Below are 261,472 nucleotides of genomic sequence, written 5' to 3'. Positions count from 1 at the left end.
TGCGATGTCAAAGAATAGCCCTTCGAGGAAGCCGTATTGCGGGCGTTGGCTTTCAAGCTTGAGGGCGAGGAGGTCACCGAAGCGGACAAATAACGTTGGATGAGGGGTTAAAGCTCGTACAGTGCGTTCTACGCATAAACCCCTGCAAAACCTTCAGTGAGTCCCGCCCACTCCCACGCGAATAACAGCTTGAGGCATAGTCACGCATTTCCGATTATGACAAACGTTGTGCGCTCCCACAACGTTAGACGGTAGCTGTGGGATGTGTTTTGTTGGTGGTTCGTTGGACCAGCACTGCTCGACAACTGGGACGTTCCGAACGGGTCCTGACAGCCGATCGTCTTTTTTTTTTTTTTTCTGGGCCATTTATGACGGACGAGCTTTGTATCTCGCTGCGCATCATCATGAAAATGTGCTTGCCGGAGTCGGTCAAGTAAACTGTGAAGAAAGGACAAGCGAGGTGCCATTACAACGCACCCTGCGTTAACGGCTGAACGCAAAGCAAGGACCTCAAATTGGATGTTTCAATTAACTTCGAACCTCTTCCTAGCCGCATTGTGTGGCGATAAACTAATCTCTTAGCTTCTGCACTTCTTCATAAACTATTCATATTGTTTAAGATAAATTTCAACTAGAGAAAAACTGAGTGGACTGCACTTTGTGAAGGATGACAAGCGTTGCTGGGCGCAGTCCAAGAAGTGCGCTAAACAAGCACGTTGTTTGTAATTTGCGATTGAGCATACTTCCTATTTAATGAGCTGAATAAAACTTGGTAGGTCTAGAGTTCTATTCTACCGGGAAAACACGAATGGGGCTGTCCGTTCCCTCCCGTAGAAGACCATGTATATTTATAGTAGACGGCAATTCTACAATGTTTACAAGGTCACTAGGAACAACTTAACAAAGAAAAGTAGATGAAGCTCGGCGTAATGTTGAAGCCGTCTTAGCGGCTCATTGTCGCATAATTTGTTTCGAGATAGTTTCAATGAAACAAGAGTTACAGCCGTTTTCTACAAGATACTTCCTGCGCAGACAGCCGTGTAGCTAAACCTGGATATGACGAAGTTGATAAAAACTCACATTTTTTCGTTACATGCAGGTTTTCGTTATACATGCAGGTCTCGAGTAAAATCTCGCGTTAATGAAGTAGAAACGACACCAAAATTCTGGACATCAGTGATGGTGACCTCACCCTTCGCGGATTTATTTTAGTGCGAAAAACTTCGTGATTTCCGCCAGTCGCTTTCCTATACGAGCTTAGTCTCTACACGGAGCACCAAAGAAGCAAGGTCGCTCACCCACGTATTCACCAGCGTAACTTAAATATCACTTTTGCCCTTCGACAGTTCGGTGTCTTAGCTCGTTTCAACGACCAAACTTATGCTGAAAGGACGCTTTTCCCCGAACTCGATGCTCTTTTACGCACTCAATATTGGTGACAGGGCGCTAGCTGGGATACTCTTCCGGCGGCGGCGCTCTAATTCTTTCACGCCGGCGGAGACGGCATTTCAAATTGCCAGCTTGTCTTGGACATACAAAACTTTTCGTTTTCTGGTAGCGGGAATCATCACCGACGAACCGAAACCACAGATAGCAGAGGGGACGCGCGACTATACACGCTGACACGTTGGCCTAGCACCTAACCAACACTGCACGCACACGTGAAAACGCACGGCAGTTTGCGGTGCGGGCGAAATTTGTTAAATTAGGGCATTTATCAAGCCGATTTTCCTTAAAAAAAAGTGCAAAAAGCAGTGGTTCATTAGCGCAGCGAATTCGTTACATCAAGGTTAACCGTTATATTCGTTACATATGGGTCGCAAATACATGGGTTTCAATGGGGCTGTCAATGGGGAATTGAAGAACTTCGTTAAATCCAGGAATTCGCTACACAGAGATTCGTTACATCCAGGTTCAACTGTATTGACAGAAGCCGGGAATTCGGCAACGTTTACGAATGCGCTCTGAACTATAACTAATAATGACAAGTGAAGGAAACTCGGCGCAGTGATTGAGTCGTCCCAGCGGCCAATCTCAGTGTGATTTTTTTTAAGATACGTAGGTTCGACGAAAACTCGTCTGGCGAGGAAATAACATTGTCGATACAAAACCTACACTCCCAAAAATGCTAAAAACAATAGGTGAAAACAAATGGGGCCCGTACGGGTCCCTTGTTCACATATGAAGCGAAAAGCGGCTCGGCCGTATTTATATACATGCGTGGAGCGGTGCAAAGCGCATGCGTATGTTGTAGGCATAGGCCCAGCGTGCGGGGTTGATTGGATATGGAATGATTCTCGGAGTAGACGGCGTTGATAGTATTTTCTCGCTGGCAATGATGCTGGCCGAATCCCAAGCGACGACGTGTCCGGTTACGTTTTGATGTCCTGCAAGGCGTTTAGCTGGGTGCGGCCCTTAGCAACGTCGTTTTTGTGCTCCTTTAGTCGCCTCTTGAAGTTTCCAGTTTCACCAATGTAGGCTGCGTCGCAAGTCCGGCAAGGAATCTTATAGACCACCTCGGGTATCTTTCGCGTTCTAGCGCATCTTTGGCATGTACAAGTTACTGTCCGAGCTTACTTGTAGGCACGTGGCAAATCTGGACGTCGTAGTTATCGAAGATGCGTGAAAGCATTTCGCTTACACCGACAGCGCAAGGAATGGCGGCGCGCTTCCGCTCCTTCCTCGGTGATGTGGGCGGGTTCGCCGATCTGCGCTGCTGAGCGCTTAGGATATGGCTGGGGTATCCATTGCTTGCGAGGTCCCCTCTTATCTTCTTTTCTTCCGCCCTCCGCGCCATGGTAGAAGAGCACAGGCGTTGCGCGCGTGTGAGGAGTGCCGAGGCCACAATGTCCGACCGGGTGCGCAGAAGCGAAGTCCAGGTATTGACCGGTATGCGTGGGCTTCCGGTAGACCGTAGTCACGAAGCCGGTATTCTTGCGCTGCACTTCCACATCGAGAAAAGTGATACAACCGGCAACCTCCTCTTCCATCGTGAACTAGATCGTTGGCAGGATGGAGTTCAGGTGTTCCAAAAGTACTGGCGCGTCCTCCCGCTTTAAAACACAAAAACAGGGAGCACCACGTAGCGCACGAATATTTTCGGACGATGACTAAAGAAGCTTAGGGCGGTCCTCTCGACGGCTTCCAAAGCGAGGTTCGCGCGAGTCACAGAAATTGAAGCGCCCATCGCAGTACCAAACACCTGCCTGTAAAACTCCTCCTTAAAAACGAAATACGTGCTCCGCAAGCAGAATCCCAAGAGGCGGCTGAGGTCGGCAACTTCAATCGGAGTGCGGCTGGCGAGCGTTTCGTCGTTCTCGAGCACCTTCTCACAGCACTGGACCGCGAAGTCCACAGGTACACACGTAAACATAGATTTAACATCGAAGGACACCATTATGTCATCGTCCTGGATGTTGACGTCGCGTAGCATCGTTACGAAATGGCCAGAATCCTTCACACAAGTCTCTGGGAACACCGTAGATGACTGGAGCTGAGCCGTTGTGACATAAGAGCCTGTAGTACAGACCCTTGCCCTGAGGCGGAACATATTTGAAGACATCCGAAAAGATTTTTCAGTTCGCTCTCAATTTTCCTTGTTGGGTCACGTTTTACTTTTTCATACGTAGAACTGTCTTGCAGTAGTTCGGTCATTCTTTTTAGCGTTTTCTGTTACGTTTTTTTAGCATTTAGCATGTTTTTAGCATTTTGGCGAGTGTAGGTTTTGTACCGACAATACGTACAATATAGATTGAGAGTTACAGAGCATAACCAGGAAGTTGGCTCTGCCGCACGACTAAGTTTTGGACAAGTTTTGTCGACGCGACCTTTTTTTTTTTTCTACGCACCCTGTCAACGCACGCAGCTTCCGTTTGGACTTAGCTTACTAACAGCTCCGCTGTAAAAGCTGCTGGAAGAATTACTAAGGCATGCTAGCCGAAGAATTTGGGAGTGTCCGTGCGCTGTTCCGGCGTGTGCGCTTAAGTCTCAGGAGACTGGGGATTATCACCCCGTTCCACACAACGTTCACATCGATAGTGAGAAGCGGGAAGACATGTCCCGCATTGCACGCTACGAAAAGGCGGGAAATCGCGGTCGTTTTAAAATTGTACTCGGCGTGCTTCTGAGTTTGTTAGGCCCACTAAAGTTGATCGGCTTGTACGTTTATGCTGGCGAAAAACGATATACAACTTATTTTGACCGCTTTGCCTCACAATGTTTTCTCCGAGCCCTGTACGGTCGCGGGAAATGTCAGTATTTTGAAAACGCGTGTTTCTTATTATCTCTGTTGTGCTGAACAAGATTAAATTTTTTAAGGGTTATAGGGTATTTTAAGCGTGCAAATAAAATATAATTTGTGTTGCATTGCCTGCACCGAAAGGCGAATTAGAGCTATTTTACGCAGCCGCAGTCCTTTTTATTCCTTTGTATGATTGTTTCACCGGAAGAGTGATAATTAGACTTCCAGTCCATTTTTACAACTCTCTTGGGAACAAACCGTGCAGTATTACACCGGTTGCGCATTTATGTTTTTTAGTGTTTCCCCAGCGGTTGCGTTTGTAAAATTTCGATCACCCTGTAACCCATATATTAATTATTAGTTTGGATAATTCGTATTTTCCCGGATCATGCGCTTTTTTTCCACAGTCATCTGCAAAACGTATCAGCGAAGTTCTACTGCTTCACAGAAATATGGGAACTTTATGGCTAATTATGGCCGCCTTAGTGATCATTTATAATATCCTTTCTCGCATCGGACGTCTACGATGATACGAGTGGAAAGAGTGCTCACAAAATCTGCGTCACAAAATACCATCCCACAAGGGAGAGAGAAAGAGAGAGAGAGAGAGAGAAAGAGAGAATAAATTGTTTATTCGTCAAGCAGGGGCTGGTGTTATGGGCGCCGCTCCGTGAGAGTCATCCCTAGTCCCGAAATTCCCCGAATTTGACTGGCTGTCCTTGCTCGGGTCTTCAAGTTGAGCTGGGTATCCGTGTCTGGGCTGGCCAGGGAAGCCCTGGCGGTGTAGGAATCGCCAGTCTGCTTGGAAGCAAAACGTTATGGGAGCACCTAAGCTTCTTCTTACGACGTCAGAATGCGTGAGCGTCACTTCTTATGCGTGGGTGGGTATGTTAACGTCACTGCCAACGGGAATCATTGAACCGGTGATGAGCCTCTGTCGGCTGCTGCCATCGTCACTGGCCACCCCTCACGAGTGGGTATTTGGGCTTGGACACAGGTGTTGAGTGGATCCCTAGAACAGAGTGGATCCCTATAGAGAAGCAAGTGTAGGAGGGGCCGGCAGAAAGTTAGATGGGCAGATGAGATCAAGAAGTTTGCAGGGATAAATCGGTCGCAGTTAGCGCAGGACCGGGGTAGTTGGAGATTAATGGGAGGGGCCTTTGCCCTGCAGTGGGCGTAGATATGCTGGTGATGATGATGATGACAGGTGTTGAACACGCTGAGGCTGTTAAAGCTGACATCCATGACTTCCTTATACTGGCCTGCTCATGTTACTGAAGCGACATTGGGGCACCTCCCAGACACGTGTCCAACCAGCCCGAGCCCGACACATGTGGGCCATAGGCCGCCCTCTGGTTATTCACCGGTGGACGCATGGTCAACTACAGACTAATACCTACCCCCACCCAACACGACTACACGCCATCCACCCTACTCTTTACGACCCCCTATGTACTCACTGCCAAGCACCAGGCACGCTGTACCATATTGTCTGGGAATGTCAACGGAACCCAGACCTTCCCCCCATCCCCAACCCCTCACGCGAGCAGTGGGAGAGTACGCTGGCCAGCTCTTCTCCTGAAACGCAGCTTCTGCTAGCGGAAAGGGCGAAGACAGCCGGTCGTACCAACGGAGTCTTGGACTGAAGACCCCGACCACAAATATGCTCACTTCAACTGTGATTAAAGTTTCTCTCTCTCTCTCTCTCTCCCCTTTACAAGAAACTTTGGGACTTCCTTTCCGAAACTGGCCTCTGCAGCATTTCTTAGTTCATAAAGCCGACCGCATCATGTCACTTTGTTTCCTCCTTTCCTCTCTTTCTGTTTCTTGTCTGTTTAAACTACTTTTCAGTGTTTTTGATGCCCTTTTCAGTGTTTTTGATGCCCAAAATGACGAAACAAATAAATCCGCGGAAATTCAGAGAATTAGATGCTAATGCGTAGCATTCTTATGCCGCTTGTCGTAGCCAAATATTCTACGCCTGGTTGACCTTAACCTAACCTCATTGTGCACCTGGTTAACCTCATAGCCAATTATGGTTATGAGTAGCGAAATACGTTGGATTGCTTTATTTCTTTTTAAGTTTTCTTTTGTTTCTTTTCGCCAATGACATGAATTTGTTTCATTATAGCGATGAAGTGCCTTTACTTCGGTAAATATGTTTTTTTTTATCCGAAGATGCAAGGTGCACTGCAGAGTTTGCCCGTTTACGCGATTTTTATTGTTTTTTAACGTCCTTTCGCGGACTTTTTCGTTTGTTCATCGGTTCTCGGGGGATGTGCATAAGATGCATAGTTTTGATTTTGTCAGATAATTTCTTTTGAAAAATTCGATTCTTCTTCTTTTTTGGTTTTTCAAAATTGTGCCCGACCAATTCACGCTATTATAACGATTAAAGGTGTTACTTCCGCAAGGTCTACATTTTTGTGCAAATGCAGGACGTTACACGGTCCTGGTTGTGGGGTACTCGGCAAAGATAGCAACGCATTAGTACCACTAAGATGTGTTTGAAGGTAATGCCAGCCACGCATTTCTGCGGAGCTTGCAACACACCTCAGAGGGAGACGCGGACGAAGACAGAGAGCGACGTAGAAGGGGCGGCATGCGAGCGACATTCCATTGCCAGATAGGTGAAAGTCCGGCATTTCCGCAGTCCACAAGCGGCCTGTCTGCTCCCATTGTGACTCCTCCTTCGTGGAAGTTGTTGAATTGGACGTGGTCTTATGGCGGCTACTGTTGCCGTCACTTCCCGATCCACCTAAGCGGGTGCACGTTCTTAGGCCATCGCCGCCAATGCGGAATTTCGATCAGGGGTTTCCGGCTACATGTACTCAATGGGAATTTCGCTGACAGGTCTGGCAGTCAATGAAACTGTCGCTAACAGGTTCCGGCTACGAAGATTTGATAGCACAGACAGGCAGACAGACAAACAGACAGATTTGGCCATAGCCGGGACGATTAGGCCGGCGACGTTTTCTCCGTCGTCCGTCGGGCAGCAGGGCCCCTTTTGGGCGGGGGTCCGCCGCCGTCGGCCAAGCGGGTCAGGTCTTCTTGTGCTTGTTCTTTTTTTTTTTTTTTTGCCAGTTGACTCGAGAATTGGCCAGTGATGGTTGCATATAAAAAATGAAGCAAGCTCACACTAACGCGTAAGAGTTGAAGGCATAACTGTGCGCAACCTTCGCAACTGTCACGGCGGTTTAAGTGCACAATTGCAGCCGATTTGCTTCTTCTTCGCTGCCGCGACGACCTTTCCTCCATCATTGTTGATACGTGTGAGCTTTCTTCTTTTTTTTTTTTGAAGTAATAATCATTGGACATCACCTTGGAGGGGCGTACGCTATGACGTGTCTTTCTCGTTCCGAGCAATGCTTAAGTTTCCCTTTTTTTCTTTTTTGCGGCGCAGCCCTTTCGCGGCCGCGTCTGGGCTGAGCCGCGTTGTCGGCGTAACCGAGTCAACGGTGGCAAGACTGACGAGTGAAAGAACAAGCGAACGATGAAAGAAAGCAAAGGAGGAGTGTATCGCGACATTGAGGGGGGGTTCGTCGTGGCGGCCCAAGCCAGCATTCTCCGAAAGTGTGCGGTGGGGGAAAGGAGGGGGCAGTATGCTGTGCCCACACGAGGCGCTCGACGGCGCGACCCTTGGCGAAAACCGGAGCGGGGCGTGCGCGTGACTATGATGTGCGTTCGCTTAAGACGCAGTTATTCGCGGTCCCTTCCTGAGACTCACTTCGCGCCGCCGATGCAGAGGCTCATCATCGCTGCCGTCGAGAGAACCCGCGAGTGAGCGCTGCCTCGGCGCACTGCTACTGCGACCAAATACAGGTAAACCTGGATATAACGAAAATTGACAAATGTTAGCAATTTTTCGTTACATCCAGATTTTCGTCACATGCAGTTTTCTAGTTAAGGCTCGCCTGAATGAAGCAAAGACAAAACCAGAATGCTAGTCATCACTGGAAATTCCTTAGAAGATTTATTTCACGGCGAAAAACTGCGTGAGTTGCGCCTGCCGCTTTCGCACGAGCTTAGGCAATTCAGTGCGCTCCAAAGAAGCCAGCTCACTTACCCACGTATTCACAAATGTAACTTAAGTGTCACTTTTGCCTTTCGACAATTTTCGGTTCCAAACGAGTTTCAAAAACAAAACTTGCGATGAAAGGGCGCCTTTTCACGAACTGCAGGGTCGACGCACGTTTTCGCATCCGAAATCATTGATGGTGCTAACTCGAATATTGTACCAGGCGGTGACGGCATTTAAAAAGCTTGTCTCGAAAAGAGTGAAGTCTTCATTTTACAGCAGCGGAACTCATCACTGGCGAACTGCAGCACAGATAGCAGTGACGAGTACACGCGCAATTACGAGCCGATCGGCAGGCCTATAAAGCGCCTCAAAACTTACGTCTCGAACCGGCACCGCACATGAAAGGGAAACGCGCGGTAGTTTGCGGTGCGGGCGAAAAAAATTTGAAGTGTAGTTACCCTTGCCACCAGGTGTCACGCTACACAAGCAAAGGCTAGCAAAGGTTAAGTTGGTGCTGCGTTAGCTATGGGATGGCGCTAGCCGCTCTGTTCATCATCATCATCATCATCATGGCGACGTTTGTCTTTGGCGATTCTCAATGTTTTCGTAGCTTCTGGCTTCTTAAAGTAATACTAGTACTCGGTAAATTACTGCATGTCTCTGGCCGATTTTTTTTTTTTTTCAGTAAAAGCGCAAAAAAAAAACAATGACTGATAAGCTGAGCGAGTTCGTTGCATCAAGGTTAACCGCCGCAACGCCTTCGCTACATACAGGTCGCAAACAAGTGGGCTTCTTTTGGGGGGCGGCAACGGGAATTGAAAAACTTCGTTTAATCCATGAATTCGTTATATAGAGGTTCGTAACATCCAGGTTTAACTGCATCGCATGAGTCTCGTAATCGCCAGCCATTTTTTTTTATTTTGCCAATCTTGGCCAATTTCTAAAAGTAGGTATGCTTGGCTTGACAAACGTGCGCAGGGGACGCTAAGTGGTCTCCGCGAGGCATGCGCTCACGTGCGCGCACTTGGCATTTTCTTTGTATGTTTAACTGTGGACCGGAGAAATTACGATTTGCTGAACAGCTTCGCTGGTAAACGAACAAGGTTACTTCTCAACCGTAGGCTGCTGACGCCTGCAAATACCATTTCGTCAGTACAAGTCCGCAAAACAACGATAGATGGTTTTGTTGACGAAAAAACTTTTTTTTTTTTTTGCGTGCCAAGAGATACCACCCGCGACAAATTCTATTCCACTTTATGGAGACATTGACTTGCACTGCATAGCAATTTGGCAGCTTCTGATGACGTAAAGAGTGGAGCTCCGGTTAAATTGCTTGCATTGTTGGATGCCAGATGGGGTCTTTCGAAAGGTCAGTCCGCAGGCAACAACCGCGGTATCACAGCTGGACGTACTTATTTACAATGAAATAAAACCCACATGTCATGAACAATGCAGGGTTCAAGGCGGGTTTATTTCTTGTTTAATGTTCTTTCGCAACCTTCAGCTCCTAAATTTCTTCATTTTTTTTAATGACCTTACTTCTGGGAACTAAATTTTCGCAGCTCAAACGCGAAGTTCCAACTGCGAAATAACGTTGGTTATTGACTTGAACAACTTGATTGATATATGTGGGCTTTGAGTGCCTCTGTTTTCTTGCCTCCGTGCCTCTCCACCGAGTGCGTACGTATGTCACGGTGGGGAATTCCTTCACAAAAATTAAATACTTCGTACGCCAGTGCTTCATACGTAAGTATCAAAACTCATACGAAACATGTAAAACTCTTGCAAATCGCGCAAGGTTTGCATATTTCGAAAATGCATACAAATGCCACATTTTCTTTTTCACGAGGGTGTTCCCAGCTGCCACATACAATTACACAATACCGCAGCAACTTCTCAATCTGCCCTCTTAGTACTCATTAGCCAAGCCAAAAGCTAAACCTTTCGAGTATTGTTTAAAAGACCTAAATGCTTCGACTCCATTCTGACTTAGAACCCACATATGGGCATCAAGGTGGTCCAGTTTACAGCTTTTCAAGAAAAGTAGGCAGCAAATAAATTTTCAAGCCGCCACCTAGTCGACACAGTGGTAAAACATCGAGGTTGTTTATTTGGTAGTGTAAGGTACATAGACTGTCAATGCACTAGAGGTAACGCAATGGCAAAGTCAATAAAAATGTCACATTTGTAAACACGGACGCAACACAAAGTAAACACAAAATAAAAAAAAACATTTCGAGGTGAGTGCATGTCACAGGAATTTCGCGTACGATTTCATTTGTTTTCGATTCAGTTCCTTTTCATTTCGCCACCTTCTTGCGTTGCAGTCCTGGAAGCTGTACCAGCAAATTGATGGGGATGCTAAATTGGACGGTGCTTAACCAAAGCCAAGCCAAGTTCAAGTCAAAATGTTTTGAAACTGTGTTGGTATTTGGCTTATTCACGTACTACTAGAAAACGTAAAGCAAATATTTTCGGGACGTTATGAATTTGCACAGAGATAGGCACGTACACCACATGAAAACACATTTGTGTACTTGAAAATAAACCCCTAATCGAAACCGGTTTATGTTTTGCCTGGTTAAAACTTATCGTCAGTATTACGGGGAACTTTACGCAACACCAAGCGTCCCGACATTGCATCTACAAATGTGGAAGATTGTGTTGTAGCGTCTAAAACGAGGGATGCACCAAGAATCGCAGCTCCTTGAGACACGGTTTTTCTCATATTGGGCGGTGACATTTACAAGAAGCATGAAAAAAAAAAGGTGAGTGAAAAATCATAGAGATCGTTTTCTAACGAGAGTTTTTTTCCATGGTGGAAATTAAGTTGAACGAGTTACCGAAGGCCAACTTTTTCGAATGAGAATAGGATGTATGCTGTGTTCACGGTCATTCTAAGGTATCATATTAAACTGCTTTAACGCTTTTGTTATCGCCTTCCAATTTCTCGTCGCCATTAAGCCACGAGCTCTGAGTAAATTTCAGATTCATTCGTTGGTTCAAAAAACACCCTTTCGCGCACGCTATGGAGAAGTTTACCCAATACCATGACACGAGGTTCATAAGAAAAAATATTGACGAGATATGCACACCTCAAACTTGTTTTTTTCACCTGAATGTTTTAGGCAATTTTTAAGCGTCGCCACGGTGCTCCCTAGTGATGTTCGTGAACATTTCCCGAAAATACATGTACAATTTCTTTGCTTATCTCAGATTGTCAATCAACTCGTTTCCTGTTTTCTTATTTCTATAGGGCGCGCCTGGGCACTGGGCAAGCCAGCTGTCCAGCTCACGCCGTGACGACCAGGGCCCGTTGATCGACAGGGCCCGAGCTCAAGGCTACCTGGGCTGGAGAGGCCTCCCACATAACGGTGACTCTACCATCCTTCGTTCGCTTTCAGTAAGCGTTTGTTTCTACTCCTGCCCTCGGAAAGATCGAGGTTGAATATTTATTTGATGACTCCTGAAGAGGTATAACATAAGGAAGTTGGAGAGAAGTATTATAACCAGGTGAGAACATAAAAGCATCGCTTACAGGCCAAGATCAAAAACGAGCTGCCGCCGAGTAAAAAAAAAATGTGGTTGATCCCTCTTTCATAGGAATCGGTAAAACACGAAAGTGAAAGGTGCCTTCAAAGGAGCAGTTGAATGTTAAAGGAGCCTCCTACATGTGCGAAGGGTTCGCGAGCCTGACCCCGCCAGGCGAAGTGACGCCTACACGGAAGAAACAAAAAAATAACCGGTTTATTCGGGGACAACAAAACCAAAAATGACATGCACAGAAACAGCAGTTTGAAACACATAACGGTCATGGGATCAACGCGACAGCGGAGGGTGCCTCAATTCATGCGCGTCCCTCGTGTACGAAGGCGCTGGCATCCAGGCGCGAACTGTCGGCGCTCATTAGCGTCATTATGCGCTACTTCGCTTCGCCTCTCCTAGACGGCAGCCCCATCTGATTGGGTCATGGGGAAGCACATGAGGCGTGTCCGTAGAGTTGCTGCCGTCTCTATTCATAGCGCAGTGGGCAGAGCGCCACGTGCCTCCCGTTGTGGCGAGAAGTGATAGAGTTCGTGGGCTCGATTACGGGCGCCGCCGCGTCAATTGCACTTTTTCTGGTGATGTCACTTCCATGACGGACATGAGGTCAGTAATATCTTTGCGTACCCGGGCATAAAACACTTTCGTGTTAGAATAATTAAAATAGTTAATCAGTGCAACATGACACGATAGCACATTCCACAGTTTGATAGCAGGGAGAAACGGATAATCCCTGCGGTACGGAATATATCAGGCCGCGTATTCCTCGAGAAAAAGGAATATGTGCTGTATGCATTAGTAAAGCGCTGGAGTAGCGATGTGACACGCCGTTGCTGTAATGTTTGTAAATGCAGGCAGTTTCCGGGCTATAGTGCTGTCTCAAGACAAATTTTTGAGAACGAACCGTAATTGGTCGGTTTTGTATACTGCTCAAGGGGATGTGTCGGGTGTTTGTGGCGGGAACTTCAGACGATGAAAACGGGTTCTAATTGCGGTCTCGCTAAGGAAAGTGCTACATGGTTTACTGTACTTACCCGATTCTAACGCGCCCCCGATTCTAACGCGCACCCGATTTTCCTGGCAAAAAAACCGAAAAAACTTGCACCTCCGATTGTAACGCGCACGGAACTTTGTGACCCAGACAAACGAATGCGGGAGAAATGGACGATTTATTTCCCGAAGTAATCTCACTCATCTCGCTCCTTGTCGCTTTCCGCTGACCACAACATCTCGTCCTCGGTGCCGGCAAGAGTGTTCGCGATGCCACACTTCTGAACGAACGTTCAACCATGGTCGATGGGATCGTGGCCCACGCCTCGTACGCCCATCCCACGAGCTTCTCCAGAGGCGCACGCTTCAGCCGACCGCTCGTTTTGAACGCGTGAGAGCCGCTGCTGCCATTGCTGTTATCAAGTGCGCAAGTGGAATGATTTGACGATTTGTGTGGACTCCGATAGAAAAGCCTAGGCGCTTATGCTTCCTGCGTTTGAAAAATTGTTGCTAAAGGCTTTGGCGCCATCTCGAGATGGCGATGGCGATGGGTGGGCCGAAATGTCCGCTGTTTCGGCAGTTTCGGTTTCGTGTCCGATTCTAACGCGCATGCGATTTTTCGGCCTATTTTTCCGGAAAAAAGGTGCGCGTTAGAATCGGGTAATTACGGTAGTACTTCTTGATTCCGCGTACAAACTTTTGCTCGATCAAGAGTTTTGCTGGCCTTTGCGGATATATGCACTATAAATGCATATTCCAAGAAAGGTCAGATGAGATAATTACGCCGATATATCTGTACTGGCGAGCGCGTTCGGTGAGACTGCATGGAGCCAATAATAGTATAGTCATGGGTTGTGTGGGAGTTGCGAAGGTTACAAAATAGAATTGCCTCAGTTCCACTGGGATTGATTAATATGAGCGATTTTGCGCGATGCTTATTTAGAACGCCAAGGTTTTCTTGCAATAAACGAGATGCATTAGTGTTCTTCATAACATGGTAAAATACCTATAGCATCGGCCGAAAACGAAGATTGAATAAAATTATATCAGAAAGATCGTTAATGTAAAGTACAAAAGGAGGAGGACACAAGACGGACAACTATACCGTACTAAATCTAACATGAATTGAAGATGATGTAGTACTGTGTATGTTTACGAACTCCATGGGTTCTGTTAGCCAAAACCAACTAAATGGTCGTTCATGCGTAAACCGTTCCGTTCCTTTTTTTTAGTACGTTTATCGTGGGGCGCCGTGCTCCAGGAAAAATCTATAAAAACTGCGTCTGTTTGTTCTCATGCCTGATGGGAAGTGTAAAAGTCGGTGCCGGATTCTAAGAACTGAGAGTTACGTTACTTTGTTCTTCGACGAATAAAAGGAAAGGAGAAATGAAATCGGAAGAAGCAGATCGTTAGAGATTTACAGGGCAGTGTAATTAAGACTTGAAGGTAGCGAAGCTGTACGCAGCCTTCACGAACATCACGAAGGTTTAGGTCCACGATTTCAGCCGATTTGCTGCTGCTTCGCTGCCGCAACAACCTTTACTCCATCATTGTTGCTGTCCGTTTTCTTCTTTTTGGACCTGATAATCATTGGACATCACCTTGGAGGGGCGTACGCTATGACGTGTCTTCCTCGCTCCGAGCAAGTGTTGCCACGATAACGACGAACGCTGCAGTTCTTTTTTTTTTTTTTTTTTGCCAATCATGGCCACTCTCATAAGTCGGCTCGCGAACGTGCGCCGTTGGCGCCGGGCTGTCGCCGCGAGGCACGCACACACGATGCGCTCGCATATTTTATTTTTTTATTACTGCGGGGTGGTCGCTGCAGTCTTGGCCAATCTCCCTAAGTGGGTATGCTTGACTTGACATACGTGGGCACGGGACGCTGGGCGGTCGTCGCGAGGCACGCACACACGAGCGCTGGGCATTTTCTTGGTTTTATTTACTTCCGGGCGGTCGTTGCGAGGGCTCGGAAATTTCTTGGTATTTTTAACTGCGGCCACGAAAAATTACGATTTGCTAAAGAGCTTCGCTCTTAAGATATCTTCGATTACGACAAGGGCAGTACTAGTGTCCCTAAATATTAGTGGTTCGAAAGCATGCCTCATAGCCAAGGTGCAGCCTCACCGCATAGAACGCCCCGTTCCTCTTTCTTTTTTTCTTTTTTTTTTAAGTGGAGCTTTATTGTCCTCGTACGCCTTGCAGGAAGGCCAGCTTTCCCTGACGATGAGGATGAATGATGGTGGGCGTGAAAGAAAAAAAAAGCGCTTCCCGTGGTCGGAATAGAACCTGGGTCCCTCGCGTTATGAATCCAGCTTCTATCGGATGTCTCCGTTTCGACGTGGTCGAAGCGACCGCCAAGCAGCAGGTACCGAGCCGCGCAGGACACCCCAAGCCCAGACGTTATAGGCCTACGGAGTGCCCACCCGGGAGTTGCTGTGGGTATTCTAGAAAAACGGTGCGTACCTCCACAGCAACACATACTCGCAGTGTGGGATGGGCCAACCAAAGAATGCATCACGAGAAAGCTTCGCGTTCGACCATCATCGTCGTCGGACGGAGGGGAGCAGGATTTTGTTGTTGTTGTTGTTGTTTACTATCGCTCGTTCTCCCCAGTTCGCCGCTCGCCTCACCGAATCTTCAAACACGTGACACTGTATTTTTTACGATTTGAGCGTCATATACATACGCTAATAATTTCTCCGAGTGGACCAGTATAATTCACTACTTTTAGAACCTAGATGATATCCAACCCGGTCGCTCTCGTACAGCCGCGAACACCCTTGCCTTGAGTGCATTCGCAAGAAAACGCCCCGTTCGCCCGTTCTACTCAGCGTCCACGCCACACTGTGATAAGCAATGAAGCAATAAGAGTTTTGCTTCCGTGCAACGGAGACTATAGTGAACTAGAATAGTAGTTCACTATAACGGAGACTGCAGGATCTTTGTCATTAAAGTTTTTTCCAATCCAATCCAATCCAATCTTTAAAATTTTAAATTGGCTGGTGATTACGATACTCCCTAATGCGATGTTTGGGAGCAGCAGAAGTGCGCTGAGGCAGCACTCACTCTTGGTTTTTCTCGATGGCTGCGATCATGAGCCTCTGCGTCGGCGGCGCGAAGTGCGTCTCAGGAAGGGACCGCGACCCGCGTCTTAGGCGGGGAACGCACACCATCGTCACGCGCACGCCCCCCTCACGTTCTCGCCAGCGTCGCGCAGACGAGTGTCTTGTGCGAGCACAGTATACTCCCCCCCCCCCCCTTCCACCCACCCCCAGCCCCTACCATACACTTTCAGAGAGCGCTCGCGCCGCCACGGCTAACCTCCCCCCTCACAATTTCGCGACACTCTCCTCCTTTGCTTTCTTTCACTATTCGGTCTTGCCATCGTTCACTCGGTTACGACGGCGACGTGGCTCAGCCCAGAGACGGCCGCCAAAGGGCTGCGCCTTAAAATGCGTGAGCACTCGTCCCCTCTCCCTCGTCAACATGAGGCTCGGCCCGAAGCGGAAATCGTCCTCGTACACCGTGCCAGCCACGCTTAGCACTTCAACCGTCTCAAGAGGAACGCTACGTCTAGCATTTTGTTTTGCACTAGTCTTTTGTTTCGCTACGTCTTTTGTTTTGCACTAGTATCGACCTCCCTTCGTCGTCCTTCCCATTCTTTCCACTTTTGCGACCCTGCACTGGCTGCGCACTCGGTGGCGGGAGTAACGGGACCCGTCGAGCTGCCGCACGACGGAAGCGGCGCGTCGCACATCCGGACCCCCGATGGCCAGGCCGCGCTTGCTCTGCCTGGGCGCCTCGGCAGGGATGCCCGGAGCACGGCCGCTGGATGAGAGCGCACGCCTTTCATCCAGCGGCCGTGCCCGGAGCCTGCTGCTCCGGATGAGTATGAACTGCTGTGAGGTAGCGGCCCTGCTGCACCACCAAAGACGACGCGCCTCCCCCGCCTGCGCCGACTGCCCCAAACCCGAGACGCTGGAGCACCTGCTCCTGTCCTGCCCCCAGCATGCAGCACGCAGAGCAGTGCTGCAGGACAGCCCAGACAAAACCTCCAGGACCTGCTGTTCCCGACGGGTCCTGCCAGCTCCCGTCGGGAAGTGTTCAATCACCTACCTCCTGACATACCTCGATGCCACCGGACTCACCCAGCGCCTGTAGCTGAAGCTGCTGAGCGAGCACTCGCGCCGAACGTACACTCTGCGCCGCTGTCGCCTATGTAATGTCCCCCTTTTTTTCTTTGTTCTCTTTCTCTTTTAAATCTTTTCTATTCCACCCCTAATCTGCTCCCCTAGTCTTTTATCCCCTCTTTTACCTCTCCCCGCACTTAATTGTATGCAGGTGAGCTCCCTGTTGAGCTCAATAATATCCCCAGTGCACTTTCCTTTCCTCTCTTCCCACAAATTACTTTTTTTCTCTCTCTCTCTCTCTCTCTCTCTCTCTCTCTCTCTCTCTCTCTCTCTCTCTCTCTCTCTCTCTCTCTATCTATCTCTCTCTCTCTCTCTCTCTCTCTCTCTCTCTCTCTCTCTCTCTCTCTCTCTCTCTCTCTCAGGTGCCAAGTCGCGCTTCGACTGACGTCTTCCTGACAACGTCGCTCTCTACTCTCGTAGGCAGCTCTCTCTCCGCGCTCTTTCCGCTCTATGGTCCTGTGCTTTCTGCCGTTCTCTCTGCTACAGAACGAACCGGATCGACGCGAAAATTTTGCCGAAACTTGCTCCAGCGATACTAACAAAACTCTCCCTGGAGAAGTGATACCTATGTATACTGTGGAATCTCGTTGATGCGATTCGGCATAATACGTTTTCCGGCTTAATACGTCTTTCTTTTCATTCCCGGCCGACGTCCCTCAGAAATAATGCATTTTCGTGCGTTTAATACGATCACATTCTTGCCAAAAATTGGATAATACGACCACGAAAATGGATCTTCACCGACACTCGCGACATTGCGCCGAAAGATAAAAGCGGGCAGAGCAGACGCCGCGGTATTCGACTCCCCGACGCTCGCCTGCACACGTCACTTCGTTGACTGCTGCTTCGCCTCTGTGTATTCTTTGAGCTGTTAGGGGAGCTATTAGGGGAGCACAAGTTCGCTCCAATAAAATTGTTTTCCTTGAAGACAACTGCGTCGTTTTTGGATTCGTGACAACATAACTTTAAAAAATTGGCTCCAATCCACGCTGTGACTGTGGTCGGAAAGCAAAGCTTTAAACGACACCCACAACTATTGCTCACGCGACGTCACTTGGGAGAGAGAGAGAAAATTCTTTAATGAGACCGAAGAGGTCAGCCCTGCATAATGCCGGCCTTGCTATTTCATATGGTTGGTGAACATGTGATGAGGGTTATATGTTTACAAGAATAATAAAAATAAGAAAAAAAAAACGAAAGAAACTCCACCAGACAGACACATGAACCCAGATAAAAAAAACAAGAAAAGTCAGAGGCAGTCACAGGCTGGAGTCGAGTCTAGCGTCTCTGAGAAAACGCACAAGAGCTTTAAAACCCCGCACCGCACTGTCTTCGCTGTTCCAGGGGTCGAAAAAGTCATCCATGCTGTCAGTTCTCACCCGTAATAAACTTCGCGCTGTCGTTCGCGCTGAGTTGAAACGTGGACAAACACAGAACAGGTGTTCAGTGTCTTCTCGTACACCGCAAAGCGGACACAGGGGTGATGCCATCAGACCGATTTTGTTAAGGAAGGTTTTTGTATAGGCTACTTTAAGGCGCAGGCGATGTATAGGACACTCTGTTTGCCTCGATAAACCGTGAGGTATACGAAACGTACACTGCGGTTCGATAGCGTAAAGGGGGGTGTACTGCAGGTCCTAGTTCCGCCAGTGCTGCAATTGCATGCGCCATAAGAGAGTTGTGGCTATTCCGTTGACGTGCTCCTTGGGTAAAGGGAGTTGTGCTGGTGGGCTCGTGGAATTTGCCCTCGCGTGCGAGCCGATCCGATATTACATTGCCCGTGATGCCACAGTGTCCTGGCAACCACTGCAAAGAAATAGTGTGCCCTTTGCGGAGTGCCTCAGTGTTTATGACTTTGATTTCTTGTATCAGTTGGCCTTGATTACTTCCTCGCTTGAGAAGCGTTTGTAGCGCAGAGCGGGAGTCCAGGAAAATTACCCAAGGTTTTGTAGGGCAGTCCCTGACAATCTGCAGCACAGCTCTTACTGCTGCCAGCAGGGCCGTACCCAGAAATTTTTTCGGGGGTGGTTATGAATTTTGGGAAGGGGGTAGTTTTGCTGAAAGCAACAGTAAGTATTGTTTACGTGCTGCCTGGAAAATATTTCGGGAGGGGATCGGACCCCCAAACCCCCCCTCTGGGTACGGCCCTGGCTGCCAGCTCGGTTTTTGTAGCCGATGTCTTGTGGCTGAGCTTTTGGCTCACAGAGGCCCCCGAAGATGGCACCCATACACCTATGGCGGAAGATTCATGTCACGGACCCATCAGCACATACGGGGGTATACCCGCCATAGCAGCGATATATATGCTGAAATGTGTAGTAGATCAAGGCCGGTGGAGGCATCGCTGACTTTTTGCCGATTCCAATTCACTCACGTGGCTCTACAAAGAGCGAAACCAGCAATTCGGCCATCCGTTACCTGGAATTCGCGGAGGCGGCGTCCCGAACGCAGCATTTGGGCTTAAAGATTCCCATTTATACCGATTTAAACTAGTTAGCTCAGTAAGTTTGAGAATTGCGAGAAAGCTGAGGGAACTTTTATAATTCATATCTATCAGAACATGTTGCTACTTTCGCCTTTCGAAGTACCTCTTAAAACACAACCGAACAGTGATTTCCCTACACCCCCCCCTAGGGGGTGTGTAGACCCCCCCTAGTTTTTCTGGACACCCCCCCTTGAATCCCCAAATTTCACTCTTGTCAGTCCTTGTATGGACTTTTTTCAGTATCGATCTGCGCATGCGCGGGCTGCCCGTCTGCTATTCTTGGCAGTAGCCTCGGGCAAAATAAACAAAAGTGCGCCCCCCGAGCTTGCTGTTAGCGTTGCACGTATTTATTTCCTTTCTTTCGACAGCTCGTGGCAAGTTCGTATGTGCACACAAAAAAGGCTTTCAAAGGAAAGGGGCAAAGTGGTTTGAGGCTGGCCACGCTGCGAGCACATTGCTACCAGCCAGGGAGCAGCGAAAATGAAAATAAAAGTAAAGGAAAAGGGGAGCTTCAACGGCCGCAGATTAGTCACGGAAACTTTCGCCTGCTACCGTGACATTCATATGAATGGTACGGGTGACGGGTGGGTGCGGAAGCAACTGCAGGACGAGAACATTTTGTGTACGAGTTCTGGAAATCCAGATATATTCGGGGTTGTGCCTTACTGCCTTGCTGCTATTGATGTTGACCGACATGTTTTTAATCATTTCATCGCAAAAGCGGGGCAGTGCTACAGCAAGAAGCCTAGACGGTTGTAAATAAGGTGCGGCGTTATGAAGTTCTAGTCTTCAAAAATGCGTACTTCTCCAATTTTATTTTGGAATTTATTGCTTGGTTCTTTCATTCGCAATAAAAACGCTTTGTGTTTCTGTAAACGTATAAATAAAATTTCACGCTTTCGATATTCGAAGATTTTTTTCAGCGTCTTTATTTGGCCTAGTACCATGTGCCCGGTCTTCAATTGCTTTTGTTTTTATGGACCCTGGATGATTAGCGCTGCTTTCACGCTGCGTCAAGTAAGACGTGTGCAAGTTTAATTATAAGAACTGCAAATAAATAACATATCGATTCGTCAGAGGCCACTGGTACAGAGCAAGAACAAGCCCGTGAGGAGGTACGAGTAAAGCATATATCGACAAGCACTCACCCAAAATTACGTCGACTGAGGCCGCCTTTGACTTGAACTAACGTGCAGTAAACACACATATAATTTACTTTCTTCATTGATTCGATGCCGTTCTTTGTTTACAACCGTAATCTTTGCAGAAGCTCTTTCAGCATGTACATTTAAAATGGGCAATTAGGCGAGGCGAAGCGCTACGGAAGCTAATCCTGGCGTTTTAATAAATCGGGAGCTTACAATCGGTGCCTGATTTATAAGTGCTGCATAATTCGTGTACTACCTAAACATTGTTTCAAGAACTCAAATTTCGTCACTGGCCCTGGTAACAAGTTAAAAATTGTCCTTATACGTTGAAAAATGGTGAGAAATAATAATAAAAAAAAACTGAATACGGACCTTTCATGGTAAAAAATGAATCTCTAAATTTGCTTTTTTCTTAGATTGAATAGAAAGCACCGCCTCTCAGGTGTGTATATATATATATATATATATATATATATATATATATATATATATATATATATATATATATATACACACACACACACACACACAGAAAATGAAAAACATACGTCACGGGGATGAGCGTTTGGTTACCAGACGTCTATTATTTAACTAGTGGGACAAAAAAACAGCTTTTCTAGTTTGAACCCCCACCCCCAGAGCCATTGAGACACCCCCCCTTGATTCGATGCCTGGGGAAACCCCTGCAACCGAATTGGTAATCACCAATTTAGAAAACGGAGTCCCATTCGTGCCGAGCAGTGCGGCAAAGGTAGCGTTTCTTTAGTGGCCTCTCTAGCGTTTCTCTAGTGCATGGGGTTTGTACATTTTGCAAACCAATCTGCTCTGCAAACCAATCCTTAACGTATGTTTGCCGTACGAACACTTAATTCTGTGGGGTGTGGTTTAGCTTGGAGGTGCTGTAGAACAAGTTAATTAAGCCGTGCGAAGGCACCGCGCAATGGACGCGAAGCTGCACCGAAACAGCGCCAAACAACCGCCGCTAAAGCAGACGACAAAGTCGTAGCGCGGGCGCCGCCGTCGGCGAGCAGGCACTCCCGCGCGGGGAACGCTGGGTAAATTCGCGGCGCCATCTCTAGTGCGCTCCGTGAGTGAAACCCTCCGCCTGCCCCTTTCCCCCCGACACCGCCTTGTTGTACCGTACGCCACGAAAGAACCGTTGGCTGGTAGAGCTAGAAAGCTTTGCTTTAATATTTTAAACCAGCCATGACCCAACCCTCTTGGAGTTAATAATACTGTCAAGCTTTTTTATAGACGGTTCGATTTATACGCCAGGTGTTTATTCATAAAATCATTAAACTTCTATGCATTAAAATTTGAGGAAATAACTCGATTTTCAGTTGACAATATTTTTTAGCCGAATTACGCGAATTTCAGCGCAAAAGTCGCATTCCGTGAAAATGGGCGAAAAGTTATTTACACGGTTCAGTGCTGTGTCATAGTTTTCACGGTCGCCGTCGAAATAGCGCTTGGTGGCCCTTGCCGACGGGGAGTTTCCGGAGTTTCCTGCCCGGCTCACACACGTTGTAATGCGGTGATCGATTTTGTCTGATTACCTGTACTTTCTTTGCCTTGTATGAAAGGCAATACTTACCAAATGTTTTCCGAAGTTCTGTTACCCCTTTTACTAGCCATCTCGACCCTTCCGCTGAGTGAATTCGGCGCACATGCCCTGTACGAAGACCAAGCAGGAAAGTTGGACTGGCGGCAGCGATTCATCGGCAAGCCTGTGTTCGTGCACGTCGATCTCAGCTCGACGAGCCCCAACCAGCGCGTCGTTGTAGCGACTGAGAAGAATGTGCTGGCGTCGTTAAGCACCCGCAACGGAGCCTTAACGTGGAGGCAGGTGCTCGAGCAGGATGGCAGTATGCTCGCGGTGTCGTCCAGCGGTGAGCTCATTACCGTCTCGGGCAGTGCTCCATACGTGCGATCTTGGGACGTCCATACCGGCGTCCTTCAGTGGGAAAAAAGCCTTCCACACAACTCTGCGGACCTGGTTAAGTACGACGTGAATTCTCACGCGGGAGAGCTCACGGCGGTTGAAGTGCATGCGGGCTCGCACGTCATCGTAACCGTCTACAATCTCCGAAACGGTGGAATGAAAACATCGCCCAGGGTTTCGGCCCCGTGGATTACCGTTCGCACCGACTGCCTCCTCGTCGGCCACAAGTATTGGACGTGCCTCGATTCTGAAGTTCCCACGCTTCGAGTAATGGCACTGGGGGAGTCCGCAGCTTTCCGCGATGTCCCGCTCTCGTCTCTCGGCATACAACTTGACGACCCGACATCGGTTCCAGTCCTCGAACGCGTCGAGAGCCCATTGGCCTCACACGAAGACCCGTATGTCGCCTTGCGCATGCCAGGCCGTGGCGGTTACGCCCTGCTGCGCATCACAAAGGCTGGGGTAGAACTCGCAAAAATCTTTCCCAGGGCTACGCAAATCGCAAGCATGGTTAACGACTGCACTTCGCCTACGTGCAGTTCTTTGATAGGATTCGTAGAGCGAGGGGAGACCGGCACCAGTAAAATTAGCCTGTTTGAACTTGGCGGCAACTGGCAGGAGCGAGCTGATTTAGAAGGCCAGTTTGCAATTCCACCAACAACTGCCAATGCTACCAGCATTCACCTGCTGCCCTTCCTGCGTAAAGACCAGTCTCGTAGTTACAAAATCCTCGTGATCGCCGAGGACGACGCTGTGCTGCTTTTCCAGCAGCAAGGTCGTTTGCTGTGGTCGCGGGAAGAAGCCCTGGCATCTGTTATTGGAGCGCAGTTTATCGACTTGCCGCTTTCTGAAACTGACGCCAAGATTGAGCAAGAGTTTGGTGACGGCAACGCCAATGTGCTGGCCATGTTCGTAACCCGCATAACAATGCAGTTGTGCCAGTTGCAGAGCTTGCTGATGGGCTTTGTGGCGAGTCTTGGTGGAACCATAGGTCAGCCGGAGACAGGGGCGGCATCGCGAGATCTGACACGAGACAAGTTCGGCTTCAACAAGGTCATATTGCTCACCACTGCATCCCAAAAGTTGTTTGCCCTTGACAACCGCAACGGGCAGATAGTCTGGAGCCAATACTTCGCAGAATTGCATCCTCTCAACAGCGCAAAGGCTCAAGTACTGCCGATCTTTGTCCAGAGGACAACCGCTCACTACCCCCATCCTCCTCGCTGCACGGTGCTCGGCAAGCACAGCTCCGGCAACGGGTACCTGGTCTCGGTGAATCCCATAACCGGATCCTTATTGGATGAGCAAGAGCTTGGCTACCATGTTCTACAAGCCACAGCTCTTCCTTTCCTAGACGACGAGTACACCAGGGGCATCATTTTCTTAGACAGGAACCTCGGTGTTCACACTTACCCAAGTTCGGCTTCAAAGATTGCCTATGAACATCGCGACACGCAATACCTCTTCACTGCAGACCCCGCCACGGGCGAGCTCAAAGGATACAGCCTCAGGCCTTCCACCGCAAACAAGCTTGCAGTGGAGAATGTCTGGACAGCGTCGGTTCAAAGTGAGGGGCACAACATCACGCACCTCCTGACGCGCAATCCCCTGGAGCACGTGCACTCTCAAGGTCGGGTAATGGGCGACCGCAGTGTTCTGTACAAATACCTGAATCCAAACTTGGTGGCCATCGTGACTGAGGGCACTGACAGCGTACACAAGGTGGCCAGTGTCACTGTGCACTTAGTCGACGTTGTCACCGGCACCTTTGTCTACTCGGGAAGCCACAAGAGGGCGAGAGGCCCCGTCCACATGGTTCACTCTGAGAACTGGATCGTCTACTGCTACCACAACGAGAAGTCGCGCCGCTCTGAAATCTCAGTCATCGAATTGTACGAAGGAGCCACTCAGAGCAACACCTCTGCATTTTCGTCCTTCAACTCTCCCCCCGGGGCCATAGTGGAGCACCAGAGCTATGTGTTTCCAAGCGCGATAGATGCGATGGGTGACACCGTCACCGAGAAGGGAATCACAAGCAAGCACGTGCTGGTAGCCCTTCCGACTGGAGCCATTGTAGAGCTTCCCAAGGCACTTCTCGACCCACGGAGACCTATCACGCCGACAGCTCTACACCGAGAGGAGGGCCTCGTGCCATACATGCCGGAACTTCCCATTAACGCGGAACACATTGTGAACTACAACCAGTCTCTCGCGAGGGTGACTGGCTTTGCAAGCGCCGCTTCAGGACTGGAATCCACTTGCCTAGTGGTAGCCTATGGACTGGACATTTTCTATACGAGAGTGACACCATCCAAAACGTTTGACATCCTCAAGGACGACTTCGATCACGTGCTGATATCGGTTGTGCTTACCATACTTATCCTCGTTTCGTACGTCAGCAAGAGGTTCTCCGCGAGAAAAGCCCTGAGAGCAGCCTGGAAATAACATCACTACTTGGCGGACCACTTAAAACTGCCTGCCGGCTTGGCAGGGACACGGCACGAACAAAATGGACCTGCATCCGTTTCAGTCACCTCCCTGTGCCGCAGGCCTCCATTCTGCACAGCAGTCATTTGCACGTGTGTGTTGTGTTCCACCGAGAGCATTCGCCATCATGGATACTTGTACGGTGAACGTTTCTGTTGTTATGAGGATATGCTGGGACTGGGTGGGCTTAGGTTTGTGTGTGTTATTTCAAGAAAAGTATACTGAATGCGCTCCTGTGGCGACGTCTTTATTTGATCAGCGCCTCATCTTGCCGGGCTTGAGGAGCTTCTGAAAAAGTAAACAGGATGCAGTGTGTAAGAACCACTGATATTTTATTTTTTGCTCTCTATCGAAAGGTCTATCTCATAGCTGAAGGTCTCTTTATAGCAAAAAATGGCTGTTGCCTTTGGAGGGTCCAAAAAGTGTGCAGTAAAAAGCGAGAGTGGCTAGGGAAAGGCTGCATTTTTTAGACCTCATATTTTTTTTTGCTGAAGGATCCCACCGTTAGCTTAACTGTATTTGACCTTGGTAGCAGCCTTGACTTGTCCTTTAATGAAACTGCATTAAAGTAGTTTATACGGGCATGTCAAACGTGTCCATGCCTACTTGTAACTGCAGTTTAAGTTATCAGTAATGTAAAGTTCTTGTTTCTGCCTGGACCCCATCACTTCGACATATCAAATATTGCATCACTTGACAAGTTCTAGCACAAAGTCAGTATGACCACTGGCTTTCTTCCAAACTCGTACATTTTTCGGGAGGCCTACGCTCAGTGTGCATTCAAGAGCAGTTCATACAGGCAGTCATGTACAGGGTCCGAAGTGAGCCTATCATTAAATGTAGAAAGTCGTTTTCAGGGAACAAAGAATCTAATAGTTGCTGTAGTATACCTTTGTTATGAGTTATAATGATGAGTAATTACATGATTAAAATGGACTTTTGCTAGGTACACCAAATAATTTTTCAGCACAATATTGTAGGCTGTCTACATGAGCACCAAATGTTGCAGTTATTGTGGAAATCCCATTTATGTACATTTTTGCCCAATTAAATAGGAACATGCTAATAGGTTGAGCAGCCTTTCAAACATTTAATTTTTCTTTTATTTGCTAGTCCTGGGTGGCCTTGAGCAGCCTGCAGGCAGCAGAAAAACAGCCTTCACCACAATAATACATGTGCAAAAAAAAAAATGCTGCACAGTGTCTCAAGCACCTTGGGAGAGCAAACAGGAAGGCTTATTGTGCATTTGACTATGCGGCCAAAAATTGCGCGCAGTGTAGGTGGAGTCAATATTGGAGCATACTCGCAGGAGCAGTTGTGCGCCTGATATATTGCACTTTTTTTTTTCTGCTTTACCTTGCCAAAGCTCAGCCTTCTTGGAATTCTAATGGTAATCTAGGCATTCTGCATTTGCCTGGGCGCTAGTGCAAGAGCTGCAGGTGTGCCTGTGGTTACATGGTTATTCCATGGCTGCATTAGGTTTGGGCGCACTGCACGAAGTTTAATACATCGGCTTGAGTGCAAGTCTCTGAGCACCAACGTTAGCATAGTCAGTCACCTGACTGCGGTCTTAACGAGTGGGAGAAAGAAGTTGAGTGGAAAAGATGACGGTGGGTCTTCGTTGCGCCAGATGAGCCACTTGGCGCATGCTCAACGCCCCTAGGCATTGCCCAGCAATTGAGATGATTATTCATTTTTCTTGCCCATTTGGCAGTCTTTCGTTCAGGAGGTTCTGCAAACTTTGGAATCGTTACTTTTTCAGGACTGGCACATGTAGGGCTCTCGCACTAGAATGGCCCCTATGCTCACTTAACGTGAAGTTCATCGATCCTACCTAATTCATTATTCAGAGCATAGAAATTACGTCTCCAAGGCGTGGTCCAAATTTCTGGGCACACTCTGCATATAATACCTTCACAGCTTCTCAGGAGCTTTTTACGCAGCAATGTTTGGCAAAATGCACAAATGCGTGTGCACCATTCCATAGTTGCCGAGACCTGTGCTCATTGTACCATGCTTTTGCACTCCAGTTTGAATGGCTAGCAGCTTCCCCCTCACAGCAACCACACTGTGCCCACAAGAACGGAGCGCCCAAAGGACTGTTTAGAAGTGCGTTGCACAGAAGGGCGACATCGTGCACTCACAGGACAGCTTGATGTAAGCAGCGTAGCCCAGGATCACGAGGGCGCCCGCCAGAACGAGCAGAGTCAGGGTGCCAAACGCGTACACAGCTCTGTCGGGGATCACAGGTTCCGCAGCCCACATTGCTCTGCGAAGACGGGCGTCGAATGATACTTTACTACGTGCAATGCTGACACCCACCAGGGGCCACAACGACAACGTAGAAGTGTGGTTCAATAAAAAAGACTGCTCTTTCCCAGTAACGTTGATACCAATTTTATTGCAAATTTCCATCAAGTAATGGAGATATTATGGGGAAAAAAGTGATCCAATACTCTCCCACCACTCTCCAGCAATTTCTCATTCAGTCGCACAACCTTGTTCGTGCGACTGGCGACCTCTGACCTAAGCCACTGCCAAGAAACATCACTTGGCATTGGACCTTTTTCCAGTAGCGCTCTGCACATGCGCTACTCTGGCTCCCGGCTACCGGTCCACCATTATTGGGGAGCAAAATGTAAACAAAACGACACCATATCGGATTAGCCGATTGCCAATGCTGAGCCAGCTAAATGTGATTCATTCACAAGCGCATTGGAGTTCTCACAGCTGTTGCGGATAGGTATAGTTCCCAGTAATGGTATGCTGTAAAATGCCTTCAACCACAGTTTGACATCGATCGAGGTTTGATTCAAGCAGAACAATGCACTGGGCAGTGATGCCTTTAAGCATGCTTCCAAATAACGAAACTGCATGCCGTTTGTAGCCATCGTGGGATTGATGGTGAGACTAGGCCATGTTTCGCACGGTCATTCACCGCGTTGCCTTGAGCCGCCGGAGCGCAAGTGTGGCAGGTGTGACGTCACGCCATGCGATCCGCTGCGGAGTAGCATGCATGAGCTTCAGCGCAAGCGACGGGCTGAATCCAACCATCCAATGAATATAGCTAAACGGCAGGCTTCGAAATGCCAACCAAAGGCACTTCACGGAGAATAAGACCGTCTTCGTCAGCATTCAAGAAACAGATACACATCACCAGATTTACCATTGCAAAACATTTAGAAAACGAAGACAAACGGGCATTCTGCTCGTGATAACTACGATTACAATTAACCTCACACATCTTTTCGTCATCGTGGCTGTACTCTTAAAATGCACCTGACGCTCGTTGACAATTAGTTTGGCGCATTGCAATTTGTATGATCTCATTCCCAGACTAGACAGCACTCCACGTACATCTTGTAAGGCAGAGAAGATTGGGGGTACTAGGGGCTGTTTGGTTCAACCTCGGCCGCGTCTCGAATGACGAGGATGTGCACTCCTCACCTGCGGTAGAACGACGGGGGCGCGCCTTCCGTGAGGCGGGCCGTCGAGCTCTCGTACATGGCGGCGTGTAGGGCGGCGCTCCTCCCCGGGAAACTGCGCCAGGCGAGCGGGCCGAGTGTTCCGCCGGCCGATGTGGTCCGAACCGGTGCCCTGTGCCCTGGTTGGAACGTAGGAAAACGCTGCACCAGCTCGGCAGTGGCCCAACCCTCGTCTTCGTCGTCTCCCCTGGTCTCCCGAGCAGCGGCGAATCACCACGCACGTGCTGCCATGGGCCGCAGAGTTTGTGATGATGATCATTATTCTTATGTTGGTGATGGCGTATGATGATCCATAAAATTGCGCAGGTTTAGTACAGCCTTTGGCGTTAAGTCGAGGACAGCCACATCCGTCTACACAAGCAAGAACATTGCGGTCCTTCCACCTGTTTCAACCATTTCAATTGCCTATTTGCCTAACCAATTGCCTCACTTCAATTGACTATTTCATGGGAAATTATGAAATGCGAACACGAACACATGAACCTGAACACGCAAAATTGAATAATATTGTTTGTGGACGTTCAATATTGGCGCGCTATTGGTATATTTCGAAAGCCGCATTTCGCAACTTTGTTACCGTGATTAAGCCACGTGTCAGTGTAACTTGCCCGGAAAGAAATCGCGCTATTTGTGTGTTCTGGTTTTCGTGATCGCGTTTCATTTGTGCACGACTGTACGTGGCACCTGAGACTGCACCGCAGCCACCGCACACCACAACGTCCGATGATAACGAGATGTCGCGTCTACGCCATTGGCAATCCTCGGGGAATCCGCTGCCAAATCGCCCGCAACTCTCGCCAGGCGCCCGGGGCGGCGGTATTGCAGGCCCCTCACAATAACGTTCGACAGCGTGTATCGTTTCAACTATAAATTATTTCAAACTCGCTCACTTTTCGCCCTCCACGGGTAACATGACCGGTAATGATGATGATAGTTTTACGTACATGACAAGCAGCCGCACGTCCCTGCAGCAGCCAGCGCCTAAAAATAAGTCAAATCCCCTTTCTCAAGCGAACGAAGCTTTCTTCCACGCAACCTGAGTCAAAGTCAAACGTCGGATTCATGACGCGACCATGGCCTCCGCAATCACCCCGCGTGCGTTTTGCTCAAAACGCGCGCGGGGGAATCTCGGGTGGTGGTAACACGTATTTATTTTATGTACAAGGGATACAAAGACGCCATGTTACGCTTTAGCGAATTTTGGTGTCTAGGGGAGAGGGATTAGGTAATGGGAGTTGGGGGAAAAGTAGGATACATCCAATGGTACATCCAATTGGGTGTGGAATTAAAGGAAATGGTGAAGACCAGAGTCCTCGACGAAGTTTCGTAGAGCGACGAGCAGGCGCTGTTCTTCGCTTTGATTGGAACTGCCTGGATAAAGCCAATCATTAAGGCTCGGTGGGGTTGCCAATCCTACGGTTTTGAAGGCTTGTTCGCGACTGTCGGCAAAACGAGGACAGTCCCACAGGATGTGTGCAATGTCATTATTGGCTGAGCACCGCGAACACTCGGGGTCATCTAGGCTGCCGAATCTTATGGCGCGAAAGTGTGGGGTTCTTGCCGATCCAGTTCTAGTCCTGTGAACGATCGTGTGCCATTTCCTGGGCCAGCGCTGAGGTATGACTGGACGCTTCACTCCTAGAGACGCTCGTAGTTGCAACTTCTTTTCCACCTTGCGGCGGGTGTAAAATTCCGAGCTCGAAGTAGGTGAAGGTTCCTCCGCTGTGTTTTCACAGTTCTCATCCGTCTGTTCATCCTGAGATGCAGGTGATGGCACTATGACAAAAGGAAGCTCAAGAGAATGTCCATGCTCAGAAGAGACGGGGTAAGCCCGCGTGATGCCGCTTTTCCCAATTGATGTGTCCCTTGCGGCTTGTTGCGCAAGTGAGTGAGCCTTGCCATTGCCTGAGAGGCCATGACGCGACGGACCGAGCTTCGATTGCGACCACGGGGAGCGCTTTAGTTTCTTGAGGCGAAACCCGTTGTGTAAGTTGGCTTTTCTGCAGCGCATTTTGAGCGACGGATGACGCTATCAGTGCGGCATAGAAAGCTTCGCTTTAACAGGACTGCGTACTTAAAACGCAGGGCTGCCCGGAAACGGTGCACGCGTACGCGGCGAAACTGAATTCATGATCTGACGAACATACAAAGGGTGCAACGGCACCAGCGTATCCCGACGCGTTCCTGTGCATCTGCCACGCCACCCTTTCCGGCGACACCCATTTCATTCCTCCATTTTCACTCGAGCTTCAATGGAAGTTGCCGTAATAAACAAGCCGCACTCTTGGTTATCCAGACAGGGGAGACAAAACTAAGATATTTTAATAAGCAGTACAAGCAACCAGTTAGCCTCTCCACCGATCCTGACAGTGAAACTAAAGTTAGTTCTTTACAGCTCCCTTGCCCTACTCTATCTTTTATAAAGGCTTCCTACTCTAAAGGGGCGCGCACCTGCGTTCCTTGCCCCGTCCTTCCCACGTCTTATTTTTTCAGTTCTCCCTTTTCTGTTCCTTTTTTATGTCCCTTATGTGCGCGTTAGTCGCATGTTAAACGTGTGGGCTTCAACAATACACGCAATGTCCCGCGAATCGGCATCGCTGGGGTTCGGCAGCCTCTCCGGAGCTGAGCGGACGTGTTCTTTCGGGCTCCTCCGCTTGGGTGGGTGACTTCGGATCGGCGGCCCGTTGTCCACGCGGGCCGTCGCGATGGGTTTGGATATGCTTCGGCTTTCGCTTTGCTGGTGTATTCCGTCGAGTGCAAGCTTCCTCTCCCCAGTACCCGTCTGTCGGCCACAGTCCCGTCCAGAGAACTCCGATGTGGTTGGAAACGCCGCAGACGTCGCTCGCCCGACGCAGCAAGCTCGCCTCTACGCTCCACCGTTCCCGTCGAGTCCCCTCGCCTACCGGACGCAGCGTGACCCCAGCCAGCAGTGTTGTGTGCGACAGCATCGGCCACAGTGGAACTACTACTCTCCTCTATACTCTTTATCTCACCTTTCTAATCTTTACTTTTTTCTATCCTATCCTATTCTCCCCATATATTCCCGCCCTCGAACTTCGATGAATGCAGGTGAACACCCCCTGAGGAGTTAAAAAATATCCGAAGTCCATTTCTTTTCCTTGTTCCTATTAAAAACGAACCACTACTAACCGGCATCGCGTATTTCGTACGGTGCTGGATACCCTGCAGGTGGCTCCGCGTTTCCAATTAAGGCTGGCCATCTTGTCCAAGATGGCCAGCCACCGGCTGTCCCATAGGCGTTTTTATTCGTTTTCCTAAATAAGCAGGTCAGTGCCGTCGCCGTCGTTAATGGTAAATAGAACAGACCGAAAAATGCGGCATTAGTGTTGAGTTTGAGCACGAACGGTCGAGTGGTTTGCTCAAGAAAAATTTCAAAAGACGCCCATTTATTGCAACACCCTTATTACAGATGCATCACCGTTATACATACATACATACATACATACATACATACATACATACATACATACATACATACATACATACATACATACATACATACATACATACATACATACATACATACATACATACATACATACATATAGCGAATAAGAATAGGAAATGAGGGGCTCGTTGAAAAAAATTCCCCGCATTTCCCCGAGGGGAAGAATGTGAAAGTGCGAATGCAGGAGTTGAATTTGCGCGGTTCGGTAATGTTCGCGAAAGAGAGATCACACACACACACACACACACAACTACAAAGAAAGAAAGATGCATTTATTCACAGACACCTATTTGTGTTGTCGTTGTACTTGATTACTAGAGCGGATCTCAGCTTTGAAATTTCGTGTCAGTACTCCTTTAAGCGGGTGCATTAGCCCTTCTCACGCCCGATTCCTGGCCAATCCCCCACGTGGGTATGTGCCATACACAGACACCTATTTGTGTTGTCGTTGTACTTGATTGCTAGAGCGGATCTCAGCTTTGAAATTTCGTGTCAGTACTCCTTTAAGCGGGTGCATTAGCCCTTCTCACGCCCGATTCCTGGCCAATCCCCCACGTGGGTATGTGCCATGTCAGCGGCCAGGCAGTGCGCGCCCATCTCCCCCCGTTGCCAAGGAAGACGAGGAGATTCCTGGCCAATCTCCCACGTGGGTATGTGGCATCTCCCCCCGTTGCCAAGGAAGACGAGGAGCGCGCGCACCCGCAGCTGTTGCTATGTGGACGGACGGCGGTCAACGGAATTCAGGGTCGCTTATGAAGTGCATTCGCACTTAATAACACAGAAGAGTTGGCAGTCAAGAAAACCTCGGAAAGCAATGGGGAGGATGTGGTAGGTCATTGAAATAGATAAAGAATTTGGAAAGAAAGAAAGTGGAGGTCGTGGGTTCGGATCCCACCTGGCGGGCATTTTTTCTCCACTTTCTTTCTTTCTTTCCAAATTCTTTATCTATTTCAATGACCTACCACATCCTCCCCATTGCTTTCCGAGGTTTTCTTGACTGCCAACTCTTATTTCTGTGTTATTTTCAACGAGCCCCTCATTTCCTATTCTTATTCGCTACATGTATAGCGAGGGCCTCTGTTCTGGCAGTCTTGGTGCCATAGGAAGCTTAAGAGGGTCCAACGCTGGTCGACCACTCTCGACATGTCGTAGACACTCGAGTCACGGCCCTTGGGTTAAAAAGAAGGTCCCCATCACCCCGAGTAGTCCGAGTGGCACTGGCTACCACCCCCAAGCACAGGAAACAAAAATACCTAAACATAAATACCCCAGAAAGTTGAGGGGAAAATCGCCCCGCCGGTAGCGTAGTGGTTGTCGCACCAGACCGGTATTCTGGAGGTCGTGGGCTCGGATCCCACCTGGTGGGCATTTTTTCTCCACTTTCTTTCTTTCTTTCCAAATTCTTTATCTATTTCAATGACCTACCACATCCTCCCTATTGCTTTCCGAGGTTTTCTTGACTGCCAACTCTTATTTCTGTTACATACATACATACATACATACATACATACATACATACATACATACATACATACATACATACATACATACATACATACATGCATGCATACATACATTCATGCATGCATACATACATTACATGCTACATACCTAGAATTCACTGACCGTTTACTATTTGGCTACGTGAAAGGGCACAGTCGTCCTCACGGCAATAAAAGGCAGTGCATTTCATAATAGCACCAGCCTTGGACAATTTGTGTTGCCATTTGATTCAGAGGTGGAAGATTACATAATGTAAATTTCTCAGAAGGTCGTCGAACGTATGCAGTGCACCGAACGAAGTTCAGACAAGCAACTCCCAAAGTTCAGCTTCCAGCTTTAACAGCTTCGAACACAGGGCCGTGACGAAAGGGCGAGGGTGTGAAGCATTAAATCTTGCTTTGCCAACGTTGCATTCTAACAACGTTGCGATACGGGTACTGGCACGGTTGGCGCTATACATTTTACATATTCTGTTCGAAATATATTTCCCCCAGCCTGTTCACCCCACCTGAGGAGCTCGAAGAGGGCGGTGCATTCGGCTGACCATATACGTCTACAGCCCCGCTCCCAGTTTTGTGGTTTAAAACTATTTGAGCGTCGTTGGGGCATTAAGTGACCATTCAGACTCGTTATTTAACATACAGAAGCTACACTCCGGCTACAGTAGCAGCACCCGTTTTTTGACATTGGTCGCAGCCGGGCAGTCTCGGGGAATGTTAATCACATGCTGACATTCGGTCTTCATCACCGCCAGGTTAAGTCCGTGTCAGGAAACTTTAAGAGTCAATAGGAAAATTTAGGCGGCCGATTCGGGCTACCTGAGGTGGTAGTGTCCGTCTAAATTCTGTACAAATAGGGTTTTAGTGTCCGCCTAAATTCTTTACAAATAGGGGTTTTGCATTTCGCCTTCACAAAACATATCAAACCTCGTCCGAGACCAAGAACCTCAGTCACGAGTCTCCGCCGCTGGTATCCAGAAGCGGGAGCGTGAGTATGACGAATAGGCACGTAAAGGGAAATGTTTGCTGGAGCCATCCACGTGTGCACATTCAATTGTAAAAAATGCGACGTATAAAGTTTTTCCTGCATTTGAACCCGCGGCCGCAGAGAGGCGCTCGAATTTGCGCCACCCCTCCTTGCCGAGCGGACGGCCGTTTGTGCCACGGCGGGGCCACGTCGTCGTCATCTGCTCTGGTGTCGCCTGCGACCCTTGACGATGCGCCGGGGCATCGCGACGGCCGTGGCGGAGGCCGTCTGCGCGGCCCTGCCGGAGGAGAGCAGCATGCGCAGCGCGACGCGCACCGCAGCGTCCGAGCGCTGATGGTCGTCCTGGAAGAGGAAGAAAGCGAGCAGGGCGAAGGCCACGTCCGCCACGCCCAGCAGGAGCAGGAACACGTGGTACGGCGTGGCTTCCTGCCACGAGCGCGACAGCAGCATCATGGTGGCCGTGAAGCTCAGGTGCAGGAAGCACGACGACAGCTGGGAGATGCGCACGGGGTCGAACTGCACCAGCCCCTGCACGAGGGCCGCAGTGGGAATCATTATGGCGGGAGGGAAAGAAAATCAAAGCAGTTCCACTGAACGTGAAAGCTGTCAAGTGCGGAGCAGTGATTCGCCGATTGAGCTGTGGCGCCCTCTCTCGACCAGTTTCAGTATCAGCCTGGCGTTGATACCGAAAGTAGTCAAGATAGGGCGCCACAGTCCCTGACAGGCTTATAAAGAGACACGGCATTGAGTTTTTATTAATTTGGGGTAATTAATGCGTGAATTCGTGATTTTTCCCCCTATTTTCTCTTATTATGTACTTATTTGCGGTCTAGCAATGGCAGCCTCCGTGACAGCGGCACCGACCAAATATCACCCCCAACACTTTGCATGTGACTAACTTGTGCGTGTGTGGCGCAATTTGAGAATCGAGTCAGGAGGAAGGTTGGGGGAACCGGTCGTGGCGGCCTGCCGAGCATCAATGCTGCCCGTTCCGTTAGACTTGTCTGAGTGTTCGGGTCTGAACGTTCGAGCGAGCAACAGTTCGCTCGTGTGGATGAAGAAAAGAAAGGATCTTTGGTAATTTCCTGCATGGCGTCGATGAGAGTGTCATTCAAGGCCACATGCCAAAATGTGCTGTATTCCTCGTTTCTTGTGGTAACCCGTTTGTCTCGATTATGTTTCTTTTCAATCGGACACCAAGATGATAAGTTGGTGAGATTCTGCAGTGAAGGTGTATATGATACACAAGTTCGTGCCAAAAGTTAAATCCAGGTGCGCGCCTCTCCCGGGAGTGAAAGACGTTCGGATTTAATGGCGATTCTTTAGACTGTGGGATTTGATTTTCGGCACCTTGCCGCGCGATCCCAAGGTACCTACAACGCGTAATGCAACGTGTAACGGCATGTTCTTTCGGCACGGCGTGGAGGTCAATGTAGAATGCCTGGATGATTCCTTCAGTGATAGCTTAAATTTCGATAAATTCCAGGATAGTTTGCAATGCATCTGCATATGGTTGTCACATGACACGTCTGTAAAGCTGGCACCTCGGTTTTCTCTCACTTCATACTACAGCGGTGAAGTGTGCAGGTATCCGAGTGAGAAGGATTGCGGCATTTGAGATCGAAGACTGCCAACCGGATAGAAGTGCAACAGATGTATCTTCACCGTCAGCGTCTCCCCGAAAACCATCTTCCTCGTTGGAATAAATGCTTCGCTCCTTAAGGATTGTCTTTATTGGGCTATAAACAACCGCGAACACGTGTCTCCCTGGGTCACTGACCAGTAAACCCGTGACCAACAAATTTTGTGTCCCACCGGTTACTCTATGGTGGCCATGGACCCCCGTGGGTGGTCACAAGTCACCCGGAAAAGAGAGATGAATGGTGTAGGGGACGCAGGGAAGGGGGAAAAGATGAAGGGTAGAGTAAGGGGGGCAGCAAAGACAGTGTAGTTTTTTGACGCCATTTGCAGCGAAGATACGCATAGCGCCGCTTGACGATCTTTCATCCATCTGATCTCTGTATACACATGCATGGGCTCTGCCACAGTGAGCGGTGGTTTGATGTCCTCAAAGGTCTCCGAGACGTGCGTACCTTGTTGAGGAAGATGACGTGCGCGAAGAAGGAGACGATGACCACGACAAACCAGGCCGTGGTACGCAGCGAGACGAGCCTGCCGAACTCGGAGACAGTCATGACGATGGCCTTGACGGCAATCGTGTACGGCACCGAGGCGCAGGCGCTGATGCAGATGTTCACCAGGATGCACTGGCCGCCGCGTGCTTGCGAAAGCACTCCGGCGCCCAGCACCAGAAGGACGATCATCAACAGGGCGTAGACCAGGAAGCCTGCGTCCGCCGACCGCTTGTGTCACTGACGGCCTCCCGCGCAAAGAGTGCGCCATATATGATTTCATAATGCCAGGAGAGAAGGAGTGGCTTTCATTAATTATACACATTCCTAGTATGTGTTGTTTGTAATAACCAACTGCTCCTGAAAAGCACACTTACGAATACAGACTACATTTCCATGTCGAAATCTTGCATCACGCCTAACACAAGGATGCAACATCTCTGGCTCCAGTTTCTATGGTGCATTGTTACCACTTGTGGGCCTGGGAATCCTAGACCGACTACGAGGCGTGGCTGAACTACGCGTACACCGGGAGCGGACGCTCATCACACACAGAACAACGGTCAAACACTCACAACACAGTGGCATCAACGCCAACGTCAGCTTCGTCCTTGGTGACCCCTTCCATACGAGGCTCCACAGACAACCGGGCAGCCATATGCATGGCATGGACGAATGGAAGAGAAGGCGCACTAAGCGTGTGTTGGACAAAGCCACGACAGTAATCCACCGCGCAGCCTGAGACCAAATGGGGGTGGGCTAAACAAGCCTTAAATGAGTTTACTGCTATTCCAGCGTGACACGCTGTCACCTTCACCATTTTGTCCCTTCCTGTTCACTATGGGGCAACTTGAGCAGGAAAGAGGGGGGGCTCATTTCCTTTTTGGAGGAATGGGTATAGTAAACTTCGGCTCGTTGTAGAGGGTGCACCGTGGAGGGGTGTGAGGTACCCGATGACGAGACGAGGGGGTAGATGATGAAGGAAAAGTCTTATTTACAGGGTTAAAAAGTATTTACAAAACACATTGAAGCACGATACAAGACAAAAGGATAACTAACTTGGTTGCGTTTAATATGCACCGCAGCGCACGAGGTTACCGCGGCACGATCGATGACGTGAGGCCGACAGGCCAAAAGGGTGCCGAACCGCCGCATGGTTGGCACGCTGTGGCACGGTTGGCACGGTTGGCCGACGGGATCCATCGGCGCTGCTATCATTACAGGTGTGAACTTAGAGCATGATGACGAGGTCTATATTGGTACGCTGCATACGAACCAGGGAAGCAGGTGCCCGGGCGGCCCTTGTACCACTTCAGGAGAGCCATCGTGATGCTGCTCTTCATTCCGCAGAATGTACTGTCACGGGGGAAGGTACCGCTCCTCAAGGAGGGCACCACTCTTTGCCACTGTCTTGATCAGCCACAGAACCGCTCTCTGTTCTCGCTAATCGCAAGATCGGTGAAGAGTTTAAGGACGAGTGGGAATCATCTTTCGATTGCAAACAAGAGGGCTATGTCGCCGACTACGATGCAATGCATCGTCACACACGTGCGGACAAACTGTTGCTTGTAGTCCAGTGAACATCATACCCAATCATAAAAGAAAAAAAATTGGTCGCCATCCCGCCCTGCTCCAGCAAGGCTGTTGTAAACCACTACAAATGGTAATGGAGGGCGGTATTAAATGCTTCTCGTCGTCTCGGCGGGCTTGTCGCTTTCGCTCGGCTAAGGTCACTAGAAAAAGGGTACAGAGTATCGGCACTCTTTTCTCCTACTGTTCTGTGCCGCCGCCATGATCATTGGTGAGTTTGCATTACGTGACATTTGTTTACACTGCTGCGGTTCGTGGGCGCCGCCATTTTGTTGTTTATGCGATTTAGTCGATGAACTCTCGTAGGCTTAGCTTGTCCTCCGAGCTCTGCGGCTGCGCGCGACTGACTAAGTTCTCTATTTGAATCAAAGATAACGCCTGTATCAGCATTTCAGCAGCAGAAATGCGTCCGAAGATGCCGCTTTGCTGCATCTTTGTAATGTTGTTAACAAACGCCCCAGTCGAAGTTAACGGCGAGGCCGTAGATGTGACAATCTCGCAACACTGATGGACGCCAAAATGGCCGCCGTTGCTCAATTGCAGGCTTTAGTGGCGGTACTCTATTACCGTATCTACGCTCGGCTTCTCTGGGGGCAAATGCTGGGTCCTGCCTAGCCTGACGCATGCGCTCGGCGTCTTGGGCAAGAACTGCTCTACGTAGTGACACTAGTCCTGCCTAGCATTCAAAGATAATCTGCGAACATAATCTTTACCAGGGACACAAGGTGTGGGGTCCTATTGTTCAGAGGCGCCTCATCCTCCACAATGCGGTTTCAATGTCTGTTATGTGGTTTCGTTAAACAAATTCTGAGCACTATACTGTATGCCTGATTAGCCTGACACATACGCTTGGCGTCTTAGGCTTTGGCACCTGGACATTTTGGCCCACGAAGATCGTTTTTGCCCACGGCGATGAAACCATTGGGGGTAAAGGTATATAGCTTTGCTGTAAAAAATAACGCCTGCGATGATGCGTACCGTTCTTTTGAGTCCTGTCGGGAATATGTTATAACGACGAGGGTGACAAACAGTCCGAAAGACCGAGTACCAGGAGAAACTTGGCGAGGAGTAAGACAAACTGCAGTAACGGATGATAGCAATGGCATTCCTCCGGGTATATTCTGCGACAGCGCGTTTCGTAACGGCGAGAAAGCGGGCGCACCAGTCTGCATGAGATACACCTCCAGCTCCATGGCAGTGAGGGGCTCCATTTCGGCTGGCACGCCCAGGACCATGAGCACGGTGCCCACAATGGTCAGCAGGCACGCGCTCACCACCAGCACCGACGTCGGCTCGCGCAGAAGCGTCGCCGTCAGCAGGGCCCTGCATGTGTGAGAGCGAGGGTCGACTATGTCCCCCGGCGACATGCCTGTCAACTATCAGATGGGCGGAGTCTCTGTAAAACACGCTCAGAACGTACAATTGAACATCTTCCAAAATCCCGTGCGGTTAATGCCTGTGCTACACGGTAACTTTCATTGACAATTGGACTCTCGCCCACAACTGCGCCCTATGCATTTACAATGGGACACTAGATAGACAATTCGTTCAATGACCTTCGGGAGGCCTTTGAAACAGCCGTGTAGCACGGGCATTATTCTCTTTCCTACACGGTACTCCAGGAGCATAGGTTTTACCATATAGTTGTGTGGAAGTGACCGGAACCCCGACCTTCCTACATTCCCTCCTGCGAGCGGTGGGAGAGGGTGTTGTACAGCCAACGCTTCGTCAACCAGACCATCTTGGTCGACCGAGCATCCGGCGCCGTGACCACCCATGTACTTCCGGACTGGGAAGCCACCCCACAAATGACTGAATGACTTTTCAATAGCTCAATGACTTCTGTTCTCCAAAGTTACTAGAATAAACTCTATTCTCTGTCTCTCTCTCTCTCTCTGCCTCTGTCTTCGCGTGTGCGTGCGTGAGTGCGTGTCGAACACTGTCAAGCTCGAAATTCAAAGGCATAACTATTTCGACAGGGATTTATCCAGAATTTCGATTTGGACGTGGGGGAGGGGGGGGGGCGAAATTCTCCTGAAAGGGTGTTGGGGGGGGGGGCCTGTATCAATCCCTGGGCGGGGTGCTCGTGGTTGAGGAAACTTTCTGGGGTTGTCGAAATCATTCGGGGTACCGGTAGGGGGAGTTTGGGGCTGTTGGGGGGGGGGGGGGGGGTATAAATCCCTGCGTCCGTATAACCGGACCACGTATTGCACCTCCAATTCTGATATCGCCTGTTCACGAGGATGCAGACATGGTTCCGTTAGCAAATTCCGCATAACGGTATGATGCGAACACTGGAGCCTCTCTGTTTCGCAGGCAATCGCAGCTGCCGACGCAGCGCCGTCACGAAAACGGTCTACCGGTAAGCGCGGATGCTACGAGTGCATGTGCTCGTTAGTAATACAACCGCAGATGCCGGAATAGGCACATTTCTCTCGTCAAAGCCCTGCAGCGCTGTTTCCAGGGCGCACCTGAAAATACCGTACGGAATGACAGCGGAAACATGCCTCTTTCGCAGAGCTGGTTTGCTGGCGTCGTAGATCCCGGCGGTATATTTATCAGGCGTTGGCTCGGGGACATCTGTGAAATACAGGCGAAAGTGACTGCGGAAAACATAGGCGGAAAATGACCCCCATTCCTTTGTTTTCGTGTTGGTTTAAAACGCGGTCGTTTCGAATATGGTATGGCAGTCTCATATGTTTCTCGAAATTTAATTCTGCAGCGTAATGAAGCCGTTTGTGACGAAATTACGAGTCTCCCGCGGCTACATTGCGGCACCGCCGAAGAAATTTAGCTCAAAGGGCATATGTATACCGTTCGGGAAACTATTGGAGTCAATTTTCTCATATACAACAGAGATTGACCTTGAGCAGGAACAGCGTAGGGATATTTCGCAGAACGCCCAAGAGTTTGTGGAGCTCTGCAAAAACTGCAGCAGAACGGACAGTTGGGCTAGTTGGCATGTGTTAATATTGGTGTTCAAAGCGTCCACAACTCAGGGACGAAGAAATAAAGATAGTTAACTATCTTTATTTCTTCGTTATTGCACCATGTCGTCTCTCTTTCTTCATCCCTGCTTTGCGAGTGATTTGAACACCAAGATCTGAAAAAGCTGTCGCGTTGAAAACAAAAGACTGTGCGCTGTCTAAATTGTATTGCGCTACAGTTAGCCATTGCACTTTCCTGAGCTTTCATTGAAACGCCAGTGTAAACCGAATATTTCTGTTTCATCTACGAATTTCTTGTGTGGGTATGCTAAAAATGCAGACCCGCGGCGGTGGCTCAGTGACTAAGGCGTTGCGCTGCTGAGCACGAGGACGCGGGCTCGATCCCCGGCCGCGGCGGCCGCTTTGCTGATGGAGGCGGAAAGCAAGAACGCCCGTGTGTAAGAGATTTTTAAAGATCCCCAGGTGGTCAAAATTAATCCGGAGCCCTCCACTACGGCGCGCCTCATCGCCTGCGTTGCGTCGGCGCGTTAAACCCTACAATCAATCAATCAATCAATCAATCAATCAATCAGTCAATCAATCAATCAATCAATCAATCAATCAATCAATCAATCAATCAATCAATCAATCAATCAATCAATGCTAAAAATACCGCAATACCAGTCGTACGCCAGTAAGTACCTTTTCCTTCCAAACTGACGCCTAAAATGAAGCAAGAGTTGTATCGGTATGTGGCAAACGCAGAAAGGCAAGTCTTGTGTGGCGACAGTCTTATATAGATGGCGGCTTGCGCCATTCAACGCTCCCCGAAAACGAAACAAGACTCGTCGCTGAAACGAACGTGTCACACCAAACCGTTTTAAATTTGCGCGGCTGCATGGTTAACTCACGTGACGAGCCCGTTCCCCATTCCGATGGCCACGACCGCCGTGGACGAGGTGAACTGCAGCGCGAGACCTTGCGCCACATCCCCGGAACTGCCTGCGAGGACCCGCCGCCGTTGAGGGCACGTATCATGTATATCTTTCAGCCGTATTTTGATGAAAAGCGTACTCCCCGAATGCGTTGAGGGGGATTTAAAGATAAAGTCAAGGTGTATTTGGTGCCCACAGGCCAATTTACTCTGGTCCGGTAGCCGAAGCAGGAGCCAACGAGCCCTTATGTCATCTCTGTCAACTGGTATGTATACAAGACACTCGGAATAAGTAAACAAAGAAGGCTTAGAAGCGTAGTTGTTTGTCCCTAATGAACAATTCCTAACGAATTCCTAGCGAGGAGGAATTTGAATAAAGGAAGAACTTGTGAAATTTTTATTGGAATTATTGTTTCTTTATGAAAACCAAAAGCTGATTTTCTATGCGTTTAATTACGTGCATTCTTCTGTTATTTTGTATGGTCCCAATGACGTGCCATTTCCCGCGGAGTCATGCCAGAACGGGGAAGGGACGTCACTTTGTCAGGCTTTTTTTTTTTTTGTAGCCTTTTTGACCGTTCCCCTCTACAACTGTATAGTCGTTCTTGTATATGTTGTGGCAATAAACTTTCAACTCAGAGAGCTGAACCCTTGAGAATTGAGTTGAATCAGAGAGTTCAACCCTTGCTTACCCTAATAGCTACCAATATCGGCCAAGTTTCGAACGCTTGGTGTAAGAGGGAACCACTACCCGCCGCGGTGGCTCAATGGCTATGCATGGCGTTGTGCTGCAGCCCAATTAAGGACGCAGGTTCGATTCCCGGCCCCGGCGGCCGCTTTTCTGATGGAGGCGAAAAGCGAAAACACCCATGTTAAAGATCCTCAGGTGGTCAAAATTAATCCGGAGCCCTCCTCTATGGCGCGCCTCATCGCCTGCAGCTTTGGCGCGTAAAACTTCATAATTAATCAAAAGGGATCCGCCAACGCCCACCGCCACTATTGCGTGTGTTCGCTAAACATAACCCTGAGGAACCTTTACATAGCACGTGATAAGACAGCAGGCTATGTAGCCTGAATCCAATCGTGCTATATGTCATTAGAGAGTTTTAGCTGACCGTTTCCGCCGGTCCGCTCCGGCATCGGCCGGCCTGCTCAGCGAAACCGGAGCCAATGCCGTTCGCGGACAGGCGCGCCACGCATGCGCACTGGCACTCCCGCTTCTTATCGGAGCGGTGCGTACCGTAAAATACGGTCAGCTAAAACTCGTTATTGAAGCCAGTAAAAACGTCAATAGAGAGTTTTAGCCAACCGTTTTCGATGGTCCGCTCCGGTATCGGCGGCACGGTCAGCACGACCGGAGCCAATGCCGTTCGCGGCCAAGTGCGCCACGCACGCTCAATGGCGCTCCCGCTTGCTATCGAAGCGGAGCGGACCGTGAGAAACGGTCAGCTAAAACTCGCTAATACAACGTAGATGCAGCCGTAAGATGGCGGAGATAAGGCTTTCATAAGCGATGCTATAGCCAAATACACTATTGTAAGCTTGCCTTGCCGATATCGCTATTGTTCAAGCCCTGATGCTGACTCTCATACGCCTGTATTCGGTCAGGAGTATTCCAAGATATACTACGCCATGTTTTGTATGCATACATGCTCTCGGTGTTACCAGATAGTACTCGCAGTGCAAACACACCAAGCATGGCCCCCAGCAACCAGAGCGGATCGAGCAGGAAGCGCAGTTTGAGTCCGCCATGGACGTTGACGTCGGGGTCTTCACCTGCACAGCAGAAGCGTACATATGGGGCTGTCCAAACACGACCGCTCAGGTAACAGACATGAGTGGCACATCTGCATCAACAGCTCGGGTCGAAACGCGCTCAGTAGATTGAGTGCGCGCAGCGGCGGCTCACCTTCGACCAGCCTGCGCAGGGCGAGCTTCTTGATGACGAAGCTGCAGGCGTTGAAGAAGACGTTGGCGAAGGCGAGCACCAGGCCGAGCAGCGTGCCCGACTGCTCCTGCACGTCTTCCGGAGCTCCGCTGGCCCAGCAGATGACCCTCTGAGCCGCCGCGTCTCCCCCACGCTGCATCGTCTGCTCTCGATGATGGGATGATGATGCTATCGATGAGTCTGACAAAGGGGGACTGGCCACGACTAAACTGGGCTCACTTAACTTTCGGCGTCAAAACATGACTCTTCATGTTTCGACGACGGCAATCGGGAGACCTGTTGTATTCGTCAAAACGTCGTATACAGTGTGCCTTCGTCTCTATGGCCTACATTTAGATTTTTCACTTGCGCCGACAAAGACGATTACGTCGTGATCCGGAAAGTTAGTAGTAGTAGTAGTAGTAGTAGTAGTAGTAGTAGTAGTAGTAGTAGTAGTAGAGTAGTAGAGCAGTAGTAGTAGTAGTTTCCAGAAAAGTATGATGCCGACTGTAAACAATGCCACCAGAAAGCCGATGTATTCCATTAGAGGTTTTTAGAGATTTTAGAGATTAGCGATTTTTCACCGTGTGTTGCGTGCGTACAGGGACCTGACTGGGCATGCGCACGCCCGCGCATTTGTTCCGATGCGGGGTCGTACTCTTCTCCGTGCCCCCGCGCGCATGCGCAATCGGTTACCGTTACACACGGAACACACGGTAGGCTAAAACCACGGCGAGGCGGGCTACCCCTCAGCGGAACGAATGCGCGGGGCACAGCAAGGGCCGGTCGCCCATCAGCGGAACTTCAAGGGACACTGAAGTGAATTTGTCAAGCTCCCGGTTTTTCTTGCACTGCGTAGACTGGCTCAAATTACCACACTTTTCATCGTTTATCCGGTTGATAAATAGGTAATTATATTATTATTATTATTATTATTATTATTATTATTATTATTATTATTATTATTATTATTATTATTATTATTTATTCGGAAGGGGAGACTCAAGGTCTAGTCAGGGATGGGGAAGGCGGTAAAGATTTATAAAGCGGGAAAGAAGAAAAACTACCATGCGCGGTCTGTGGCGGCCGCGCCAGGCTGTGACGACAGGAGGAGATGCACCTTGATTGGACGATGTCCAAGGTTAGCATTCAAACAAGTTTCGGTTTCGGTTCTGTTAAACAACATGCTTGACATCCGACGGCATCGTTTGATGGGCATTCTCGATATCTCAGTAATCGTCGCACCGCGCTTCTGCCATGTTGTCGGCTGTAAAATCCCTAAGATAAGTCTCCCAGACGGCTTGGAATCGTAGCAATCACTAGCCGAGGCCAAGGTACGCAGTGGACGAATGCCCTCCGCGTCACCATAAACGCTCAAATGCCATGCGCTTTTCCCGTATATTCGTAGCTTGCCTCACTCATGCCTGTATTGTAAAAAGCGTGTTCGCACCAGGCCAATGGTCTGCTGATTCTGGCCTGTGCCCACTGCCCGCAAGTAGTAGTTGCTTGTGGCAACGCCAACGAGAACTCACTAGCGCGTCAGTGTCAGTCTGCGCGCGTTCTGCGAACTCGCTCGTGGAGCAGTGAACGTTACGGCGCAAAAATGGTGAACTCAGTTTAGAAAACATCGGCCGCAAACAAAAAAATAAACTTACAAAAAAACTCGCGACTTTCAAAACAATAATCCTAGCGCTTCAGACCACTCGGCCACGAGCCTTTTTTTTTCTTCATTACATGGGAGAATACGCTCAGACGTTGCAGTACGAGGAATACATAGTCTAGCAAACAAAAGAATACACTGAAGTTATGAGAAGCACCTATACATCAAAATCCAGGCAAACACACACGTTCAAAAGAGGGAACCAGTCAGGTGGTCAATGGTCAAGCGAACTATACACACTGTGTACAAGTGCCACAGTTTCTCGGAAATATGACTTTGTTGATCTTGGTGGCTCAGCATGCCGCACATAATCGGCATCGCCACAGACTGTACAAACCAAGCAACACAAACATGTCAAAAGGCGGCTCACCGGGGTAGTCGAATGGCAAAAATCGGATAGAGAAAGGCGTAATATCCATGTCTTTTCTGAGCGTTCGCTGTAAAATGTCCCAGAAAAAGACAGCATCTCTGCAGTCTGCAAAGCAGTGATCAATTGTCTCTGGTCGAGTACAGAGCCGACAGTCTGTCGACCAACTGTGGGCTCCTTTTAGCAGGGGCTCAAAAGAATAGCGCGCGCAGTGACATCACGCATGTCACGTGGGTGCTCTGAGCAGCGAAGCGTTTGGAAACACGCAACCCGTTACTGTCACCATCATCGTCATCGCTAGCCTTCCCGGCTCGTCACATATCTTCCCTGTTCTGTGCCATCAGCATCGTCATCGATCGCCGAGCCCTCCGCAAGAAGGATGCCGACGCGGTAGGCCAGAGAAGGCGCGATTGGGACATTCCAGCAGGGGAGGCTGCAACCCCTCCTCCACTTGGTGACGCGAAATTGGGCACCTTTCCTTCCCCCTCCGAACTCCTCATCGGGACCATGCAGCCGCTCGGAGCGGGCGACTACGGCGACCGGCCGGAGCGGATCCACGAGCTGACGTGCAACGTGAACCGGCCGCGGGTGATCGTGGTGGCCGCGGTGATGGTGAGCTTCCTCATCTCGGCCTTCATCGCCATCGGGCCGCAGTCGACGCGCGTGGCGTACGTCAAGGCGCACCCGGCCTGCAAGTCGGCCGAGTGCACCGCGCTGGCGCAGGCCATCTCGTCGAGCGTGAACACGCGCATCGCGCCCTGCCAGAACTTCTACCGGTTCGTCTGCGACGGCTGGATCAAGACGCACCCGGCCCGCGAGAACGAGCTGCGCCGGCTCGTGATGCGCGAGCTGGCCGACGAGGTCGCCGCGGCGCAGAAGAAGGCCCTCATCTCCACACAGGCACGTGGCTCGCCCGCACCTTCTTTTGCTGCGTGATTATTACTCAAGCGAGAGCTTTCTCAGTGGGGCCGATGGCGTCCTGTCAAAAAACCAATGCGTTTCCCCATAGACAGGACCGAAAAGTTCCGATAAGACCTCTGGACACACGGCGCGCGCGTGAAACGGGGCTTCCATTGTGTGAAAAATGCTTACTTGAAAATCGCGAAAAAGGAACGCTTCCAGATAAGATAATATACGCATCTACAATGTCGAAACAGTGCAATAATATATCTGTACCTCATGAACCACGTGTCGGTACATATTTAGATCGTTTGTAGATGCGTTTGCTTAGTGCGCGAAAAATCAGCGCGTGGGTTCGTTCCTCATTTGCGATTTGGGTCTTTGAGAGTTTGTCGATCGATTGGATCGAAGCTCTTTCAGCGAAGGTTTCAGCAAAAAATTGTATGGTTTGCGTGTTTCGTTTTTGTTATGTTTTGTTCTCATTGAACTTTCTTCACGTTTTTGCCTTCATTTGCTCTGCGTCCCGGTTTACATATTTTTCGTCGAAGTCTGTATACACGCGTCGAGTGTTTAGTGCAGCACGAACAAGGCCAGAAGGACACAATGGAGCGCTCCGTGTGTCCTCCTTCTGTCCTCGTCTGTGCTTCACTCTTTTTATTGTTTGTTTTGTTTTTGTTTTTTCTAGATACGTGTCGAGGGAAAAGGGACGCTTAAACATGAGACGTATTCCTGAAAACACTGTTTGATTTGAAACTTTCTTTTATAGAAAACAGTGTTTTAAGCCACGCAGCGTCTCTTGACAGAATACAATGCGTATATCGACGGCTTCCCAACAAAAGTGTAATCATCGCGAACCACTGACAACCACGAAGAGGTCGGTACGCAAGGACAGGCGCAGTCATGTGGGTGCCGCCGGGTACCCACCGGTTTCTTTAATGGGTACAGGCGTCCCTGGTCGAGTGACCCTTGAAATGGGAATCCACGTCTGGAAAGCTGCCTTTACCCTATCGAGGGGCCCCTGACCCTTGTCCATCTGGCGTGGCCCCCGGCCATCATGCCGCGTTGCGCCGTTGCCGGGGTGAAACAGTCTGGCGTCATGTCCTGCCACAGGCGGTTGCGAGTTGAGCGTCCATCGTGGCTGTGGAAGGCACCATGTGAATTCGTGTTCCTTGGTGGCGCCGGGCACCTACCGGTAAAATAGGCACAAGCGACTCCCCGGCCTGGCGCTCGGCCCTTGTGTGGGACTACAACGCTTGGGAAGTTCACCCGGCAAGCACGGGAAATCGCCCCTATATATGGAAAGGGGCGGCTGCAAAAACGCAGAAACTTTTTTTTTTCGTTTTTTTTTCGTTACACCCAGTTCGTTACACCATGCACGCAGCTTTACTTCACGGGATGCACTGTGAAGCAGAAATGGTTCCGAGGGACGTTTTACTGGTGTCTTTTTCCGCCGAAAGTGAGCATATAACGCATGTTACTGGACAGGAGGTGCTAGGTTGCTAACGTACGCTATATTTTTGAAACCGTTTACACTTGCAGGTTCCTGCCAGAGGGCAAGACGCATTTCAGAGGCTCGCTTATGTATACCAAGCCTGTGTGCGTGTGGAGAAAAACGACCCGGACGGCCTTCGCGTTCTCAAGGAGTTCTTTGGTTTTATCGGCCTGGAATGGCCCCAGGTGACCAGGACTCGCTCCTTGGACGTTCTGATGACCACTGTCAAGCTTTCCCTTCAGTGGGACATTCCCACGCTCATCTACGTCACCGTCAAGCCGAGCCCTTACGACCGTGCGAGGCTTCTCATAGCCGTCGACCGCGGCACGGTGCTCGACAAGGGCCAGCAGATGCCCCGAAAGGCGGCCATTCGGAAGATATCCAGCCTTATCGGTGACCTGTTCGGCGACCTGGGACAGCCGGAGAAGATCGAGGCCGCGGTGCTCCTATGCGAGAAGTACATCCGCGACCAAGCTAACAGCGTGCGCAAGAGCGCACGCAAGCGTAACGTCGAGTTCAGGCGGGTGCTAAGCTTCAAGGAGCTCGAGGCCATGACGTTCGTAGACGAAGGCACTCTCTGGCTGGACGCGGTCAACGCGCAGCTCTCGGCAGGTCACCGTCTCCCGCCCACCGACTCGCTCATCCTCGAGCACCCGGACCACGTGGTCGCGACGGCTAGGCTGATGAGAAAGCCCGAGCTGGCGCAGAGTCTGCTTTACTACCTCGGCTGGCTCCTAATCCAGCATCTGGGTCCCAAGGCGGCGCTGTCGCTGCGCAAGGCGACGTTCCTGCTGGATCGCCAGGTGCAGAGCTCGCCGGACGGAGTGCCTCCCGCCGAGCTCAACCTCTGGCGAGTGTGCATGCGCGAGACCGAGGACCTGATGCCCACCGCGTACAGCGCGCTCTACGTGCAGCAGCACGGCGCGGCAGCAGACAAGCCAAAGTTCGACGTCAAGGCCATCGTCGACCACGTGCTGTGGGTGACCACGGAGACGGTCCGCCGCCTGCGCTGGATGGACGAGAAGACCAAGGCCAAGACCATGACGAAGCTGAAGAAGATGCGCGGCCTCATCGCCTTCCCCCAGTGGATGCGGAACGGCACGCTCGCGCGCGGCCTCGAGTCGGAGCTGCCGGACCTGAACGAGCACTACTTGGCCACCTGGCTGCGCATCAAGGAGTCCAAGAGTGCCAGGCTGCGAAGGGGCCTTCGGGAGCGGCACCAGGACGACCAGACGTACCACTACCGCGTGTCGCAAGTGGGCATCCGCTACTACCACGACGAGAACCGGCTGATCGTCCACCCGGCCGTGCTGTCCGTGCCGCTGTACGCGTACGGGGGCCCCGTGGCGCTCAACTACGGAGCACTGGGAACTCTGGTGGCCCGCCAGGTGCTGCAGGCGTTCGACAGGGAGGGCTGCAACTACGACGAGTCCGGGAACGAGGACCACTGGTGCTCCTCGGAGTTCCGCGAGCAGCTGGAGAAGGGCATGGCCTGCTACAGCGACCAGTGGGAGTCTACCAGCGCCCGCGTCCCGGGAATGTCTGCCCACAACGACACCTGGAGCCGCCTTCAGCTGGCTGCGGACACCGAAGGCCTGCGGGCGAGCCTGCGCGCCTACCGACTCCTCGTCAAGAACCTCGGCGGCGACCGGTACGACGAGGCCCTGGCCGGGCTCTCGTACACGCCGGAGCAGCTGTTCTTTCTGAACAGGGGCCTGCTCTTTTGCGCTAATCTCAACCTGCGCCAGCTGCGCGAGAGCGGACGCGAGGACATGTTGGCCGCGCACGAGTACCGCTGCAACGTGCCGCTGACGAACCTGCAAGACTTTTCCAAGGCGTTCAACTGCAAGCCGGGAGACCTGATGTACGCGAGGAACAAGTGTGCCATATGGTAGTCAAAAACAAGGCCAGCTGTTCCTGGTTTTGCAAATAAAGTGTTGTTGAGGGCTCTTCCGACGGGCGTTTATACAGTTAAACATGGATATAATGAAGTTGACAAAAAATCGCATTTTTTCGTCACATCCAGGTTTTCGTTGCATGAAGGTTTCGAGTTAAGCTCGCACGAATGAAGCAGAAACGAAACAAAGTTTCAGGCATCAGTGATGCTGAACTCACCTTTGTTCACGGATATTTCACACTGGAAAACTGCGTGATTTGCGCTTGCTGCTACTACACAGCCCCCGAATTGACCAACGTAACTAAGTATCACTTTTGTTTTTTGATACTTTCCGGTGCCTTAACGCGTTTCAAGAACCAAATTTATGCCGAAAGGGCGTCTTTTCGCGACCTTCATGCTCTTTTGTGCAGTCAAAATTGTTGAAGGGATGCCAGCTGGGACACTGTACCGGGCGGTGACGTTCTTCTTTTTCGCTGGGTGAGACGGCATTTAAAATTGCGGGCTGGTCTTGAAAAGACAAATCTTTCCGTATACAGGCAGCAGAAATCATCCGCCAACCCATACCACATATATCAGCGGACACACGCGACTGCACGCCGACAGGCACGCCTAGCACCTAACCGACACCGCACTCACACGTGGAAACGCACGAGAGATTGCGGTGCGGGCAAAATTCGCTAAATTTGTGCATTCCGCCAGCCGATTTTTCAGAAAAAGGGCAAGAAACCTACACTCATCAGCGTAGCGAATTCGTTACATCCAGTTGGTTAAACGTCGCAACTCCTTCATTACATATATAGGTCGCAAACACATGGGCTTCAATGAGGGTGGAAATGGGGAATTGAAAAACTTCGTTAAATCCGGAAATTCGTTGCATAGAGGTTCGTTGCATACAGGTTTACCTGTATTACTCCTTGCTCTTACCGCGAAAAAATATATGAGGGAAACCAGCAGAAGCCATATATTATTCGTGCTTCCGTGTCTGTCCGCTCTGAAGTGAACGGATGAGCACTTTTCTTCCACAGCCCCCTTATTGCATGTTGCGCTTCTTGAAACCGAGCGTTTAAAATCCAGAGACTATGTCGCAGTGACGCATGGCTGCTTTGCCATATATGTGTGTACCGATGGGCGCATAACGGTCAACGCATAAGGCGCGCAATGGTCAACAAATCGTAACCGCTTTCTCACTAGTGTGTATCCAGCCTGAACTGAATTTCGAGGGCGTTGTAAGCACGCGCTGTAGACTTTAGAGTGCAATGGTTTCAACAAAGGCGTTTGGGCGGCGGGCCATCGTCACGCCTTGAATCAGCTCCTGTGCTCACATTTATGAGGCACGTATACGATGAAAGGCAACTGTACTTCGTACCAAGGGATCCCAATCGTTTCCTAGTGAAACACCGGGTGTGGCTTCGTCGCGTATAGTCACATTGCTCAGAAGGTTATGCGGATTCGTTGATTACCCATCAACGGAGTTACATGTAAGAACCCAAGCAACCACCGGACGTCCGTCGGCCGTCCGCCGTACGTCCATTCCGGCTGTAGCGGACGTCCGTATGACGTCCGTTTCAGGGCCGATGGACGTACCATGTACGTCCGTTGGACGTCCGGTTTTAACACTTCCGTACGTCCAGTCGGACGTCCGAAATCGGCTGTATTTTGGATGTTGAGTAAAAATTTACAGAATCACATAACGACAAGCTAATGTTCTTACAACGAGCAGTACAGTACAACGCGCAAGGCTAGCGCACTACCGGGCAGACGGCATACATGAACACAGTGAACTTGCTTCACGTTTCGTTAGCGGTTCTCACTTCTTATATACCCTTCCCCAAAGAGATCGTCGTTGGAGTTGGTGAAGTGCTTCAAAACAATTAAAAAATTAAGCTTAATATTAGAAATATTCAGATGAAACTTGAAACCTACAAGCCAGGGTGTTGATGTACAAAATCTTTTTAATTGAAAAGCACAGTGGCTTTTTTGTTTTTGCTTTTATATTCGATTTAGGCCATTATTTGACGGTTCATAGTAACTTTTTACGTCCGTTGGCGGATGTCATTCGGACTTGTACATCCGTTTCTGGATGTCCACTGTACGTCCGAAAATGTACGTCCAAAAATGGACGTACAGTGGCCGTCCAAACTGGGCCTTGGATGTCCGGCTGTATTTCGGACGTCCCACGGACGTCCGTGGTTACTTGGGAAGTCCAACTCGGTGTTATATATGAGAACCCTCTATTAAAGCGAAGCTTTCTAGTACTCACTGGTGCCGTCCATGCTACATCCAAAACGCACTGCAGGAAATCCAACTCCCACAACGGCCTTTCCACAGAGGACATCAAGCGCCTCAAGAAAAAAAAAATAATAATTAATAAAACGCGACCTCTGGTCGGAATCGAAAGTGCACGGTCCGTCGAGTTATTAAAGAAAGCTTCGCGTTTTAACCATCTTCCTCTTAATTAAGAAAGTGGCTTTGATTTTTTGTAAATTAGCAAGTGACCGTTGTTACGTGTTCTTCCGTGTGAAAGGCATCCTTTTACGGGATACCTTGGATTCTGCTGGCGGTCCTTGCCCAAGTTACCAAATTTGCTAAATAACGTGGCCCAAACAGGCCAGGGCAGCCCTAGGGCTGCCCTGGCCTGTAGAGGGGATGGAGATTAGATTGAGGTTTGGATTGATAAGATGAGGAAAATAAGATTGATGAAAGTTGGGTGCGGGTACGTGCTGGCTTAAGTCATCTTAGCGAGGTAGATTCTCCTCTCGTGAGGCACCAATGCAGGTGAGGGAACTTACAACGTTCATGCCGATAATGTGCCACGACGTCTGATTTTCTAAGCGGCTGCAATAAGTCTTGGAGGCCTTGCGCCGCATGATTTGTCGCCATCTTCGCCGATGGCTCGAGGTGCCAATTCGCAGCCGTGGCATGAACTGATGCGACCACGTCTCAACATGGCCGTGAACTACCTTGAAAATCTTAAGGCATTACGCGTAAAAATTTTCTCTCAAGTTGATCTTGGTGCACGCGAAAGATACGGCGCGCCTTATAGCTCTGATGTAGCCTTGGAGCGCAAAACCGCAGTTGTAACTGTACGTGGTATCTTCGACTAATTTGAGGTTGAAATATTCGGCCTACTAACAATAACACATTCACGTGTTGTAGTAAACGGATTAAGGATCGCGATGCATAAACAATCTGGCTGGCTTGATAGCCGGCTTGCTATTGGGCTGGATTTCCGATGGAGGTGAAATACGTAAGCTTCGATCGCAGGAACTTCGCAGGAACTTCGGGCATGGCGAAACTTTGGTCACTGGAGGATTCAGAAAAAAATGCATACCTCTTGGTCGAGGAAGTATTAAGTCCCTCTGGTATTAGGTAATTAGCTTTCTGTCCTAGTGCCCTGTTGTGAATGTTTGTGTAGCCAGATAAAATTATATAAAGACCACATTCTTGGACATACGGACGCTAAAGCACACGGAAGCTGCACGGGCAGAGCAAAGCAATTCTGTCGCGGAGTAGCCGAGGACCTAATCTAAAAATGTTGCCCTAAGGCTACCGTGCGCGCTGAACTGATCGGGGCCACGGAGACTTCATTCCTTATGAATACTAAACACCAAAAAAGAGACATTTCACCAGTGGATGGCCAGTAAGTTTTACAGAAGAAACACAATTTCTGCTGAAAGAAGATAACAATTCCTCCGATTCCATGAAGATGTATGAAGATGAACACATGAAAGGAGATATCTCCAGGCATTCCCAAAGCTGACATTAAGAATTCTTCGTGCGTAAGCATGCAGGCGGCGTTGGCTTTGGTAAAATGTCCTCGACACACTCCGTGGTAGTTGTCGGTGACCAAAATGTAGATGTCTTCAGATGATCAGACAAGCAGTGATTCATTCAGTGCATGTTAGATGAGTTTGGACTAGAGGACGCCGGGATTCCTAACAACCGTGGTATACGAACAGGGGGCTATTTTTTCGCAGCGGACTAGGGGAGTACCAGCATTCCTCGCATAGCGCGTAAAACCCTTAATAATTATTGGACGATAATGGACGATAATTATTGCATAATAATGATCCAAATAATGGTCTGAAAAAATACAGGCTGGACAGGATAGGTCAGACTCTGAGTACGTAGCACGATACCGAAAACGAAACAAGACACAACTGCCCACAGAACACCGCACTGATCCCACTGATCCAATCCAATCCAATCCAATTTCTAATTTTGGCCGCGTCAAAACAGTTTGTAGGCGCAGCAATTTTGAACCTGATTGGGGAGGAAGTGTGGCTATTACGAAAACAATCTGCTGAGCAGCATCGGTATGATAACACATGCAAGAAGAGTGTTTGTACACACTCGCATAATTTGTGCCAACGATCTGTGGTAGCGGTGTTTACTACGTCCGACGAGAGATGGTCACGTCAACGGATGGCTCTGCGAAGCTTGGGGACTCTATCCGGGTGAGTTCACACTTCTCCCTTTTAAACAAATGCGTTCACTAATTTCATAATGGAAAGATGAAGCCATTTTTGAGTAAATTTAACGCGAATGCCGTTAGATGACAGCATGGGCTCCGACGTATACACGGTCCGACATGGCTTTTCGTGGGAAGGAATGCAGACTACTGATCGGGCACAGCTCTATGGCTCACGTTCACGCTGCAGTGACGTACGCCACACTTGCATGAAAACGACAAAAATGACCTTGTTGCGTAGTTTGTCTGATACCTTTAGCATTTTCGGTCCAGCAAAGCGGCGTCACTGCGTGCAGCGTCGCTTTAATCTCAATAAAACCAAAGTAAAAATTATTGGCCAGTAAAAATTAAAAAAACCGGTAAAAATTATTGGCCACCATCGTGGTCAAGAATCGTGTCTCCTTTCCTTGCTTGTATCGATGACACCCACCTTTATGTCCATGCCAATGCGCAGGATTACGAAGTTTTCAACTTCCTCGGAAAAGGCGGTTTCGCGGAGGTGTATCGTGCCAGGTCGAAGCTGAGTGGCCTGGAAGTGGCCATAAAAATGGTAAGGTTAAATAGCAGGCGTGATTTTACGCCTGTGTCATTAACTTGCGTTTCTGCATCGACCCTCACAAGGTGGACAAGGGTATCCTGAGACGCACTGGCGTCAGCAGCGCCAGGGTGCAACAGGAAGTGGCCATACACTCAAGGTTGAAACATCCGTCCGTTGTTGAGGTGAGAAACGCTGGTACAACATTCAACATGAGCAGCTACTTGAATTTCGGTGTGTCTTGTGTACAGTTGATGTTTCCAGCTTAGTTACTTCATATTGTCTGCAGGAGCTTTCTGCTTTGTGGAATGCGGTGTCAATCCAAGCGTTCTTACACTATTGGCAACTTCTGTGCATAGTGGCCATGCCCTTAGGGCATCGTCAAGTATGTGCATTAGCCACGGGTCTTAAGTCGTGCATGCTAGGATCTGTGCTCACACTAAAAGTGGACAGCGCTGTGCGGAGTACCAACCACTCAAACTTTTGCATCACTGCAAATGGCAGCCAGTCCAATTCTTTACCGAGCATCCTTGGTTAAAATGTGTTACTTGGAATTTTTTATTTTGCGCATTGTAGTGTGGCTATTGATGTGTCCATTATTTGAGAAAAGTAGAAGAAACCTGTGTATTTGCCAGCGTATGGGCAAGACCTGCTTTTTTGAAACCCCTTAAAGTTGAACCTGCAGCTTTAGGCGATTGCCTAGTGGGTTGTACAGGTGATGTCACAAGTAATTAGTGCAAGGGCTTGCGAATTAAAGTGAATGCTTTCTTCTGCATAGTGTGGCTTTGCCTCCTCGTACACATATTTAAAGCATTTTTTTTAATTGTCGAACTTTTTGAACCCCTTCAGCCAATAGCTGTTCTAACTGTTTCTGAAATTTCCTGCACTTCACAGTCACGAGATACTTTGCTTGAATTTTACAAGGCAGGAATTGCTTAACTCCGCTTGAGCAAAACAGCTGACAGGAAATTGAGTGAGCCGTGAATAGCCCTCCCACGCTTTCCTTTTTCTACCGTTGGTACCAGGTTTGTATACCTCTAAGTGGTGCTGCTTTTGAAGCTTGGGATAATTTATTTCAGCACACTTAGAATGAAAAAAGAAAGACAGAAACTACCTTACTCTGATTTCTGGCACTGGTGCTTATGGCTTGGAATGTTCTTGACAGCCTATGCAGTCTGCATGCTGTGAAACACGTTTTCGTTTACGTTGCAGAATATGATGCGTGCATCATTCCGAGTGAAAATATGTCTGAAAGTTTCTCACGATGCACCGTTGTCATCATCATTATGGCCTGCTCCTCACGGATTAGGTGATGAGCTACCCCCAGTGATGAGCTACCCAAGCAGAGTGGCTTGTGGTATTTCGACTCCCACCTTCATAAAAGACAGTGGGGAGTCACGCCACTTCTCAAAGTAGCAAGGGGGAAGGAGAGGCAGTGGAGGGTGAGGAGGCAGTAGAGTTTAGTGGCAGCTGATTGCCCGTGTTGGGGAGTGAAGGCCAGTGATGTCTCGTCAAGCGGATGGGAAGGAGTGCAGTCATGAGCCTTCTCTACATCTGCTCCCCACATCAGCCGGAGGGTTACTAAGGAGGCGTGTGAGTGTGTGTGTTTGGATGCACCCATGGTGCTCTGCAACTCACCCTCCCTCCACCCTCCCCTGCCAGCTGTACAACTACTTTGAGGACCGCCAGTACGTGTACCTGGTGGTGGAGTACTGCCAGGGCGGAGAGCTGCAGGGCTACCTGCAGTCGCGCAAGGGCCCCCTCTCGGAGCCCGAGGCCAGCCACCTGCTGGGCCAGGTGGTGTCGGGGCTCCTCTACCTGCACTCGCACCGCATCCTGCACCGCGACCTCAGCCTCTCCAACCTGCTGCTCACGCACGACCTCCACGTGGTCAGTTTTACTTCTGGTAGTTATTCAACAGGGAAGTCTGGGCTAGTTGGTGGTGGAATTTCGACATGGTAAAAAGCACGAAAAAAAAAAGGGATACAACAAAGAACAGTTACACCAATCATGTGTCCTCGTTTTTTTTTTTTTTTTTTTTCGCACTTTGTACTACATTTTGGTGGTGAAGCAGAATTTCCTAGGCCTTGTATGGGACAACTCCTGTTTCACAAATAGAACGGATCATGGTTCGTAGGGAAATTTTCACTCCAACTCTGAGTAACACTGGTACATTTGAACTATGTGAAGCCAGACTAGGCAGGAGGGCTTATTCATCAAGAAGCTGGCGTCATGTTTACTTGTGGCCCTATGTGCCACACTGACGTCATGCAAACGGCATTCACTTGGCTCTCCCACCCTGCCAAAGCTTCTTTTAGTTGGTTGCCTCCACGAACGCTTTTTCCAAGTTCTGGTCGTAACAGTCATTACAAGGATGGGAAATGGATGAAGAATCTTGGTGAGCTGCTAGCACCTGGGCCAGCCCTGCTATCCAGTACTGCAATCTGCATGCAATGTGTGTCTGCGTGGCTGTGACAAACCGACGGTTTCAGGAGAACTGCTGTCAAACCAGACAGATGGATGGATGCACAGTTGCTGAGAATCACTTTGGTATACAGAGTGCACACTGCTTCGACATACCGGGAGCATTGACAGTGTTCCTTCACTTTTGCTGCTCTTTCTTTCTTTCCCACCTCAGAAAATTGGTGACTTCGGTCTGGCCACACAGCTGAAAAGCCCTTGGGACCGCCACACTACCATGTGCGGCACTCCCAACTTCATGTCCCCGTAAGTAACCACAAACTTGTGATGCTAGTTTATTTGTTGTGCTCTGTGAAGCCCTCTAGAAAATGCCTGCTACTTCAAATGAACACACCTGACATGCTTAGAAGGCGCATAGTTGTGCTTGCGTTGCTACAGAAATCATAGAAACATCTTTTTTTTGTGTATTGCAGCATGTGCCTAACACTGCTATCTCTCCTCCTCAAAATTCAAAATAATCCCTGGAGATCTGTGGAGTTGAGAGGAAGCGCACCTTGTTTGCACAGCTAGAGAAGAGCTTGTAATGGCATCTCGCCCTGTGGGGTGCTAGTGCAGCTGCTGCTACTTTCCATACCTTCCTGCTTTGGGGGATTGACCAAAATGCGAGAGATTGGTCGAAGTGCCACCAAAGCCCCTTGGAACTTCGTCTGCAGCATCGTCCCAAGGAATGCTGAAAGACTTCTCCTAAAAATTCTAAAACAGAAGCACACACTTGTCTGGACTCCCGCCCATAAGGGGCTAGAGGGTAACGAGGCGGCCGATTCTCTTGCGAGGACTACCATACACCGCAGACCTGGAACATTCGCACGCCCTCCCTGCTTACTGTCAAGGCACAGACAAATTAACATCCTATAGGCTTCACCGAAGATCAATGCCTACGCCACACCCCAGCCTAACTGCTGAAGAAGCGAGAAATCTTAGAAAAATACCGACGAACATTTACTCACATAAGTTTAGACTATCACTTATCTTCCCAGAAAAGTATAATGAGGACTGTAAGCAATGTCACCAGAAGGGCGATTTATTCCATACAGTCTGGAATTGCCCAATTACTTGCGACAAAAACAGCCACGAAACCTCATTAGAGTTTTGGGAGAAAGCCCTGTCCAGCTCGGACCCTGCATAGCAGCTTGACCTGCTTAGTAGGGCCGGGGATCTGGGGTCCTGGAATTTGGATCCCACCCTTGATCTCTCCCCCTTTTCCCTCACCCCTTTTCACCAAATAAAGTTTATTACTACTACTACTGCTACTTAAGGTGGTGTACTTGTTCTTCAGTGCCCCGCTGAGCCATGTGGAAGAAAAAAATGAATTAAAACAGCTGTGGTGGCAGTTGTTCGGGTACTTATTAGTGGGACCCCTCACCGAATAGAACTCTCAGGAAACAAGAGTGCTTTTTATGGTACTGTATGCCATGTAGTGTGACAGTGATGTAGAGGGTATAAGTACATTCGGGTGTGTCTGTTATTTCCCAGCATAGATTAGTGGGATATAGTGAATTGGTTTTGTCACAAACTGGAACTTGCTCAACACCTTACTGCCAGCTTATGCTGCTGTCGGTTGGGTGCAACCAGTTGATTGCATATCCCTTAATTCACCATCTTGTCTTTTTCTTTCTTTTTTCCTCTCTCTCTTGGGCTGAAATGGCAAGCTAGCACCATTTTAGCAACTCGTGAGCCTGTGGCCGTTGCTCAGGCATGCGTTGCTGAGGAAAATTTTTTCTTGCCGTTGAAGAGTGGCGCTTGCCATTTCAGTGATTTTAACATGTTAATGTGATCTAAACTAGTAAAAAAACAAACTGTAAATTGCAGGACTGCTCATTTTCTATTCTTTGTAATGTTAAAAGTGCCTCTTGGGTGAGAAAGGAGTTTCTACGCATTTTATGCCATGAAGAGTTGGAACGTGGAAAATGCGGGTAGCTAACATTGTTCCCAACGTGGCTCAAGCATCAACCATAATTTGTTCATGTAACTGCCAGTTACTGCCAAACTTCCCTTTTTCAGCATGTTTTCATCCACAGTAGCATGTCCTAAAACAAAAGGACACTTTCTTTTTTCCACAACCATGCTACATCCCTATTTATTTATTTATTTATTTATTTGTTCGTTTGTTTAAAGTACCTCACAGGCCCCTTTGCAGGGCCATGAATAAGGGGGGTTACAAAAGTGAGGTGTTGCAGAACATACAGGACAAACTTGTGAGTAACAAAACAAAGCACAGCAACTATTCCCGACGAGATATGTTCGCAATACATGTTTGCAATACAGTGGGAAGACAATAACAAGAGAGAAAAAAAAAAAGTCAGTACAATAGTGAACACGCGAAATCTACACGCAACAATTACATAGCATACCAAACACAATCAAGGTAATAGATAAAGAAAACAACAGCCAAAAATAGCCAAGCTTGCGGATACAATGCACACCAAACAGTCGCTGTGGTTCGCAATGCGCACAGGGATGAGCACAAGGAAAAAAGCAGAACCTAATCGCATGTGTACAAAAAATCAGTGTAAATAAATGCAATCGGGCGCAAAGTGTGGCACTGTGATAACAAAAGAAGACAAGAAAACACTCACTGTCATATAAAAACAACAGCTTGCTTTGGTTTTCAGGCAGAAAAATTAAAAAAAAATACTTGATATGGATACAGGGCATGACAGAAAGAAAAGGGAGGAAAACAGTGTTAACGTATTATTGCAAAAAGTGAGTGTGCAGGAGTTGATAGAATGTGTTTTGTTTGGTACAGCTGCGATGCTTAGTCACCACTAGTGCTAGTCTCCACTGCCCCTTTTTTTTCTTTTTTTTTCTTTTCTTTTTTGGCAAACAACACTTTTTTTTTACTTACTGCACTGTGCAACAAAAGTAACATGCGCCACAGCAAAGGGCACCCACCTAAATTGCGCTACATGTGCCTATCCCGTCAGGAGTGCCAAGCTAAGCTGTCGAGCGTGTGTGCGTGTGCAGGGAAGTGGCCTCCCAGAACCCGCACGGCCTGGAGGCGGACGTGTGGAGCCTGGGGGTGATGCTGCACACCTTCCTGCTGGGCAGGCCCCCCGGCCACAGCTGGGGGGCGGGCTGCTCCCTGGACCTGCCCGACTCCCTCTCCACGGCCGCCAGGCACCTGCTCTACCAGCTGCTCCAGAGGAACCCCCAGCACAGGATTCCCCTGAGGCGTGGGTGGCTCCGCATTCCCCCGCGCACGCCACCACGGGGGTTGCTGGGGACGCGGGCTCGATCCCGGCCGCGGTGGCCGCTTTTTGAATGGAGGCAAAAAAAACGAAAGCGCCCGTGGGTCGAGATTTCGGCGCACATTAAATATCTCCAGACGGTCAAAATTAATTCGGAAACCTCCAGTACGGCACATCTCATAGCCGGGGCGTTTAACACTATAATCTTAATTCTAATTCACTAGGATTGCTCAAGAGCTGTATTTTGCAGCAAGGGTGCGCGAAACCTGAAGGTAAAAAGGAAAGGAGTTGGTTGCACATACACTACACACGGAACTGATGTGTCCCCGTAAAAGAGGTTGGGTGGAGAGGGTGATTGCCACTGCGGAACCTGCCAGCACTTTCTTTTTTTTTTTTTTTTTTTCTTCAATGCGGAACAGGACTAAATTTCTGTGTTGGTAAAGTGCTTATTAGTATGTAAGCAGCACTGCTTTTGTGTTGTTCAGTCCGTGAAAAAGTTTGGACCCTTGTGATTCTCACCTTGATGATTATAGCCGGTATTCAATTGCGTGGAATGCATGCAGGCAACCATAGGAGTGCGCCGCCATATCTGTGGCCAAGCGTCTGTTGCTAGGCGACGTTGTGCGCACGGCCCCCAGATCAGGCACCCCTCTTCTCCTCCATGCAACCGTGCGAGTGCGCCGTCACTCGTTGCGTTGGGCTCCGCGGGATGGCAGTACTTGTCCATGCTAAGCACGACTGTGAAACACATGACTGTGTTCCACTTTACAAACTCTTCCAAACGCGAAGTATTGCCTCGAGTTCAATGTGAGTGCAGTTAATAACATCTCTGTTGACGTCACCGTTTAGAATTGGATTGGAACGGAGCAGATGACGCACGCCGGTGTTTTTTTTTTTTTTTTTTTTTCTTGGGCGTGCGGCTGCAGTGGCCCAAGCCGCGCTGTGCCCGTGGCGCATCGGCCATGTCTGTGGCCGTTTCCAGCATTGCCAAGCGAAGAAATTGACCGCTAAACTTTTCAACGAATACCGTCTATACAGCACCAAGCCGTGTGAGACATTTGTTTTGGCCTGCATTAAAAGCTTCCAAATCAGGAAAATTAACACGGAGTTCTCCAGTACCAGGTGTTTCTACTGTGCATGGATCACTGAATTAGAATAACTGAGGATCCATGGTAGCTTTTCTGGCGTCTTGTGGTTGAAGTACAGTTTCAAACATGGGTCAAGTGTAATGCATTTCAGCACCTCTGGAAAACGTGGCAGAGCTGTGTAAAATCAGTGAGTACTACGTAGCTCCAATTTCTGCCAACCCCCAATCCCCACCCTGCCACCACTTTGAGAGAAAAACAGCCTTTCAGCGTAGCTGATCATTGGTGCTGTAAGGTTTTGTCTGCTTGTGATGGGGGAAAGCCACTTTTTTCTCTGTGGTGGAAAACAAGAAATATTCACCCTCTTTTTTTTCTCTGCGTAGTAATTCCAGAGCAGGCATTCATGTTGCAACCTGGCAAGCCCCTGCGACCACTCTCTTCCAAGCTGGAGCCACCCAAGAAGCCACTGAACACTGCAGGTCTGCGGCCAGCACGTCTCTGGGCCCGGAACATGAGGGTGAGGGTGCTTGATTCGTTGCATTCTTTTTATTTGAAAATGGTGACTCTTCACTCGACACTAACTAGGCGTAAGCTGAGGAGCATGAGCGCGATCCGGCTCCTTGTGAGATGTGGGGGGATGGGTAGAATGACATGCCATTGACCGCTGCAGGAGGACAATGAGCGACGTGTCATCCAAAACGAGGGCCGATGAGGATCGTGCTGAAGAGCAGTTTGTGTGCTAACACATGCATGAATGTGCCCCTGACCAGTCATCGTGCGCTGTGTCCTCACTCATTCTCGTAAAAAACGGAATAACCTCGAGCATCTCTTCTTTCCCCCTCTCCATTTCAGCTGAGCATCCTGGAGGGTGGGGAGGTGTGCATTGAGTTCCTGAGTGCTGACCAGACAGTGGGGCGGGTGCTTCGGGTGTCGGCCGACGGCTGCCGCGTGCTGCTCTACCGGCCCCCCCTGAGCCAGCCACCCGTCGAGGGCCCACCCCCCGCGGCACCCCCGGGCTGCCGGCCCCGGCCGTGGGATGCCCTGCCCCGGCCCTACTGGGCCAAGTACGCGTGCGCGGCCCGCTTTGTCTCCCTTGTGCGCCAGAAGACACCCAAGATCATCTTCTACGCAGAGGCCGCACTCTGCATCCTCCTGGGCAGCGGGGACTTCGAGGTCAGCTTCTACTCTGGTGGGTGTCGGGAGCAACTCCTCAGGGGAGTGTTCCATATACTCAATTTTGCTACCTCTGCTGCATGGAAGAAAATAGTTCAAAGTCCAAAGACATGTCATGTGCTTCATCCTAGTTGCTGTGGTGGGTCAGTGGCTAAGGTGTTGTGTGCTGCTGAGCTCAGTGACAGGGATACGACCCAGTCGCGATGGGTATTTTTCTGATGGAGGATAAAAGCAAAAACAACCATGTGTTGACATTTTTCACACACGTTTAAGGTCCTCAGGTGGTCAAAATTAATCCAGAGCCCTCCGCTATGGCACGCTTCGATGCCCAGATGTAGCGTCGGCATGTTAAACCCCGCAGTCGATCAAATGTAGACTGGATGTGCGGGTAGGGCTACAACAACTGTCTTATCATTTTTTTACGAACTGTTTCTGTAACATGTCTTGACTGCCTTTGAAAATCAAGTGTTGCTCAAGTTTGTGCATTCAGGAAGCAGGAAGGCACCAAGTGTGAACTCTGAGCTGTGGTTGGCTATGCAAGTGCAGTGCTGCGAATAAATAATCAAGGGTGTCCCTGTGTTCACTTCTGAAGTGCTGTGGGTAAGTTCCCCACAAACCCCGCATTCAAATAAGTGTATTAATAAGCCAGTTTACATGCATCTATAAAAGCAAGGCTTGTGTACCTGCTATGAGCCCTTTGGACAGACTAACAGGCTATCCTACAGCACTGAAGGATAGTGGTTAGGGGAGAGGAGCAAGTGGTGCAATTTGAAAGGAACCAGAAATAGTCGCCATGCTAACACCAATTCAACCTAGCCAAACCTGCTGGAACGCATTACTAGAGTAACGGCATGGCCGCAGGTTTTGTTATTTCTTCAGGCATCAAAAACTCTTGCCCACAAAAGTAATTAGGTTCAGAACTTGCCTACTGCAGCTCAAACTAATGTCCAATTCTCGCAGGTGTTGGGCCGTCATAGAATCTGCATATGGGTGGCCTTCTGGAAGGCAATGGAGCCTTTTTTGTGAATACAACAGTATGCACCTTATTTGGCTAGTTACTGGCATGCAACCTGGATTATTGGCTGCCAGTCTAGAGTGTAAAATAATCAGAAGTTTGAAATAAGATCCACATGTACCTAATGGCTGCATTCATTGCAGAAATCAGTTTGATGGGTTTTTGGATTTGAATAATGGCCTTGCTTAATGTTGAACACTTTTTTCGCTGCAAGCAATTTTACTAGAAATTGCTTGCATCAGTAAACGTCCAAGAAAAAATGCCAGAGGTTATCTTTCCCAATCTCTCTAATCACAGTTCCTCATTGAGAAAACTACAGTTGACCCACTAGTGCAAAACATATTCCAGGCTTGCATCATTCACCCGAGAAAGTGCAAACCGAGTTGCCAAGCAGATCTCGCATTCCCTCCAGGTTTCAAAGTGGTGCGTGGCAGTGAGCACGTGCAGCTGACCGACGCATCTGGCCACGAACGGCAGTTGGCCCTGCCTCTCGAGGCCAGCTCGCTCGAACCCGCCCAGGCCGACCTGTGGAAGCTCACCTGCGAGGCAAGTGTCTCTTCACACTCTCCGTACTCATCCTATTTGTAAGGAAGTTATGCACCAACTTTACATAAGATTGAAGGCACAGTGAGGTGCCAGGCCTTGAAATGATGAGCGTTCCCTGGGTGCTAAAGGCTGCAGTGGCCATAAAGGGGGGGCAACTGGTCTTAAAAACAACTTCTTTTAACTTTCAACTAAGGCCGGGTTCAGACTGTTGTCGCAATTGTCATAATATTAGGGGTGTGCGAATAGTGAAATTTCATCTCGAATCGAATTCGAATCGAATAGTGTCGAATAGTGGACAAAAATGTCGAATATCGAATACCAAAGCTTTTTTTGGAAGAACAAGTAGGTAGGACACTAATAAATACATGCTCATGTCCTTGAGCTCTAAATAGTAAATACACTAAAAGGAATTAAAGAAATCACAAACTGTCATGTTAAAAATATTACAAATTCTCCAAATCTCCAAGTAGTGAACGTGGTGTTTGCCCATCAAGTGATTCAAGAGCGGGCTTGTCGTGCTTGCCGGCGTCTTGAGCGCGGAGCCGCATTTCTCGCAGATGGCAGAGGACGGACTTGCCTTCTCGAAAAACTTCTAAATTACGCTTCTTTTTTCACCGTGGCTATTCATGCTGAATGGCACGGCACGCGGACGTTACACAGGAGGAGAATCACGGGCGTGCGGCGACCATGGCGACGACGGCGACGACCGTCAGATTGGCTATGGATAGGCGTCGAGAAAGGGTCTAGGACGGGTGATGATAGTGTGTTACAGCAAAGCCAGAATCACACAAATTTAACAATACCATAATTATACGCTATTTTGCGGCTGCACAGTCGTGTGATAAAATCATTGCAAAAGAAAAATTATATTTTACATCCGACTATCAGGGGGAAGCGTCAGTGTCATCGCCATCACAAAATGGCGTCATCGTAGTAATTTGTTTTGTCCCGAGTGGGATGCATCATATTTGTTTCCAATGACGTGAAAACGGCAACGCACCTCATTATTACAAAAACCCGTATGTGAGGAACGTTTTCTGCACGCTAAAGACTGCTGTGTCGCTCTTTCTTTCCGTGTACGCCAGTGACGCAAAAAAATCGAGGAACTATCCAATTACATGTCGGCAATTACGTCTCTGCGGGCGAAAAGGAGGGATATGTACAAACCTCAAAGACAACTTTCCTGGCCGAAAACGGGTCGCTGGAAATTGTTTGACCAAAACCTTTCGACGTTAGGGTCAGTAAGGGCCACACTAATATAGCCGCAACTTTGGCAGCGTTCGGAATATTCGTCACGTCGAATTATTCGAAAGTCCGAATGCTGGGTATTCGAAAGTCGAATCGAATTATTCGGGCAAGAAATATTCGAATCGAATTCGAAAATCGAATATTCGCACACCCCTACATAATATCTTTAAATAATGACGTCATTTGACGTCTCAGCCAACCGAACTGCGTGAAACGCCTTTTTTTTTTTTAATGTCCATAGGGCACGATATGGCTGTTAGTACGTCCGTAGTCTGAACATGGCCTAAACTTTGTGAAACCTGTCAGTCTTGCTGCTATCTTCCCCACTGATTTCAAATGTGCCATTATTTTTTCAGCTGGTCAATTAGTTCCCAAGATAAACAGAGATAATCAGCAATTTTTGGTCAAACAATTGACAAAACAGTGTTGGTCGTAAAACTGTAATCTTTCTATTTTCCTATACTATGAACCGTGGTGAATGCAATAATCGACGCAGTTTTTTGATGCACCGCTTGGAACTAATTTTACAGCTCATTAAACTTTGGTGGCACCAGTGGCAAAGGAACCATTTTGAGTGCCCATTTCAAACACTGGAGTTTATTGAGCTGTAAAATTAGTTCCAAGCAATGCTTCAAAAAACTGCTTTGGTTGTTGCATTCACCAGGGTTCATAGCATTGGTGAATAGAAAGATTACAGTTTTATGACCAGCACTGTTTTGTCTATTGTTTGACCAAAAATTGCTAATTATCTCCGAGTACCTTGGGAACTAATTGACCGACTGAAAAAAATAATGGCATATGTGAAATCAGCGGGGAAAAAGCAGCAAGACTGACAAGTTTCACGAAGTTTACTTGAAAATTAAAAGAAGTTGAAAAAAAAAAGAAAACACAACTAGTCTATACCACTCTTACGCATAGCTTTTCTAAAATGAGGTGGCAAATAGCGAAAACATGAAGATAGGTGTTGCCGCCACTGGCTATACCGTGAAACTTGCACCAGAAGTGGTCGAAATTGCGTGAAAAATAATCCAGCAGTACGCGTTCGCAAGTTTGTAAAAACCTCACTGGGAGTTTTGGTAGCATCTCGTTTGAATGTTGGAGAACAGAAGAAAAGCTAGAAACAATATGACGGAAGCACAGCCAATAAACCATGCTGCGATCCCTAACTCCAACAAGCTTGTTTTTGTTTCGGTGCAATACCTGGTGCTATACCCAGCCAGATAATCGTGCGACCTTTGTATGGTACTGTGTGCATAGGCACTTTTGTTGTGACCGTCTGTGTGCTTTTGCTGCGTTAAAAAAAAAATAATAAATTGGCTCCAATCTACGGTGTCAAGGTGGTTGGACTGCGAAGCTGTAAACGGCACGACGACTACCCATGCGGTGTCACTTGAATTCACTCATGGGGCATCCGCTCACTGCTACTACCCATCACGCTCTTCGCCTCCCTGTTTCACTCCTCTCTTGATGAATTCAACGGAGGTTTGTCCAACGGATTCAAATTTCCCGCCCTCGCAGTGCTCGCGCGCCCCCTGCCTGAACAGCGCGAGCGGGAGTTCTGTTCTTTTGCTTGCTTTCATGTCACACGTGCCGGCACCTTACTGCACAGTTTGGAATGCGCCGTTTCTGCGGCCACTTTTAGCATCTTTCAAAGGGTGAGGAGGAGGGCGACGCCGCATCTCTAGTGTCATCTCTCGCACTGCTTCCCCATCAGTTGTTTCATGCGTTGCCCTTCCCTTCCCAAGTGCTGAATCCAAACGACCGTTGGTGTCCTCCTTCTACACGTCGGGGCATAGCTTAGTCAGCAAGACGACAGGCTCTCGCTCCTCTTCTCTATGGAGGCCCAGGTTCGATCTCTGGCGGTGCCAGCAGTTTATTTGTGTAGCCAGAGTGTAGCCAATAGTAGCCTAGGATGTTTATTTGTGTAGCCAGTAGTAGCCTGGGAGTTTTCTGTTGACGTGGTCACGAAATTTTTTTTGGCTGGTGAGAGGTATACTGCTTTGCAGTAAAAGCAACAACAACACAAGAACACTTATTTTGGCTAAAGTCAGTATTTTCAAGTTTGCGTTGTAACCCTGGCTGCCGCTGGATGGTGTTATTGGTCCACGCCTGCGACGGTGCCGCTATGCGGGGCGGCGTGCAAGGGCCACACACAAGCAGTCGGTTCAGCACCAACATTCATGCAGCCTGAAAAGAACAGTATGCTTTTCTTCAACAAAGTGCCAGTACTGATCATGGGTCCCGTGAAGAAAGTTTTCGCTTAGTGGTCCAGAGCAGCAAAGGATGTGGACGTTTGGGAAAGCATGACTGATTTAACCAAAACTGATGAAATTGCTTAGTACGGGGTGGCATTTTAGTATATTCGTTTGCTTCTATACTGCTACACATCTCCGCTGCCTTGCTTGTTCCCGGTTTATTGTGACGCAAACAGCGGCTGCTGCAGCCGCTGTTTGTGCCATGGAATCACTGCAAGGGAAACGAGGAAAACAAACGCGTTGTTTCTCAGCAATGAAGGCCCTTTTCGGCAACAAATCAGTGGTAAAATGCCTATGGGATGGTCAGACTTTTATATGAAACCAACTTGCTGATTTCCTTCAGTGTCCCTTTATGAAAGGTGTAGCGCTCAAACACGTAGGTATGTACAAGATGGCAGCTAGAAGGCCAGGATGTTTAACTGCCAGTACATTTATCGAGCAGGCACCGCTAAGTTGCTGCCATCAAGTTCGTAGTAAGATGTGCATGGGCTCAGGTTTCTTCAAGTCGGGCCCAGTTGGGGTTTGGGTTGACAGGGGCTAGGTTACCATGACTTGGGCCCAAAATACTAGCTGCACAGAGTTCCGAGCTATTGCCTACAGTTCTTCTGAAAGTGCAGTATGTCAAACCTCAAGCCACATCACGGAATAATGAACAAAAAGCAACGTGCTTCACTTGCTGCACCTGGCTCTGTTAATGGCCAGATATGATGCCACAGTTTAGCCTTTACAATGCCTTCGACTGCATGCGCGTTCCTCTCGCAAAACGAGCATTTAGGGCCCAACCCGGTGCTCATTATTGTAACATCTTACCTTACCAACTTGCCAAGTTGTCATTAAGATTGCCGTAGTCTGAGCGAATCACTGCAAGCCACATTTACCCATGCAACGGCCAGTCACCTTCGTCGTATGTGTGCACCTCATACTAAAACAACTTTGCCTTCAGTGGGGGCATTTTCTTGTTGCAGAGGGAGCCACATGTACGATGGCAGCAGGCAGCACTGAACTTGGAAGTGGGTCGCTACGAACTACTAGCAGGAAAATTCAGGATGGGCCAAGCTGGCCTCCTGCCTTTGTGAATGATAATTAACATATGCAGTCGGTACTTTCTTTGTGGATCGTGAATGCAACAGGGAAGAAAATTTGTTTGGTAGTGTTTGTAGCACAGCGCTGATGAGCAGGGCCTATATACTGTATTTACTCGCTTAATGAACCCACTCGCGTAATGAACCCTCCCCCATTTTTCTTCTTGGGAATTTACTTTTTTTGTCACTGAATAAAAAATGCAGTGGTACCATGTTTTTATTTCAGCATGGTTGCCGATGCCGTAGACGATCGCAGTAACGTGATATCACGCCACAGTACATGCAGCAATGCTAAAAACGCATTCCAACAAAAAAAAAAAAATCGCAACACTATCTGAAGACCTGAGCGCGAATGCTGTAATTCCCAATTTAAAACTTGCGCGCTTGCGAAGCGCAACCTGCTGAACGCGAAACAAACCTTTTTGTGCCATAAAAACGTTGTGGCGTATGTACAAAGCACGAAACGTACTCCACACTCCTTCCCTGCTCTTTGCTATGTCTTTGCTGTTCCAGCTGGTTCCGGCGGCATGCGAACAAAGCACTAAACGTACTCCGCACTCCTCTGCTCTTGTTCCGCTACTTCACTATTACGCTACGTGGTTTTGTTGTTCAGCTGTGTTCCGGCGCCCTTTTTTTTTGTGCTCCTTATGTGTGCCGTACGATGGGCCGGTACATGAGCTACACAGGCGGTTTTAAACTGAAAATGGAGGAGCATGCATTGATGCACATGGAATCCGCGCAGCTGGGCGGCACCTCAGTGTTGACCCAGTGTGTGTATGCTACAGGCGAAAACGAGAGGTTTTCGGGCGGTGAACAGGAATCGCCGCGCGTTTCGTGGGCCCAAAGACGGGAAGTTTCTCGGTGTCGGAAAAGAAATTTTGGAGTGCCTTGACAGAACAAAGACAGTGCGCTGTGGGCCAACAACAAATGTAAAGCCGCAAGCAACTTCCGTGAGGAGGGCAGCTCCATGGCGAGTGGGGGTCCACTAGCATGTTGGGAATAAAAAGGAAATTTGATGACATAATTACCTACGTGTTTTTATGAAAATGGTAAGGCTCTGACAGCGCTTCTCTTAGCAACATTATTGTATGAAATTCCAACTTTTGACCCTTTCAGGGTCACGGACGTACATATACGTCCTCTGCAAACACCTTCAAAATGGTCAATAACGTATATGTACGTCATCGCTTGTATGTTTAAAAAGCGCGCCTTTTTCGCCAACTTCTCTTGTTTGGCATCTGCTGCCACACTGCGAAAATACGTCAAACTTATTTTCTTGTGCCGATGGCTCTTTTTATTTTTTTATGATTTACTTCAGCGGCGCACCGACTATTGCTGCTTGCGCATCAGGTAACGAGGGGGCGCACTGGGTATCGCCCACCGGGTGCCTGGGCGCCTCTCGCTTCTTGCGCCTGCCACAGACCAAGGGCGCCTGCAAAACTGATGAGGCTCGTTTCTTTTTTTGTGTGTTTGTTTTATAGGAGCGATGTGCAGTCTATCGCTCGTGCATCCGGCCGCGTGCGCAGGCGCAGCGGCTGGTTTTGGTATTGTCCTCCGGGCGCTTCCTGCTTTTTGCGCCCGCAAAACTGATGTCTATCTGATTTCGATTCACTCAAAAGGTGCCGGCTTGTTAAGCCCGTACTACATGGAGCGATTTCGCCTGCGAATTCGCTGATGCGGCGCCACTCGTGCAGCAAAACCACCTTTTTTCGTTGCTGCGGCACAGTGCCAAACATTTGAAGCGGTCGAGCAAACGCCGCTCGTGCGGCGTAGAGTGGCCGGACCTGCGGCCAATAGGAGCACAGCTCGCCACCACTTGCACGCTTGGAAACCAGATGGCGTTGCTTGTATGAGCGCGACAAAAGCGCGGGCACACCAAAACGTTTGTCTTCTCTGCTGTGTGTGCGTATATTGATAAAGAATTGGCGATTCTTATATAAAACCGCAAAAAAACTTATATTTACCGCAAACCAGGCAGGAACAACTTGCCAAGAAAGTAAAATAAAACAACCCTTGTTAAAATCACAACAACCTTTGCTGGTGGCAAACTTAATTCAGTCTGCAAACAAGGCGCATCTGAAATGCGAAAATCGCGGCGTTCGCAGGCCCCATGTAGACGACAATTCCAGGCATTGCGAACTTCACAAGTGCGAATGTTCGTTACAGCGGATTCGCAGGCGAAATTCGCTCCATGTAGAACGGGCTTTACTCATTTTTATTTTGAATTTTTCTTGTGTCACCCTAAAAAATTACGATAATTTTTTCTCGAAATAGGTTCATCCGAAGAATTTAAATCAGCAATAACAAAAATCAACCCTGGGGGGTCGCATTTGGCGAAAAAATTCGACCCTCAAAAAGTAAAAAATGATGCAATTTTTCCTGAAATTCATGCCGAATTTTTGGGGAGGAAAGTGGGTTCATTACGCGAGTAAATACGGTAGTGGAAAGCTGCAATTGTAAAATTGAGCCATTTTTGTGCTTATGTAGTGAGACCAGTACCCAAGCCCTGTGTATTGCACCCTTTTTCTTTTCTTTTTAACGGTGGAGGCATGCCATCTCGTTTCAGTACCATCGGCGTTGTGTGGCCCTGGAGTCAGCCCTGGAAGCGACTGATGAAGGCTGGAACATATACCCAGCAGTTTTTGGCCGGTGAGAATGCTTGGCTTATTGTATTAAAGCAGCACTAGTTTTCCACGCTATGCCTAATGAACACAACAGCAGCGACAGTAACACTTGCTGAAGTTAAGATTACCTTGTCTCTTGCTAGTAATGAATGAGAGCCACTATGCTCAGAGAGCTTAGCCTACCCTGCAATATGCATTGGGAACAAAACCTGCCCACATTCATCTTCTTCCACACACTATAAATGGCCAAGCCTTCCGCATTTTGTTTTGCTGCTAAAAGGCTACGATGTGAATTGCCAGAGGCTTAGCTTGCGCCATGTCACAAGGTTCTGCATTTTCCCGTGCCCTTTATGCGCTGCAGTGGAAACAGGCATCAGTGGTAATTTTTTCGCATAAGCAGAATGCCACTTATAATATCCGAGCCTTCTTTCCACCTACGATAGAACTTTCTGGAAACAATGCCTTTCCCCTTTATTTGCAGGCGGCCTCACAGCTGGCAGAAGGAGACCAGCGGCAAGTCCCTCGGCTCCTGCTGCTTTTCCAAGGACTACGGCAGCACGCTGTCCCCGCTGGGAAACATGGGCAGCTGCTTCACGGGCACCTGCGCCTCCTCCACCCCAGTGCCCCCCCAGCGAAGTGCAACCACACGCACAAACTCCTTGTAAATAAACCACAGCCTGCAGCCGCCACTTTATTGGCCCAGAAGATATGTCGCCACGACATCACCCTCGGCAGCCCTGTTCCACAAGGAAGCAAGAAGGTCCCCTGGACGGACTGGTGAGCAAGCACACTTGGGTGGGCCTCATGACAGAAGAGTTCTTTGAAGATGCCAGGAATGGAACAGTACACACTAACACCAGTAAAAGGCCTGAGCAATCACTAGAGCTCTTCGTTTGCTCCCAGGCTCCCCATAAAACTGGAAAGTAGGAACGCTTCCTTGGTGCCGCACGTGCCTTTCCCAGTGGCCTTGCATCTCCTGGCACACGTGCCTCAATTGAAACGCACACTCTACACAATGCTCACACCAGCACTCTTGCATCACACAAGTGCTTGCACACTAAAAGCCAACACTGGTCAGCAGTTGGTAAAACTACGTCAAACATAGCTGTACTAATCACAGCATACACATGAGCAGAGAAACTGGCAGGCTGAGGTGTGCGCTGCATACAGTGGTTCAAGGGCTGTGCTTATCTTCAAGGCTTTTATGGTGTGTGGATCTTGCACTGCAAAATGTGGTCCAAATCTTAAATAGTACCGTCCAAGGAATATTGCAGAAACGACACGCAGCTGCTGCTTTGCAGTGTTGATACAGCTACATACATACAATAAAGGCACCTCTGCTTCCACTGCTTCGGAGATAGAGCACAACAAGCAGGCATGGTCTTTATGCAGGTTACAATTTGGACACCTTTGCGTAGTGTGACATGCAGGGTGTCTAGCGACCGGGAAAACCGGGAAAACCGGGAAAAGTCAGGGAATTTTTAGCCACCGGGAAAAGTCAGGAAATTGTCAGGGGATTTTTGAATCAAGTAGTACCAGTCAGGGAAAACCACTTTGGGGCCTGTCCACACAGTTTTAGAATAGGGGAAACCAGTCGAACGCAACGCGAACGCAAACCGAACGTAACACGTTCGCGCGCGACGAAAGCGTGAACCGCATGAAACGTTTTCTGGTTTTTCTGCAAGGGAAAACGCGGCGCGTACGCCCGAGGCGCGCTGACGCCGCCGCGGAAACCTCCCGCACGGTGCATGCCGAGCGGCAGGCGGTGGCAACATGGCGGCAGCACCGGCCGCGGAGTAGTGCGGTAGCTCCAACGGCCGCTTCTGACCACTTTAAAATGCTACTCAAGGCACAAACGCACTCGCTTGTGCAGGAAAGGAGCCACCGCAGGCACGAAATCGTCGACGCGGCTGTGAAAATACCGCGCACGAATCACGTGCAGAAACTCGCCGTGCGGTCCACGGACCTGGCTTAGGTTGCTGGGTGTATTTGCGGCAGAGGGACGTCTAGGTGGTGCCCAAATCGCACGCAAAACGGGGCCTTTTCTCCAGCGAATTTTAAAAGGCAGCGTTTTTGGGGGGCTAATTTTGAAAGAACTTCCTTATGACATCAGGAGCCAGAATTACATAATCAAAAAGAAACATGGTTTAGCGCGAACCCAGTGAACCGCATGGGGTGTTTTCTGCTCGCGAAAACGCGCCGCGCACATCACAGGCGCGCTGACGCTGCCGTGAAACTACCCGCACGCTGCGCGTGGTGCTGCCGGCGGCGGCAACATGGCGGTGGCTTCGACCGCGAAGTGGTGACGGGAGCTCGAGCGACCGCTTCTAAGCGCTCTCTAAAATGCCGCACAAGGCACGCACGAAGTTGCTCGTGAGGTAAAGGAGCTTATAATGTGGGCGAAAACGGTACAATAAAACGTCATTCGCGCCGCTACTGAAAGGGCCCATGCAATACATGCCGGGGAGGTAAGCCTTAACAAACATGTCTGGCGGAGCCAGCAGGCTGCCTCGAGAGCTTCGAAACTGCCGCCATGAGGCGCGCGGCTCCCCATTGGCGCAAGTCGTCAGGCTCCTCCCACTGCCGCGCGCGACGCGCGTCATTTTCTGAGCGAGGCAGAAGCTGCCGCGTGCGCGAATCGTCGACGTGGGCGTCAAAAAATCGCACGCGCAACGCGCACGCGCAACGCACCATGCCGTTTACGTTGCATGTCAAGCCAGGACAATCAAGAAAAAAAGCAAAAGGTGCTTGCTGAAGCGCAACTTGAAGTTTCTATCCCGCAAGATGAAATAAACTCTGAAGCCGTAACTGAAGGCAAGCAAACCTCAATGAGCAAACTGAAATTAATCAAAGTGCATTTTGAGAATTAGGGCACTTGCAACAAATGTGTTTTTCCGTATGATCGAATGTCTTTTCTCTACACTTTTTATATGTTTCACGGACCGTTTCCACAAAATGGCGCGTGTTGTATTGGTCAGGGAATTTCAACTAAAATGGTCATGGAAAACCTGGAAAAGTCAGGGAAATTGAATTACGAAATTTGCTAGACACCCTGGTGACATGACTTCCACAGTCGAAAGCAAAAAACCTGATAAGTAGTAGCTGTATGCCGTTTACTGCGCAAGTATGTGATTGCAATTTTGTGAGACAAAATTGCAGCAAACTTTGGAGCTCCCCTGAAATGGGAACAGCCCCTACGTGACCTTGGTTCAAAGTTGAGTATGCCATAGAGTTTGAATGACTACAACGTGTGCAGACTAAAATAAAATAACAGGTCAAAAGCGTTTCGCACAAAGAACCGGTTTACATTCTTCTCTGCATACAATCAATGGCATGACTCCCACACACAGTATTCCTTCTTTGCACTTTTTGGGAGCTAACCTACGAGCCTGGCAGTGATTTGAGCTCCGACTTGAACCAAGTGAGTTTCACAATTTTCGCCATTTGAACATATTTGAGCATTGTGCTTTGCACAACCTTCTTCCACCGGGTTGAAATAAGTACAGCAGAATTTCGATGATACGAGTACGCTTGGTATGAATTTTTTGGAAAAGTCGGATGTGTTCAGTCCCATGCGTTCTTAGCCTGGTACTGCACTTATGACACTAAGGAGCTCACAGTTAATTGTACAAATGGGTCCCAGCATGTGAAAAGCCAATGCAGGTTGAAAAAAAAGTTTGAATTGCATAACAAGTGCGTTCATTGTACAGCTAACATGATAACTGAAGAAACTGCGGTATGTTTTCTAAGCTTGTCAGAATCCATGCTTGGCGATCGAAGTGCAAAGAGAACACACAGTGTAAGAGAGATGCAGGCACAAGTGGGGAGCATGTATAACCAGCTGTGCATTCTCTGTGCTTGTTTAGTTGATTTCTAATGGCACGGATATCAGAAGACACAAATATTTCTCGCTACTCCAAGCGGTTCACATCATCGAGATTTTACTGCACTCAACGACCGTTTGCATACGCTGAGCAAACAAACAAAAGACAACGTAGCTTTCAAGCTGTAGTACCAAGTCATCATTTGCAACCAACCTAAGCGCACCGTACACACCGATTTTGAGAAAGGACGTTCACCTTGCACTGTTTATATTGCAGCTGCCACGCAAAAAAGTACGCTACACAAGGGAAAGGCAGCACAAACCCAAACAAACTTGCTCACGCTTCAATTCAGCTCAAATTGTCAAAAACATATAAAAACCGTAACCAACTACCATAGCTGTCTCTAAAAGTATACAAGGCTGCCAGAACTCCTACAAAGCACGTAAATGAGAAAAACAAAATGTGCACTGAACCTAGCAAAAATATCGAGTGATACGGGCATAAAAGCAAAACTGGTGCCTGTACAATAAATGCATTTGCAAGTGCACAAAGATGCACCTGAATACTGGTCCCTTTTTATACGTTTTATTAAGTGGAATGTCACGGGGTTTTGCAAGGGTGTTGACCACAGCAAGGAATGTTTAAAAGAACGCCAGAACTCCTTTTAATGAGCACTCCAAACAGAGTTCAAACACTAGCTATTTTTCTAGCTGTGGCCCGCATTCAATATTGTCAGCTAGGGCTCAGAATTACGCACACAAAAAAATTACAGCACAAAAAAAACCACATGCTACGATCAACACATTCTGTGGTATAGGCATAAAAAAAATTGTAAGGTCTAAGCTATGTGGATCTTGTTTGGTGACGAACCAACACAAAACTCACCAAAGCTGAATCACAGACACAAGGGTAGCACACACATGATCGGGGGTGTATCAATATTAATATTAAATGAGGAATGAAAGTAAATAGGCATTGCAATATTGAACAGCAGGCATGCTAAAAGAAAGCCAGTTCTGCATCTAGCTGCTTGCATTGGTTATTCCGCACACGCAAAATTCTCTGCTTTTAGAAGGCAACGCCACCTAAAAGCATTGGCAACCTTTCATGAGTTAGCAGCTTCCAGCTGCACAAGGGTAGGGTTTCTATGCTGCTAACAGTTAAGTTAGATGCAAGCTTTTCTTGTTTTAGACAGCAAAGCACAAACAGTGCTGCTCACAGTACAACCACAATTCAACTCCTGATGGTGTCCTGTGACCACAAGCAAGACGTCGCACACGGCGCCAAAAACAGGAGGTCGATTTCAAGAACGCAAAATTTGGAAATGAATGCCGCACTTTTTGTACATGCGCCATTCTTAGCCTAACACTACAGTACACCTACAAAGAACGCTTCTGTCCCCATCTCACAAACTGTTGTCGTGTGTAAACTTCTTTCAAGGTTAGCAATCGTTGCTAGAATTGACATCCTAATTTTAAAAACGCAGATCGTCAAGGTGACGGTACACTTGAGCACTTTGTAACTTCAAACGTTAAAACAGCCCAGCCATACAATAAGACTGCACACTAACGTACACTTGCAACTATCACAGAAAACTCCTCCAAGCCTCGGCAACAAAGCTCGGATACAGTGCAGTGCAGGGTTTGCAACGCCTACGTTGATTACACGTTTCATAGCTGCTAGCAATGTCCACCTGACAAATGCCACACAGAGAAGGGTTTGGAGAAAAATTTGCACTCACTGGATATGTAGAGCAATAGCATCGATGTGGAAACAATAATATAAAAATAAAAAGCAACACTGTTGCAAAGGGTCGTGCATGCAGTGCACAACATGCAGAACACATGTGCTTGAGTAGTCAGTGTAAGCAATCGCATTCAGCATGTTCACCACGTTCTTTTCCCCCAGAAATGAGGCCAAGTCAGCTGTGTAAAGCGCGAAATAAAAGTCAGTGAGAAATGGGGCACAAATGTGAGAGTATGGTCACGAATGCATTGGACCCCAAGGTTTCGATTCACATGGGAACAAAATAGCACCGCACTGGGGTGCACATAGGGAGTGGCATGACTGGGCTACAAGGCATGGTCTGGATATAGACCTGCTTTTTACGCTTGTAAACCAAATTAAGAAACTGCTTTAGTCCCCGGGGTTTCCCAGCCACCCTTATATTTATGGCAGTTGCTTCCAACCCCGAATGCCTACATTTGCAGTTCCCTTCATCTTAGACTCCACGCAAGCACGCCTTAAAATGCCAAATCTTTTTGACGCACCGTCTTCGTAGGGGGGGATGATGTTGAAAATCAACAAGTTTCTTAAAATTAAGACTGCACGGTGAACCTGGTTCATACCAGGGATTTTAGTGAGTAGAAACACTTGTCCTGCGTGGTTCACCACAGTGGAAGGGCAACGGTTCGCTAGGGCATGCTGAGGTTTCTGACCCCCAGGCTCCCCTCAGTTTCTCATCTGCATCAGCAAAGCAGCTGCTGCAACTGGGAATTAAACCTACCACTTCACACTATGTGGAAGCAGTACATTGCCCATGACCACCAAAGCCAGTGCAGTGGAGAGGTGTCCGGTCGAGAGAAGAGAAGATCCGAATCCCCGCTGACGCGTCCTGCTCTGCCCGGAGGAGAGAGTTGTACAGCCCCCGCGGCCTCAGAAGCGGTCCTTGGAGCCCAGGGTGGTCATCTCGGTGTCCTGCAGGTCCTGGAGCAGCTGCAGGTCGAGCAGCTTCTGCTGGTCCCGCAGGTGGGCGTAGTTGGCCGACAGGCACATGAGGTGCTGCACCAGCCCGAGGAGCACCAGCAGGGCAGCGCCCGCGGCCAGCCACAGCAGCAGGTGCGAGAACTCCACCCAGTCCTTGCAGAACTCCTTGCGCTCGGCCCCGCACAGCAGCAGCAGGGGCTCGCCCGTGTGCCGCAGCGGCGTGCTCTCCTCGCCCATCAGGAACTCTGCAGGGGGACGCGAAGGGATGGGGGGGAGCGTATAGTTCCGCCGTTGAGCGTTTCCAGAAAAAAATATTGAGCGCACGTGAGCGTGCGCCTCGTGAGGAGCGCCCTGCATCGGCCAGCTCGACCTTTCAGAACACTCTGCCCAGCGTTCGTGGCGTGATCTCTCATGCGCTGTTCTTTTCTCCAGTTCACGTACGTTTGTGCCTGGGAGCACAGACGCAGAGTTCACGCTATAGATACCAAATTTGCAAAGCAGATGGCCGCGGGTTGTAGCGCGTACTAATGCGTTCCACTTAGGGAGATATGTGAAAGCCTTAAGACAAAACGGTCCGGGCTGGCCAGCCAGTCATGGAGGACTTTCAGCGGCAAGTTTCGGAATGCGCGTGAGGTGCAACAGCCAAGACTCCGGCAGAGGGAGAGGGGACACCAGCTCTCCTGTTTCTCTAGCTTTGCAGCACTAGTGCAAGCTGTGCCAGTTTTTTTGTCAAACAGATTCATCATCATCATCACCTATTGATCGTGACCACCGCAGGACGAAGATCTCTTCTAAAGATTTCCAACTACTTCTACTGTGAGTTTGCCGAGTCTACTTCTTCCCCCGAATTTCCTTAATCTATCTTTTGCTGGCTCCAGGTAACCACATTGTCCCTTGGTATCATTTGTAATAAAAGTTCTAAATGTACTGTACGAGCTATACAGTGACAAGCAAACTGGAGATACCCAAGGTCCTCTCCCGCACAATGCTGCCCCCACGTCAAAGTGTGCACAAGGAGGGGAAAAACAGTCACGCTCACCCAGCTGTCGGAGGTCGAGGCACTGCTGCTCCTGTCGCAACTGGTTGCAGAGGGCGCCTGCAAGGGCGCAGAGCAGTGCTGACAGGGCCATGAACAGGGCCAGGGCCAGCCAGGCCAGCAGGGCCAGGTACGACAGGGCCAGCAGCAGTGCACACGACAGCCGCCCGCCCACCCTGGCCCGGTTGCCCAGCCGCTCCCGGGTGGGCCCCGTCGTCAGGCAACCCACCAGCAGCAGGCACAGCTCCAGCAGGCCCATCAGGGCCGCCGCCACCAGCGCAGCTGCCCGCAGCTCCGAGGGACTGCAGCGGTACGGAGACATTGGAACAACAGGACGACAGCGAAAGGGCATCAAAAAATTCACTGACCTTCCATTCTGGGAAAAAGGCTGGGCACAGTACAAGGAGTGCATGAAACAAAACACATTTTTTATTTGCAATTGAGCACACTTTCTACCTAATAAGCTAAATGATAGTACCTGGAAGGACTACAGTTCTATTCTAGCAAACAAACATGGGGCGGCCTGTTTCCCTTCCGAAGAGCCCACATATTCCACAATATGTACAACTTCACTATCAACTATGCAATTGTAAAATGTAGATGAAACTTGGCGAAATGTTCGAGTCGTCTTTGCGGCTAACTCTCATATAATTTGTTTTGGGATAATTTCAATAAAACAAGAGTTATAGCCCTTTTATGGAACCCTACTCCCTCCATAGAAGGCCATGTACTGACGCATCCAGGTATACCACAATGCTTACAACTTCACTGTGAATAACGTAATTATGACAAGTAATGACAGAGTCGTCTCAGCAGCTAATTTCAGCGTAACATTTTTCACAATACCTACACTTGATTGAGACCTACAGAGCACTCACCACAAAGTTGGCTTTGCCGCAATATTCAAAATTGTTTGTCAATGCGACTCTATCCACAGACGCAAACATTTTCAGACACTCGCCAAAGACAGCTCCGCTGTAAAAATAACAGCTGGTTTAGCTGTGTCAACCTTACTACCGGTACTTGTTACCAGTCGTGGAATCATTGCTTGCCCAGCCGAAAAAAACAATTGGAGGCTTAACTGGACCTGCCAAAAACACAATTGGACCATTTGGAACCGTTCAGATTCCCAATTGGTTCCAACTGAACCAATTGTGTTTTCGGCAGGTACAAATGGACCTCCAATTGTGATAGGGGATAACACTGCACACGATCATACCGAAAGCACAGCAAGCACGCAAATGCTCAGCAGTAAACAAATCAAGACCGAAGCAGGACAAAATAAACCAGTCAGGGTGTACAAATTAGTATCACATTCAGCAGCGAACTGTGATGTGGGCTGGGAGGATAGAATCACCCCCGAAAGAGATGACGATGCACACGGTCACGTGAGCCCCTGTAGGGGAAGAAACCCATCTGAGCACTGTGTGCTGGCAAAATCGGTTCTGCTGAGCCCCAGAAGGCGGAACTAAGATAAAATAACAAGTTCACACAATGCCTGAACAACGTGTAATGTAACAACAGCGGGGAAATTTCAGACATGCAGTAATATCATGGAAGCAACTACATGGGATGCATCTACACTGGTGCAAATTTATGGCAGTGACTGTCAAAGGGTTCATCATAATTACGGACATGTGCAGCTACAAAGCTTTCAACAGCTTTGCACTGTGATAGGACTAGTGAATATGGTTAAATTAGGCATTAAATCAATTAACATAGGTCAAGTATCAATTAACATAGTTGTCAAATTGATGGGAGTAGGCCACATATCTGCTGTGTACGATAGAGAGAATGAGGGACAAAAAAAAAAAAAAGAACATGACAGGTGCACAGGCAATTGCTGATCAGGGTAAAAAGGACACCAAGCCTGAGAGAGAGAGCATGCCCAGCCGCACTCACCCGTAGGGGGAACGGCGCTCAAAGACCACCTCAAGCATACGCAAGGTGGAGTCCACCGCACGCAGCACAGCGCCAAGGAAGATAGCCACCCCGGCACAGCACATGACGGTGGCCACCAGGGTGGCAAAGGGAACCCGCGCAAGGCATCGCAGGCACGACCGTCGACAACCTGCAGGGAGGGTCTTGTAGGCAAATGCATCTCACAGCAGCCTGGCAAACGTGTTAAAGTGGCTATGAAGACAAATACAGGCTTGGTGCATTCAAATTATTGCTTTGTCCCAATTAAAAGTGATTCCAACTTTATCGTAAGTGTCAAATAAATAACTGAGATACACACACAAAAAAAAAAAAAAAAAAAGAAGCAGTTGCGACTTTCCAGCCACTTTCCGGCGATCTCTCTATGATGTCACACAACCTTGTGTGCGCAATTGGCGGCCGAATACCGAAGCCACTGCCAAGAAAAATCACGGCAGTTGTAGTGGGGCCTGTTGTTTCTGATCATATCACTTGAACGCTAACGTGCAGTTAACACACTGATAACGATGTTTTTAGTGGCCCATACTACATCATTTCTGCCCATATTACACCCCTGTGGCACAAAATTTGACAGTTTTTCAATATTTATCGCATTTTAAAACTTCTTTCAAATTGAGCAGTCTTATTTCGTTATCGTAGCCTTTTTAAAGATGATAGCTGCTTGTGATTAGCAGGAATGCTTCTGTCAGTACGTTTCCCCTGTAGTGATGTGACCTGCTGCGCCCATGCAATTTTCATGTGCGCAAGCCACTTAATTCTGCCGGTCACTAGTGCCATTTTCGTTCACTACGCTCGCTGGGTTCACTACAGAGTACAAGTCACACCACATCCCCTCCCTTCATGGTCCCACTAGAATGGCACCGGCTGTGAAATGCGGTGAAGTGGTTTTTCTGTCTCCTGTCTTCTTACATTCCGCAACTGCTCACTCCACATGCTTTCTACACACACTACTCCTCTTCCCGCTCTTTGCGCTCCACACTCCCCGTTTTCCTTCTAAGAGACCCATTTCTCTCACTCCCTTTATTTCCTTTCCTCCCTCCCACTGCCCCACATTTCCAGCTGTTTGTGCATCACGTGCTGTCAGTGGTCATGAACATGCAAAGGCTGTGCGAGCCCTCTTTGCAAAACCAAATTTCACCTCCTCACTTCCCTCCTAGCACTTTGTTGTCACACAAACCAACCATCTTGACCTGCACACTTCGTTGCCACATCAAAGAGACCCAATGTTCACTTGTAAGTGCCGTACATAACAAAGCTGTTGACCTGTCACAGATGCAGGCGTTAAAAAGACACTGAAGGCAACCAGCAAGTTGATTTAACTTAAAACTAAAGTCTGGCCTTCCCATGGCCATTTTAGTGTTAATTCAGTGCCAAAAGATGCCTTAATTGCTGAGGAATAGGTAATCAAACGCTGATCAAATGTGACACAAACAGCTACAGCAGTGGCTGTATACGTCACGATAAACCATAAGAAAGCGAGGCAGTGGTGATGTATAGCAATATAGAAGCAACCGAATACAACGCTACCACGTACCAATTGGTTTGGTCAATTTCGGTCAAATCAGTCGTGCTTTCCTGAACTCCCACATCCTTCACAGCTCCGGACTACTAAGTAAAATGTTCCTTCATGACACCCATGGTCAATATTGATGCTTGTGAGGAAAAACAAATTGTCCTTTTGAGGCCCCGCGAATGTTGGCGTCAAACCAACCATGCGTGCGTAGCTCGCACGCTTCTTCGAAAAGAGAACCGCCACCACAAGTATGGACGACTAGCGTAATCCTGTGGCAGCCAGGAAAGATGCTTTGCACACCAGATGATTAGAGAGTTATAGCAGACCGGAGAACCGGTCCCGGTACGGTGCCCGGTGCATCTGCACACACGCACAACCAGTTTTTCTGACACTGCACATGCACAGTAGCACCAGTCGCCTACCGGGCACCATACCGGGACCGGTTTTCCGCTCTGCTATAACTCTCTGTTTAAGCATTTCCGGTGCAAGTTGCGCGGTATAGCCAGGGACGTGGCACCTGTCTCCACGTCTTCGCTATTCTCTACCTTTTTTTTTTTTTTAAAGCTACGCATAAGAGTGGCATATTCGTGTTCTCGGTGAGCTAATTTGACGATCTAAGACAACATGTATTTTGACTTCATTAACGTATTACAGGGCCATTTCTGTCCTAAAAAGACTGTACCATTTAACGACAGCTTGACGCTAAGCTTTTGCCCTCTGAGAACATGCAGGAAAGCCAAAAACAAAGGCTTGACAGCTTAATTTATCGTAACTAAGCTGAAAATTACTCATAGAAAGTTTGATAAATACCGTTTTCTCCCCCCCCCCCCCCATTTTTTTATGCATAAAATAGCGGCATGACATGCGCGAAGACCTCAGAATTACTCTCGCAAGTCTGTTTTGCAGCACTTATTCTTTATTTGCAGAGCGAGAAATTTGTTTTCGTGATTGGTATTTGTGATATTTAAACGAGAATTTTCTCTAGGCTATGCAACGAAATGCAGCAAGCGTACAAGAGAGATATCAATGAACTCAAGGCGCTCTTTTTGGTGCATGCACGCAAATACCTGCATCGATAACGCTTAAAAAAGCATATATCGGTTTACGCGCGCTTTAAAAAGCACATATCGGCTTAGACGGTTAACGGTTGACGCACAATTTTCCCGTTTAAATTAGCTGCACATGGGTCGTAGCGTTAGCACACGCCGCCTGTGAGTTGCGAGGACTTGGAAGCGTGCCTCGATCGACGCAGGGAACTGCGCCGCACGAATCGCACCAGTTACTCGACGAGCAACCCGGTTCCTGCCGTCAGTCATAGATATAGATCGGATACGTAATATATCCAAGGGGCAATCGCACTAAAACTACACGTTTATGTACTGTTTGCGAACTTTTAGGACGCCAGTAGAAAAGGTCCCATTTGAGATCGCACAGGTAGGCCTACGCGGTGTCAACAAACTTACCGATCCCAGTGCACGAGCAGCATTTTTTGTCCCTCGATATGCTTGAATACGAGTAACTTTTACGGCTATACGTCATTGCAGCCCACTTCGGTTCAAAACCAGCACGATAAAAACTCGCAAACAACCACACAACGAGCAACGACACTGCTCGCGTTCCGCTAGTTTAGCCACTTAGCGCACCACCCTTGCCACTTCGTCAGCGAGCCTCGCTGAGCCCACGCCCCACTGCGTGCCCCTGCCCCTACCAACCCCACAACCGGAGACAGGCCCCTGCGGAGCGTCAACAGATGACGTAGCGGATGCGGACCCGAAGCAGCGCAGACAATTAACCCGTTCAGGTCACTCGATCTGGTGGATTTTAAGGCGAAAGCAACGCGCGCGCGTTAACATTCGCGTAATTTTTAGTCTTGCATTCACGCAAGGTTAGCGTTGGCTTACCCATTTCCATCCTGCGATGCTAGCTCGATCGCTCCGGTTTGGGCGGCGTACACACACACTGCGCGACGCTTTATCTCGCGTCTCTTGGAGCAACGTTGAACAGTTTATTCTTCTTATCAGTACATTGTCGGCGACGCGAGTGAACAACCTACGGGGTCCGCGCTCAAGTCCACGGACGAACGAGCACGAAATAGCGAAACCTTGATTCCATGCCACACAGACGATAGACCCTGCGAGCTGGTTTGTATTCGACTGTCGCCGTCATAGGAACTGGTTCATATCGCGCCTGCGTTGTGCCGACGCCTCGCAGTAAAGCACGTATCGTATCGCTAAAAAAACATCTGTTGATCACGTAGCACACGCCCCACACAACCCGAAAGCGAACAAAACAATGCGGAAACAGACGACGGAAATGGGTCGTTTGTGCATTACCGCCACTAGAGGCGCGGGGGTAGCATTCGTTAATTCGTCTGCTACAAGCGCATGCGGGTTGAACTCGTGTCCAGTGTTACGTTTAGAATTTTAATTTAATTGCATTTAAGGCTACACTAAAATTCAACGAAGTAGGCATTCATACTTTCGGTACACCAAACCACAGCTCTTCGACTTACTTTGTCAGCCTCTCCTGAAACATGGCTTTGCCGCGTCACATGCGCATTCATGCAGGCGGACAGAAGCTCGCATGGCATTAAGTTCGCTTCCCCCAATTTTGTGGTGTCTTTTAGTCCAATATATCTGTTCCCCGAACCCCCCCCCCCCCCCCTTTCTGTTAAGGCACTGTTAAGGCAAAAGTGCGTACGTGTCATCCCCTCTCCCTCCCGCTTTTCCCGGAAGAACACCGTTTATCAACCACTGTGCCCCTGGCAGTGTTTTCTTCGGTGGATGAACGACACTTACTCTCTACACCCCCCCCCCCCCCCCGCCCAACACGCACACACACGCGCGCGCACGCACGCACGCACACGCACACGCACACGCACACACACACACACACACACACACACACTCTCTCTCTCTCTTGGATATGGCACCCAGTTTGCAGGGATATTAACGCCAGCTGTATGAAAAAGCTTCGACGTGAGCCTTGTGTGAAACAAGTTCATGCTAACTCTGGTGTACGCTCGCTGACGAGAAGCCCTACTTGAGTAAAATACACAAGACGAAAGTTTCCAGTCAACATAATGGCCGAGTATAGTCAACCACAGTATATGTTGGCAGTCACTAGCATGCAGCCCACATTTCTTTATGACAACATAATACGCCCAATTTTTGTTCCGCTGCCTTCCATCTTGTTCTAGTATTTGTACAACCTTTCTGTCAAGCCATGAACGCTTGGATACGTTAAGTCCTGAGTGCTGATCTTTTTTTTTGTCTGTAGCGATGCTTTAGAAGCTCTACACAAACTAAAGCAAACACATTTATGTTCGAAAATATGTGATCGCATTCAGCCCTATGATTCGTATTCAAAAACAGCTGATATGCAGTCAGTTTTTACTATTTGTATCCAATTTGCAGTCCCAGATTTGATTTCACAAACCTCTAAAAAAATAGACTCTGGGGATTGGTCTCTGGACGTACGCTAGTAGATGTCCCTGAGGGTCATGTGCACTAAGCCCACACCCACAAATGTACACATGGCAGAAGTGCACTCTATTATAACGGCGAAGCTGTTTAACTTTTCGTGTCCACGGCTAAAAATACTGAGAAATGGCCGAGCGCAGGCCCGCGGCTACCGCCCGGCAGTTAACAAAACCAAGAAAATGCCTAGCGCTCGTGTGTGCGTGCCTCGCGGCGACCGCCCCGCGTCCCCAGCGCACGTTTGTGAAGCCAATCACATCTACTTAAGGAGGTTGGCCAAGATTGGCCAAAAAAACTCCAGCGTTCGCCATAATCGTGGAAACACTTGCTTAGAACGATTAAGACTCTAGCGTTTGCTGTAATCATGGCAACCCTTGCTCAGAACGAGAGAGCCACGTCATATAGCGTACGCCCCTTTAACGTGAGCCCAATGATTATCGCTTCCAAAAAAATGAAAGAAGCTTACACTTATAGCAACAATGATGGAGTGAAGGTCATTGCGGCAGTGAAGAAGCAAATCGGCTGCGCTCGTGGACCTTCGTGACGGTCGTGAAGGTTGCACACAGCTTTATTACGTTCAAGTCTTACCCGTTAGTGTGAGCTTCCTTCATGTTCTTCTCATTTAAAGCAACAACTATATATGCTATGTTTTAGTTTATATTACCCTTGCTGTAACTGCACTGCCACTGTCAGCAGCTGTCATTGTAGGTCATATTATCTTTGGGTGAACGCCTAACTTTTCCACACATTTCTCGCTTGTATGCTGTGGCGGAGCAGCTATGCTTTAAAGGGGCCATGAGGGCAAAATAGTCAAAACTCAAACTCACGAAACCCGATCTTACGAATGTCCCGATCTAACAAACAAATTTGGATTCCTCCGCAGGTGCTTATTTGGCTCAATGTTTTTATGAACTCGAACTAATGAAATAGATGCAGCGCCATTCCCGATTTAACAAAGTATTTCGAGAAACAAGCACATTTAAAAGGACCATCTTTAAATGTGTGTTGTCAGAATGTTACGATGATTATTGTGCCACAAAAAAAAAAAAAAAAAAAGGGGGAAGATGTCGAAGCCGCGCTTCGACCAAAACATCAAACCACCACGCCGGAACGCACGCCGATCAACGAACGCCCGTGCAGCTCCCCTGCTGTGGTTTCAACCGTGGCGACACCGACCGGAGCGGGCGGAAACTATAATGGCAAACTGTTCGCATGGCGACGCAGTGAAACATCCCCCTCGCGAGGGGCACGATCAAATGCAGAGCATTTCCAGGGGCGCACGACGTTAAGTAGTTTGCGTTACGTTAATGTTGTTGCACTTGTGGCAACTGCTGACGAGAGAGCGCTCGTCAGCAGTAATTTGAACGAGTCAAGGATATAAGGCACGTTCGTAGCCTCCCATTCTGTGTCGGCTTTGTGGCGCAGTGGGTAGAGCACCATGTACATTGCGGTCCGCCCGCAGGGTCGAGGGAGCGAAACCAGGCGCCGGATAGTATTTTTTTTTTATATAGTGTAGGGGGAGGGGTGCGGACTACGACTACGGACGCCTACGGACGTCAACGCGGGTGACATCGTGAGTTACTGAAATGCTCTGCATTTAAAAAGAACAAAGCACCTAGTTTCATTTCTACAGAATTACCCGCCGCGGCGGCTCAGTGGCTAAGGCGTTGCGCTGCTGAGCACGAGGATGCGGGTGTGATTCCCGGCCGCGGTGGCCGCTTTTCTAATGGAGGCAAAAAACGCCCGTGTGTGCGAGATTTCGGTGACTGTTAAAGATCCCCAGGTGGTCAAAATTAATCCGGAGCCCTCCCCTACGGTGTGCCTCATCGCCTGCATTGCGTCGGCGCGTTAAACCCCACAATCAATCAATCGTTTCTACAGAATTCTACAAGATAAACTCAGTAGCCCCATGGCTGCAGACCATGACGTTCCGGCCAGCACGTTTTCCATAATTTTGAAAGGAAAGGGCGCTATCATTCATGCCACTTTATCTGGAATTGTGTCGACAAAAAATAACCTCAAGACGACCCCACACGAGAAGTTTGAAAAATCGCCGTGTTTTTTGCTGGGGTGCAACACTTCAGGGCAAGGCCCAGCTGGCTTATTATTTTCACAGCGGACTTTAACAGCATTGCTAAATTACCGAAAGGCAAGCGCCGCGGCCACTGCAATTACGGATGTCATGCCAGGTGCTGGGATGCACCTTCCTTAAGGCATTGAATTTACGGAATCAATTGCTTGTAAAATGAGTCTCGATTGTACAACATTCTCGGTTTAACGAAATAATTTGTTGTTCCCGATGACTTTGTAAGATCGGGTTTTAACTGTACAAGTTTGGTTCATTAGAAAGACAGCTTTGCACCGATAACTATTAATTTTATAAAAAAAATCAAATAATTGAGACATCAAAAAAAACCTATTCAACAGTGGTGACGCCCTAGTCATTTTATGGCTACTTTTCTATGACGTCACCGGATCTTATTTGTGCGATTGGTGGCCGCTGAACCAACTAATTGCTACGACACATAACTGGACGATTGTAGTGGAGCTTCTAGCCCTGTTTGGTGGCATCACTTGAATGCTAACATGTGGTTCACACACTAAAAATTATTTTTAGGGCTGGCCCGTACGACGTTACTCCTGCGCAAAACACGTTACTGTAGCGAGAAATTTGAAAGATTCTCAATACTTCCTGAATTGTTTTGATTAAAAAACGTCTTTCAAGGCTGGAATGGAGATGAGTGAGGTACTGAATCCTAGTTCTTTCAAATTAAGGGGCCAGACTGGTCTTCGAGCTTTTTTTTTTATTACCAACAAATTTTAATAAAACGGCACAGTAATATGGAATTTTTTGTACTGATTTCAAATCTGCAATTAGATTTTCTGCAAGCTAATTATTCTTTGAGATAATTATGATCAATTGCCATTCTTTTGGGTCCCAATTACACAATAACCACGCCATACAAAATGGCGATTACTCCGTGGCTAGGCAGACAAACGACTGAAGAATACAGTGTTGGAAGAGTTTTTTTGATTTACCTATTTTTGGTCATTTTACAACACACTGAACTTCACTCCTCCCACGCTCTGCCAGAAATGGCTCAGAGGTGGTGTCAATTGAACACAATAATTTTTCAAAGTCTTCATTCGAAAAATTTGTTTCCGGCATTGTATTCTCCACACATTCAGGTATCAGAAGCAAAAGAAATTACAGCTGTACCTGCTCTGGGAGCCAAGATTACAAGGGCAAAATGCTAACTTCGAATTGAAAAAAAAATTAAGTGCCGTTTCACCATCGAATTCTGCGTGAACCGAGCTGTAGAGTGCACTTTAAAATGCCATTTACAATAAAATATGGTTCCTTTTGATGAGGAAATTTGCAGACTAATAGAAAAATGGCTGTGGAAGCTGCAAAATGCCATTTTTTCAGAAAACAATTTTTTTGCCAGTTTTTCAGTTCCAAAGACCCATCTGCCCCCCATTAGCAAAGCTCTGTTTTGTGTTCATGGCACCTTTTAAAGGTAGCTAAACATCTAATCTGCTAACTAATGAGCAGGTGAAATTGACACACTCCTTGGAGTGGTTTCAGGGAGACACTTGCACATGGTAATGAAACTCAATTACTTTTTTATGCGCCCTGTATTGTTCCAACCCAGTGCAAATGTCAGAAAACGCAACACCTTTTTTGGGGATCATTTCTCAGCTCCGAGCTCACGTCCTGGCAAAACTACTTCAAATGAAAATTTGGTGCAAACTGATTTTGGCAGATATTTCAGCACATATTCAAAATTTAACAACGCGAAAGACAGATACAAGAAAGGACACGGACGAGCGTAGGACACGGCTGCGCAAGTCCGTGTCCTTTCTTGTATCTGTCTTTCGCGCAGTTAAATTTTGAATGTGAACCCCTTCCAACTCACCCAGCTGTCTCTCATTCTATTTCAGCACCGGGTGCCGTGTGTACATTTGTGGTTTTGCCATAATGTTGGAGGCACGCAAAGCGTGAAAGTAGATGAATGCAGTGCGGAACACCAAAGACCAACCAATGCATGAATAAAAAGTATGTAGAAAATGCAGATAAAAAAAAGAGCATTACAGGTATGGACAGAAAAAATACAGCCCACATGGTGCCAGTCATTGCAGTAGGCTCCCACCAAACTGTTGCACTTTCAGAAGCTCTTGTTATGAGGGAGCGGATTTTTGCATTCTGCTCAACCAAGCACATCCTAATTAATGAGTGTCCACCATCATTCAGCATGCTTGCCAGTTGGCACACAGTAGCCAGAAATTAAAGGCGAACAACACAGTTCAGTTTTAATTGCAATGTTACCAAGAGATATACCAATACAAGGGCAACTTCAGCGTTGCAAAATCCTCGCCGCTCAGGAAGGAGAGGAAGTCTAGTGACAGTGATGAACACAATGTAAAGAACGCACATGAATGAAAATGAAACTACTCCATCAAGCTTGCGGCACCCAATGCATAACACAAATGAAAGAAATTAGGAACAACAGCTAGGCAACTTTGGCAGGGCAGGCAAGAAATGATGCCTACGGCCATGTAAGAGCTGCCATAGTATAATAAAAGACACACACACACACACTGCCCCACCCATAAAATGATGAGCAAGCTTACGGCACAGATAACATACAAGTTGTAAGGTACTTCAGAATCCTCAGGGCAATATTGCTACGCAATGCTGGATGCATTACACACGGTTTTGCTGCAAACAGACTTATTTACCGGTGTCGCCTTGCTTCTGGCAGCATTTTTTGCTACGAAGACACACGCGAACATACAGATGCACACCTCCAGTTTTATGACAAGCACCTTGGCAGTGCTTCTAGCTTATATACACCACAAGTACCAGAGTGCTGCCTGCAGAGTAAAGAGAGATGCACGAGACTGTTGCACCCATACTATATTTACGAATAATGAAATCGCAATGAGATGAATCACAGTGGGATAGGTGGAATGACAATACATGCACATGCACATGACCGATGACTAGGCGTGTCTCTGAATAAAAAAAATGAAGGCCCGACGCGGCTATCACAGTTTGGAGGCTGAGTTTCAAGGCAACGTGGATTTGTGGTCGCAGGCGATCACAGTGCCACGACGTCGTCAGCGCGGCAGCCGTGGTATGTGCCGTGGGCGGCACAGTAGTCCATTAGAGACTTCCAGTGCTTGTCCTGGGAGAAGCAAAAAAGAAAGGGGCAGCAGCTAAGCACTACAGCACATGCAAGCACCGAGAGGTAACCCAACAGAGCAAAACACTGCAGCTAATTTGTCAAGCAAGCACCTGTAGGCTGCCAACTGAGACCAATAAACTGGTCGACAGCCATGACACTCCTTTTCAGGTTAAAGTCCCCCCTTTACTGTCTATACACTCTAGTAAGAGCACTATGAAGAGCACTATGAAGAACACAGAAAAAAAAAAAAACACAACATTGGTACTAATTGAAAAACAGGGTGCGAGTCTGTCACCACCATGCTCCTACCGAGATTCTGTGTGAAACTTTATCGGGACTCTATATAAAGCTCATGATGAGCACGGCATTGTTACAACTTTAAGCTTTTTTTTGCAATCATGCAGGATTTATGCATACAAAGTGATTCCCATTTACCCCAATGTACAGAGAGAATAGCACATATACAGCCTTACTAAATTTCCTAACACTAACTGCCTCAGATATGCGAACAAGTGTACTTTGCTACCCCACTGTGATTACACAAGCCACCCCTATACTGAAATTGTAATAAGGAAGTTCTTTCAACAGGCGGTCCCAACTCAACGTGCGCGCAACTTTTGTACTATGTCTGCAGGTGTCTTACAGGCAGAGTTATCTACTTTTGGCCGTCAGTGTTCAAATTCAAAGACCACCATGCTGAAGGGGGACGAGATAACAGGCATCAAGCCCCGCAGAATCCATTGAAGAGGTATTTGCAAAATAGGAGCCGCAATCATGCAAATAATGCAGCAGTTTGCAAAGCACGGCTTCTAGCTGCATTTTTTCAGCACAGCTGTAAGCTGTATCAAATCAAAATAAGTGAACACATTCCCTATACCACGGCAGAAAGATTAACCTTTTCCCCACTTTCTGGCGGTTCCAGTCCAGTAAGTGGGTAAAAGGTCCGTCCGGACCAGAACAGCCGGACCTTTCACTCACTTGTGAGAAAAAAAGAGAAAAACCACGAAATTTAACCTTGAACACTCAAGTTGGGCATACCCTGACAGTGGACCACTACGGCTGTGTCGGGCAGGGCCCGACAACGAACTGCAAAGGGTTGAAGCTTTGATGGCCAGTTTAGGGACAGGTTTATCATGCGACTGTGTTCATTACTCAGGTAAATGCACTAACTAGTGGTGCATTTTCTTTTCTTCTCTGAGCTGGTGTAGCTCACTTTCTACGATACAAATGTAGATGATATACGGGGTCTTCACTATCCTCAGGCTCTTGCATCAATATTTGCTGTGATACCGGTTGCCCCTCACCAGGGTGAGCACGTCCGGGTTGCCGACCACCACGAGCATGGCGCTGGCACGGCTGATGGCCACGTTGAAGCGCCGGGCGCAGAACAGGAAGTCCAAGCTCTGGTGGGGCTCCCCACTGCCGTGGTTCACCAGGGCCTCGCTCCCACGCACCTGCATGCACCAGCGGACGCCACCATTAGCATGTCAAGCGAGAGGGAACAGCTCAACCGGTGCCGCCTTTGACCTAAACTACACCAGGCATACAAAGACAGGCACAGCGATGCCAGCCTGACTCTGTATTTACACGATTGTAGGTCGGCCCTTTTTTTTTCAAATTTAACAATCCAATGTTGGGGGTCGACCTAGATTCGAAATCGAACCGTGTACCGCTAGTAATGGCAAGAGAAACGAGAAATCAGGGGTGCTACGAGCTGGGGACAGCTTTGCACCCTCATTTCCATGGTTATGATCAAAGCGTAGCATATTAATTTGCCTTTGCATACATTCTGGTGTCAGTAAAGGTGACACGAACTTTGAAGGTTGGCTTTCCCGATCTGTGCCCCTTGTCCAGCTACTTAGAGCGACTAACCCCCCAACATCGCGTTCGGAAATGTACAGAACAATGTGATATGATTGTGGCTACGTTAGCGCCGTGCACTAAATCAAGGGATTCGCTAGTACTCATTTTGTTTATTAGAGATGAACAAAACATTTCTTGAATGCGAGTAACGTACTCACGAATAAAAGATAATCGCGCACGGCCGCTTTCTTTGGTATCACGCGGTAGCAGCCGCTGCCGGTCGCTTCGATGGTTGTCATCTCGCAGCGAATGTGTTCTCATGGGAATAAATTTTCCCACTCAACCCACAGCGCATGGTTATTCCGTGTGCTTATACAAAAGCTTTTCTTTTTTAACATCCACTGCGCGCACCACAAGTGTACAGTTCTTCTGGGAGCATCGATCATTGATGGAAGAGCACCCATATAAGGGGTATTGGCAGTTCACGGAAGAGCTTCTCTTTGTGATAAGATTTTCTATGTGGCACTCGCTTTTTTTAGATGCAATCTGGGGGGGGGGTGTCCACCTACATTCGAGTAGACTTACAATTGTGTAAATACGGTACCTCACAGAGGCTGACTTAACAACAGCAGCACGAACGCTAAGTGAAGCTGCTACCCAACCAAGGTCACTTGGAACAAACTCTATGGTGCTTTGTGTAGACCAAACACTGAAGATTTCGGGAAGAGTTTCATGTGTTAGTTACAAATTGTATGCACTGCTGTTTGTTTGCTAGCTTGCTTTTACGTATTCATTCCTGCAATGTCCCAGTAATGGGACAGCAGTTTTTGTAAATTGTATCTAAAAGCCTGCTGCAGAAAAGTAACACTAACTTGCATTAGGAAAGCACTGCAATATGAAATGCACCACAGTACAAGACTAGGCCTGGCAAGGGCCAACACAAGAGGAAAGTTAAAAAATATTATGCAGAGCAGTGATTCCCCATAATGGACTGTAGCGCCGTTATCCGCTCACTGCTACCACCCAATGCAATTTAAATTTACCGCCTTCAGAGTGCTCGCACGCCTCCTGCCTGAAACTGCACCAGCGGGAGTTGTTCTTTTTGTGCTTGCTTTTCCTCCCGCACGCGCCGGCATTGCATGCCACTTTTTTTTGCTTACTTAGCATAAAAACCAACCCAACGAGCGTTCCTAACTAAATGAACGTGGGTGCTGCCGATTAATTACGTATATTTTGCCTCAAATGTACCTGCAGTTTTCTTTGCGCTAAACAATGGGGAGATAGATGTATGACAAGTGCCAGCGGTTCACGAGTTTCTAACGCTTATGACTATATAAACCGCTTGGCTATCGAAGCATCTGGGTTACACTGCAACGACAGCCACTACGACGGAACGCCATATGGCTCTACTTGGGTCCAGCAAGCGAGCTACGACGGCAAGGCGAGCCCCTAAAATGCTCTGCACTTAATACAAGCTTTATGTCGACCCCAAGGCCCACTGAGCAGACAACCAAATATCAAGTAGATCCACTTCCAATATGGAATGATACAATGCTAGCTCAACAAGAGCATAGCCATGTGCCCCTCAGTGTCACCCCCCCCCCCCCTCCCCTTCCAAAAAAAGGGCGGCGCAAGTACCGTAAAAAAACGCGTATAATACGAGTTTTTTTTTTCCAAATTTTGCTATGTAAAATTTGTGCCTCGTATTATATGTGGATCCCAAAGTTTTCAGCCGAAAATTTGCACTTTCTGTTTCACTTTTAGCGGAGGTTGCGCCATCTGGCGGTGGCATTAGCTGGCTGCTGCTTCTCTCAGCCAGCGCCATTTTGATTGTTTTGACCACGCAAAGGATCAGCACGTTCACCGCAAGTCTATCATGATGTCGGGTGCATGAAAGCAGTATTCGGCTGCAATTAAAAGAAAATTTATTTTATGTGCCGAGACCATCAGGAATTGCGCCGCAGGGAGGCAGTTCGGCGTCCCAGAGGAGCTCGTCAGCATCGCCAGCATCCCAGAGGAGCTCGTCAGTCGCTCTTCTAAGAAACGTGGCATCTCGAATGCCCTTGATGGCACTGGGGACCACTTTCTGTGGGAAGACATTTCTGACAAGGCGACTTCAGGAGACAGCGGCAGTGAACCTGACGATGACTGAACGGACGTCGGGAGACAGTGCCAGCGAAAACTGACAATGACTGAACGATAACTGCAGTGCAAATAAATGTTTTCTGTGCTCTTTACCTCGCATTATATGCGGATGAAAACTTTTTTTCTGATTTTGCTGTCCCCGAATTACACCTCGTATTATACGCGGGTCTGTATTATATGCGGGTTTTTACGGTAACGGCGGAGGACGGGGTCGACCCACCGTGGAGACGACAATGAGCCGCCGCTCCTGCCCCTGGAACTCCTCGGCCGAGCCGATCTTGCAGGCGGGCAGGCGCAGGGACGTGATGAGGCTGCGCAGCTTCAGGGTCTGCAGCCGGTACGGCGTGAGCAGGCCCACATCCGCGGGCAGCAGGCCCCAGGGGCCATACGCACGCTGCAGGTAGTGCATCACCTGCATCGCCTCCGACGGGTTGAACCTGTCCAGGGGGGTGGGAAGAGAAGATGAAGAGGCACAACAACACTGCTGTCGTATGTGCCACGAGGCAGCATCACGATCTTCCATTTCCCTCGCCACAGAGTCTCTCTATAGCATGGTTTCTCAAAGTGAGTTCCGCAGGCTCCTCCCCGGGGTTCCATGAGCCACCGATAACTTTTCCCTGGTTCCGCACTCGCCAAAGGCGGCTAACCCGAGGTGCGATCCATCTAAGGAACTTCCATCACTCACATCCGAATGTCAATAAATACATCTAAGTCCATAAGAGAAACGCGCGAGGTGAGCAGTAAATCCCGCCAGCAGCTTGTAGCCAGCCAGACTCCGAATACGGGCCGCCCGGTTGAGCTATTGCACTTGAATCTCAGAGGCCTTATATTACCTTCGTGCGCATTTCTGCCATTTGAAGACAGATGCCGCTAGCGTACGCGCTCGCAAATGTTGACGGCAGGCATCCTCGAATAGCACAGGAATCGGCTGAATACATATACGGCTGGCCATGAGTGTGACAGCCTCGCATCGGTTTGTTGGTGCAAGGAAAGTGAGTTCAGTTGCATGTCAGTGAATAAATTTTTGATATAACCTTGCTTTTGAATTTATTGCATGTGAATATAGCTAGAACCGAATGAAAAATGCTTTTATGAAAGCGGGAAGGGGGCTCCTTGGCACTTAAAGGCACATTCCCACTGGCGATGCGCCTCGTCGCGCGACGAAAAGCGACGTCGCAAAGCGACGAGCCGGCCGTCGCTTTTCGGCGTTTTGCGACGGCGGAGGAGATCGCTCTCGGTCCGAATTCCCTCGTCGCGCGACGGCCCCGCAAAACTGGTAAGCCAATCATGGCCGCGGAGTAGGCTGACGTAGCCGGAAACGAAACGTTTCTTTACATCCGGTATGCAAACGCTGCGGGCGGGCGGGCGAGGACGAGCCGCCGCCGCCACTGCCGCTGGCTCGCTCGGCCAGGCGCTTGGCCCGCTATCGCTGTACCCGCCGGGTCGGGCCGGCAAGCAACTTCCCGTGTGCATCGGTTCTTTGGTCAGTGGCTTCAGCGTACGCGTGCACTTATCAACGAATAGCGTGGAACTCATCAGTGTGGAGAAGCGTGTATGGATTGTAGAAGCAAGTAATCATCGTATAGAGCTAGGTGGACAGCGAGACGGTAGGTTGACTTGCAGCCTCTTCGTTCTATCGGCGACTGGTAAACACGCGTAGAGTTCGGTGGCGTCAGAACTTTGCGCCTGTGAAAAGAAGCGACATTTGTGGCCCGTGATGCGGGTGTTGTGGCGTGAAAGCAAGCGTGTGCATTTCTTCGTGCAATAATATGTTGAAAAGAGCCTCCTTGAGTTTGTTATTTTCTGCTCCTCCCGCAACCCGCAAATGTTTTCGGCATTGCTCCAGGTTAGTAGCATGTGTTTTAGTTTGATTTCTACCTGCTTTTGTCGCGTAACATCATTTTCTTTGACTGCGAATGGTTGACGCACCAACGAGGTCGTACAAGTCGGGAAGCAGCTGCGCTGAACGCACTCGCATCATCGCTCATCGCAAGTGCGAACACCACCTCAAGGCCTCATCGCGCGACGCGCGCCGTCGCGCGACGAGACAAATCGCCAGTGGGAATGTGCCTTAATGAAACTTATCAGGGTTCCCTGGGACCACCATGCTTGAGAACTCCTGCTCTATAGCTGGCATTCACTGGTGTGGCGTGCATGCCGGTAGCCATTTGTGTGTGCTGCCATGCCACTGCCTGCGCGTCCCCATAGCTAAGGCGACACCGTATACATGGGCCAAGATTCCTCCATGCCGGCTGGGCTGCCCGCAACACAGTTCGTGTCTTTCCTGTACAAGGTGTGTTCGAGTGATACCATAATGTAGGGTGTGCCGCGCTAACGTTGGTTACGCGACGAGTGGCTGTCCCATTCATGGCCATGACAACCTTGTGCTGCAATTCAACCCACACTTTCTTACAAGCGAGCACAAGTTGGCTGTAACTCAAAGGCCACAAAGTGACCGCCGTAGTAGCGCTGTTGTGCAGTAGTGTTTGTGCAGGCAGTAGCTGCAGCAGTATTGTGTCCCACAGAGGTCAAAAGCCTTACCTCGACGTCAAGTACTGTTTCGCGCACCATCCTACAACGGCCTACCTATCCCAAAACACGAGTGAAGTCATTGGCACAGATCAGCTGATTGCCAGGCTGCTGTGTTTTGGTATCAGCCACAGATTGCTCAGCTCTCGGCGAGCGCCTTCCCTTTAGCCACTCGGCCACTTGCCGATGGATATGCCGCCAGTGTCTGAGGTATTTGAAACGAATGTTAAGTACGTTGACTCAGGCTGCAACAGACGGCAAGATGTCTTCATTGCTTCGTTTACAGTACGTCCTCTGAACGGCGCCACAATACCGCTCAGGTCTGCTGTCTGCACTCGCTTCGTTTTTGACCGGATTTGCACCTGGCTTACTTTTGTTATGGTTTATAGTATTGGGTATGCTCAACAGACAATGTCGCTTATGCCAATTGGCCAGTGTCATGTGAGACAGCCTTCAAGCGCCGGACTGCTCTGCAGCTATAACAAGCGTAGAGCACGGTACTTACTGGTGCTTCTATGTTTTCATGTGCGTTCCTAACTTCCATTGTTTACCCTACCATTCTTACTGCTTTCGCCAGCTTGTGTTTGCTTTTGCCAGCCTTAGACCATTGCACAGCTGCCCATAGTACGACATAGGTTCTAGTGCACGAAATGGGCTAGTGGGTCACATGGCCACTCTCTTTTTTTCCTAATTGTATAGCTCATTTCAGTCATGTTTGCATTAAAAATGGTGCCAGTGTTATATAATGAGTCAATCTATCGAATGAAAGAAACTTGAATTTTGTCTTTATGGCCCCTTTAACGTTGCAAACGCTAATGTTATAACTAACAGCATAGCTGCCCGGTGTACCCAAATTGCAAGGCTAAGCTTCATAGAAATTCTCAAAGCCACCAGATCGATTCCAGTTCACACCAATTCATTTTTGCTGAGTTCCACTGCTTGCACCATCTACTGGAACATTTTGTTGCTTTTGAACTTGGAACACTGCCATGAGGGGGCACCACAAGCACTTTTTTTTTTTTTCACAGCATATTTTCCATTTCCTATTGCAAAAAATCAAGCAGCCATGTATTTTTAATTAAAAGAACACTGCATATATCACTTAATATTGATGTCTTGCCTCAAATATGCCTAATGCTTTCATTTTGCCAAAAAACGTTCACAAATGTGAACATGTGAACACGACAATGCCTATATCAACGTCTCATTCAAGTATTTTTTTAACTTGCTGCTTGTGTGTGCTTGGCGCTTGCACTCCTCATCACTAGGCTATTCCCTCTCCACATCGCTGAGACCGTATTACCTCATTTCGTCTCATGAAAGCCTCCACCAAGAACAGTTTCACTGTTAATACAACTTTTGTTTTATAAAACTAGCCTTCAGTAACTCACTCAGCTCAAATGCAGCTCTAAACAGGCATTTTTAAGCAAAGAAAATTGTAAAACTTCCCAATTTTGCGCTACACGATGTGAGTAGGGACGCAATGATAGAAAAGTAAGCGAAGAGTTATCAGTGCCCCAGCTGCATGTCAGTGTTCAGGTGACCCGATCCAACAGCACCACAACAATCACACAGTATTTCTTGGTGGTGGTTTTGGTCAGCGGATGTTAATCACCCACACAAGTCACTGTGATGTCATAACACACTGGTGAGAAAGTGGTTGCTGCGTTTCCACTGCACAATCATTTTCCCTTTGTGATGGTGGTGCCAATAAACACCAAGAGAGAGCGCTATGTGACGACACGATCATCATCATCGGGACTGAGTGAAGAGAGAGGAATGAAATGTGAGGGAGGTTAGGGCTAGTGCGGACCGAATGAAGAGTTAGTCGGTCAGATGTTTCTGTGTCAGTTGAGTTACTGAGCGTTGAAACATGGCACCTTTTGTTCATTTCTCTTAGTTAATTTTCAACTGTTGATTTCTCTTGCTTGTTGGAAGCTTCCATTACAATTGGTATCATTGCTATTCAGTTATCAGGGAAAGCAATAAATGAACGAAATATATTTTGTCTTCAGAGCCCCTTTAACAATGCAAAAGGCAGCATTTTGGCTCACCAGCACAAATGGTTACGCTTGACTTAGTTATATCAAACTTTTGCCACGTACACCCCAACCAAAGTGCCGCAACAAAAAAGTGGTGCCACTATACTGTCCCTTTTGTAAGGTTGTGCTCCTATACTGTAAGGTTGTGCTCAAAGCGAAATGGAATCTTTGTACGAAGTGCTAAGCACGACTTTAGTGCAGACGAAACAAGCCCGCCATGCTAACGGAAGCAGCAAGCCGAGCTGTTTGAGTGCGCTACCCCCAGGAAAACATTTACAAGATTTCAGAGAGTCCGCCACCCTAATGCGAGTAGCAAGCTCAACTGCAGCTGCACTGGCGGCCATAGTGGCAATAAAAATTGCAGATTTTTCTCACGTGTTTTATCTGAGATGCACTTGGTGAAGCCAAAGGCAACGCACTACAGGTGGAGGAGAGTGACAAATAACCGATTCTGACATGAATGATGAGGAATGATGGTGTACAATGCAACACAACGGTGCCGCAGCTAGGGGACATTAATGCTTTCTGCAGGTCCAAATGGCTCATTTTTTGTTAATTTTGCACTTGAACACAAGTTATTCCTGTTCTGATACTTTTTTATCTCTGGGTATCGGCTTAGTATCGCGCTCAGCTGACAGTCCAGTAAATATGCTACACAACGATAGACCGGAGCGGTTTGAAGTCTATTTCAGAGGCCTTCATCCCACAGTGGCCACGACCAGGCTCTGAAAACTCTCCCACGTAGCGAGCGCAGGTAACGTCCTGTTAAGAGCATCCCTTGCCTGCCTTTACATAGGAAAACACATCGCGTTCTAGGAGTCCCAAAACTTGTAGAAGTCTTTTTCTCCCCCTGTGGTAACCAAATGCTACACAAGACCACACCCTTGCGTCGTCTAGGACAGCACACGGCAAAAGCACATCTGTCGCCCCAAAGTGCGTACGGTATTTCATCACCACAGGCCTCAACCGATTACACATTACACTTGGGTTGGGGCAGCTGAAGGAAGCTTGGAAGCAGAGCAGGCAGCACTACTCACCAGGAGGGACAGGCGCCTTCCCTGAACGCACCGCCCCGCACGCCGTGAAAGAAGACCGGGAAGGCTGGCAGGGGCCCCCGCTCCTGCTCCTTCACGCAGCTCAGCAGCTGGCCATCGTAGAACAGCTTCGAGTAGGGATCAAGGAGCGCCTGCACGCAGCGGTAGCTGCAACGGGGCAAGGAGGAAATGAACGCCTTTCCCCTAGGCTCGTGGCTTCTACCCCAAGGCTGCCCCTCTGGATGAAAATCCACCTGTACAAGTAAGCTTAGGAAAAATTGAGATTCATCATCGCTGCCTGTGCAGCCAATTCCACACTTTGCATATTTTTATTGCACTGCCAAGCAGGGCAACGTACAATAACTTTGATCTGTACATGTTGGTACGTATTTCATTGATTATGAGGGTTAACACACCGACGCTACACAGGCAATGAGGCGAGCCGTAGTGGAGGGCTCCGGATTAATTTTGACCACCTGGGGATCTTTAACGTGGGCCAAAATCTCAAACACACGAGCCTTTTCGCTTTTCGCCTCCATCTGAAAAGCTGCCACCATGGCCGGGAATCGAATCCGCATCCACTGGTGCATTTTTAAATGGGAACCAGCTTGAAATCGGATGAACACCAAAAAGAAAGGAAATACAGGACACACCAACTGACTAGCAATTGATTTTTTAGTGAAGGAAACACAGACATATATACAGTGGAACCCTGCTGATACAACCCCTGGACTTACGATGCCCTACTTCTTATGACAGATCACTGCGGTCCTGGCAAACACCCAACAGAAACAATGCGTGAAAACAGCCGATGATATGACACCCAGGTGCACGCGGTTCGCTTCATACGACAGACCCCAGAGCAAATAAACCGGCGGGTTTTTTTTTCACCTTTTACACTTCTTCCCCGCCTCGTCTTGACCTTTCTTCATTCTTAAACCCCGTTTTATGCTGCTTAATATGCAAAGGTTTGCAGGCAGGTTAGCCCACTTGCTGAACAGACGCAAGCAAGAAGGCAGGTACTCCAGAGCGGGAGCTAACCATCGCCGGTCCCACATGGCAGCAGTACGTCAACATGTCACCCGCGAGAAGTCGAAGTTCAGGTGGCTGACGGACCGTGAATTTGAAGCTCCCATCGAGCTGCTGACGAACGCAAAAACACATACGACGCAAACCCACGGCGATGACCAAACACCCGCTGTCCTCACACGTTCAATCCAAGTTTCTTCTTTTCACGACACTCTCTCTCCCCCTCTCTCTGCTTTCTGATTATCAGTATCTTTCAAAGAGGCGTTGTTGCTCCGCTCATTTCTTTGCCACCTTTTTTCATTGCCGTCTCGTACTATCGTCTGTTTTGCTTGGCCCTGGCAGTTTTACACTCGCCTTTTCCTCTCTCAATTTGCTTGATCCAGTCGGCCTTATCTCTCGCTTGCGAGGCTGGCGGGCTATAAATAGCACCGAACGGCATGGGGGTCTCGTGGTACATGGCGCTTGGCTGGGGGGCAGCTCGGATGCTGTGGAGGGGGATCGGGGTTGATGGGGGGGCACAAAATAGGAGTTTTTTTTTTAAACTTGGAATTTTAGCGAAAGGTTCGCGAATCACACAAGAATACGCTAAATACGCAGAACACGCTAGCCCACCTGTCGCGCGCCCCCATCAGACGGCGCTTTCGCGTGGTTCCTGAAAGTCATATTATTGGGGTGGTACCACTGTATATATACATATAAAATTGCGCCAAGATGTCACTGATAGGGTTATGGACTTATGACCGGAAACTTTTTTCAGTATTTGGCAAGGCCAGAGACGGCGCAATGACGCAGGCTTATCCAGCTTCGCAGCGTGGAATGGAAATCATTCTTTCTTTCCCAGCATGTACGGCTGAAGTGTAAGTGACCCGGGGTGACCAGGAGGAAAGGTTCCAGAGGTGCTAGAGGCTCCCCCTTCACACCGACCTGTTCCTGAGCCGGGTGTAGGGCAGAGCGCAGCGTGCGGAGGCGCCCCCGTCGCCCAGGAGCAGGCGGTGCAGCATGGACTCCCCCAGGCCCCCCCGGGCGGCCAGCCGCGAGCGCAGCACGGGCCCCAGCTGCATGGGGTCGCCACACAGCACCAGGCTGCCCCCCGCCAGGCACACCAGCCCCGCCAGCACCAGGCACTCCGGCTCCGTGGCCTGGCCAGCCTGGGAGGGAGAACAGGGAGAGAGGGAAGGTGCGAGCGCGCATACAAGCTTGTTGGGGGACATGGCACTCTCTCCAGTGGTTCTCCGCTGAGGGGAAAATGTAATCAGGCAGTTGGGGACAATGAATCAGAAGGTCTCAGCACTAACCGTTCGCCACACGACATGCATGTGCCTCTGGACAAAGTTCCAATACTGTGAATAGGTATACCCAAGCTGCAACTAGTGATGGAAGGCACTGCCTGAATGCAGGGTACCCAGGTTGCTTTCCCTAGCACCAAATATTATGCATATGTTTATTTTGGTTTGAAGAAGTTTATCTCTTTCGCGAGCCTGCAGAATACAAATTTTCGCTCGATGGAACACCTAGCGGCATCTAGGAGATAGTTTGAAAACTGGAATTTTCTCTTTTGTGAAGTTTCTTTTTTTATCGCCAGGCGGCAACGCGTCAGATATTTTATTCTGACGGGCAGTGGTTTCAAATGTAAACAAACATGGCGTCATACTCGCGCGAGCGCGATAAGAAATCCGCCTCGTCTCGTCTCGCATATCTTCGCCTTCTACTGTGGATTTTAACGATGAGAGAGGCAGTGAAGAGTTGAAATGTGGCTTTAGAGATTGGATTTCAGCTCGAGTGAGGATTCGGGTGTCGATCAGCCTGGAACATCAAATCGTGCTCAAAGGTGGGTGTTGGTTCCGGTTTCAATTGGCTCTGGTGTAAATATGTGCGCTCGAAATATGTTCTGGCTGGTTTATACTTGTTCGCTAGGGTGTTAGCTACCTATGGTGGTGATCTCCTGCCACCAGTGCAGAAACTGATGAAGTTTTCGCCGAGACGAGAGCCCGGCGTGTACCTGGGCGACGACGTAGCCATGGCCTTAGTGCAAAAAAGATCACATACAAAACAAAAAACCAGTTACACCTAGCCGCATCAAACTTTTGCGATGAAGAAACAAAGCATTGTGTTAGATTTTGTATATCCTGAAATAATTTTATTATGTTTTAATATTTTTATATTTACACTTTTTTCTATCTTTTCCTGTAGTTTTTTTACGGAGTTCTTACTTTGATTTTTTCATGGTTCTATCGTCAGTGTTGAAGTAAAACTTGGTATTGTATGTCAAAGAGCATATAATTAGCTGCATTTTGGTATATGCTAAGGCAGGATGGTGCTTTTGCTTTATGTAATAAAAAATTTGTACCGCGACCTCCCTTTTTCATCACTTTTTCCGGCGTTCCCGGAAGAGTTATACGGATAAAGCTTACTTCAGCGAAGCTACTACCTCATAGAGATTCACACATTTGAGTGTGTGACCCCACGATCAGCAATGGCATTCAATGCCTTCACATCTACTGTGAAACAAGGACACGCTTATTTCACCAGAAAGTAGCATCACCATCATTATCATCATTACCACCACCACTGCAGCACACCCATCACCATCATCGTCCATGCTCTATCCTCACCCTTACCCACCGCACCGTGCTTTGGAAACAGGCTGTGCGATGCGCATAAAATCAATCAGACCTGGAGCGGTATTCTCGTGTTTGTTCGTTTTGAAAACGTCCGTTTTATTGTGACGTACTTCCAGTTGTAGGCGGGCTTTGGGTTGCCTTTTGCGCAACTGTCCTTGTAAACACATTTTTAACGACTAAACCTATTTTAAACTATTTTTTATGTGTTTATTGTTTCACCAGTGAACCAACAAGGCGACGAAAAATCGTCTGCTCCGAGAAACCGTGGCTCATGCTCCGTCGTGCTTGCATGGCGTCACATCCAGATGTTCGCTTTTGACCAATCAGGGCTTGTTGAAGAACCAAGGCGAGGGACGCGGGACGTGAGTGAATCTTTAATGGCCGATGGAACTATACAATGATAGTGATAGTAGGAGGCAGTTGCCAATCTACCTCTTCTTCCTCTAATATTTTTAACATCCTCCCGGCCGGCCGATAAGTAAAGGAAGGTTAACTTAATACCAGGAGTTACTTTTCAGCCGGAGCCAACGGAAACACTATTGTCCAAGTTCACTAACAGTCCGTTGTAATCAGAAGCTACGTCGGGTCCGTGTTAGCCGCACAATGATAGTTCATTCTTCTGCTTCCACCTATGTTTCCTCCTTCTGTGGCACATGCGCTTTGTGTACTTGGGCCAGGGCACGCGGCTTGCCTTGACCATCGTCTGTCCTGGATGGCCTAGCAGCGTTCGCGCATGCTTCGTGTGGCATGAGCGTCGGATCATTTGTCGTGTCGAGGAATTGACGTGCCGCCTGACTCTTTTCATGTGTAGAACGATCCTTCTTCGTGAGGCTCCTCTTTTCTTTTTCGTTTTACCGATCAGTCGGCATTTGGTCACGTGCTTTGGTGAAACCGTGTTTACGGAAGTTTGGCCTGCACATCGTAGGGCATTTTGGTTTTGCCGTATTCGCGGTCTTCGTTTGGACGTAGGGGTTTTCAGATCTTTTTTCAGAACGGAAGCCGTTGATTCCGTTGGTCCCCGCAGGCGTCCGTTCGGTAGCGTTGGTGAGGGCGCCTGGTCGTTAGTTGCTTGGTGAGCCCTCAATTGATCCGTGGGTAGTGACGTCCGCCTGCGGCCCGTGGTCAGCGGTCACAGTTCAGTCCCATCGCAGCCGTGTCACTCGCGTCATCGTTGATGGCGGCCCACACACTCCGTTCTCCAACTGTGTAGATCTTCCCATCCTGGTCACGGCACCATTTTGTTGAAGAACCAAGGCGAGGGACGCGGGACGTGAGTGAATCTTTAATGGCCGATGGAACTATACAATGATAGTGATAGTAGGAGGCAGTTGCCAATCTACCTCTTCTTCCTCTAATATTTTTAACAGGGCTTGCTCAAAACGGACACTTTTGAAACGGACACAAAACGGACAAAACACGAGAATACTGCCCCTGTTGCGGCAACATGTTCGGTTCTGTCCCTCCCTCTCTTGCCTAATGCTCCACAAGTTCAGTGACCACCCGAGGTGGTAGTGGGGCACAACACAGGTATCAGGGGACGCCGACTCCCCACCCCCGCCCCCACCTCGTCCAGGAAGCCGTGGGTGAAGTGGTCGGCAGGCAGGCCCAGGCCATACAGGGCCCCGGCCGTCACGATGGTGGACACCACTATGCGGTGGTGTGAGGCCCGCTCCAGCTTGTTGGTGTTCACGCACAGGGGCCTGATGGAGGCAGGCACCGCCTGGCAGAGGGCAAGAGGGGCAAGAAGCAACGAGGCGCTGCTCAGTGGTGGTTAGAACACCACAGCGTTGTCTCTGCACATTGTGCCTTTTGGAGAAACAGTCAACTCACTAACACACAGCTATGCCAAAGAAAAGGCACGCCGCCATTGTCAGGTGCGAAAATAAAAGTCCTGCGAGCTGAGACTGGAGGAAAGGCGCGACGTACAGTGGCCACACGGACTCCGGCATCACTTGTCTATGAAATTTGGATAAATGCACATTCTCTGTTGGGCACAATGTCTACTTCATCTGGTGAAAGCAGAGAGGCCCTCGTAATCATGCACAATAAATAAAATGCACCCAAGAAAATGTGCACCGGTCTCTTCATTAAATATTAATTTTTCGGGGCTGCTGCTACAAGAGGGTTAGAAGACGATGACACCAGACAGCAATGATGGCATGAGACACAAACAATAGAGACTGCAGAACAGTGATCGCAAAATAATCCGACACAAGGATGTTAGAGGGTTGCAGGTACACTTCATTGTTTTCAATACTAAAGCCTGGCTTTTTAAGCAGATAAACAACAGATGGACAAATAAAACTCACATCAAGGTCTCGCTGAAAGCCCAGGAGACGGACTATGTCTGATGAGACAAGCAAGCCAGACGCCCACAGCTTTTCCGTCTAATGAATAGGGAGAATAAGACAAAGAGAGAAATAGAGCACAGTACAAATTATTGACATAAACAAGACACCTTTACACAATAAATTCAGTAGGAAAAGCTGACCAGAGAAAGCCGTCATGTGCAAGCTATGCCAACAAGTAATGAAGTTTTGTCCCTCAAGCAACCATTTTTCTAAACAGAACTTAATCTTTGTATCCACATCGTCAATTACACGCTCCCTATGCATAAGCAAAAAAAGGAGGACTACTTAATTAAGATGTTTTCTTAGTTCCTTGCCCTTCTTAGAATGAAATAAATTGCCATAGAAAAAACATGCCGGCCTCATGCAAGTACGACGCTCAGAAAACACTTTTTAAAGCTCCACAAAATGCCCGCAAATCTGACTCAAACCAAACGTTAGTCATTTGCCAAGCCCTAAGGTAGAAGCCACTACAAAAAAATAAAAATAAAGAACTAAGCACGCAACATGTGAATATATAGGTAAGCACACCAGCTGTGCAAGCAACCTTATGTAAATGGTCAGGGGTACACACCAGCAGGTCGGCTGCGCTGTTCGATGGCGCGCACACGAGCATTCTGCTGTGGCTGATGTTCAGGTAAACCTGCACACAACAATATAAACACTCTCGTCAATGAGGAAATCCTGCCAATAACAGGAAGTGAGAAATGTGACGAATGTTCTCTGGACAACACCCTTACCCCCCCATCTTCAAGCTGTACACCGTAAAATACCGATCAAGCCAAGAGAGCAAACGTCACAGGCCTGCATGTGGAGCTCCATGGTTCTGAGGTAGTACTTTTTGTACTACGTACTCTGACAGATCATCATCTTTGTCATCATCGTTGTCATCGTCGTCGTCATCATCATCGTCATGTCTACGCCCACTGCAGGGCAAAGGCCTCTTCAACATATCTCCAACTGTTCCGTACCTGTGCTAACTGCAACCAATTTACCCCCGCAAACTTCTTGATCTCATCTGCCCACCTAACTTTCTGACAGATAGCAAGAGACAAACCGCAGCTAAGGTAATGATTGATTGTAGGGTTTTAACGCGCCGACGCAACACAGGCGATGAGGCGCGCCGTAGTGGAGGGCTCCGGATTAATTTTGACCACCTGGGGATCTTTAACATGCGCCGAAATCTCGTACACACGGCCAGCTAAGGTAATGGTGCATAAAGTATTTACACGATTGTAAGTCGACTCGAATGTAGGTCGACCCCCACAAAATTGAATCTCTTAAAAAAAAAAAAAAATGTGAGCGCCGCCTAGAAAATCGTATTACAAAGAGAAGCTCTACCGTCAACCCACACAGCGTCTCTACCCTACCATCAATGATCGATGCTCCCACAAGAGCCGTGCGCTCGCGGTATGCGCGGTATTTGTTAAAAAAGAAAAGCTTTTGTAAAAGCACCCAGAATAACCATGCGCTGTGGGTTGAGCGGGAAGAGCACACCCGCTGTGAGATGACAACCATCGAAGCAACTGGCAGCGGCCACAGCCGCGCGATACCAAAACAAACAACATGGCGGCTGACGAGAGCGGCCGCGCGCGATTTACTAACCTCCCACTATCCCGTCGGCGTTGCGCGGGCAACTTTTTCACGCCGGTGTCAACGATTCCGCGCGCGCGGCAGCTTCTGCTGCTTTGAAGTTCTACCATTCTACCTCGTTATGACGTGTGACGAGCGCGGCAGTGGGAGCAGCCTGACGACTTGCCCCAGCCGACTGGCGCCGCCGATGTTTAGGCTTACCACGGTGGCGGATATTTGATTGGCGCTGTCCCTAGCGACGAGGATAATGCTTTATAGTGTCGTTTTGGACCCCATTATCAGCTCCTTTCCTGCACAAAGGTCTTCGTTTGTGCCTTAGTGATATCTTAAAGAGCGGTTAAAAGCGGTCGTAGAGCTACGCGCACCTGTTCGCGGCTGGTGACGCCGCCATATTGCCGCCGCCGATCGCACAGCGCGCAGCATGCGGGTGGAATTCGCGGCAGCGTCAGTGCGGCGCATTTCCGCGAGCAGAAAACGCCCCATGTGGTTCACACTTTAGACCATAACCACGGGAACGAGGGTGCAAAGCAGTCCCCACCTCGTAGCACCCCTATTTCTCGTTTCTCTTGCCGCTACTAGCAGTTGACGGTTCGACTTCGATTCTTAAGTCGACCTCCCAACATTGGATTGTCAAATTTGAAAAAAAAGGGTCGACCTACAATCGTGTAAATACGGTAACATGCTCCACCCCCTCTGCAGGTAAGAGGACTGCTGTTCAGTGACACCACTAGCAACACATTTTTTCTGAATTTTAAGCTCCAACATTGGAGGGCACAGCCCGCGTGCACCTGTGCATTCGACATGCTGCAACTCCTTGAACACTGTCTTAGTGTGACAATGAACTTCGTGTGACCACACACAGCATGCTTTCTAGGCCGAAGATATCTGTGCAGTGCGCATCTTTCCGGTCTTTGAAATCAGCTTAATGGTAGATCTAGCAAATACAGTGGATAAAAAGCTTCTCTAGGATTTCGGCTTGCCAGGTTCGCTTCGAGTACGACAGGTGCACACTGAAAATCTAGGGAAATTACAGCCCTTTGCGTGAAACAGCAGCTCAGAACAGAAGAGCACCCCCAGTCTCAGGAGGGTGGCCAGCAGCCCACCTGCAGGATGGCCTCGACCAGGGTGACCGTCTTTCCCGTCCCAGGGGGGCCCCAGACGACAAAGGGCACCGCGCTGCGGTGGCTGGCCAGAATGCCCTTGACGGCCTCCTGCTGCAGCTCGTTCAGCTGCTCGTTCACCAGCTTCAGGGGCTGCTCGCGTGCGCCACCTTTCACGGCAGCCTCGCGGGGGAACAACACTGCACAAAGGGGTGGTGGGGCACACCACAAGTGAACACAGCACAACCTTCCCTTCTCTAACACGACGCAGTGCTCTCTCTCTCTCTTGGTACATCACGCCTACTTTAGGACTACACAACACACCCCGGACGATGCGCATACTAACAACTGATTCATTAATTCAAAGCACACCAATATGCGCAGAACGTTTCGGGTACGGTGCATCTAAATGATACAGAGCCGATTACGCGACAATGTAAACCTAGCCCTGCCACCCAAATGCTTCCCTTGTCAGCTTCTGCCTCAACAACGGACTTTTACCATTGAAAGCTCTTCTTGCACCATGGTGATCTCCATTAATGCAGTGTTTGATTATTTACACAAACAACATCGCCATCGCAAAGACAATGTAGAACTATACATCGTTATCCTGTGAGACCACCACGACTTTTATGTAACCCACGGAACACTCCAAGTTACCTTATTTTTTACCTCTTCCTTTTTTTCCCCTCTCTTTTGCCCTGCTTCCTTTAGAGCCTTCATTCCCTTCGCTCCATCCCCGCAGAGTAGCATGTAGGCGAATATCGTATTTACTTGCATACTGAACCGACTCGCGTAATGAACCCTCCCCCCAGTTTTCTTCTTGAGAATTGACTTTTTTGTCACTTTGAATAAAAAATGCAGCGGGGATGTTTTTATCTCAGCATGGTTGCTGATGCTGTAGACGATCTCAGTAACTTGATATCAGGCCACAGTACACGCAGAAATGCCAAAAACGCATTCCAACAAAAAGAAATCGCAGCAGTAGCTGGAGACGTGAGCAAGAATGCTGTGGCTCACAATTTAAAAATTGCACGCTTGCGGTGCGCCACCTGCTGAACGCAAAACAAACCTTGTGCCATAAAAACGTTGCGGCGTGCGAACAAAGCGCAAAATGCACTCCGCACTTATTCCCTGCTTTTTGCCGTTCTGGCTCGTTTTGGCGTCGTGCGAATAAAGCATTAAACGTACTCCGCACTCCTCTACTCTAGCTGTTCTGCGACGTCACCATTACGCTCCGTGGTTTTGTTTCTCAGATGTGTAGCGACCTTTTTTTGAGCTCCTGGTGCGCTCCGTACGATGGGCCAGTACATGAGCTACACAGCCGGTTTTAAGCTGAAGGCGGTGCAGCATGCTTTGATGCACATAAAAACCGCGCGGCTGGGTGGCACTTCAGTGTTGACCCAGCGCGTGTACGCTACGGGCGAAGAAAACGAGGTTTTTGGGCAGTGAACAAGGTCGGCAGTGTGTTTCGTGGGCCCAAAAAAGGGAAGTTTTCGAGTGTGAGAAAATAATTTTTGGAGTGCCTTGACGGCACGGAAGACGGTGCGCTGTGGGCTGACTAGTGTGTGAAGCCGCTAGCGATTTCAGTGAGGAGGACAGCTCCATGGCGAGTAGGGGGCCACTGGCATGTTCAGAATAAAAAAGAAAATCCATTACATAATCACCCAGGTGTTTTTACGAAAATGGCAAGGCTCTGACGCGCTTCTCTTAGCAACTTTATAGTATGGAATTTCAACTTTAAAAAAATCTGTTGCAATTTTTTCCTGCATAATCAACCCTTCCCCCAAATTCATGCCGAATTTTCTGGAAAAAAGGTGGATTCATTACGCGAGTAAATACGGTAGATGCCAGCTGACCTTTCTGCTTTCTTCTAATAAAGAGCGCTCTCTCTCTCCGCATGTGTGTGAGCGTCTCGACCTCGCAATCTGCAGAAGCTACCGACGGCATGCTTACACACTTTTCTGCTTTCATAATAGCGAGGGCTTCCAATGTTCCCATCTTTTTTTTCAAGTGGCCAACGACCCTGCGACGACATTGTGATGACGGCCAACGACACTGCGGCTGCCTCCCTCTCCTCCAGCACCGTGGCTGTGCACTCACCCGAGTGGAGCAGCGGCTTGCACAGGCGCACGGCCAGGTGGCAGCGCCGCAAGGGAGTGCGATTGAGCAGGAAGCGCAGCTCCCACCTCTGCAGCGGGTTGGTCGCCAGCTCCTGGTTGAAGGTGGGGCTGAATCGCAGCAAGGCGTCCTCCGATACCACCTGCAGGCAAGCCGGCACGGCGGTCAGGGAGGGATCGGAAGAGGCGGGTGACGCAGGTATAAAGACCGCACTGACAGGGATAAAATAACATAGCTGAAAGTGGGTTTTAGTAACCGATCCAGTTTGAATAGCCCTTGTGACTGCCTTTCCTAAATTGAACAATTCAGCAACGTAGTTTGAAGAACGCACTTTTGGTCTTGCTTTACAGTCACAATGAATGCGATGACGCCAGGCATCAGTTCAGCATTTGTACTTGCTCTCATGCGCCTTTAAGGGACACTGCTCTCAAAACAACTTTTAATTTTCAAGTAAACTTTGTCAAACTTGCCAGACTTGCTGCCTTTTCCACACTGATTTCAAATATGCCATTATTTTTTCAGCTGGTCAATTAGTTTCCAATATAATTAGAGATAATTGGCCATTTTTGGTCAAACAATAGACAAAACAGTGTTGGTCACAAAACTGTAATCTTTATATTTTTCAAAGCTATGAACCCTGGTGAATGCAATAATTGAAGCAGTTTTTTTGATACACTGCTTGGAACTAATTTTACAGCTCATTAAACTTCGGTGTTTGAAATAGGCACTCAAAATGGTTCCTTGCCGCTGGTGCCACCAAAGTTTATTGAGCTGTAAAATTAATTCCAAGCGATGCATCAAAAAACTGCTTCAATTATTCCATTCACCAGGGTTCATAGTATTGCAAAATATAAAGACTACAGTTTTATGACCAACACTGTTTTGTCTATTGTTTGACCAAAAATGGCCAATTATCTCTAATTATATTGGAAACTAATTGACCAGCTGAAAGAATAATGGCATATTCAAAATCAGTGGGAATAAAGCAGCAAGACTAACAAGTTTCACAAAGTTTACTTCAAGTTTTAAGAGCAGTGTCTCCCCTTAAGTCCCTAAGATCGTGAAAAAAAATAAAGGGGGTGACTAGCATAAAACCAAAGTGCAAGAGACCTTCGGGCGCAAAAGTCAATTTGTGTGGGCAGGTCACAGAGAAAATGCAAGACCTCCAAGACCCAACGAATGTTGAGGACCACCATGCCAGCCCATGCCAAACAGAGCACGCAGAGTAAGCGGTGAGAGACGAGGCCCCACCCTGTGCACAAAGCCCTCGTAGTTGATCTCGCCGCCCTCGGTGGTGTCTCCGCCGACCGGCCGCACGATGACGCGGTCCCCCAGCCTGGGCGGTGGCCGGGCCTCCCCGAGCCAGTCGGTCAGGTCCAGGCGCACGGTGCCCTGCGCCTCGAGGCGCATCAGGGCCGGGCACAGCGTCTGCTCCTGCAGTTCCCGCGTGTGCTGCACCTCCTCCAGGTGGAGCAGCAGTTGCAGCTTCTCCACATAGTTGCTCGGCTGCAAGGGCTGGGGGGCAAAGGAGAGGGAGAAGTCATCATTCCTCCTCACAGGGCACACAGACTACTTCCACTTGCAGCTTTCCGACCAACATGCCTACGCAACACTCACTGACAGAATCACGAGGAGACCTTGTGGCAACAGATGGACATCTTGTTATGAGAAGGAACATTGCCCCTTTCATCCCTCTCCCTCATCACATCAGGAGCAGAATCCATATTCTGCTACTCAACCGAGATGCCCAAGAGAGAGAACGTTAGTTTGAGAGGCCGCACAGTACTAATGTCTGCAAGACTAGAAAGCTGGTTTGTGCTTAAGTCTAGGAAACATTGCCAAGCTGGCGGCAGTTTATTACAGCAAAATAAACATACGGCTGATTTCTAGAACAGCTAGGTTATGCGAGAGCAAGAACCCTTGTAGCGACGATGCGTACGTGCAAGAAATAATAAATGTGTGGCCATAACTACCGGCCCATCAAAGCTATAAGCTGGTGGCAGTTTACTACGGCAAAATAAACATACGGTTGATTTCTAGAACAGCTAGGTTATGCGAGAGCAAGAACCCTTGTAGCGACGATGCGTACGTGCAAGAAATAATAAATGTGTGGCCATAACTACCGGCCCATCAAAGCTTCTGCCCATGAGTTGTCTTAGTTTAAATGCACAAGTGCTATACAGATACCAATCAAAGCTAACCAGCACTTGTGAACTGGTAAGTATATATACTAAAGAAAGATGTGACAGCGAAAGAAATGCCTGCTTGTATTAGAGAAGCTAAAGCACAGGGAGCAGTTCAATTTACAACAGCAGGCAGACTCAAACACAATAAGCCCCTTGAATAGCAGATTCATTGCCTTCGTTACAGTGGCTACACAGGCAACAAGGTTTACTGCCAAGAATGTGAGCAAGCTTTGCTCAACAGCAAGCTGCACAATTGGCCCTCAAATGTTTACTGCCGTGACAGCCAAGCAAAGAACCAGAAAAATAATCCAAATTTTGGCTTCCACGTGCTTGGGGCTGTACTAACACAACTGAACGTGCTTGTGCAAGGCAAGAGTTTAAAATTAATTAACCCAGGTGTTAATCAGCCAGTTTAACACTTTCCAGCCCACGGGAAAAGCAGTGATTTCGGGTAGACTAGCAAACAATTTTTTAAAAACCCCATCAAAAAAACTTATGTGTCAGATAAGTGTTGTGGGAATCGTGGAGAACCGCGTCCTGCGATCCCGAGCCGGCACACGCTTCGGGGAGAGACGTGTTGTGCTGAAACCAGTCCGGCGCTCCGCTGGTTCGTCGGCATCCCCCGAGAGATGGCACCACCAGTCCGTGCAGGGAATAGGCGTGCGAGCAGTGCCGCAAACGTGTGCATGCGGGAGACGGGGAGAGTCTCGCCGGAGGCCCAGTCGGGGCAGGATCGGCGGATCAGCACGGCGGTGGTGGATACATGTATCTCAGGTGGGAATTGTTGTTTGTCGAGCGCCGTGAGTGCCTGCCTCCTGTTCGCAATCACGACCCAGACGGCGTGATTCGTAAACGCTGTCGAGCCTTGCGCTCGCATGCTTTGGGATTCCCCAAATAAATGGCTGTGCTTCGGCACTACTGTCTACTGCGTTCTCGTATTGGCGAACCTCGCTGGGCTGCCGTAGGCTCGGGAGCCAGCGTGGTTGACACGCAAGGAACTAGCTTGGTTGCTTACGCCGGAGTACTGGCTAGGTCGCCCCGAGGAACCCCCTAATATCCCACAGTGTATGGTATCAAATTGTACAAGAGTAACTTTCCTTTGCAGTGGTAATTGTTCCAAACAGGAATTTAATTTGAAGAACAAGAAAAATAATCTGCACAGAAATGTTTTGGGACAAACGACAGTGTTTCTCCACACAGAAACTATCAGTGCAAAACTCCTGCAAATATCAAATGCCTAACTGCAAAATTTCTTGACTTACAAAAAAAAAAAAATATTAGCACTAGTGGGTTTAGTGCCATTGTGCAAAGAAGCTCCTCAAAACATTGGCTGACCACATATGCATCACAGAAAACATTGGTTATCTGCTCCACTCCTCCTTGTTCAAATTTACAGTTTTGATACTTATGCATTTTCTGGGGCACAGGGGTATCAAGAGCTGGGCTGGTTTGGCGTGTTGTCGCTTTCGGTGCTGAAATCCGATGGCAAAGTTTTCTGCGGAGTCACTGCTGCTAATGTCATTCAAAAAGCTGCATGTATAATCGTTCAAATTGCTAAAACTGCGGCATTTCCACCACGCCCCAGTGCGTGATGTCGATGCCATCTCCGTATCATCCGAGCACCCGTCACACGACACTGGCGGTGCTTTAAAAAATCGCACCGTGTATACAAACAAGTAAAAGAAGATGCAAGTACAAGCAAGGATAGAGACGAGCGGACATTTGCTGGAGTCCAGTGGTACCTGCCGGAGGGAGATGCTGACGAATCTCTCCAGCTCCCGACGGGACATCTTCCAGAACTTGGCGTTCACTGGGAAGTGGGGAAGACCCACTGGAAGCTTGCCCTTTCGCCTGTGTGGAGGCACAATAAAATATAGGGCACATTATAAACCAAACACGACAGATACAGGGCACGACACTGCCCTCAAACTAGCAGTGCTACTTTAAGCCTTATCAAGAAAGCAGCCGCACATTGCTTTGTTTCGTATCATTTTTTTCTGATTTTCTTTCCGGGCATCGCCACTTATAAATTTTTCTCCTCCCTCAGTGATAAATTTTGTCTTTAGTTATTCCTTGAGACAAGTTACGACTGCATCACTTTCAGAAAGTATTTAAATTACGGTATTTACATTAGCAGATCTACAGCTAAGCCGTCCCTTTGCAGAAAGAATAGAAAACATGCAGGCTCAAAAGAAAGAAAGAAAAATAAAAAAGATCCCAAAGAAAGCATCACACCTTAAAAACAGACCATTCACCGATAACAAAGAAACAAGCATTCTTTAAAGGGACAGACAACCGATTTTTGTGCAGGGCATGTCCTCTAGCTCATATGAAAGCCAGTGTTTTATATACCAGTGTAACTGCAACATGTCGTTGCTCCGGCCCTCCCATTCGGCACGTCCCGCAGAAAGAAATGTAATTCGACTAACTCCGCAATGTGCCACAAGGTGGTGGTGTTAGCCAAAGGGTGGGTAATATACTGAAAGAACAGAGAGAGAGAGAGGGGTAAAAAGGGGTGCAAGGGCAGGAAGGGGGGGGAGTAATGCGAGTTTAAAACCGGCGGGGAGGGGGCCCATTAGGTTAGTGAAGGGTAGGGAAAACAAGTAGAACAACACAGGCAAGTCAGTTGGTGACAACTGACTCCCAATACAAAGGGAGGGCCTTTAATATAATCATCATCATCATCATCCCCATCGGCCGCGTGTGCCGACTCCCCTGAATGGCTTGGTGGAGATTGGACGGCTGGGTGTCTTCGCTGTCATAATTCCTCCTAACTCTCCTGCGTGCGTTAGTTTTGACGAATTAAGAGACTTGACAATGATGTTATGAAGTCGGCTTGTCTCAGCAGCTTATAGAAATTGAACTGAAGCAAAGGTGTGTCAGTGATCAACGAAAGGTCGACCAATGTCTCAAGCGTGTGCGAGCATATGAAGTGGTACGCAGTACTCTCTTGGCCCCATAGCGCGAAAAGGTAAGATTCAGGCCACTGCAACTCAAAGTGAAATTTTAACCGCATATATATGTGAAATGTTACACCGCACTGAAGTGTTTTCTGCTCGTGACGACATGCGAACACTTTAGGATCCTACATTAGTGTATAAAGTGCTGATTATATTAAAAAAAAAAGGTCATTGCCATTCCACTCTGTGAAGGATGACCAGTGGAACAGCAGGGTGTAATCCAAGAAGCTCATGAAATGAACACATAGTTTGTCATTTGTGACTGAACGTATACTTCCCAGTTAATTAGCTTAATGAAACTTGGAGGGACTATATAGAGTATATTCTAGCGGACAACCATGGAGCTGTCCGTTTCCCTCTCGTAGATGCATTGACAGCAGATGAGAATTCGCTCTTCGCTGTAACTACGTAATGGTGAAAAGCAGACAAAACTTGGCAAAATGTTAAAGTTGTCTCCGCTGCTAATTGTCATATAATTTACTTAGTTTGGATAAGACAAAAGTTACAGCCATTTTCTGTATACACACACTCCCCGTATACGACTACGTAGATCAGATGGGAATTCTGTTAACATTTAGAACATCACTGTAACCTAATTATATGACTATTAAGTGAACCACAGTGTAATGATGGAATCGCCCTAGTGGCCTATTTCTTTAAATTTTTTTTAGGATACCAAGATTAGATCGACATATACAGAGCAAGCACCAGAAAGTTGGCTTTACTGCAAGATAAATGCTGTCAACGCAACTTTTTTTCTCCACACCCTGTCGTCGCATGCAGTGCTTGGGCGGAACCTAGCCTGTAACATTTCACCACTAAAAACATTCACAGAGACACTTTGCTTACTTGCAGGAATACGAATGCGTTCCTACAGGAAAACGTCTGTCGTGGTTGTGTCACCTTTTATTTCGACAATGTCTTAGTCATCAGAGGGATATGTCTGGCATATAATAATCTACGCGTTGTAAGGGTTGAGGAGGTGTCCATTAGGAGTGGTTCTAGCTGCAGTGAGAACTAGCCTCTTTGTACGCCTTGCGTCATTTTTTTTTGTTCCCTTGCATCTTCTTGCGAGGCCTGCCTCCTGTGGTCACCCACGTTTCACAGCTCCCGCTGAGAACTGTGGGCCTGAGTACCAGTCTATAAGGTCGCAGCGCATTCACTGGACATTTTGCAGGCGAAGTGTGTTTGACTGGCTATTTGTTGGCTATAAGTTCCATTTCCAGATTCAAATAAACCATGTTTTCTTTCATTGTATTTTCTATGCGCGGCCTGCAATTTTTGGAACCATATCTCGCTTGCGCTGACCCCCCGACTCCACATTTTTGCGTAATGAAGTATTTAATTCTTCCGCAGTGATTATGTAAATAAGCCATGCAGCTTCTGGACTCTCCCGTGCACATGCGGTAGGTAACTTTTTAGTCTGAACATAAATGACTAAAATTCAATTGTTGCAGTGTTTAATGTGCAACGCGATGCAGGCGATGAGGTGTGCCGTAGTGGAGGGCTTCGAATTAATTTTGACCACCTGGGGATCTTTAACGTGCACTGAAATCTCGTACACGCAGGCATTTTTGCTTTTTGTCTCCATCAGAAAAGCAGCCGCCGCGGCTGGGAATCGAACCCGCGCCCTCGTGCTCAGCAGCACAACACCTTCGTCACTGAGCCACCGCAGCAGGTTGGCTAATATTCAAACCAAACATTTAAGCTAAATTACCTCTCAGATGTGCCCTGAAATCAGTAATGAAAAGTTCTTGTATTTTAGGTATCCATATCAATTACAGTGATTATTGCGCTTGCCAGTGGGCACCGAAATACCTTGAAGAACAAAATAAAAATGGGGTACATCTAAGTAAGTTTATTCTTTTTGTTTGTTGGCGCTGAAATCGAAAACGTAATAGCATAACGCACATGTGCCACAGAGAATGCCAGGTCGCTCAGGAATCATTCAACACAATTCGCTTCCTGCATTTTTCAGTCTATTAACAACGCAACAGGTGTTACCTCCAATAAACATTCATTCAAATGCCAGAAACGAGAGCAGCCAGTGTGGGGATGAGGCGATCACATATATCCCAGTCTCAATTTAACAGCCTTGGCTTTACAGAATTGCATTAAGACCGTACACCCCCGTAAGAAATAACAATACTTATTTATGAGTTGAACATCATTTGAACGCAGCAAATTTCCCACCAGCGGTATTATCAAAAGGCGCGAGACACCGCATGCGAAATAACCCCGTCTAGTTGCCGCCGTAGGTGACAAATGCATCACCAGGTGCTATAATATTGCTTTCCATTTCTTAAAGCAACTACGGCCGCTTATTTTAAGTGCAGAGCACTTTAGAGGCTCGCCTTGTCGTTGTAGCTCGCTCGCTGGACCCAAGTAGATCTCCACATGGCGTTCCGTCATCACGGCATGATCCAGAGGCTTCGAAACTCGTGAACCGCTGGCACTTGCCATACATCTCCCCACTGTTTAGCGCAAAGAAAACTGTAGGTACATTTGAGGCAAAATATATGCAATTAACTGGCAGCGCCCGCATCCATTTAGCTAGGAATGCTCGTTGGGTTTTTATGCTAATAAGCAAAAAAAAAAAAAAAAAAAAAAAAAAAAAAAAAAAAAAAAAAGGCATGCAATGCCAGTACGTGCGGGAGGAAAAGCAAGCACGAAAAGAACAGGCAGGGGGCGCGCGAGCACTGTGAAGGTGGGAAATTTGAATTGCATTGGGTGGTAGCAATGAGCGGATAACGGCGCTACAGACCATTATGGCGAATCACTGCTCTGCACTTTCAACAGTTTTTACATTGAGTGGAACGCCTTTAATTTCTTTTGTGTGTGTGTGACATACAGAGTGCAAAAGCTGTCAAAAGCCATTTTGTGGAGCGCCGCAGCATGGACAGCAGTTAATTTCATCCTTCGGCTCCACGCGCTGCAGTGCGGCGGAAGACGGCGGAACGGCCCCTTCGGGATTACGCCCTCTCCGGCCAAATGGGACAGCCGAAGAAACTTTGTCGGTTTCAAAGCGCAATTCAGAAACCGCATACAGAAACAGGCAAGGTTGCGCATTATTGTTGTTTTAGCCGGTGTTACTCTTTATATACCTCTTTTCACCTCACGTGCAGTTAAAAGTATGCTGCCGCATGGCTCACTGTCATGGTTTCCAGCATTCGTTTTGGCAGGCCATGTATGGCTCATAAATCTAAAAATTCTTATTCAAAAAGCTCTTGGGAGCTATCAGCAAAACTGCTTCAGGTTAAGGTTTAAGTGATGCCCCATCATTTCGGATAGAGAAATCGTACTCGACAAAAATCGGTTTCCTGTCCCTTTGAAGTCTGACATTGAGATCCTGTCTCTAAGAATGACTTCCTACGAAAAGCAAGCCTCCAGAGGACAGCGGCAGGAAGTTGACTCAGCCGTTGAATTTCAAGGCGAGGAGCCGCAAAAAAGGGGGACGGGCACTGCGTTGAGTGGCCTTTTTCTTACATGGGACACTGCTCTCCAGGCACGGTCCAGAGCACCTGCTGAGATATGCGGGCGGCGGTTGTGGTCGTTCTCCTGACGGAAGAGGACAGGGGCATGGTGGACTGCAGCTGCCTCTCCAGTGGGTCCACCACGCTGACAGTGGCCACGCAGTAGACGACAAAGCCCTCCTCGAACTCCAGCTCGATCCTCTCGTGGCTCACGCCCACTTGGCTGCAAGCCACAAAAAGAAAGTCAATGTATCCGCAAAGGAGTGCACTGCCAATGTTGGTACTATCACGAGGAGGAGACCCCTGCTACCTCACAAAGCACACCTGCAGTCTTTGACTTCGGGACCTCCTCCTGTATATACCCATTGTATGTTGTTTTTTTCTGTTAAATAAACCACCATCGAATCGAAGTTATAATTACGCACTGCAAAGCCTAAACTTAACCTTAGAGTGGCCTCCCAAAGAAGAACAGGGAGAGAGCTCTTAGAATCCTATTGCCATGGCCTTGAAGGGGTACTCACACCAATTTTTGGGGTTGACACTATTATACAGTTTGCTTCCTTTGCTGAACAGAATACCCCGACTGAAATATGAGCGCCCTGTGATGCGTGGAACGTACTTTAGTTTGACGTCATATATCGCACCGAACGGAACAGATCGTGGAGTGGTATGCATGCAGCAAATTGGCATCAGCGGGACGTCATCCCGTGGTAGAGAAGACTGGGTGACACGGCCGAGATTCTTGGATGTTTGGAAGGAACTCGGCATGTCACTTCACACACGTGGCTCGACGAGCCACCAAGCAGCCGGCACAGTGCTTGCAGAATACACGAACTGGTGCACACAGCCTCTGTTACACGTGTCACTGGTCGCAGGAACCACACTCCTTGCGAAAAAGAAAATTTCACGTGCGGGAAACGAGATGAAGGTATAGCTGAGAGAGAGAGAGAGTAAATGTTTATTGAAAAGGAGAAGAGGTCGGCCTGAGAAATTGATCTTGGGCCTGCTACTTCCCTCTGGGGGGAGGGTACTGAGGAGAGAAAGAGAAAGGAATGAATATGGAAGGTATGGGAAATGACAGTGAAAGAGACAAATGAACTATGTACAAACAGTAAAACCAATACACGTCTCACGTACAACAGGGCGCTGAATCAGATGACTACAGTTCACTTTTTAGCACATGACTATCATCCATGAAAAAAAAAAAAAGGAAACTGCTCATACATTATTTCGCAGTCTGTTCAATTTTGTCGCAACCTAGAGGCGAGAATCCAAAGAGGAGTCACCAAGAAATGTAAACAGGGCTTTAACGGCTAGGCTTTGCTTCCTGTTGTCAGCCCACGTGCCCAAAATCTTTTGTTCGGACAGAGGGCGAGTGTCCAAGCGAATCGCAATAAAAGTCACCATCTCCCCATCAAATATTCACAGCGATGGCGGGCATAACACCTTCACACAGCACAGTGCTGGCGGTGGGGTGGTCGAACCAATGCCTCCACCTGCCTTCGCAGTGTTATGACGCCCGTTGAAGTCATTACGTGGTTCTGCCATACATGCCCTCCAGGCTCAAAGAAATGGAAGCCGAAACTGACAAGTTTGAGGTTTAAAGTTCTGTTCAGCATTGCTGGGCCCTTAAGCATCACTAAAAGCAATAAAAAAGGAACATAAAAATTTCGTGTCAGTACTCTCTTAATGCCAAAGGTGAAGTCATTGAGGTGAACATGGATGATAAAGGGAATAAAGAGGCGGTGTGCACCAGGTGGCGTGGCACCTTTACTCTGCCTGGAGCCACTAAATAAGCTACACTTAAAGGGACCCTGCAACACTTGCCATCGAGTATTAGTAATGTGTTTTGGGATAAAGTCTATTGTCCCAGAAATCTCCTACCGCAAGAATTATGAAAATCCGTTCACAATTAACGAAACTACGCGCGATTAGAAATCGCACATAATCGTTCCCTCTCAACTCGACCGCGGAACGCGACGAAAGCTGCGCGCTCTCTCCCGGAGAGGGGGGCGGCTCGCGGCGTTCTCTTTGGCGGCCTTCGATATATCACATGCCGGGTAGTTTTCTCCTTTTCTCCGCAACGCGGAGGGGCCTATTTCCGGAGGTCTGGTGCCACAAAAAAGCAGGCATGGGTGCCTGCTCGCAAGTGCGCGCACGGGCTGGTAGGGCGTTTTTGAAGCAATAAACGTTTGTAGTCGAGTGGTCCCGTTGAAAAGGAAGTATTGAGCTCATCACTCAAACTCCGCCGGCACTCAAAACACAAAATAAATGGCAAAACTGTGCCTACAGGTTCAGGCATAGAAGAGGTTCGTACACAGCGATGACGACGACGGAAATGGGAGAATCTAGCCGCGAAGTTGACCAGTGACAGCCGATCGGGCAGCCATGGCCTATGTGACGTCCCTTAGGCCATACATAATGAGGACAACTGAAGAGAGAGCGGTTGGTTTTTCCGCGTCTTTCACATCGATTTGCGCGCTCACCGCTTCACGTGCACGTGTAATATTTGGCTCAGGTATTCCTGGCAGTGTAATCTAAACGTCGCGCAGGTTTACTTGCACTGCTCAAAGAGTGTTGCAGGGTCCCTTTAAGAGTAACGACACTGCCGCACGGCGGCAGCCATTTTGGTGCCCGATGCCAGGGTGGCCAGCTTTATGCGCGCTATTGCGGCTGACATTGACAGGCGGAATAGGTCCAGGCGCTGCTTGGCAACCTTGACAGCTGTGTTTACTTTGCGCAGATTCAGAGACAGCGCGCCGGTGCAACGCGCTGTCAGGTGCCGGGTCAGGCTCGTTTACGCTAGCGTAGCTTATTTAGTGGCTCTGGGTTACGCTAGAACCACTAATTAAGCTACGCTTTCTAAGTGGCCATAGGTTACGCTAGGCCACCGTCGTTCTTTCCCAGTGGCAAGTGATTCAGGCGTTTTCCACCATCCCGCCGGTTGAAACAGCCCAGTACAGAGCAGCACCGCATCGCTACTCTGTCTGGGGGCTTAAAAACTCACCCTAAACATGTCATACAGCCGCACTGCGCTCGGAAAATCCTGACTTATCGAAGCACGCGTGCGGCAACACAAATGAGGCCCTAAAATGTCAGCGCCCATGGGTCTTCCAGGGGTAAACAAATGTCACGTGACAAGTTTCGACCCATGGCCGCTGTCCGCGGCATACGATAATGACAGAAAAGAGTGCCGATACTCTGAAACCTGATGTAGTGGCTATAACTCTGCCAGGTAACGGCAAATGTTTGGCTCCTAAACACTTTCTGCGTCCCCCTTGCCTAGAAATTCCAAGAAACAGGAGGCATGAATCGACATGTTTGCTGTTTACTAGCAGGCACGGGAAAAGAAACCACCCCATGTGATGTAACCCAACCTCCTCCTCCTCCCACCACAAGTGTCACTCCCCGGGTATCCGCCTTCACCGAAAAGTTCTCAATGGGCCGCTACGAATGCATCTCTCTGGTTTTCGTGGCCCGAATCGTGAAGCGTGTCCCATAGTAACCCAATTACATCACCAGTACAAAAATTGTGGAATCGACCAGTTGCTTTTTTTCTCGCAGGTACGGACAGATTTTATGTCACACACTGCCCAAGTGCACACACAACTCTGGGAGAAATCTTAGTCCTTATCAAGTTGTGTCAGAAGTGTTTAGGAGATACTATAAAGTTAAAGGCACAAGTTGATAAAGACTAAAGTATGGGAAAAGTTCAGAAAAGGAGACTGTAGCAATTGGACCCTCCTTGCCCTACATCGGTCAACACCATTTAACTCTTTCAGGAGCCGCTTGCTATTTCCCCAACAAAATTGTTTTTGTTGTTTCTATTCTCTGTATCTCACCAAATAAGATGAATTGGCAGGTTACTGACCACAACACAATCTTAGTTCTTTTGCAGTCATGTACAGAACTGTGTACATAGAGTCACAGAGTTCTGGAGTGTCAAGTAGTGCTGAATATTTCCACATACGTATATATTTGTGTAATATGCGTTGTTCCTATATTTCTTGGGGCCACAAGTCTTTTGAGAAAACAAGGAGAAAGATTTGAAAAAAAAAAAAATTCCCCCGCACCTCCCCGAAGGGAATCGTGCAGAAATGCGAATGCATTGTGTGCACCGATGAGTGCGTAATGCTCACGTTGCATTGTGTTACACTTCTTTCTGGTGGTATCGTTGCTGCGAGGGATTCGACTTCACCGACTTCCATCGCTATCAAGGCACCAGTCGGCAAGCAGTAATGGGAAGGTGCGCCGGACGAGGAGGGTACCGGTAGCCGAAACTCACGCTCATTGAAGGAATGCGCCCGTTGACCAGAGACTCGCGGCATGAGGCACACACCAGGTACGACCTGAACGGCGCCAGACGAGGGTTGTCGTCACAGACTGCGATGATGGCGTCACCGTTCTCATCACCTCCTCTTCCAAACTCGTTCCAAAGAACCCGAAGCGCGTTCAAACGACTAGACTCCTTCTTGATGTTCCCGAGCGCGTAACGCGTTCGGCATTACGCGCTCTTCGCTTCGCAGACTGGTCTTCTTCTTCTCCAACCGATGATGATGACGTGGAAGCAACTGCAGTGACGTCACCGCCAGGGAGAGGCGTAATGCTCACGTTGCATTGTGTGAACCCCCGACTAAGAAATGCATTCGCATTTACGACGACGACGACGACGACGACGAAGGCAGAACTACGAGGCGCGCGCTCACGTGCGATCGTGCGGGAGGAATGCAGGCGCACGCCGGCCGCCAACGGAGCAAGACAACCCCCGGCTAATAAATGCATTCGCATTTAAAAGCTCACCCAGTGAAGGCGTCGCGTGCTCCGCCATTTTGTTTGTTTACAGTCAGAGTAATTTTACTAGCCGCCAGATAGCTCTAAAATCTTCATTGTTAGACGAAGGATATAAAATTATGCTAAACTAGCAAAAGCATTCACTATTGGTATTTCTTTTTATAAAAACCTCAGGATTGAAATGTACACAGTTGTGTACATAGCGTCTGAAAGGGTTAAAACGAACATCTAGTTCACGGCGGTCTCCTCACCTTGCGGTGCACACGAGATCCAAGGAGTGCTTGTCACCGGACGCAATCAGGGTGGGCTGGAACGCCCTGGCGTGCGCCACCTGCTTCGTGGACGAGCTGAGCTTGCACGCCAACAGAAGGTGCGGCACTCCCGTCCCATTCCTATCGCGAGGAAGGAGAAGGCCGCATCAGACCAGAACCGACTCCCATTCCCGCCGCAAGAGAACAGCTGCACTCACGTAATGCAGAGCTGCAGGGTGTGGCTCTTTCCGGGTTCCAGTTGGCCAAAATCGATCGTCTTTGGCACGTCGAGGCCTCTCGGAATGGGTGCGCTGTGGAAGGCCATGCGCACAAGGATTAGAGCTCAAGTCGGCATGGGGAACTTGCAATGATACTGTACTGCACTTGCACAAGAAAGACAAAGACTGAAGAGAGGCGACACGACACACAATGCAACTATCAACAATAGTAACTGCAACAATAACTGCGGCTGAAACGTCACTACGTATCACCACATTCCAGAAAACTCCAGAAAACTCCCACTGTTCTATTCTGAATTACGGAAAAAATGTGACACACGGCCTTCCTCGCCTGACGCGAGATGTCTTCACTACCTTGTCCTAAATCTTCAACACATCAAGTAGTTGCATTAGTAACATCAACCCTTCTTTCCAGTTGACGATACCTTGAAAGTCAACGACATCAAACCACTCCCGCTTTGCTTTTTTCTTGTGCAGTCAAACCTGGTTATATCAAAGTTGAAAACAAAGAAAAAAATGCCTCTCCTTTCGATATGGGGCATAATTCGATATAAGCAGGCTAAGGAACTAAACATCACAAAAGCCCATACACCATGAAATCAAGGCTTCGACGGATGCCCGTCCGGTCGGGAATGACATTAGAATACATAATACAGTTGAACCCCTTTATAAGAGACAGATACTACGGAGCCGTTTCTGTCTCTTATACGAGATATTTCTTATAAGCAGGGAACCATGTTTTCACTTACTAATCGGACCCTAGTTCAATGTGGGTACCGTATGAGTAAAATAAGCTCAAAAGAATGCTAACGCATGCTGCAAAAGATTCATTCTAATTTATGTTTGGACCCCAGAATTTATGAAACACTTCTGAATCTTTGCTTCATGACTGTATTTGCACTGGTTTTTACAAGCGATTCTACAAGCTTTTTTTCCTTTCACTGTTTGCGGAAGATGAATCGTAGATGTTGAGTTCACAAGTCTGATGAATAGCCAGAGCGCACAGCTTCTTCCGCTGTGTGCTCAGACTATTCATTACGTTTGCAGGACTCAACATCTGCGATGCTCCTTGATTGGGAGCTACGAGAGTGGGAGAGCCCTCATGTGCGGTCGCGCTCCAATGGATGGCAGTAAGCTTCAACCCCTTCTGCAAGTTGCATTTCCATTGGCAGGGCTTCTCATCGTCATTTCTCTCATCGTCATTTCATAGCTGACTGAACCACTGTGTGTTTGCTGAAGTTATAATAAATAGCGACTGCAGGCGTCTGTCGTCCACCTGTGTTTCCACAATGGAAGCAACTGTAATTAGTGACTGGTGGCTCTGCATCTGAAGTTAAAATGTCTGTTACAAGCGAGATTATTGATTAAAGTTCAAGGATTACTTGTCCCTTATAACCAACTGTCTTCCACATCCGATGTCTGTCATAAAAGAGGTCAATTTAATGGGAAAGATAGGGCAGCTGTTCATGTGGGTGAATAGTGTCTCTTATACCCATTTGTCTCTTACATCCATGTCTCTTATAACAAGGTTCAACTGTAAAGAAGACGCCGGCCGCAAGAGAAAATAAAACAATGATGTTTCGGCCCCCCGAACGGGAGCCTTGTTCCCACTAAAAGCAGAAAAAGAAGGCTGAGTTTAAGTGCGCCGAAGCACGTGACCTAAACACCTTGCGGAGGCGGGGGGAAGAATGCCGTCAGTGCGCTTCAGAGTGTTTTTGTTCGTCTATCATTATAGATTCAAGATACAGCCTAGAGGCGAAGTCCTTCTCGGTGGCGACAACACGTGCCTTGCCCCAGTCTATCTCATGGTTAGACGATTGTGCATGTTCTGCAAGGGCATTAGTGGACACTTTTCCTTTCTTTACGTCATTACAATGCTCTTTTAACTGTCTTTCGAAACCTCCAGATTCCCCTATGTATACTTTATCGCAGTTCGCGCATGGCACTTCATACCAGGGTTCGTACAGGCTTCAAAAGCAAAAATTCAAGGGTTTTCAAGGACTTTCAAGGACCAGAAAACACATTTTCAAGGTCCCCATCTAATGTTTTATCTGGGATTATTTATAACTTTTCCAACACAATGCAAAAGTTTTTTATTGCACAATACCTAAGCACATTAGTGCACATTTAGATAGGTGCTAACGGGTTCGTAAATGCTCCTCCAGCTTTTTTTATTTTTTTTTATTTCATGGCTGGTATTTACAGGTTTTTCTTTTTTCTTTGTGTTTTTCTGAGGCTGTTTGATTTCTAAACTTAGTTAATGTTGCCTGCATTTCCTGCTTTGTCAGCAAGAGTATCAGCTGAAATTAAATAGAGTAAGTGTCGCTTCAAGGCAGGATGAACTATGTACACGTCCACCATTTGCACGTAAAAGCAAATGTAGATGGAGCACATGAGGCACAGCAAACATGCAATGAGCAAGCGTTTACAGACTAGATGCAGGATAGAGAACAGAAGCTGGCTTTCACTGGATTGTATCGTGACATGGATTGGATTGACAAGTGCCTGCTCCCAATGTTGCCTTGTAATAATAAAAATCCACCAAACTTGCAATACACTGAAACTTGATTGTTACAATGTTTCTTTACATTTGTTGACACCTAAAATCCTTGAAAAACACTAAATTGTTGGGAAAAGACACGGTCATTGATTCTCTCCAGAAAAATCAAGGGTTTTCAAGGACCATTTAAAAATTCCAGGACTTTCCAGGCCTTGAAATTGACATTTCTAAATTCAAGGGTTTTCAAGGTTTTCAAGGACCTGTGCGAACCCTGCATACACAACACCGGGAAATCGTTCTTTTGGCAATCTATCTTTCACTGTCACAAGGGCATCCTTTAGCTTCTGGGCAGGAACGTGGGCAACGTGCACGTCATACGTGCACAGGACTCGGGCCTGTGGGAGTCGCTGGTATTTTCGTTTCGTGTAAGTGTAATTTTTGCTATATATTTGCATTGTAAATACACTGCATACAGAAATAGTTCGATATACAGGATAATCTGATGTAAATGGGCTTGATATAGTCGGGTTCAACAACTGTATCAGCCAATGTTCTTTTTTTTTTTTTTTCACAGCCACTTTACTCATGGTTTAAAGTACGGAAGAGCACCATTTCATGCACCCCTTGTGAGCAACCTTGACCTGAACAGCCCCAATAACGTGCTTAAGGCTACCTCAGCTTCCTCAACGTATAAAGCAATGATTGGTGTCAGGCTGAAGTGCACAAACAAAGTGCAAGCATTAAAGGCACAAATCTATACACGCAAAGTCGGGGTTTCGTTGTACAAACTTCAAGTGACGGTGGGCTTTTTTTCGCCTCGTCACCACCAAATCTGGTTGTATAATCTTGCCAACAAACCTGAACAACGCTGCCAGCCTGCCACAACATTCTGTTCATCATACGACTCACCGCTTGCTTCCAATCCCACCATTCAGCAGAGCTGCGGGCTTCAGCGAAGGTGGTGGTGGTAGTGGTGGCGACTCTGGCACCTTGTCGGCGATCGGCTCCAGTGATATGGCTCGCCAGTTGAGGGAACCCTGGTCACTCTCAATGGCTCGAACAGCTACGCGCAGACCCACACATGGGCTCGGCGCATCGCTTGGCCACTGCTTGGCCGAGAATGCAATCTGAAGAGTTGGGCAGAGAGAGCGGCGGCAAAAGACGCTTACCACGCATACTCAATGAAGCCAACTCTACTCAACATTCCTTCAATCTTGAAAACGGAAAGGCATGCATAAAGAACATTGCCTGAGCTCACTGGGCCTTGGACTGGCCTGCTTTGAAAGCAGTGTGGGCACATTTCTCAAGGAGGACTTGGCCCATCACAAGACATGCTCTGGCTGCAACTTTGTGCTGCAGTGTTCCAGCAGCAACTGCTACTCCGTGTATGTGCATGTTTTGTCAAAGGCCTGATTTTCTGTTTCTCTGTTTTTTTACAAAACATAATTAGGACAGCGAAAATTCCCCATAAAAAGCGGGAACACTTTTCTTAGGTAGTGAGGCTGTGTATGCCATCCCTTGATATAGCTATGTGATTGTGTAGTATGCTCTAGAGGTGCAGTTGAACGTGATCTACGATATCAACCCGATTCTGAGCACTCCCTCTATCTAAGTTGGACCCTGGAAGTAAAGAAGTGGGTTCTTAGAAGAGAGGCCAATGTTCTTTACAAATTGCAATGTCACTCAGATAGGGGACACTTTAGCAATGCACTGCACTTTATTCCAATCACATCACTGGGGTAAACTCTGGACTGTTGGATGTCATCGTTACATTAGTTTAAAAGGCAACATGTCATTTGTGCCAACTAACCTTCAAGCATCAAGAACACTATACTACAAGCACATACAAAAAGTTCAATGCTGCTAAACAGGAATTGGACAAAACTTAGCACGCCCCTCCTTCATAGTTTGCACCACCCCTCGAGCATAGGTAGGCCATGAGAAGACTTCACACAGGCAGGAATTCAAAATGTGCAACCTGTTTTCCATGTGACTTTTGCAGAACACAATATGGCAGCACAAAATGGCCAGCGATAGTGAGAACGCAATTCACTGGAGGTAATATCTTGCAAAACAAAACTTCCTTAAGAACTAGGCGCATTTATTTTAGTCCCAGCGCTAGTATTGCCGGGGACTTAAAGGGACACTGAAGCGATTTGTAAGCACCGCAAGATTACTAGCACAAATTGTAGTCTGGAGTCTCTAGGCCATGTTTTGACCACCCTCGCTGCAATTACATGACTTTACTCAGTATAAAAATCCATTCGAAAGTGCACCCTCTTGCCAATTTCCTATGATGTTTCGTATGACGTCCAAACAAGATGGCTTGGCTTGACTGAGCTACTGCATGGCTCGCAGACTTTCCGACAGCATCAGTCAGCTGGCAGCCAAAGGGTTGTCCCAATTTGTTCGCTCAGCTGAAACTAAGCCATGGCACGTTTGTGCCAGAAAGAATGTGCGTTTGGTTTGTTACTTTGTAGACTGTATCACGCTCTAAGTCCAAGACGCTCAACACAAGCGCACATGCGACGCTTCACTGACTTGTATGCTAGTAGAAAAATCTAAGGCCAATCAAAGGCGGGAGAAGAGTAAACGAAGTTAATATAGGTATTAAGGGGTTAAAATCAACTGAAACTTTTATCGTACAGTGTAAAACCAGGGTGTGGGAAGCACTTTTTGCGCTGGGTGAACTAGCACAAAGGTCAGCAGCACGATCACACATCTGCGAATGCTTTTCCGTCTAAGGAATGCAGTTACTAGACACGAGATATTATAGGAATTTGGGGGCGCTAACTGCATGAGCACTACACAAGAAATAGTCATCTAAGCTGCTTGAAATGCTAAAACTAAATAAAAATGTAAACAGGCTACACATTACAGTAATACCTCACTAACTTGAACTTGTATATCTCGAAAAATCGGCAAAGTCGAAATTTTCCATTGCACTGAACCATTTCCTATGCGTACCATGTATTTGCTGCCCTTTATTTCACAAAATTCACGTGATGCTGCCGTGTTTAAGTCCCTCGATTTTTTTCTCATTTAGCAGCACCTAACACAAAGCCGATGTTTTCCTTGAACGTGAAGTCTGAGACTAGAGGCATATCAACTTCGTGAAGCAACCCTGTGGCCAGTCAAGTGACGGTAGAGACATGCGGAGAGGTACAGTAGGGTGTGCCTAATACAGGAGAACCTACGGACGCCAAAATCGTCACCACAAAAAGAGAGGATGGCGAAGGGGCGACAATGACGAACCTCCTCGACAGGTGCCAACATCTGCCGAAACGAGGATTGTTGTGCTTGCTGCAAAATGAGGTTGAGTGCAGCAGCGGGGAAGAAGATCGGCTCATGCAATGCATCAAGCAGCAAGAGGACTCCTTACTAGGCCCGAGGGCGACCACAAGGGAGACCAGCATTATGCAGTTCTTTTCTGCTAAGTAAAATTGCAGTGCCCCAAAACCCAGCAGGTAAACGTCTCTTGTATGTTTTTCTCTCTTTCAAACCTTATGAAAAGCAAGATTGGTTGCTGCTGTTAAAGAGCTGGTAAGTAGTAGCGCCTTTTTTGCAAAGAACTCGATATTTCATGGCAATTTGTGCAACTATGCTTATCTTGAAAATCCGCTTATTTTGAAATATTTCCCGGTTTTTACTACTTCGAGTTAACGAGATATTACTGTATATACTTAATATTTTCGACCGTAGCAGCACTGGTTTATGTTCAAGTAGTCTGGACTACTAGGTATATTGTTTTGCAAGTCACAAGTTCGAATATCTTGAGAGTGCATGTTTTTTTTTTTTTTTTTCGAAGTTGGTTTAATTGTTTTTGGGCAATGTTTCCTATATTGAATTCATGCTTTTTGCGTTGTAACGTTCATTTCTTCACGAGTGAGTTCGCAGAACATGTGCAAACTGACACCGAAGCACGGGCGAGTTCTCGTTAACGCGGAGTTGCCATAAGCACCGACTGCTTGTGGGCCCAGTCCCGAATCCACTAATTCTTAGCCTGGTGTGAACACGCCTCTTACGATACAGGTACACGACAGGCAAGCTCCAAAGATGGGGGAAAAGCACATCACATTTGAGCGTCTGCGGTGACGTGGCAGTCGTTCATCCACTGTGTACACCTCGGCTAGTGATCGTTACGATGCGAAGCCGCGCTGGTAGGCTTATCTGACGCATTTTACAGCCGACAACATGCCAGAAGCGCGGTATGCCAATTACTGAGATATCAAGAATGCTCATCCAATGATAACACCGGATAACTGAAACAGAAACTGGCTTGAATTCTAATCTTGGACATTGTTCAACCACGTAGCACTTGTATTGATATCACTGCTGTTAGTGCCGCCGCCGCAAACCACGCATGGTAGTTTTTCTTCTTTCAGGCTTTATAAAATAAATACCGCTTTATCGCCCGGATAAATGATAAAAAGTGTGCTTATTTGAGCCATACTATGCAGTGCAAGCAAGAACAGAAGCTTGGCAAATTCACTTCAGCGTCCCTGTAAAGGGAGAGAGAGTGCAGGAAATAAGCAAGTTAGTTTCAAACGAAAGTCTGACCTTCCCATAGCCGTTTTAGTGTTGATTCGATGCCAAAAGATGCCTCGATTCCTGAGGAATCTCTAATTAAACAACGCGTTTCCCTTCCTGATTTCCCCTCGCAGTGATTCCACAATGCAAACAGTGGAGCTGCTGTTTGCGTCACGATAAAGTGGGAGCCATCGGTGCAGCAGTGATGTGTAAGCAGTACAGAAGCGACTGAATACTACAACACTACCACGTACCAAGTGGTTTTGTCAGTTTCAGTCAAATCAGTCGTGCTTTCTCAAACTCCTATGTACTTAGCAGCTCCGAAGCACTAAGCAAAATGTTTCTTCACGAGACCCATGATCAGTATGGGCGCTTTGTTGGAGGAAAGCATACCGACCTTCTTATGCTGAGCGAATGTTGGCGTCGAACCAACAACTGGTGCGTAACTAGCAGGCTTTCTCAAAAAGTTGTACTGTCGCCCGAAATGTGGGCAGGTAGCACCATCCAGTGGCAGCCAGGGAAGACGTTGCATACGCCAGACGTTTTAACCACTTCCAGTGTAAATTGCATGGTACAGTAGAATCTCATTAATTTGGCCCCCGTTAATTTGGATAGTAATTCGTAATTCCCACACCCTCCCTTCAAAATTGTACATAGCCCTATGGCAACAAGCATTCGCTAATTCGACGCATGTTGCACGTGCATTGGTTAATTCAGACTGAAAGCAGGTCAAGGACGGCGCAACTGAAACAAGTTTTCGGAGAACGCGCAGTTACCGTGTCAACCACCTTCACACGATTTTAGAGCGAGAGCGGCCAGCGACCAGTTTTGCCTTCGTGGAGGGCGATCCGTCACCATCACTCCCCATCCGTCGACAGCAACGATGCGCTGTCGAAATTAATCCTGGAGGCCGAGGGAAACTGCTTTTCTTTCGAAAACGCACAATAGGGGATGCTAGTGCAATCAAGGCAACGCCTCTAGAAACAGCTGCGCCATGAATTGTGGTAAGTTGCTGAAAGATGGCGCCAGCTAGTTTCTTATCTTACGTTGTGGTTCCTAGTTGCGGAGCGTCTACCGCAAAAGAAGTCGTGGACACTCTCGTCGTACTGGGGGGTTTTGCTACGATGTTCCAGGCAATACACTTACACTAGAGGGATTGTCGCAAGCCCGCAAACTAGTCCTTTCCGCTTAGCTGTCCGCGAAAAAACAAACAAATATCACGTAAGTCTTCTCAAAGTAAAGGTATGGAATAAAAAAATTGAAAATGTGCGCTTTTGTTATTCATTCGATAATTCAACATGCGGATAATTCGGACATTTTTTTCACTCCACTGAGATCCTAATTAACGAGGTTTTACCGTATAGCCAGTGGTGGCGACACGTGTCTTCACATTTTCTACCTTATTTTAATAAAGCTACATGTAAGAGTGGCATATTCGCATCCTTGGTGAGCTAATCTCATCGATCTAGGGCAACTTGTATTTTGACTTCAGTGTCCCTTTAACGGAGGGCAGTCTCAAGCCCCGTTTTGGAAGCAGTGCCTCCCACGCAGTGCCTCCCATGTTACAGTTCACCGAACACGTATTAATGCAGTAGAAAAGCGCAACTGTGCTTTGGAGGGCACGACCCTAATTAACAAGCGAGTTCTGCATTAATCGCCCTTTGTAAAGAATTGATAAGAACTCCAAATGTAGAGCTGGGTGTATTAACAAAAACAGGCAAATGTGCCCACCCCTCTTCAAGTGGTTCCTCAAATAAAGTGAGGCCCAATTTCAAGCACTCCTTAAAAAAGAAAAGTGCAACTTGGTGCTCTACCTCCTGGTTGATGATGCCACCAGTGGGCGTGAGGTGGGTCACCTGGCTGACCAGGTACTTGGAGCGTAGGGCCTCCACAGTGGTCACACTGCTCGTCTTCTCGTCAAAGTGGAGACGCACCCAGTCGCCAGAGCACACGTCGAACTCGGGCTCATAACCTTGCTGTGCAACACACAAAGGAAAACAAATCGCAGATGATCACTTCCAGATACCAAACTAAGAATAGTCCGCACTTTTTCCACTGTTAGTTTCAGTTGGAGCAAATTTGACAGCCCATGACGAAGCCCCTCCTCCACAAAGAACGATTTCATAACAGTGCATAAAACACAGCTCTATTCACAGAACAGCATGAGTCACAATTGAGTGCTAACGACCCCGCCCCCCCACTTTCTAGAACCATAAGGGCTTGGACCCCCACTTGCCGAACAGGTCAATTAATATCTTTGAATGTGTTGATTGATTATTGACTGTAGGGTTTAACGCGCCAAAGCAATGCAGGCGATGAGGCGCGCCAAAGTGGAGGGCTCCGGATAAATTTTGACCACATGGGGATCTTTAACGTGCGCCGAAATCTCGTACACACGGGCGTTTTTGCTCTTCGCCTCCATCAGAAAAGCGGCTGCCATGGCCAGGGATCGAAACCGTGTCCTCGTGCTTAGCAGCACAACGCCTTAGCCACTGGGCCACCACGGCGGGTTCTATGAATGCGGGCAAAAAACTGAAAGAATTGCTAGGAAATGATAAAGGCTTTCATGCCTAAAAGAACTGTCCAGTGTACAAATACACCAAACCTTGGGTCACCTCCATCCGTAAATATAAGCACTACTCGGCAGGTATGTTGAAACTGAAAGGAGCCACTGTATGTTTCAGCAGAGCCCTGGCACAAGCATGCGATATCGTTAGTGTGTTCATCGTAGACCAATGACTGCCATTGGATTTACGCAGCTGGTGATTAATGATCAACAGGTGATCACGCAAGTATTGATGTATGGACTATCTCCTTCAGCTGGTGTGCTCTGATTGATTGTGGGGTTTAATGCGCCGATGCAACGCAGGCGATGAGGTGCCCCGTAGTGGAGGGCTCCGGATTAATCTCAACCACCTGGGGGAACGAGCGCCGAAATCTCAAACACACGGGCTTTTTTGTTTTTTGCCTTCATCAGAAAAGCAGCCACCGTGGCCAGGAATCAAACCCGCGTCCTCATGCTCAGCAGAGCTGGCATGTTCTCTTACCCTCTTTTTAAATCTGGTGTCTGGACGTTATATTGGCAAGGGAGCTTTGTACAGACAGACAACCTCCAAAAAAATTCAGTGTTTATTACTGCTGTACAGTGTTGTCTCTGTCTTACAAGCTCCCTTGCCAATATAATGTCCATATTTTTTTTTTTTTTTTTTGGAGAACCCGCCGCGGTGGCTCAGTGGCTAAGGCATTGCGCTGCTGAGCACGAGGTTGCGGGTTTGATTCCCGGCCGCGGTGGCCGCTTTTCTGATGGAGGCGAAAAGCAACAACGCCCGTGTGTACGAGATTTCGGCGCACGTTAAAGATTGCCAGGTGGTCAAAATTAATCAGGAGCCCTCCACTACGGCGTGCCTCATCGCCTGCGTTGCGTCGCCGCGTTAAACCCCGCAATCAATCAATCAATTTTTTTTGGAGAGAGCTCATTTACCATCCTAGCTGTTTTCTCAAGCTCTGTAGATATGTTTTTTTTTCCGTTAGCACACTAAAACTGAGGAACATGTCACAATTGGGAGGAGCCATTGCCTAATTCGAGGTCGAATGCCATCGCTAAGTGCCAACACAGTTTTCCGTTTCGAACAACAGCATCACCAAATTTTCACCATAAGCAATTCGCCATAGATTCTTTCTCCTTTGTGCTGGGTAGCGACAGCACGGCAAGTCTGAAAATATATCCCTTTCCACCAAAACGTGCTACCAGTCTCAGACTAAATTGAGCAATGCTTTAGGCACAAAGACAAACTGACAGTGCGCCGCGCCCCAAGATTTTCGCACAAAAATGTACAAATGGTTTTGCCTACAGAATTAGGCTGATGTTCGCCATTGCGCAAACAGTGCCATGCCTCGACGCCCAACTGTGGTTTTGCTGCATGGTCTCGCACAGGATTCACCAGTACTGAGACACTGAATTTCTTCAAGCTCTGATGCACCAGCAACATCATCGGTAAGTAGTCCCTTTCGTCATCGAGACTGGTAAGGTCAAACGAGCGACTTTACCCATTGTCGCCAGATCCAATTGTTACTAGGTGCCATCCACGAAGTGGGAGACACAAGTACCTAAAGCAATGTCATCCTGCCGGGTTTTCTCTGCTTACTCATCTGGTCCACAATGCAAAGCCCCTATGTGAACAACTGGCAGCAGCCGGTACTACATTAAAGAAACGTGCTGCTGCGCGCAATCAGAACTACTTTTTGAGGACAGCGTCATTTCGAACGCAGTTATGCTGCACTGCATGCAGTTTCTTTTCTGTCACTAAATGAAGTGATATTAGGTGAATGTGGCCCTGTTGTTGGACTTGCCTGCAGCATGGCTGGCCGGGAGTCGTCCAACAAATGGAATCCGCGGTTCGTCAGGCCGACGACCTTGGCCACGGTGCTGGCCGGCGGGGGGCCGGGCAGAATGGACAGTTCATGGACGCGGCGGCCGCTGCGGCTGGCAGCGTGCCGGAAGAGCACCAGCATGCCTACACTGAGGTGCTCGCCTGCAGCCAGGCTCAGCTCAAAGTAGAACTCGTCGTTGATCAGGCCGTACTGCTCCAAGTTGTTCAGGTGCGTCACCTGGCCCACCAGGGGCTCTCCTTCCAGCCTGCACACAGGTGGGGAAGGAGAACGGACCTTTTGAGAGGTGGATGCGCAGAAATGGTTGATTGACTGATTGATTGTCAGGCTTAACGCACTGAAGCTATACCTGGGCTACAAGGCACGCCGTAGTGGAGGCCTCTGGATTAATTCTGACCACGTGGGGGATCTTTAACATTCTTTAGGATCTTTAACAGGCGTTTTCGCTCTTGGCCTCCATCAGAAAAGCAGCCACCATGGCTGGGATCGAACCTGAAATGTTCTTGGGCTCAGCAGCGCGACACCTTAGCCACTGAGCAACCGCAACAGGTGTCGCACAGCCATGGAAGACAAATTGGCTGTAAGGTGCATGGCCTCTCCCGGTGACTTCCGATTGGTCTGCTTTGTTGAAGAGTGACACACTTGATACTGAAGGACGTTTGCAGACCATATGAACAAGATCTGTTCTATGGATTCCAATTACAGAGGCTGACTGCTGTCTCCACACACACACTGTCACAAAAACTTCTTTTTCTAGGGGCACTGAAGTGGGAAAATGGGAATGTAAGTGGTCAAAACTTGCAACAAAAGCCTCCTGCGAGTCGAAATTGGCCTTGTGCTCGAGTGTTTTAGGAGATGTTCACTATGTGACTATAAAAAGTGCCAGAAAGCAGTTGGACACCGCTTTTTATACCTTCAGTAGTCCTTTTCGTTAAACAAATGCACCACTGAAAAATGCAGAACCACTGGAACTAAATGCAGGCAAAATGCCTTCTTGCATGCTTTGCAAATGGTGTCCTTGATGTGGAAAAACAAAACGTGCGGATTGATTGACTGTAGGGTTTTGTAGGCCTGGTTTTGTAGGCCTAGGGTCTTGTAGGATTAACTGCAGCATTTTGTAGGCCTGCTATTTCACTCTAAAGGTAAACAGTGCAAGGACCGGACAAGGCAAAGGATCCATACTACACAAGTACTGAACAACTGGGTGCAGTTTATTGTGTTAATATATGTAAGAAAATAAAAAAAGAATAGACATAACATATCATATCAGAAAAATGACAATGGCAGAAAGCAATGACATGACGTCCACCGCGGGCCGAAGCAGCTTCAACTAGCACAAGCACACAACCTCATCCTCAAAAAATGGTGTCGACGGTTTACTAACGCACGCATTTTCCTTCTCGCGATTGTGAAAAATTCATAAGTTTCCTGATCTCTATGGTCAGTGGACTGTGCGGTTGCCACTTCTTCAAGAGGACGTTGTGTACTTGTCGTGCTAGCTGACTCTTTCGACGTGTGGCAGATGACGCATTGTTGCGCACTTCCACCTTAATTTTTCTGATATATAATGTTTATTGTTCTTGCTTTTTTATATATTAATTCCTGTTAAAACAAAAAGTGCCACGCTTGTGCAGTCCAAATCCTTTCCTTTGTCCCATCCTCGCACTGTCTTCTTTCGATACATCAGGTAGAAACTGGCCCATTCTGCTCTAGCAGATAAGAGGGGAACTCGTAAGCAGCTAGTTAAAGGAAACACAGACCGTAGCATGATCCACTGTGGCAGACAATTTGGAGTTCTCAATTAGAAAAACAGGCACACGGGAGCGAACTGCCTGGGAGTTGGCACAAACGAAACCCTACACCACTGCGTGAGCCTAGTCTCTCCGTACAGAGACAGGTATGGTAGATCAAAAACGTCAGAACTGCGAAAGCAGATGTTCTAATAGGTTGACGGTGGATGTTACCCAAGCAGTCGATGAGGTACCCCACAGATATGAACAGCATTTCAGTATTGGGAGCACAGACATGGATGGTGCTGAGACAATCTGCACAGCAGCAAATTGTCTCTGCACCACCTGGTCTTATGAACTGCAAAAAGCCAACACTGCCCAGTTCTCATCAACCCGTCCAGAAATGGATGAATGTAAAGGGGTGCGCCACTAATTCAAATCATTCTTAGAATGGTCATGAGGGCTGATGGACACCAACGTGCAACCTAATGCAGGCTGTGGCGTGTTGCAGTGCTTGGTGTTACTGAAACAGAGTCCACCGCTTTTTATTTCTTGCCGGGGTGTAAATAATGCACCGTCATCCAACCCTAAAGCTGCACAACATAGTACTGGTTACTGTATCGTTTAAGTCTGGCTTGGTGTAGTAGCCCTTGATTAGAGCATTATAAATGTTGGCAAAATAAATAAACACAAGAGTCGCTGTTTGTCAAGCGCGTCATCCACGTCTGGAAGACGAGTGTCTGCTGCCGTTTTGGAGAGACAACCTTACGCCTTGCAAATGATGTCCACACCAATTACTTGTTGCAATATGCTGTCACAGCTAGGACTGCGGGGGAATTTTGTAAATCTTGGCGTTAAGTTTCTCTAAGATATATTTTTTTTCAATGCATGAGTTGTCCTGCATTACAATAGGGATAGCTGTAGGGAGCCACCGTTACTTACGGCACAGGAAATCGTCCGCTCGCTGGGTTGGACGCTAACCGCATACAGCAGAAACGAAAGCAACTCCCCGCGCTTCATGTTAGAGAGACGGGCCACTTGAAACTGTACCTTTTCCGAGAAAGAAACGGGCGCTCGACTTTGTCCAGCGACTGTGCAAACGGGCTCGTTCTGCACTCTCCGGCATACCCAATTGTCACCAAGCGCTTTCGTCACTGGTTAGCATTGTTTTGGGATTAGTATGCCCAACGAGACAGAGCACGCAATATTCACGCAAATTCCAACGGCTGCACGCAGCGTGCAGTGCCTGGCGACTGTGGTATATGCACTGGCCTGCCTTCAATCCTCAAGTTCCACGAAAATTCAATTCTTCATTGGAACCGGCGCGTGTATTTCGGTATTTGTCAGCAAGTACCGACAAAATCAGATGTCAAATTAATTAACGTAGTACGCAAAATCGCTAACCCAGATACTTACCTCGTGGGCTGAGCAGGCCTTTGGACGCGTTCTAAGACGAGGATGAAAAAAAATCCCTCGTGCGCCCTCTCCCTTTTTCGTACGAACCGAAAATCATTCCCCGCACACGATTGATAGCCGCACGCGCAATCCTGCCAGCACCAAAATAACCAATCCGCAGTCGGAACATGCGCCAGATCACTGGGATAGCTTACCACGTGCGATCACTGGTTTCCTCGGTGAGTTCTGCATCAGAACTGTCATCGTCTTCGCGCACGTGCTCTTCTTGATCATCATACGGGTCGAAAATCTTGTCACACACTCGGGTGATCACTTTTCCTAGTAGCGTAAACATTGCAATGGCAGCTGTACCTACTTCGCATGCAGTAGATTGGAGCTCTTGAAGCGTTAAAACAAGACTTGCATCACAAATTGCTCGTGTAAACGATAAAATGAACGCTCATTGCCTCGTTCAAGACGCGGACGCGCATGATGACAACAACCGATAGATAAACACGTGCCAATCAAGCGACGCCAATAGTAGTGGATTCAGTCGGCTTGTATTTGCACAGTCAAAAGTCAGTTTCGCTTTCGACCACGCCGCATCCCCATCGGCATCGCTTCCAAAGTCTGCGTCGCACAGCCCGGCAATCGCGAATGACGCAGGTTTTCCCGTTTCTTACGACGCTTTTGCGGGCGTTTTTCCTTTATTTCACAGTTTGCGAAAAACTGGGCTTGAGCTTGGTAGGTCTGTTTTAACGCTTTCATCTTCACAAACTTACTAGCCGTGGAGTACCGCCGACACGCAGCCCACGAGAGAGATCTTCAGTTTTTATTATCGGAGACACCCACAACAGAGATAATACCCAACTTGACCCCCTACCCATACCACCGCTACCATCGCGAAAACCTTTTAAGCATGGAGGAAGAAAAATGTTTCTTTCCTCCATGCTTTTAAGTCCTCCCCCATCACCCACCACGCAACCCGACGAAGGGCCCGCGCTTTGGCGCACTTAAGCCTATTTCCCCCGTCCCCTCGACTCCGTTTCCTTAGACGCCGCAGCATAGACACCGACCAGCTTTTGCTGCCGCTATTATTAAAGGAGCCAGACTGGTCCCAGCAGCAGCACCCACCATGCATCCGCACAGCCCACCCCCACGAGGCCGAGGCGGCGGCAGTAGTATTAACTCTGGCCGTAGCAGACCAGCCACCTCAGTCTCACATTATTCTAAAACGGCCGTACAAAATTTCGCGTGGGGACGCATCTCCTTCCCTGCTCGCCAAATTCTATCCCGCCCTCCTCCCAACCACACCATAATCCTGCACTGGACTCCCGGCCACGTGGGCTTTGGCGGAGCGGAAACAGCATACCGAGCCCCAGACGTAGACGTCGCACAACATGGCTCGCGAAACGCCCGTGAACCCTTGCTTACTTTTGGTGACCTTACTAAATACTACCGCCTACAGTGGCTAGAACTACCTCCCCCTTACACGTCCTCCACACGTGGCACTAAAGTGACCTAGAATCTAACAGTGACTTCACTAGAATATTCTAGTTCACTTTAGTGGTGCTCGAGATACCGCGCCACACGCCATTCGGTAATGCCCCTATTTAGGCAAAACAAACAAACAAACAAACAAAAAAAACGAGACCCCAATAGGAAAATAGCCTTCGCGTAAACATCATTTCATTTTTATTTTCTTATCCAGTTTTCTCATTTTTGTCTGTACACATTAACATACCAATGCAAAGCATCAACAGAGAGTATAAAAAATAGGCCGAAATGAGGAGTAGAGAGGGGAGAAGGCACCGCTCAGGAAATTTCGTCCGCCGCTGCAATGTGTAAATAAAAAACACAGGTGTTATCCGATGGGATCTGACCCAGAATTTTCACAGTAGCAGCACAATGCTCGAACTCTGTGTTGTCCGCACGTTACCAGTGATGAACAAAGTTGTTCCTTTCTTTGTGGCACCCCACACTTGGGGCACTGGCAACGAATCGGGAGTTTTGAGGAGCTAATGTGCCAGCTTCACAAAACTACGAATTGGAATTGTAAAAGTTGGAGAATAGTGCATGCCATGCGATACCTGAATGCGGCGGAACGCGAGTCAAACAGGTGCTTGCCACCTGCGCATAACCTGGATTCTAATTAAGGTGCGCGTGGGCTGGTTTGCTTGCCGACACAATTCGTGCTGCAAGACAAAGAAAACGACAGCGAAGATTGATACAGCGGCACCATTCCTTTTCATATGCAATACAGAAGTGAAAGCAACGAGCACCATCTACTGGTTCGCTTTCAACACTATCGACATCCTTTTAAACAACTGCTGAAGACAGCCAGCTGTTCGATCTTTGTGGCTTTGAGGCTCCTATTGTAACAGCCAGAGTTCAAGCCCCCCCCCCCCAATTTTTTTTTTTCAAATTGGGAAATTTTTGTATAAAAACGTTCTCAATTCGTACCTGTACCCATTTTTTGGAAAATAACAGTGGCTCAGTAGGCTTTAGATTGTGTTAGGCAGCACGCAGCCTATGACTGTGTTTACCTGATGCTTTGCAGAGATGCCGGAAGGGCTGCTTCTGTACAATACATGAAATGGAAAGCTGCATCCCCCCTAGGAGGAACTATGAAAGCCTGCTGGCAGCCATTCTGTTCCTTCTTTGGACCAACAAATACCTACCTACCTATTTTTTGGGGGGTTGCCGCAGACTGTAGGCAAGGCAGTATGCTCTCTACTGTTAGTACTCTGCAGGACCTTCAACCAGCTGCACAACGTCCAGCTTCGGACCATTAGAATATTTTTTTCTTTTTGAAACATGGTATAAAGCATGCGCAGGATACCCATTTTACCAAACATAAAAGTGCAGCATGATTGAATGCCTTTACCCTTTTTTTAACAACGAAGCTGTTAGCCTCTTGTTGATTGGGACTTTTCACGGTGTCCGTGTGCTGAAAGGAGGTGGAAGCAAAGAGAATGAACGTGACACAGCTGCTCATGCAACCCTCAAGGTCAAAGAGATGTCTCCCCATTGGCCTTCCTGAAGAAGAACACGCGGCCATCTGAAATGCAAATTCTTTGAGGCGGCGCCATGAACATGTGTACAGCCAGTCGCCGATCGTGTGAAAACAATCGGCCGGCAATGCAGCTGCAGTGTAACACACACACAAAAAAAAGGGAACGGGAGACGTAGGGTACAGAACGAGCAGCTCAGCACCTCACCAGTAGTCTGGTCGCAACGTCTGTCACCTGCCATGTCGGTAATTTTTGAGAATGTTTGTAACATAGTTCAAGGGCTGTCCCTTGTCACAGCAAACCTGATGACATTAAGAGCGAATGACATTTGCTTTTAGTCCGTTAGTTCAGCGCTACACAAGAGTGAATGACATTCAACGCAAACGGCTTTCAGCATTTGAAGGCCTTTGGTGAACACATTTGCATGCCCTTCGGAAACAAATGGGTAACCCCAACGGCAGTGGCCTGTCACCAAACAAGGAGGTTCAATAACAAAAGAAAGAACAGTGTATTTAAAAAGTATCAGCAAATCACTATTTATTTCCTGCATGTTGCAAATGAAGGCAAACAACTTCTCGCAAAGCTCTTCCATGTTTGCTGCTAGCCAGATACGGATTGTTCCTTTCTACTAATGTCACCTAGAACAGGGATATTTTTTTGTACGTTAAAAGAGGTGATTTATTTTGTTTTCGAAAAATTAAAAGGTGCAAAAGCATAAAAATTACATTTCGATTATTATCTTCCCGTTCTAAAGTTTGATAATCATCACTGCTGTTAGGTACTTATAAAAGCCAGAGAGGCCCGATTTCAACAAAGAACTAACAATTTGCCCATACCTTGTCGCCACAAGTGGTATCGCAGTGATACAAAATTCTCGAGGTACATCCCAGCATGTAGTGCAGCTAGGAAGATCACTTCTTTTGCAGTGTGAAGCTGAAGGTTTAACCGATCCAATAAGAGAAGCAGATTTTGCATTTTGTGTTCCAGTAGTTGCTTAATTAGTTATTTTTAATTGGTTAGCAGTAGTAGTACAAACCTAGAAGTTCGAATTGTTGTAAACGCGTGTGATTGCAAAAAAAAAAAAAAACAGCTTCCCACATTTCATTCTCAACAACTTTTAGTATCTATTCATGCCTTGCTGGTAATCTTTTGTTGAAGTTTTTTTTCTTATTGTTCTCAAAAACAATCAAGAAATTATTTCAATTAACTCAGAATCTAGTTACCTCACATCAAAGCTAATTAGATATTTAAAATCACCTAAAAACTGAACAAGCCCATGAAGTTTAATCAAAGTTGGTTGAAAAGCAAAAAAAAAAAAAAAACGAGTTTCTAAGACAAGTGTGCCATAACAGATGAGCCAGTGACAGCTCCCCAGCCACACTTCGTCAATTTATATATGCCGTCAATAGAAACTTGCTCGTGCAATTGTAGTGGGACCTCTAGTTTGACCGTAGCACTTGAATTGGAAAATGTGGTTAACACACTGATACCAATATTTTTAGTGGCCTCTATTGTATCACTACTAATTTCATGTAGCACTCACTATACTTGAAAGATGTTTCTTGCGTTTCATTGGTTAGAAAAACATCTTTCATGGCTGAAATAGGGCTGAGCGAGGCACCAAAGGCTACCTAGTTCTTCCAAATTGAACAAGGCTGTATATTGTCTTTATGGCCCCAATAACAGCTAATGTCATTCCCTTTAAATGACATTACATTTGCCATGTGACAGGGGTATTAGTGGCAAAGGCTGTTTAGGGGGAGCACTTGTTGAAACAACTTTCTTTAATTTTTAAGTAAACTCTGTGAAACTTGTCAGTCTTGCTGCTTTTCCCCCACTGATTTCAAATATGCCATTATTTTTCGAGTCAGTCCATTAGTTACCAAGACAATTAAGAGATAATTAGCCATTTTTGGAGGAACAATAGACAAAACAGGGCTAGTCATAAAACTGTAACCTCTTTATTTTGCAATACTATGGACCCTGGTGAATGCAATAACAGAAGCAGTGTTTTGATGCATCACCTGAAACTAATTTTACAGCTCGTACAACCAGTGGCAAGGAACCGTTTTGAGTGCCAATGAACTGTAAAAATTAGTTCCAAGCGGTGCATCAAAAAACCGCTTCTCTTATTTCATTCACCAGGATTCTTAGTATTGGAAAATATAGAGAATACAGTTTTATCACTAGCGCTGTCCTGTCTATTGTTCCTCCAAAAATGGCTAATTGTCTCTAATTATCTTGGGAACTAATTGACTGACTCGAAAAATAATTGCATATCTGAAATCAGTGGAAAAAAAAGCAGCAAACCCGACAGGTTTCACAGAGTTTACCTAAAAATTAAACGAAGTTGTTTTAAGAGCCTTGTCCCTCCTTAATATCATGATATTCTGTACATAATGTATGGTTACCAAACAGTGTTGTTCCTAACAGCTTCACTGGCCATCCACGTTTGTAGGACAAGAGGTCTCCTCAATTTCTTTGACTGTGAATGGGAAGCGGAAGACATTCCTGTTTAAAGGAGAGAAGTGGGACTAAATGATGTGAGGAAAGGTGGCAGAAAAGATTACCTGGAAAGGGTGAATGGGGAATGCGACGGAAGCACGAATCGACATATGTTGCGCCAGATTGACAGGCGACAGGTATGGTAGGCGAGAAGCTCATGCACAAAATCACAAAACTCGACAATAATCAGTCATGTGGGTGCTGCTATGATGCTTGGGTCGCAGTATCGTCTCTTTATTTTACATATATTTATATAAAACAAACTTCGCAACATTCTTATCTGCAACAAAAAAAAAAGGTGCCGTAAATTGCGCAAATTTTGGACGTGCCCCTACAAATGCTATACGCTGCTATCCATGTCCTTTCGCACAATAATAAAAAAGAAGCACTTGCACTTAATCACCAAACCGGTAAGCAGACTCATTTACGTACATAGCAAGACACTAGACGTGACACGTATCATGCCTGCTCCCCCTCCGCCTTCTCTTCTTCCTTAATTAAGATGACTAATTGTGTTGATCATTGCTCTGCGCATTAAATATGTCAAGCTTGGTTTGCCATGAGCTTTCTAAGCACTTACAAGGAGCCTCTTTGCATAGCTGTCCGTAATGCAAGTCAACTCTGAAAACTATTAAATGACTGTACAACAGTCTGCACACTCGCAACCAGAGGGCTCACATGATCTGACCACCCCTCCAGTTTGGGAAAACGCTTACTCTCCAACCATTTCAGGTGCATCCTTGCGGCATTTCTAGGTAACTTCAAAAGGCATGCTGGATAACCTCGGCGCAGTCCGCTACACCCCCCCAGCAGAGAGGTTGGGCCACTTCGACAGCTCGAGGTCCCCGGCGCTGCCGGCAGTTGCGTGTCGAGGCTTGTTCTCCGAAGTTGATGCTGTGTGAGTGCGGCAGGCCTAGCTTGTCGGGCCGCTCCTCATGAAACGTGACCTTGGCCTTGACTGGCACCCTTGGACCCGTGGCTTTGGGACGGAAAAGGGTACGGTCGCGGCGGCTGTGGGTAGCTGGCCGAGGGCGGCGGGTAAGTCGGCCGCTGCCGCCAGTGCTGGGGCTGCGGTTGCTGCGCCACGCTCACGTGCGGCCGTGGCCGGTCGGGGGCCGTCACCACCGCCGACGAGGTCCGGGTGGGCATGTAGCCGACGGGGTACGGGAAGCCCTTCATGCCTTCCAGGTTGTCCGGCTTGTAGTACGGACCCTTCCCCCGCTCCCCACTACTCGTCGGAGGCTCACTCTGCTCCAGGGTGCGCTTGAAGGCCTCCATGAAGCCGTACGAAGGGGTCAGGCGCAGGGCTGTGTTGGACGGCAGAGTCCGGGCCAGCTGCTGCTGCTGCTGGCTCTTGGGCAGGGCCGCCCCCTCCAGCTTGGGACTGCTCTCCAGGTGGCGAGGGCTGGCCATGGGGACCTCGCCCGAGCTGGGGAAGTTGCCCAGGCTGGCGGTTATGATGCGGTCGAGCATCTGCGAGGCCAGGAAAGGCTTGGGCGGACTGCTGTGCGGAGGCCGCGCGTCGGCGGAAGCCGTCTTTCCCGGCGACTGCAGAATGACGGACGTGGGAACGGACGTGGCTGTGGGAGCTGGCGACGACACCACTGGGGGCGGCGGCGGTGGTGGCGGTGCGGGTGTTGGTGTGCTAGATGGAGGTGGTGTGGGTGTCTGAACGAGGGTCGGCGTCGACGTCGAAGAAGTGGGCACGCCCGACACTGATGGCGATGAGGGAATAGTCACAGGAGTGGGTGGTGTACAGGGACTCTCCCGGCCGGTGTCAATGTGCAAAGGCATCTTGCGGAGGCCGGGAGCGGGAAGAAGTGATGGTTTGCGAGGCTTCGACCTGCAATGCAAGAACAATGGGTTCACTTCGTTAACTCGGTGTCTGGTGGTCATTACACGCAAGCAATGTTAAATAAGGCAACGTTGCATACCGTTTAGAGTGCTTGCTGTCTATTGGTCACAATCAAACTCATCGTCGTGCGTATAATGCTTCCTCATATTAACATAATGGTGGCTCGAAAGGTAAGTAAGCCGTGGCCCCACATCTTCAGTACGCACGGTTCTGAAATATCCGACAACTTTATTTTGCAGTAATGAGCGATAGCAGGCAGTCACGTCAGTTGAACTTGAGGTAATTGACGATTGAATTGGTACAGTGAAGTAACTAATAAGTCAAAGCAAAGAATGACATCCAGATTACATCGGGCAGTTGAGGCGATATAAATGGCAAGTTCCTTGGCTGGCAATAACAAATGGCAATAAGTTTTTTTAACTTCTGCATATGGACCTACTGTCTTCAAATCAAGTCAAAAATCACGGTAGGGCAGTTGATAGAAACTAGCACAACAGCACTTTTGTTTGAATTTTACATAACTTCAAGCAACGGTGCCTACATTTTTCAAAACTATTTGCACAAGATCTTTTGGAAAGTAGGTTACTGTTACACATATATATAATTTTCAATCCACACTTCAAGGCCTCAATGACTGCTAGGAAAGTATATTTCGTGATAACCTCCTAGAACCCAGTGACCAACAGTTAAATCAATAATTCAAATTTGCTTTCAGGGGCACTACATCTGAATAACTTATTTTTACTTAGACTCACAGAAATAACGAACATCCCACCTTTCATAGCTATTTAAGCTTTTGTTCAGCAACCAACCATGCTTTATTCGCTTAGAAACAGTATTTTAATTGGAGGACACATTTCTCCTCCTTCCCTCTTCCCTTAATTTTTTTTTTGTGACAAAAGAGCATGTCTTGAAACCAAGATTTAGAAGGACATGAGGCCACAGAACCTAGGCTGCGTTCCAATTCGCGGACAGCTTCGTAGACAGCCTGCGAAGCAGTCTAACTAGACGTCTAAAGGAATAAAATTGGAACGGCGCCGCGGTCGCAAGCACAACACCAGCGCAGACGACAGCGTCATAGCAGACATGTTGAGTTGTGCAAGCCGCAGGTTTCGTAACTATTATTACCGTTGTTATTACAAATGTTACGTAATTAAAAAACTAAACAAAGTCATCTTCGTCACTAGTAACTTATACTAAATATTTAATTAAAGGAACAAGTGCTTTTGTTTTAACATTAATACGCAAAAAGGTGGCGCTGGCGTCACCTATTAGTTTAGACAGGAAGGTAGCCTGCATCGTTGCTGACTTCGATGCTGTCTCCTTGAAGCAGTCTTCGTTGACTGCTTCGTTCGAATTGGAACGGGGTTTAACATGGCGTACTGTCCGCGAAGACGGCAACGAAGCTGTCTAAACGGTAAATTGGAACGCACCCCTAGAAGGAATGGAAGTACTGCACAACTGCTCAGCCCGGTGCACAATCAAGCTGACAGGCGGCTTGGTCAAAAATCTTTTAACTCCCCCCAAATACCAAGGCAAAAATGACCTGATAAATAAAAAACTGAAGCAAGGCTTTACTGCCTGTCGTAATGGCTTCCCACCCGAGTCAGCATTTTTTTGAAAACGCATTCAACAGCCATTACCAGACGCATTTATTGTAAATTTGCAGGTCTCCGTGTTTTATTTTCATAACCTTAGACAAACCCCGCCAATCCCGTTTCACCATTCACGATTTGTGATGTCAGAAGTGAGTACAAAAAAAAATGTTTTTCAGATGTTGAAAATGTGGAAAACAGCGTGAATTAACAGGACGCTGAGTAGAAGACACACACGGCGCTGACTAACAACCAAACTTTTATTGCTTGCAGGCGGCTTAAGTACACATCTACAAGGCATCTTCTGTGTGTCTTCTACTCTGCGTCATTGGGCATCACAGCCCCAATTGTTACGTCACAACTGGTTAATGATGGAGCTTGTCAACCCATTTTTCTGACATTAGTGGTAATAAACGTTTATTGGTCTTAAAAGGAAAAGGAGTAAGAGTGGAAATGGTCAGCCTCCCTGGTCCATTACAAAAAAAAAAATTACTCGGGTAAGATAGGAACATATAAATGTAAAATAAATGCATAAACTTTTGCCGAGTGCATTAGTAAAAAGATAACGAAATTCAGCTAGCAAATTCTACAAAATACATTAAACCAAGTTCCACCCAGTGTGAAATCTACCAAAACAGCGAAGCTGCGGTTCGCTTGGGTCGGCTTAAACGTCGAGTGCTTGCCCCAAGAAAGGCAGTACAGTCACAAAGTCTACGGTTCGCGCAAAGCAATGGGTAGCTAAATGTGAGCGGCAAGAAGCTCGCTCCCACCTCCCTTCCCTAATGGGAGGGAGAGGAACCTGATCCTGCAAGACCACTGCACCGTCTATCAGTGGGTCTGGGAACCGGTTTCTGCAAAGCTGCCAGCGGGCCTGGGAACCTGCTTTTACCTATGCATGATGCACGACCTTCAGCAGACGGACGAAAGGGCTTGACCTACAACAGCTGTGCTATTAACAGGCCACTTCATTACCACCAGCGGTTGGCTTTGTTTCAATTTTGGTAAAATGTTTTGATGTGGTGTCTATGGGCAGTCAAAAGAGTTATGTGAGTGAACGCAAAGGCCCTACACGCGTGTGCAGATGTAAACACAGCCAGCAGCAGATGTCAATTATGAGTGCAATTGGCTACTCTGCGACGCCAGCTGCTTGCTTACTGACCGCTGTTCCGACAAAGTGCATTTTCTACAACATCACCTAAGCAGCAGCAGCAGCAGTGCATGGGAGCAGTTGGTTTTACTGCAGATTACTTGACCTGACTTTGTGTACTTTGCGACATGCTTGAAAGAAGGAGACTAACTAATTATGCCTCAACAAACAAGGCACTATTTGCCATAAACAAAACCTGAAAAAGCTACAAAAGCTGTTGTCTCTGAGTTTAAACAAAAGGTATCAAGCCCTTAGAAGCCCTTTAATATATTGGGATGCCTTTTTGCAAATCTGCAGATCATATTGGGCTTCGAAATACAAGGAAAAGCATAGTGTAGAATCAATACCGCGTAAATTAATTACTTGGTAAGCTTCTTCTGGCAATGTGTAAAAAACAATGCAAGCACAGAACATGGTATTGGTCATGTTTAAGGTCTTTTATAGTGAGGATTTTATTTCCGGGGATATTTTTTTTTATTTCAGGGAGAGGGAGGGCTTCAACTCATGAGTGCTGAGCCATTTCTACGTGCCGAAAGTAGGAGAGGAGACAAAATTTTGGGGGTGTCCCGACACTCAAATAGCCTCTCTGGCTGCATCCGTCTTCAGGCATGCACTGTGGCAGTGCTTGTCTACTCATTGTTCACAGGACACCAAAAGCAGCATTAACTTTTTATTACCACAAATTTCCTAGTTCTTTTGGCTGAGAGTGATGAATGACTACACCTGGCATTCTTTCCTGTCAATTCTTCGTGACGCAAGAGAGCCCATCACAGAAAGTGCTGACCAGCGCCGAACGAGAACTACACCATAACAAAAAACCCGCTAGCCGCAAACCCCTAACAAAAACTGTTAAAAAGAAACATGCAGTTTGCCGGAGTGGTGATTAGCAATACTGATCGCTGGTTCAAAGTTTATTCAGTTGCGTGCATAATCCCACGACTTTTGCCACTGGATGTTATATGCACGTATGCTGCCACAGGAAGGGACGATGGCTTCTGTGTTCACCCATTGTCAATCAAGTGACTGCCCTTGTGGACTAAGGCAAAACATTCAACGTAAATCAAAACTGAAACAAAGCTTACCAGCTGTGGCCGTGAGCCAGTGTGTTCAGTAATGTTAACAGCTGAAGTGTTTGGCTTTTGAAAAACATACGCGAAAGAAAATTTCAACCCACATTTATTTGACAGTTACATGCCCTTACCTTGCTGTTCCGTGCAGAAAAATTATTAAGGAAGCTTTGGCAATCGCATTTTTTGCCACGTACGATTTGGGACATCACAAGTTGCAGGGTGGAAAACATATGGGAAAGTGATTCCCGTTTTCATAGTTTTGGCATCTTGTCTTATTACGCACCTAATACTGGTGTGAGAGGTTTGATTTTTAATTTTGGCACTGCAATCTGCCGATATAGGCCACGTTGTCTCCACACTTTGGCGCACCCCTTTTATTAGTCAAGGGAGGGGGGGGGGAGGTCTTTTTTTATTTTTTTTTGCATAAGTTTGCCGTATTGCATAAAGGAAAAATACTGCATTGACTTAAATTCCGGCTACAAGCAGTGCTGTTTCGTATTGGGGAAAAAATTTCCATTTTTGGGTACAAAAATTCTATTTTTTTAGCACTTTTCCCAACAAGCTTCTCAAGAATTCTCTGCAGATTCCCCTGCATTCTTTTTTTGCAGTTGATAGACCTTTGTGTGGATTCCTGTTCGGTTTTGGGTGTTAGCCAGTGCCACCTATGTCTACTATACGTAGCCTTCTGGACGCTAATGGCGTTCTGAGAATCAGGGTTTCAACATCAACTAAATTTCACTACATCTGCTGCTCTGCAGCATTTGCAACCATGCAGACTAATGTGCCGAAATACTTTTTCGTATCCTGTGATGGAATACATGCGAACAGGCTTCAGCCTTTGAGCCACCATTGCTTCATGCTTTACTAGAGTTATAACAGAGTGAAGAGTTGGTCACGGTACGGTACCTGGTAGCTGACCAGCACCACTGTGCATGTGCAGGGGGGAGACCTGCTTGGTGCATGCGCAGGTGCACCAACCATGTACCGGGCGCCGTACCGGGAGCGGTTGCCCACTCTGCTAAAACTTTCTGCGAACTCTTTTCTACGGAGTATTCTTTCCTGTATACTGCCTCCTGTTTTATGAATGGGACTGGAAGTCGTCTTGGATGCTTGTGGGTTGTGGGAACACAACTGAGGATATTTGAACAAATTCGAAAAAGTGTTAAGGGAACTTTTTAAAAGAAAACAAGGTGATAAATAATGCAAGGTCTGGTTTACTGACATTTTTCCTTTTTACTCCCCGACCTCTTAAATTCCCTACGACAATCAAAGATTCCCTTTTCCCTTTAGGACAAAATTACATCCGAAAATTCCCAAAAAAGGGGACATTTCTCGCATGGTACATCACTGGCTACAAGCTAGTTCACCAAATATTCACAAAATTAGTGAAACCTCGCATTCATGCCTTGGGTGTGAAATCGACTTCTTTATTGTAGCATTCATGTAGGAATTAGACCTAAAACAGAAGGAGCAACGCTCTGCCCTAACTTTCATATTTTTTTTATTTGTGATACAATATTAAAGCTGACTGTGTCAGCAAAAACGCTTTGCCAAAGGAAACAGGCAGATTTCGAGGAGTAAGATTTTGAAAATTTCACCCTAGACGGACAACTACACTCGGTTAAGTGCCAATTTTTCCATTTCACGGCGACCAAGTGTAGTTGCAGAAAGGAAATTAAATGAAACTAGCTACAACAGGCCGCCTTAAAACTTTTATTTCACACACAATATTAAAAGCAAAAATTAAAAAAGGGAAACGAATAAAAAAAAAAAAAAACGAGACTCTACACAGCTTGTCGCTCATCATGAGATCACTGTACACGCCCTTTTTTCTCTCTGGCCGTAAAAGCACTCACGTGAGATGGCCATGGACCTGACGGCTCTCACGGAAGAGGGCCTTGGCGGTCACAGGACTGTTCGCGGGCCACAGCGGGCACACCTCCGTGTCGAGAAAGCTGCGCAGGTACTCTTCGGCCGAGATGGTCCGTATCTTGGAGAGTTCGTAGCAGCGGAGCTTGATGCGCACCACGTCGCACAGGGCCTCGCGCAGACGGCCGTCGCCCAGGCCCTGGCCGGCGTCCAGGGCCTCCTTGAGCCGGCGCAGCGGCTCGCCCAGCCGGCCGTCCTCCTGGTCGAGGCGCAGCTTCTTGGCCCGCTTGAGCAGCGTCTCCTTGGTGCACGGCAGGAAGCAGGCCAGGTGCGCAAACACCGACTGCCGCTGGCCCGGCCCCAGCTCCCGCGCAAGCAGCTCCACGCTGAGCAGCAGCTGGTTCACGTGGCCCCGGAAGAACTTGCACTTTCCTTCCGTCGACCGCAGCTGCGCCGCGCGCTTCAGCCGCTGCACCTCGGCCTCCAGCTCGGCCGGGAGGTTGTCGGGGAGGCGCGGGCAACGGGCGTCGGCCGGCGACACCAGCCCCACCGGCTCGTCCCCGCCGCTCCCGGCACTACTGCTGCTGCTGGCACCACCGCTGGCGACCTCTTCGTCGACAGCGCCGCCTCCGCGAACCACCGACTCGATCGCCTCAGCGATGGCGCTGTTGACCTCGGGCGTATCGCGGTGCAGCCTCGGCCGACCGCGGGGCCGCGGTCCTCGCCGGGCGACGCCGCCCTCTCGGGGACCCCTCTTGACGGGCCGCGGCCTCACCTTGCCCTGAAAGTCGTCAGAGTCCGAGCCGGAAGGCGTACGAAACTCGAGCTCGCCCGCGTTGATGTAGAAGCCGCCGTGCTTGGTTGTCAGCGTTGATGGCACGAGCTCGTCGTACTGCCGAGAGGAAAAGAAGGAAAAGCGCGGCATCGGTGAACAGAATGTCAATGCACTGAAGCTGATCAATTGTTTTGGTAAATTGAAGAACGCAAAAATGTCACCTTTAGGGAATCAATTTCTAATGAACGATGAATTTTTGAAATCTGGTTTTGCGCTCGCAAGATAAAGAAAGCTCCACTCTTGCTATTACCGTGCCATAAATAAAAGCACAGCTGCACAAATTGTTCATTGGCAGGGACAGGCTGTGACCCGGGAGAAGCAACTTGCTGCAAGAAAATATGGACAACTATCATAACATAACATAATGTCAGGGTTCTCCCAACACTGGGCGGAGGTGGAAATTCCGCCCACTCCTCCGCTTCACCGCCCACTTCCTTTGGTAGGTCGCCCACCACTCCCACTGACCCACCCGTCTGAAATGTGGGCCCGAGGTTCTAGGAATGGCCACTGTGCAAAAGCAGCGCAAGTGGCAGAGGGCCGCACCTCCCTCCACCCGATTACGTGAAAAGTCTCACACTGCGTACAAATGTTTGAGTCGATGCCGCTTTCTTATTTTTTCACCAAGCTGCTGCACCACAATATTCAGTGTTTGACCAGAGTTGTTCAATTTTTGTGATGAAAATTTGAAATTCTTAACCCCCCCCCCCCCCCCCCCCCCCACTACATTCTCAATATGGCCACCTCTCGATACTTTCTGGGGAGAACCCTGATTATGTGATGCAGTGGCACATTCGTTTGCAATGACAGCGGGGCTACAGACAACAAAGGGGCTGTCTGCGTCCCAGAATGTTCATATATGCATCTTGTTTTCATAGACTGCATAGTGCTGACATGCCATTAGGTTATGCAGAGTTGAAGTGAACGAATAATGAGTAACAAAATAGCTTTTTAATGAACAGCACACTATACGTGCAGTGTGAGGATCTGCTTCGCTGAGCTGCCCCAGCCGCCATGTGATGTGTGTACAGGTTAGCGAACAGTTCTTTCTGCCTCCGCTTGCTGTCAAGGGTCCGCAGTTTTTATAGCTCCTCACAATCACCAAAGACCGCCAAAAATCCTGAAGCTCTCCTGTTCGAAAGCCTTCCCAGACAGTTTGAACCCTACCTTATGAAGGGGCTCAAGGTCTGCCTCATTTTTATTCCATAAGTCCGCCTTAAAGGAGCCATGAAGACAAAATACAAGTTGGGTTTATTAGAAAGACTGCATAGTCCCGATAACAATGATACCAATATCATCGCAATCTTCGAACAAATAACGGAGATATGAAAAAAAAAAAAAAAAAAACGTGTGAAGCAGTTGCGACCCCCTAGCTAATTTCCCGCAACTTTTCTATGACGTCACGGAACCTTGTTTGTGTGATTGGCGGCCACCTAACTGACCTGTCGCGACGACACGACTGAACGTCTGTAATGGAGCCTCTAGTTCCATTTGACCGCATTACTTGAATGCTAACATGCAGTTAACGCACTGAAAATTATGTTTTATTGTTGGCCGTATGACGTCATTCTTGCTCATAACACGTCACTGTGGTGCAAAATTTTAAAGTTTTTAAATATTTCTTGCTCTTTTTCATTAAAAAACATCTTTTGTGGCTGTAATGGAGCTGAGTGAGATATTGAATCCTAGTTCTTTCAAATTAAACGAAGTTGTATTTTCTCTTCATGCTCCTTTAAGCAAACAAGCACATGCATTCAATGTCAGCATCGGCTTTGCACCTACATTTTGTGCCTACATGCCAGCATATACTATAGTGCTACTGGTGGCTTCTTTGTGTACAAATATGAATGACATTTAGCCATTGTCACATGCACTCCCCAATGTCGACACCGAGCAGAAGTCTGGCCATGACCTCACGTGTTCCACATTAATGAGCACAATTTGAACTACAATTTCTGCTTAATGATCTTTAGCTCAGTAACTGGCTCGAGCCTTCCACCCAACTTAATGAACTCAGTAATCAGTTCAGCATGGTGGCTGCTAGAACTGTTAAAACAATGGTTAGCTAGTGACAATAACCTGCTTCTGTGCAGAAATTGAGAATAGCTGTGTTAGCTTAAGTCGGCATAACGAGCCATGGAAAAAAGGATGATAGGGGCAACGCTTAGGGATAGAAAATGAGTGTTTTGGATAAGGCAGCCAACCCGGGCAGAAGATGTCCACGCTCAAAATGAAGTGAACTTGGGCCTGCATATAATGCAGAGGGCTGACAACACGTGGATCATCCAAGTAACAGGGTAGCTTTTCGGATACCTAATTATAATGTCAAGACCTTTTTGGTCATACAAGCTGTTCACCAAATGATGCCAATTAAAGGGACCCTGCAACACTCTTTGAGCAGTGCAAGTAAACCTGCGCGACGTTTAGATTACACTGCCAGGAATACCTAAGCCAAATATCACACGTGCACGTGAAGCGGTGAGAGCGCAAATTGATGTGAAAGACGCGGAAAAACCAACCGCTCTCTCTTCAGTTGTCCTCATTATGCAACCCCTGGCATGGCCTAAGGGACGTCACATAGGCCATGGCTGCCCGATCGGCTGTCACTGGTCAACTTCGCGGCTAGATTCGCTGCGTACGAACCTCTTCTATGGCTGAACCTGTAGGCACAGTTTTGCCGTTTCTTTTGTGTTTTGAGTGCGCGCGGAGCTTGAGTGATGAGCTCAATACTTCCCTTTCAACGGGACCACTCGACTACAAACGTTTATTGCTTCAAAAACGCCCTACCAGCCCGAGCGCGCACTTGCGAGCAGGCACCCATGCCTGCTTTTTTGTGGCACCAGACCGGAAATAGGCCCCTCCGCATTGCGGAGAAAAGGAGAAAACTACCTGGCATGTGATATATCGAAGGCCGCCGAAGAAAACGCTGCGAGCCGCCCCCCTATCCGGGAGAGAGCGCGCAGCTTTCATCGCATTGTCCGCGGTCGAGTTGAGAGGGAACGATTATGCGCGATTTCTCATCGCACGTAGTTTCGTTAATTGTGAACGGATTTTCTAAATTCTTGCGGGAGGAGATTTCTGGGACAATAGACTTTATCCCGAAATACACTACTAGTAGTCGATGGCAAGTGTTGCAGGGTCCCTTTAAGTGCTAATTAATTTTTAATCATTAGTTATGTTATAATGTTAGTACCATATCCCCCCCCCCTTTATCTACTGAACCAATATAGCAGTACACAAATTTTAGGGTGCAACTTTCTAAACAGGTGTTACAAAAGCGTTTTTCAAAACATAGCATAGAACACATTAAAATCTCTTAATACACAACTAGCCTGACAGTTTACTATTTTTATGCATGTCTAAATGCACAAGATTGTGTCTGCAGGCCGACTGTAGCCAAGAAGCCTTCATTAATGCATATTTATGCAGCACAAGTGTGTGTGTGCATGTGTGTGTCTGCGCGCTTTATGGGCAGAATTCAGAGATTTACATGCTTTCTAGTGAGACTAATAATTTACATTTCTGCTGGGCTAAAAAAAAAAAGAAAGAGAGAGAGAGAGAGAGAGAGAGACAACAAAAAGAAAAAAAAAAGGGTAGAGCAGGAGATTTAGTCGTGTCTACAAAATTTTTGTTCCCAAGTTAATAGCTGATTGACAATACAAAACAATAAACAAAAACACAACAGAGGCGCACCGCTCGGAAGATATGCACTAGTAAAGCAGGAACATCTGCATTAATACGCCTCCTTTTCAGCTGGGCAGACCAACTGGTGAAAACCCACTCACCGCCTCTCCATTATCGATAAAAGGGTCTGTCTCATCGTAGCCCATCCCGCGATCCACGTAGTCTTCCCAGGCAATCCTGCCCTTCCGCCTCTTCTTCCCATGTTTTGATCCCTGTGGGGGAGATCAGGGGGTCGTTCATTCCTTGCGAACCAAATCCCCGCTCTGCGGACTCACATATTTCTCTTCAAACTTCCGTGCAATCTCTCGTATGTTCGCCTCCTCGTTGTCTTCAAATGCATCATCTTTGTCGGCTTCTGAAGGCTGGAAGAAGAAGAAAAGCACCTGTCAATAAATGCTTTCAAGAAAAAAAAGGGTGACGATTCTATTCCATTTCTAAAAGTACGAGTTAACTCTTTACTGGTTTACTGTGGAACACCAGGTTTGTCACCTGATTTCACAAGGGCAAAATTCTCCCAAAAATGAAAATAAGAATCACCATGCCAAAATTCTCGCAGCAAAATTGGAGTAGGTCTACTCGAGACCTTTTCAACAGACACTCAATGCGCTTAGCTCACTGTTCCCCAAATCTTCAAAATAATTTGAGCGAAGGCTACATAACAGGACCCCCGTGAATTTCAGCACCACTTTGAATTTTCGTTGACTGAAATTGATGGACTGTAACTGACTGGTGGTCACAATAGCAGTTGCACCCTGTACACCGCTTTTACACACAGGTGACACCCAAGTGGCGATTTATACACCGTTGCAAAGCTCCAACGGTGTCACTGCAATAGTTATAAGTGAAGGCAATGCCACAACCTTGGTGCAAGTAAAAATTTAGATTGATTGTATGGTTCAATGCGCCGACGCAACGCAGGCAATGAGGCACGCTGTAGTGGAGGGCTCCCGATTAATTTTGACCACCTTGGGATCTGTAACGTGCGCCGAAATCTCGTACACACAGGCGTTTTTGCTTTTCGCCTACACCAGAAAAGCAGCCGCAGCGGCCGGGAATCGAACCCGTGTCCTCGTGCTCAACAGCGCAACGCCTTTGCCACTCAGCACAAGTGAAAATGCAGTCTGCTGCTGGCAGGAATGAGAAAAGCTCTAGTGGTGGTGCCATGGTCAAGCAAGGAGAGGGCAACTTCATGACCTTTTATCGTAATACATGACCTTTGCCGAATAAATCATTGCACACTGTCAATTCAAATCTACTCCTCAGTAGCAAGAGAAATGACCCAATCTTCACCTGATGAGTGGTACTTCCATTCTCCTCCTCAAAAGACAACAGGTGGATGAATAAGCTGCAGCAGAATGCCATGAAATTGTCCAACAGAGCAAGCCCTGGAGTCCCCCTCCCTGAGCATCTGCTCCTCAATTTACTAAGGGGTAGTTTAAACAGGAGTGCGGGGAGTGTGTATGTTTTCATGTGCATGCACACCCATAAGTTCCCATCATACCCAGTGTTCTAATTCCTTCGAAACAGGAATTAACCACAGATTTCCAGCTCGTTGGCCAAACTACTGCAATAAGGAGCACGACGACAATGAAACATTGCTTAGATTTAGCTCCCGGGCCAATTTACTGCACCCCAATAAAGGGCTAAGTCAACAAAGACAGTGTCACAGGTTTTTGTGCCACATACAAAACAGTCCCAGCTGGAGCTGTGAAAATTTAGCGTGTGGCCCAGGAAGGGGCAGCAGTCCCGCTCCTTGATCCGTTTCAGGAGCACCTGAAATTGTCATTTCGTGCTCCTGATTTCTTCATAAGAAAATTGAACTTCGGTACATTCACTTTTACTGCCTCGCAGTGGATCTATCTTCCTGGCTGCCCAAGAAGCATTTGCCCTCCCCTTATAGAAGCCCTGCAGATGTTCACACATATGCACACTGGTACAGTTCAGCTTGCTTATAACGAACACACCAAGAAACAGAAATTGTCCGTTTTTCGCTATATCTAAATACAAAGTACATGTATACAAATGGTAACGGGTAACAAGATTTGTTCTTTATAGCCGGGACTTCATTAAAATCGTGTTTGCTGAAAGTAGATTGATTGATTGATTGTGGGGTTTAATGCGCCGACGCAACGCAGGCGATGAGGCGCGTCGTAGTGGAGGGCTCCGGATTAATTTAGACCACCTGGGGATCTTTATCGTGCGCCGAAATCTCATACACACGGGCGTTTGTGTTTGCTGAAAGTAGGCTATACTAATATATATATATATATATATATATATATATATATATATATATATATATATATATATATATATATATATATATATATATATATATATATATATATATACATATACATATATACATACACACACTATAGGGTTTCTCGTTTTCAGGTAAAACCCGATTTCACACCCCAAACATGTTTCAGGTGAATCGGATTAAACCCGATTCTCCCCTAATGGGTCTTTTTGATGTAGTGACCTGCACAATCGTGCACTAATGGTCCGCCATGCCATTCTCAACCAGTACATTGCTGTAAGCAAGGGCCACAAACAGCTTTCGAACTCATTGAGTATTTGCATGACTCTACCGCTTGCCGGCAAGTGGTAGAGTCATGATGGCAATGCTGCAGGCAGGCAATGCTGCAGAGGCATTGTTGTGCCTAGCTAATGGAGGCTATGATGTCAAGAGAACTTTCTCCCAGACCAGCTACATTCAACGATCACACAGGTCTCGAATGGAGACCCACATGTTGCGCATGCAAATTATAAATGTATGTAAACAAGGATGTGTAAAAAAATCGATGACCAGCTTTATGTGAATAAAATGCTTCATTTCTTATAAGCTACCAATGCTCTGTACTGTCATCATTACTGATTACTGTCCAAACGCCAAATTTCGGAGATTATTCACTAGAAAACCCTGACGTCCCCTCAATTACAAGCTTGAAACAAACACTAATTTTAACATGTTAAAGTTAAGAAGCTCATATAGCTTCTGATAAAATTAACTGAGTATTACATGCATCTGTAGATTTATCCAGAAAAACACAGAATTTCGGAATAGTTTTATATATATAAAAGAAATTCTCCCCGATTACCATTTTGAAAAATAGTGCCCGATTTTTACCCCCGATTTAAAAAAAAAAGTGAAACCTGAGAACGAACGAACAACTCTTATGTATATACAGCAAGCATACAGGCTAACATGTGTCCTGCCCTCACAACCTCACTCTACCATGATTCAAATGAAACACATTGACATAAAGCACAAATGGCACAAGCAACCACACCAGCCACCAGCAACACGCTGTTGTCCCTCTGGGGATTGGCACATGAGGCAGGCATCAGTCGTAGTACCTACATGATTGTTACCCCAATATCCCTTGCTTCCCAGCTAGGCCAAACAGCAATAGTTTCCTGAACAAGGACGTCACCTTTGCATGCGTGTAAGTACATACACACAGGCTACCCCATAATTCAAAGACACTACGAGACCAAGGACAACTGTACATCATTTGAAAGTAGGCTGCAAAATTGGAGTATTCTTTAGACATTCCTAGTTTGTTAAACTACACTTTATTGCTATCTTTTGTCAGTGCAACAGATATATTGCATTTTAAGTCATCTCCAACGTACTAACTCTTGCACAGGTTTTTCTAGTACTGCGAAAATAGCTGTACAACAGAAGATGTCACTCAGTGTGTTTTGGGCATGTGCGTGCCATCATAACAAAAACTGTCAATCAATTTTAATTTTCAGCCTTGAGTCTTAATTGATTATAATCAATTAAGAAATTGAAATTGTGGTCTTCGGCAGCAAAACTGCACTTGCCCTATTAGTCACACTCCGGATAGGGCCTATGTACAGTATACACTTCCTGGTGGTCTCTATACGAAGTCTAGTGCGCATTGCTATTTTTATTTTTTGCCCGAGAAGTAGCCACAGTCAGGATAAAAAAAAACAGGTACTACCAAAAAGAAAACTAAAATTACTCCACATGAGAGCTAACAACACTCGATTGGTTCCAACAAGTTTTTCTACCCCATTTGCACACCAGTTCTACACCAGTTCAATATACACTAGTTGCGAAACTCCGCTTCAGAATCCCAGTGGCTCGGGCCCCCCTGCTTCGTTGAACTGAGAGGCAAGTGCCCAGCACATACGGAACAAAAACTGGGCTTAACATCTGCTTAATAGCACTATTTAATAAAATAAGGCTCACTTTTTAAGTTAGAAAACATAAATTCGGTAGTATTTACTGATGTCTTCACGTTTTTTTTTTTCTTTCAGGACTTACGGCAGCAGCCGCAAGCACTTGAGTACTATAACTTCCTGTCGACAGGTGACAGGATAGTCAACTTGTCCCGTGCGTGCCTCTGTTTGCCGTAGCATAGCCTCCTGTATAATGGAGGCTATGTCGCCGAAAGGCACCGGCCTACGGTCACCACGAGCTCGCCCACCTAACTCAAGAAGACGTCCTGGTGGGGTGGACGTTCAGCCCTTACCCGTCGCCAACATAAGGACTTCAATTCTCCTTGGTCGCTTCCTCAGCCAATAAAGTGTTTTCTCTCTCTCTCTCTCTCTATGACCGTAGTGCAGGAGGGCCAAACACGGGTCAGCTTTTGACACATGGGGCCTATGGGGAGTTTCAAAACTGGTGTAATTGAGAAACTCTGGTTCCAAGAGGGTGCAGAGTCTTTCGAAAAGAGTTGGTGCGCGATAATAGGGACATCTAGTTATCTAGCACTATTACACATGAGGGCGAGTCAAATGACAACCATAAAAGTAAGAGAAACATGGAAGATGGCGCCAGTAGCCTGAAAGCTGGAAGGCATGTTCCTGACATGTGCCAGACATTCACTATGTGGCAGCATTGGGCAGATGCCGAAACACCAGCAAAAGAACAAAGCAAGGTTTCTCTGCTACCAGCTTACACCAGGGAGGAACAGCATTCTTTTATTTAATTCCTGCATAGTGAAAGCATTGAACCGACAGAGATTTACAGCAGTAAGTCGTCGCATGTGTACATTCAATACGAATGTAACCGCCCACCACTAAAACACAGTCGGCAAAAAATATCTGCAGGTGACTGAGCAAAAAATGGAATGTGCCAATGCAGACCCTGAACGTCACCAAAAAAACATTGCAAGAGAAACTGCAGAAAGAGTATACCTTTGCACAGCGAAAAATATATATAAAATCTGCAAACAGAATGCCACAAAGGTGCAGTAGAACTTCACCGGCACTCTTGCCATGAGACTGCAAAATAGACGTACGATGCAGAAGAATCTTATCTTACAGTGGGACCGAAATTTCGCAGTGTAACTGCCAATGCGAAGCTGATAATTGAGAACATATCAAATGAATTCTACTGTACATCAAATTTGTTCAAATCAAAACTGAGAAATTCAGAATCCCCGTAACTGTGCCACATTTCCCATCTTCCTAATTAATAGTTGCTGCTTCGTAAAATTATGAGATTTTCACTCAAGCACCAATGAAAGAAGTATAAAAGCAGAAAATATCTCTAAGCGACACTAATGTTGTTGAAAGTTACAGAATATTAACAGTACCAAACACTAACAGCGCCAGGCTTCACTTCATTAATCAATTGTACTTTTTACCAATGACTTGACACAGCCAATTTTTCAGCCATTCCGGCAACCGCATGGAGTTCAGGTAAACAAGTGGAAAATGACTTTCAATGTGATGTAGTTTTTTTTTTATCAAACCGCCATGTGTTTCTCAAACAATAGGACTACAAAGTTGAATTGAGCTAACTCAGAAGTATGCCAAATAGCGACAAAACAGCACCAGGCATGGGCGGTACCTCAAGTCCACAACCTTTAGGCCGACAGAGCTGCGTCATTATTGCCCCTCACCCCATCTCCCCGCAAATCCCGAGGCTTAAACCCCGCGCCAAATCAAGCCAAGCCAAACCCCCCTTTCCCCCCCGCCCCGCAAAAGGAAGCGTATGCGCACGCCCGGAAGTGTGCATCTGAATTATGCGCCAAATCGAATGTTGCGCGACGCCCTCGCGAGAGGCCGGAATAAACCGAGAACACACGGCCACATAACAAAATAACAAAACTACAGCGAGCGACGAGACAAAAGATGAAAACAGTGCAGCAAAAAAGACGACACCGAAACCAACGCCCCAGATAAAGCCGTACGTCCCTTAGACCGGCAGCATAATTTTCCAAATTTACGGAAACTAACACTTACCAAGTGAGAACGAAAGAAAAGGATAAATTTGGCCTCAAGTATTTCATGATGCGAGAGCTTCCAGATGTTCACACACACATAAAAAAAAACAGAACAGACAATAAAATTTGCATTACACAGGCGGACAGACACCCCCACGCCTGAACTATCAGGCGCGCCGCTACGGATTGATTTAGGTCACCTAGGGTTATACAGGAGGCTATGCCTATGGATCCATAACGTGGGCCGAAACAGTCCACACAGCAGCTGCTTTTCACCACGACCAGATAAAAAGCCGCCGCTACCGAGAATCGAACCCCTGACCTTACGCCCACCAACGCAACGCTACCGCGGCGCGCGGAGAAAGCAGAGAGAGAAAACCGGATTTATCAGCAGGTCAAGGACGGACAGAACCAAAACCGCGGGGAGCTAGCTCCAAAATTTCAGACAAAAATAATACGCGTACACGCCTCCGAAAACTCAAGACAGTTCATGCCGTCCCTGAAAGTTTACCCCCAACAATGCCCCAACCTTCAAACGGATAGCACCTTAACCCACAAAACGTAACACAGCTGCACAGAGTTGACGCTCGATTCACGGATCGCAATGCGTCAAAGCGCGTCACCGAGAATTACCCCTGCAGACGTTCATAATGACAGGTAAAAACTGCGATTAAGAACTAAAACATGTGCAGGAAAAACCTGGAACTCAAAACTAAAAACCCGCACAGATAAAAAAAAAACTGCGACTCCAAACTAAAACCGGTCCAGGTAAAAACACATTACAAACAAAAATGTCGTACAGGTAAAAAAACAGGTTAAAAACAAGCAAAAACCACGCAGGTAAGAACTGGAATTAACTAAAAACTTACGCATGTAAAACGTGGTTAAAAACTAAACCCGGTTCAGGTCGTGGTTAAAAACTAAACCCGGTTCAGGTAATAACCGAGATTAGACCATGCAGGTAAAACATGTGGTTAGAAACTAAAACAGGTGAAGGTAAAAACTGGGATTAAAAACATAAAACCCATTCAGGTAAAGCGCGTGGTTAGAATCTAAAACCGGGGCAGGTAAAAACTGCGTTTAAAAACTAAAAACCGTGCAGGCTAACTGCCGCACATGGAGGTTGTACGCGCATTGGTTATTCATGCATTCCCACCCCCGACCAACCGTGTTCCCACCAGAGTTACCCGTTCCGACAAAAATGTTACCGAGGTACAAACTTCAAAACTCTGCGAAACAGCAGATACAGAAATACACCCTCAAAAAATTGCATAAAACAGAAAAATTCACACAAAACTATTTAGCAACTGACAAATCAAATTTACAGGAAAAGCAAAAAAAATACTGTCATATAAAACACCGTCCGACCGAAATTCACACACCAATTTCATATTCCCGACTGCCATTACAGCGTCAACACGCTGCATATTACCGCAATCCCCAGTACGCTGCTGTCATCGTACTTCAGAAGCCGAACATAAAAGCGCGCCAACAAAGGGAGAAAGTAGTGCCAATCACACCCTGGCGTTTTAGTTCTAAAAGATTCTTCGAGACCCGGAACGCTCTCGCCAATCTGCTTCGCTAATTGCTGACAACCCACTCATGAGCACATGACACGATAGTGATTAAACTATCGGCAACGGCTTCAATGATAAACCAAGTTGGCTCGAAGACCCCTCACTAACATTCGCGAATTAACAACCATTTCTTTTCGATTCTAATAATAACAAATAATAATAGTTACTACAAACAAGGCAAGTTACAAGCTCAAGTTAGCGTTCCCGGACCATCGAGACAAGCGCTGATGTTCAATTTACACTGCCGCAAGTGACTGACAGCTGCGGAAGGAGGGAGTAAGGAATAAATAGTATAAATGCAAACGACCAACGAATGCCCTTGGAGGGCAAAGCGCGCACCTTTTTAGTCACGAGCGAAAAGAAAAGCTGCACAGCATAGCTTGCTTAACCGCAAATCCACACACATGCACACGCAAGTACAAAAAGGGAATGGATATGAAGCAACCGACGGTTAAAAGTGATGGTTAAAAGACCCACGCAGTCACGCGATACCAGCAGCCTTTGCACGTTGCGGCTATGTCGTGCCTCAAATCTGCCAAAAAGATACTTTTAGCGGAAACTATCCCCTAAAGCGGCACGCGCCCAAGCGAAAATCCCGAGAGAAAAACAAAAAACTCGCGAGTAATAACGGACACAAGTTAGCTAGTTTTATTTCCGTGACACATCCCCGTAACGTCCTCGTCGTCGGCACACGCGACATATTGTCTTGTCCCCTGGTAGCCATCCCCTCTTCCGATATTCACTACCTGCGGCAATGAGTCCCGTCAAAGCAGCAGCAAGAAACAATCACCCAAGTACTACGAGGACATCGACCAAAAAAAAGATTGGCACGTCCCGTCCCAACACAAGCGAAGCGGCAAACGAGCGGTAAACTCCCGAGCAAAAAACTGCCCAGCTTACCCGGGTGGATTTCAACAGGTCACTGTAGGAGTACTCGGGGCAGGAGTCCGTTTCCTGCTGGCCGAACGGCACTAGCGTGAGCTGAAAGCGCCTCGTCGGACACACCTCGGCACGCTTCTGCTTGGCTGGGGCTTGGTGGGCTGCTGTCTCGAGCTTGATGCGCCTCGGTTCAGCCATAGCAGCAGCAGCAGCAGCACATGAGTGGGAACTGATCAGCTCCCGCCAGCGGTGCCTCTATCAAAGCACGCCACGAGCATCGCACAGCGCCATTTTAGATCACCGGTTTTCTATCCAGTCTCCTACGCGCAGACGTCGGCTCACAGGCGACTAATCGCTACGGGACATGCTCCCGGACGCTCACTACACCGACGGTCATGACGAGGTAATTCGCACTTTCGCACGCACGGGCACATCAATAGTCGATGCTAGGGCCATTGCACACACACGAGTGAAGGCACACTTCGCGGTCTCGAAAGGCCGTGCGTTGATTTCACGGGCTTCCTTTGATCTCGACGACACACTTTGCGCCTGAGCCGAGTGTTTACAGTCTTTGCGCGGTTTTTCGGTCCGCGGGCCGCACAAATCTCTTGTTGTGGTTGTTGGGTAACAAGCGCTGTTGGCGCTCCTGTCGAAAGTGATGGAAAGTGGGCGTGTCACGGAAAGTGATAAACCGCAATTTGCCGACAGTAAGTGCAAATTAAATCCAATAATTAAAACTACTCACAAATGAGTAATATTATATCAATTATTCGTTTAATTCGCTACTTTTTGATGCAAAATTTATGCATTATTTGCGCTCTTAAAAATAAAATAAACGTTCATAAGTTTAAAGTAAGACGTTTAAGCTACAAATGTGCACGAAAATTACGACAAGCCTTATCAAATGATAATTTTGTATTAGGCAAAGGCTGCTGCACCCCGGGGATCCTTTCCCCCGGGGTGCTCCAGCCAGCCCCGATCGGGCCTGGCTGGAGCGCCCCACGGAAGTGACGTCACCTGTTTTTTGTTATTATTTCTTGGATTTGGTCGTCGTTGTTGATCGCTGAAACTAGTAAGAAGTACCATGCCGGCCGTGCAAAGCGGCCGTGCCGGCACTCATGTTTAGGTCGGCTGTGCTTTTCATTGTTTACGATGAAAAGCACGCGCTTTTTGTACGCGCCGTAAGCGCAGGCTGATAACTCTCCTCCTTGGTACATCGGCTGTCGTTCGGTGTTGTATTATCTACGGCGCGCCTGCGGGCAAGGCAAAACCACTCCGAGTGGAGGATTCGGAGGATTGTGTTGCACGTTTAAATTCGCCGGCTTTTGTAACCGCACTTCTTTCTTTCTTTTTATTTTGGAAGGTGTGTGCGCGCCCCATATCATGCCATCAGGTTTGATCTGGGTCTGTGTCCTCAAACGTGGGAACTGGCTGAAGACTCTGCCGGCAAAGGTCTAAATACTGTTGCACGAAGGCTGATTTAGATCATAGAATCTCTGGCTTTTGTGGGGAGAAGAATAGGCCAAAGGAATACCTTTGAAGGCCCTCATTTGACAAGAGTTCTCTTGGGTCTAGATGGTGCCCAGTGCACTTGATCTTCCACTCTGGTGCACTGTAGTACGCACCGCTGAACACCAGTTTTGGCGCAGCAGCCTGAAATGTTTTGAAACCTCACCATACTTTCTGTGCATAGAAAGACCAGCAGGTGCCTTATTTTGGGGAGTGAAATCAGCACAGCTGGGACAAAAGAGGCCTGAATTATATCAGATGTGACAAAAAGATGTTTGGAGTAACGCGTGTTAATATGCCTCTTTTCGTCGTGCCTACAACTCTGTATATTTGGTCATGTTGTACCAACTTTTCCGAGCTTCCAAAGTTACAAGGTACACTGCATGCAGTGCTACAAGTACTGATCACAATTAAAGTGTCAAAAAATTTGGCTTCTGGCACAAGCACAACTTTGCCACCCTTGTTAGTGATGGCCTGGAAAGAATCACGCCGAAGCAGGAAGCACCGACCCATCCAGGGGATACACTGTACTTCATTTCACCAACTTCATGTGCACACACCGTTGTAAAAATTGCGCTGGTAACTAATAAACAGCGTGAGCACGTACAGCGCTGTACCACACGCCGGTAAGGGCAGCGCCAATATAGTCTCCCACATATACTGTGCCCACAGCTCCTGTCAACACCAAATTGATAAAAGCGTTGTTGCACATCATTTGTATACAAACGTCATGTAAGTAGTGCGCATGCATGTTGCTTCTGGTCATAGCAGCAGCTGTCCAACAGCCCACCACTGCAAGTGATGAAGAACCGGCCAACCATGTGACGTTTGTTGTCCAAAAAAAAAAGAAGCATACAGGCCTTCGTTTTCTGACAAGCAGACTGGATGCTCATCACGCTTAAGTTCCCCAGCAGTCAGAGCTGTGTGTGCGCATCCGTTTACGCGTATATGTGCTGCCACGTGCACCTGCAGCTGGCAGCACGTGGCAGCAAGGTTCCATTCTGCCAAGGTGCCGGTTTAGCGCCGTAGTGAGAGGATTTGGCTGCTGCTCTGGCGAAATGAGTTCAAGTACACCAGTCCATACAGCGGTGGCCCCGCCGACGCCACGTATATGTACGGTCAGTTTTCGCGTTTGATGTTACACCTTCGTCTTTAAAACTGGCGAAACTTGCACTAAGTGACGCAAGGCGAGCTGGAGGATTTCTTTTTAGATCCTCCTGAAGCACTGAATGACACACCACCACGTATTGCGAAATTTGTTTATTTACGTGTTCCGTCGTCGCTTCTCACTGTGGCAGTAGTAGTCATGAGGTCCATAAAATTATCGTCATATCCATCTTCCGCATGCATGACTGGCTGACCCGGATTGCTTTGTCCGCAGGCTTTCCCATTCCTCCTAAAGTGAAATGCGTCGGCACGCGGTAGAACCGGCTTCGCGAGCTGGGCGTCTGCGAGGTGTCTTGTGCTCATCCTTGTGGCGCAGACGTACGTGACTGTTTTCCTGGTATTTTTCCGAGCACCACGGGCAAGCCAGGTTGATGCCGCACGCTCATCGCAAAACGCGTGCAGGGTAAACGGCGGGAGTAACTATGACATGTTTTCTGATGACGCCGCACACATTACGGCCAGCATCGTATGGCGGCTGGTCGTAATTATTATTCATTTTGTAATGGACAAACAGCAGTATTGTCGTAAAAAAGAACTGCAGCTAGATTATAAATCCTAATTGTTGTATGCTAGTGACATGTTGCAAAAAACTCGGAAATGTAATAGTTATATCCCTTCGCTCACCAGCTGTACAAGTTGTACCTGCCCCATGAACCTTCAAATGCTGATTAGTCTCATGGCCAACACATGAGCCATACATGCTCAACTGTTCCCAAAAGGACTAAGCAAACACAACCTCCAAGAAAACACATCCGGCATTGGGAAGAAACATTTAAAATTGGCTCACTTTATTTGACCAACAACCAGTACATTTTGCTTTTATAGCCCGCAAAAGACCATCGCCAGCACTGCATTAGGGCTGAAGAACTTTTCTGCAGTTGGCTTTGGCAACAAGCAGAATGCACCATTATGAACTGGAAACACATATGACAAGCCACAGCTTTTACCAGCCCATTGGTTGCACTGGGTGTCAAGAGATAAAAAGGAAGAACCAGCAAAAATGCTTTAATGTATTTAATGTATGCACAATGATCAAACATTAATTCAGAGTGTAGAAAAACATAACATCCCTTCCAGCATGTTCGGCTGATCAACCCATTTGTGACAGCCTTATCGAAGTGAAGGCAAGAACGAGTCCGTGGCAGGATTTCGATGTGGGCTTTAAGAACTGTAGGCTGTCTGCAGTCATAATTACTATTGTGCGCCAAACACCCTAGTACACTGAGTGCAGTGAACTTCAGCAATGAAAGTAGTCATAAGAAATTTTTATCGTATGGTGACCGTTGCGAATCCTAGTAAACCGTTACAAGCACCTGGCATGCTGGCAATAGAGAGGTAGAGATAGTAAAAGATTTTTGAAAGGAGAAGAGGCCAGCCTGAGAAACTGAACTTGGGCTTGCTACTTAAATCCCACTGGGGCAAGGAAGGTACTGAATACTGAGGGTATGAGAAATGACAGTGAAATCAACCAATGAACTTTGTACACTTAAAGCATGTATGCGGCGCAGAAACAGACTAATCACTGCATAATTTGCATAACTTATTTACCGACCATAAAAAAAAGTTCTGCAGTTTGTGAAATTTGTGACCCAAGAGTCACAAATTTCTGACCCAAGTTTGTGACCCAAGGGTCCTGACAGGACAAGCAGCGATTTGACAGCTCGATCTTGCTTCTTCGTGTCAGCCCATGTGCCAAAAATCTTTCGTTCAGACAGAGGGTAAGCATTCAAGTGTAGTAAGGCTGCTTCAAGGTCTTTTCACCCACTAGTATACCTTGGTCAAAAACTATGCAAATGATCAATTGTCTCTGTACAGCCTTACACAGAAGGCAGTCTGGGCTGTCCTCGCGTCCGATTGTGTGCAGATACTTTCAGGTCAATGCTACTTTAAGCCGCAGCCTGTGTAACAAGGTTTTATTGACTTCTGTGAAGTTGAGGGGCATGAGCGAGCCAGAACCTTTGCTCGGGATCAGTCCTGGGGAGCTGTTCCTGTCAATTCTGTGGGTCAGACCAATGCAAGGCAGCAGCTTGTGCACGGGCTCTGTAGAGTATTGCATTGCTATCTTGTCTTATGATGTGTGTAGCCAAAACAGTGTATATCCTTTAGCCGGCACAAGGCAGCATTTCCTTCACAGAAAATTAGTTCTATAATTGTAATTACACTAGCTAGTTTCTAATAATTTTTTCAAACAAAGAGCACGGCTACAAAGTGTAACAAAGGGAAGGGACAGCAACGACTTCCAGCTAGTGCCTTGTTTGAAACGTATGACCCATATAAATACCATGCGCTTTATAACACCAACATAGCAAAAACAGCGTGACGCCATGCTGCAACTTTTCTGCTACGACCCCATGAGCACTGCCAGCTTTCATGTCCGCAACCTCGTTAAACTCGGTTTCCCCTTGAGAACATGATTTTAGTGCTAAAGATGACAGACACACTTTACTAGTGCTTGCATCTATCAATCAAACACCAGCAAACGTCAGTTAATTTGAAATGATACGGGGTAAACTTGGAAGCTGGCACAACTAGGTGGGATGGGAGTGGCAACAAAAATCTGTGCACAATACAGCCCTGTTGTGGCATTTTTCAGCACGGCGACAGTTGTCACACTGCCCTTGTCAACCCATATTCGAATCTCCTGATACTATGGAGAGACTTGTTGCATTGGTGGCACACTGGAATTACCACTGTGTTGAACCATGGAGCCTGCCAGTTGCCATTCGAGTATGCAAGTCTGCCGATGAAAATTTTTTTTGGTGACTGTTGCACTGCCCTGCAGTGCTTCATGAATTATTTCCTGCTGGCACAGCCATTCTATTCCACGCAGACATACAAAATGCGCACAGGCCGCATGCAACAGGCATATGTTTGTGTTGTTGTGTGGGAAGCAGGTTTGCCAACGGGTACCAGTCAGCTGCGCAGTAGCACCCAATGTATGCTTGGATGCAGATATACCTAGCGGGTCCACCTTGGTTCATTCCACGAAGGCAAAAGCAACGCTTTCTCATGTTTCTCTGATGCTGCTTTTCAATGGCCTCAACTTTGCATTGCATTAAACAACGAGACAGAGAAATATTTTATGGATTTGCGAGCAGAAGGATGTTAGGGCTTCCACCCCGTGAGAGCCGTTCTTAGTCCAAATGCACTGAAACCCACAAGCGCCGTCAAAGTCGCCCACCCCGGACTTTCACTACCGCCTTCACCATCGCTACAGTTACATCTGGATTTTTTGAATTATTAGTAACGATTAATCATTAACAGTGACTCTACATGGCTAGTCAGTGAGTGGAAGTGGTTTGGTTTGTTGGGTAAAAATCAGAACAGACTGCTTTCACTATATGTTGTGAAGTGGGCGTGACAGTGACCCTGGCTCGTCAGTGAGCAGAAGTGGTTTTGCCGGTTGGGTAAAAATCAAGCATGACTGCGTTGAGGGGCAGGCGAAGAGTGTGGAGCACGTCAGACATACTTTTAGCCTGTGCGATCAGTGTACGTGCTTTGTGCCATTGAGAAATTTAGCAGGTATATCCCGTGCATTGTTTTTTACAAGTTTGTCCGACATAAGCGTTGAATCATTCATTCCTTTTAAAAGCAACACGAAGCCAGCAGGTGAGAAAGAAAAAGGTATGCTAGTAATACTAAAGGAAATTCAGGCTATTAGCAATGGTTCAGAACGACATGCAAACAATCTTTGCTAGCATGCACAGTAGCTGACGAAATACTGCAGGGTAACAGTAGCACATGCACACGTGATTACAAATAGGGTTATGGCATGTACAGGTAAGTGTGTAAGGTTGATTTAGTGCTAATATGCTGCGTGCACACGTAAATAAAAATACCCTGCAAAAAAGATGAACAAGGCAACTGAGGTTAGAGCAAATAGAAACAACAACTACGCAGAGTCACCTAGATGGTATGCTTAGAATGTAGACATAACAGTTCAACACAGCACGTAGCATCTGTTATTGCTGAAGCCACTGACGCATCACCTAGCCTGTCATAAATGGGCACGATCACGTACGTTTGGCGACATCGTAAATTTTGGAGCACACGAACACAACACACACGGAAAATGCCACAGTAACTCACGACAGTTATCCGGCGCCTTTTTTTGCCACGCTTGTAACGACAGGGGTCATGGCAAGTTGAAGCGAACGAACGAAAACTCGCTGCACTGCGACGCACCATTGCTAGCTGATGGGGCTCTAGATTATTCACGTATACACTCCTGCAGCGACACGAATCTGGACACTTGCAAGTCGAGTACGGAGCAGTTTCAAAGTATTTGCCTCGCGTTGTGATGCCGACACAACACCGTGTATAACAATGACTGTGATGATAGCATCGATGACTGCGGCGCCAGCAGCTTCACACAAACAAACCTATGGAAAACTATGAGGCACCACACACATCGGTCACGTTTTCAAGGCAACACGGTGCTTCGTACTTTACTGCACATTTTGGGGCAACATTTGGTTCTGATACGTACGTATTTGATATGAAAACATTGCGCTCTGCGCAAGCGCTGACCAGCACTTCGCGTTGCTGCCACGAATAGTCATCGGACTTTGAAGACTGTGAATTACTACAGAAGATACAAGCGCGGTGACACAGGCTTGGAGCTCAACAGCTCACATGAAACGAAAACACAGCGCAGCACCGCACCACTCGTGAGCGATTCCACACAACGCCGACACTCGTAACATTCTTGCTTGCCTCGGCACCACGCGAAGCCGGAATATTTGAAATAGGCCAACGGAACAAACTCGGAACAGACAAGCCCGTACTAGAGTGAACTCTACCCGTATGTATGCCAATACGGGGCCAAAATTCGATCTTCGATGGAATTCGGCCTCTTCTCCAAGCCGCTCGTCCGTAGGTCATCCGTAAAACCCGTGGTAAATCTATAAAAAGTGCTTTGTTTACACAACTTCTACGCGAGTGTCAAGAACAATAACAAACTCGAGTTTCGCAGAGAAAAATGTTGTTGTTGTTGTTGTTGTTCCTTTGAATATTGGCGCATACCCAATCAGGGGATCGGCCAAACATCAGTCGTTAATTCGAATGAGATTCAAAGAAAATTAGAAAATTAGAATGATTCAAAGAAAATTATAAAAATTTGGAAGCTTTTCTTTTTCTTGTGTTGGAGGAATTGAGTTTGGAATTTGGTTAATATTGAAACAAAAAAAAGGAAATAAGTAAATAAATAATTAAATAAAGAAAAATAAGAAGAGGAAGAAGAAGAAGGAGGGAGAGGAGGAGAATAAAAAAAAAAAAAAAAAAAAAAAAAAAATCAGAAATGGATGCTTTTGGAGGGCTCAGGTGAGGATCCAGAACAAGATACGAATTAGGTTGTAAATCTTTTGGAATTTTCAATGAAGCGCAGAAGAGCAGAACAAACATCCCGGCGGCAGTATCCCGTTTCTGAAGCCCCAAATGATAAAAGAGCCGGCACTGATAATACCAACCCCAGGCGATGAAGCGGCACTTCAAGGAGCTGACGTCTGAGGCTTGAAAATCGCCGACATGACAAAAGGAAATGGTCGACAGACTCTTCTTCATTACAGTAACTGCACATGGCAGTCTGCGCCAGACGAGACCTGTGGAGGTATCTGTTCAACTGGGGCACACGACATCGAAGGCTCGTTACAATCGCCTCCAGGTCGCGTGAGGGGCACCAATTCGGATTCCAGGAGAATTTTAGATGAGAAAAATCTCGCATTGACAATAAGACTGATTCGTGCTGCCCTTGCAGCTTCAACAATCTACGGAATCTTACAGCGGCTAATAAAGGCGTTGTCTCAATGACATCGACAACAGGCCCGGAGAGTGCTACCCTTGCCAGTGAATCTGCGGTTTCATTAAAGGTGATTCCCGCGTGCCCAGGGACCCAAAGAAGGTCAATTTCAGTAATATGAGGTGGTAGAAGGGATCGAAACGTCCGTAGAAGAGGTGAGTCTTTCGGAGAAGAAAGGGCTAAACCTACGGATAGGGAATCTGTAATTATAAGTGGAGACGACACCGATATGTCAAGCTTTCGTATTGCCAAGACAATTGCCAAGAATTCCGCATAGAATATAGGGATAAAATCCACCAGACGAACCGAAAAGTACCAATTTAAGGAAGGGGAAACTATACCTAAATATAATGCAAACATCTACAAAGCATGTCCATGACGTCACGGTAACTAGGTGACGTCATATTAAAAGACAATAAACTCAGGCTAAAAATAAATCTTGATACTGTAATATTAGTGTGTCACTGCCAAAAATATATGCAATACTATTGAAGTACTTGCAATGTAATGCAATTACGCAATTTTTTTGTTGACGAACGTCACTTCCGTGGGGCGCAGCAGCCAGTTCGGGGGGAATCGGCTCGGAAGCCCCGGGTTGCAGCAGACGCAGCCATTAGCTTAGGCGTTGCCTGCACTATGACCATCGCTTTGTATTAGGGGTCCTCTAGCGGCTGGCTTGACATTTACCGCCAAAATGTTTTGTTTTTAATGTTTTTTCCCTTTTTTTCGGTGAACTACTTTCGTAAAAAGCAAAAACAGCCGAGTCAAGTCGAGCCAAGCTTGCGGGGTTTCAGCAGTTTGGCGTGGTTTGGTAGCTTGGGTCGGCGTATTTGCTGTGCCATTGATCCCAGATGAGAACTCGTTCAGGTTTGATCGATGCTCTTTCCTAACGCCGCACACAGAAGCGGAACAGACCGCACGTGATTTGTGTGAGCGCAGAGCACGGGGAAAAGCAGATTTTGCGTGCTTCAGTTGAACATCCTCGGTGAAAACGACGGCGTTTCGTCTCTGTCATCGGAGCTGGTTCCGTGAGGCATTCAACATTACGTCCAAAGAAGGCAGCTCGTGGGATGTAGCGCTGAATCAGGCCGCTGTAGAGGCCCTGTATTCAGCTGCTTACATCGAAGACTACCTGGACTGCGTAGAAAACCTACCCGACGATGTGCAGAGAAACCTCAGCCAGCTCAGGGAGCTGGACGTTAAGTACCAAGGTATGATGTTGCGTTTGTGCGAGTGTTACTTTTGCGGGAGCGTTGCTGTGCGGTAGTGGCTACCTCTGCAGTGTAGGATGTTCACGTGCTCAACTTGTTGAGAGTGCACCGTAGCAGCCGCCGGCTCGGCAACGGGCGTACGCTTGGCAACAAGCCAGCGAAAATATATGCACGGAGGACATTTTTGCTCCGTTCAACGCGAGGGAACGTAATATTAGTAGTGCTTAATTCCGGTTTCTGCTCGCGGCATGCGACTAGGCGCTTTGCGCAGCTTTCAATACCCGGTTTCAATTGCTGGTCTGACGCGCCGCGGACCGAAGCGCCCGCCGATTTGCGCTGAGGAATATCGACGAGCAGTGTTCAATACCGGTTATGAAAGATGTAGTACCTCTTCAAGGTCGTGGCTAGGCGGCTCTCGCACCGGGTGCGATGTCAGCGCGTTCGCGATCGTCCTATCGTTTTAAGAGTACCTCATTTCACAGTTTAACGCTGTCAGAATATCTCTGAATGGCTTACCAAGGCACGTATCAAAATAGTTGAAAATGCCACAGTTGCGGTGATCTTCCCGCATACCCGTTTTGTCGCTGTCGATGGCGAAAATTGCTCTCGAACGAGTTAACTTTTCTGTTGCGCTGATCCAACTTACAAAACCTGCATATCATTTATGCATATCATTAGCTGTTCCTGTTATCACCCAGCATTGCGAAAGTGCATCGAACCTACAGGCACGTTGTTCGGGCGAAGCGTTAGCAGTTGTCATGTAGTCGGCGTTGTGAAAGTGGTTTTGAAGTAGTAATTCAATTTTGCTCAACTTAACTGTGCTTTGGCAGTTTTTAAGCTTATTTAGAAAAAAAAAAAAAACACGACCAGCACAGTTTCTGTTAATCCAATAAGGGTTGTAGGGGGCCTGTCTCGTCGTTGTTGTTGCGCTTTTAGATATGGCACATACCCAATCAGGGGATCGGCCAATCAACAGAGGATGGTTAAAATGAATGGAATTCTTATCTAATCACGAGACGCTTAGCAAAGATAATTTAGACCGGTTGGAAAAAGTTTTGAAAAAAAAAACCTGAAAAATCAAAGCGAGGGTGACCAATCACAATCTGTCACCATCCTCGTCTTTTTCGCGCCCAGTATTCAGTATGTACCAATTAGCCAAACAGCACATTTTATTTTTGTAGGGGGCCTTTTAGATGCGAAGTGTTTTAGATTCTACCAGCGATTGTGATTTTGAACAGTGAAGCAGCAGTAGAGCAAAGAACAGGTATGATTATCAACTCCGATACCAATGATTTTTTTCTCTTGTGCAGACAAACTAACTTTTTTTTTTTTTTGCAACAACAGAAGGCAGCTAGGTGGATACACATGCATTGACGACTATCAGGAGTCAATGTTTCACAACACGCACTAGTTTTCATGCCTATTGACACACCTGTTACACCGGAGGAAAGTGTCATTTAAACACTGGAACCAGATGTGGCCTCAAAGTAGCTAGTGCTTTCTGCTGCTAAGCATAAATATGTTTGAGGAAATAGAGGCTGTTCTGGAGGTAAAATGTGAAGGCACCTATGTGCATACCACTTCGAGATTGGTCCAGAGCTGTTTGCTACCACCGGCATCGCGTGTTATGGTGCCGTAAAAACTCGTATCTAAATTGAAATATCATGGTGTAAAATAAGATTTATCAATATCTGATGTCGCCACAGGTACGAGGCGTAACAGCCTCTCGCACCCAGAGTCAGTAATACATTTGGCTTCTGGAATGTGCGGAGTGTACGATTAGGTAACGTGACAGTGTCCACTTCGATGATAAAAACTGAGCTGCTTTTCAGGTGTACAAAGATGCTCAAAAACACCCTAAAAGCTGTCCACTTTCAACGGCCACTGTAGTGTGGGTGGAGTATGCTGCCAAGCCCCTCCACTTTTTAACCAGGTGTGCAGGCATCCCCGAACAAATTACCCCTTTGATGCCCAGTGTTGCCCAGGAGCAAAAACTCAAACAATATTTTTTTTTTCTCTCGCACACTGTGGTTTTTTTCGACATTTAACACCACCTATCGACAGACAAAGGATTCCGGACCGTCAGAAATTGGAGAGAGGGCAGCATGTACTTCCGTGTGCTAAAGAAAACATTGTTTGCACGTGTCAACTCACATCGAGCCCGGGTGGTTCGATGGGATAGTGACAGGTAATCGAAATTGCGCAATTTTGTTGTTATTACAAATGACAGCAATACAAACTTTACATTATTGTCTTCACTTGAACTATAAATCGTGGTGATCAAGGTAGCTTTCTTGTTCAAGTGATATATGGGCAGCCAGCAGTGCCGAGTGTTTCCTAGTGTCCATCCTAATGACCCAATGCCGGACGTCCTTTTAGATCATACAAAACTTCTCATCCGCTTAAGCAAAATAATAAAGTTTTGGGCATCAAAGGGTAAGGAAACCTTCCTGGCTGCCGCATTGCTGTGAAGCAGTGTCTAGCCCCCCTCCTCTGTGGTGACGTGCCCTCACGTGCCCACTGCACTGGTGCAGAGGTGCTGGCGGAGCTGGAGCAGCAGCAGGGCCTGCTGGGGAGGGCCGACCTGGAGGTTGGCCGCAAGAAGGTCATGCTGCAGATCCAGCACTCGCTCATCAAGTCCCAGGAGCTGGGCGACGACAAGCTCCAGCTGCTGCAGCAGATCCAGGACCTCATAGAGAACAAGGTGCGCCAGCTGGACCAGGACTACCGAAACCTCGACCACGAGCCCGAGGCCCGCGGGGAGGCCGCCAAGCGCTCGCGCCGGCAGCGGGGACACGACGACGAGCAGGCCGCCACCACGCCGCACCCGGCCTGCGGCGGCCGGCGGCAGCCCAAGAAGAAGCGCCGGCGGGGGGCCTCCAACTCGGGGGGCCACCACCACCAGCTGGGAGGGGGCCAGGGGGGACAGCAGGGGCAGGGGAGAGGGGGAGGAGGAGGGGGCGTGCCCTCGCCGGCTGAGCCCCCCATCGACCCGGACGAGCCCACGTACTGTCTGTGCGAGCAGGTCTCCTTCGGCGAGATGATCTGCTGCGACAACGAGGAGTGCAGCATCGAGTGGTTCCACTTCTCCTGTGTCATGCTCACCACCAAGCCCAAGGGCCGCTGGTACTGCCCCCGGTGTCGAGGCGATCGCAGCAACCAGATGAAGCCCAAGGGAAGCTAGCCCTGCCCCCGCGACGTCCCACTCCGCTGTGGGGGAGAGCAGCCGGGAATAATAAACAGGAAATGCCTTCTGCTTGTGTGTTGTGTCATCCTCCATCATGGCATCTGCAAGCTTGCAGAATGCCGGGGCCACCACAGGTTGTGGCCAGTCCCCAGTGGAGTTTAGCACAAGTGCCGGCAGTGTCCAACGTAAACCCCCCCCCCCCCCCCCCCCCCGAGTGCAGGTGTCAACTATTTCTGCTTATCTGTTGTTTTACTCAACAACCAAGCAGCAAACACTCAACCATAGAGCACTTCAACACCTCTTTCTCTTGCAATCGTTTGCCAGTACATGTGCCATTTGTGTCAGAACACAGTCATTGGTGTAGGATTGCAATCCCTCCTTAAAACACTAGATCAGCACGGTTTTTGTGTGCTATAAGCTCACAATGTGCAGGAGGAAATGTAAACGGGGGAGTACATCACTTTGCTGTAGGGAATTGCTCTTAGCTACCTTTGCCTCTGTAATAGTGGAGTGCTCCTGTGGCTGATAACACCAGGGACTTCTTGAGCATCACCAAAACACATAGCCAGTGCCTTTTCGCTTCCTGAAATATTCATTGGGCACCACAGGAATTCTTAGACAAGCACGTGTACTCCCAGCTGTCTTGGCAGTACACGTGCTTTGCCTTTGATAGTTGCACAATTGAAGGGCAACGCAGTAGAAAACAACACGTGGCTTTCCCTAGATCTTCCTCTGAAAATGCAAACCATGCAGTTATTTACCCCCAGCATCTAGTACTGTTGGAATGCAAGCTAGATGGAGAAGTGGTAAGTAGATCACTGTCGATGGCAAAAATTCCTTTCGTATTGGTTACGTTAACTTTTCTGTTGCGCTGATCCAACTTACAAAACCTGCATATCACTTATGCTAACCATTATGATAGTGATCAGTCGATCCAAAGGGGTAGCCACCATTCGATGAACACCACCATCACCACGTTGCCCCTTGGGCTTTTGTTTTTTTTTGTTGCAGAGTGTACGTCACATTTATTTCCAGCCAAACGGCTTGAAACGCCTATTGCTATACTTGAAGATTGCCATCACCTTGTGCTCCATAGACTTTTTTTCAGCACATTCCATGGTTGTGTGCGTGCACTGTTGCAGCTTTACAGCAACAATGCATGCTACACACGAGTGGAATAAGTGTGTGTTTAACAGCGCTTACAGCTCATGCCTTTCCTTGGCTGCTCTTATTAATTGTTGCATACCTGCACAATCTGCTTTGAACCGTCGGGCAGTAATCACAAAATAAGTGCAGTGGAAATGTAATGTTGTGAACTAGATTTTATGAACTATTTCCACCCTCTCACAACCAAAGGTTGTGTACTGCATTTAAAATTTACGAAGCTGCCTATTTTATTAAACTGTGCAGTCCCCGTTTAGATTTGATTAGTAACATAGTTCATGAAATTGCACGAAGAATGCTTTTTTCGGGCAGTGAACAAAATTTTCTGTATTTGGATACCTACATTTGCATTCTAACACAAAGCGTGAAATTTCTCATGGAGGCATTGCTACAAGGGTTAAAAGGGCCACATAAGGGCTTTCTTAAAGGAAAAAATAAAGACACTGAGGTGGTTTGCAACTGCTGAAGCTCTAGACTTAAGCTGAATAGTCAAACAATGCAGCCATAAATAACAATCTGATAAATTTGCTTGCAGTATAGGATTTAAAAAATCAAAGCAACATCAGGTTCAAATGAAAAATTACATCACACAGAATGGTATTAACAGTGTATTTGTGAACATGACTTGAGGATTCAAAGCAAGATGAAACTCAGATGCAAGGTGTTTATCACAGACAATGGTATTGACAACGTATTTGTGAACATGGCTTAGTTGTAATTAGGCCACAGACTTTTTTTTTGTACTTGTAATTATTATTAACACAATACATGCAATAAATAATTAGGTGCACATAATCCACTGGCTTTCTTGGCTTCTTGCATCTGACCGCTTCATCAGACAGGCACATGCAGTCAAGCAACACAAAACTGCAGTGGCTGTCAATGCGGATTTTTAGTTGGTGGCTAGAAGCTTGGCAGGTTCTTTTTTGACTACTGTGTCTTTTTCTCGAACAAAATCCTCCTGCAAAACAAATCATTCACAGGAAATACAGTGAAAACACATTCCACATAACATTAGGGAATTCAACGAAACTCACCACCTTTGAACGCGAATGGTGAAATCACTATAACAGGCCGCAGATAGCACAGCTTTTTATGTAGATCACAAATTTGAATGTTTCTGTGACATTCAAATTTACCGCCAAAAACTAGAGAAGATCTATTTGTCGTTGCTTACTTGGTTGTATATCACTTTTACCAGCAGTGAACAGCTGGGACATGTGGCCACCTCCTCACCATTCAGCAGGTCTTCCTAATAAAGGGAAACAGGTGCGAAATTACAACTGTGTTAACCAAGGTATCGCACGCTGCACTACACGTGATCAATGCCTCGTCATTCTTTAGCCATGTTTTAGAAAACAAAAACCGGCAGGGTTAGGATCTTTATAAATACGTCATGCAAAGAGGGATCTCTGAAAGCTAGGGTGAAATGATGGAATCAATGGGGAAATGATGTGAAGATGACCTCCCTGGGCCCCTACATCCCTTTTGCGAGAAACGACACCTTCCCGTCTTTTCCCTTTCTTTCAGGGGTCTTGTTTGACTGCAACATTTTGTGATCTTTTCAAAAGGATATGTAATGACAAAAAAGCGACACTCACCTTTGTTATTTCGAATCTGTCTCCACATGGGCATGGATAAAAATAGGTCTCTAGTTCTTCGTCGTACTCGAAGTCTTCTATTTCGACCTCGTCGTGGTAAACAGACATTGCCGCAGGACCCACCACTTCACGCACGCACCAACAGTTTGGCAGACACGCTTTGGGGCACAAAATACACACGATATGCAACTAAAATAGCTTACGTATGACGCACAAACGAAGCCATGTGCTGCACGCGCGATGAACCATAGAGAAAAACTGACAGCGAAATACCTAGTGTTGCTTTAGGGCAAAACCGGCGGAGTGGTACGTTTTAGTGCTGCCGCACTTCGCCTCAAACCAACAGCGCTAACGTCGCTTCTGACATAAGGATATCGCTTATTAGCGGTTATCTCAAAATATATTAATTTTTCTTTAGTAATTATTTAAAATATCGTTATAAAAAACGACAAAATTTGCATTTATTAGGTGACAAGCATGTTTTTTTTAAATAATATATGTGCAAAAAAAACATCAAGCCTTTTATCAGTGGTGCCTGCAGCGCCAAATGTAGCTGTGGTAATCGTAATGACCACTAGAATGATTTTGCCAGTTTTGCGCATGAGTAGCTTCACTCTTCTTGTGTAGCATGCTTGTTTCCGACCGGCGCGCGGAAGAAAAATGCCTACGTAAATTTGTTGTCTGCATCAGCTGGAAACACGTGTGCAGCGATTTACGGTGTAGCCTAAGTCACCCGCCAATATGCCGAACATTCTCAGTATCACCCTTTCAGTAACTTGCGTCAAGTTGCTTTTCATCACTGCCTAGTAAGCAAAAGTCGCTTCAACGACGTGTCAGATGTCGGGAAATTTTTCGACGTGAAACTTGCACGTTGCAGCTCTCATTTGCTGAAGACTTAGAGCTAATCGACGTATCATTTGCTGTGCAAGCATCTTAATGTCATCGTTTTGTTTTTAATGGCATCGTGTTGTTTTCAGCCGATCAACAGACTTCGAAGTGCACCGAAACTGGCTGGCTATCACGCACTCGCTGCCTGTGACGAAGTGGTATTTTGAGGTGCGACACAGTCTTGCTCACCTGAGCGTAATAACAGCCGTGTCCGAAGTCGCTGCTGACGGGGAAGGGAAAGACGGAGACATGGAATACCCTTGTACCGTACTATTATCTTCACTCCCCCTCAGATTAGCGAACGAACGTAACGAAATCATAAAATCTATTCCCCGCCACGGTTGCACGAAAGAGCGCTTGCATGCCACCTTCGGATTCCAGCGCTACCTTGAAAATGCTACCGCATTTAAAAGTACTTTCAAATTGCCGAAAAGTGTACAATATCTCTCTTCCATTTTTGAATCACAGTTCAACTTACAGTTTGAGTGCGTACACATGTGTATGACTTCCAGCCTTTCGCACGAGCTGACTGCGGATGCTCTTCTTGCTTTCAGAAAACGTCAGAATGGACGTTGGACTACCCACCACTGTTTGCCTGGTTCGAATACCTGTTGTCGCTGGTAGCCCAGTTTGTGGACCCCCGGATGTTGGAAGTGGCAAACCTAAACTATGCCAGCGCAGCGACCGTTTACTTTCAGAGACTTACGGTCATTCTGTCTGACCTGGTCCTCGTTTATGCTGTCTCGGTGTAAGTATGTTGCTGTACGTGCAACAGAGAACCGACAAAAACACAATGACTTTCTCCCATCCTCTTCCCACTTCTTTTTTACTCAAAACGCATGTTTCATTACTTCCGCCAGATTCACTGCGACCAAAATTTTTTTAAGAACCTTGCTCAATCTGAACAAGACTAAAATTTCTGTGTTGTGCAACTTTGTATGCAGGAATGAGCTGCTCAAATAATGATAACTTGGATTGGAATTGGGTTAGCACTTTCTTATCGCTTTTAGTGCTAATACAGACAGTATCTTCCGTATCCAATCGTTGGTTTTACGAAGTTTTGCTGTACATTTTTTGTATAGTTAGAGCTGTAGCGCAGAGATAACTGATTTGAAAACCTTGTGCGAGATGACATTATGCTCGCACGGCAGGTGGCAGGGACTGGTTTCGTCGAAAACGAAGGCCCATGACGACAGATCGCGAGGGTTCGCTTCATCAAAGAAGGATAAGGCCCAGTCATCATCCAGCCGTGACGACCCTTGGCTGGACAAAGGCACTGTGCTCTCAATGCTCTTCCTTTGGAACCCTGGATTGCTGCTCGTGGACCATGTACACTTCCAGTACAATGGCTTCCTTCACGGCATCCTCCTGCTCTCTGCAGCACGCCTCTTTCAGGTATGCCCAGTTTGCACTTAGAGGCACCGTGAAGACAGAGTACAAGTTTAATTGACCAAATTTAGGGGAAATCCCCAAGGTGGAGTAAGTTTCTACAAAGGAATTCGAATCCTGGACCAGGACGAATTTTTTTTCAACTGCAAAGGTTGTGTGGAAGCTGTATAGCTTTCCTTTGTAGCCGTACGGCTGCATTCAGGTGGATGTCAAACTTTCCATTGCAGAGTACAAGTTTGGTTCATTCAAAAGACTGCCTTGTCATAATAATAATACCAATTTGAGCACAAATTTTCAACAACTCAGTTAAATAGTAAGGAAATGGGTGATGCAGTGGCGATTCACCAACCACGTTCTTGCTGCGTCTTTATGACATCGCTGGGTCTTGTTTGTGTGAATGGCAGCCGTCAACAGATGCCACCACCAACAAGAAACGACTGCATGACTGTAGTGATGCCTCTAGTTATGTTTGATTATTATGTGTGAATGCTAACATGCAGCTAAGTAATAACTCTTGCTAGTATTCCCCCCCCCCCCCCCCCCCCCTTCCAATCATGTCACTGCTGACGTTGAGTAACGCAAACTTAGAAAGTTTTTCAATATTTTTTATCATTTCCCGGTTTATCAAAAAGGCATCTTCTAGGTCTGGAAAGGAGTTCTTTTAAATGAAATATTTTTGTACATTGTCGCCATCAGCGCAATAGTCTACCAAGACGGTCTTTGCTCGACAACATTCGTTGAGCCTTGCCTGTCTTGAAGTTTTATACAGGTTTTCTTTCTTCTTTAAAGTAGTAACGTTGACTCCAGCAAAATGCCTCCAAAGCTCATGTGGAAGCTAGCTCAGCCTTGAATATTTGTCATTGTTTCATTTATTCTCTCAAGAAACTTGTATTCCCTAAATCGCAAGTGCGTTCAGATGACTGCCGAGAAGAAAATGTCTGTTCAAAGCAGAAGGTCTTACCTCTCGAGCATTGATTGTTACTTATTTGCTCTGTAGTGGTTCTGTTTCGCAAGTACCTTGCATTACCTTCAACAGGAAAAGCAGTTTTGCAACCGTCGTCGCACTGTTTATCTTGCAGGGACGCTGCGTCGAAGCTACGGTGTGGTTCGCAATACTGTTGAATCTGAAGCACATCTACCTGTATGTGGCGCCGGTATTTTTTGTCTACCTTCTGAGGAATTACTGCTTTGCCAACTCCAATGGCAAGGGTGAGTGGCAGATGTTTTCATCGAGGCAACATGCTAGCTTGTGAGCCCAGGCTCCCAAACAGACTCGAAGCTATGTTTGTAGAAGCTTTGCAGTGTCTGTTGTTGACTTTGGGAATAAGGCAATACTTAAGGGGGACCAGTTGGAGTGGTTGAAGCATTACCACACCAGTAAATTTATCGAAACAAGGACGCAGTTTCAATTCTTGGCCACGGCGGCCACTTTTCTGATGGAGGTGAAAAGCAAAAATGCTCATGTGTTCGAGATTTCGGCGCACGTTAAAGATCCCCAGGTGGTCAAAATTAACCTGGACCCCTCCACTACAGTGCGCCTCATCGCCTGTGTAGCGTTGGCACATTAAACCCCATAATCAATCAGTCAATCAGTTTCATCGAAGATTTATGGTGCGAGTCTGCGTGTATCCTGCACGAGGAGAGTAACTAAGACTGTACAATTTACCGTACTCCTTATGTTAATCAAGAGTAGGATAAAGCACTGTTGTCTGTCACGGCCCTGTGTAGCACTTCTAGCATTGCTGTAGCCGTAATGGCCAGACGGGTGAAAGGGCCCAGCTGTTTCTATCTCTTGCTTGCTTTTGTGATTTTTGAAATTTTGTTACTTTCTGGGTGGAGCGTAGGCTGTCATCAATGCATGCTAATGTGCAAACGGTTATTCAGTAACCAAAAATATTTCTTGCAGACTCTGGTTCGCTGGTGTCGAGGTTCAAGCCTGTGAATTTCTTGAGGCTGGCTGCAACTGTCCTCCTAATCTTTGCCATTTCACTGTGGCCATTCCTGAGCAAGGTAGTGTGGCAAGTTTCTGCCCTACCACTTGAAGCACGTAGTTTTATCAGGCTTAACACTGAACAGTTTTTCTGCTATTTAACTGCCTTACTGCCTCTCCACCCCCCACAAACAGAATGTATATAAAAGCTCTTGTATATGTTTGTGTACGTGGTATATAGATCTGTGTAAAAGCAAAACCTTAGCTCAAAGTTTTTATGTTTTAGCTCTGACCTGCATTCCTCACCAGGTTTGTAGTCAGTTACGTGCCAAGAGATGCAGGAAGAAGTTAAAAGTCAAGTACGTGTAGAAAAAGATGCTCCCCGAGTAGTTCCAGCTTGGCTCATGCATTGCTTGGTTAAGGTCAAAGACGTGGGTTCAATTCTGGCCATGGCAGCTGTTTTTCTGGTGGAGGTGAAATATGCCAACATCAGTGCATGGAAATTTCGCCGCGCATTAAAGACCACCAAGTGGTCTAAATTACTCTCCAGCCCATCACTACAGCGCACCTCATTGCCAAGTTCTAGGTTCGGCGGGCAAAACCCCCAAAATTTCTTTTTTCTGTAGTTTTTGCCATTCGAGTAAACTCTTCAAACTCTGTTTTGGTACTTGACACATTTTGTCTTTTGATGCCTGGTCTGGTAGGGGCTGACACGAATCGATAGCTAGCTGCAGCACGTCTTTGTTACAGCATGCGTTGGGCACTTCTTTTATTTTCTTTTTTTTTGTTTTGTGTGGCATTGTATAAATAGTGGTAAATTTTTATATACTACATCTGTTTGACTGTGTGTATGAGCAGTAAAAAAAAAAAAACAGGATGTGTTGGTGGGTAGCGCAGAGGCCGTACCGGAAATGTCATCTGAAAGTTGTGCAACGTGATAAACAGCAATAATTGGTTGCGCTCATATGGTTGTTCAGTTTCTCTCGCAGTAGGCAGCATCTTATGCCTCTTACACTGTGCTATAAAATGCACAAACTGTATTAGTGTCTGTACAAGAAGTGTCTAGTAACCGGTGAGTCCGTAAAATGCTGGCATGGTTGGGGTTTGTTGTTGCCGTTGTCGTTGTAGGCACTGAAAATTCTAAGGCAACGCTTATTATGTCACTGTGATGCAGTTCTTGAATATGACAACTGCGGGGTTTATGTGACACGGCTCTGTGTGACACGGTTTATAACTCTTTGGCGACAGAGTGTAAGCTGTGCTGTGTTACTGTATTCAGCACGTTTTGTGGAGCGAAAATTGAAATGATTGAATTGAGGGGCCATTTACCACATTCAGATATGAATGGTGTAGCTTTGTTTGAAGGGAAGCTGCGCTGATCTGTGTCAAACCTGTGCTGCAGGATCAGCTGGTGCAGATGCTGGGCAGGCTGTTCCCTTTCAAGAGGGGCCTCTGCCACGCCTACTGGGCTCCAAACTGGTGGGCGCTGTACGCAGCCGCCGATCGGGTCCTGGCACTCGCAGGTCAGGGGATTCTTTAGCACTGCTTTTTTTTTATTTTCTCTACAAGAAGCGTGCGTGGGCAGTCGTCTCCCCCTCCCATCCACCCTAAAGCTGAGAAATTGCTTTTGGTAGCTAAACCACAAGTTTTTTAAACCTTTTATGCTAACATGTGCCAGGTCCTTGTACATTGCCTGTGATATTACGAACAGTGTAGAGTTGTGCTGCGCCCTAAGGCATAGCTGCTTTGTCTGGCATAGTCTATGATATTATAGATATGCAGTAAAATCTTGTTACAAGAGGCACCCAAGGGACCCGGGAAACAGGTCTCTTGTAACCGAAATACTGTGCAGAGTCGAACATAACCGCTTTGTTATAAGTCAGTATCAAAGCGTATTCAGACAGGTAGACAATAAAATTCTCACTATGGTTTAAGAAAGTTATTCAAAGTAGTTTTAGGGATTGCAGATTTATTAGCTTCCTTCCCAACTCTTGTACGTGAAGCATTTCACCTTGCAAGCGTTCCTGTTCTCGCGATAGCGTTAAAGTGCTCTTAGACAATGGTCAGCCTTAGCTGCCAACACTTTCTGTCCTACAATACCCTCGTCCTCCTCCTCTTCTGGTTCATCCTCTAGGGCGCCATTTACCCACGTGAGGGTCACATGAACTGTAGGCTCCTCGATCACACAAGGTCCACATCTGCAGACACAAACTCCTCAAAAGTTTCTGGAACCTCTGCGTTCTCTTGGATGCAGGCCCAAGCTTCATCTTCAGGGCACTTTTCCACAAGCTCCTTCATATAAGGCCCCCCTTTCATCAAGTCTCTTGTTAATAGTGAAGAATGTACTCTAGGGACCCCGAAAAGTTGCCCTTAGTAACAGAGTGTTTCTTGTAACCATGTCTCTTGTATGCAGTGTTGCTAACATGGTGAACATAGGAAAACCAACCAAACCATTTTCAAATGTCTCTAATAACCAAGTGTCTCTGTAACAGTGGGCCTCCTTGATTATCAGTCCCGGGTCGTCCGCGGACTGCACGAGACTCGATCCGGCGCTCGATTTTCCCGTGTATTCCTAAGGTACTTCCGGTCAGAACACAGTCCTCGGACTGTCCGCGGATCCTCCAGGACCATTAAATCGAGGATGCCCAGTGTCTCTTGTAATGAGGTTCTACTGTAGTAGCTTAGAGATGCGCTACATTGCAAAGTGTATCTGTTTGGTCTAACTAAGATGCGCGGCAGCTACCAATGTGCCGCAAGCCAAGAAAGTGCACATCTGAAGCTACTTAAAAAAGGCGGTAAGGTAGAAAATGCCTGTGCGAGGGGCATTTTGCACTGCTTGGAGACTGGCTCAAAAGAGGTGCCTCCCACTAAACAGCGTAGGCAGCTGAAACTGTGGGCCTGTCACCGCCATCAACGCCTCTACGCAGGTGTGGCATCCAGAGCAACGCCTGCCGCATCCCCTACATCTGGCCTGGTGCAGGACACGACCTTTGTGCTGCTGCCAAACGTGCCACCCGCGTCCACTTTCATCCTCACTGTCCTCTTCCAACTGGTCAGTGAGCTTGTTACAGCGGGAAGCACTTGTACACTAGTTTCAAATGCAGGGATTGTGTACTTATTTGAATACTGATACAAAGGAGCCATATTTATGCGCAACGTTTCACGAAATGAAGGTCTTTTTGATGACACCTCGCTTGGGAGACGAAAAAGGGTGGGTACATCTTTTAAACCTCCTTAGGGGTTCATAGTATTTAGGTTTGGCTGTACCTGTTGAATAAGTAGTGTGGACAAACTTGCATACAGGAAGTGCGAATATCTCGGCATTGCCGAGCCATTCCAGTGTAAGCTTACCTTTAAAAACAGATATGCTTGGTGGCGAGGACGTTGCAGTTTGTGCAGCACTGTGTAACAAGGCACAGCCTCAATGGAATGCGATGCCATCAAAAACACACCTGCAAAAAGAAAAAGCGTGGTGTGTTGCTACGGGGGTTCCACTTCTCATTGCCGTCGTTCCAGCCTGCCCTGTGGGGTCTCTGGAAAAGACCCCAGGAGCCGTGGCTGTTGGTTCGGGCCCTGGTTCTGTGCGGCCTCAGTGCCTTCCTGTTCGGCTGGCATGTCCACGAGAAGGCCATACTCATGCCTGTCCTTCTGGCCACGTGAGTACCCGGCTGCTTTTCCTCAGCACTCCTTTTGAAGGTTCTCAACACTTTAGAACAAGACTGCAGTGTGCATTCAGGGGACACCCACCAGACACAGGCTGGTGGTTCTTTACCACAGGCATTGTTCCACTAGCATCCCTCTTTGTTTTGTTTCCAGGCCCCTGGCCTTGTGTAGCCGTGCTGATGCGGCTGTGTACATGATCCTGTCAGCTGCTGGCCACGCCTCACTGTTTCCCTTGCTCTTCCAGGCAGCTGGTGGGTGAACTTTTCGTCCCTTTTATTTTTTGTGGTTTGGCTGTATTGGGGCTTTCAATATTTAAAGGAGCCTTGCAGACGAAACACGTTTGGTTCATTCGAAAGATTGCCTGAATCATACTTACACCACTTTTAACATAAGCCTTTCGGTCGAGGGGGGGAGCCGAACTAAACTGAGGGTGACGACCGGTGTGCGTCGTCTTCCTGTGAGCGGAGAGCTCCTGCTTCTACTCGTCACCTGGACATCAAGGAAGAGGGAAGGGGGGAAGGGGGGGGGGGGGGGAGCTGTCGCGTTCGCTTTAAAGCGTGAACTGGATGTCGGGGTGGAGGGAATTTGATGCTTTTCGTAAACTAAACTTCGGTGGTCTACAGTGCGCAAAGACTTTGTATGTCTATGTCTTTACATTGTTTACATGTCTGTACGTCCGTATTGTTGTCTGTATTCTTGTGTCTACACCATTGTTTTTACCTTCCCCTTATGTAACACCCCGCAAGGGCTCCCTGAGGGAAACCTCAACGTTGACGATGCTGCACAACTCAGCGGTTCTGCACGTAAAGTGAAAGTGTGTGGTACCCTTTTATTGTACAGTTTATTGTTGTTTTTGCTTGTTGGCCAATGTTAGGCCCATCGTTGTTGTTCCTGCTGAAATTGTATGAATGCCCACCTGCTATGGTCTCGCCCGAGACCGGCAGTATTGAAAATAAAAAAAATAATAAACTTTGCTCAAATAAGCTACATAATTGGAAAAAAAAAGAGGGGGGAATGGCCATGCGACCCAGTAGCTCATTTCCCACAAGAAAACCTATGATGTCACATGCCCAGCTGTGTGGTTGGCTGAGGCCGGCAAAAGCAAACGCAAATTAGTCAGAGCTTATAAGCTTGGTGAACAAGCGATTTGTGCTTAAATTTAGGGTACATTCTTTTTATAGCAGTAAGAATTGTGGGGTGAACAATTAAAGTTACGAACGAACACGTAAACACCGAAGCAGTTAGTGCGGCACTTTGCCGGCTGACACTGCCTAACACAGCCGTCAAACGCGTCGGACTTGTCTGACCCTACACTGACCAAGTGACATAAGCGGCACGGTCATATAGCCATGTTTGTCGAGTCATAGCTTACGTTTTAGGAGATGATTAGTATGAACCAGGGTGTCGAACCGAAAAAAATACCGGTTCGGTTACGGTTCGGGTTCGGGTGAAATAATTTCGTTCCGGTTCAGTTCCGGTTCGACAAAATCACGCACCGAACCGGTTCACGAACCGGTTCGGGAGCTTGAACCGGTTCGCGAACCGGTTCGACGAGTTGAATTATCACTGAAATTAGAAAAAAACATTTACTAGTTTAAAACGACCGTCAAGTCAAAACACAAACAAAAATTCAAAATTCTGCTGTTCCCCAAGGGCAGTGGCGCGATTGCAAAGCAAACTTTAAACAATCACGAGATATTAGAAAAGCGACGATTTACCACCTTCTTTCTCGCTCAGACATTATGTTGTCCCAGCGACTATTCATAAAGCCACCGCCAAGACATATGACGGTGGGATATGTTTTCTGTCCTTTCCTTTTTTGTTGAAATCGCAATCGTCGCTATGCAATCACCCATCACGCTAACCTTGAAGCCTTAAATTTATTCCTGCGTACTGGCGCGTTCAAATACCAGCGCTTAATACCAATGGCGCACATTTTTTATATTTGTAACAAAACAGAAAAATCCTACAACAGGCACATAAATACTACCCCTGAATAATTTGTTAGCTGTCACCTTATCGAATGTGTTAGCCACACTTTTGTTAAAAGTAAGCTTTAGTTAACGCTCAGTCACTGCATTATTGCTCTGACCACTGCAATTCCTTTTGCGATACCGAAAGTGTGCATTACAATCAGTATGTCATCGTACCGCCTGAACCCCTACCATCGTTCCGTGTGCTACATTGCGGAATCTTATAACAGATAATGCGGTTACAAAATGAAAGGGAAATTTGTCACGCGGAGCATGAGATGGGACTTTTTGGGTAGACGCTCTTTAATTCGTCCACAGAAGTACTCCCCTCCGGAACGAGTCGCAGTAGAAGCAATGTAGCGAGTTGGGCAAACGGCTTAGCAAACGGCTTAGCCACTGAGCAGCTCCTGCGGTCACACTTGTCAAGTATTAATAATTTGCAGGTGTCGGACCTTTTAAACAAATTATGAAATGCAAAAAGTTTGCACACATCGAGTGTGAGCTTTCGCTGTTGCGCAGTGGAGCACTCCTGCAGCCTGATTGCTCCAATGAAGTCGCAACTAGGGAAGGGCAAAGTCATTTTATATCCCCTGCAAGCTGCCGAGAATGACATTTCGTTTGGTCAGCTTGCACTACGCTCGCGCCTCCAGCAGCAACAGACCATTGCTACAATGGTGCTAATTCATTTCCCCTGTTGTTACATAGAGCGTGATAGTGTTCAATTGTCGGGAGGGGAAAATACCCGAGCAAGTACGAAGTTGATGGTACGTGAAAGAAAGAAAGGCCTGAATTGCATTGACTGTGCAATATCAACAACAGAGGGTCGAACCGTTTCGGCATGAACCGGTAACCGTTATTTCTTTTTTCGGTTCAGTTCCGGTTCGGGTTCAGCGCGCTCAAAAAATAACGGTTCGGGTTCGGGTTCAGTTCCGGCAAAAATATCGGTTCAGTTCCGGTTTACGGTTCGGTTCGGTTCCGGTTCGACACCCTGGTATGAACCCTAATTAAATCGGCAGGTATAGTAGTCCGGCCACAAGCAAAGTGTGAACACTGGCACTTCAGTGGTATTGCAGCGCCATCTATGAAAGTGTCATTGGAAGGTTGACCTTGAATGACCCTGACGTCGTCACGGATGCGAAAACCAAAAAGAACCAAGGAAGGCCAGAACCAAACCAAAGCATGCCAGCCATGTATAAGAGATGATTAGCAATTACCAAAGTTTGAAATGAGTTAGGCTGGAATAATGATTGACTAGTGCTTTGTAAAAATGATTAATAAGGTGAATTAAGACTGATTAAGGTGAAGGTTGGGTTAAGATGGATCAAGGTTGATTAAGGTGGACTAAGAATATGGTAGGATAGGATAGATTAAGGTAAATTAAGGTAGATTAATGGTGGTAAAATAGCCTGGCTGCTATGTCTACGTGTATATAGGAGGTCCCCGTCACAATAGTACTCCAGGTTTTTACTTGCGAAGCATGTAAGATGACTTACCGTATTTTCGCGCGTATAACCCGCACCAGAAATGCTAAAATTTCAGTGGCAAAGTAGGGGTGCAGATAATATGCGGGGTTTTTCCTTTGGTGCAGCTACGCAGCAATGCGCGTTGTGCCGTGAAGCTCCTACACAGTAACACTGACTAAGCCTTCCATGGCAATGGTTGTGCAAAACAAACATGGACAAGGAAGAAAAAACAAGGACAAACGCACTCTAACAGCTGAATTTTATTTGTGAATTGCGACTTTCGCCTTGCAGTCAGTGTATTCTACTTGCTAAATACACGCTTTTTCTGTCTATATAGCATGTGATGTGTTGCTTGAGCAGAAGCATTGCTGCAGCCTTTCCTGTATAAATATACGGGTAATGCACAAGGTTTTTTTTTTTTTTTTTTTTCGGCGGGCTGAAAGTGGGGGTGCAGATTATATGCAGGGGCGGGTTATACGCGCGAAAGTACGGTAAGTGCCTTGAGAAATTTTTTCAGTCGGCCTGCTTTGAATTGGTTATTCCAGTCTCATTATATTACTGGAAGCTCTGATGACAAGAGCTGAATTGACATGGCTGCTGTATGGAGTGTTTCGGTGACATGCTCTCGTGCAGAGATGCCAGCCAAGGTGCTCCTGGTGCTCCTTCACACGGTCTACGCCATCTGCACCCTTGGCAAGCTGCACAGTGTCAAAGTCAGCTCGAAGTGGCGGCAAACTGCGGTAGCAGCTCCCAGGTAACTAACTCGAGGGGAAGCGTGACCTCCAATGTTTGCCTTGGAAGCATTTCGCCGCGAAAAAGAATTCTAACTTAAGGCTTACAGTACAAAGCACACCAACACCTCAGCTATGAAGCGCACTATGTACTATAGTGGAGATTGTGGAGCAATTTAAGAGGATACAAGCCTAATTTAAGCTCTGGATGCCAAACAATATGGTTCACCATTCTTACCAAACTTATCGTGGTTAAATGTGCTTCCTGTTATACTTTGGTGGTACGGGAGGCCATTTACTTTGTGCTTGGTCACTTTTTTTTTGCTGCCTTACTACTAAATACAGCAGTAAATGCTCCCTGGGTTAGCAGAAGTAAACCAGTTTTTCATTCTAATCACGTCGTGAATGTTAGCAGCTAGCCCTGTGCCTTAGGAATTGCGAAACCACGGTCGAAGATAAAGCTTCACTGAAATGAATACAGTGAAACCTCATTACCAAAGACACTGTTCGAAGAGACACTTGGTTATAAGAGACATTGAAATGAAAACGGTTTGGTTGGTTTTCCTATGTTCGCCATGTTAGTAACTTTGTGTGCAAGAGACCTTAGTTACAAGAGACATGTGTCCTGAATCCTTTGAGGGTCTCTTGTAATAAGGTTTTACCGTACCTTGTTTCTAAAATGCGACCCCGTGGCAAAAGTCTGGCCTTCCCATGGCCATTTTAGTGTTGATTCGGTGCCAAAAGATGCCTTAAAGGAGCCATGAAGAGAAAACACAAGTTTGGTTCATTCAAAAGATTGTCTCGTTAGAATCATACTGACACCACTTTTAACGTAAACTTCGCTCAAATAAGCTACATAATTAGGAAAAACGGGAATGGTCATGCGACCCACCAGCTCATTTCCCGCAACAGAACCTGTGATGTCACATGGGCTAAGCTCTGTGATTGGTGGAGGCTGGCAGAAGCAGACGCAAATTAGGTAGAGCTTACAAACTAGACGAACGAGCTATTTGCGCTTAAATTTAGGGCACATTATTTACAAAGCAATAGGAATTATGGGACAAACAGTGGAAGTTACGAAAGCACATGTAAACATAGAAGTACTGATGCGTTCTGCTGTTCGTACTGCGCACAGCATGCTTTGGTTTAGCTGCACAGCACTATGGGGCTTGGGGTTGTCTCAGAATCTCTATGGTCTCAGACTCCATGGTCTCAGACGACACTGGCCGATTGACGCAAGCAATGGTGTCTTACGTGACCCCATTTGTCGAGCGAGCACTGTTTCAGGGAACGAATATTTTCTCCCAGAACAAAAACAAGCCAGGTTTAAATGCGGGCAAAAACAAACCAAACGCTTGCCACGGTATGGTGGCGCCATCTAGGTTACGGAACGTAAAGAAACGCGGGGACAAACCAACACCGCTACAGGGTGGAGACAACCTTTGAACGGTCCCGTGCCGCCGCAATTGGGCCAACGGGCTCAACGCGTTATTCTTTTCGTTTCCCACGAGACCTAGCAACGCGAAACAGACAATATGATTCAAACTTCTTCAGTAAACAACATTGCGGCAATAATTTTAGCACGGTTTTGACACAATGACTTGCTTCGGCGGCGAGCGAGCAACCGAACATGGCGGCGCCAGCGTTACGTGTCTCTACCCTGTACGGCGGATGCGTGAATGAAGGTACTCTAGGCTGCAGAGCGGTCGGTTCCCGTGATGTCACTTGGGACCACGAAAACGCACGATTGAGCGGGAAAATCAAAATTTTAACCTAAATTGTTTAATTTCTCAGTGAATAAAGCACCGTTTGTATCCGGACAAGCGCTGGGGGCACTATAAAACACGAAATCTTTCGAATAAAACCAACTTGCATTTTCTCTTCATGGCTCCTTTAATTGCTGAGGAATAGCTGATCAAATGTGACGCAAACAGAGACTGCAGTCGCTGTTTGCATCAGGATAAACTAGAAGCAGGTGAGGCAGTAGTGATGTACAGCAGTACAGAAGCAACCGAATTCAACGCTACCATGTACCAAACAGTTTGGTCAGCTTCGGTCAAATCAGTCGTGCTTTCCTGAACTCCCACATCCTTCACAGCTCCGGACTAGTACTAAGCGAAATGTTCCTTCATGACACCCATGGTCAATATTGACGCTTTGGTGAGGAAAAACAAAGTGTATTTTTGAGGCCCCCCGAATGTTGGTGCCAAACCAGCTGTGCGTGCGTAGCTCGCACGCTTCCTCGAAAAGCATTACCGTTGCCCCAAGTATGGACGAGTAGTGCCATCCTTAGAATGATGTTGCGCACGCCTAACCTTTGAACCACTTCCGGCACAAGTTGAATGGAATAGCCAATGGAGGCGGAACCCGTCTTCACGTCTTCACTATTCTCTACCTTATTTAAAAGAAGGTACATGTAAGAGTGGTATATTCGTGTTCTCGGTGAGCTAGTCTATCAGTGTAGCGCAACTTGTAATTTGAACTCAGTGTAACTTTAAGAGGGGGACACTGGGCTTAAAACAATTTCTTTTAATTTTTAAGCAAACTCGTTGATACTTGTCAGCCTTGCTGCTTTTTCCCCACTGATTTCGAATATGCCATTATTTTTTCAGCTGGTAAATGAGTTCCCAAGGTCATCAGAGATAATTAGCCATTTTTGGTCAAAGAATAGACAAAACAGTGTTGGTCGTACAACTGCAATCCTTATATTTTCCAATACTATGAACCCTGGCGAATGCAGTAGGGAAACGGTTTTTTGATGCATCGCTTGGAAGTAATTTTACAGCTCATTAAAATCCGATGGCACCAGTGGCAAGAAATCATTTTGAGTGCCCCTTACAAACACCGAAGTTTAATGAGCTGTAAAATTAGTTCCAAGCGATGCATCAAAAAACCACTTCCCTACTACATTCGCCAGGGTTCGTAGTATTGGAAAATATAAAGATTGCAGTTTTACGACCAACACTGTTTTGTCTATTCTTTGACCAAAAATGGCTAATTATCTCTGATGATCTTGGGAACTAATTTACCAGCTGAAAAAATAATGGCATAATCGAAATCAGTGGGAAAAAAGCAGCAAGGCTGACAAGTATCGAGTTTGCTTAAAAATTATAAGAAGTTGTTTTAAGACCAGTGTCCCCCTTAACAAACTACCGCATTTCCCGGTGAACACAGGGGCACCGAGGGGTTGCTGACGTGGCCCGAGTGTGGGGGCCTCTGCCTGCTCGGTGCTGTGGTGGTGGTGTACAGCGAGCTGGTGCACCAGGTGACGCCACTCGCCAGCCGCATGCCCTTCCTGCCCCTTCTGGTGACCTCCGTGAGCTGCGCCTGCGGCATCACTTACGCCTGGGCCAAGTCCTGGCAGCTGTGGTACTCGCAGCCCCCGCGAGACGCCTGATTGGCTGTGGGCTGCTGCGTGCCCCACTGACTGGCTGCCGCAGTTAAAACACCGAGAGTAGCAGCAGTGTCAGCAGCCAAGAAGAACGCTCAAACGCGTGTACCACTGTTACCAGGACTGAACTCCCCCTTTGGCGAGAGCAATTTCTCGTGACATCCGACTGAGTGAGGCAGCAGGTAAAGAAACGAGTCGATATTCCTAGCATGTGGTGCACCACGTGCTGGTGGTATCACTATTGATTCGTGGCCAATCTCCTGCATGGTTATAGGGTAATGTTGGTCTGAGGGTAGAAGATTGCTTTCGGTGCGATGCTTAACAAGCTTTAGGTGATTTGATTAACAAGCCAAGCATTGCATTGTGTCGTGCGCTAGTTCAAATTGCTGTCGATACACAAGAAGGCAAGTCATGGGGCACTTTTTTAGAGATATATATGACCTCTTGGGGGTTTCACAGCTTTATATATTGAAGGACTGTGGTCCTGACGCGATATTCTATTTTAAGATAGGTACACACGGAGCAGTTCCGGTGCGATGCAAAATGTTTATTAAGCGTGTTGATATGCTGCGTCCTACGCTTAAGACGACCGAAAAGGTATCAAACCACTTTTATTTATGAAAAAATGGGAAGAATTGAGCTAAGAGGACATTTTAAAGTAAAAAAAAATTGTGGGTCTTGGAAAAAATACTGGCGCCACTGGGACTCGAATCAAACGTGATTGTTTCAACACGCACACTTCTGCCACTCAACTACTGCGGCAGAACAGCGGAGCTCTTTCAGCACCTGGACCAAAGAATAAGAGTGTTCCAAGCAAAGCAGCAGATTGCATTGGGTGCACCAAGTGCCTAGCTTGTACCCACTAGGGAACGGAATCTTGCTGTCCTGACAGTGTATAAAAGAGCTGAACTGGTGTGGCTTCCATGCACATGGGGAAACAATGTAAGATCTGTCGGTAGAGAGGGAATACAAGCAGCACGTAAATCTGCTGTGTGACCTTGACATTAGTTGGTGAGAGGGTGCAGCTTCCGTTTCTGTTCAGGTTGAGTTTGTTAGGATCAGGCTCTTTTCTGTGGTGTTCAGTTCATGTTCGTAACCTTCTTTGCTTCATAAGGCAGCAATAAGCCTCTGGCAGGGGGCAAGTGTTCTAGTACTACATTGCTCTTTTTCAGTGCTTCACTGAGAGAGTGTGCGAGTACATCTGATACTGCCAGCAGCATGCCACGGTCACCATTTAGTCATATTTATTTGTGCAGTGTCACACATAGGTGACACCTGATGTCCAAGAAGCATGGCTCACCAATCACTCCCTGTGGCTTTATGTGCCCTCATGCCAGTAGAATACATGTGCTAATGTAATATGTTTTCACACTTTCCCTGCACTTTTTTTTGCTTTGTTATGCACGCTAATCTCTTAATTTCCTTTGTTTTTTTTCTTGTGTCATCCTTTTATATAATTTTTCTGGATAGTTGATTCTTATTTTAACTGTGCAGATAAAATGACCTAACTTATTTAGAATACAACCAGACAATGAGGTACCCATGTCGTGAATCACTCGTTCGAGAGAACAACGAAACTCCCAGAAGGAATAAGCTGTGAATCAAACATTGGGCTGCAGCTACAGTACTTCTGGTTATATATGATTTGTCACGGCAAAACTTGCTTGTGTAGTGCAGTGCTGGTGTAGTTCTGCGGTTTGTACAGCACCAAACTGCTCTGTGAACTTTGAAGCAATGTTTTGTAAATACGTCCACGATGGGAGTTTGTCAGTGTAATGCGAGACAAGTCACAATGAAAAGTTGCATGCATGGCGCAACTTACGCAAACCGGTTTTGTCAACGGGCATGCTCTTGCTGATGGGTGTTGAAACCAAGATGGTCGTTCGTGAGCATCACAAACTTCCATAGGTCAGTTTGCCAAGATAACTTTGCACACATGAGTACAGTAGCCTCTCCCATAGTACAAGCTTTATAAAGTCCGTGGTCCTTCGCACTACAACATATATAGCGGTGCACTTTGTGTGTGGAGGGGGCAGCTTTTATTTCCCCCTTCAAGAGTTTGGGTGGATAAGGTATGCGTAAACTTTTAGCACGAATCTAGAAATCTGGTTGCGTATTTTTTTTGTGTACGGAGGTATTTAACATGGCTTCCCTTTTTTAAAAGTTTGTGCTAACACCAAAGTTCCCGTCTGAAACTACAAGTCAGCAGTGTGCAGGTGAGGTTTGTAACTGTCAAGGCTCTGCTCGTTTCATGTTGGTATCTGTTTTTGTGCAGCAAAACGATGTTTTGAGTCAATTCAAGTCATAGTGGTCACTCATTGAGAAAATGTAACTAGCAGCTGCAAGCCTGCTGTTTTTTGTGTCAACAAGCATCAGGCGCAAGCTGCAATATTTGTATTCTTGTTTGGTACAACTTTGGTGATCTCCCAGCTCTACATTTTTTACGGGCATTTTTGATATGATGTGCCTTGAACATCCGACAGGCCTTTGGCAAGGTTGCCATCTGTGCGACTACACAATTTGTACCAGTGTCTGCAATAAAAAAGTAACCACACACACTGTATGTGACAGACAGAGCCTAAATAAACATGTTCACTACATGGTTCTACATTAGTTTAGACCTCACAGGTGCCACAAGCACAGCCATAAATCAAGTCCACAACATTACAATCACCATGAAAGCACCTTAAAACATGCTTTCCTCCTCCCATTTTGGTGCAAAACTTGTGCACTATATGTGTAAAAGCTGGCTGGAGTCTCGCAAGGCCTGCCAAGCCACGAACTAGTGGTTATAGCAACCATCTCTCAACAATGGCAAGACATATTTATAGCCACATTGCTTATGCATGTGCTAAAGTAAGTTCTGTTATTGAAATCAACCTGCGACACCTTTTATTGCAGAGGTGGTGTTCAGGCATCTAGAAACCCAAACTGAAGGCTGCAGTGACCAAATAGTGCAATGATCAAGACTATAAAAGAATGCGTGTTTACTAACTGAAGACTGCAGCACCAAACGGCATAACGATAAGATTATTTTATAGGAAGCGGTGGTAAGGCTGCACTTTCATCTGTAGAATGACTAGCGGGGTGTCACCTGAACCCCCTCAGGCTTTTTGAAAGCAAGCTCAGTGATGTGCATCTGGACAGAAAAGAACTATGCTAGTGAGTTCTAGAGGAGCCTGGATAAATTTAAAGACAACCAGAGTAACCTATACACACATGCTTTATTCTACTGCAAGACGGAGGTTGCAGTTTACTTGTCGTTTTCAAAGTCAGCAGGGTTCTTCCGCAGCGACTTTGCGTGAGCACGTTGACCCCAGTCGTAGAAGAGGTACCCCAAGAGGAAAGCTGCAATTGCAAAAATGTGGAAATACCCAGATATATGGTCATTCACCACTATTCAGAACACACCATGGGCAATAGCAGCATTTTGCTCAAACTGGAAAAACTGAATGGAGCAATAAGATAATCATGGTTAACTGATAACTAAACACACAACTGCAAATGTCCAGTTTCATATTTAAAAAGTAAGAAATGGGTCAGAATTAACCTCCAATGATTGTCTATAAATGTGGTGTATTGTTTGGCTCAAAAGAATTGCTTCCAGAATTACCTGTCATCGAAATTACTTAGACCCGATTAAAGTTACTTGAATTAATTATAATTGAAGTTGAAGTTCTCGCCTCTCGCACCAATGTTCATTTTGATTCGTTTTTACCACGAACAATGAATGACTGGAACCATCTCTGTCTCCATCACTGCTATCACTGACGCCATTAATGTAAAAAATGTTGTCAACGAACTTATTCGTAACAATCACCACCCCTCTTTCTAATGCCTCTGGGCATTGACAGTATGATAATAAATAAATAAATAAATTACTCAGCACCGCTCGCAATTATCTGCAGAATTACTCAAAAGAACATACATTCGCTGGTTAGAGAAAAGGCAATAATTACGACGAAAGCGTGCATGTGGGTTAGCTTCTCTGTTTCGAGGCCAAGCAGATATATGTACTATGAAACCTGTACCAAATAGCTAGATTGCTCTCACATTAAAAACAATGCAATCTGCTCCAAGTCGTAGCACGAGAGTATGAGCAACTGGACTCTTCAAAGCTTGAACGGTAGTGATGCAACACTAGTACTCTGGGCAAAAAAACTATCAAACATTATAACACAATTTCTATGACATTTCGGTGTGAATACAGGGGAAATTAGAGGATAACCGACAGGGGTAAAAAGCTGATGCTTTAAAACTCCTTGATCGAAAGTTTTGTACACAAGAATCTATTACTGATATGTTCTTGTGCTACAGTCGAAGCTCTTTCTTTTTTTTTGTCTGCACACACACCATTAAAGAGACTCTACAACACTTCCAATAACTGCTTTCACTCTCTTTCCTCCACGTCTGGAAGCACTGCGAAAGATAACAGTTATCACCAGCATGGAGCAGCGCTGCGTGTTTGCTCATCGCAGCAGATCCACCTTCCGCATTTTATTTGCTTTTGTGGTTTTCTTTTTAAAGTGGCTATCGAATGCGTTAATTGCTGCAAATGAGGGAAAGCCAGGCAGTAGCCGCTACACCGCTGTAATGACGTAATTCTAGCGGTTGAAGAACATTAAGACCGAGAAAGGGAAATATCTTTTGAGCAAATCTGTAGGTCATCTGATGGGCATAGAGTAGCAATTTTTGGGTGAGGGACTTCTCAACCCCTAACCTAAGTACTGGATGTGTCGGTCGACTATGTTCTGCAAGCATTTAAGATTTCGAAAAAGTCATTGCAGGATCTCTTTAGTTCTAGGTGCACTGCAGGTGATCTCTGACCCGTACAGCAGAAGAGGTCTATGGCCACAACAAGCAGTGCTAAATTTCCAGGTCCCAAATAATGCAGAACACAGTTTGCGATACTCTGTGTAGGAATTTTGCGTCTTGCACCATAAAGGGGGAGTTACTGGTCGATTGCAACACTGTGTTCCTTCAGTACTGTACTGGGGCAGTATTCTCGTAACTGTCCCTTATGATAACGTCCCTTTTTGCGCCCCTTCCTTGTGACGTACTTCCGGTTAAGCAATAAACGTTGGCAGTAGGTTTGCCGCGCTTGCGTTACGTCACTTCTGGTTGTTTGCTTTTAGCCAATCAGGGCTTGCCAAAAGGGACACTTTTGAAAGGGACGCAAAAGGGACAAAACTCGAGAATACCGCCCCTGCTCATTGGCAGAGCATGCAGCCTTGAACATTTAAGTAGAAAAAAGAAACTTTTGGTTCAGCCAAAATTAAATTAACTGAGTGTAGACATTTCTAAGTTTAGCATTTGAACTTTTAGTTTACTGGCTGTCATCGATTTTTAAGGCACTGCTGTGTGAAACCTCGCCACTGTTTACTGCTTCACATTTTTTTTTTTAATGACGCAAGTTTTGTATGGCGAGTCACATACATCACAGCTTAGTTTACTTCGGTTTTCAAACAGCAGAAGCAATGACGGAATGGTCATTAAGTTCTTTAAAACTGCGTGCAGACAAGTTTCACTCAAGTGTGCAAAACCATAGAGATTGTTGGAAAGATCAGTCGTGCTTTACACCAAACAGGGCCTGGCACTCAGGTTTGCACACAGCGATTTTGCTTTTGCATAGCTAGGTACTGCTCACCAATTTTTTGAGGTGAAAAGTGCTTACAACGTTAATGGGACTGACTAGGCAACCTGTGTTTCACAGCTGGTATTATGAAGCTACCATAATACAGGTTCATAGCTTTTTGGTATGGAACTCCGAATGGTCTGCGGTCTGGTAAGCTATGAAGATAAAGATAGAAAACTGAGGGGCGCAAGCAAGATGTAGCTGCAAAGGAAGTGTCTCCAGGATGAGCCATACTGCCTTCTTTGAAAGAAGCTACACACAGTAACATTGATTGATTGATTGATAAAACTCCGGATTAATTTTTGACCACCTGGGGATATTTAACATGCGCCGAAATCTCGTACACACGGGCGTTTTTGCTTTTCCCCTCCATTAGAAAAGCGGCAATCCAATCTAACCTGCGACCTCATGCTCAGCAGTGTGCGTGCGTGTGTGTGAGAGAGAGAGAGAGAGAGAGCTCTGGCCTGGGCACTGGGGCTTTTCGATTAGGCAGTGGCTATATTGCCGGCAGATTAGCCTGGGGGGAAAGTTGCCGGCAGTTCCTTGCCAGCGTGGCTGGCTGTACTCACATTACATGAGAAGGAACTGCCGGCAACTTTTCTCCAGGGCTAATCTGCCAGCTGCCGGCAAAATAGGCCCAGCCTTTCGAATATGTCTCGGAAAGTCCATGGCGCGTCCAACACTGCCCATCGAAGACGTCCTTTCTTTTTTTTTGCTTTGCGTGAAATTCTGCCGACCTATATTTAGACTTGCTTGCTTTTGATGAAACGATGTAATTCGGCATTACTCTCAACCCAAACAAACACATTCTGCACTTCATTAATTTACACCTTTCAGGTGCTAAGCATACCCCCTCTGCCTATGCCAGAGGGAAGGCTCGAAAGGGTGGTATAACTTACGTGGAACGACAACGAACATCTGGTCTTTCGTTCGCCGAATGACGTTCGGGATGCCATGCTTGAACAGGCCGGCGAACGCACGTTGTTCGTACGGTGAGAGCCGGTAGGTGACGATACCACGCAGCTTGTACAGATTGCCGAAGTGAAGACCCATTTTTTCAAGCCACCAACCTACAACAGCACAGACGGAGTCAGAAAAATTGAGCAAAAAACGGGTCCTAGAGTATGGCTAAAAACATCGTTGATTCAACCTAAACAGCATGGTCAATGGAATTGTTACTGATTTCCTAAAGTCGTCATGCGCCGATGCCCCCAATGACCTTGATTACGGTTCACCATTTTCGTCCATACAAACCTTCAAAACACATGCAAGGCAATAAGTCATCAAGAAGGCCACACCATCCTTCTAGAAAATTTTGTTAGGTGCCACTAAATAATCATTAGACGCCAAGAGTTGCTCCTAACGCACCGTACGCTCTGGCCGTCGCGATCACGACACAAGAAACAAGCGTCCTTGTCACACGTTTGCACCATGCCAAGTAAAATGTGAAGTAAAAGTTAAACGGAGAATTAGTAAATTGTTTAAACAGTAATGATACCAACCTTGTGTTACTTAATAAATAAGAGACCGAATTCGACGAGGAAGCAACGTAAAGTGCACAGCTCAAGAGCCACGACCGGGCACCGCGGGCACGGCAAAATTAAACACCACCGCTAGCCTCCCGGGCTTTCGGTTACCATTAACCACACTACGCTACTAAGACCTTCAAATTTCCAGCAAAAAACTCCATAACTTATTAACTCAATGCAATTTTTACGCCAATTAGACAGAAATGCAGCATGTTCTTGTTGATAAGTTTTAGTTTTGCAATGTGTTGTAATAAAGTAGAACTATTTTCTTACGCGCCACTTCCGCCAGCTGCGCCACAGCATCTACCCTAAGCCCCCTAGCGTCAGACTTTGCAGCCGCCCACGGCATGGTTCATGGCGACCTGTACGAAATTGCGATCAGCTGTGCTCCGTAAGATGCTCTGTGCAAATCATTTGTGTGAAAATAGGGAAGCCTTTTTGTGGTGCACGATCATGCTGTTAATCCTTCGCTTTGTTTGGTTTCCTTGCTAGTTGCTTTTGTCCAACCTGTTTTTTTTAACGACTACGCAATTGAAGGGCAACTGCCCCTGTGCTGTTGGTCGTGTTTACGTCGGCTGCTAAAATATGTCGCTTGAATGAAACTTGATGACAGTACTGGAGCTCTTGGATTGTCAATACCGGACTCACCGCGGACTCCCCGGGATGCTATCCTCATTCGTTTTTAACATATATTCATATGACTTGGACAATGTTCAGACTGCCTTCGAGTTATCCGCGGTGGGTCCCATACGGTGAATCAAAGAACCCCACTATGTTCACGAAGCTCCCGACAAAAGACAGTGTCGCTTAGTGTACAAATTTTATTGATGCATATCATAGACAGCGCCGGCGTCTTTGGGACGGGCGGTCTTTTATCAATCGACAGACCTTGTGTTGCAGAAAAGCCATTGAGTTCGATTTCATTGCGGCTTTATGTGCCCAACAGATAGGCGTTTCGCCAACAGATTACGCATCTTATATCAGATAACCGTGCACCATTCTAAAGGGTTGGTTATTAAAGGTGCTTGCAACTGTGCCGTTATGGCAGTCCGAAGAACACGCGTGCACAACTTGTGACGATTTCATTGCGCAGGAACGAGAGCCGTACTGAACCACGGCCTCCGCTGGTGCCACCATGATCACCCGAAAATCACCACTCACTACACGGTCGTCCCCCGAGAAACCGATCCCCGCTGGAAAGGTACGCATCTCTCTGAGAACATAGTGCACTGGTCTGACGGAAAAACGATCAGTGCAATTCACACAAGTGGCAAAAGCTGCAATACATTTTAAAAGCCACCTTTTCTTCCGTAATTTGTGCGTGTTCTACCTTTTGATGCAGAGTTGGTTGTGCATATTTTCCGTCACGCCATGTTGCCCCTTCTTTTGTATTTTGACGTGTTTGCACCTGCATTGTCGAGAAACTCGTCACATAAAATGAATTTTTTATGACATTTAGAAAATACTTCGTGCAGGTAATTTAGCCACCCAGAACCCTTGGCTCATGTGTAACTTAGACAAATTTGCAACGTTGAAAAGAGTGACCACTCGAAATGAAACGGAATACTGTAATGACTGTTATGTAGAAAATGTGCGCTCCTTAAAAAGTACACGCTAAAGCCAGCCTTCGCGCGAAAAAAAAATGAATTCTAGAAAATAATATTGCACAGTATAGTAGTAGTATAAAAGTCCTATAGCAGTGCTATCGTATTTACTCTATTCCAAGCACCCCCTTTTTTCCACGATTGAGATGCCCGAGTTGCGGGGGATGCTTAGATTCGAAAAACCTAAATTACCCACCCCCGCTACTTTGTCGCCACTGTAGCTCCACAAGACGGAAGCAAGGAATAATGTTTTATTTAGCAAACATTTAAAAAATAAGTACAGGCAGTGAATCCACCGTTTACCACACCGAACAAGCAGCGCAAAAGGGACAGGACAAAAGAAGAATGAACGACGACACAGCACTTTTCCCCATCCCTTTGCGCTGCTTGTTCGGTGTGGTCACTATAAACCAACTAGCCCAACTTGCCATCCTTCCACCGTTTACGTCTGATACTCAGTCACCCTCGCTACCATTCAAGTCCCCGTTCTCAGTATTTCCCAGCAGGTCATCTTGTGTTTCGTTGACACGGTTTGTAATTGAAAATTTTGAAAATGAATTGGACAAAACGGCAACTCGGGCCCGCTTCCATGTGTCTCAAATCCACCTTACGATGGTTGCTTGGCTAAGGGAGTGCTTAGATTGGCATGCAAACTTCTTTTGCAATTTTTTTTACTCAGAAGTAGGGGAGGGTGCTTAGAATCGCAAAAATACGGCATATGACTACTACTGCTACTGCTGTTTGAAACTGGATTAAGTTTAACCTGTAAACATACGTCACTGTTGTAAATCTGCGAAATTTTAAACTTTTCTCAATGTTGAGCATCTGTGAGATATGAAATGCTGTGCGCAGTTCTGATGAGATTACGATGATGTCCTACGGGGTACCCAATGACAAAAATGCTTTTTCGGAATGACAAGCAAACCAAGCTCAGTACGTTCTGACTTTATGGTTGCAGTTTTAAAAACGTGCAAAAAGAGCACCAAATTGGGTTATTCACGAGCCAAATCCACCTGCCATGAATATTTGTTGATGGTAATGTGAACTAAGTGCCTTCTGTATACTTCAAAAATAGTGCACCAAATTTATGAAATTCTCAAAATTTACTACATTTGTCCTCACTTAAACAGGTATAATAATGTTAGGGCTGTCAAAATATTCGAACAGTTGAGTTTGGAGTGATTGATGTGATGTTAGGCTTTGAATCAAATATAAACGCATATTTTCAGAGCTAAGACCAGACGTAAGTGTGTGTGTACTTTCAGCACTTGGGATCGCCAGCAATTAGCTTTCTTGGTAGCTGTGGCAATCATCTTCAAAGCACTATCGGCATGCACGGAAGTCAAAAGGGTGAAGTCTAGGTGCAATGGTGCTTATAGACTTCACGTTTTTCGTCAACTGAAATGCTTGTAGATAAGGCCACCGAATCTGGTGGCAGCTGCCTCCGCATAAAATGTCAGTAATACCAAATTTTCGTTTTCTTAACGGAAAATTTGACCCTAAACAACAGAAAATGTTAACGAAAGCTTTTAGGCTAATATTGTTACTATTATTTTGTTGTTGTTGTGCGTGTGCAAAAATCTGAAGCGTGCCTGAAGAATTGGAAATTTTAGTTTTTTTGGGTTGGTTATCGGGCAATATTTGCTTCACTTTGATTTGGAACTATCTGAGAAAAAAAACCATTATTCGCTAGTAATGCAAACATCACTACTCGCACGTTCCTACGAAATCCGCAAGTTGGCAGGTATGTTGCTTTGTGGTCAAAGCGAGTGGGTATGCAAACAGGGCAAATAAAAATAGAAGCTGCAGGCAAACGCCGACATCGATGAGGCAATAAAATCTTGCTTTACCCTTTATTTGTTTTTAGGTGCATTGTGGTCTGTTGTGGGTGCCAAACACTGACAGGTATTAAAAAAAAAACACACCTGCTTGTTCGTGCCTGCTACCTCAGCCATCATTTTTTTGTGTTCCTCTTTCTAAGGTGCACAATATTTAATAGGCCATTAGAAGGGAGAGAAGTGGGCTTTTGACACTCGATGAGATGGGTTTTTCTGTCTGCTGTTGTCTGCTGTCAAAAGCAGAAGTCAGCCAGAGAAACACTCTGAACAGTGCTTGTGCTGACATTGGGACAGCCCTGTCATTGGTGGCTCTGTAAGTGACGTTTTTAGGATTGCCTCGTCTTCAGCCGGTGCAGGTGAAGTTGGTCATATCTACTTTGCGTACTTAGAATCATTGCTCGTACTGCACAGACTGGACATCTTGAAGCTTACCGTATACGCCTTGCATTTGATGTATCCGATTGTCAATTATGGAGCGTTCATTTTTAGTCCTTTTGAGATCAATATATCAAGGCCCGACTATGTTCAAATGTACCAGCGTCATCAGTTTAAATGTGAACAAAGCCCACACGTTAGTCTTCTGTTCCCCATGTTGGCTGTAACTTAGGGGTAATTTCTCCAGGCTTCCAAAACAGTGTGCGTGTATCTTTCTGTGGCTGCTTTGAAACTCCACTGTGGTGTACGAATTTCTGATGGAGGTGATGCGTTCCCGGCCGCGGCGGCCGCTTTTCTGATGGAGGCGAAAAGCAAAAACGCCCGTGTGTACGAGATTTCGGCGCACGTTAAAGATCCCCAGGTGGTCAAAATTAATCCGGAGCCCTCCACTACGGCGCGCCTCATCGCCTGCGCTGCGTCGGCGCGTTAAAACCCTACAATCAATCAATGGAGGTGATGCGCAAATCTTCTGGTGCAAGTGCTATTGGTGAAAGGCAAGACGCTTGCCGCAGCAGCTCAATGGCTACCCGCCACGGTGGCTCAGTGGCTAAGGCATTGTGCTGCTGAGCACAAGGACGCGGGCTCGATTCCCGGCTGCCACAGCCGCTTTTCTGATGGCGGCGAAAAGCATAAATGCCCGTGTGTACGAGATTTGGGTGCATGTTGAAGATCCCCATGTGGTCAAAATTAATCTGCAGCCCCCCCCTCCACTACGGCGTGCCTCACCGCCTGCGTTGCATCAGCGCATTAAACCCTACAATCAATCAATAAAGCTCAATGGCTAAGGCATTGTGCTGCTGGGTCTAAAGATGAGGGTTTAATTACGGCCGTGGTGGCTGCTTTTCCAATGGAGGCTAAATGCGAAAACGCCCGTCTGTCGAGATATTAATCTGGAGCCCTCCACTACAGTATGCCTCATAGCCCATATGTGGCCTTAGCACATTAAACCCGCCCAATTAAACGAAGGTGAGAACCCCCTCATCTGATTTGAACTAACCCAGAGCCTTTCATTGTGGAGCACCATTGCCCGCATGTAGCCTTTGAGGAGCGATGCGTACACATGCGCTCGGGATGGGTTCCTGCAGATGTGGACATGACCCGGGTGTCCGATGAAGCGGACGTCGTCATTGTGGGCGGTGGCCCGGCGGGATTGTCGGCGGCCATTCGCTTGCGGCAGTTGGCCACAGAGGCAGGCAAGGACCTCCGCGTCTGCCTGGTGGAGAAGGCCTCGCAGCTTGGTGAGTGCCCACTGCTGCCTTATTGTTCACACATCACGCGTCACGCCTCCAAACAATGCTTGTAGCAGCCCAACAGGCTTTTAGATGCGTGCGCTTGTTTTTCTGAGCTTGTTCTGTGTGCACAGTTGATGGTTGCGCCATGCGAGTGTCTTAATAATGCGGAAGCATTGAATGGCCCATTGAGTGAAAAGGCCGGCAGCCGGTGTCTGTGTGCTCAGGTGTTTTCTGCATGTTACCCTAGGTGGCACTGCATTAGCTAGACTGGCTCAGTTGACCCGTTGGCTATTGGTTGGCTTGCTCAATGTGCTCTTTTGTGTCATGAAAAACATGGAATGGAAATGAAGAAATGGCACCGAGGAAACAAACAGCTAACAGCTCATAATGTGTTGTTGGAATAAAATTAACAGAGCTATGAGAGTTCTTATGCTTTAGTTAAAACAATAAGTTATTCAGTGTTTAGTATTTATTTATTTACAAAAACCTTACAGGCCCCTGTAGGGGCATAGCTTTAGGGGAAGCAAAAAAACAGTAAAAGCAATACAAGCGCAACTAAACATGATATGTACCAGGTGAGGCTAACACTGCATTTTGAGCACCATATTATTTTGAATACCTGTAATTATTGTAACATCATTGCGGGCACTGGCATCAGGTACTGAAGGGTTAGGTTGTTTGATTTTTGTAGGCTGGCAAGCTCAAATTTTTGCTTGTTGAGGCTTACAAAACAAATGTACTTTGGCAAGGTTGACAGTTGCTATCGAAATAGTAAAATTAGATTGTGTGAGCTCTTAGAAAAAAAAAAAAAAAACTGCTAAGAGCTGTTTAGGCAAATTATTTCTCTTTTTTTGTACATTTTGGAACATAACACAGAGTAGTGTATGCAAGGCTGTAACTGACTACGGTTGTTTTTGGTACACTTTACCTATTGAGATGTCCACGCTATTTTTCAACAGGTGGTCACACACTCTCAGGAGCCTGCATCGAGCCTGGTCCTATTCAAGAGCTCTTCCCTGACTGGAAGGAAAGAGGGGTAAGGTCTTTGCCATTCTTCTGAAGATGTAGCACATTTATTTTTGTTTTATCTGTGTATGCGTTCGCATGTGTTTTTGGAAAGTCTGGAACAGATAAGGGCATGCTGCTAAAAACAGAAAAGCGTACTTTTTATGTGTGCTTAGACTCTACAAGCTTCATCTTAACAGAGCTATTTATAGAAAAAAGAAGCGTGTCCTAGTGTTGACATGATAAACTGCCACCTGCCGTGTCAGAATTTTCAATAAAAGGTCTAAAACAGTGTTCACATTTTGATACTGCGGACAAAATTATAAATTCGGGGATGCAGAATGCAGAGCAAACATTTGGTGCAAGTCGAGCATGCGGCAGAGGTGAGAAGGAATCAACCATATCCGTGTGACGTCATAGTGCTCATGTGACCGTCCCTCAGTGCCCCTTTCTGCGTGGGAGCCCAAATTGAGCACAGCTTAATCCTTTGATGCCCAAAACTTTATTATTTTGCTTAAGCATGTGAGAAGATTTTTATGGTCTAAAAAGGACTTCCGGCATCACAAATATGAAGTCAGAAAAAAATTTGGTTCGTTACGACGGACACTAGGACAGACTGGGCCCTGGCTGCCCATATATCACTAGAACAAGAGACCTGCCTTGATCACCATGATTTATGGTTCAAGTGAAGACAATAATGTAAAGTTTGTATTGCTACCATTTGTACTAACAACGAAATTGCACTATTTCGGTTACCTGTCACTAGCCCATTGAGCCACCCGGGCTCGATGCGAGTTGACACGCGTAAGCAGTATTTTTTTTAGCATATGGAAGTACGTGCTGCCCTCTCTTTTTTAATTTTTGAAGGCCCGGGATCCTTTGTCTGGCGATAGATGGTGCTAAATGCCGAAAAAGCCACAAAGTGCGAGAGAAAAAAAAAATGTTTGAGTTGTTACTGCTGAGGAACACTGGGTATCAAAGGGTTAAGCTGTCCTTATCAACTGTAGGTAAGGCCAGAACTACCCGTACTGACTCCAACGGGTTGCAACCACCACCGCCACCACTGATGGCTCTCCACTGCCTCTCTTATCTGACTAGAAATGCAGAGGCCGTTTCGCTTTTTTTGAAAAGGGGTCATTTTGTGAGGCGCTGCCTGAATTCGTTGAAGAACGGGCTCCGTAATGGCTTTTCCTAGCTGGCTGCGTTTTTGGAGAATGGCTGATGGTGCATGCGTTGTCAGATGCTGTTGTTCTCTTTCTCATAACACCTATGTTATATGTGGCTTGTGCTGAAAGGCTTTCAACAAGCTGCAAATTAGCTTTGAGATGTGTCACAGGGGGGCATTACTTGCAACGAACGTGGTTTATCTGGCTTATCCTGCAGAAGTAATCTAAAAAAGTTTATCTTGAAACGTGCGAAGAATTTTAAGCTTCCCTTGGTTTTGCCGTGATGCTGGCTAGGTTCGGGTGGCTCAGGGCAGAGCTAGTAACACATCTGAATTTTCTTGTTTTCAGGCTCCATTGCATACGCCTGTAAAGACGGATGAATTTTATTATTTCACCGAGAAGTCACAATTTAAAATTCCGGTTTTTAAAGGTTTGTACACTTTGCTTCTTGTGCCACCATTTTCCTGTGCAATGTGGAGTAAAAATATTTCTCTGATTTTAGGCCGCTCGGTGTGAAGTAGTTAAGAAGGAACAATAGGCAGGATCGCTTTTTCTGACAACGCAGCCTTTCAAACGAACCAAACTTGTATGTTGTCTTAATGGAAGTAAATGCTGTAGGATCAAATGTAGCTGTAGCATTAATTCTGTTTACCCCAAATGTGTCAAATACTTGAAAAAGGGAAATTTGTGAAATCTGCTTGTATTTGGCTGCCACTGCTGTAAAATATGTTGTTTGAATATTTCAAGATGTAACTTATCACAAAAAACCAACACACACCTTAAATTTGTGCTCCCACAAGTCTCAAAAGTAGCAAGCTTTTAAGATCGACTACTATTCATTTCTACTCCCTATGTTTGGTGTCGAGTTCCAAGGCAATTTGACTGAAACAGAAACCAAGTTCGGCTTGCTTTTGCACACACTGAAAAAAAAGAAAAAAACAAACACTCCGCTTCAATTTAACATAAAATAAACAGAATTGCAATCTTTCCTGCGTTTCTCCTTACTTACTAGCTCTTTCTCTCTTTTTTTTTTCAAATTTGTGAATTGTGAGCTGTATGAACTTTTCTTTAATTTGCAAACGAAATTGTGCCCGGTAAAATATTTTTGCTATTATCTTTCCTGCGTTTCTCCTTACTTACTAGCTCTTTCTCTCTTTTTTTTTTTTTTTCAAATTTGTGAATCGTGAGCTGTATGAACTTTTCTTTAATTTGCAAACGAAATTGTGTCCTGTAAAATATTTTTGCTAGGATGCAAGGCATCCAGACAAGTTGGAGTTCCTTTTGTAAGATGCGTTAGCTTTGAGCAATTTAGTCGTTTTTCTTTGTGCCGTACCTAGCAGCATGGATATTTGTGCTGCAACTTTCATTCCATGCTTATAATGACTTGTGTAACGTTCCATGCTGCCCTTTGCAGGTTTGCCAATGTACAACCATGGCAACTACATAGTGAGGCTTGGAAATGTTGTCGCCTGGCTTGGCACGCAAGCTGAAGAATTGGGCGTGGAGATTTATCCTGGCTACGCCGCCAGCGAGGTGCTGTTCCTCACCTGCTCCTGTTTTCTCTTGGTAGAATGCGCCATGTTGGCAATGGGCAGCTGCACCCATCCACCGGCAGTTTTTGAAACGTGATGTCACTGAAGTCAGCAGTATAGCGACACAAATGACAGGACCAAATTCTGCTGAAGCAGATTTAGAACGCACTTTCCCTGTATGCCTTTTACATGCGGAACGTGTCTTGGTGAGCTTCAAAGGATTTTTTTTAAGTGCAGAGAACTTTATGGGCTCGCCTTGTTGTTGTAGCTCGCTAACGGTCAATGTCAAGCAACTGCTGGGATCAGGCGGCGCGGCAAGATAACAGACCCTAGTAGAGCCTGGTGTACCATCGTCAGGGGGTCACGCCGAAGGCTTCGAAAACTACGCGGTTTAAATAGTCATAAACGTTTCGTGAACCGCTGGCACTTGTCATGCGTCTCCCCTTTGTTTAGCGCAAAGAAAACTGCAGGTGCATTTGAGGCAAAATATACGTAATTAACCGGCAGTGCCCACGTTTATTTAGTTAGGAACACTCGTTGGGTTGGTTTTTACGATAGCAAGCGGAAAAAGCGGCCGCGCAAGAAAAAAATGGCGCGTTCGAAATGACGCAAACCAGCTCGAGCATACGGAATTAAAGCAAGCACAAAAAGAACGGAACTCCCGCTGGCGCAGTTTCAGGCAGGGGGCGCGCGAGCACTGGGAAGGCGGGAAATTTGAATTGTGTATCATCAAGAGAAGAGTGAGACAGGGCGGCGAAGAGCGTCATGGGTGGTAGCAGGGAGCCCATTGTAACGAATCACTTCTCTGCACTTCTGACAGCTTTCAAATTAAGTGGAACGGCTTTAATTTTTCTTTTTTTCTTTTTTTGCATAACTTTTCCAGAGCCAAATGCAGCTCATGTTTTAACGAGGAATGCATTGTTGCGGAAAAAAACTGCAGAGGAATTGCTGTGCCAACTAAACACAAAAATGTAATGGCCCTTAGCTTATTGTCTTACTGCCAAGGTTCAGTGAGGATATTTATGCATGTCAACTTTTTTGGTCGAAAATGAAACGTTGGGCACATTTGAAGCGAAACACAGTAAAAAAAAAAATTGCTTAAAAATTAAGGAGTGCTGACAACACATTTAACTTTTTTTTTTTTGTACTGCAAATAATACTTTTTCACCCACTAATAATGAATATCGAGCAAAAACCAGTCAGTAGTCAGCATATAAATGGTTGCTATGGATTTCTTTTTGCCAGTTTCAGTTTCGGTTACCGGCACCACAGGCGGCAGTTCTGGGCCATGTAATTTGCAAATTCATGTAATTAGACATTATTTCCTGCGTTCAATTTTTAATTGGGGCGCATTTGAGTTTGTTTCTGTTCAAGATGTTGGCCTTCCATTGGTTTTTGAAAACATAGCATTAATTGTTTTTCCGCTTTGCCAAAGCTGGTAATGCCTTTGAAGAAAACCCAGCCTGGATAAATGAGATCACCAACAACAGCAACAGAAGATGTGTTTCCGGTTCTGAAAAGGGTCACCTGACATCACCCAGAACTGGCCGGTTCCCAAGGCACAAGACGTCTTTCATCTCACTGATGGCGATTTCGCCTGCGCTGGCAATCTGGGGTAGCTCGCGGCCGGGCCAGATAAAATTGATTTTTGATGTGTTTCCCCACGTAGCTAGCTGCAAAAATGACTGCAAGACATTTTTACAAACTACTGAAGCGAATGATATCATGATTTAGGATTCTGAATTCGGTGGCAGTACCCCTTTAATTTCAAGTTTTGCTTTCTGCTGATTTTTGTTTCTGTCATGTAATAGTTTTGGTACATCCATGACCTGATTTAAGCTTTTCCAAAGACCGATTCAGCTCAGGGGTATCAATTTGCGTTGGTGTTTCGAAAGGCCAACATAATTGTTTATGCGGTGTAAAGAAACCAAAAGGATGCACGTGCTGTGCAGCCAAGACAAATTTTTTTTTTTCATCACTGTTAAAATTTACAGAGTATCCAGGGCCAGGCCTAATATTAATAGGCGATGATTATGATGATGCAGAAAGAGGAGCTTTGGAAGGTGAGGAGCCTCCCAGACCTTGGAAAGGACCTTTGCCAGACAGTCCATAGGCCCTCATTTGTGCTGGTGTGCTGCTGTTTAGCTTTAGCTGACAGTTAATGTTGCTATGGGGTAGTCAGGGGCCAGGCAACTGTGCAAAAATAGCTCTGTCCCCAGCTTCAAAATCCAGGCCATATTATGAATAAACTCATGTTCACGCACAGTTTTAGAATGCCTTGCTGCCATTTTTTTCAGTTGCACGGTTGCATTTAGTGTAACATGGAATGTTTTCTTCTGTAAGTGTCTTTTAAATTGTGTTATGTGCATAAATAGCTAAAAGCTTATGCTGTCTGCCCACTGTTTGCAGCAAAAAGGACAAGCTAAAATCAGAGAACTGCAAACAGCAGATAGTTCTAAAAAAACCCTGTAATAATCATTACAGCATCAGGATGGCTTGGGGGTGTTGTGAGTGGCAAGTGTTTGATGCCTCGCTGTATACAACCAGGTTCAAAGTGAAATGACTTTTGCATGCATGTTGTTTGTTGAAACCTTAGGTGCTGTACCACGAGGATGGCAGCGTGAAGGGTGTGGCAACAAACGACGTGGGCATTGCAAAGGACGGCTCTCCCAAGGTATGTCTTGTACGGTGAAAACAGCATTCACGGATACTTGAGTAGTAATCCTAGATATGTGGGGTCAGGGTTCCAGAAGTTTTATGGACTTGTACGGATTTATAAGTTATTGTGAGGTTGTGGTGGTGCTGCCACGTTAACAGAAAAATTTCCCTCAATCCAGGGTGTGGCGCGGTTCGACAGCAAAGTGTCAGGTTCTTAACAATAATTATTACGAGGGAGAAACTCTGTGAACGAGAGTATGTTTATGTTCTACCCAAAACCCAAATAAGTACACACACAATGGACAGAGAAACTAAATAACACTGGGGGAACCGAAGAACAGAAGGGGATTGCGATGACGCGGTATAGAAAGCACTAAAGAGGTCAACAAATGGGAAACGGTCAAAGTCCGGGAATGAACGACGAGGGCACAGAAAGCGTTCACTGCGGGAATGGGGTTGTCCTCGTTGTTATTTATTAAGCTTCATTAAACCTTAGCTCATTAAACTTCAGTGTTTGAAATGGGCACTCAAAATGGTTCCTTGCCAGCGGTGCCACCAAAGTTTAATGAACTGTAAAATTAGTTCCAAGCAATGCATTAAAAAACCGCTTCTCTTATCGCATTCACCAGAGTTCATAGTACTGGAAAATACTATAAAGACTACAGTTTTATTACCAACACTGTTTTGTATATTGTTTGACTAAAAATGGCTAATTATCTCCAATTACATTGCTAATCATCTCCAATTACATTGGGAACTTATTGACCAACTGAAAAAATAATGGCATAATTAAAGTTGGTGGCAAAAAAGCAGCACGACGGAAAAATTTCCCAAAGTTTACTTGAAAATGGTAAGAATTTGTTTGAAGACCAGTGTCCCTCCATAAATTGGGTCGGTCGCCAACCGGGGGTGTTGCGTGCAGGAGCACTTTGAGCGGGGCATGGAGCTGCACGCCAAGTGCACCATCTTTGCCGAGGGCTGCCACGGCCACCTGGCCAAGCAGCTGTTCAAGCGCTTCGACCTGCGCAAGGAGTGCCAGCCGCAGACGTACGGCCTGGGCCTCAAGGAGCTCTGGGAGGTGGACCCGGCCAAGCACCGGCCGGGACTCGTCATGCACAGCATCGGCTGGCCCCTGGTGAGCGGGGCTTCACTGGCAGTCTCCTCTGGTGCAACCCCACGAGCATGTGCGGAAAAATCTGGTTGGAGAGGAGTTAGAAGCAAGCAGTGTACAGATATTGGCGTGGGTTTATAGCTACATTTGCATCTGCCGACTGTGGTAAGGAGGAACGGTGCATCGGAGGGAGCGAAAAAGCACTGGCCGCAAATTACAGCTTCGCCGGTTAACCATCTGTACAGAGTGTGTGGGTGCAGTTCTTTTTCTTTCTTTTGCTGGTGCACGATTTAGGCCATGTAACCATGCTTATAGATAATGCGGTGCACCTGGAGCTAAGGAGTAAAGCTTCCCCAAATATTTATGGCAGTATGTCATGATCCTGTATTAGCTATGTTGTTGTTTTGATGGTTGCGACCCATATTGTTTTGCTTCAAAACAATTTTTTTCTTTTTTTGCATAAATACCTTTTTAGTAACCAATGTTCTGTTCTCGGTTCTTTCACTTCATCCCAATATTCACTTTTTTAGGCAAAGCGGAACTGGAATTGGGACATCATTTTTGTTTTGCTAGAAGCTGGGTTGATATTAGGCATGCCTTTTTTAAGCGTGGCATCGAAAAGAAAAAGAGCATTGAATAAGGTTGCACTTGCTGGTAACCAAAAGAGGTGTTTATTTTTGAAGGCGTGACGTTATTTTTGTGTTCTCGCTGGATGGAGCACGGAAGAAGTGGCCCACGAGAAGCAGGTCGCCAGCATTCCCTTCTCTTGCACCAAATTAATGCCGAAGTCTGGTTTGTCATTCATGCATATTTTTTTAGAAGGTAAGTCCTATAAATAAAAGCGGAGGACAACAAAGGGACGAGACGGCGCATCATCCGTGGTAAGCCTACCAAGAAAACACATGCAAGAACCAAACACGCGTGGGTGCTCCTGTTGGAAATCCCGTACCTGACATTATTCTGATTGGTCTTGCTGCGCGCTCTTCGCTCCCTTGACATTCTATGGGCGTGTGGGGGTGGAGCATCGGGCAACAAGCTGCCACTGCTGTATGTGTTTTCGTTAATATCTCGGTTATTTGTTTAAGTTTGTGATAAAATTGGTGTCATTGTTGTGTGCACAAAGCAGTGTTTCTAATGTGAACCAAACTTTCAATTTGTTGTTACTTGCCCGATTGTTGAGGGTCAACATTTCTTCCTCGCTTGCAGCACAAGGACGTCTACGGGGGATCCTTCATGTACCACCTGGACGAAGGTTCCCCCCTGGTGTCCATCGGCTTTGTGGTGGGCCTGGACTACCAGAACCCGTACCTGAGCCCCTTCCGGGAGTTCCAGCGCTACAAGACGCACCCGTTCATTCGCAACATCCTCCAGGGAGGCAAGCGCATCGGGTACGGCGCACGAGCGCTCAACGAGGGAGGCCTGCAGGCGAGTGCTTCTTTCTTGCATTTCTCAGGAAGCAGCTTTGCTTATTCGAACACTCGCTCGGGACGTCCGGCCAGTGCGTCGAGTGGAGTATCTTGGTTGGGGTGTGGACGTTCACAGGGAGACCGTGCGCATGTTACCTAACAGTGAAGGGGGCACATAGGTATTTGATCAAAAACTGAATTTTTACAGTTATCATGATAAAAATTGGGGAACATGCGTAGTTTTTTATTCTTACTGTAGATATAACATTTGTTTCTGTCTAAAACGACTATATTCAAATTTATTAGGGTTTTTTTGTTTGATATTTTGACGGCTTTTGTAAAAAAACTGCTAAAGGGTTGCAGCTGGACAAGGTACCAGTGAACTGTGCACAAATCACGGAGTGCAATGAGAGTAACATTATCATTCTATCTGGTCTGTAGCAGAAGTTGCAATCATTTGAAGTTTGGGCCTGGTAGGCAAAACCGTTTTTTCTGGTTCCCACCTTTCATGCCCAAACTTCAAACAGCTGTAACTTCTGCTGCAGACCAGATAGAATGATAATGTTACTCTTATTGCACTCCTTGATTTGTGCACAGTTCACTGGTACTTTGTCCAGCTGCATCCCTTTAGCAGTTTTTTTTTACAAAGGCTGTCAATATATAAAACAAAAAAATCCTAATAAATCTGAATGTAGTCGTTTTACACAGAAACAAATTTTATATCTATCGTTCGAATGAAAAACTACACGTCTCCCAATTTTCATCATCACAACTGTAAAAATAAAGTTTTTTGGTTTAAGACCAGTGTGCCCTCTCAAACTCAACTTTGCCTGCTTTACTGTAATCTTAATGTTGCATCATTAGTCTTGCACCAGTATGCAGTGCACCAATCTTGCTGCCTTTGTCCTGCGCTTTTCCCAGGAACTGCACCTCCACAGTCCCAGTGAGGGAAGGGCAAAGTCAATGTTTCAAATCTCCTGCAGGCTCCCAAGAGTGAAATTTCTTTTGCTCCGCATTGAACCCTGCTCGCGTGACCTGCAGCAACGGGCCATTGCAATATCGCTGCACAATCCTTTCCCTATGCTGTGGCCACAAAGAGAGTGTCTATAATGTTTTGATTGATCTGAATGCTAATTGTGCTGGAGAGGTTGCAAAGTTGATGGTGGGAGAAATGGAAAAAATCCCGAATGACAATGACCGCACATTATCAACAACGGATGCTGGAAGCGTTTCGTCGTTAACCGTTTGATTTATTTTATTTTATTTCTCCGGCACTATGTTTATTTGGGACTTTTGTCGCCACCTGTTGACAGTCAGAAGTACTGCGAACACCAAGGAACAAAAAAAGAGATTGCAGAACGTGCCTTAGAGCGCTCAAAAACCAGACTTGTTTCCGCATATCGACTGGCAGTTATGATGCGCTCTTGACAGGTAGGCAAACGTGTAAGACTTCATTGAGACTGCTGGTGACAGTAACACAAATTTAAAGGATATGATTACGCCTTGAACAATGACCGGATCGGTTTGATTCTGACTTGCATGGCATCCTTGTTCAGCCCTAATATTGAGCAGCAAAATGATAAGCTGTTGCTCAGGAGCAACACTTTATTTCGTCTGTCCAAATTAATCTAATTTTTTTTTTTGCTGCATATTTGTGATGTCTCGTGCCCTGTAAGATCCCCAATAAGTTTTTGTGACCCTAGTAAACAAATCAATCTTTTGAATATCAAAGGGTTAACTGGCAACTTATTTTATTTTTCAGTTCAGTTCCAGTTGGGGCTCAGTGGGCTCAAGAAATAATGGTTTGGGTTCGTTTCCGGTACAACACCCCCTACAAAAGTATAGCTAACGATAACCTTGTTTGTTAGAAATTTTTAAAGGTTTCCTGCCACCTGAAGAAAAAAATAAAATGTTGCCCCTACCCCCCTGCCCCGACCCGCTCCGGTGGCTCGGTGGCTAAGATGTTGTGCTGCTGAGCACGAGGATGTGGGTTCAATTCCTGGCTGCGGCGGCCGCTTGTCTGATGGAGGCGAAAAGCAAAAACACCCATGTGTTCGAGATTTCGGTGCTCGTTAACGATTTCCAGGTGGTCAAAATTAATCCGGAGGCCTGCACTACGGCACACCTCATTGCCTGCGTTGCATCGGCATGTTAAGCTCTACAATCAGTCAAATCATTATGTTGCCCCTGTTGTTACCTCAGTCATCAGAGGCCACAAGAGGGCATGTTGCAAGCCAGGCCAAATGCAGGAAGAACACTTCCAGCTGCTATGGCAGCGTCCATGACAACACATGACTGCAGCGATGGATTCCCCTCTCGTTACCAAAAACACTCAAGGGGCCCTGGGAAACATGTCTCTTGTTGTTACCAAGGTCTCTTCTTGTATGCAATGTTGCTAACATGGCGAACATGGGAAAACCAACCAAACCGTTTTCATTTAAGAGTCTCTTATATAACCAACGAGGTTCTACTGTATCAGTGTGAAATTCTGTTGCATTACATTTTCCTCGTGGTTGGGGCTACATTTGCCCCCATTGAGAGCACACATTGTTTCTCTTGCTCCCTGCAGAGCCTGCCCAAGCTGACCTTCCCCGGAGGCTGCCTGGTGGGCTGCAGCCCTGGCTTCATGAACGTGCCCAAGGTGAAGGGCACCCACAATGCCATGCGCAGCGCCATGGTGGCCGCTGACGCCGTCTTCGAGACGCTCACCCAGGAGAGCGCCTCCCCGACGAAAGGTCGGCTTCCCGCCCGGCTTGGCTTGTCTGGGTGAAAGTGTTGCTCCTGGCTTGCTTGGGTGCGGGAAGGTTTCAAGCACGCCAGCTGTATTGTGAAATCTTTAGAACTCATAGTTGGATGTTTCTGGAGCAAGGAGAAGTTGCTAAGCCAAAGTATAAGCAGAGTCCCTCAATGCTTTTTCTGGTCCTGAAACTCCGCCATCACGCTATGGGAGAGCTTCGTGCGCTGCCCAGAGAGGTCGCGCCGCGGCGCTGGCGTTGATCGGAGGGCGGCCAGGAAAGTGGTCGGAGGGCGTTTGGCAGGGAATGAACGCTCGCCGCGTTATCAGCAGTGCGCGTGTCGTGGCCCTTACGTGTCGTGGCCCGCTGGAATGGACTTGGGATTTTGTGAGTGACGAAAAATTTCGGGTGAACGGACATGCTGTTACTGCATTCCTGCCTGCCAGCCTGGCTACGGAGGAAACGACGAAAAAACGTCGCCATTAATGCGTAGTGTTCTGTGGTGAGTGCCTCCACAGCCAGGACTGTGTAACGCCCTGCATTTCCATAAAAATGAAGATTTGGTGGAAGTTCCACCTTTAATCGTTATAATAGCGGAAAGGGAGATAATTTGTTGGACAGAATTTTGAAAAAACATAGAAACATAATTTTCACAAAAATTACCCGATGAGATCAAAAATATGCATCCTATATACATCTCCCCCCAAAACCGAAGAACACACAAAAGAAGTGCGCGAAAGAACGTCAAAATACGTCTGTATTCAAAAACAGTCATATTTGGCTGTAAGGGACTCATGCACTCATTATTCCCAGCGAGTGAAAGTGAAGCCGAGCCAGTGAGAGCCGCTATGGAGGTTTTTCTTTGTTTGTTTTTTCGTCGTTTTCCCTTTTATGTTTTCTTTTCCTTTGTGGGGGCTGGAAGGGGGGGGGTGGAGGTGTTGGTTGCTTTGTAATCAAGCACGTTGCCAGGCAGTAAAAGAAGCTCTTAAAAGCGCAGCCTTCTTGCTTTGCAGACATTTTTCTTTTACCTTTGTTTCTGGGGATTATTAGGCCAAAAATAACCGCGCTATGTAAAAGGCCTAGTTGCCATATGCCTGTCATTATGTCAACTGTATGTAAATATCATATGTAAACATATAATTGCCCCTTGTGAATGCATTTCTTTGAGTGCACGCATAACAAGCAATGTACAAAGCCCAGAATTATTTAAAAATACTCCAGCTGGTGTTCGTTAAATTCTACAACCAACTTGTTTCCATCGGAAACCAGAGGCACTCGCGAGATTAAACTTTGTTTTGTACTCCGACTGATGTTCCCATTCTAAAGTTAAATTCTACAATCAACTTGTTTCCAACAGAAACTAAAACACTCGCGAGAGTAAACTTTGTTTTGTAGTGCTCAATAATGCCAAGCAAGCTTTCAGCATTTTTAAAAAGTGCACTATCACACCGCACTGCTCCTCAGTTATGCGTAAAAGGAGTGCGTTTAGGAAGCTGAATCCGAACGCATCTGGAAAGAAATGGTTCCCCTTTCGCACCGCGTTGATATGTCTCCCCTGCTTTTCGCACGGGGTTCATTCCTAGCAGGTGTCAGAAATTAGTTCTTCGTGTCACTCCCTGTATCCACCTCATTGCATGTTCAAAGAAAATGGTTGGAAATTCGGCGCGTATGGCATGCAAGCACGGAGCATCACGGCCAAGCCGTTTAGGTTTTCGATGCGTGCAAATTTTCCTATCTAGCAAACAGTGCCGTTTCCAGAGCTTCGATGGTCGTGCTGTGAAATCGATTTTCAAGTTTGAGTGCTGCAGCTGGGCAAGGCTATGAGGAGCGCGGTCAAAGGTCAGGAAAGAATTTACGCCATATCGGAGCCCAAAGTCTCCCACGCGTGGGGTCTTTTGAGAAATTTCTCGGAGTCAAACACAGACATCAGTGACAGTGTTGAGCGTGTGTTCTGCCTGATACGGATTCTCCGTAATGGCTGCAATTATAAGACTTTCCTGCCGGCTTCGTTTTGTAGCAACAATTGAGGGCACAATTACCAACAATGCGTTTCTATCAACCAACAATGCAACAACCAACCAACCAACAATTACCAACAACTGGAGAAAGTGCCACCAAAGGCGGGTGCAGGTTCTTCGACGCGGCTGCTTGCACGGGGCAGCGGCCGCCCGATGCCCTCTGATCTGCGGTGACGCCCCTTGCGGTAGCCTTTGTCCCCAAACAAAACTTGGCCCAGAGTTTCACGACCAGTAAAGCATTGAAGGCCTCTGGTATAAGGAAGGAAAGGGGGGTCTTCTAGAGTGGCAGCACGTTCATGCAAATGTGTCCTTGTGCTGTATTTACTCAATTCTGAGGAAATACTGTTTAAAAAAAGTCGAAATACAAAAGTTGTGGGTTGGCGTAATGTTTAGGATTTATATTACGTGGCGGATGTATTCATTTCGTTGCACGACAGCTACTCGGTGAAGGCTTGCTGGGCATGATTCTAGCGCATCTTACCTCATTCTAGCAAGCAGGGCCACCATAGCGAGTCAGAAGATGATAATGAACAGCAAGTGAAAGTTCTGACAGATAAGTGATGATCAGAATGTCAACAAGCATCCACCACCGAGTTTGGTTTTCAACTCCAAGCAGACTTCTTCGCATTGCTTGCTTGCCTTGAATCTTGTGCTGGCTGTAGTTATTGACAAGATGTTTTTACATCACATGGGGACTAATTGGTGCCTCTAACACATAATGTTAAACCACCGGATTTCTTCCAAAGAACCATCCAAAATTGCATGCTTTGAAATGGAGTTGGGCTTCACTGCAAGGCATGTGTGCCACGCTGGCTAATTTTTTTTTTTTATATCTCACAGATTGTTCGCGCAACTCAATACGTTTTTCTTGGACGGGTTTTTTAAATGTTTACCTACAAAATGTACAGCATTCTAAAATTTATTCTAGTACTGACAGTTTGTTGTACACTACTTTTTTTTTCTTTGTCATCAATGTCTGGGCAAAAATTTTAAATTTGATAACTTTTTTCGCAAACATTATTTATTGAAACATTATTAAAACTGGTGTTGTTAGAAAGGGTGTTGATCACCTGCAGTTTATGCCACTGCAATATGTGCCTAACCACTATGTTTAGCATCAAAAATATATTTTTCTACAACACTAAAATCAGGCAATTTCCCGTGGTAACGGAAGAGTTAATTGATGTAGGGGGGGAGCTTTGCTTTCATGTCCTATTGACTCAGTCAACCACAGTGTTCTGTGTGAATGTTGTGGGGGCCCGTGTTCCCCTACGCCTCGCCTGCACATGTTTCCGCGAGCTGGGAGCCGCCATTTTGGGTAGCCGGCGCGTCACGTAGGTCGTGTCCTCTTCATGACCCCGCGCGACGCGCCGAACCGGCTTGCCGCGAACGTGTGCGCGAGGGCGCGAGGGAAGGAGGACCAGTTTGTCACCTTCCTTAGCGCCACCCTCTCCCCGACCTGGGGAAGATCTCCTCTCCCCTCCGAGCTGACCTGCGGGACCAACGAGCGCTCCGGCGGGGAGTCGACTGGGCGATTTGGTCGGAATCGGTTGGCTCGGCTGTGCCTACGCCGAATGCCCCGATGACGGTGAACCCAGTTGGCTCCACGGACTCTGCCGAGAGATTCCGCCCTGATCGGTCGCCTCGGGATGCCTTCCCTGCTCCCGCGGCCGAGATGACGGATATCGAGGTCTGAGCCCAGCGGCTAGAGCGAGCGACAGGAGCCACTGTCTCCCCGCGAGCGATAGTCGTGTTGTCTGGTGTATGCACTGTATCTGCCAGGCAATAAAGCCTCACTTTGGATTGCCGGAGCCTGTCTACCGCATGTGAGTACTCGAACCCGTGCGTGAGTCTTCGGATTCCGCAGGGCTAGTGTACGGCGCGTAGCGTTCTCTAGCAAAGCTAGCCGGGGTCCTCTGCTATCCCGTACGTTAGCCCACATTGGCGCCCAACCAAGGTTTTTTGCGATGACAGGGCGGCACCCCCGCTTCTCGTTGCTTGATTCCGAAGTTCAGGGCTGGTTGTCGGACGAGATTGCTTGTGGTAACGGCTTGCGGGACGCCACTGTCGACCCGCTGCTGTCCGCCACCGTGCTTACGCCAGAGCTTTGTCGAGGCGGCGCCGATCTCCCCGATAACCGACGCGCCGCGCAGGAGAGTTACGGGATCGAGCCATCCCACTTCTGCCGGCGTGAGGCACTACGACAGCGCGAGGGATGATTACCCAGTCCCGCGCCTGTCGGCCGCCACCACTACGCCCAGGCCCCTCTGGGGCCCAGGCAGCGCTATCCTAGCAGGCAACCAAAGCGCCGCGCGGGAGAGTCACGGGAGCTATCATCCCACTCCTGCCGGCGTGCCGCACGGTGTCGGCGGGCGGAACGCTTCTTGCGACCACCTGCCGTCACCACGGGCTGCAACGAGATCATGCCCTCCGGGCCTTGGTCGTAACAGCCCAGCGAATATGTTAGCAAAGGAGGAGCTGCGCCGCAGCTCTAGCGCACCCGACCCCGCCGTGTACGAGCCTCACGGCTCTAGCGGTGCGGCGGTCGCATCGTTCGCCGACGCGTTTGCGCCACGAACGTACCCCACCACGCAGACCTCGCAAGCGGTTACGGCTAGGGCGCACGTCGCCTGCCTTACGCCAGCGTTGTCTCGCGAGGAACCACCCCTGCCTTCGGCAGCAGTCGATCTCGCACAAGCCCTGATCAACGCGGTGCGCGCACAACCGAGCGTCAGGCCTAACAGCTCGCTCGGTAGCCTCAGAATACCCGAGTACGGCGGTTACTCTGACCGCATGAGTGCTACGGAGTACCTCGAGGCGCTGCACCGCTATCAGGAGGCGTCGGGTATGGACGACAGCGTGATTATAGGACGTGTTCTGCCTATATCGCTGACCGCCCAGGCTGCACGGTGGTACCGGCTGGTGGGACGCGACGCTCGTACGATGGGCGAATTTGAAGCGCTCTTTCGCAGCGAATTCCTGCCCCCAGATTACGAGCGCCGCATGTTGAACGAGCTAGAGATGCGAACTCAACACCGAGATGAGTCTCTGCTCGAATACGTCAGGGCAATGCAGGAGTTGTTTTTGCTCGCAAAGCCCATGGCGTCTGAGGCGGAAAAGGTTGAGAGGGTGACGAGACAAGCCCACCCAACTTTTGCAGCGTACCTTCGAGGCAGTCAGTTTGCCAACCTCAATGAACTGGCCAGCGAAGCAAAACGCATCCAAGCCGATATTCTAGCTGCTCGCAGCTATCGGCCGCCTCCCCCAGCCCACGCCACGCTGGAGCCAAGGTGCGCATGGCAGGGTGCGTCCCCACCGCCCATGCCGCGCGCCGCGGCAACAGCAGCGTACGCGGAGAGCACGGAAATAGAGCCGCGCGAGGTGTCGGAGCGCGCGCTCGACCCGTACTCGTACGCCATGCGGGCGCGTTCTGACGCCCAGCAAGGCATGCCGCAGCACGGCTACGGCCGGGGACAAAACGCGCATGAGGAACCCAACAGCTACGCCCGTGTGGAAAGCTCGAGGGGACCGAACGCGCAGCGCGACAGTCAGGGAGCAGTAGCGCACTCGGAACCCAACCGCTACGCCCGTGTGGCAAGCCAAGGGAACCAGCCAGCGTTGCGCGGACAGCGGCCTCCGGCTGCGCAGTCACATCGCGGCATCGTCTGCTACAAGTGCCGCGCAACGGGCCACTATGCCCGCGCGTGCACCGCTCCCTGCCCGGCGCCGGAAAGGCAGCGCAATTCGGGAAACGCCAGCCGCCGTCGGTGAGCACTTCGTCGCTGACGGCTATGGCTATATTAGGTGGTGAGCCTGAGCCCCTAATCCCGATGGCGTGCAGGGTGAAATGCCCCAACGCACGAGCGCCTTTCGTCGCCCTTACGATCGCTGGTCGAAAGTTTGCGGCGTTGCTGGACAGCGGAGCGTCTGCTACGCTGTTCGGCGATGATGTCCTCGCTCATTTGCATCGGAGAGGTGTCCGATTGCGAGCTTGCGACATCACTTTCCACCTAACGAGCGGGAAAGCCAACTCAGGCGGCTCGGCGAGGTTGGTGGTCCGATGGGAGAAACGAGTGCGACGCCACAGATTCGTACATCTCCCGGGCCTCACAGTGCCTGTAATTCTCGGCCGTGATTTTCTGGCTCGTACAGGCATTGTGATTGACATTGCCAACGGCGGGTATAGGCAAGGCGTTCATGCAGCCCTGCTCCCGTTTGCAAAGCTGGCCGAGGTATCGGAAGCGCGCTCCGCTCCGAATATCTCGCGCGCGCGCGGCAAAAACGCAACGCTGCCGGAGACGCTTTGCACTCCGGAGGCCGCGCGAGCGGGCGGGGAAGCCATGTCTCCCACCCGCGCAGCCGCCGCCGCGACGGTAGCTGGACGAGCGCGCCTTGCGCTTCCGAGAGCTCGCGCGGGCGCTCACCGCATCTCGCGGCGCCCCACGCACCCTCCCATCGCGCAGCGTAACAAAGGGAGCCCCGAAGGGACGGCTGCCACCCCGCGCCGAATCCCGGGCAACCCCCCCTTACCGCCCATGCCGGCAGTAGCCCCTGCCTACAATTCTGGTACGGCGTTCAGCAGCGAAGAGTTCCTTAAGGGTGAGCAGAACTATCCGTTTTGTAAATAGCCTGTACTATATAATATGGATATATTGTTTTTTTTGTTGTTGTTGTCTTTGTTGGGCTCAGGGAAGAGCCGTGCTCTGAGATGGAGCGAGGTGGCGCGGCCACCGGGTGTCCGGTAACAGCTGGTATTGCTGTCGGCGCCGAGTTGTAAATATTTGTGAACCCGAATCATTGACAGGCCAGGAAGAGCCGAAAGTCTGAGGAGGGGGGCGGCGCGGCCGCCGTGGCGTCCGCTAACAGCTGGTATTGCTGTCGGCGCCGAGCGCAAAGCAGTTCGTATTGCTGCAGGCGCGTTTATTTGTTTGTTCGATTGTTTTGCTTTGTTTGTTTTCGGGTTGTTCTTTTTCTGGTAGGTTACGTTTCTGCTCAACCTAAGGGGAACTTCTGCTGATATACATCCCATCAAAGGAGGCCTCTGACCCCTTCAAGGTGGTTATCCCGCGCAGTCGGCGAAGAGCGGTTTTTGAGCTCTTTATGCGACTCGCGGGCGGCCGGTCACGAGTGGGGCCAAAGGCTTACATTTTAAGTTCTGCCACACCGTGACTTCGCTTGATAACCTCGAATGTAGTGTGTGATACCGGGGCGGCCTTCTGCCCTGAGCACACGAAATTCTGGGTTATCCAACCGCTGCACCAGCGTTAGGGTTCCCTTTTTGGCCCTAGCCTGGCCCGAGCACACTGTTTCGCTTTCCCACTCGGAAAGCAGCAGCAGGGAAGTTGGGCGTTGTTTTGCTGTTACTCCCGACTTGTTTCTGCAGCACGTCCCCCCTGGCGTTTGCCCCCGGTCTGGTCATGTCGCCCGCAGCCACACCACACGCCGCCGGTTCCGGAAGCTGCTGGTGCCTACCATCCCCGGCAGCCCAGGCCCCGTCCCCAGGCCGCAGCCCGCTTGACGCGGTCCAGCGACGATCGAGATGCGGCCTCCTGAGCAGGCACACCTGGCGCCTCTCCAAGGCACCTGCCACGGGCGCTTCACTGGCAGCACACGAGCACTCCAAAAGCTGCTCTTCTGGGCTGGTCCCTGGCGGGCCCGGCCTGCACACTGTCGAGGCCACGACCCCGTGTCGACTGGCTCTTCTTGTGCCCTTACAACCTTGGCGGCCGTCTCTGCGGCGGAAGCTGGTGGCCTTGCCGGACGAACGACTGGCTTAAGAGGCCCCTCCCGTCTGATGAGACGTCGGCCCGCCTGCTGCCTCGGCCTGCGGTTTATACCTGCCGCTCTCGCCTGCTGTTTACATCTGCTGCCTTGACCTACTGTTCCTGGGCTGCCCCACCTCCGGTGACTACAAGACGCGCTGGACTGAAGGTGTGTCGTGGACTGTGCGTGTGGTGTGGTGCTGCTTCAAGATGGGAGAACTGTTAGGAACTTTGCGGACCTTTGTTGACCGGGGGCGAGTGCTGTTAATTTCGGGGTGTGTTGTACTTTTGCTCGGCAGCGGTTGCCCAAGCGGTGTTGGCTCGGTCTTGAGGAGGGGGGGATTGTGGGGGCCCGTGTTCCCCTACGCCTCGCCTGCACATGTTTCCGCGAGCTGGGAGCCGCCATTTTGGGTAGCCGGCGCGTCACGTAGGTCGTGTCCTCTTCATGACCCCGCGCGACGCGCCGAACCGGCTTGCCGCGAACGTGTGCGCGAGGGCGCGAGGGAAGGAGGACCAGTTTGTCACCTTCCTTAGCGCCACCCTCTCCCCGACCTGGGGAAGATCTCCTCTCCCCTCCGAGCTGACCTGCGGGACCAACGAGCGCTCCGGCGGGGAGTCGACTGGGCGATTTGGTCGGAATCGGTTGGCTCGGCTGTGCCTACGCCGAATGCCCCGATGACGGTGAACCCAGTTGGCTCCACGGACTCTGCCGAGAGATTCCGCCCTGATCGGTCGCCTCGGGATGCCTTCCCTGCTCCCGCGGCCGAGATGACGGATATCGAGGTCTGAGCCCAGCGGCTAGAGCGAGCGACAGGAGCCACTGTCTCCCCGCGAGCGATAGTCGTGTTGTCTGGTGTATGCACTGTATCTGCCAGGCAATAAAGCCTCACTTTGGATTGCCGGAGCCTGTCTACCGCATGTGAGTACTCGAACCCGTGCGTGAGTCTTCGGATTCCGCAGGGCTAGTGTACGGCGCGTAGCGTTCTCTAGCAAAGCTAGCCGGGGTCCTCTGCTATCCCGTACGTTAGCCCACAATGTCTATAGCTTCTGGATTGGTACGAGTGGTGAGTAATGATGCTGCTTTAATTGCCAACTGCAAATAGAATACAAATGATAACAAAGATTTTTGAAACAGATGAAATACTAATTGCATGTGTAAAGGCTACAAATACTGCCAGGTTATAAAAAAATTGTTCTCGAAAATGAAATATTTTCATTTATGCTAAACCTTTTCTTCTTCATTGTCACTATGAGTTGCCCTTAATTATTGCATTGGTGCAACCAGGTAACAGACAGCTTATGTGGACCATCATTAGATCTAATAATAATGTGTGCCATCAATATCAGTGTGTGCTCCATTGTTATCTACTGGGTGGTGCTGGCTCTGAACTTTAGAAACAGTGAAAGGAACACGCAAACAGTGTTGTGCATAAAAGTGCTTGTATTGTGTTCTCACTATTCCAGAAACCAGTTTCTCACAGATTTTGGGCGATTACAAAAATAAGGTTTTTGCAGAAATCTCTCTCTCTCTATCTCCCTCCCTCCCTCCCTCCCTCCCTCCTCCCACCCAGAGGTTGTCTGCCTTTTGAGTGCCGCAGGTCATTCACGCCATTTGTGTGTTTGTGAAGTGCACTGAAGGGGAGACCCGTTGTTTTGTACCCAGGGTTGGAGCCAAGCGTCTACGAGCAAAAAATCCGCGACAGCCCCGTGTGGAAGGAGCTGCACTCTGTGCGCAACGTTAAGCCTTCCTTCAACACTCGACTCGGTCTCTACGGCTCGGTTATCTACACGGGCGTATTCTACTTCCTGGCACGAGGAAAGGAGCCATGGACACTGTCTCACAAAGGTACTGGCAATCTCGCGCACATGACGCTGTCGGTACCCGTTCGCAAAATCAGCTGTGCAATGAAGCCACGACTCCACGGCTGCAAATGTTCGTGCCAATGTTCATTTGGGTTTGTCTATTGCACTGTACATTCTCATAGACCAATCAGTAGACCACTCATCTTTAGACAGAAATGAAGAACCCTCACACAGTGACCAGGTTTTAGGAAGTGTTTGGAAAAAGAAATCACCTTGCAAGGGCAAAAATAATGAGTGTCTGGCTAATGGCATGGTGGGGATAATGTGGTAAGTGTAAATGTGTGCGTGTATGTGTGTGCGCGCGCTGCCTTATAATTGAATAAATACGGTAGTCTTCTTGCAAAGGCAAGTGCAGGGGATAGGCGAAACGGAGGCAGCTGTTTTTCACATTTTTTTTTTCTTCTAAAATTGGGGGGGGGGGAGGGGGGGGGGGAGGCAAAAAAAGCCTTCTTTGTTGTTTGGAAGGGTACTGTGCCTATCAATATGCTTTACTCATCTATTCATTTATTTCATTTCTGAAGTATGCATGCATATTTTGGTTGTCCTTCTCAACCTTCTTTTTTTTAGCCACCATCCTGCAGTCCCCTTTGCTTCTGTGATACCGCCTGGGGGTTGGCCTCTTGGTAATTGGGTAGCATTTCGGCTGGCGTACCCGCAAATTTTCCCGCCATTTTTTTTCGCGGGGCTACCTTGGTTGCCAGGCTAGGACTTCATTCTGTTGATTAGCTCGCGTCATACATTCACGGGTACTACATACGTAAAGGCCGCGGATCTGTCAGCTCGCTGTGGTTACAAACCCCTGCACGCTCGCGCCGCAGGCTCAGGCTCGAGCCCAGGTTCATTTTTTTCCCCGCTTCGTCCCCACGAGAGGTACTACAAACGTATTGGAGCCCATAAAGGCCGTGGATCATCAGTCTGCTCTGGTTACAAACCCCTGCGCGCTCGCGCCGCGGCTCAGGCCCAGGTTTGTTCTGTTTTTTTTGCTTCGTGCCTAGGGGAGGTACTACAAACATATGGGGCCCATAAAGGCAGTCCGTAAAGGGGAGGGCTGGCAACCATGGTAGCGCCGCGAAAAAATGGCGGGAAAATTTGCGGGTACGCCAGCCAAAATGCTACCAGTAATTGTACGTGGTGAAAGTAACAATAATATCAGCTCCGAAAATTCGTGTCAGTACCCCTTTAATATTGTGCACTGGGTTTTTTTTTTCCATCTTCTCTATTTCGCAGGTGCTGATGCCGACAGACTACAGCCAGCCAAGAGTTGGCAACCGATCGAGTACCCAAAACCGGACAATGAGGTGTCGTTTGACCTCCTCTCCTCGGTTGCGCTGACGGGCACCAACCACGAAGGGGACCAGCCACCCCACTTGACCCTCATGGACGACAAAGTCCCCGTCGAGCGCAATTACGCCGTTTTTGACGGTCCCGAGCAGAGGTTCTGCCCTGCAGGCAAGCTGCATTTCTCTTCCCTCGATTGCGTAGCGCGAACTACTTTTTAAAAACCCCTCAGATTGTTTGAACCTAATCTCCACAACAAGTTTTGCAAATCAGCTCAATTTTTAGTTTTACCTGTAGTAGACCCAAAAGTTTATGAGAGAACCTCTGTATGGAAACATTGATCCTTTTGAAGATGTGGTTAAATCTCCAGTAATAAGTTGGCATTTCAAGAGTTCAGTCAGGGCTGTAGTACGAAAATTTTATTGGCATTGATTTAACAGCGGAGCTGTTTCACACGCCGTAAGTTCATTGTTGCAGGAAAAAATACCAAGAAAATACAGAGTGCTTGTGAGCGTGTGCCTCGCAGTGACCGTTGAGCGTCCTCAGCGCGCGCAATGACTTCAGCAACAACAACAACAACAACAAAAAACTAGCAAAAACCTCGAGGAGCGTGCGAATGCCGACCACCGTGTTCTTGGCATGCGCAGTGGATTTAGAAAAAAAAAAAAAGAAACTCCAGCGCTGTCGTTAAGCGCTACTGCGCATGTTAAAAAACCTCGAGCGCTAATGCTAAAGATGAAAGGACACCCTGCTTGGGAGAGGTCACATGGCCGCCGCATTCTCTAGAAGCCACTATGGATAACTGGCAAAGTGGCTACGAGTGCGCCAATCGTTCCCCAGACGAGATGCAGATCCCGCCACTGCTGCCTCAAGTCGATGATGAAGAGCAGGTGGAAGTCTACAGTGCCGAGGATGACTTTGCATCCACCACTCCGCGAAGACGACAACCTCTTCGATGCATATGACAAGCTCTAGCACCGCAACTATGCAAATAAACAATGATACTGAAACGTAACTGTGTGTCCGGCAAGGCGCACCTACAACAGCTTCACCATTCAAGCCTTGCGCGCGAGTGCAAGCTTCCCTGATTTTTTTTTTTTCCAGCTATACAGCTTCTGTTTTAAATGAAAGATCTCTTTCGAAATTCTGCTGTCCTCCCCCCATTTCTCTCTATTCTTTTCTTTTCTTGCTTTTTTTTTCGTTTTTTTTTTCCAAGAGCAAGACAATCAAGTAACTGGTTTCTTTCACTTTTTTTTTGTGACGAAAAACCCCTCACCAAGAGCCAACAGATGTCCTCCTAAGGCAGCTTAGCAATTCGACAGCATGGTGATAAGTGAAGCTGATGGGTGGAACGGACACATAGCCAATTGCAGTAATAGTGGTTTTTCTTCTTTCATCATCTGGCTGTCGTATGTATACATGTTGGCAGCAAAAGGGATGGCTTTTGTTTTCACTGGCAGAAATCCTCCCACTAAGCTTGTTCTACAAGACAAAGCAATTGACTGAATTCAAAACTGAAACAGGCTTGGCTTGTGTAGTAGTGAGCCTGGCTGTGTTGTGATGCTTACTGGCAAAACTTCATGTTTTTTCAAAAAAGTTGCCGCATACATGCATTTGTTTTTGGTTTACACGTGAAGTACGTAAATTTACTTTACTACTTTTATCAGAAAAGTTGTTACATGAATTCTGCCAATCCTGTTCCACCATTTGCAACCTGTGAAGTCACAAATATTATAGTGCAGGCAAGTGTACGGAACAGAATACCTATTTTTATGCTTTTGGTGTTTCCTGCATTGTATTTATGGCTCTGTCATTTATAGACATAGGCCAACTTGTTCTTCGAATTCACTGTTACTCTAAAACAAACCCAGACGAAGGGCACTGATTTCTAAAAACTATAATACCCCTGTCACGCGGCAGACCTAATGTCATTTAGAGCAAATGTCATTCGCTCTTAATTTCATTAAGTCAGCGCTTCACGAGAATGCCGAATGACATTTAGCGGCAAACTGAGGTTCGGGAGCTCATTCAGTAGCCAAATGAGTAGCCTTGACAGCAGTGGCGCGCACTAGATAAGAAAGTTCAGTAATAAAGCAAAGAGTACTGTTACTAAAAACTGTTAGTAAGCTTAATAGTTTCCCCTTCATGTTGTTTTTCAAATAAAGAAAGACAAGTTCTACCAAAAAAGAAAATCTCGTCTGCAATGCATGTGCTACCCTAATACAGATATTTTGCGGACTTGTCTCGGCTTGTGGTGTCTACTGATGTCACCTAAACTGGCAATTTTCTTATTTTCACTTTAAAGAAATAATCCTTCATTATGTTTCAAAAAATATTATGTACTAAAACATTCTAGATGAGCTTGAAATACAATTTTCTGGTTTTGCGAGCTCGCTGATCACCACTATCACAATCAGATGACATTTGTTTCGTCGTGTAGACCCACACGGCCAAACCGAATGTCATTAATATCATGTAAACCAAAAACAAATGCATGTATGCGGCAAATCTAATATCAAAGTGAATGACATTAGATTTGCCATGTGACAGGGGTATAACACTCAGGGGTGCTGCCCTTCATAGTTCTTGGTTTAACACTCGCTTTAGTAGGCTTGGTACTTATTTTGCGAGTAACACATTTGAACAAATGCGAGCACATTTGACCTCAATGTTCTTGCTTCATTAGGGAACTCGTATTGAAGGAGCACATCATTTTTTAGCAAAGGACTTTGGCGTGCTGGCAAGCCTAGATATTGCAATTACCGGCAATTGTCTTGTACATATGTGATTTGATCATTTTACAGCATGAAAGGCAAGTTTACGTGCACTGTGTTGTCTGCTGCGAATAATAATAAAATGAAACTGCTCTTCTTGAACACCAGACCAAGTTGGTGCAGGTTTCAGCAGCATGGACTATTTTCTTCTGAGAAGCCCTTTTTACAGCTGTCTTGTCGTGACTTTAAAAGCCACGAATAGACAGTGGTAAAAAGTGTTTGTTGTTTTGCATAACACTCTAGTAAAAAAGGTCGTAATCATGCTACTGCACCCCCTCCTCTCTTATTTACACAGGTGTGTACGAATACGTGCCCAAGGAGACCGGTGAAGGCGTGCGGTTGCAGATCAATGCACAAAATTGCATACACTGCAAGACGTGCGACATCAAAGACCCCAGCCAGAACATCAACTGGGTCTGCCCCGAAGGCGGTGGCGGCCCTGCCTACACGGGCATGTGAGGGAGCATCCATTAGGACCGTGGGTTTAGTAAATTACCACACTCTCGCACTCAGGAAGCGTCAACAAGGGGCAGCGGAAACCGGGCACAGTATATTTGCGTCAGTAATGGAGGCTATCGTGGTATGTACAAATAAAAGCAAAAATTATTTACACCACACGTGGATGGACATGTCTCTTGCTGCAGTGCAGTCCGTGCTGTGTTGTCCTTATATTGTGTACACCTTGAAAAAGTGGCTTTACCATAGTGTGGCCAGCACTCAGTCTGGTTCGGATCCTGGGGACTGGTTGTTGTCATCTTCTAGGAATGGCCATACTTGGGCAAGCCTTGAAAGGTGCTTGCTCTGCGTCAACATTCTGCACACTTGCGGTCTGTACTCAGTCTCTGTTTGGGCTAAGGCGCAAACGCGGCTTAGAAGGTCAACTGAACACTCTCCCTTATCTAGGGACAACAATAAAGCTCTAAGCTTCTCAAGAACCTTGGTGACAAACCAGCCGAAGCAAGGGCACAAGCTCTGCACGGCAGTGAACGTGTGCTGTGTGAGCTGCAGCCCTTCAGAGAGCAGGGCTTCACCGACATCTTGTTTGAGAGGCTGGCACAGGCTCTTCCACATGCAACACGTCACCGTTGACGATGTACAGCAAAAGGCTGCAAAGGAGTTGTCAGCGGCTGCTAGGAGGCTGAAAAGCCGGTAGACCACAATGGCGACCTCCTCCTCTTGGACTTGTGACAGAAGGCGAGAAAGCATGCTTGGTTCTCGCAGAATGGCGCCGCACGCCTGCTCTGAAGACGAGGCGAACGAGTGCAGTAAGCTTGCGATTTCCAAGTGCACCCTCGAGTTTCCAACAGAGCTCAGGTCCGCTAAGATATCGAAAATAAACCTTTCGTTGAACTTGTCTGCACTTCGAAACACTCTGTCCGCTGGAATGCTGGCTGTCGCTGGCACGCTCATTACAGTTTCTGCGACCGCTTCAGTTAGGGCACGTAGGGACAGTAAGGCAGCGCTGGTACCTTCGGGTGATGCACTGCGCGTTTTTCTTTTGCTTGTGTAATCGCGCAACACGTCCAGATGCGCGAGTACTGCACGCCCAGTTCTGTCACCGAGTGGTGGATGCATTCCGTACTGCGAGGACAGTAGAAGAGCTTTCTTTGATCCCCTTTTCAACACCACCTTCGGCGCAGCTGGACCTGCAGTTCTGGTTGCAGCGGGGTTGCACGGTGAGTCGTTAGTTGACGTCGCCCCGTCGACGAGCTGCTTAAAGCGAGTTTCAATACCTTTTCCCCGCAGCTTTTCTTCCAAAGTCGCTTGTCGTATCGCGGCACTGCGCAGCTCGCCTTCCTTGAATTCGATTTGAGACTTGAGGTCATGTCGCTCCTTCAAAAAGGCATCAGCCTGCGCTTTTAACTCGTCCTGCTTGCTGAGACGTGTCTCGTGTAATTCCTTGCTGAGCGCCGCTACCTTGCGCTGCAACAACTGTAGTTGGCCGTCGTGGTTGTAGCTCAAGTTAAATGCTCCATCAACCACTCCGTTACTAACACTGCCGGTATCTGTGCGGCTGGTAGTTGGCTTCGAAGAAACTCCAGTGGCCTGGGTAAGGCAGAAATCGAATTCCTCGACTGTAAAATCACCATCCGGAAAGTCATCTTCGCAATCGCCCCCTCTATCATATCTTGTTCTTTTTGCTGGCCGGTGGTCGTTGCTTGTCGCATCCCTTGAATGCGTCTTGCCGGTGTAGCGATTCATCTGAAAGCTAACATGTGCGTGTGGAAAGCTCACTTATCGGTCAGCAGATGTAACACTTGCAGACAAGGGTCGCCGAAAAGTACTATTTAAGGCCAGTTTTAGATCGCGCAGACGACACCGCCACTGATTTCACAAGCACTGTTAGAGTGAACTAGAATACTTGGGTAGTGGAAAAAGCGGCCGCCGCCGCGTGAGGCACTTCGTGTCAACCCCGCGCGGTGGCGCTCGCGTGCCCCGCCCGAGCGTTTTTTCGCCTGGGGTAGCGGCGGGTAGGCGTGCGTTGGGGCAGTCTCCGAGGGGCTACAGTTCTTTTTTAGTGTAAAAACCGTTGATAATGCTATTAATGTACCAGGGTTTTTATGGGAAAGATAGCTACGTCGTGTATTTGCCGTTTGCTGATTTCTTCATCCCATTTGGCCAACCGAGCAGACCGCGCCATGCTTTTTTTTTTTATTCGAGCTCGCTATCATGCCGATATTTTTTTCTTCGTTGTTTGATGATTTTGCTATCGTATTGTGTCAACTGAAAAAAGAGTGGCGTGCTTTAGGCTGGCCAGCATACGTCACTTCGGCTTTTTTTCTTTATTTTCTTGCTGATTTTTCGATCAAGATCTGCATACCGAGCAAACTGCGTCGTGCGTTCGCAAACGTTTCCCGTTTTCTTTTTTCAAATTTGACCCATGCAGCACACCTGACAGATGTCTTAAAACTTCAGTGAAGTCAACGAAAAGCGCGCAAACACAGGATTCGCAAGCGCAATTTTCAGAAAAGCACCAAGTCACACGGCATAATTTTATTGCGCGATCATTTTAAAACTGCGCACTTTTCGGCGCAGTGAACACCTACAAACATAACATAATACATTATTTACATTTAATTATTTACATCTACGTTACAAGCAAAAAGAACCAAGAGTATTTAAAGAAATGTGGTGCCTGCTAGGCTCCTCCTGCAGTTTTACAAAGCAAGATCATGTGCAGCGGCTTAACTCCATAGCGTGCACCCGCTCTCTTTTTAGCTCTTGATCGGTTGATCGACTTTACAAAAAAGTGAAAACGGGTGGTTACATAAAAGGCTGTCACCTGGGCTGTAATCTTGGAGTGCTTATCACACCCAACAGTACTCTGCTGTTTTTGTTTGATGATAGCCAGCACATCTATGACACTATCATGGTGCAGCTCGTGAAAATATTCTCCAACTGCTCGATGAATCTGTAAAGGGGACCATGGGGGTAAAGAAAACCTCCATTATCCCGAAGCCTTGTGTACTCAGCTGCACCTAGCCTCAAAACGGTGTCTTTTCCTGTAAGTATAACAGTGCACAGCATTCCTCACACTCTGTCTTGAGAACGGTTATCTTGGTAACGTACCCGCAGACATAGAAGATTAACCTCTTGCCGCTTTTTGCAATGATGCATGCAGCGTTGTCTGAACTTATGTCGGGCTGCTGCTGAATGTGAAGTTCTGCCCCAAACAAGTGCGTGTGCGTGCGTGCGTGCGTGTGCGCGCGCGTTGTGTGCGTATGTGCGTGCATGCGTGCGTGTATGTGTGTTCGCGCGTGTGTGCGTGTGCGTGCGCGTGTGTATGTGATTGATTTGATTGATTGTAGGGTTTAACGCGCCGACGCAACGCAGGCGATGAGGCGCGCCGTAGTGGAGGGCTCCGGATTAATTTTGACCACCTGGGGATCTTTATCGTGCGCCGAAATCTCGTACACACGGGCGTTTTTGCTTTTCGCCTCCATCAGAAAAGCGGCCGCCGCGGCCGGGAATCGAACCCGCGACCTCGTGCTCAGTAGTGTGTATGTGCGCGCGTGTGTGTGTGTGTGTGTGCGTGTGTGTGTGTGTGCAAGTGTGCCTGCACGCACACACACACACACACGCACACACACATACCCACACACACACACACAGACACAGACACACACTCACTCACACACACACACACAGACACACACACACACACACACACACACACACACACACACACTTTTAAATAAGCCTGAGCCCGCCAGACTGTTTCTAAATATCAGCCCGCGTCCGACAGAGTATGAGCCCGAAAAAAATCGGCCTTTTCAACCTAGAGCGACTATATATACAGATATATCGCATTTAATTTTCTTAAACTTGGACCGAGCTTTGTACAACACACACACACACACACACACACACACACACACACACACACACATATATATATATACATATATATATATATATATATATATATATTTATATATATATATATATATATATATATATATATATATATATATATATATATATATATATATATATATATATGTATATATATATATATATATATATATATATATATCGTAACATAGAAAATATTTTTTGTGTACAGTATCAGCGAAAGATATTTTTAACGGCGCCGCAGTGACCTCGCACTTTGATTTTTTTTGTTTTTCATTTAAGCTAAATGATCAATGCGGAAACATTTTAGCATCAACCATCACGAAGACACTATAGGCGTCTTCGATTTGGCTGCACTCGCTGCACTCATTCCGGTAGTGCAGCACTCGCCTCTTCGATTTTCGAGTGCAGCGCGCGGCGCCTGCACTTTTCTCTTCGCTTTACCGACGGTGCAGAGAGTGCAGGATGAGTTCACGGCTTTCCCTGCACTTCCCAGGGAGGAGGTGCAGAAGCAGACGACAAAAGTGCAGGACCGGTGCTGCAGTGGCGGCGCCTGCGCTGAACTGGCTGAACTAATTCTGAACTCAGGCAGAAGGTGCAGGCCAAATCGAAGAGACCTACTGCATGCATGCGCTCGAGCAAGCACGTCCCAAAATATTTTTGTTGAAGCCCGAGCCTGGCCCGGGCCCGATAAAATGCGGGCTACCTGGCCCGGGCCCTTGCAGTGCACTAATCCACGCAACACACACGATACGTTTTAAAAACTTCACTCAAGTCAGCCAAAAGCATCAACATTCGCAACCGTACGTAGTTCTAAGAAAAGCACCACATGGCACATTTTATCGCGCGATCATTTTAAAAGTGCACAGTTCATTGGAGCGCTGGTTACTCATTAACATAAAATAATTACCGCTTTAGAAATGCACAAGTTCATGAAATGTACTGCCCACGTCTTGCAAACGTAAGATAATTATGAACAGTTAGGAACTCAACAAGTAAAAGCAGGGTAAAACAAATCGCAAATATAAAATATTTCTAGCAATCACATAAATTTATTAGGGGTGCAGTCCCACCCCACAATACTGCACAAACCTTTCAAACTGCATGAGCCATGACCCTTCTGCAATTAGAGACCGTCGCACGCATAACACCCTGTCCGTATTACCAATAAAAGACAGAATCAAGAACACTTAAGGATCAGTGCAGTGCCTGCAAGGCTCCTCTTGTAATTACACACAAAAAATACCATGTGCAGCGGTTAAAATACGTCAAAACACAGCGTGAATCACCGAACAGCAGCATAGCGGCACGTCGATCAACGCGCGCCGCTTTGGGATCTCCTCGGGCGGCGCACACCAGCGCCACGCGCGGCGGTTAACACGTTTGGCTTCACGGGCGCCGTGGGGAGCAGCCGCCGCTTTTTCCACTACCCAAGTATTCTAGTTCACTCTAGCACTGTTCTCGACTTGTCGATCATTAGAAGTACTGGCTAGGATTGGCTGCAGTTGGCTGACGTTGGCTCATAGAGAAATAAAAAAAACCAGTATTTCTTTCTCTATGGTTGGCTTGTCATGGCTTTCAATCGTTTCAATGATGTATTGTGGCGGGAATACTTCAAACCTGGGCTGGACCGGCTGGACCACAGATGGATCTTGCTCCATGGACCATGGGCTGAACTAGAGCCACTAGGCTGGGCCATACAGGAGGCGATGGCTGGACGGCCTGCATAGCGCACGTCATAGCTTGCGTTCGCAAGATTTTTTGTAAAGCCGAAAATGACAGGTATGACACGAGTCAAAACTCGTGTTTGTTCCCTTTGCAAACTTTTGTATGCCAGAAGAATAACAAATCTTTTGAAGAACTTAAAGACATGCCAGAAACAAATTCAGAGCCTCTGAAAACACAACTTCAATCTCTGAAACAAATTCAATACCTCTGACAAGACAGTTTTCAATGGTTTCGATGTTGTCTGCTTACAATATGCGGACGATAAACCAGCGTCTCTAAAAATCTTTTTATCAGCAACTTCTCCGTTCGCCCACAAAGTTTACACGAAGGTCGCGTTTTGCGGTTTTGTTTTACGCTAAGAATGGTGACGGCTCTTACCTGCATGCTTATTTTGGAGAATAAATAAAAACAGTTTTCGCCTAAAATTTTCAAATTTTTGTTGAAAGCTGGCAGCACAATTTTATATCACAAGGAGATCGCAGAGCGTGCACTTTGCACTGAACAGTGAAATGACCCTCAAAGACAACATACATACATCATAGGCGTGAATCCCACATTTTGCCCTCTTCAAATCCTTCAAGACTTGAAGCAGACAACTCAGAATTACGTACGCTCCTAGTTATAGGCAGCGTCTTCTGCCACGCGCGTGGCACCAGCCACGCCCCCCTGGCAACGGCTGCTGCCACGCGTGACGTCATAATGACGTCATAACAATAATAATTGTCAATATTTTGTGTAGTGTAGTCCGAAATACACATTTTTTTTATTTGTAGTACAAAATAACGCACCATTGAACTGCTAAAACTTTTCTAAACAAACAATTTTTGTTCTTGCGGGAGCAGCCGGCGATGCTGCTGCTGCTGCCAGCTACCGTATCGCCGTATCGCGTACATGGAGTCGCGTATCCGAAAGCGTGACGAAGCTCCGATTTTCTCGGGCCGACAACGTAGATAAACCGAAGTTCATATTGTTGGAAGCACTATCTGAAAACGTGAGAAAGTTGCTTGCGATTATGTATTGCGTGGGGACCCAGCCAGCCTTTCCAGACCGCAGCAAAATAGCCGCTCTCGAGTAATGTTGACCCGTGACCGCTTGGTTATGCTTGGTGTACGCCGATGGTACCTGCGTACAGTTTCAGCGTACGTGAGACGACGTCGCACAGCCGACTGGCCCCGTTCGAACAAGCTACGTTCCACACAAGAAAAGTCACCGTCCGAGCGTAATTCTGTGAACCTTCCGACGCATGTCGGCGCGGCGGCATCTGCTATCAACAGTTTGCACCACGGCAAGTTTGCACCACGACCTGAAATCGCGGTGTGTGTTCTCGAAATGAAGACAACTTGGCAGCGCCAAAAGATAATCGGAATATACAGTGCCGAGGATGAAGGGTAGTGGCGGCAACTGTTTTTTACTAGGCACGTGTGCGCATTACAATTACAGACAATTGCGCCAAAAATAGCAAAGGTAATCTTTGGTGTCCCCACACATGTACCACGTATGTACCACTACAGTAGATCTCCTCTTCTGAAATATTCGCAAGGAAAACTTCCGAAAGTCGGGAAGTTCTTATTTTCTAGTGGGCGAAATTGTAGCTTAAAATTTGTTTTACACCCACGATACGTTTTACGAGCAGAAAAGTCTTGTGAGCATGCGCCACAAGCATCATAATTGCGTGATATTCAGCGCTTAAAAAGATTTCCTAGTAGAAACCAAAGATTTCCTAGTAGAATACATGATTCTACGACAGTTTAGGACCTGTGACCTTCAAAAGGTAGACTAGCTAGACGCTTCATCGCATAGCCACGGCACTGGTATAACTTTCACGTCTCACTGTACCGTGGTGTACGCTATGTTGGCCAGACTTGACTGAGTCCCTCATGCAAAGGAAGTTAATTCAGGACACCCAGACAATAGGGTCAGAGAAGAGGCTGTACAGACGGTAATAGGAAGGGTGTACGCTTGGCCGGCCATCATGTCTAATACACCTACATGCACTCCAGCATATGAAAACCTATGGGTTCTGCACAGGCTCAATGAGCAACGTCAAACAGAATCTAATCTTAAGATGTGCCTGGAACGTGAAAGCATCTACGGATTGTTTGTGTAAACAGGTATAAGCAGCGAGCATGCTGCAAATGTAATTGATAGGCAAACGTCAAGGCTGTCATGGGGCGAATTTAACAAAAATAAATGGTGAAAAAGATCCCAATTTCAAACTACACTGATGTTATATGTGCATGCACTATAAACACAGTCATCAGTATGTTAACTGTACGTAAACACTCAAGTGATATGATCAAACGGAATTAGAGGCCCCACTACAATCGCCCAGTTATGTTTCTTTGCAGTGGAATAGGTCGGTATCTGTTAGTCGCACAAACAAGATTCTCTGATGCCATGGAGAAATAGCTGGAAAGTGGCTATGGAGCTCCAGCTGCTTTACACATTTTCTGTAATACTGTTATTTGTTTGAAGTTTGCAATAAAATTGATGTCATTTGTTAGTCCTTTTAATGAACGAAACTTTTCGTGGCCACAAAACAGTGGTCGATAAACAAATGCTCACTTTCTTTGGTGGCTTGTAACGATTCACTAGAATTTCACATGGCCAACCCAAGGAATACATGGCTCGTACACTGCATGGTAGTGCTAGTCTCCAAAAACATTTGACAGGACGACTGGAAACTAGCGCGGCCCACACGCTCCATAGGTGGAAACCAGTAGCCCACCCACACAGTGCCATAAAACAGCTAATGAATGGAGTGAGTCTCTGCTAAATATTGGGCAGGTTCAAAGGGTAGGTTCGCATTGATAGATTTTATGCCATCGCTCACTGTGCGTAGATTAACTATTTAACGGGCAGAATAGTCATTTTTGTTATTTTGGACAGTTCTTCAAGGGTTGCCTAAATGTTCTTTAACAAAACAAAAAGTGAAAGCTCTCAGTTAGGGATTTTAAAAACATTGTTTAGCTTCTCCAGCAATTGTCCCAGCCTGAAGGAACTCGGCTGATAGTTGGTGCCGACTGTCGTCCTCGCTTGCTAGCTCCCTGACCAAGCACATGAATGCAGTGACTAAGAAAGATGGTGACCAAAGTGAGAAGAGAAGGCTGATCCCGTACAACAGCCCTTGATCATCTAAACACCAGAAAAAAACGCCGATGACTCACAGGCCACGACTAGGACGTTAAAATACCTTTTGACATACATTTATAAAAAAAAATCTTATGATTACACACAGTCCCTCCATAGAAAGGTTTGTTTCAGACAAGGTCGTTGAAATTTGTTATTAGTAACAACATAAACTCATCATTGGTCCCTTTCATTCAGCACACTTACCGGCTTCGGTTTAAAAACCCTGCTGTTTCTATTTCACGTATAAATGAACTGCTTATGCAATATTCTCTTATTTACCTATGTTCGAAGTAAACTGTGTTATACCGTAAAATGTGATGTGCCGAGTGCATGCAGGTGTGACATTCTTCAATCTGACATGCAGAACATGAAGCTCAGTGCTGATAAACTTAAATCAGGGAAAATAAAGCTTCCCATGTTGCTTCTTTATTTTTGTAACTATTCTCTCTACCAAATACCTTGGTGATAACTCGACTAAGCTCACCTTTACCCTAGGCCTTTATAATTACTTTGCTCTGCAATAATACATTATCAGCTGGAGCATGCCTGCTGAATTCAGGCCCCAACCACGATTTGCTATTTCACATTTGCAGCTGTATGAAATGTTGCTCTTTAGGTTTTGCCAATGATTTCCAACAGGCCACTTCACTAGTGTCAAAACCATTTTATACCTTTAATTGCTATTTATAGCAAACAGTATTATATCATTTTTCATAACACATTTTGTTGTAACCTCATTCAATGATTTTGTTACCCCGCCAGCCTGGTTCATAAGTCTTTGCATGAACATGCCCATCTTGTAGCTAATCTGCAGTAACAGACACCACACATTTTGGCTTTCCAGCGTAGCTTTGGTGTCCGCAAAAAGGAATCTTTTTCTTGGCTCGTCTGCACCGCTTTGTAGAAAAAGATCACTTGCTGGTTTGGCTTTCCCGCAGGACTCTAGTGTAGTGCAAGAGAGTATCGCTTGCTTATTCCTTTTTTGTTGAGGTTTTAATGCTGCATCTTCCAGAAGAACCCTGGCATTTTGTTTAGAAATGGCGCTTCACAGCACAAACGGTGCACAGAAAGTAGAGCTACTCACTTTTTGCATAGACACGGAAGTTTGGCAGATCACTTGTCATTGACAAGCGTTTGATTTCTGGCTTAAGGTGCAACGCTGGGATAGTTTACTAGTTGGGGGGAAAAAACACAGCGGTGACAAACGGTACTGAAGTACTGGAAAGGTGCCGTGACCAACATGGTTTCTATGTGTTGGCAGCTTTTTGGTCCAGTGTTTTTCATGAATATTTGCCAGGGGGCCTTAACATGGCCTGCTTTTGTGTAACAAAAATGTCAACAGTGAAGCACTTATCAATGCTCACATGCTGCTCATTGATACCAGAGCAAAAGTACGTTCAGCAGTCATTTTATTGTTAAAGCCACCCATGACCCATACACCTTCCAGCTGTACTGCAACTTTCACAAACACCGACAGACATTCACATCCACGCACGTGGCCTTGGCTCCAGTTCTTGCACAAGGTATTAAGAAGTACTCTCGGGAGTGGGCAATGCCACGCTCGACACCAACCTTTACCCCGAAGTTGTACTTGATAAACTATTTTTTAAGCCTGTTGGCTTAAAGGATTGTCTTAGTGCCCGTTTTGTGGAAGAAAAAGAAACAGCTAATGGGCACACAACACACAACCCGTGAATGTGTTTTCTAGCAGCTGGCTTCTGACGAGACTTGCATCATTGTGAACGAAATGTGGGCCATTTTATAATGCCCCTTAGCACTAAGTAAATTCACTTAAGCAATTTTACAAAACAGTTTACACAGTGCGGAGTTAAAAAGCAATAGAATGTGAAACGACCCCTCACAATTGGAAACTCTTCCTGTTCACTACCCCAAAGGCTTGGACAGTAGATGCTTAAGCACGCTTCACCAGTTGCGAATACAAGCATTAGTGTCAAGTTGAACTCCGCAGAGTGCTTGGGATGGGCGTATAGATGTCACAGCCACTTGGAATTTGTGCATAGACTGCAAGCCTCCAAGATAAGCTCTCATCATCATTAGCCTATCCTGCTGAGTGAATGAAAGTATTGTGGCTGGTTATGTTCAATTCCAACCAAGCCAAACACAAGAGTAAAGAAGGAACGAGCCTATCAAAATACATACTCAAAGCAGATGCAGGAGGAAGTTTTGTTGCCTAACCAGGTTAGAGGAGGCGAAGGGTACTGGAGCAAAGGAAAGGAAAATAAAAGCCAAGCAGTAATTTTAAGCCTTGCCTATCATTTCATTAAGTTGAAAGCACAATGGTACTCTAAGCAACAAATCTGAGCATAGATGAACAATAACTGAACTGTCACTTGTTAACCTTATGCACACCATACTTTTAAAGGACTATTAGCAGAAGTTCCAAACTTGGCTCACACGGCGATCTTATCGGCTGCACTTCTCCCATGCTTGCACAGTTGGAGCTTGAGCCTCCTTGCACAAGAAGCCAGCCAGTCGGCGAATGGTTTCAGTGGTATCTTGAGTAGATATCTTTGGACGGGCAGTTGGGCTCCCCCCACGGAAGTGAATCTGCGCTCCCTGCACGGATTCTGCAGCGCCGCGTGCACAGATCGTTTCTGCAGAATAGTCAGCTGGATACAGTTCTCGGCGATAGTACTACTGCCCCGGGGGAAAAATTGCAGAAGCTACATGCGAGGTCGGATTGCGTTTGATGGTTCCGTGCGCTACCTGACGACACTCGATTCGTGCACACGCTGACACTACGTCGCTAGCGTTGGCATGTCATCAAAGACAGCTACCTCGTTAGCCACGGCGCGACGCGATGGAAAATACTGATCCCCACGTTTTATAATTGAGCCACCACTCCAGAATAGAACACAAGGCTTGGCATGGAAGAAGCGAGGCACAAGTAGACAACGAATGCAGGCGCGTAAAGCCGATAGCACGCGAACTGCAAGACAACGTGAAGCTTACAAAATATTAAACGACAACACGACAGTTATAGCAGCATGTAAAAAGCGGGGCGAAGCAGCGTGCAGAAAACAATTCGTTAGGCTTACCAAGACGTGCAACAGCAAGTTCAAAAAATACCCAATCTAAATAATTACAAGCACATCTCCCAACAAGAAAAACGCGCCGCGAAGCAGCCGCTGTACAGGGAGATAGGGAAGTAACGATGCGTCAGGCCTGCCATTCGAACCACGGGCGGAGAACATCGGGCCACAAGACGTAAACACCCGGCTGCCGTCGTCGTTAACGAAAGAAAGCGGCATGAACAAATAACGTAAACATGACGTTTGTTTTGTGACGTCACAGGAAGTCACGTGATTATTTTAGCTTGACGTCACTTCTGCGTGGCAGCAGCTGTTGCCAGGGGGGCGTAGCTCGTGCCACGCGCGTGGCAGGAGACTTAACCCTAGTTATATTTGGAAAAAGTGTCGTTTACTAGCTCGCTGAACTGGCTCGCCCCGAGGAACATTGAAAATTAGTGAATAAAATAAAATCAGTATAAAAGGTCACCACCCTACAAACTTCTAAATTGAGTGACATAACAGGGAAGGTAATAAAAATTTTTATTAAATCCCAAGTTGGAATGTGGATAATGCGCAACATAAACCGCTCTGCTGTACGCCGAGTCACTTTAAGTTGGATTCACTATTATACACAAATACATATTGCTTAAGTAGACATTGTTCAGGGAAACTGCATGCAGTCGCATATCAAGGCATGAAGCCCGTAGCGCCCTTTACTCTATATGAAGCACGCACAACTAGTATACCAAGACTGCGTAATCTCGGCTTCACTTCTATACACGCATGCATTTCTGGGAAAAAAACATTTTCTAGGGACAGTATGACAGTATAGTATGAAGGTCTTATGGCCTTTTTTAGATGTATTATCCCAGCAGAGGTATATGCTGATACCCTGTAAAGTCGGCTTCACTACTATGCCCAAATGCATTGCTGGAAGACATTTTTTATGGAGTTCAATGAGGGCATTATCAGCATTTTTCTGGTGTGGCAAAACTGTGACACATAAAACGTCATAAACATGAATTTCCTTGTTGAGGCCGCATAGAAATGCTTACGCAGTTAAAATAGAGTGATAAATAGAATGGTGTCAGTACAATTGCTCATCATGCATGGTTGCAGACGTTGGCTTTTGTCAGTGGCTGCAAATGGCACTGTGAGCCTGTGACGAAAAAGGGGTGCGAGAAAATGACTGGTAAGTTGCTACCTCGCATTGGTCTTCCTCATTATCTTGCTCAATTTTTTAAAGTTTGCACTGACATTGGCATGGCTGTTATTCTGCAATTGTCATATTGCCATAGTTGAATTAACCGAACGTGTTTTTTTCTTCACAACCGTTTTAAAATGACACAACTGAATTTGTCAGTCTCGTTAGTGGCCGCATTGTAAGTTTAAGCCATGCGAACCTTTATTCAACGATTCAGTTGGCCTAGAACCTTATTTCTAATGGACGGTAAAAGAGAAAACGCAACATGCTAATCGCGGCTGCCACACCAATTACCACAACATCACGCTGCCTTACGTAATGTTTTCACATATGCTATCTCAGCGTTCAAAGTTGATTTTCATTCATTTGATGGTTCATCGAATTTTTGTTGCTCACACAAAGGCTGGTTAAACATTCTCTGTGGTGGATTGTGATAGCCAACAAAAGCAAATTTACAACTCCATTGGTCGGCTACAATATCTGCCATAACACCCCGTGACCTCCATCAATAAAGCAATCCATCGGTTTGTCAAGGTTCTTGTTACCTTGACATTACCTTAGATGCCTTTTTTGTGTATATGTGGGTGCAGGTGGAGCGCTTGGCTTGTGATTATTGTGGTAATGTATGTATCAAGCAGTACACTGACATGCGTTGACTGAATTTTACAAGCAGGTAACGATGAGCAAGGAATCTTTTGAACACACAAAAATTACACCCCAAAATTACCATGATATGTAAAATAGTGCGCTGCTGTTGGCAGCAAACACCAGTGCAATATGCTTGTTTTGGGCAAAGCTTGGAATGAAAGCACTACACGCTGGTGCCAGACAATTCAGCAAAATCAAGAAATGTGCATAATTCGCAGTGTTCGTCACTGTAATTCCACAAAGAGAATGAGTGAAGGTCACCAGCTGCGTTTTGAATTAATGTTCGCAAAACCCCAATAATCCCCAAGCTTAGAAAAGTACGTAAAAAAAGAACGGCCTCTGTGAAGTCACGTAGTTGGTACATGTCTGGAAACCTGACACAAGATATTTGCTAGAGAAAGCGAGTTGATAGTTACAGCCTTTCAGCCATCTGCACGGTTCTGCTTGACAATTTTACTTTTCAGTTGCACGTAGTACACTGCCCAGTCTAATTCTGGGTGTTTTATCCTTTTCATGCGTTTCCTGTCATGCATCACATATCCAACAAGCTCTACTTTTCCTTTCAGTCCACTACCTTGCCTCACCTTTGTTTCTTCATCATGAACCAGTGGGGATGAGGTCGAGGATGAACATGCCTTAAAAAAAGTACACACTGCCCAAAATGACTCACAAGAGATGTTCAAAAAACAGGGGCAGCATTTAACATTGCTTGAAGATTTGGTGCCACGCCAATGCATATATAACTTGTTAGAACAAGGAAAGTACAGCTATATTGCCCAATGCAACATTGTTTCACAAGTTTTATGCACATTCATCCGATCTGTACTCGTACTGCTTGTTGTATCGCGGTAATGGCCACCAAAGAGCTACAAAGACAGCCGCCGCTGCAGATGAAAACCAGAACTGAATATTTAATCGGAGGCATGTATATATACAGGTAACAACACAGGCGGCATGTAAAGGCAAACAGAAACCGCAACTGAAATACCACACTGTTACCAATGATTTGAACAAAAACGTTTATTATTTCTGGCACATAAACCCTACTTCACCACACACGCAAGAGAAATGAGCCTTTGGTACATGGCTGTATGGATGTTTTCTCAGGGCCCCGGCTTTCTTGCCAAAATCATGAAGAACTGAGTTTTCACTTCCAAGCTTGTCTTTTCTGGGTCTTGTCCCACCTTGCCAGCATCTTCCATCAATCTAATGAAGAATAAATGGAAACAATTCCCAGTGCTTCAATACTGCATCAAGAAGTAAAACGGCACATACTGATGCTTTGCCTTAACTTTAGAGCTACTCTCGATACGGCCACAAAATATTCCGCTGCACTGAACAAGCAACCCTGCAAAACTTTTTGCACTCACACACATAGCTTCAGTCTAAATAACGGCGTGGTTCAATCAGTGTCGATAAAGAATAAAAGTACCATCAGTCTTTTCAGCACTTGGGGGTTTCATCAGAAAATGGTAACTACGCAGCTCGAAAATCTCGCTTCAATGGAGGTCAGCGCCGGTGGGCTCGTGAACAACAAACTGCCTTCTAACGTGCTTCTCAATGAGCCCCCAACAATTTTTTTGCAAAGCACAAGGGCAGCTGAACATTTTCTTGCCTTTTTTGCCCTTATTACTAGCAGAAGAATGAGCAGTGAAAAATGAATCGCTTGACTACCTTGTGAAGCACGAGTGACAATGTGCAAAAAAGTTCGTACATGGTATTTAAATAATGCATCTTGTACGAACTCTGAAGGGCTACCTCTACATATGCTAGCTCAAATGCAGAAATTTTGGCACAGGGTGTAGTTCACAGGCATTGCTTATTGCCTTACCAAAAATAACACAATCTGGATGGAATGCACCAAACCTGGGAATTCAAGAAGAAACGGGATAAGATACGTCACACACCATGCTTAAATTTTTTTTTGTAATTAGTAAATTAGTAGTACAACAGGGCAGCTGCATATAACAATGCACAGCTTCTCCTCCTACTGGAGAAGATGCCTTGCAATGCTGGAGCTCTGTTGTGCACCCCTGACTACTGTTGGAGGTTTTCAAATAATAAAAAATTGTAATCGATCAAAAAATGTAAAAGAAAAATTTAACTGAATTGAGTACCAAATATTTTTAATTATATCATGCTATTTTTCAGAACATACAATGCCGTTTCAGAACAGTTTGTACTCTTGGCCCACACACACAAAAAGAACTTCTAATGGGCAAAAACTAACTAGAATGCATATGGCATTTACACTTTCACTACTGTGAGAGATTGATATAATTCATTCTCAGACCTGAGTTTTAATTGTGCTCTGTTTAGCAGTCAACTATGACCCGTTTACCAGCCAGTCAATCCTGAATACCTGTAGTGTGGTTAAATATTCGGCCAAGACAGAACTGGAGATATCAAATATCATATTCTCAAATTAAACACCCAGAACTACTTAATTCCAATACAAATTTTTGAGTATTTACACATTTCTACTACTGGTTGCTTTGAAATAGCAAAAAAAAAATGGTATATGCGAAACAACTGCAGTTGCCGTGAAAGATAAAAGAACCACCTGCTAATCAAATTACCTTTCCAAACATTATGTGCATACAACACTGGAATCCAGCTGCTGTACGGTGCTAAAAATTCGAGAAAAACACACATGGTCAACAAAGTTTTTAAGATCTGAAAATCTTTTGAACATACAAAAATTTCCCCCTTTAATTTCTAGAACCTACATCAAAAGTTCAATTGCAAATCAAATGATGAGCACACATGTTACACTCTTCAGACACACCCCTCAAATGAGACAGAAACAATCCAATCATGGTTTAGATTACAACATACATCAGTATGGTGCAACTTACATTGAAGTTAGTTTGCGGCTCATTTCTTCCGCTTCCGCAGGGCTCTCCTTTAGAAAAAGCTGATACGCTGACCACGTCTTGGTGTAGTTCACATAGTCCGCAACAGTGCCCATTCTGCGGCCCTCAATGCAGTCTATTCTGGAAAAGTGCAGTGGTAATAGGTCTTAATGCAGGAATCATACATACTCGAAACTGGGAAACTACAGCAAAAACAGTTATTTCCATTTGCGCCTTCCCTCTCCTTTTGTTAATTCTTTGTTATACCCACGCCTAAGAAAACCTAAAAGTTTCAGCACATCATGTCATGGAGCTTTATCTTGTACTGTCTGGCACTTTGCCGCATCCATACTATTTTCTGTGGGTTAATAATTTCCTATTTCAGGCCGCACTCGGTACTTTTCTTCAACTAGACAATGCTTTGTATAAAAACATTGTCTAATGGTCTATTGAAAGTTACGCTATGGGACAGCCTACATAGTATAAATCTTTGCATGAAAAAAAAAAAAAATGAGTTGGGCAGCTTACCGAACATGGTCTTCAAAAGCCGGCGGGATATCTCTATAAAGGTTGTCAACAACATCCCTAACTGGTGACCAGTATTTTTTAGCTATGCCCATGTAAATTTCCTGTAAAAGCAGAAGACGTACTAAATATGTAATCTATACTGACAATATGAGAGTATATATAGTGTGAAGTCAACAAAAATATCACCACAAGAAGGATAGCAGCAATTCCGTCTGCAGTGTCAAATGACATAGCTAAATAGCTTGCAAAGTTCTAACTAAAATTAACAAAAAGAAGTGGACTTGCACCAGGCATGTAATGCAGAGGACTGACAACAAAAGAACGACTATCTTGGTAATAGTGTGGCCATCAAGAGGCGGTACTAGGAGGATCAGATGATAGTTAACTCGATGGAGGGATAAAGTAAGAAAATTTGTGGGGAAAAAAATGGATTCGGACATCCCAGGATAGCAGCTGTTGGAAGCCGATGGGACCGACCTTCGTCCTGCAGTAGACAGTAGACTGACAACGATGACAATTAAGCCTATAGCATTGTGTACTGTCCTGCATTTTGGTCTAGCATTACAGCAAGTACTGTAACGAAAGCTCAAGTCACAAGCAAACAATGCAGTTGGACACAAAAGTGCTGATATTGTCGGTCATCCACAGTAAGCAGTTTTCCCTCCTTCTGTATGGTCTCGGTGGGCTGTACAAAGCTAGCATTTGCAAGCATAAATTACATAATTGGGAAGACGAGAACAGGAGGCTTGCACTCGATATAGGCGTAACTACTTTCTTCTCACATTGTGTATTATACTGTCCATCCTTGGCTGGTCCTTGCTGACTGGCTTCGGAATGAGGTAACTGCAGAGGGCCAGAACTCCATTCGGCACAAGAACTCGAGTCACTTCCTTGTAAAACGCATCCAGGTCAAACCAGTGAACCGCTTGCATCACTGTAACCAACTGCACCGACTCGTCCCGTTCTGCGATAGTCTCAGCTGGTGACACACTGCACATATGCAAGGAAAAAAAAAGTGCAATGGGAGTTCTACATTCTCTTGCTATTTCAACGTCTCAAAACTTTTCCTGAGAAATGCACACGCTTTACTGGCATCAATGTATAGATTTCAGATCACCTTTACAGTCGCACTTCACTAACAAACATTTCATACACCAGTTCTCGGATATCGAATTCAATATACGTGCACTTTCAAAAAACATACTGGTTCAGCAAACAGGCATCTTCAACTCTACGAACGGCAGCAGCGCAGCAGTTGCTTGTCGGAATAGCTCAGGAATTAAAATTTTATATTCCTCCTTACTTTCAATTCTTCCACCGTACCCAAATAACGAGTTAGGCAGCTCGGTCATGTAACTTTGGATATCTGCAACAGACACGAACAACGCATATACAGTAGCCGACCGTTTTTTCGGACTCCAAAAATGTGGACTAGCTGGATATTTTGTTTGGACTTTTCCGAGGAACTGCCAGTTGTCCCATAGGAGTAATGACTCGCAGATTTATGGGGCTGCTCTTTGATTCGGACTATTTTTGGTTCCCCTCCAGGTCCGAAAAATCGGTCGGCTACTGTGATGGCCTATAACTTCCCATTAGTGCATATGTTGGCATATAATAATGTGTGCTAATTTTGCCCAGCCACCGATAATGCTTATTTATCCTATCGTTACTATTTAGGTGCCCAGCTTCTTAGATAGATGGATCCCTCACCTATACGTACTGCTTGACACACGGTTTCTAGGGCAGCTGTTGCATACATTGTTGAGGACCACTGCAAATGGGGCACTTGTTTCTGCTTAGATACTCTGAAGCTGAAAGCACTGCGGCTTTTTCTAGTGAATGCTTATCGAAGACTTCTTTACTACTACGTTATGTTTGCGTCTCTTTTTTCGCTTTCCTTTTCCCATTTTCATAGGTTACGAAACAGCAAGCCATTCGAAACACTGCATCCACAAGCAATGAATCTGTGGCATGCAACATGGCACAAATTACTTCAACAGGCACAGTGGTGACACGTTACGCCACTGGTTTCCCACCATCAGGGTTCTCCACGGCTGGTCTCCCCACATGCTGGCTGTCCCATGCATCTCTTTACCTCAAGTGTTCTCACTACGCGCCGTGCTCTGGGCGGCTTTTTGGTACCACCCTCTCTGGATAAACAACGCCAGGTTTTTAGGCTCAGGCCTTGAAACGAAAAAAGCTATGGCAAAGGTTTCTATGAGGAGATTGATCTTGGAGAGATAAAAGGCCCAATACCTGAAGGAAACATTTGCACACTTGTTGATGGCTTTTGCTTCGTCGATTTGGGCTTCCGAGACATCATAGCCGTGGACTTCCTCAAAATATGGTGCCAGAACCGTTGTGCTTATGCCAGGGCCACAGCCGACATCTACCGCCAGCTTCAGGTTTGTAGTCTGCGAGAAAAACATGTACTGAATGAATTACTGTTCTTTAATGGGAGTTGCTGCCAGGCAATTTATTCTGATGCAGGCAATTTATTCTGATGCAATGTATCATGTGATATACTACAGCAACATATCCACACAAAAATAAATGCATAGGTAGCATAAACGCCTGCAGTTAATACTAATTATAGTTTCTGTTCTTAACGCACTTTGTACGTAACTAGCTGGCACACATACGATTTAATAACCATTCAGTAGATATATCATTCATTGAACCCTGCGATCCACCAGTAGGAATTTGTAATGATGAGGGAAGGGGGGGGGGGGCGTCATTCTGGTTAATGATTAATTATCACTTTAAACGCCAATCCCGAAAGGATAAGAGCTGGCATTGCCTTTCCCAATCGCATCCCGAAAGCGCTAGCAGTGACCTTCTACGCGCTAGTCATTTCGCGAAAATACGGCGTTGTTGTCTGTGTGAAGCCTTGGTGAAAGTGGACTGCAGGAAAAACGCGGAGTGAGGAGGCCGTGGGGAATAGAGGGAATCGGTCAATGTAACACTGCCGGAGTCGTACACTGCTAGCCCACGCCCCACCGCATCAATCGGAATGGTTGCCCTTAACTCTTTTTTATAATTTCTGTTTAAAATTGTTTGTCGGCGTAAACCACAGACGGCTTACCTTTGCTCGTAAATACTCCAGTATCTTGTCTATGAGCGCTTGCGGTGCGACCGGGCGAAATTTGGCGTATATGGCAGCGTGCGCACCTGTCTTGAAGAAGTGGCTCATATTAGAATAATCTGTCGTCGACTTTCAAAATACAAATAGCAGCTGAGTTAAGCTGCAAGAAGGCGCGTGATGGGACGGCTGGGACCCATAGAGGCTGCGCGCATTGAGTTTTGCCACAGACACAGAACAGGGAGGATTTTAGAGAAGCAAAGGTCTAGCTTTGCCTGTAGTGCCAGAAAAAGCGTAGTGGCGGCGTCGTGAACTACCCAGTACGCCCGCTTGATGGCGCTGTAAACACGGCTTTGTAAACATGGCGGATGCTTTTTGCACAGGCCGCTTGAGCTCCTTAATAACATGGCTGCCCTCGCACGGCGGCCGCCGGCTCGCTGCTCCACGGCCGGACTCGACTCTCCTCCTCCCGCGCGCGAAAGGGGCGTCGAGTCCGGCCGTGGCTGCTCCTGCTGGCTCCTGGCTGGCACGCTGGTCGCGTGTTTACTTGCGCCGCGCTAGTGAAGTGATTTTACGCCAGGTGACCAGATGGCCTCGACTGGCACAGACCACAGTGAGCAGCAAGTGAGAACAAATCGTTTATTGACATCCGCAAGTTTACAGAGGCCAGGACATCATTTCATTTCGATCGCTGCAATTGTACGTCGCTTACGTCGCTTTCGTGACAACATTTTTTTTTGCCATAACAACTCGTTCACTTGCGCTAAGATTTCGAACGAAGGGCACAAATGAAGTATTGACGGCGACAACGGTTTCCTTTGCACCGTCTTTCTAGCGGAGTGCATAACACTCACCTTCTGTTTGAAGAATCGAATATTCTGGCCTCGACAGCTGCCTTCCGATGCGGAATTTCCCACATTTGTCATTCCACAAGCACTCAATTCTCGTGTTTTGCCAGTCCTCTCAACAACTGATGGACGCAAAAGCACATAACAGCAATAACAGTCACGAAACCGGTGCTCCGCGCACATTGAAACGGTCGGCCGTTGCAGCGGTTTCAATTTGAATTGGCGGCTTTGTGGTTGCGAATTCAGAAACAAGGTGGTGCACCAGTCGGCTGTTCGTAAAAAGTTGCGTACATTTTTGCTCAACAGATGTTTGATGCGGAACTTGTTAATAGTATTTTTAAATAACACATTGTAAGCGAACTGTGTGGGCTCTTTGAGTCACGGAATGAATGTTTTGTATTCTATAACAAAAGTAACATTTTGCCTGCGCCGTCTGGTGGGCTTGATGGTCGAAAACAGCGCTTTAGGTTGGTCAAGGTTGGTCACGTGGGGCGTCGATTTTTACGCCGCCTATAGGGAAGACAGGGAACGTCCAAGCTTGCGAGCCCTGCCACAGAACAGGGGTTTAGCGTGTGGTCGGGTGCGGTTTTAAAACTTATACATGGATAACAACTCCAATGACGTCACGGAGCAGCGGCTGAAGGCATGGAGTTATTACCTGCCTCCCTCCTCACTGTTCCCTCGCTTGCACATTGTCACTACAGCCGTTTCTTGCTCGTGAAACAATTCCAGCTCCCTCGGGCCCTCGGCGCCCAGCAAGTTAAGAGCGCCTGATAAGTGTGCAACCTTTCGCCAATCCTTCTGGGCTTGCGATTCATAAACACGTCAGCTGCGATGACGTCAGTGCAGGACACAGCCTGTGCCACAGCCTTTTCTCGTGAACCCCTTCCAGCTTTCTCTGCGCTCCTCAAGTTGAGAGCATCAGATAAATGTTTAGCCACCTGAATTTTCCGCGAATTCGCAGTGTTGTTTGACCTAAGCGCGGTCGGCGACGTATGGACGTACAGGTCTGACGAAACACCGCGTAATGGCTCAGGCCACGGAGCAAGATATAAAGAGGAGCGCCAACTGTGGCCCAGAAAAATTCTTTTGCTCGGGCCGATAATGTCCACGCGCCGCCGGCCGCCCAGCTTTCCCTTTGCTCTCTTCCTCCTTCGTTTGCCCTCTCATCGCTGTGCCTCTGTACATGGCTCTTCCCTTCTTCGCTCTCCCCAGAGGCGTCGTTTCTTTCGCAACGACGCCTGTCGTATGCCAGTCCTACTATGCAGGAGGAATGCCTGCACGCGCGGAATTTAAACACCCGTGCGCAGCCAGAATAGACGGCGCAGATAATCGCACGCCACCGCATACATGGCGATCGCTTATTCCCTATCGGGGGGCGTTTATTCTGACGTCACCCGCTAAAAATATTGTACTAACCCAGCAGATGTAAGACGCAACTGAACGACGACGACTTTAGAATCACCAAAGAATGAGCAAGAGTAATATGAAACGCCACAACATGCAGTCTAGCGTGATTCTGCTTACGACAAACCGATGCAGCGCAAAAATTACCCTCTGTTGTTGGCCCGCTCTCCGGCCGCCTGCTTAATTATTTATGCCGCTTCTGCACACGAACAATGCTTACAAGGGTCGCCCGGAGTCTCCATCGGCAAACGGCAATGAGACACACATTTCTGTGCCAATGACTGAATTGGACGGCTGCCCTGTTGTAATAAGTGTACAAAAACACTGTCATCTTGATAAGGCACCCAAGAATATCAAACGCAACCTTCATTGTAATCCATACCGCAACTTACCGCCCGATGTTCACTGTCGCTCTACGGTCGTGTTATCTCGTCGATAACGCCGGGGACTCCAAATAAAATGCTACGATTTGTATGGCTGCAATTTTGGGCCGACGAGAGTTCCCGGCGTTTTTTTTTTTTTTTTCTTTAAGCGGCTGACCAGCAAAACAACCGGCTCGTCAAACCTTTTCTTTTGGCGAGTCATCACCACAGAGATATAGGGTCCGGACGAATTCAAATATCGCGAAATGAAGGCTTGTGAAAAGACCGCACTGTCAGGGCCTCGATCTTGAGCAGCTAGATTGCCACGTCGCGGGCAGTCGCGGGTGATGTTATCGCGTTTCTGTTATTTTCTGATGAGCGTGTGAGTGCCGGTCCGTGTTCTAGGCGCACTCTGTTTTGGACGTAAGTTGGAGAACGGCGAGAAAGCTGAGGCAACTTTTATAATCGCTAGTGATCAGAACCAGTTGCTCCTTTCGCCTTTTGTAAAACCTGTTAAAACACAGCCGAATTGGTGTTCACAAATTTACAAACGGAGTCACATTTTCGGCAAGCACTGCGCAAAAGGTAGTGTTTGTATAGCAGCCATATGTCTATATGTGCGCCCTACATTTTGTTTTCCCGCCATGCAAACCAATCCTTAACGCATCTTTGCCGTGCCGTACGATCACTCAATTCCTTCGGGTTCGGGTTACCCAGAAGGTGCTGTCGAACAAGTTAATCAAGCCGTGCGAAAGAGGAGCGCAGTGAACGCGAAGCGGCGCCAACGCAGGCCCAAAGCACTCCGTGCCCAAAACTACCGTCGCCGAAGCAGACGACAAAAGCCGACGGAATGCGTTCCGCCAACGCACGGGGAACGCCGGCCGCTTAGCCGCCGGACCATTCGCTGCGCCATCTACATTGCGCTCCGCGCGTGATGGACATTAGCATAGAGTTTCTCACAATATAACTAGAGGGGAAACTGGCGCTGCGATCGTACGCCTCAATGGGCGTGTTGGGTAGTTGTGGATTCGGATTGGCGCTTGATGGCTCGTGGAACTTACTATGGATTGCAGGCAGTTTCGTTTTCGTTTTGGATTTGCATGAACGCATTTGTCTAGGCGGGGTGTTGGGAGGAGTGATCAAAAATACGTTTCTCCTTGAACTGCATGCCTCGCGTGCACTGACGCCACCCTGAGTGGAATGTTTTACAACCAGAGTTGCGAATTCGGTGGGTTATCAATGCATTGCCGCACAGCGAGCATGAAAACACAAATGACGGCGCTCTGTGCGGCGAAGTTGTCTGCTAATTAGGAGTTGCGGCGCTGCTCCTTCGGCAGAGCAATGTGTTGTCAAAGCTGACGGCGGTTGCGAATCGCTTGGAACAGCCACACCTTTCGTGCGAACGCCGGCTCCTACGGCGTAGAACAGCAGCACCGGCGGCTGATAGGAACGCAGCTTGATGGATGTCACTAATTCACGCAAGAATAACTTCTCCAAATGTAATCGGTTTATTTTTTCTTATGAGCACAAAACTTCTCTTACTATTACAAACCACCAGCGCCGAAACTTTTACAAGTAGTTTTTTAAAAAAAGTCCGCGTCCTGCTGTATTTGGCAGAAATGGCAAACCTGCTCCACAAACCTCCTTGACTCCGTGTCTGCTTTTTATTTAAACGCGCCGTTTTATTTCGTACAAAACCGGTTTTTCGTCACTAACTTTCTTGTTTGCAATGTAATTTGTAAACGGAGAACCGGGCAATAAGAGCTTTTTTGTGAAAAAACACAATTTGCGCAGCCATAAGCCTGTTTTGATCCTACGCAATCCGGTTCCAAAACTACCCATCATTCCCATTGAAGCGTAAGCGCCGCTGCCCTGTTCGCGTTGACACTAGCGCCAGTTTCCCCTCTAGTTATTTGTATGAAACTCTATGGACATTAGAGCCCGCAGGAGAGCCAGGAGAGAGCAATGTAATTTGTAACAAAGGTATTGTCAAGCTGCCTTTATGACAGCTTTTTCCGCGGGCCTCCAGCGTCATGTATGCGTTGTGTACGTGATGCGAATAAAGGCTTATTATTATTATTATTATTATTAGAGCGAAGTCGGCGCTCCTGTTTATCTTGCTCCGTGGCTCAGGCAATGATTTCCCTACACAGCCCCAAGGAGGGGGTAGAGGAGGAGGAGTCATATAGGCGCCGTGCAGTGAACAGAGGGCGACACTGAGCCGCGACACCCAGCGCCGCCATCGGGGAGAAAGAAAAATACTGAGTCGGCCGCCGCTCCCCAGCGTGCTCGTGTTTCTGTTGCGCCCCTGATTGGCGGCACCGGATGAAATATAGAATGCGCAATTTTTAACTTTTATATTAACTAAAACATACGGCAGTAATTCTACCGCACCGGGCTAGGAATAAACTGAAGGACTGAACTGTTGACTACGCGTACGGAGGAAGGGGTCAAGCGATATTGACTTCCCAGCATAGCCAGAACCAGGTGGAGCATTTCGTGCGCAAGTACACTCTCCTTGTTTTTCTGCAGGAATCCCCTTAATTCGTAACTAGTTTTCTTTTTCTCTTTTTGCAAACCTGGGCAAATGTAAATGTTCGGAATTAAGAATGCGCGCACATGCTGGCGCTGGTTTAGGTTTTTTTTTTTTCTGACTTAGCTAATAATTTTTTAGTAGTTTAGCAATGGAGTGAATGGTCGGGGTGTACAAAATGTCTGTGCTTGTAATGTGCATACATATTCAACAAAATGGGTGCAGCAGCCGCATATATACTCATAATATGACAAGGTTTATTAGTACGCGAGCTATATATGCGCCGCGTAATTAGTTGGTGCGTTCGGGAGTTCGACTTTCATCCCTGTGTGAATGGTAGTAAATGTTCGCAGT

The 261,472-nt window shown here is 47.2% G+C and overlaps 13 protein-coding genes and 1 long non-coding RNA gene across 15 annotated transcripts; 6 read left to right on the top strand and 8 right to left on the bottom strand.

The window, feature by feature from the left end:
* Positions 1-22,079: 22,079 nt before the first annotated feature.
* Positions 22,080-25,287, top strand: Emc1 (ER membrane protein complex subunit 1). The gene has a single exon (XM_077703372.1). It carries the CDS (start codon positions 22,197-22,199, stop codon positions 25,005-25,007), a length of 2,811 nt encoding a protein of 936 aa, XP_077559498.1. The 5' UTR covers positions 22,080-22,196; the 3' UTR covers positions 25,008-25,287.
* On the bottom strand, positions 25,247-28,716 carry LOC144174601 (uncharacterized). The gene is made up of 3 exons (XR_013323496.1): positions 28,497-28,716; positions 27,194-27,318; positions 25,247-25,337 (listed from the first exon to the last, which is right to left on the bottom strand). It is a non-coding gene; the product is annotated as an uncharacterized LOC144174601 (long non-coding RNA).
* Positions 28,717-34,624: 5,908 nt separating this feature from the next.
* Positions 34,625-55,315, bottom strand: LOC144174595 (magnesium transporter NIPA4-like). Its single transcript, XM_077703367.1, has 6 exons — positions 55,221-55,315; positions 43,769-43,852; positions 42,054-42,144; positions 39,378-39,538; positions 36,587-36,840; positions 34,625-35,021 (listed from the first exon to the last, which is right to left on the bottom strand). The coding sequence occupies exons 2-6, from the start codon at positions 43,773-43,775 to the stop codon at positions 34,689-34,691; spliced, it is 846 nt and encodes a 281-aa protein (XP_077559493.1). The 5' UTR covers positions 43,776-43,852; positions 55,221-55,315; the 3' UTR covers positions 34,625-34,688.
* On the top strand, positions 46,355-50,370 carry LOC144174597 (neprilysin-1-like). Its single transcript, XM_077703370.1, has 2 exons — positions 46,355-46,930; positions 48,470-50,370. The coding sequence occupies exons 1-2, from the start codon at positions 46,538-46,540 to the stop codon at positions 50,315-50,317; spliced, it is 2,241 nt and encodes a 746-aa protein (XP_077559496.1). The 5' UTR covers positions 46,355-46,537; the 3' UTR covers positions 50,318-50,370.
* Sak (polo like kinase SAK) lies at positions 54,705-72,729 on the top strand. Its single transcript, XM_077703371.1, has 11 exons — positions 54,705-54,776; positions 55,245-55,340; positions 55,412-55,510; positions 56,988-57,215; positions 57,964-58,052; positions 60,771-60,979; positions 62,463-62,596; positions 62,932-63,268; positions 64,680-64,813; positions 71,965-72,047; positions 72,504-72,729. The coding sequence occupies exons 1-11, from the start codon at positions 54,729-54,731 to the stop codon at positions 72,685-72,687; spliced, it is 1,641 nt and encodes a 546-aa protein (XP_077559497.1). The 5' UTR covers positions 54,705-54,728; the 3' UTR covers positions 72,688-72,729.
* Positions 72,681-85,354, bottom strand: M6 (neuronal membrane glycoprotein M6). 2 transcript variants are annotated; one of them, XM_077703369.1, is made up of 4 exons: positions 84,941-85,354; positions 81,491-81,659; positions 79,592-79,890; positions 72,681-78,797 (listed from the first exon to the last, which is right to left on the bottom strand). In XM_077703369.1, the coding sequence occupies exons 1-4, from the start codon at positions 84,948-84,950 to the stop codon at positions 78,502-78,504; spliced, it is 774 nt and encodes a 257-aa protein (XP_077559495.1). In that variant the 5' UTR covers positions 84,951-85,354; the 3' UTR covers positions 72,681-78,501. The 2 variants fall into 2 exon arrangements, with proteins under 2 accessions (XP_077559495.1, XP_077559494.1); XM_077703368.1 differs by lacking the exon at positions 84,941-85,354 and adding an exon at positions 84,503-84,741.
* Positions 85,355-90,806: 5,452 nt separating this feature from the next.
* On the bottom strand, positions 90,807-141,057 carry LOC144174594 (RNA helicase Mov10l1-like). The gene is made up of 19 exons (XM_077703366.1): positions 140,735-141,057; positions 137,352-137,641; positions 134,820-134,977; positions 129,385-129,602; positions 125,955-126,047; positions 125,737-125,877; positions 120,708-120,917; positions 116,004-116,112; positions 113,327-113,590; positions 112,058-112,217; positions 109,958-110,154; positions 107,836-107,904; positions 107,223-107,300; positions 106,478-106,633; positions 103,217-103,440; positions 101,267-101,431; positions 95,879-96,095; positions 93,015-93,164; positions 90,807-91,710 (listed from the first exon to the last, which is right to left on the bottom strand). Exons 1-19 carry the CDS (start codon positions 140,872-140,874, stop codon positions 91,624-91,626), a joined length of 3,126 nt encoding a protein of 1,041 aa, XP_077559492.1. The 5' UTR covers positions 140,875-141,057; the 3' UTR covers positions 90,807-91,623.
* A 5,166-nt stretch (positions 141,058-146,223) lies between these two features.
* LOC144174593 (ubinuclein-2-like) lies at positions 146,224-167,407 on the bottom strand. The gene is made up of 5 exons (XM_077703365.1): positions 166,780-167,407; positions 158,366-158,452; positions 158,192-158,302; positions 153,562-154,466; positions 146,224-147,881 (listed from the first exon to the last, which is right to left on the bottom strand). Exons 1-5 carry the CDS (start codon positions 166,954-166,956, stop codon positions 146,972-146,974), a joined length of 2,190 nt encoding a protein of 729 aa, XP_077559491.1. The 5' UTR covers positions 166,957-167,407; the 3' UTR covers positions 146,224-146,971.
* An 8,590-nt stretch (positions 167,408-175,997) lies between these two features.
* Positions 175,998-179,698, top strand: LOC144174591 (inhibitor of growth protein 2-like). Its single transcript, XM_077703363.1, has 2 exons — positions 175,998-176,442; positions 178,977-179,698. The coding sequence occupies exon 2, from the start codon at positions 179,051-179,053 to the stop codon at positions 179,624-179,626; it is 576 nt and encodes a 191-aa protein (XP_077559489.1). The 5' UTR covers positions 175,998-176,442; positions 178,977-179,050; the 3' UTR covers positions 179,627-179,698.
* Positions 179,699-181,528: 1,830 nt separating this feature from the next.
* On the bottom strand, positions 181,529-182,672 carry Dph3 (Diphthamide biosynthesis 3). The gene is made up of 3 exons (XM_077703364.1): positions 182,395-182,672; positions 181,971-182,045; positions 181,529-181,754 (listed from the first exon to the last, which is right to left on the bottom strand). The coding sequence occupies exons 1-3, from the start codon at positions 182,500-182,502 to the stop codon at positions 181,686-181,688; spliced, it is 252 nt and encodes an 83-aa protein (XP_077559490.1). The 5' UTR covers positions 182,503-182,672; the 3' UTR covers positions 181,529-181,685.
* A 309-nt stretch (positions 182,673-182,981) lies between these two features.
* Positions 182,982-200,427, top strand: Xit (ALG6/ALG8 family glucosyltransferase xit). The gene is made up of 12 exons (XM_077703361.1): positions 182,982-183,200; positions 183,372-183,450; positions 183,837-184,030; positions 184,434-184,677; positions 185,751-185,880; positions 186,578-186,681; positions 188,004-188,124; positions 189,529-189,653; positions 190,118-190,257; positions 190,418-190,515; positions 194,334-194,454; positions 197,606-200,427. The coding sequence occupies exons 1-12, from the start codon at positions 183,136-183,138 to the stop codon at positions 197,826-197,828; spliced, it is 1,644 nt and encodes a 547-aa protein (XP_077559487.1). The 5' UTR covers positions 182,982-183,135; the 3' UTR covers positions 197,829-200,427.
* Positions 200,428-201,027: 600 nt separating this feature from the next.
* On the bottom strand, positions 201,028-205,109 carry Uqcr-q (Ubiquinol-cytochrome c reductase ubiquinone-binding protein). The gene is made up of 3 exons (XM_077703362.1): positions 204,960-205,109; positions 204,357-204,527; positions 201,028-201,170 (listed from the first exon to the last, which is right to left on the bottom strand). The coding sequence occupies exons 2-3, from the start codon at positions 204,508-204,510 to the stop codon at positions 201,076-201,078; spliced, it is 249 nt and encodes an 82-aa protein (XP_077559488.1). The 5' UTR covers positions 204,511-204,527; positions 204,960-205,109; the 3' UTR covers positions 201,028-201,075.
* A 155-nt stretch (positions 205,110-205,264) lies between these two features.
* Etf-qo (electron transfer flavoprotein-ubiquinone oxidoreductase) lies at positions 205,265-236,020 on the top strand. Its single transcript, XM_077703360.1, has 13 exons — positions 205,265-205,377; positions 206,080-206,187; positions 209,949-210,101; positions 211,055-211,131; positions 212,615-212,696; positions 213,681-213,799; positions 216,395-216,472; positions 217,379-217,591; positions 218,774-218,992; positions 221,543-221,708; positions 231,152-231,334; positions 232,579-232,800; positions 235,699-236,020. The coding sequence occupies exons 1-13, from the start codon at positions 205,341-205,343 to the stop codon at positions 235,860-235,862; spliced, it is 1,821 nt and encodes a 606-aa protein (XP_077559486.1). The 5' UTR covers positions 205,265-205,340; the 3' UTR covers positions 235,863-236,020.
* A 14,487-nt stretch (positions 236,021-250,507) lies between these two features.
* Positions 250,508-257,641, bottom strand: LOC144174586 (putative methyltransferase DDB_G0268948). Its single transcript, XM_077703359.1, has 7 exons — positions 257,374-257,641; positions 255,972-256,199; positions 255,143-255,300; positions 253,669-253,876; positions 252,887-252,987; positions 252,362-252,499; positions 250,508-250,709 (listed from the first exon to the last, which is right to left on the bottom strand). Exons 2-7 carry the CDS (start codon positions 256,077-256,079, stop codon positions 250,607-250,609), a joined length of 816 nt encoding a protein of 271 aa, XP_077559485.1. The 5' UTR covers positions 256,080-256,199; positions 257,374-257,641; the 3' UTR covers positions 250,508-250,606.
* Positions 257,642-261,472: the final 3,831 nt, after the last annotated feature.

Source organism: Haemaphysalis longicornis, unplaced genomic scaffold, assembly GCF_048455015.1.
Source record: "Haemaphysalis longicornis isolate Haplotype H1 unplaced genomic scaffold, Haemaphysalis longicornis Haplotype H1 scaffold_3, whole genome shotgun sequence".
In the NCBI taxonomy this organism is placed as follows: Eukaryota; Metazoa; Arthropoda; class Arachnida; order Ixodida; family Ixodidae; genus Haemaphysalis; species Haemaphysalis longicornis.
Note: the sequence above shows the minus strand (reverse complement) of the source record. Positions and strands in the feature narration are given on the sequence as shown.

Coding starts and splice junctions, on each gene's coding strand:
- Emc1 (XM_077703372.1), top strand. CDS start 22,197: ATGAAAGGCAATACTTACCAAATGTTTTCCGAAGTTCTGTTACCCCTT.
- LOC144174595 (XM_077703367.1), bottom strand. Junction 36,841..39,377: donor GGTGTATCTCATGCAGACTG/GTGCGCCCGCTT, acceptor CGGCGGACGCAG/GCTTCCTGGTCTACGCCCTG. Junction 35,022..36,586: donor ACGTCATCTTCCTCAACAAG/GTACGCACGTCT, acceptor GCCCTCGTGCAG/GGGCTGGTGCAGTTCGACCC.
- LOC144174597 (XM_077703370.1), top strand. CDS start 46,538: ATGCAGCCGCTCGGAGCGGGCGACTACGGCGACCGGCCGGAGCGGATC. Junction 46,931..48,469: donor AGGCCCTCATCTCCACACAG/GCACGTGGCTCG, acceptor TTACACTTGCAG/GTTCCTGCCAGAGGGCAAGA.
- Sak (XM_077703371.1), top strand. CDS start 54,729: ATGGTCACGTCAACGGATGGCTCTGCGAAGCTTGGGGACTCTATCCGG. Junction 57,216..57,963: donor TCACGCACGACCTCCACGTG/GTCAGTTTTACT, acceptor TTCCCACCTCAG/AAAATTGGTGACTTCGGTCT. Junction 63,269..64,679: donor CGAGGTCAGCTTCTACTCTG/GTGGGTGTCGGG, acceptor CATTCCCTCCAG/GTTTCAAAGTGGTGCGTGGC.
- M6 (XM_077703368.1), bottom strand. CDS start 84,578: ATGACGTATAGCCGTAAAAGTTACTCGTATTCAAGCATATCGAGGGAC. Junction 79,891..81,490: donor GAGCGCCGTTCCCCCTACGG/GTGAGTGCGGCT, acceptor GTACCGCTGCAG/TCCCTCGGAGCTGCGGGCAG. Junction 78,798..79,591: donor CCTCGACCTCCGACAGCTGG/GTGAGCGTGACT, acceptor GTCCCCCTGCAG/AGTTCCTGATGGGCGAGGAG.
- LOC144174594 (XM_077703366.1), bottom strand. CDS start 140,874: ATGTTTACGCTACTAGGAAAAGTGATCACCCGAGTGTGTGACAAGATT. Junction 137,642..140,734: donor GAAACCAGTGATCGCACGTG/GTAAGCTATCCC, acceptor ACCTGTGTGCAG/GCTGGAAGGAGAGCCCCTGG. Junction 113,591..116,003: donor TCAGCATCTCCCTCCGGCAG/GTACCACTGGAC, acceptor TTTGCCCCCCAG/CCCTTGCAGCCGAGCAACTA.
- LOC144174593 (XM_077703365.1), bottom strand. CDS start 166,956: ATGGCTGAACCGAGGCGCATCAAGCTCGAGACAGCAGCCCACCAAGCC. Junction 158,303..158,365: donor GGAAGTTTGAAGAGAAATAT/GTGAGTCCGCAG, acceptor TCTCCCCCACAG/GGATCAAAACATGGGAAGAA. Junction 147,882..153,561: donor CAGGTCCATGGCCATCTCAC/GTGAGTGCTTTT, acceptor CTTGCATTGCAG/GTCGAAGCCTCGCAAACCAT.
- LOC144174591 (XM_077703363.1), top strand. CDS start 179,051: ATGCTGCAGATCCAGCACTCGCTCATCAAGTCCCAGGAGCTGGGCGAC.
- Dph3 (XM_077703364.1), bottom strand. CDS start 182,502: ATGTCTGTTTACCACGACGAGGTCGAAATAGAAGACTTCGAGTACGAC. Junction 182,046..182,394: donor ACAGATTCGAAATAACAAAG/GTGAGTGTCGCT, acceptor TCCCTTTATTAG/GAAGACCTGCTGAATGGTGA. Junction 181,755..181,970: donor TAAAAGTGATATACAACCAA/GTAAGCAACGAC, acceptor TTTGTTTTGCAG/GAGGATTTTGTTCGAGAAAA.
- Xit (XM_077703361.1), top strand. CDS start 183,136: ATGCCGAACATTCTCAGTATCACCCTTTCAGTAACTTGCGTCAAGTTG. Junction 184,678..185,750: donor CTGCAGCACGCCTCTTTCAG/GTATGCCCAGTT, acceptor TTTATCTTGCAG/GGACGCTGCGTCGAAGCTAC. Junction 188,125..189,528: donor TCGGGTCCTGGCACTCGCAG/GTCAGGGGATTC, acceptor GCCTCTACGCAG/GTGTGGCATCCAGAGCAACG.
- Uqcr-q (XM_077703362.1), bottom strand. CDS start 204,510: ATGGGTCTTCACTTCGGCAATCTGTACAAGCTGCGTGGTATCGTCACC. Junction 201,171..204,356: donor GATGTTCGTTGTCGTTCCAC/GTAAGTTATACC, acceptor TTGCAATTGCAG/CTTTCCTCTTGGGGTACCTC.
- Etf-qo (XM_077703360.1), top strand. CDS start 205,341: ATGGCGACCTGTACGAAATTGCGATCAGCTGTGCTCC. Junction 206,188..209,948: donor AACCGATCCCCGCTGGAAAG/GTACGCATCTCT, acceptor GGGTTCCTGCAG/ATGTGGACATGACCCGGGTG. Junction 221,709..231,151: donor GAGCGCCTCCCCGACGAAAG/GTCGGCTTCCCG, acceptor TTTTGTACCCAG/GGTTGGAGCCAAGCGTCTAC.
- LOC144174586 (XM_077703359.1), bottom strand. CDS start 256,079: ATGAGCCACTTCTTCAAGACAGGTGCGCACGCTGCCATATACGCCAAA. Junction 252,988..253,668: donor TGGACAGTATAATACACAAT/GTGAGAAGAAAG, acceptor CTGCTTTTACAG/GAAATTTACATGGGCATAGC. Junction 252,500..252,886: donor GCTTTTGAAGACCATGTTCG/GTAAGCTGCCCA, acceptor GCACTTTTCCAG/AATAGACTGCATTGAGGGCC.